General features: G+C 41.4%; 12 protein-coding genes and 1 long non-coding RNA gene across 20 annotated transcripts; 5 read left to right on the top strand and 8 right to left on the bottom strand.

Moving 5' to 3' along the window:
• Window positions 1-39,561: 39,561 nt before the first annotated feature.
• sucla2 (succinate-CoA ligase ADP-forming subunit beta) lies at window positions 39,562-55,316 on the bottom strand. The gene is made up of 11 exons (XM_056431997.1): window positions 55,212-55,316; window positions 52,814-52,991; window positions 51,736-51,835; window positions 50,849-51,011; window positions 48,336-48,464; window positions 46,663-46,801; window positions 45,237-45,398; window positions 44,094-44,236; window positions 43,863-43,983; window positions 42,160-42,248; window positions 39,562-41,434 (listed from the first exon to the last, which is right to left on the bottom strand). Exons 1-11 carry the CDS (start codon window positions 55,293-55,295, stop codon window positions 41,360-41,362), a joined length of 1,383 nt encoding a protein of 460 aa, XP_056287972.1. The 5' UTR covers window positions 55,296-55,316; the 3' UTR covers window positions 39,562-41,359.
• An 803-nt stretch (window positions 55,317-56,119) lies between these two features.
• LOC130201408 (membrane-associated phosphatidylinositol transfer protein 2-like) lies at window positions 56,120-60,893 on the top strand. The gene is made up of 8 exons (XM_056426411.1): window positions 56,120-56,755; window positions 56,845-57,072; window positions 57,568-57,716; window positions 58,256-58,372; window positions 58,870-58,986; window positions 59,075-59,223; window positions 59,607-59,756; window positions 60,802-60,893. Exons 1-8 carry the CDS (start codon window positions 56,560-56,562, stop codon window positions 60,809-60,811), a joined length of 1,116 nt encoding a protein of 371 aa, XP_056282386.1. The 5' UTR covers window positions 56,120-56,559; the 3' UTR covers window positions 60,812-60,893.
• A 6,196-nt stretch (window positions 60,894-67,089) lies between these two features.
• med4 (mediator complex subunit 4) lies at window positions 67,090-71,032 on the bottom strand. The gene is made up of 7 exons (XM_056426443.1): window positions 70,926-71,032; window positions 70,679-70,745; window positions 69,591-69,761; window positions 69,303-69,360; window positions 69,123-69,209; window positions 68,912-69,043; window positions 67,090-68,272 (listed from the first exon to the last, which is right to left on the bottom strand). Exons 1-7 carry the CDS (start codon window positions 70,997-70,999, stop codon window positions 68,100-68,102), a joined length of 762 nt encoding a protein of 253 aa, XP_056282418.1. The 5' UTR covers window positions 71,000-71,032; the 3' UTR covers window positions 67,090-68,099.
• Window positions 71,033-72,598: 1,566 nt separating this feature from the next.
• LOC130201419 (integral membrane protein 2B-like) lies at window positions 72,599-89,077 on the top strand. Of its 2 annotated transcripts, none has more exons than XM_056426430.1 (7): window positions 72,599-72,806; window positions 83,799-83,966; window positions 85,603-85,671; window positions 86,406-86,549; window positions 86,784-86,894; window positions 87,240-87,390; window positions 88,173-89,077. In XM_056426430.1, the coding sequence occupies exons 1-7, from the start codon at window positions 72,723-72,725 to the stop codon at window positions 88,259-88,261; spliced, it is 816 nt and encodes a 271-aa protein (XP_056282405.1). In that variant the 5' UTR covers window positions 72,599-72,722; the 3' UTR covers window positions 88,262-89,077. The 2 variants fall into 2 exon arrangements, with proteins under 2 accessions (XP_056282405.1, XP_056282397.1); XM_056426422.1 differs by having other exon boundaries at window positions 72,634-72,806; window positions 83,799-83,930.
• Window positions 89,078-91,807: 2,730 nt separating this feature from the next.
• LOC130201329 (serine/threonine-protein kinase Nek5) lies at window positions 91,808-111,719 on the top strand. Of its 3 annotated transcripts, none has more exons than XM_056426289.1 (24): window positions 91,808-91,887; window positions 92,977-93,104; window positions 93,438-93,534; window positions 93,624-93,721; window positions 93,824-93,907; window positions 94,971-95,041; window positions 98,219-98,305; window positions 99,631-99,685; window positions 99,878-99,991; window positions 100,941-101,027; window positions 101,273-101,345; window positions 103,175-103,257; window positions 103,758-103,810; window positions 103,946-104,104; window positions 104,290-104,368; window positions 104,524-104,634; window positions 105,116-105,196; window positions 105,598-105,681; window positions 107,684-107,752; window positions 108,221-108,310; window positions 108,420-108,594; window positions 109,437-109,547; window positions 109,734-109,845; window positions 110,294-111,719. In XM_056426289.1, the coding sequence occupies exons 2-24, from the start codon at window positions 92,982-92,984 to the stop codon at window positions 110,598-110,600; spliced, it is 2,403 nt and encodes an 800-aa protein (XP_056282264.1). In that variant the 5' UTR covers window positions 91,808-91,887; window positions 92,977-92,981; the 3' UTR covers window positions 110,601-111,719. The 3 variants fall into 3 exon arrangements, with proteins under 3 accessions (XP_056282264.1, XP_056282256.1, XP_056282273.1); XM_056426281.1 differs by having other exon boundaries at window positions 104,524-104,679; XM_056426298.1 differs by lacking the exon at window positions 108,221-108,310 and having other exon boundaries at window positions 104,524-104,679.
• On the bottom strand, window positions 111,600-115,298 carry LOC130201356 (GDP-Man:Man(3)GlcNAc(2)-PP-Dol alpha-1,2-mannosyltransferase-like). The gene is made up of 5 exons (XM_056426328.1): window positions 115,220-115,298; window positions 114,861-115,085; window positions 114,003-114,205; window positions 113,090-113,908; window positions 111,600-112,731 (listed from the first exon to the last, which is right to left on the bottom strand). The coding sequence occupies exons 1-5, from the start codon at window positions 115,273-115,275 to the stop codon at window positions 112,448-112,450; spliced, it is 1,587 nt and encodes a 528-aa protein (XP_056282303.1). The 5' UTR covers window positions 115,276-115,298; the 3' UTR covers window positions 111,600-112,447.
• Window positions 115,299-118,074: 2,776 nt separating this feature from the next.
• On the top strand, window positions 118,075-128,397 carry lcp1 (lymphocyte cytosolic protein 1 (L-plastin)). 2 transcript variants are annotated; one of them, XM_056426310.1, is made up of 16 exons: window positions 118,075-118,180; window positions 119,660-119,735; window positions 119,951-120,099; window positions 120,466-120,589; window positions 121,369-121,501; window positions 121,763-121,844; window positions 121,923-122,088; window positions 122,360-122,502; window positions 122,942-123,037; window positions 123,664-123,859; window positions 124,580-124,658; window positions 124,805-124,919; window positions 125,444-125,577; window positions 125,900-126,020; window positions 127,698-127,822; window positions 127,939-128,397. In XM_056426310.1, exons 2-16 carry the CDS (start codon window positions 119,669-119,671, stop codon window positions 128,069-128,071), a joined length of 1,863 nt encoding a protein of 620 aa, XP_056282285.1. In that variant the 5' UTR covers window positions 118,075-118,180; window positions 119,660-119,668; the 3' UTR covers window positions 128,072-128,397. The 2 variants fall into 2 exon arrangements, with proteins under 2 accessions (XP_056282285.1, XP_056282294.1); XM_056426319.1 differs by having other exon boundaries at window positions 118,076-118,180; window positions 119,654-119,735.
• A 1,075-nt stretch (window positions 128,398-129,472) lies between these two features.
• Window positions 129,473-134,384, bottom strand: cnot11 (CCR4-NOT transcription complex, subunit 11). The gene is made up of 7 exons (XM_056426385.1): window positions 133,435-134,384; window positions 132,266-132,430; window positions 132,020-132,172; window positions 131,358-131,560; window positions 130,809-131,011; window positions 130,465-130,561; window positions 129,473-130,023 (listed from the first exon to the last, which is right to left on the bottom strand). Exons 1-7 carry the CDS (start codon window positions 133,751-133,753, stop codon window positions 129,826-129,828), a joined length of 1,338 nt encoding a protein of 445 aa, XP_056282360.1. The 5' UTR covers window positions 133,754-134,384; the 3' UTR covers window positions 129,473-129,825.
• An 863-nt stretch (window positions 134,385-135,247) lies between these two features.
• LOC130201365 (abl interactor 2-like) lies at window positions 135,248-159,546 on the bottom strand. 3 transcript variants are annotated; one of them, XM_056426341.1, is made up of 11 exons: window positions 159,430-159,546; window positions 153,129-153,296; window positions 149,409-149,585; window positions 148,509-148,526; window positions 147,730-147,833; window positions 144,841-144,993; window positions 142,986-143,110; window positions 140,748-140,912; window positions 140,484-140,564; window positions 140,181-140,363; window positions 135,248-139,940 (listed from the first exon to the last, which is right to left on the bottom strand). In XM_056426341.1, exons 1-11 carry the CDS (start codon window positions 159,544-159,546, stop codon window positions 139,765-139,767), a joined length of 1,467 nt encoding a protein of 488 aa, XP_056282316.1. In that variant the 3' UTR covers window positions 135,248-139,764. The 3 variants fall into 3 exon arrangements, with proteins under 3 accessions (XP_056282316.1, XP_056282332.1, XP_056282323.1); XM_056426357.1 differs by having other exon boundaries at window positions 140,181-140,333; XM_056426348.1 differs by lacking the exon at window positions 148,509-148,526.
• Window positions 159,547-160,467: 921 nt separating this feature from the next.
• LOC130201394 (transmembrane protein 237A-like) lies at window positions 160,468-166,548 on the bottom strand. 2 transcript variants are annotated; one of them, XM_056426394.1, is made up of 12 exons: window positions 166,237-166,548; window positions 164,606-164,728; window positions 164,411-164,490; window positions 164,207-164,335; window positions 163,416-163,521; window positions 163,064-163,218; window positions 162,311-162,431; window positions 162,015-162,206; window positions 161,526-161,599; window positions 161,355-161,442; window positions 161,119-161,240; window positions 160,468-160,685 (listed from the first exon to the last, which is right to left on the bottom strand). In XM_056426394.1, exons 3-12 carry the CDS (start codon window positions 164,481-164,483, stop codon window positions 160,618-160,620), a joined length of 1,128 nt encoding a protein of 375 aa, XP_056282369.1. In that variant the 5' UTR covers window positions 164,484-164,490; window positions 164,606-164,728; window positions 166,237-166,548; the 3' UTR covers window positions 160,468-160,617. The 2 variants fall into 2 exon arrangements, with proteins under 2 accessions (XP_056282369.1, XP_056282378.1); XM_056426403.1 differs by lacking the exon at window positions 164,606-164,728 and having other exon boundaries at window positions 166,354-166,548.
• Window positions 166,549-177,950: 11,402 nt separating this feature from the next.
• Window positions 177,951-186,409, bottom strand: LOC130202231 (MAGUK p55 subfamily member 4-like). The gene is made up of 7 exons (XM_056427594.1): window positions 186,299-186,409; window positions 186,141-186,218; window positions 185,412-185,495; window positions 185,207-185,338; window positions 178,667-178,748; window positions 178,482-178,567; window positions 177,951-178,205 (listed from the first exon to the last, which is right to left on the bottom strand). The coding sequence occupies exons 1-7, from the start codon at window positions 186,407-186,409 to the stop codon at window positions 177,951-177,953; spliced, it is 828 nt and encodes a 275-aa protein (XP_056283569.1).
• A 10,985-nt stretch (window positions 186,410-197,394) lies between these two features.
• pth2ra (parathyroid hormone 2 receptor a) lies at window positions 197,395-240,329 on the bottom strand. The gene is made up of 13 exons (XM_056426372.1): window positions 240,232-240,329; window positions 236,170-236,176; window positions 234,753-234,858; window positions 233,922-234,043; window positions 231,127-231,224; window positions 227,658-227,841; window positions 223,342-223,495; window positions 212,849-212,909; window positions 210,431-210,497; window positions 207,861-207,955; window positions 201,289-201,427; window positions 198,811-198,852; window positions 197,395-197,795 (listed from the first exon to the last, which is right to left on the bottom strand). Exons 1-13 carry the CDS (start codon window positions 240,327-240,329, stop codon window positions 197,412-197,414), a joined length of 1,557 nt encoding a protein of 518 aa, XP_056282347.1. The 3' UTR covers window positions 197,395-197,411.
• Window positions 235,497-236,739, top strand: LOC130201449 (uncharacterized). Its single transcript, XR_008833184.1, has 3 exons — window positions 235,497-235,734; window positions 236,407-236,433; window positions 236,556-236,739. It is a non-coding gene; the product is annotated as an uncharacterized LOC130201449 (long non-coding RNA).
• Window positions 240,330-240,685: the final 356 nt, after the last annotated feature.

Here is a 240,685-nt window from a genome sequence, read left to right as displayed (position 1 = left end):
AGCCATGTTAATATATCCATGGATCACACAGCGACTAACAGGGGACGACCAAAGGGAAGACACGGGATGAAGTAAATATGGAGTCTAAGTGGAATGTAAAGGGTGTAAAGAAGATGCACTACAAATGAGTTTGTCTTTGATAAGTGGGATGTTATGAACATGTTAATTATCCATTTACAGGACCCTGCTTCGAAAAGGTTTATGATGTTACTATGGTAATATCTTCTTTAAAAAATGAATGATAGGACCTGATAACTTTTTATACAATAAATCATATCAGCTTCACTTCATGTATATGTAATGAGAGGGCCGGAGCGTGCTCAGGGTTTATTAAGAGATATAGAGACAGTAGGATGACAGGGGGGTCTAGAAGAGCCAGAGGAAGCAGCAGGGAGGTTCTTCATCATCGTCACAGCTGTTATTTACAGCAGCAGGTAACATTAACAATCCAGAAACATTGAGCAGGGATGCATGAGCATTAGACACTTCAGCTTCTGTCTGTTCAAATGGATGGGGCGGGGTTATTCTATCTGGGACCATTACAGAGTTTAAAGAGATTTGGAAAATGGGCGACCAGTAACTGAAAGCTATAATTAAGGTAATTGTCCTCCTTTTCTTAAAAATGTGGGTGTAGGTGTGTGTGTGTGGGGGGGGGGGGGGGGGAACAGGTGTACGGCATGAGACAGTCAGGAGACAGTGGCTGAGGGCAGGTGAAGGAAATGAAACAATCAAGGACACAGAGGACACAGAGAAGAAACAGAGGAGACACAGAACAGGGCGTTACAGAAAGTGTTTTCTTCAGTGGATATTTAACATTTTGGACCAGTTTTTAAACTTTTCTACCTTTTAGACTTTACCATGAGTTCATTGTCTTTCCCCTTTGGACTAAACCGTCATGATACTACCTGGTCCTGAGCCCCGGGAATTCTGATTCTCATTTTCAACAAAACCACAGAAATGAAAACCCAGGACGTTAAAATAAAAACAAGCTGAATTTTCCTTGAACGCTAAAGGATTTAGAATCGGCCATCTTTGTATGACTGAGTTCACCAGAGAAGCGTCCAGTTGGCTTTGTTGTGTTGCTCATCCTGGTCCGGTCCCAGTCTGGTTTTTTAAATGGATCTGGACCCCCTCAGAAGACGTAGCGACTCCCTGTGTGTAGTTCTGTGGCAGCGATGTTAAGACCATCCACACCTTTCTGCTGACGTAACATTGGATCTACAAACTTGACTCTGGTTTGGAGGTGTATTTTATTTTTTTTACTATAGTGTCTATTTTGGAATTTGATGTTTTCTGGTTACAGTTCTGTTTCTTTTGTATGTCAAGTGTGTGGAAAGGATTTTAATGTTCTCATTGTTTACAAAAATCAAAGTAAAGAGATAAACTGGGGAGGAAGTGTTTTCCAGTGGATGAATAAATGTGTGTGTAGATCAGAGAACAAGAGCACAAAGCTTAATTTCCGTGTTGTTATATTTTTTTCATATTTTGAGGTTTGGGGTTCAAATATATCGTTGGTCCCTGTTTTACAGTTTTTGAAATAAAATATACATAGCCTATAACCTTAATCTATGCTTAATGGTAGTTAAGGTTTCGGCATACAATGACTTGACATTGTGGTTTTGGTTAAATATACCAGGTTGAAAGGTTCGGGGGCCGACTGTATGTCGTCAAGGTTAAACATAAACCAAAGTTAAGAACATTTTACATTAAATTTAGAACAAACAATTAACCTAAACCGAAGTAACCAAGTTGAAGGTAATAACTGCATGTGTATAGCATGTTATATATTTACATCATTATGATTCAGCCTTTTTCTTTTTTGTGCATCAGAGGCCCTGAGGCCAGGTTCTGGCCCGAGTGCCGGTGATTTGGGAACCTCCGCTGTACGCGACACAGTTCTCCGGTTCAGCCCCGAGGTTTTCGAAGTCCCTGAACCCAAATAACTTCAGATTCCCTCGAGACAACAGCAGGTTGTGTTTAGATTCACAGAATAAAGTGGATCACTGGAAGATAACCAGGCTGAAGCAGGAAATCAGAGACCGTGTTTTCTGCAGAGAAAATGGTTATTATAAAACCTGTGTTGACACTCTCCCGGTTTTTTAAACAATAACAGTCATAGAGTATTAATAATGCCTCAGTTTTAGGGCTGGAGTTTTTCTTGGTCAGAGAAAGGTTTTCAGGATTCACTGCTGTGCAATGATTCATCTACAGACTGAAATAAATTCACAGCACAAGCTGGAGAGAGAGGGTCCGATATCTTTTCCCTTCTGTCTTCTTCTGTTTAAAATATCACGGGGCACGAACTGTACAGACACACACACACACACACACAAACACACAGTAATTACAAAGTCAGCTTTCATCTGTCAATAATATAATATGATTATTTGTTGATCTCTTCATGTCAGCAGGATGTGTATCTGCCTTTGTTCCTCAGGGTTATCCTATCTAACTGGGTTGAACGCCTTAAAAATCTTCTGAGGACATTTTGGAGAGTAAAGACATTTCGTTCGGTAATTTTTGGAAATGTGACAATTTCTGAAATGGGAGGATATTATAAAAGAGGTCAAATTATTTTCAGAAAGTGGTGACATTTTAAAAGATGGGTACATTTGTGGAGTCAGGACATTTTTAGAAGTTGAGGACTTTCGAAAATTGAACATGCTTATTTTAGTGTTAGCATGTATTAGCTAATTATCAGTCAACACAAAGTACAGCTGATGCTGATGGGAATATCTGGTTAGTTTTGAAGGTATTGTGGTCGTAAATCAAAGAATTGTACAAACGCCGTGGTGTCTGAACTATTCAATTCAATTCACTTTATTTGTATAGCCCATTTTCACAAATTACAAATTTGTCTCTGAGTGCTTTACAATCTGTACACATAGACATCCCTGCCCCAAAACCTCACATCGGATCAGGAAAAACTCCCAAACAACCCTTCACGGGAAAAAAAGGGAAGAAACCTTCAGGAGAGCAACAGAGGAGGATCCCTCTCCAGGATGGACAGGTGCAATAGATGTCATGTGACCAGAAGGACAGATTAGAGTTAAAATACATTCAATGAATATGACAGAGTGTATGAATAGTTGGTAGTATAGGCATATTCCACGATGGAGACCTCCACGATCCATCAGGCAGATGGAGGTAGAGAGGAGGAGTGGGCGGAGTCTCAACAGGCATTTTCCTCGATCCAGACCTCGATGATCCATCAGGCAGATAGGATCTATGCCATCGGACCCTATGAGACGTGAAGTCAAAAGGACTCCGGGAAGAAAGCAGAGTTAGTAATGTGCAATAGAGAGATAAAAATGCATCCATAAGGAGAGAGAAAAGAGGAGAGAGGTGCTCAGTGCATCCTAAAACGTCCCTCGGCAGCTATAAGCCTATAGCAGCACATCAAGGGGCTGGACCAGGTGAACCTGATTCAGCCCTAACTATAAGCTCTGTCAAAGAGGAAAGTCTTAAGTCGACTCTTAAATGAAGTGACTGTGTCTGCCTCCCGGACTGAAGGTGGAAGCTGGTTCCATAAAAGAGGAGCTTGATAACTGAAGGCTGAACGAATGGATGTGTTGCTTGTGTTGAGGAGATCATGAAGGCTGTGAATGTCATAATCCATCAGCGCGCTTTCTGTGTGTGCAAATCATGGTCGTGAAATGTCAGTCAGGATGATTGGTGCACCTGCTGCTCCACACACACACATCATTACCCTTTAAATACACACTTATTTCCCCTTTTTTAAAGCATTTTTCTATAAATTATTCAAATAGTCAAAATCAGCAACAGAGAAGAAACTTTGCAGGATTTAAATACTTAACTTGCTGGGAAAGTTTGATCCTCCAAAGTGGGCTTACTCGCGCTAACGGAGTACACAATATGTTGTCTGTGTACTCAGTGCATGAATTATAATGTCCTTCCTTTCCTCTGAGGTACGGTCATCTTAGCCGAGGTTATCAGGGGTCAAAAGTTTTTATTCATTTTATTCATTTTAGAAAGCACAACGTAATTAAAGGATTCCTCACAAATCCCAACGGAGATAGGCAGAGGCAGAAGAGGGGATTAATTACAAATCAGAGGAAGGGAAGCAAGGAGAGGAGAAGATCGAGAGATGAGAGGGCTTTGAAGAAAAAAAGGCTCCTGACAAGACTTTAAAGAGGGGAAACACATTTAAATATGTAAAGTTCAAGGTGGAGGGGATGAGGATATGGTGGCATACAAGAGAGGTGACAAATATTACAAACTGTCAACTGTTCAATATTTCTGTTATTTCTAATGACTATTGCTACCAGAAAGTACTCATCTTACGAGTAACTGCTTTTATTACCTTTGATATGGGACATTTACTCCCACAGTGGCGTTTTATTGTCTGGATTGTTCATCAATTTGTTCAATAAGGAGGTAAATAATGAGCAAACCAGGTTATGGCGACGGCAAGCTCAGTCACTCACATGTCAACAGTTAACTCAAACACACCAACTCACCTCATAATGCATAAAAAGCCTGCGTCTTCTTTGCAGCAGTTTATATTCTGACGGGAGGATCAATGAAAGTTAATGATTACACAATATGTCACGCTATAGCTTCCGTCATTTTGGACTCATATTGTCACAGTTCAACTTCCCTTCTCTCCTGCCACTCTTCTTCTTCTTCTTCTTTATTCTGAATTGATTGTCGGTGTCTCCCCCTCGTCTCCTGGTCCCATTGTTGTTGCCATACTCTGATGATATTTTTCTGATGATGCTCTTTCCCTATGTTTTTGCTAGTTTGTCCACTTTTTCATTTCCTCTGATACCTACATGGGCTGGTACCCATATAAATATAATTGCAGTGCCTCGGTCTACTGCTCTCGAGTGCATTGACATCATTTTACCTATCAGATCCTGTGGAGTATTGGACCTACCTGCCTTCAGATTAGTGAGTGCTGACATGGTGTCACTGCAAATAAGGACTTTGCCGGGTTTCAATTCAGTTTCAATTCAGTTTATTTGTATAGCCCAATTTCACAAATTACAAATTTGTCTCGGAGTGCTTTACAATCTGTACACATAGACATCCCTGCCCCAAAACCTCACATCGGACCAGGAAAAACTCCCAAATAACCCTTCAGGGGGAAAAAAGGAAGAAACCTGCAGGAGAGCAACAGAGGAGGATCCCTCTCCTAGGATGGACAGATGCAATAGATGTAATGTGTACAGAAGGACAGATTTAGAGTTAAAATACATTCAATGAATATGACAGAGTGTATGAATAGTTCATAGTAGGCATATTCCACGATGGAGACCTCCACGATCCATCAGGCAGATGGCGGTGGGGAGGAGGGGCGGAGTCTCAACAGGACAGTGGCGTCATGAGGCAGAAATTTTGACCCAGTTTTTCACACCCAGACGATCCATCAGGCAGATATATGCCTGGTCCTCAGGGGGTCCGGACCCCCCATGAGACGTAAAGTCAAAAGGACTTCCGGGGAGAAAGCAGAGTTAGTAACGTGTGATTGAGAGATGAAAATTCATCCTTAAGGAGAGAAAAAGGAGGTACTCAGTGCATCCTAAACGTCCCGGCAGCTATAAGCCTATAGCTGCATACCAAGGTGCTGGACCAGGGCAAACCTGATTCAGCCCTAACTATAAGCTCTGTCAAAGAGGAAGGTCTTAAGTCTACTCTTAAACGAGGTGACTGTGTCTGCCTCCCGGACTGAAATTGGAAGCTGGTTCCATAAAAGAGGAGCTTGATAACTAAAGGCTCTGGCTCCCATTCTACTTTTTAAGACTCTAGGAACTACAAGTAGTCCATTTAGTGAGCGTAGCTCTCTAGTGGGGCGTAGTGTGAGAGTTTCTAGTGGGCAATATGGTACGACAAGCTCCTTAAGATATGATGGAGCATCACCAATCAAGGCTTTGTAGGTTAAGAGAAGAATTTTAAAAGTGATTCTTGATTTTACTGGGAGCCAGTGCAGAGCAGCTAGTGCAGGAGTGATGTGATCTCTTTTCTTAGTTTTAGTGAGAACACGAGCTGTATTGTTCAACCCACTCGAAGGCCAAAACAATGGCATACAATTCAACTATGTACACAGCCAGACAATTCGACATGCATTGAAATATATTTTAAAAACTAAGAAATATTCAAAGAACTCATATTCAAAAAACTACTGTTTGCCTTTCTCAACATGCTTGTAGTAGTTTAGTTGGATGATTATCTTCTTGAACTCTCAGGTTTATTACCAATTATTAACCAACAGTTGTTTTCTGCGAAGATTCAATGTAATTTCTCCGGTTTCTACTTGGATGGAGCACAACGGTGATGTACTTACTGCGCCTCTACAAATTCTGAGGGCCCTGGTCTGGATACCATCCAGCTGTTTAAGTGTAGTTTGTGATCCTGAACCATATGTTATACTACCATAATCTAATCTGGTTTTAATTAGAGCTTTGTATATATGAATTGGTGATGAAACCTCTGCTCCCCAGTCCAACCCTCCCAGACATCTCAATACATGTAGAACTGTTTTACACGTATCACTAACATGTTTAACATGGGCTTTCCATGTTAATCTTCTGTCAAAGTGTACTCCTAAAAAACAAAATGATTACTCTTTCTAATTTGTTTTCATAAAGATTCAGCTGATAGTTTTCCTTAGTTCTCCGTCTCGTAAAGAACATTACTTTTGTTTTTTTCAAATGAGAATTTAAATCCCTATTTCTCTCTCCATAATTCAATTTGTTTTATCCCTTCTTGTAGTTTAAGTTTCTACCTTTTTTTCCATAAGGCCCCATCATCCGAAAAAAGCGACCTTCCCATATTTGGTGCGACCGTTTCAAAGATGTCATTTATTGCAATGGAAAATAATAAAGGTCTTACCACACTCCCTTGTGGTGTCCCATTTTCTACCTCATATCTTCTTGACCTTTCACTTGCTACTCTTAGCATGACAATCCCTTTATTTAAAAAGTCCCTTACTTAATGAAACACTTTCCCCTTAATTCCCATTAAATGCATTTTCATCAAAAGACCATCCCTCCATTGCATGTTATAAACATTTTCTACATAAAAAAAACACCGCTGCCACAGTTTCTTTATTAACCTGTGCCTTTCTTACCTCAGCTTTTATACATAAAATTGAATATATGGTTCCCCTAGCTTTCCTAAATTCACCATACACGTAACTGTTGTTTCTCTGCATAATACATTATTCTTTTGTTTACTATCCGTTCCATGAGTTTACATGTATGTGGTGTTACAGCTGTTGGTCTATAATTTGATGGGTAACTCACATCTTTCCCTGGCTTCTTTATAGGGCCAATAGCAGCCTCCTTCCACCTTGCTGGTATGCTCCACTCTAACCTTATTATACAAGGTTAGCAACTTATTCAGCCCATCTCCAATTAATAGCTTTACCATAATCTCAAACAAATTTGATTGTTTCCTGTGGCAGTCATTTCAGCTTTATCCACTGCTCCTTTTAACGCCCCCATTGTAAATGGCACACTTACTTCATCTTCAGTATTCTCATTCCTCAAGGCCTCCCTATTTTCACAGCTTGTTTCCTCTCTAGTTTGCTATCAAACATATTGTTATTACAAAACGTCCTCTCTTACGTCCTTTTTGTTTGCCTTGTTGTCTTTCTCACTAATACTTGAGCTTTTTCTAACTGTATCATATGCTGAATGTTGTGGGTTCTTCTCAGTAACGTGGATGCCCTGTTTCTATTTCTAATTGCCTTCCACCATAGCAGTGTTTTTCTGCTGGTTTTTCCTTTACTTGTTGTATAGACTCTCGAGCAGCTGCCACAATTCCTTCTGTTATTCATTTAGAATTTCTAGAGGATATCATCACCAATCTTACTCAGATGACCATCACTCTCTTCGTTAAATCTCAGTTGGCTTTCTCAAAAAAACATGTTCTACCCCTGTCTTCTTCCATTCGTGGTGTATGAATATTTATTTGACAGAATATTGGGTTGTGATGGCTGCCTATGTTTCCTTCAGGCTCACCTTCATCACTTTGTGCCAGGTTTATTACATTCTGAAGTCTACTGACGATGATTACTCTTTGAATCTGGATTTTCTTCTTCTAGCCATTATTCTCTTTTCATTTATTTCCATAAGTGTCCTACAGGCTCTTGTCTCAACTCTTTGTAAACAAAACAAACAGCTGACATGATATTAGTTTGTACATCATATAAAGCTTGTGTTTCCACTTCAATGAATTTCCCTTCAATGAACACAGCTGGAAGATAAATGGTGACTGTCTAGAATCTGGAGTTTATCAAAAGCTTTTTAATGTTTCAGGATCGCAGCGTGCCTTCGATGAATCCACCAAGGAAAGCTTTCTGAGTAAACAAATATAACAAAAGCGGATATCAGACTAAACCCGAGGGCACGTTGGCTGGAGAAGATACTGCGAAATTGATCCCAAACATTTTCCTCATTTACTGTCTCCTGATCCTTTCCTCTCGGGGTTTCCCCCATGGAGAATTATATTTGAGATTTGCTTCAGCAGGTTTATTGATCAGCATCTGCTGCTGTTTTTGCTCCATTTTTCACCTTGTTTACAGCAAGGCGACGATTTACCGAGTCTCATCATCGGCCACAGCGGATTGATCCGTAAATTAATGAAAACACTGCTCACTGCAAAGTTATTTTAAATGAACAATCGACTCATCTCCACGGTATTTGGATTAACGACATCAATCCGGCGTTGAAATATGTCGTGTTTGTAAAGTTTAGTAACTGTAAATTTCATCTTGCATGCGTATGTGTCAAAAAAACAGCGCAGGCCGGGTACAGCCAGACAGTTTGCCAGGCTGACACATGGAGACAGACGACTACTCACGCTCACCCACGGGCAATTTAGAGTTTAGAGGCATCATTAAACTCAACCTCTGTTTTTAGAAAGTGGGAGAAAGCCGGAGAACCCAGAGAAAAAAACCCACCCTGACAGGGAGAACATGCAAGCTCCTCTCAAAAGAGCCGCTCAGCCCTCTAATTCAATGTTGTAATGAAATGTTAAAATCAAAAACTGGGAAACGGTCCTCAGAGCAATGAGATTTCGGGAAGAGGCTCGAGGACATTTTTTAAGTGGTGATTATCACCTTCTTTTTTTAAAATGTAGAACATCTCTCCATGTGAACATGTTTCCTTAGAGAGAACTCCTCCACAGACAGACTGACATGCTTTAATAAAACAACGCATCTAAACAAAGAGAGAAAAGAAAGCGCTCGCATCGCTACACCGAATCCCCGGTGGGCGTGCGGCTGTGGGTGTTGCGTGAGGACATGTTGGTGACTTTCTTTGAGTTTATTTTCATTTCAGCTCCACGCAAGAGCAAAGCTGGTTCTCTGTATCCATCATCAATATTCTTTCTGATTGATTAATTGCATCTTCAGTCTTTATGCATCAACAACTAACCAGAGGAACCCAGTTCTCACTGCCGTGCTTCAATCCAATAACATGTGTAACATTTCTCGTTTCAGACTTCTTTGGTGACTTTGAGGATTAAAACATCAACGTCCATGTTGAAATTAGAGTTTTTAGTTGCCTGGTTTAAAGAGAACTGTTTAGCCCCACATGACTCTACAGATGGTCCAAACCAAAATACCTCAACAAATATGTAATGACTCCTCATGAATTTTGTCATGTACAATTGTGTTACTCATCATTGAACGCACTTATTGTAAATCGCTATGGTTAAAAGCGTCAGCTAAATGACATGTAATGTGTTCCCCTCCGGCTGAACTGTATTCTCCTCGGTGATCCTCTTTTCTTTCCCTCCGATTTCATCTCACGTCCAACCATCCCTGTTTACCCACAATTCATAGCGTTACCACACACCTGTGTCTCTCAAGCACCTCCTGGATGAATAAGGCCCTGTGAAATATAATGTTCGTTTGAGGAAGAAAAACATGAACGTTACAAAAAGACATTATTTTATTTTATATTACATGCTTTAATGGGCATTGTTGGAGGGCACCTGAGATCTAAGATGTGTATTGCCAATAGCTGCTTCTCTGTAATTGTTGTGCATATTAAAATGAAAATAAAAACATCTTAAAAGACAGAATGAGACAAGGAAACGAAACAATTAGGAAAGAGGGAAGACGGAACGGAAAAACGAAAGAAAGAAAGCAACAAGGACAAAAACTTAAAACGATAGAAAAACAGAAGTTTGTGCACGCAGGTGCTGATGTGACCAGACCCCTGCATAAAGAGAAGAGAGAGAGGTTGTCATGGTGACTCGCTATTCAGTGGTGTTGCACTGGATGCTGGGAAACGATGCATATTTGGCCCTGTAAATAAAGAGAATTAAAACAAAACATCACCTTAGAATTTAGAGCGCAAACACAGGTGCAGTTATTTTAAGTGTCTTATTCTAATAATATACATATAATAGTACGGTAAACGGCAGAACACAAGACCGAGAGTCAACATGCTCATAGCTCTGGATGCACTTTAGCTGCTTCATATGCAATGCCCAAAGGCCTCCTATTAAAGCATTTGCTAACTAGAACGGGCACTCGGTAGAGCGCATTCCTTCGCATATCACAAGATTGGGCATTGAATTATGAACATTTTGGCATTAGTTGCATTCCAATTGGACACAAATGTATCGTGCTATGGTAAAAAAAAAGATGTTGACCTTTCCATGACCTTGACCTTGACCTTTGACCCGATTGATCCCAAAATCTAATCAAATGGTCCCCGGATAATAACCAATCATCCTACCAAATTGCATGCCATTCAAGAAGATTTGACCTGTTCATGACCTTTGACCTTGACCTTTGACCCGATTGATCCCAAAATCTAATCAACTGGTCCCCGGATAATAACCAATCATCCCACAAAATTCCATGCGATTCGGTTCAATACTTTTTTAGTTCTGCGAATAACACGCATACAAATAAATAAATACACGGCGATCAAAACATAACCTTCCGCATTTTCAATGCGAAGGTAATTATAATAATTTATTTAAATGTAATTCTTTCCAAACAGCTTCACCCTGTGCCACACGCAGGAGTGAACATTCAGTGAGAGAGAGAGAGGCTTCTGTACGGGACAGAAAGCTGCCGTCTCAAAAGTTTGTGACAGCGTGAGAGACGATGCTGAATTCTTCCCGTCCGTCATCACAAGTTAACCCCGGGAGCGTTCGCTAAATCAACCTGTTAGTTGGTCTTCATCTTTGAAATCGTATCTCAACACATACTGTGGATAAACACTTCCAATAATGCCGGAATCTAGTCCGAGTGTAATGTTTTCAGCTGATTCTGCTGCCCCAAGTTGTAATGGGCTCATCGCTGCCCCCTGTGGGCAGGGAGCAGAACACACTCTCTGCACGTTGCAGGGTTTCAGCGCTTTTGTTTCTCAGCGTTTGTATTCTTTATATTTTGGCCAGTTCATTGTAATTTGGACATCTTTTGCACAATTTCTGCATTTCCCCCCCTTGAAAAATTATAGATGCAGTTCAATGAATCTGCATCGTCTCTTCATTTGTTTTTAGAGGCTGAAACTGAGTTCAATAGAGTCAACACACAGGGACTGACAACGAATAACTGATATTTCAATTCAAGTGTAAAAACTGTTTTTTGTTTTGTTTACGAGTGTAACTGGTTTTGCCTGCTCTTATTTAACCCTCCTGTTACCTTAGGGTCAATTTGACCCCATTCAATGTTTAATGTCGGTGTCCTTTCGGGTCAATTTGATCCCAGGCTGTTTTTCACTGTGTCAAACATATAAGAAATATCAACTTTTTTATATATTTAAAGGGCTATTTAGGTAGTCAACAAACAAACATAAAGTACCTCACACTTAAACTTGGAAAACAATATTAATTCTAATAATTTTCTGTAGGTTTTAATTGCTGGGGTCAAATTGACCCCAAGAGTAAAATATGTCAGTAAATATAAAGGTAACAGGAGGGTTAAACATTGAATGGGGTCAAATTGACCCTAAGGCAACAGGAGGGTTAAAGCAATAAAGCAGGAGAGTTGTGTACGTGTTTGATCCCTTGCCGTATATTCTGTGTCTTCAACCTCTCGGCTGTTTGTGTTTCTTGACACAAACAGAGCTGAGTATATGTTGTGCAAAATGAGATGGTGACACGAGAGCCTTCAACTGTTTCATATTTTATTGGATACACACACACACACATACAGAGACAGAGAGAGAGGGAGACAGAGAGAGAGAGAGAGAGAGAGGATTCATTACAATCCCTAGCGAGCTTAAGTGAAATTGTTAAGACTCTGATGTTCCTCCCCTGAGTCTTCCTCCTCTGAGTCTTCCTCCCCTGAGTCTTCCTCCTCTGAGTCTCCCTGCTGACCCATTCACCTGCGTATCAGCGATCCGTCTCACAGCGACTACTTTGCCCGACTCTCTCCGTTGGCGTGGCGGTTGTAGCTTTGTAGCCATTACTGTCTGTTAACTTGTTTAGCTGGAGCGACCCGTCTCTCTGTCGGAGCCTCGTTCTGGTGTTGTTCCTCAGTCTGTGGTGTTCTGCTGCAAAATATGTAAACAAACATGTTTTATTCTTTCGTTAACCAAATGTAACTCAAGTAGTTTTTATTTTCTAACTAACAAACAACAAGGGCGACCATATAGAGTAATGGAGGTAAATAAGAGTCTCCGGCTATGTGAGCCTGTGCTCGGGCACAACAGGGCTGAGTTAAGACATTAAAGACACACCAACAGTATGTCTCACTTCTCATTTTGAAAAGAAGACCAAAAAATAAATCAGTTTTCTTGGCTGCTGGTGCTTCGAGTGAAACTTCTCCAATAAGAAAATCTTGCAGCAGTCACATCGTCCTAACGTGGACAGTTTTTGCATAACGACCCGCATAATGTAAGTCAGGCTCGGCTTTCTTTTCGGCGACATGTGTATAAAGTTGGAGTAAAATTAACAATCTAAAGGGGCGACGGATACGATATGATGCCTGTGGGGAGAATGTTGCGTTTCTGCAGCAAAAGATTTAGGATACTGATAAAACTGCAGCAGAAGAGGAAAAAGTACAACATTTGTGATGTTTCAAAGTAGAGATTAAATCAAAGCCTGGAGAGCATGTGAAGGACATCAGGAGATAAAACCGGAGGACGATACTGTGTCTTTATCACAGTCTTCTGTTCGCTTAGAAGTTACTGCTGCGTCTGGTTTTCATCTTCAAGAAATGCATCATTGTTGATGTACAATATGAAATATGCAGATTCTTGTATATAAATAGGTGACATCTTGTCAGTGGTGGTAGAGGTATTGAGTGTCTTTACTTTTGTAAAAAAGCACTAATACTTCATGCCCTCAGTGGAGACAACTACGGTGGGTTGGCGAAGACCCGCCCCTAATCCGTAGCTGATTGGCGAACGACAAATAAAGATAACATTAAGACTAGAAGTAGAAAGGCCCGAGAGGAGCGAATCAGCTGTCGATGTTTAAGGTTGAGCGAACTTCAACTCCTTTTATACTTTTGAGTGTAGTTTAATTTACCGCAATGCATCATATTCTACAAGATATGCATCGATCGACCTGCGCAGATTTCTATAAAAGTCTGTCTCATGAGCTCATGAACATGTTCTGCTTCGTCATCACTCATTTCCAGCTGATCTAAGAGGCTTTTTAAAGAGTTTATTTTTGCCAGAAAAGTAAGAGAATTCTCTCGACACATAAGAAACACTTCATCCCTTAGTTTACAACAAACATTCAATCAACAAATCGAGAAATATGTCATTTGAAAAGTAATTAAAGCTGATAGACAAATATAGTGGAGTAAAAAGTGTGTTTGCCAGAGTAGAATCGTAAAGTATAACTGAAATACGAGTACCGTGATTTTATTCTTAATTTTACCTATTTTTAAACAGGCTTCGTATGGGGCAATGTTTGGATGCCATGCCGGGAGCTCCAGACGCTGCGTAACACCGAGGGAAGCCGAACATTGCTCATTTTCACATAACACCCACAGCAGGCTACAACGAAATAAAGCTGGTGGAAAATTCCCCTCGGTACACATGAGCAAATATTCTTGGTTCCATTCCTCCGCCGCATATCTGCTAACAATGACATGAAAGGGTTCTCAACACTGTAGGAGTAAAACATATCACATCATATTGTGGGCTGTGCACATTGTGATTCAAGCCAATCCGTCATTTTTTTCTGTCATGAACTGAACGTCGGCCAACATGCGTCGACACATCACCGCTTCAAACGGGACTCTGATCTCAGGGCAAAACCATCCACACCTGCAAATTAAACAAAGGAACATATTGTTATATTGTTCTTTAATCTGTGAACTTCAGTGGTCATTATATCAGGAACGTGGCTGAGATACTGGCTCAGGTGAAAGAGAAACAGGATCAACAGGTCATGGAGGCATTTAGGGTTTTTTAAAACCTTTAAACGTCATCACTCTGAACACATGACAAAGAAAATGATCTTAAAATCCTTAACAGATAAAACTCTTTGTAACTTGCCCTGGATGGACTGGCGACCTGTCCAGGGTGTTCCCTGCCTTCGCCCAATGTAATGAGGATAAGCGGTATGGATAATGGAAGGAATGGATGGATGGATGTAACTAAAACTAGCCGGAGAATCATAACACTTTATTTTCCTCAGTTTCTAAGTAATCCGGTGATGGCTGTCTGTACATCCACAGCTACACTGCAAACAGAAACAATTTGACTCATTAATATAAACGCATCCATATTCTCCTGGTTACTCTTATATTTCCTTCTTACAATCCCATAATTATGGGAACTCCAGTTAAAAAAGATAGAGCAGGATTATCCCCAAGATAAAGGGAAGAAAAAGGGGGGCAGTGAGAGTTTAAAGACTCTCTGAGCGTCGACACATGTATAAACACTTTGACAAATTATTACATGTGCAAGATCCACAATTACAAACAGGATTATTGATGTTGTCCAAAAACTGACATGTTTGTCAAGATCTCCGCTTTGTAAACTTGGAATTATAATATTATGAAAGGTCAACGGCTGCATTCATCTCAAAGCTCGTCTGTGCAGCTTCACAGAGCTCCTCGCATCACTGCACACTGCTGGCCTTGTTTCTTCAAAAAAAAATACTTGAAAGCTACCAAAATGTGAATTTTCTTTTTTTCTTTGTTTCTTTTGCTCATTTTTCTCATCTTCAAGTCAGTGTCTAAAGTCAAGCTACAAGACACGCTTCCCTCTGGGGGACAAAGTTGTTGCTTTTACAGGTTTGCTCATTACTTCCTTTTAATAACGCCAGTGAACACAACTCTGTGTGGCAGCTGGTAGTCAAGTTTCATCCTCTCTCCAGGTGCCTCCCAGGAAAGCTTTGCACACCTCCAAAATCTAAAAAGAAAAGGGTGCCACCTCCCTGGTTGATACGCTCCATTTCCCTCCGGTGTTATTTTCCACAGTGCTCCACCTCAGCTCTGCAGTGTCTGTACGTTATTAAAGTCGGACCCCCTGGCATCCAGACTTCTCTTTCGAAGCGGCGCAACACTTTGAAAGATAAATTAACGGCAAGGAAAGAAAAAAAAACTTCCACGAGCAGCGAGAGGAAGGAAACGGAGAAGCTCCCACAGAGTTTAACGGCCCGCGCCGTTATTGTGAGAGAGCCGCATGGCTTTTCACAAGCAGTGTAATTGATGAATGGGAAATTACTTTGGCGCAATGATGTCTTCACTTTGTTAAGAACACAAGAGGTGGTAAAATCGACGTGTGAAGGAACACAATTACACCGTCAATTCACCTTTATTAACAACGTCTCATCTCCAGTGACGGAGGTCACGACGGATTCAGAACACTTTGTGATTTGATCTCAGACACGAGTAATTGGAAGAGGATAACATTATTATTAAACCGACCCGGGTGGGTGGATACAGTGAGAAAGAGAGAGAAAGTTGTGCAGAGATGGTATCTCTTTAAGAATTAAAATGATCTTGGAGATGGAAAAGATACTTGAAAAATCGTCAAAGAACAAGTGAAAGTAAGATGTCAAACTAAGTAATACTACCCTACTATTACTTCAACTTTGTTTACATTAGTGTAATATAATGTATCCCATTATATGTCTGTACCTTTTGTTTTGTATCTTTTTGCATTTGCTGTGTGTTTAAGGCTTGCTGCACACATAGGCAGCACGGCTAACACAGAACAGGAAATTCCCATCATCTCAAACGCCACTTCAATCTTTACCAGGAAATCCATCCATCGTGTCTCTGTGCATCACAGCTGGTGGAGTGGCCAAGACCTCCTTCTTCATGTGTCACTCTGCTCCCCATATCCATGCACCACTATGCCCAACAACAACAACTCCACAATGAAGAGATTCCTGCTGTGGCACATCGAGTGCTCGTGTCACAGCCCTAACCCCTGAGTATCAGTCAGAGCTGAGGGGATGTTCTGCTCTGATGCTGGGGTCAGGACGGCACAGTTTGATGGATGTGTTTACCAACTCAGCAGCTCAGCGACCTCATCAGACGTCTGGGTTCCCTGCAGCCAATAAGAAACCATCTTATCAAGCTCTACAAACAATCAGCTCCAAGATTGTTGTGTAAAATGGGAGGAAATCATCTCTCCGAAGCCGGAGTTCAGACAAATAGAGGTTTCCTGCAAAGTCAATCTCCAAATGTGGGTACCTGGGTGACGTTCGTTTGATATTATAATTGTTTCGTTGGTTGATATTTAAAAAACTGTCCATTTGTTACTGTTGTATCATGAGACAGTTTAATTATCTTGCACACCTGGAAGCTATGAGATACAAACAACCGGAGCAGTGCGAAGAGAAATGTTTCTCACTGGGGATTTGTGGAGTTTAAAAATAAAAGCTGGAGAAAAGAAAAACATTAAAACAATAATGAATATATTGCAACGGTCTTATGGTTGTCCTTGTCCTATTGATGATGTCAGAAGGCAGATCTGCATAATAGTGAGTAACGACCTTGAGTTATTATTTTCAACATACCTTTAGAGAGCTCTGAGGTCATTTTTGCTGTTGCAGTTATTTATATCCAAACGTGCTCTTAATTATTTCCCCCACCCAAATTTACAAACAAAACATCTTTAAAACATAGGATAAGGGACCAAACCGTCTTTATGTCTGTTTGTTAGCAGCCCCTCCACAGTCAGTCAGACAGAGACAGTGACATACAACAAAGGTCAAGACACAGACTCGGGATGAGGACTCGCCAACGCTGTCGTGCTCTCACTCGGTCAGCTTGATGTTGGAGCCGCTTCATATCCTCCACTAAGAGGTCACGTTCACATGTTTTACTTTTACTCTGCGTTTGGCTGCTTTGAGTGGATAAGTTTCCTGCTCCGTGATCTCGTCCAAGCCATACTGGATTTTTAAGGGTGATGAATATATAATTCATAATAGAGCAACAAAAATCAAATAACTCTAAATTTGTCAATACTAGTTATACAAAAAATGTTTTTTACTCATAGCATGAATAAACGATTTTCATACGGATACATTAAATTCAAAGGCATACATTTGGCTTCAGAACTGAGGGGATACAACAAAGAAGCATTATCTATGATTTGTTGTTGCAATTTTCATAACAATGGTCATTGTATAAAAATCTGTAAATATATTCTCAACAGCCATGAAAATGTATTTTCGGCGATGAATAATAATATAGAAAAACCCACTATGTACACATCTTCAGAATATAGATATGAATGAAAATGGAAAGTTTCGTGTATGTAAGTGTTACTTAAGTGAGGATCAGAAAAAACTCTTTAACCTTTTAAAGAAAATTGCATAATTCCATAAATTTCGCGAGATGCTACAGGTGAACAGGGTGAAATATACAGTATCTACTAGATCTCACCATGAAGTTCATAAATGACATTAACACAAATAGGGTTTTTTGTGATTGGCTTATTATTTTATATTATAAGTTTTTTGAAATGATATGTATAAATATGCAAATTAAATATTATTATTTGGGGGGAATTTAGTGGAAATCTACGCAAATCAATTATAGTAAAGTAAACGTCTTATTAGTATTTTGAATGTTTACTTTCCACTCCTCTGAAATAGGATATGTTACGCCCAAACTCCTGACCTAATCTGATAATGAAATAAAGTTGTTGCCTCAAACTACAAAGAGCAGCGTCCATCGTTCTGTTGGTAGAAAGTCGTGTCTGAAGCTCCTCCCCTCAGGGCACGTCTGGCCCAACACACCTCCACTCATAAAGGAGGGGCTCAGAGATGATGTAAACATTAACATCCCCAGCGGAAATCATACTCTTGCTTAGAGTTTAGAACGAAAAGTGAACAATATTCAGGCTTGATGAATAAATAGTCCAATATTCACTCTATTTTAGCTTTGTTTTTGGTCTCCACCAACTACTGAGGGAAAATGTCCCTAAATGCTGCACAGTGTTCACTATCTGCTGTTAGCTGCTGAGCAGGTCCACAGAGTGGTTAGAGGGAATAAAGTACTGCACAATATTCATTAAAGGAAAATAATACTTACTAGTTACTTTGGTTGCACATTCAGGCAGAGAAACTCACACCTGTTGAACAGGGCTGACTCCTTCTGGATGTAGAGAAACAACAAACAATCTGAATAAAATGTCAGACAACTGTCCCATTGATTAGATGACTCATGGACAATTTAGACAAAGCGGACCAGCTTTTACTGCTTTTCTTCTTCCAGGTTAAAAGAGCAGGAGGCGTATGCATCCCTGCTGTGTGCAGATATGTCATTCACCTCAGGGGAGGGTCTCAGAAAAGTTTTATTTTCAACAAGTTTGAGCCAGAAACAACACCACTGTTCTTTAGCAACTTCCACAATTACTACTTTGTTGGGTTGAATATGTAATAAGTAACTCCAAAACATAATAACATTTGAGTTAGTTTCCTTCCATCGCTTCCACTACTTGTTTTTGCATCTATGCGTATGTATGTATATATATATATATTAGGGCTGTCAGCGTTAACGCGTTAACCTATGCGATTAATTTGGCCGCGTTAACGCACTAAAATATTGTAACGCAATTAACGCAAGTTTTTTTTTGTTTTTTTTTTGTTTTTTTTCGCGGCAGTACGGTTTGACACTGTTTCCGTTTTTAAAACAATCATTTCTCCGCGAAAATAAGGAGCAGAAATCAGTTTAAACTCGTGGATGAATCAGTCGGGTTTCCTCCTGCTCCTCCCGTCTCCCCCTCTGATACACAGAGGAACAGAGGGGTGACGCAGCGCGGAAAGAACGCGACACACGAAACCTTCAACGTGATTGGTCAATCCGTTTGTCTGTCAACATTTCGGGGGGAAAAAAAACCAATGAACACTCAGTAAATCACAAAGGACCTCCCACCTCACAGGTCAGGCTCATTTAGCAGCCTGTCAGTCAGAGAACCAGAGGACACGGCGCGAGGACAATGAGGCTCATTTCAGAGCTGAGATTGTTCTGGAATGTTTGATGTATAACACGTGGGGGTGTGTTACATGCAAAAGACTTTAAACGGTGAATTTAATTTACTTTGTAAAATGTATAAAATGCCCCCAGCCTCCAGAGGGTTAACGTGACATATTTGAATGTCAGTCAGTTACCAAGGCCACTGGTTCTGCTGCTGTTCAGTGTTAAAGATGACAGGACCAATGGGGTCTCAATATACTTCTTTTTTTTTACTAATCTGATGTTTCACTGAAGAAACAATTTATCATCCACGATATTAAATACCTCGCTGGCACTGTATATGTAGGAGCCTCTTTGAAAACACAGCTCTGTGTGAAGTTTTGTCTTTAAAAAGAATGAACTTTTAACTTTTAACTTTTAATCGCGATTAATTAATCGCAATTTCAAAATGTGCGATTAATTAGTTAATTTTTTTTAATCGATTGACAGCCCTAATATATATATATATATACACTACCGTTCAAAGTTTGGGGTCACTTAGAAATGTCTTTATTTTTCAAAGAAAAGCACTGTTTTTTCAACAAAGATAACATTAAATTAATCAAAAATACACTCTATACATTGTTAATGTGGTAAATTAATATTCAAGGTGGAAGTGTCTGGTTTCTAATGAAATATCTCCAGAGGTGTATAGAGGCCCATTTCCATCAACTATCACTCCAGTGTTCTAATGGTACATTGTGTTTGCTAATCGCCTTAGAAGACTAATGTCTGATTAGAAAACCCTTGTGCAATTATGCTAGCACAGCTGAAAACAGTTATGCTGGTGATATAAGATATCCAACTGGCCTTCCTTTGAGCTTGAAGTTTGAAGAACAACATTAATACTTCAAATATTAATCATTATTTCTAACCTTTTCAATGTCTTGACTATATGTTCTATGAAATGTTCAATTCATTTGATAAATAAAAGTGTGAGTTTTCATGGAAGACACGAAATTGTCTGGGTGACCCCAAACTTTTGAACGGTAGTGTATCTATATCCACACACACATATAGATGCGAAAAAGTTTAAATATGCTACTTGAAAAAGATCATATGATGAAGTGCACTACTAACAAAGTATCTTAAACTGGCTCCACATTGACAAACTACACCCTGATAAATACTCTTAGTTATAAAATGATTTCTTGATTTTTAAACCAATCGTGATGTCACAGCTGCTGAGGTCTCCATGGTAACGAGCTGAAGGAGCTGTTGTGTCCTGGGGGCGCCGATTAATTCCTCGGAAACAATTACAGCTGTAACGGATCCTAATGCCATTACAGGGACGGAAGCTGCGCTCCCCACAAACAAATTAATACAACAAAACAGTTGGAGTCCACACAGAAGAGCGGGTTCAGGCTCGTTCACGGGGGACTCCAACGTCTGGGCTTCACTGCAGAGTCAGAATGACAACAGAGCAGATGGAGGAAGTTCAGCTCAGAGGAGATATATATATATATATATATATGACATACCAAAAGTGGCAATATACACGTTTTGCTTTAACTTATTAGGACGGAGATGTTGATCGTTAATTGTTGCCACTTCAACTGTTTATAATGATCATGATTTCAATTTATTTTTTATTTATTTTACAAAATTCACAAATCATAAATATAAATTAGGAATAATAACGGACCAATTTAATAGTTCACTCCTCCAAGTTCGACTCCCACACTTCCTCTGTGACTCCGGGTGGCCCGTTAACCTCCGTGAGCCGCGTCACATCCTGGTGTGAGCGGAACCAAGAGGGTTCAATTCCTGGAGCTCTTGGATGGGAAGAGGAACGTCAATAAAATCCGGAATATTTGCTTCTTCGCTTTCCTGACACGAGTTTAATGAGCGGATCGATACCTCACGCGCGTGTGTGTGTTAGGTCAGAAGCAAGGCAGGTAGCCTAGCTTAGCATAGATACTGGAAGTAGTAGGAAACGGCTAGCCTGGCTGTCCAAAGTTTAAAAATGTTCCTCTGAAGTTCACTTAAGTATATTTTTATGCTACTACTTCTGGAAAGTAAACATTCACTTGTAACAGAGTATTTCTACACTGTGATGTTATTATTTTACTAAAGTAAGATCTTCCACTCCTGATATCAAATAACATCATTTTATGTATTTTGAGTTTATTTGAAGCTTGATTCTTCTCACAGTGAAGAGTATACATATTTGATGAAGACAAGTCATAGAATGAACATTAATAGGCCGAGACAAACCCCAGGGCTCGTCCCTTTGTGCCGCGGGGACCTGCAGAGTGTGAATGCAGCACTTCCATGCAGTTCTGACGGTTACATGCTGCACCTGAACGCCACAGCACACGATAGCGCGCTCACAGGAAAAAACCCTGAGGCCAAACGTCAGAATAATGACTCTTGTTACAATAAACTGAATGTGGACGTTCACACGTCTCATTCTAATGTTCCTCAGGTACACACACAGTGAACATGCACATTGTCACACACACACACACAGGTGATGCGTTGTGCAAAGTGTCACTCTATCTGACGTCACGCTGACAGCTTTGTATTAAAGGGAGAGGATATAAATAAACAGGTGACCTGCCCACTTTTCAACCCCCGGGCAGGAAACATCCATCACCGACACTGATTGAATCTTTCATCGGTTGGGTTATATAATTCATGATTAACAGATATTGGATTGAGCCGCATGAGTTTTGGATTGACATGCTGTGCAGAGTAACTGAATGTAGTAAAAAGTACAACATTTCCCTCTGAGTTGTAGTGGAGTAGAAGTCTGAAAGTAACATCAAATGGAGATATTCAAATGAAGCACATTGAATGTTTGTAAATGTACTTAGTTACATTCCTCTACTTGTGTCGCATATGGTGATCCCTCAGAGGGCTCGGGGACTGAGGCGGAGCTCAGCTGTCTATCTCTGTAGTTATTATGGAGCTTTCCAGATCCCTCTGCTCATCACCTGCTTGCACACCTGTGCACATTTAAATCAGTTGTTCTCCATTGAGTTACTACATTGTCTGTCTTTATTACGGTGAAACATTCGTCACTTTTAACCAAGCAGACTCTGTGCTCGGGGAAGTTCTGAAACCTGAACAAAATGGTCCCAAGGTGCCTTTTAGGTGTATATAGGGCGGCAATTAACTGAGAATAACGTTTTCAAGAACTTTTGAAGGGAATCCCACTGGTATGAAGTTGTAATTGTTCTTTTTAGGTGAAGCTTTAAACGAGAGAAATGTAGAACAAATATTCATTGAAGTTGAGATCATGAGTTACGATGTCTACGAATCAGCTGAACGCCTCACCGTTTGAATGGTGTGATTATATGAAAGAACTTAAAAGGATAATACAATATAAATACAAGCATGTGTGTTTATAATCCTGTCCAACATTCAGTCCATATCCTGTCTCAGTACCTATTGCCTGAAAAGGTTTTTGATGTATCAGGGAGGAATTCAATCACCACAAGCACATCTAATATTGTGATTTACATCCACTCCGTCCCTCTAGATTATTTATACCAGGACACAGTGTGAAACAAACGTTTCATATTCAACCAGTTTCTCCCACTTGCTCTTTTGATACGAGACACTGAGGCTACAGATCTCTGAAGGTAAACACTGCAAAGAATACTTTAGTTCTTTATTTATCTTCCTTACATCCTACTTGTTTTATTTTTTTCTGTTTAAAGAATGCCCTCAAAACATTAATTACAAATATTAATGTATTATAAAAGCACTTACACTAAATAACTCATTTTAGGGACTTTGACTTTTTTCTTCCTGAAGTTTATATGTCAGCTTCACTACATTAATCTGACAGTTTTAGGTACTTTACAAATTAAGATTTTTGCAAACAAAATATATTTAGAGTTTATAAATATGTTGTGTCTTTATAAATTAAACTACCCAACAATTTATACAAGTACAAGATTGTTCTGCAAAAACCCTTAACAAATGTAAAGATTTGCTGATTTTCCATTTTAATAATGTTTATTATTGTAATGTCTTATTACTGTAGCACAAACAAGAGTCTTTTGTTTTTAGCTTGCTGTCAAAATGTGTTCAATAAAAGTGTTGGGGTATCATAACATTATGAATAATCTCAACTTTAGATCATGAGACACATGAAGTGATGCATGCTGGGAGGTTTCTTTCGGCGATATCACCGCAACTCTATGCTGAAAATGATAAGAACAAACCAGGTGGATGAAGAGGATGAGTACGGTGAGGAAATAAGGATACGACTGATAAAAGAAGTACATCTGACACTTCAATAAATTAGTTCCATCCATGAGTGGGAATTCAAATGAAAGAACATCCAAATAATCCAAAATAGTTCAGGCTTGTCTGAGGTGAAAAGATTGGCATCTGGATCAGAAGAAGTTACATTCTTTACTCTATTTTATACGTTCTGTCCTCTTAACACCGTACGGTACTGTACAATAAATTGTGTCCACCGTACATTTTATTTAAAAATTGACATTTAGTGTCCGAGCAGAGATGTCGGACCGAGAGGACCCTTTTAAAATTAGAATTATTTTTTTGTTTGTTAGATCTTCGGGTTCATATTTGGGATATTTGCCATGCTCCAAAACTCACAAAATTGTAATATTTTCTTAGATATCTCAGTTTTGCAATTGTAAGACTATAAATGTAACTTGTCTATTATTGTTTATTGAAGTTTGAAAATATTCTACATGTATGTATGTAAATGTAAAACATATAAGCAGATTTCTGATATAACATAAATCCTATTTATTTTAGGGTTAAAAAACCCACATTACTCTAGATAACACTTTGAAAGAAAATAACCAAGACCATTATCCAACATGCTATAATATTAACTTTGTTCAAAGATTTTGTCACAGTTGAGACAAAACTCAGGTGGTACACATGATTGTGAGCTGCTAAGAACATGTGTGACATGCGGTCTCCATGGAGCACCTGCTCACACACCTTCAGCGTGCACCGCTTCAGACATGTCAAACACTTGGGAAGCTCAGATGATGTCTGCCACCACATTGAAGCTGGCTTTCACAGCAGCAGCATTTTTGTCTGTAGCTTTTATAAATATATTATTCTGCCTTTTAATTCTTGGACAGTTTAATGTTTTTCTTGGAGGCTAAATTCAGCATTTGGTTCTGTGTTTGGTAAATAGTATTTAGTGGCTTTTGCCAAAGCTTTTCGTTCCAAACGACTGATTCAAATCAAGAGAGCTAAGACATGGTAAGATCTGCCTGTGTCAGTGATGTTCAATTCAGTGGACTTTTAAGTTAAATAATGCCGTAGTTTATTGTTGTTAACCGTTTGTAGGGCACTCATTGAAATGAATTCAAAATGTCAACCCTCCAGTGCTATTGGAGGACATAACAATACTGGTTTACTGTTGTGACATGAAAACAATTTATTCGTATTTTCATTTAGAAAATCGACATCAAAAAAGTTACCATATTTGGTTCCTTAACTGTTTGTGGTAAAGAAAATCCAAGATATGTATTAAAAAATGCAGGAATTATACATACAAAGTGAAACAAACATTTATTTCATAACATTATAACATCACTTTTAGAAGATTAAAAGATTATAACACGTGCTAGAACAGTCAACCGTGTCTGGTAACTGATGAAGCCGTTACGCTCACTGCTTATGCAGAGGCGGACCTTTCAGACCCTGCAAACTACATTAGATCGTATTATGTTACATTTGATCTCATTATGTTGGCTTTCTTGCTGCAGTACTTGCAGGTCTGGTGTGTGGCACAGACAGGGTCATGGCAGAGGGACAGATTGAAGCGCTCAGCATCATTTGGGGTGTGGCTGCGGTTTCCCCCGGACAGGCTTAGGGATATCAGCAATGCTGGTCAGGTTGTCAACAGAGGCCAATGAGCTCCTTCTGGAGAGAGATGTGGCTGGCCTCCGGCTGCTGGCAGCCCGAAAGACCTTGGTTCTGAAATCCTTCAGAACGGGCCTTTGACACCAAGGGCCTTGCAGTCCCGTCTGTACATAAGCCAGGCATTTGTGAGGCTGACATCAGTGGAGGAGACACACAGTCTCATGTACCACCTCTTGGACTTCCATTTGTTACCATCCTGGAGCACCTCCACGGCTGGCTGCCTGCGCTTCCTCTTGGCAGAGGGGCCCATGTCGCTGTAAACTTTAAACACACTTAGAAAAAAATCACAAAAGTTAAAGTGACTTACTTGAACAATGAGCAGTTGTTCTGGTTGTAACACCCTGTTCTGTTTCTCCTGTGTTCCGTGTCTCTGTCTCCTCTGTGTCTTCTCTGTCTTGATTGTTTAATTCCCTGCACCTGCCCTCAGCCACTCTTGTCTCGTTACTGTCTGATGTCGTACACCTGTGTTTCCCCCCTATATATTGTGTCAGTCTTTCCATTGTTTCCTGACGGATTGTCGTCTCTAGTTCCGTGTCCCCGTCGTCCTGTCCGTGTTCCTGGTTCTGCCTGTTGACCCTGCCTGCCCCTTTTGGGCCTTGTTGGGGTTTTTTTGTAAACTGTTTTGCCTCATTAAAGAGTGCTTTTTTTGTTATTCATATTGCGCCCCAGCCTGTCCCTCTGCGCCTGAGCCTCACCCCGTGACAAGAACCTGACACTGGTCGTAGGCGGTCAGGACAAAGTCAGGGTCGGCTACATCGTCACTTTCTTTTTCAACATCACTGATGGCAAGGTGGGCTGGCACGACAGTCAAAGACAACATTACAGTCTGCCTCCTCTTGCCATAAAAAGCAGGAGCAGACGTTTACTAAAAAATGTATCACATGCAATAAAACAACTGTTATGTCATACTCTGATAAAAATCACTCATATTCACAATATATAGCGTGAATATTTCTAGAAATAGGTTAAGATTCTCTCTGAATCACTGTATAGTGTTATGCAACACTTTGTCAACAAGAAAATACACTTGGTATGTCTTGTTACTGCAGAGGGCATATGTCCAAAAACGGTAATTCCATATCAATTTTAGTTTCTACGTGAACCGGGTGTATGATCAAATATGGTGACCACATTTTTCATCCCGTAATTTCACTCATTTCACTAAATCCTCCACAAACGACACGCATGTAATCACCTCGCACAACTATCCAAGCATAACGTGTGAGCTTCATCAACTTACCATGGGTCGTTTAGTTTGGACCGTAAAGCTAAATAAACAGCTGCTGTGACATGGGGTGATCGGTGCTGATTGGCTGTGTGAAGACCATATGATTCTTGAATTCACTGAGGCACGGCAAGGACGGAAATATTTGTCATTATCTTGAAGGTTTGTGGTTCTTGTACCCGACCTGTTAGACTGTTGTCAAGCACAGTGACCCCCAGACCCAAAGCTACCGTTGTCACTTGATGACTCATTGGATCTGATAATTTAGAGTGTCCAATTAGCCTAATTATTTATTTATTTTAGGACGTAGGGTGATCTGTACTGATTGGCTGGGTGAATTCCATAAGATTATTGAGCTCACTGAAGCCCAGCAAGGACACCGTTAGTACAGCATGCGGATATTACCATGGTTACTAGCACGATAAATGGTGTCTATTTGTCATTATCTTGAAGGTTTTCTGTTCGCAACATGGTGCCTTGCCTCAAGTGGTAGTTAACAGCAACAAGAGTGTTATTATGAGTGTATGCCGCAGCGGAGACTTTGCTTGACAAAACACACAGGTCCACTTTTCTCACTTCATGAATCTGGGTTTTTTGGCGCTTTTCTTCTAAATATGACAAGTTCTCAGTGCCACCATCACTCCCCTGCGTGTCGTGGCTGTATGGAGATGACTTCCTGCCGACTCTGTGAACTAAGCTGCTTCGGGGTGTAATAACTTGAATGAAGAGCCACTGGGTGCCGGAGAGCTAATGTTACCTCTCCCCCAAAATAGCAAGAATTTAAAATGGGCTAAATTAAACTTCTGGTAGGTGTGACAGAGACACAGCTTGGAGGAGGGAAGTAACCGTGACTCACAAAGTCCACAGTGAGTGATGGATACTGATTTAACGAGACTTTCTGGAAACCATCCGCTGAGTGATGCTTTGAAGAGATGATTTTGTTGTTGTTGTCTTTTTCCCTTTTAAAGGTAACCCGTGGATCAAAAGAGGAGCTATATGAACAGGCCTGGACTACGCAGCCACAGTGGAAGCTGTGTGAGGCTCAAAGAAGAATTTAATTGGAAATGTGTGCTCACGGATTAATTAGTTGACTCATAAACTGAACTGCCATCACCTGCTGAATGTACACAAGATCCAACTGTGCTCCGGCTCAGCCACGACTCCGTCATTTAAACCAAAGCTAGACACATAAATAATAAAGACAATAAGCAATTTAAAAGACACAAAACAATCAGCATTGACAAATAAACAGGAACAAACACGAGGGCCCTCCCACTGTTCCAAATGAAAGTGTCAAAAGCACAAAAATAAATCAACACTGCCAGTGCATTATTCATGCAACATTTGTTCACATGTGGTCTTGATGACATTTTAAACACGTTTGCAGCTTATTTAAATTAAAAGAATCTTATTTAACTCACCAAACTGTCAGAAAGTAAACAGCATTGTGTGTCCCAATAGTTTCGTGAGCAAACATACCATCATAAACATTAACAGTGAGCCACAAATCAGCCGGCGAGAGTACACAGCAGTGTGTAGTTCTGTTAGCCGTTGGCCAAACACACAAACAGCAGAACAAATGAAATACATCAATAAAATATGAATAAATACAGGCATACATATACATCCCACAACGTTGCTGTACATGGTGAATATTCATTACCCGACCTGTCGTTTCCATCCATCCGGTTTATTACTCCTAATGCTGATGTGTGCTGCCATGCGACCCCTGGGGGGCTAGCTGTGTGTCTATATGCTCTAGTTAAAATGTTCTGAGTGATATCACTCATATCTGTATTCAGTAGCTTCAGCCTTCATAACAGACTCAACAGTGCTTCCATGCACAAACATAAAATTAAAAAGTCCAATTGCTGAGAAGCAGTTTTAAAAAGACTCAAATGATTTAACTTTAGCAGAGAATACTCACTCGCTGAACCGATACTGTTCAGGAGCATGAATAGAGGACACTGCATAAAAATCTCCTTCAAAATAAAGGCATAGGATTTTTTTCCTTAACATTTCATTTTGCCCAGGCAAACCCACCAGTTGAGAATTACTTCTCTATTGATCTTACAAAGCAGAACAAGGGGCCCATTTAATGTCCCTCTGTTCCCGTTATGCTTATCTGAACGCTTAATGGAAACGTTACAGTTCCAACCTTGTAAGCAAGTCTAAGTGTGATTCAGTCTGCCATGTAACATTGAAATCACAAAAGCAGCTTAAATAAGAAATTTAACAAAAACATATCGAAACAAAACATATGAAAGACCACTGTGGCGTTAATTGTGGTTTGAAAGTCAACATGGTGCCCGTACAAGGTTGAGTGTGAGTGACAGCTCCATCAGCAGGCAGCCTCATTTATTCTATATTTAAAAAGACATTTGCCCCTTTCCTCTCCTTTACACTGGATAACAGAGAAAAACATCAGCATGAGTCACCACACACCGATGGAGAGGACCAGCAAGCCTCGATGATGAGCCGAGAGAGGGAGAGGGGTGATGATTTAGTTCACTCAGGGACAGGGCAGACGATCACAAGGGCAGGAAGTAAAAAAACTAAAACCCAAGACGTGACAATACTAGTGTGTCGTGGCTCTGGTCAATCTTCAAAATGTTGCCCTCACGTTGGTGATCTCTTTTTATAATGCTGTCATCAGGTCAATACAACATTTTGGACAGAGGTTCATGGTTGTCAGATGATGAATCCTAATAACTTTCGCGATGCTGAGATTGTCTCCAACAAAACAAAAAAGCAACCAAAAATACCATCTTAAACATTGAGCCACAACTCAGCAACGAGAGTACGCAGCAGTGTGTGTAACATCAGCGAATTATAGTTATATAGTTATAATTTATATACCACTATGTACCAGTGGTTCTCAAATGGGAGTCGGTGAAGGCACTCCAGGGGTACATGAGTTCTTTTTTAATGTATTTTAAATGACCATCCATTTAAAAATATATGTTTTTCATAAATATTCAAACAAATATAGGTTCATGTTCATAAACTGATTTTATATACAACATATTAAATCTGCATGTTTAGATTTTCTCCTTGGTGGCTCTCTCGGTGCGCAACAAACCGAGTCGGACAACCGCGGAGCCGGAGAGGACCTGCGAACAGGTCGCGTCTTAAGAGGACAGACAATCAAGAGATGAAGACCGAGGAGAGAGGAGAGTGGCTGAGGCAGTTAGGATGAGTGAGAAGGAGTCACTTGAAGCGAGGGCACCATTTGTCCAGTGCAGTGGTTCTCAAACTGTGAGGCGCGTCCCTCTAGTGGGGCGCAGTGGTACTACAGGTGGGGGGCAGGAGGAAATGCAGCAAGACCTTTATATTAAGTTCACATATTACACAACTTCAAAGTAAACAGACATACAATTAATTCATTAATAAATACATGTTGAAATGCCTGTAACTTCGTGTACATGTGTACGTTACGCCGTTAACAGGTTACGCGCGTGCAGGCGTGACGGACAAGATCATTGGCATTTTGCCAAAAGCCATTTTCCGTGAGATCGGCTTTTCTACTGTTTCCCTTCAAAACAAGAGCTCAACATTGAGCATGAATTGAGTTCGGCTTTTCTCCTGTTTCCCTTCAAAACAAAAGCTCAACAGTGAGCATTATTTGAGAGTGGCCCGTTTTACAAAGATGTGTAGAAAGCAGGCTCATTGCAGCCACTAATACTAATACAACTTGACACACATATCTGCACTAATTTTGATTTGCACAGGTTACGTTATTGTTTTGAAAATGTATGCAGTGTAAAACTCTTTCTTGCCAAATATCTGAACTTTTTTTTACAGGTTACACTTATTGTTATCTTGAAAAGATATCCACTGCAAAACAGGTTATTGCAGTCCCAATAAGCTATTCATTTGCCAGTGAGTTTTTTTGCACAGATTTAACTTTATTTGCATTGTTCTAACAATATCTCAGAATTTCGACTTAATATCTCATAATAATAATTAGCATGGAAAAGGCTAAGCACTGTGAGTCATGTTCTTCGACTTCTCCAGAGCCTTCAACACCATCCAGCCTTTGCTTCTGGGGGACAAGCTGGAGCAGACCGGGGTGGACCACCACCTCGCTGCATGGATCCTGGACCACCTCACCAACCGTCCACAGTATGTGAGGATACGGGGTGTGAGTCAGACCGGGTCTCCTGCAGCACGGGGAACCGTTCTGGCTCCATTCCTCTTCACCATCTACACCTCGGACTTCAAATACAACTCTGATAACTGCTACCTGCAAAGGTTCTTCAATCGTCAGCCTCATTTCTGCCGATGATGACAGGGAGTACAGAGAACTCAACCAGAACCTTTTGGGATATCCATATCAACTCCGGTAAAACAAAAGAGCTGGTGGTGGACTTCCGCCGAGGTAAACGCTCTCCTCTGGTACAAGTGAGCATCCAGGGACTGGACATTGAGATTGTAAACTTTTACAAGTACCTAACCTGGGTGTTCACCTGGACAACAAACTGGACTGGGCTGACCATGCACACGCACCGTATAAAAAGGGACAGAGCAGAGGAGACGGAGGTCTTTTGGAGTGCGGGGAGCACTCCTGAAGATTCCTCCCCGGTGCCAGAGGGAGAGGTACCGGAAGTCCTTCCTTCCCGCTGCTGTCAGGCTGCACAACAAACTGCAATAAATCACTAAAACACTTAACCCTCCTGTTACCTTAGGGTCAATTTGACCCCATTCAATGTTTAACCCTCCTGTTACCTTTATATTTACTGACATATTTTACCCTTGGGGTCAATTTGACCCCAGCTATTAAAACCTCCAGAAAATTATTAGAATTAATATTGTTTTCCAAGTTTAAGTGTGAGGTACTTTATGTTTGTTTGTTGACTACCTAAATAGCCCTTTAAATATATAAAAGTTGATATTTCTTATATGTTTGACAGTGAAAAACAGCCTGGGATCAAATTGACCCGAAAGAACACCGACATTAAACATTGAATTGGGTCAAATTGACCCGAAGGTAACCGGAGGGTTAAACACTGGATCACTTTATCACTTGGACTCTTTAATCTCTTGAGTGTTCAATACACTTTAATTACTACCGTGTATATATTTTGTATTCCTCTGTTAGTTAATATTGCTATTGTATTTTGTATTTTATTTGTATTACTGCTCTACTGTGCACCTGCTGCTGTAATCCTGCAATTTCCCCACTGCGGGACTAATAAAGGAATATCTTATCTTGTATGGTCACAGTAAATAAATAAATCAAAACATGGTCAATAAAAGAACATGACACAGTACTTGCGGCATAAAGGTGGCACCATATACACAGTAACAGTAAAGTAACAGGACAACTGCTTCCTGAATAAAATCTCTTTTCTGAGCATTGTAATGTTAAAATATAGTAATGTCATATTATGTGAAAGTATAGCTACGGTGATCAGAAGTTTATTGGGAGAGTGATTTACATAACGGGTGGACCAGCCTGCCGTCATTATGGCTTTTCACAAGGGGGGTTACTAAGGAGATGTCAGGGGAAACAGATACAAGTTCTCGGGGTCTTAATCGAGATAAGGAGCTGACCTTTCAGGATGTAGGAGAGAGGACTTCTTCTTTGAAGTTGTTGTATATTCAGAATCAACACTTTTGTTTGTTTGTGGCGAAGTGTGTAACCTCATGTTGTACAAGTAATGCTGTGACTGCGGCTTTGTTGACTCTTGTGACACAGAGTTCCCTGGGAAGCTGTGTCAGACTTTTCCTCCTTGCAAGGAATAAAACAGATGAAGGCCATTTTGATTCAGAGACTTCATTCCTTCTTTCCAGATTGACAGAGAAAACCTTCCACGACAGCATCCTTTGATATATTGACTTTTCTTGTCCACCTCCTCGTCTGGCTCTCACTGGTTTGAAAGCCTCTTTTTCATAATCATAATGCATCCATCCTATTTCTTTTCTCTCATTGCTTTCAGAGCATTTCTATTCTGAGATGGTTGAAAGTGCTCCGATTGGTTCTTGCTGGTTCCTCCTTCATCACAAGATTTTCTTTTGGCCAATTTTTGTTCAGACGCTCAAAAAGATTTTAATTTCCAAGGATTGTTGTGGATGTTTTCCTTCCGATTACAAAATCCTAAAACTGCCAGGCGACCACCATATGATGGCAAATACAGCGTTACTTCTTTATCTGTCATCAGCTGTATGGTGCTGGCATCAATCTAAACATGGAAACATTGTTTAAAAAAGAGCAATCCTGAGAAGATAATCTAATCATCGTTGGTAATATTTTGTTCAATTATTTTACAAAGAGTAAAAAATGTCTCTGACAAGTACAGTTGTTTGACTCAAATACTCACCTTTGGCAGTTAAATAACTTCTCATGCTGCAGGGCCTCTATTGTTTCCTTCGGAACATTTCTCTCTCTCAAGAAGTCATTACATTATCCATCCTGTGAGCATGTGCAGTGTTACAAGGAAAGTCTTCCTCGACCCTCCGCCCCATGTTACCGCTCGTCTCCGTCGGGGTATTAACGGGGTCGAGGGAAGACAGGACCGCAGAGTATTTCCACTTCTTAAGTGACCTGAGCCACTTCTTTTATCCATATCCGTTCTCTTCTCTTTGAGATATGCGTCCCTCAGTCCCTTCCATTCATTTTGGCATAACTACCCTGACATGATAAACATATGCCTGCGATTGGTTCATCGTGAAGTGCAACAAAGAGCGAGAATCAAACCCATATACATACAATCAAAACCTACCAGGTAGTCCTACGTCCTCCCTTACTGCTCTCCAAGCATCTTTCTTCGTACGATTTCTGTACCCGTACGAAGAAGTGTTCTCTAGCTCGAAATGTTCTCTAGCTGTCACACCGCGGTGAAGCTTGTCTTGTCTTGGGTTTTTGTCTCGTAACTTCCTGTTTTATTTTTCCCATTACCCTCATGTGCTTATAGTCTCGTCTTCCCTCTGTCCTGTGCCAAAGTGTTTTCATGTCCGTCCGATAACCACCACCACACATAGCCGCGAGCCGTTTTTGTAAGTGAGTACCAACAACGAAAGAGATTTTTTTTGTTGTAGTTTTCATAGTCCCCTTTTTTTTCTAGCATTTGAGTCCTGATTGGAATCCCGGCCTGACACTAGCTCGAAGTGTCCAGAAACGGCAACTATGAGTGTGTCCTTTTTTTAATTGAAATGTCGTTTAACATGAAGCGTGAGCAGCTCTGACACTTGTTGCTGGAATGTGCTCCTCTTCCCTTTAATCAGTCTGTTTCTCTGCCTTTAATAAACTAAAATCAATGTGACACAGTTAATTTAATAGGATACAATCTGATGATGCAATGTCAGACAGATGGTTTCGCGATCCTACCAGCAGGAAACATCTGCTGCTGCGTCTGGTTTCTCTTCCCACCGTCTGAACTCTCGCAGAGAGATGGTGAGAAAATGAAACGGGACCAGGCAGAAATCTCTGCTATCGTGAGTCATCCTGGCAACAGGTCTCATTCGGAGAGAAATGTAATAAAAGCTAAACAGCTGACCAAAGTAGGTTATTTTTAATGTGCATGATGATCTACTCAGAGTATTACTATGGCGCAGTTGGGAAGAAAGTATTTAAATCCTTTTCTTAATAAAGGTACTCAAACCACCCTGGAAAAATACTCCATTACAAGTCCTGCATGGAACATGTTACCCGGGGCAATATATGCAGTTAATCTGCTTATTTCGTACAATCATCACATCTGAAAATCCCACAGGCACCAAGAGCACCCCGCGGGGTCTCGATGGAGCGTCACTTTGCACCATCTTTATCACATATTTATGCTAAATTCTTAAACTCCTGCAGAATCCTCCATTAATAAAAATCCAAACTTCAACGTTCAGACTGCGGGGCTCAATAACGGATGCAGATTCTGATATTAGCAGCGAGCATTAGAGATATTAAATGTTCTGAAATTGAGCGTAACTCAATTTGGCATCTTCGAGCCATGAATGAAGACGAAAGTCCACCAAACTTTCAGTAGACTTTCTACTCGGACCATCACAATATTATTGTTATTTCCAGCACAGAAAATAAATTCACTTTTTCTGAATGGGCTAAACTGACCAACACCCCCCTTCACACACACACCACACACCACCACCACCACCACACACACACACACACTCCCCACCGAGCTCACTGAGGCCTTATCACCACATGAGTACATTAACTGGCAGCTGCCGCAGCACGACTCCCTGAGACCCTGAACCGTATCAGGCCGAGCCAGCTGAGAGCAAACAGCTGCCCGGCCTGTGCATGTATTTACACGACAGGACCTCCATCACTGCCTGCACAGAGGTGGAGATACTGAGGAAGGGGAGAGTTTGCATGAGAGAGATGAAGAAGAGACGGAAATCAAGTTATCTGGGTTAGTGTGACCTAATAAAACTATCAAGTGCACATGAAGCCCATCGCTTTCATGCTGAATCATCGAAGCGTCGTGGTTACAAATTCAAGCCGTTCCCATTTACATCAGCAAGTTGCTGCTTGTTGCCAGAGCTAACTACTCAATCAGCCCCATAATCATGTCCCCATAAGTCACTTAAGTGACACAGCGACACAGAGGACAGAGCAACGACCTTGGATATTATGAATTCATATCATGAAAATGGAATCAGTTAATCAGATTCATTTAGTTTTCATTGTTTTGTTCTTTGATGATAAAACTACTATTTGATTTGGATTGCACTCCTTTTTTCCTTTTTTTTCATAATTACTATCATATACTTTATATTTTCTGGATCTGACTGATTAAAGCATTGCTTTTACATTGGCTGATTTGCATTATATGTAAAACATTTAGTTGTGCATACTTTGAACAGTTTAGGTTATATTTATGTTATTAATCTGAATGCACCATGACTGGGATGCCGACATATTTGATGACATACTTTGTAACTAATTGAGTTTTTCATACACACATGCAAATGTGAATTTCATTATTTGTCCTGTTGCAAAATACAGTGAAGTGACTAAAGTGAGGAGGTATTTTCATGGGGCCAAGATTTCTCCATAAAGATCTTTGTGTGCAGTAAAAATGTTGTTAGTTTTCTGTTCCCGTCTACTTCCTGTCGACTCTTCTCTCTGATGGTCTTGTTCACTGATGAATACGCTGATAATATTATCATCATTACTATTCTCTGACAGGATATGATAAGGAGAGAAATAAAATAAAAAATGTGATACTTAGAAATGTTTATTTATTCATTATTTTGTTTTAACTTTTTGTTTGAGGAGTAAACCTGAACAACCATAGAAATAAAATAAAGAACATTAATTTGTAAGGAAGAAACCAAAGTAAACTCGGTCAAGTCTCTTTCCTCCTAAGACCCTTAAGGAGTCGCTTGTTCTTGGAAGCCGCCTCGGTTGTTTCTCTCTTCGCCCTCACAGTCGTATTCAGCTTCTGGAGTTCTTTAGGAAGATCGTCGTTGTCGTTTGACGGCGTTTTCCTCCGCTCTCAGGGAGTTTTAGATGCCGCTAACCCTGCAGTGTGTTCCTGAGCGCTGAAAAGTGCCTTTGTCTTCGCTCAGGGCTTCAAACTATCGCAGTGTTTTTGTCCTCGTAGGTTTGTTCTTGTGAGACCTCGTTCTCCAGGTCCCGATGATGTTTTTGCAAGGTGTTATTGTGTCTGGTTCGAACTTTTCTCTCTGGCTTCAAGGATTTAGAATTTGCTTTGAATGCATCCAGAACTGTGAGGTTGTCGTTCAAAACCTGGATATTTGTTCCTGCCCATTCATCGTTCTGTCTCATCGAGGCGGCGTTCCGTCCCTTCGGCACATCCTATTTCACATCTTCTTCGTTTAAAAGCTTGTCGGAGGCTTCAGAGTGGGATTTAATCAGGACTTCCTTTTGTGCCACCAGGTTTCTCTCTTCAGCTTCCAGTTTAACGTGATTGGTCTTGAAATATTCATCGATGTGGAGCTGTTCATTGAGAGGGATCTTCGGTTTCAAAGCGTCAATGCGGCCCATTGTTTAGCAGCACACGCCACTCTAGACCTTCGCCTTGTCGTCGTCTTTGTTGAAGAGCTGGACGTCCTGCTTCAGGCCGCCATTTTGATGGCTTCTGTCTTCAACTGAAGCTTGCATTTCCTCATTTGTTTCCTGCATAGCTTTTCCATAATTGACCCGTTTGTGCAACTCCAGAATTTCATGTCGCAGAGGGTCTTTTCTTCTAGCTCATTGCGTCTTTGTCAGCTTTCTCGACCTTGATGGACTCAACCAAGCCTTCTCCTCTGTGTCCTTTGAGCTCCTTTTGCAGCTTTCTGCAAAGCTTCTTCTCCGTTTGCAACTCCTGAATCTCGTGTTGCAGAGCAATATATTAAATTAGTCTCTACTTATATTATACCCTATAGAACTTCTAATGAAACTAAAAACACGTATCATGGGGGAACCCTAAAAAAAGGGCTCAACATGAAGAATGAGCAAAATACAAAACTAAATAATGGAGCTATAAACTTGTTCTTCCATCCGTCCCTGAGACATGTGAGCCTTGTCCGTTGAAGGCCGTCTCCCTGTAATGATAATATCCACCCGGAATTATTTTTACTCTATCTTCTAGGGTTAAAGTTCCTCTTTTCCTGCAGTTTAAGTCACAGATCTTGCCGCTGATGGGCCATTCATTATTTTTTATGCTTTAGCCTCTTCGTACAAGGCATCAACCATGCAGTGATTTTGGACCTTGTCAATGAACACCATCCCATTTATTCCTTGTAGAATTTGTCTGTGCAATTAATTTAATTGTATTAAAATAAATGTTGTCTCCAAACTCTCCCAGCCTTCAATCTCTAACCTTGTGTGCGTCTGGAGGCGCACAGACTTAAGCAGTCTGGAGATGTTCTCATGGCTGAAATGGGCCTCGTATAGTTTTCAGGTGTTTCTCCTGGTTCCTGGATGAAATCATCCTGATGATCTGTTTCTTCTGCCCGGAGCGTCTTATCTGGACTGATGTTTGGGTGATGTAAGGATTGAGGGGAGGAGGGGCAGATGGAGGTTGCTTCTGGAGAATGGGTATAGATGCTGGGTGCAGGGGGATGGGAGGGAAGGGCAACATCTGGCGCAGGTCAGAAAGATGCCGATGGGGTTGGCAGAGGAGGTGAGGAGGACAGCACAATGTGTGGAAATTAAATTGTACATCTTTTTTTCTAATTACTTTTAACTGAATGGAATTAACTCGTTTTAAACGAGCGCAGTACATTGTAAGATTAAAGAAACAAAAATGATGTAGGCCTCATGAAACACGTTAAAATTTATGAAATCAAATAGATCAAGACATGCAACGTCTACACAGGGGCCGAGTCATCTTGTTCACTGTTCTTCCCACATTGCTGTAAACGAAGCCGGCGGCAGCAAATTAGGATTCACACGAGAGCGAGTCGCCATCAGCTGCTGCCGAGGGAGGACGTGGGAGTCTAGATGTGATGCATGTTGACGCTTCAAAAGACGGATAAAAACACCACTGGAAGAAGGTTTTCACTGTTACAGCCCAATCGTTACTGGATCTTGTCAGGCTAATATTGGGTTTATGAAATTCTAATATATCTGCATTTTAATTTTTTTTCATTTTACATAAACCAATAAATGTTTTCGATATGTGTTTTCTGACCCGATGTCTGTATCAGCAGGACGATGTCCTTCGTCTGTTTCAAATCAGAGAAATAAAGTGTTATGATGAGGGGAGCTACTAAAACAACTTGGAGAGAGAAAGACATTTAAATGGTTAAAAGGTTAATCGATTAGTTGATTGAAAATTAATTTCCACCATTTTTTCATGTACACATTTTTTCCCTTTTCCTTTTAATAATAGAAACAGTTCTGTGTCTTGGTAATAATGTTGAGGTTTGAACAAAATCAACATTGTTACGGTGTCACTTTGGGCTCTCGTGATTGTGAGCAGTTTTCTCACTTATGAGGGCATCCTTCTACATTCTACAAAGTAATACAAAAAAGATTTGTTCAGGACAAGGTTTTCTGTCTCTGTGGCCTTTTCAGCTACCGAATAACATGGCAGCAAGTAAAAAATGTCTCTTCTTCTCTAGCTGAAGAAAGAAGTCGAGCCTTTGTGTCACAGAAGAAGAAATCGTGGCCATAAAAAAAGGCTCGAGCAAGGTCTTCAAAGCCTAGTGTGTGTGAGTGTGTGTGTGTGTGTTGTGGCAAGTGACTAAAACCAGCTGTTCTTCTTCTCTTCTGTGGCCCGACCATCCAGCAGTCCGAGGCTCTCTGCAGTCAAACATCTCCAGATTATCCATGAAGTAACTGGTTGTGTTGTGATGGGAATTTTATATATTCTTAGTTATATTATCTTTGTCGCTATGTAAATCATCTTGTCCTGTAAAGGTTACTAAGCATGTTGCATACCATCCCCCGTACCCTTTGTCAAAGGAACAATCACTTGTGGAGACGAGTCGTCACAAAGGATGAAGGCTGTTATACGTCCCAGGATCTTTCAACGTCTACTCCGTGTAACGGTGACTCTTCTTGCAAGAATAAATGATTTCATAGACAAGTTCTGGTTCTTCGATATTCGTCATTTCAGTTTAAAAAGGACTCAACATTGGGTCAGTGTCGAAGAAAAAGCCTGAAGCTGAACTCCGTGAAAAGACAAATATGTGGTAAAGTTATGCAAATAATTGAGAATTGGAAGGTTTTTGCCCCTAAATGTCTTCAGTCGTATTTGGGCAGCCAATGTGTTGCTGGTCCAGACGTCTCTGGTGGTTTTTTGGTTTTTAATTTCACTCCTTTTGAAAGCTACATTTTTGTCTCAGCTTCAGTTTAACGTCGCTGCCTCTGTGGACTTTATACGTGCAAATATCAACACATTTCAAGAGAAATCGGTTTAGTTATATTATAAATAAATTAGTTAGGGCTGCATCTCATCATCGGTTCTATTTGGCAGAAAACACAGTTTTCCCCGCTCAAAACGCGTCTGTTAGTAAATGTTTGAGTGGCGATGATGTCACAAATTGATTGTTTAGAATCCTGATCTTCCAGAGTATTTGTGGCATGACGGTATTTACGAAATGTTCCGTAACACGGACGAGTGGACGTCTTCGTTGATGTAAAACCAAGACGCGGGTAGAAGAACCGACAAAAACATTGGTGTTCTCTGTATTTATTTGTTTTCTTCCTTTGTATTTACCCCTTGGAAGGAGCATAAATATGGTACAGTGAGAGAACATCAGTTTGGTTATTTACAAGATATAACAATTGATGTACAGCTCACAATGTTGCTTGGAGGAGGAGGAGGAGGAAGAGGAGGAGGGGAAAGAAATCACTAGTCATTCTCTCGTTCGTGTGAGAGGTCACAGGCGGCCAAAGGTTCAATATTACATCCAGAAACAAAGAAAGAGGAAATGTCTCCCGGTGTGTGGCATGATGGCAGACTGAAGGTACCGTGGAAGCCATTGTGGACGTCCCTGTTCAACCAACGGGACTCAGGACACAATAAATAAGCATGAACACAGATCTCCAGCATTTCTTGTAACTTTAGTCACGCAAAAGGGAAAAAAAACCTGGCAGTAGTTCTTTAAAAAGAGGGCCAACCTAACCACTCGCCAAGCGCATCGTGTTAACCGGTGGGTGGAGAAACAGATGCGACTCACGAGCGTCCGCCTGCACCTCAGCCTAGTGCGCCCTCATTGGCTAACAGGATAACGCACGCTCCACTTAAGCAGGCCAGCGGTCAACACATCTCCAATCCTGCGATGGCGCCGAGACGAGTGAGTTTCCTTATTTAACGGAGCGGGAGACAAAGTGGACTCGGGACATCACACCGCGCGGCTTCGACTTTTGAGTTCCTCCCTCGGGGCTTTTCTCTGGGGAGCGGGAACACTGAATAATTCATTTGACTGGTTTTAAATCATCATAAATCAGACACGCGTCACCTCTGTTCCTACACGACCGCACGAAAAACTCCCCTCCATCAATACTGGCCACAGATCCGTGCACGGACCAATAGGCCGCGGGCCACCGGCGCCACATCTCGGACTACAGATGGACAAATGTGGCGAGATCAAAGCGGAGGGCAAACAGCGTCTTCATCCATCACGACTTCATGCCGGAGGTTTGCTGTCGTCCGGCTGAACCACCAACACTGAAAATCTAATATTTGTAATAATAATAATTTAATTTATAATAATTCTTAATATTCAGATGCTTTTCTTTGACCAGTAGGAACCGGCTGCTGAACACTTCCGTCTACAGGAGGAAGAACAATAACATGGCGGCGTCTTCAGGGGGGAAAACTGCTCATTCTCTGACGCAACTTTTGTGTTCGATGAAATTAGATTTTTATTCTTTGAGACAACACACTGAAAAGGCACTCGTACAAAACTGTGTGCGTTAAAGAAAGTAGTGTGATTACAGTCATCCTGATGCCTTTTCAGTCAAACTTGATGTAACGACAATCAGCAGTCAATTCATTTGACCCCAACTGAAAACACTAAATACTGCCGGTGAACGCGGCTTGAAAAGGTTTCAGCTGCTCTGCTTTTATTCTTCTAAAAAGTTAATAAAGGGGCGAAGTAACATTACCCAGCAAGAACTAAACAGAACGGTTCACTGTGTGTGAAGGAGTTGAGAGTGGAGGTTTGTGCGTATCGACTCAAGTGCAACTTAAGTTTGTAGGTTGGAGGAAACGAGGAGGGCTTGAGGGCGGGACTAAGAAGGAGGCTGCTCTCGCTCTCTGAGTGAAAGCTGTTGCGCTCTACGGTTGGACACCAGGACAGAGTCATGCCATCATGCCGCAGCAAAAGAAAGAGAAAACTACGCGTCTTTGATCTCCTCTCAGGTGCGAGAGGCTCGTCTTGCTGTCGGTTTATTGGGGTGGAGTGGCGAGCGGGTGCGATGGAGGAGGTGTTTGGGTGAGGAAGTCATGTCGGTCAAGGTTTCGTTCTTAGATGGGCAGCTGGAAGGTGATGTCCACTTGAGCTTCCTTGGCCAGCGAGACGATTTCAGAAAGCTTTACAACCTGCGAGCAGAGAGACAGTCAAGTGAAGTCAAACTACCGCTCTTCTTCTTCTACGTGAACGCAGGTATTCACGTTCATAAAAGGACCATACTTGTTATTCTGCCCTTTACTACAAATCATAAACGGTTGGAGCGGAAGAGTTTGAAGACGGTGCTGCTGTGTAATATATCAGATAAACTGAGGAATCCATTAGTTTCCATTCATTTCAGTATAATTTGAAAACGTATTACGGGGGGGTTCATAAACTGTAATTGGACACGTCAATATCTGTTCATTAACCGACTCGGATGCAAAAAAACGTAATTGGCATTTTATCAACCGTTAAGGACGTATGTGCCGGTAGAAAACAAACTAAATTAGACAAATTAAATAAGACACCTAACAGATGAAAAGAACCAGAAGCTATTATGGAAACCAATGGCTAAGCAGCACTTTAGAAAATAAATATATATAAAAATGTAAAAATAATTGGGAATATTTAAAAGGAGCTATCGTGCTTTTTAACCATCCAACTTTTAAGAAGATATGACCATCGCAGAAAAAGAAAAAACATAATTCTGTGTCATTCAATAGCTTTTTAGTATCAGTACTCGTGATTGAAGTCGTTGATACGAAACAAAAAGACAAAAAAGAAAAATGAGGGCAGAGAATAAAGGACACTAGAGAGAAAGATGTGTGTGTGTGTGTGTGTGTGTGTGTGTGTGTGTGTGTGTGTGTGTGTGTACCATTTTGGCAGCCTCGTCCAGGTCGTCACAGGCCAGGATTTTCAGCGGACTAGCAGCGATCAGAGCTTTGGCATCGTCCACCCTCGTCCCTTTAAAAAGACAAAAATAATTCAAGATTCTGTCGAATGCAAGTTTTTGACGACAGTGAAACATTCTCACGGAGGAGAGACGTTTATATTTGCGTCCAAACAAACAAACTTGTTAGTCACCGTGTGGCAGGCCATTGTGTCTCATGCTTGCTAAATCACGACAGTCTCAAAATCCATCCATGAAATACTGAACTCATAGTCTGCCATTCTGGGGACTAATGAAGTCTGAGGAGGTATCGTCTGCTCGGAGGGAGCCGATTGGTCAACGTAGCGTATTGCCAGTTGACATGAGGTCGCACTCCTCATGTCAGAGTTCTGCTTATTACCTTCGCATTGAAAATGCGGAAAGTTATGTTTTGATCACCGTGTATTTATTTATTTATTTGTATGCGTGTTCCTCGCATAACAAAAAAAGTTTTAAACCGAATCGCATGAAATTTGGTGGGATGATTGGTTATTATCCGGGGACCATTTGATTAGATTTTGGGATCAATCGGGTCAAATGTCATGGAAAGGTCAACATTTTCTTTTTGCCATAGCACGGTCAATTTTTATCCAATTGGCATGCAACTAATGCCAAAATGTTCAAAATGCAATGCCCACTCTTGTGATATGCGAAGGTATGCGCTCTACCGAGTGCCCATTCTAGTTATATTTCAGTTTTTGTTTGTTTGTTTTTTAAACCTGTCTAATTTCATTCCCTGTTATTTTACACATGCACGACAACTGCCAGGAAAGGTAGTGTCACTCAGTCCATCTGTTTATGCACACGGTGTGAGGGTTTCATCGGGCAGGACCACATGATGACACGTTTTAAAATGCGTGAAGAATCAGCAATATGTACTGTAGTATATAGATATTATAGTATACATCTGAACACTTAGGACGTTAGCAACGGCAGTTTTTAGGCGACAGTGTTTTGGATTTTAAAATATAAAAACAAGAGCAGAAAAACAAATGTCAGCGGTTTGGGCTCCAAAAACAAGCCTGCACCAAATCTTTGTGTTTGCACATTTTTATAATCAAAGGTCATCTAAAGATGATGACATATAACTTTTTTGAGCACCAGTTGCCCCCGACGCAACAGAGTGCACATTTACACATGCTTATATGAAGACATAATAATAATCCACAGTTCAGCCGGGTTCATTGTTCTGTGCATGTTTCCAGCAGCCAGACTTTGAAGTCGGAGCATCAAACAGACACAAGTTCCTCTGAGCTGCCAGCTGCTGCCGGTTAACCCGTCTGACTGGAGGCGGTGAGGTCTGTCAGTGTGTGTTTAGTTTACTGGAGTGTAAGGAGGCTGATGGCTGAGGTCGGGTGAGTTAAAAAAAAAAAAAAGGGTTCAGTCAAAGTGCATTTAAATTTATATGCAGGACTTTTCTAATGACGTCTGTGGATGTGGACACTTGTGAATCTTACATTTTCGCTATTTGGGTTAAAGATGCTGAATTATAAATTCTGAGCATTTCTCTCGTCTCCACACGGCTCTAAACATGACATTGTTTTAGATTTCCAGGTTTTCCCAGACATGTGAGAATCTTACCGTTCATTGTATGTGACAGACTTCCCATAATGTGTGTGTGTGTGTGTGTGCGTGTGTGTGTGATTTACCTTGTAATCGCACTACGATGGGGATCTTGATTTCCAGTTCGCTTACAGCTATGATGATGCCCTGGGCGATGACGTCACACCTCATGATGCCTCCGAAGATGTTGACCAGGATGGCCTGAACCTGAGCCACAACATTAGCATTAACGAACATGCAGCAGCGCTATAATAAATAATGCCACGTTAGGGAGAGCATTAAACAGCCTGTGGGATCAGCAGGTTGTGTGTTCTTACCTTCCTGTCAGAGGTGATGAGTTTGAAGGCCTCGGTCACCTGATGAGCTGTGGCTCCTCCTCCTACATCCAGGAAGTTGGCCGGTGTGCCGCCGTGCAGCTTGATGATGTCCATGGTGGCCATGGCCAGACCCGCTCCGTTAACTAGAAGGAAAAAACGCTCATTGGTCATTTTCAAAGTAAAATATATAAACTTGAAAACCACTGAATGCAGTACAAACTATCAGGATCAGTGGAGGAGAGAAATTAGAAGCTTAGTTTTTGTTAATATGATAAGTTATTTGCATATGGACTGAAGTAAAGGAGAGCAGCGCCGCAACACCAGCCGGCTGAGGTGACCAAACACAGGCGAATACAGGAGAGAACGGATTGGATTTTGATTGTCAAATACATTGAAATGTGCCCAGATCAGCTGGTTACTATCATGGTGTTTTTAAAATGTGTCTTATTTTACAATTTTTTTAACAAACAGTCTCACTTTTAAATAGAAGAAAATAACTTTGTGCCTCATGCAAGAATAACTTGTACGCACGCCATTTCCCCACGAGGCACGTTCGAGGAACCAATCAGTCAATCAACCCATACAAAGATGAACACCTGAACTCAACGTCATGTGAATACTCCCCATATCATCGGGGCTCACTGAGGTTTGACAACCTTCCTTGCAGCTCTGTGTCTGGGATCCTCTCCGTTACAACACGTGTAATATGCCACCTCCAGCTTCATGTCAACGCCTTCTCTCCTCACGCCTTCTCTCCTCACGCCTTCACAGCACGGAGCTGCTCCGATGGCACAACGCCAGCAGCTAGCTTCATTGTTTCCTAATTGCTTTGAGTCTGTTTTATCACCACTGACTGACAATTTTTCTCTTTTTTTAGTCTGACAGCAGACTTGAAATTCTTCTTTACTCATTGGTAACATTTTTATGAGTCATAAAATATATATATATATATATGTATATGCACACAGTATATGAGCGGTCCTGTTAAGGCAGTTTAGTGAATCAAACAAATAGTTGGACTAAAAAAAGGCAAGAGATCTGGGTTATGAGGCAACATTTTTTTATATTATATATATATATTGTCCCAAATGGACATTATTTTCTTTGTTAGTGTGGTCTTTGGGACCTTATCGGCGCACTGACCCAGACAGCCGATGCTTCCATCCAGGCCGATGTAGTTCAGGTCGGCCTTGGCGGCCTGCTGGTCCCGGGGGTCCTCCTGGGTCCAGTCCTGCATGGCGAACACCATCTTCTGCCGGTACTCTGCGTTGGAGTCGAAGTTGATCTTGGCGTCCATGCACATCACTGGTGACAGTGAAACAAACATTCTGGCATTAGATGATGTCACAGACAGCAGTGGTGATTTGTACAGAGATTTCCATTTCAGTCTTAAAGTCAGAAAGGGAACACACTTCAGTCAAATGGCATTTGAATAATAAACCAATCAGTCATAATAATAACCAGCAGATTAACTCAATTTCATGTATTAAGCATCAGTTCACTACATTAACACATATTTCAGACTATTCTCGTTCGCCTCGTGGTTACGGTTCAGTTGCGGCGTGGGGAACCTTTACAACTCATGATTAATTCATATCCGATGGATCTCTTCTTCAATTCCTTGATTAATAAATAAAAACATTTGAACAAGATATTCAGTTTATCATAAGACAACAAAGAAAACTTGAAACCTTTGCTTAAGAAAAACAACAAATGATTAATTGGTTATGAAAATTGTTGTTTATTAGTTCTCCATCTATTGACTATTACTACGATCAATTAATCAACGACTTGATAATTATTGATAAATATAAAAATGACATGATGTTAAGGTAACAGATGTCTGTCTAATGTGTCCAGCGCTCGATGCTGATGAGCTGTCATCATTTATCATAGAGGTCAGCGGCCTCCTCTTCATACAAGTGCGTTTAAAAATCTCAGATTCTTGAGTGAGGAGCTCATCAATGTTTATTTACTGAGAGTCACTGACTGAAGAATCACTCACAAAACACTTCAAACCTCTCTCTGTCTCTCTCTCTGTCTCTCTCTCTCTCTCTCTGTCTCTCTCTCTCTCTCTCTCTCTGTGTGTGTCTCTGTCTCTGTGTGTGTCATTTCCAACAATATGTTAGTTTGTGCAAAAATATGAGATCGACCCTTCGATGTTTTGTGGCTCAATTCCTCCCAAACGTATTGATCCAAGTCGAGCCTCGGCTCAGCTGAAAGGTTAAGTTTGGAGCTTTTGTTTTATCCGTCGTTCTTCTCCGAAAATATCACAACAAGACTTTTGTCTTCAAGCCCATTGGTTCTTAGTGAAGACATTCAACTTTTTTCAGAAGCAGATTAATTATTACTCGTCAGTATTTGTGGCAGCAGGACATAGCATGGGGGATTGAGTCAGAATAAACTCCAGTGTACGTGTTCAAGGTGATGAAAGAACATGTCACTCAGTGCAACAGGGTTCAAACTATAGAGATCATAGCACAGAGGAACAAGATACACCAGGCGTTGATGCACACACACAATAATGGTTACATTCTGCGTGTGCGTGTGTGTGTGTGTGTGTTTCTACCCAGTCCAGAGGCGTCCTCCACCATGGGGTTGATCTCGAGCATGGAAGCGTCGTACTTGATGAACACATTGTACAGTTTGATCATGTTCTCCGCCGCCTCGTTCACCACCGCAGACGGGAAGCCCATCTTCTGAGCTACCTGCAGCAACACAAGACATTTCATATTATTAACGTTACATAGAATCAGATGCAGCTGGTAAGCTTAGCATGAAGACTGGACGTGGGACAGAGTCGGGGTTTCCAGTCTTCATCCGGTGGCTTGAACATGCTCCATCTTGTTTGTTTAATCCGTAAACAAACTGAAGAGTAGATACTATTCATTTAAAGTACCATCACATCAAACCCCATAATCAAACAGTCAAGCAGATGGTTTGTGTGAGTCATTTCTCTGAACACTTACATGTAATTCAGCATTACACACAGTATCAGCATTATATCTCAGTTTTTAAAATGGAACAAAATGATACACTCAATTTTCCTGTCAGTTAACTTTCTCTCTTTTCTCAATCAGTGCTGGCAAAAGAATTTTGAGAAACTCCCGCACCTTTTGGTATTTTGAGGACGAGACGCTGAAATGACATCCTGATTAATAGTATTATTCTTGTTAATATAACTTGTTCTCTAATAAGTATGAAATGTTCCAAATAAAGATGCCTTGAATTAAGTCATTCCCAATTAGCTGTTCTAAACTTAGAACATCTGACCTGCTTTTAATTGTTTTTGTGTATTTTATATCAATGCTTTTGCTGAATCCAACAAAGTTACATCATATAAGTACGAGTTACAATGGTTACTAATCAGACACATACATGATAGGTTTTTTTCTCTTTTCAATTCAATCATATTTCCTTTAGTACCTATGAATTGTGAGCATTTGGAATAGCTTGACAGTATATTATTTAATGGAAGTACATTAAGATTCACTTTTATATCATTGTAATAAGGGTTGACTAATATTGCATCGATTTGGAGTCGAGTATATTACAATCTCTAGTTGTTAAGTAATTTTAGCACCTTTTACTCCAATAGGATTTTTTTTTTAAATTGGAGGTGGATATATTCCACAAACTTTTTTCAAGACATCAGTTTCTTCTTGCGTCACTGTAAAACACAGAAAACCTTCAGATTTCTTCTATGAATGTGGTCTCAGTGGACAGAAATAAATGGAAGGAGTGAAAGAACGTCAATGAACCTCCGTCTACTTGGAGAGCTTTGCAATCAGCACCTCTCCCCTTTGTCAAATATATTGAGTCTCTGCTCTCACAATGACAACCAATATTCAATATCCAAAGTGAAAATCACAAAATGATACGGAAGCTGAGACGAGACAGTGAGACGAGAAGGAAACTGGACTGAGACAAAGACAATTAAGGGAGTGAAGGAATTTGTATATCCACAATCAAAATAAACCCGTAAACCAGCTGAAGGTCACTTAAACGTGTCTGTTCACATTAAAAACAGAAAACACCAAATGCCCTGAAAGCTTTCCTTTTCTATTTTTCTAATTGTTGCCTGAGAAATAACATATAGCCTCATGGGATTTAAACATCGTCTCCCACAATGCAGCATCACTCCCTTCTCTTTTTCGATTTCTCCTGCAGCCCGAGCCACACGGTTGTACCGTCTTCAGTGTGTTTAGTGACGTGCTCCATTCCGTCTACTATTGATTGTACCTTGACAGCCTGCTCCATCTTGATGCCCTCCACAATGTCGATTGGCTCCTTCACAATGGCGTCTGGATTTTCGGCCGCGACATCTTCGATGTTCACGCCCCCCTGCGAGCTGCCAATCAACACGGGGCCCTGTGGGAAACAAGAGGGGGTGATGAGGAGTTCATCACTGTTGAGTGTCTGCACCATTTTAATTACAAAATCTGTGACATTTAATTAAGGATGGAATCCTTAATACTTACAAAGAATTAAAAACTATCCGAACAAACTAGAAGTAGCCTACAGATCGGATCTAACAGGAAGTCATTATTGCTGTGACTTCCTGAAAATTCATTGAAGGCTTCTGGAAACGACTTGATCGCAGCTTTACGTCGACGCCCTCTGCTGCCGCCGCCGCCTGATCTCGTCTACTTTCAGGGCGAAGCGCAGTTCATCTGGAACTGTTTCCATCCACATACTAAGAAAAGTGGAGTCTTACATTAACTTGAACTTATCTTGAGGGTTGAAAATGATTGAATGGAAATCAATGATTCGTGTTGTCTAAAAAACATCATAAAATCATTATCAAATAAAATCCTCACATTCAAGTAGACTCAAACAAATAGTTGATTTTCTAAATAGTTGCCAATGTATTTATTAATCCACTCAGCGTTTCAGCTCTATTTTTTATTATAATAGGACAAGCTCCACTAGCTCAAAAAAGGAACTATACATACGGTATATATTATTTTTCAATCCAGTTGCTCAAAGTCGTTTTCTGACAATTCCCTGAAGGTTGAAATACCCCCAATCAACAATATTAATGACAATTAATTAATATTAATGTCTGTCAATTATTTTCACAGATCTCACGTAGTTGCGAGACGAGTGATGAAATCTGCATCCTATTCCGGCCCTTTACACGCGCATTGGGGCGCACTTGTAAAGCAGCGTGTCTCTCTGAAATGTAGATAAGCGAACTTAAAGTTGTGGAGATGCTGGATATAGATGTGAACCTAGTTACTAGAAGTCTCCTTGCCTACAGTTACTTCCAACACTCCCCTATTGAAACAAAAGGTTTTGTTCCACAGACGCCCACTTGTGAAATAGCTTCTTTTGTCTTTTCCCTGCTGTAGGAGTGAAGATTAAGAGCTTGGAGACATCTCTGATGAGTAATATCATCATTATTATCTATGGCATGTATAATAGATAATGTATGATAATGACCTCATTGTGTATGGATGCAATACCTCTGTATTACATTCTCCAAAATGAAGAACAAGGAAACTATCCCAGTTCCTACAGACATCTGGGGCCACATGTAGTTTCTTATCGTACCACTCAGACTCTTCCTTAACTGTGCTTTTGATCTTTTTTTGAGCATGTAATCGATCAATGGCATTAGAATCTTATTTGTTCATGTCTTTGGGCTTGACCTCCAACTTCTCAAAAGGTATATGAGTTACTTTTAGCACTAAGATATCATGTCCAATTTTCTTCCAGCAATAGGGGCGGTTTTCACTAAGCTTTTGGGAGATGGACTGGGAGCAGGGCAGCAGGCAGATCCAGAGGCATTAGGCCGAGTGGGAAGAATTTGAAGTACAAGTTTTTCTTTTATTCCTCGACCATCATTTCAATATGAAATGCAGATTGCTAGTGATGCATGTTTCTTATTCAATAAATCCCATTTAAAGCCTTTCCCATCAACAAGCCCATTATGTGTTCAGCTGAACGATGACAGCTCAGATTCACTGGATCAAACCCTTCATTAGACAGTCTGTATCTAAAGAAAATAGCTCAATTAATGCATTAAACCATGACCTGAGACCATTGTAGTCTGTGCTGGAAAAGCCTTCACCTTTATCTTCAGTACTGTGCTGCCATCTAGTGGTTTAATACAGCACAACCAGCAAAAAGGGATGAACTTTTTTCTTTTCTTAAATCACTCAAAAATCACTCTCCTTTTCGTCTTTATTGATTATCTGCCTTGTGTATATGGATGGCCACTAATACAGCCATTTGAGCAAAAGACGGATCTAAATTAACAGCAACAATTACCACCTTCATCAAGCTACTGAACTACGCAGGAAATATTCAAGATGGATTTATATATATTCTTTTAAGGCAAGTCTCTGCTTTTAATTTATAGCTGAGAATCAGATGTCTTGTACATAATAAGGCCTTATTGTGCTTTGATATAATTCCCCACATTATCCGAGTTTACAATATTTAATTGACTTTGCGCAACGCACACATACTTATTAAGGTCGAGTTACATCCATGGAACATAACTATTTGGACATCTCTCGTTACTGAATATGATACCATCACGTATGCAATTGCAGTGTTTCCGTACCCTAATTAATAAAGAACAGACATCGACATCTTCCTGAACCGTCGTCTTCACTCTGAACAATCTCCACCATTACCAGAAACTTGAAGCAGACGGTACAGACGGCATCACCTCTTAACGCAGAGGTTTAAATACACCTTGAAGGCCTCACGGTATATAAATGTTTGTGTGTGTGTTCCCTCACCTGGAAGGACCTCTCCATGGCGATGGCAAAGTAGTACTCTCTGCGTGGATACCTGCGCTCGCATACGAACACCTGGTTGCAGATACGACCCGCTTCCCCGGTCTGCTTGGTGTACAGCTTTCGACCAATCATCTGGGATGAAATGTCTCGGGCCTCTTCTGGCCTGGAAAGGAGGAAGAAGATGACGAGTGTCAGAAGAGTGAACACGGGCTTCTTCTCGCATCTAATTCGTCAAATCTAAGAATATCACATAAAGCCGACGGTGACTTTCAGAGAGCTTCTGGTAACTCGATAATAAAACAAAGACAGCGAGGCCTTCTGTCTTCTGTTCCTCGCATGCAGCCGAAAATTAAATTGTCATCTTCTCCTCCACGTTCTCACGGCTTCTCTGCCGGTTGTTGCTACCACACTGGTGACATTTGGCAAGTGGGTGGCATTTTACAATTTCAGATAGACGTAAAGCTAGTGCAACCCTCGAAAGACGCCTGCAGCCCATCAGCTATAACTTAATGTATGTGGTGTGTGTCTTGAAAAGCAGAGGTTTAACATTCCTCGACAGGAAGACAAGAAGTCGACTTTTTTGGGACAATTGTTGCATAAAAAGCAAAAGCCTAAAGTTCCCAATGTTTTCATCTCGTTATTGGACCCTGTGATGGTGAAATGTGGACGTGTTAAAAAGACCGTAGCAGGCCTTGACGGGCCGTGCTCTAAGACTGCAGTTCCCTTTCCCTTTATATGTCAAAGTTACAACCAGACTCTGCTTCACGTTTCTGAAGCGAATGAGCAACGAGCAAGCAGCAACACCGGGAGCCAAGCAGCTGGCCCGTGTCGAAAGGGCACGCACTCCGAATGGATTTGTGTTTGACGACAGAAGCTGGATTACTTACGAGTAGACGATCCTCACTCCTCCCTTCAGTCCGCCCTCAAACGTCCCTTTTCCTCTGCCACCAGCCAGCACCTGAGCTTTCACCACCAGGTCCTTTGAAGCTGACACACACACACAAAGAACACAATCCTATTAGCTGTCGTCGTGACACGTGGCTCATCCGTCTCAAATGTTGTATAACTTTCTACGGAATGTCTTTGGGTCTGGGACTGTTAGTCGGGGAGATAAAGAAACCTGAAGATGCGACATTGGAAAGAAATTGTGATTAATTTTTCACTTAACCATCTTTTTTGTTTCACCAGCCAAATTAAGAAATCATGATAATTGATTCGAAGGAAGAAAACATTCATTGTTAAAGACACTGGTTATCCGTTAGGAAGTGAAACCTGAATTAATTGCTTGTTTCCACATCGAGCAGGCACAGAACAACATGATCATTCAGAAGGAACAGTATGTGTCCAGCTGATGAATGGAAGTCAAACATTATCTCTCTTATAGCTCTGTTTCTGGTCTCCACCAGACAGATAAACAATGAGCTGGAGCTCACGATGAAGCGCCGTAAAGCCGAGCAGAGATATTGGTGCTGCCTCCTACTAACCTGCGATTATGTTAGCCGGATGTCAACTGATACCACTGAAGCAGGAGGTTGCTATGTTTAGACCAAGTGTGTCTGTCCCGATTGCTATTTAAAACCTCCTCACAAAAAGGTCATGATATGTCAGAAAAGTCAAACTCTGGGTTTGTCTCCAAGAACGAGAGCCGAGTGTCGAACCTCGACACTCTTGTGCTCGCTACCAAAACGGGTTTGTACTGGAAGTTAGCATCACATGTCTGGTCAGATTTGTTATCTTGTTTTATAATCTTTGATCAGATAGTTATTGATGTTAAACAAAAGTTCAACATGTTCAACAACTGCTCATTTTAAAGTTATTGTGCGGCTGCTTGTGAAACTCCTAGAATTCATGCTTTGCTTTCAGCAAAGACAGATTATAAATCAATCTTTTCTTTGATCATCTGCACAGACAAATATGTGGAATATTATGAGATGAGCCTCGTTTGTCATGCTCCGTGCAGCTTACTGATCTGCTTGGCCACAGCGTAGGCCTCCTCGGGGGAGCTGGCCACCATGCCCTCTGGCACAGCAATGCCGGCCTCCTTCAGCAACCCGAGGCTCATGTACTCGTGTAGGGAGAGGTTCCTCTGCTGCTGCAGCTGGGACACATGGCTCCCGAACAGACCCGAAGTACCTCCGAGAACCTGTTCGGGGAAAGTGGAATCCGTAACTATTAATGAAAGCTTCAAGTACTATATAGTTGTCGTATAACATTGGATTACTGTTGCTGGCTGAGAAAATGCCGACCATATTGTAATCAAAACTAGGAAATCACCAATCCAACTTTTTTTATTCCTGATACTGAAATAGAGAATAAAATGAACACTATGAAAGCTGGGCTTTAGGTATTGGCCAATTGTTTGGCTCATTTACAATTGTAAACCTTTTTTGTAAGTATATATAGTGTATAAACATAGAATTAAATATGAATGCCATATTGTCCAAGACACCCAATTATATTATTTGAATTAATATCGGCGCAATATCAGTATTGAAGACATTTCAACCGACCATAAGAAAAACTATTGTTGAGTCTATGTCTGGATTATGTTTGTCAACATTTTAATATCTGTGCGTCACAGACAGAAAGATGCAGAAGAGCATCTGTAGGTTAGGATTCTCCACACTAAATACACACACACACACACACACACACAAAAGCAAAATCCCAAGTTACTTCCTCATAACAGAGGAGAAGTTTTTGCGGTGGAAACTCGATTCAGGATCTGAAACCAAGTGCTTCTCAACTCAAACTGAGGAAATAACCAAAACCTGGGAAACATCAGAAGGAAGTAACGCTGGTCTGTAAAGTGACGGTGGTGTTTACTCTAAAGACTGCTGCTCTGCTACAACGACTTACACAATGATCGAAACAGGGCAGAAAGAAAGAGAGAGCAGGTATTCATGGCGTCGGTTGACATTTGGTTCTCGTTCTCAGCTCTAACACGCAGCTCGTGGTCAGGACTAAACTGGGCAGAGGGCAGACGAGGGATATCCATTTACTGTTTTGTTTTTCAGTTTCCGGTTGCAAACGCCAGCTGATGTCATTCATATACATCGCAACAAGGTATACATTTGTGTTTATACATTACCGAGAGCTGGCTAACTTTAGCCCTGAAAATCCATATAAACACTAGTTGCAGCTCACGAAGGCTGCTGTAAACTGCATAGGAACACAATACAAAATAGACTACTTCAAAAGTAGAATATCAGATAGCTTTTTAACTATTTAAAAGCCAATATATACTAAACCAGACTGCAGAACTTTGCACGTCTTTTGTTCTTACTCTTTAACTCAACCGCAGAATACCAATAATGACATTTCGAGTATAAAAGGGCTGCAGTGTCCTTGCCACCGTGTGAATATAGCCTCATTCTGGCCTTTCACCAAAATAAAACAATCACTACTGTATAATATATAGGAATTATTAGTGTGACTGAACTCATCATATCTGTCGATGCAAAATAGGAATTATTGTATTTGAAGTTTTTTTTGTACACCATGTATTATTATGTTACTACTAATGTTTTAGTTTTAAAATGGTATTAACCCAAAAAGAGAGTATGAAAAAGATTAAATAAAAAAATAATATTACAGACAAATATAGTTGAAATGTGTCGTGTCGTGGCGGTGTCTCCCATTGATGTTGCTCATCGTTGAGATGCCTCTACGCCCCTTCCTGAGTCCACCTGTGGTCAATTAAATTGATTGTACGTGATTGGTAACGTAGCACACTTGTCTCACGATTGACAAAGAAGCTATGAGGGTTGAAGGCGCTCCACACGGGACCGTGTTCAGCACAGAGCTGGAAAACGAGTGCGAATACTTTCTGGATGACTTTGTCAACCACACCTCCTCTGAAAAGCACCCAGCAGGACGCCATGTTTGTTGATCATTGCTTGCGACAGCCTTTATTCTCCGTTGTTGTCGGTGCTCACCGAGGTTGAGCGGATTTATCCGGCTCACTCTCCTCCAAAAGACGCAAACTGGACAAACGCGATGACGCAAAAGCTCTGCAGCCTCTCCTTTTGGTTGGAGGTCACCGGGCTGCGACTGCCCGTGTTCACTGCGCACATCCATTGCGCACATTCACCTCCAGAGACTTCAGTCAAAAACAAAGCGTGTGACGAAATAAGAGGATTAAACATACGCGTGTGTTTGTGTGTTAACTGATGTTTTCTACTGGGTCACGAGAGCTCGCTAGCTAAAACAACGGCAGCCCAGTGGTGATGCGCTGATGCCAGATTTGACCCCGTCAGTTATTTTGGGGGAAAGTGTTGTCTTTAATGACGGTGTTTCGTTTTCACGGATACCTGCTCGGGAAGCCAGAGACCGTCGCTTCAACACAGACTCAAGCACTCACCTTGGAAGCGGAGCTGATGGTGTTTCTGACCCCTGAATTTCTCAGGCCAGCCGTCAAACGGCCGCAGATCAGGGACGCCGCCATGTCTCCCTCTCGAGTGGAGTAACTGACGCGCATGCGTCGTGAACTGCAAATACGCGTTGGTCGGTGTCGACTTCGAATGCAGTCGGAAATTACAAGATCGTCTAGAAAGGGATCTCAGTAAACGACACTGGAAACACATTTAGGTTACTGTAGAAAAAAAACGAAGACAGAGAATTACGATTCATATCAGATAGTGTTTGCTAAAATAAAATGCAACATTTCTTGGCAATTTAATGAGTTAAAGTATCTGCTCATATGGTACATAATGAGCATGTCCCCTCGGTTCTCGTCTTCACGACATCCTGACAAATTAGCTACGATTTAAAAAACACAGTATTTAATAATCCAGACTACAAAGGTTAGCGAGTCGTTTCTCTTACTCTTCAACCAAAACACAGAGTACCGATGCCTGACTTTTAAAGTTAACAGAGCGTGCGGGAACGCATCAGTGTCACGGCCTTGACACCGTGTAAATATAGCCTCATTCTGGCCTTTCACCTAAATTAATCACTATTGTATAATAAATAGTCATTATTGTTCATATTTAACAAACTGAACTTATATTTGTAGATGCAGAATAGGCATTTCTTCTTCTTCAGGGCTGTTTATTAACATGTCCACCTTGTGTCTTACTCCTTAACATTACCACAAACATTCACATCATTTTGTGTGTATAAAAAAATGAAATCTTAACAAAAAACAACAACAAAAGCTTCGACAATTGTAGCCCCGTAACCAGAATAACTCGAACTTCGAGATACAGTGATCCTGTTGGCCAGGGTAAACATTGGGAGGGCCTGGCCTGCAGTTTCTGGCCATTAACGTGTATTTGATATCAAGTCTAAGAAAGAGAAAACGAAGACCAGAAGTAAAGATATTCTCATTAGTTTTAACATTGGACCCAATGGACTTTAGTGCAAACACTATTTTCCTGTGCTATGAATCATAATTGTTGACAATTCAGATGCTCTCAGACGTTGGGTTTCACTTAAAAATAAACTGTTGACTTGTTTACAACCTGACTTTGATGTAGCTTCTGTCAAATACTTTGCTGTTAACCGCTCTCATACGAAAGATTGACCTTATTACATTAGCAAAGTGGCTGCTCGTCAGATTTAGACTCAGGAGTCTTTGGTTCTGGATCTTGCTTTTAAACTTTATTTATTATTAAACTGTATTTTTAAAAAACTGTTGAAAGAAAACAAATAAGGACCACATTTTCTATTTCTTCCCGGACTATTTCTCGTTCATCTCGTCTCAATAAATGACTTTTCACTCCTCTCTTCTTGTCTCTGCAGCGGATTCTCTTCACTCAAACATGTCCGTGGACGGCCAGGTCCCATCGCCCACCTCCCCGGGGCTCCCTCACCTTCGCTGCAACCGCCGGGCCAGCGAAGCCAGCCTGGCCAGCCAGGTGTCGGGCTTAGCCGACTCTTACACCGCCTCCAACATCGCCACGAGTGAGTTGACCTCTGACCTCCCCGTGTGTGACCCACCAGCTGACGGTTTGCATGCTGACGTTGTCGTTTCCTCCCTCCAAAACGTGAAGCCGGCCTCACTAAGAGGCCCGGCCCGCTGTCCCAGCTGGCTCTGCCCTACAATAGGCTGGCCTCTCGGAGCTCGTCGCTGCGCTCACCAAAGACAATCCGTCGGGTGTTCCCCAAACGCAACGGCGGGGAGTCCGAGCAGGGCCGGGACGTTAGCTTGACCTTCGATCTCGGGTCTGACATCACAGACTTCAGCTCGGCCCCCAGGCTGGTGAAGAACATGGAGCAAGGTACCCTGGGAGCTGTAGTAAGAGGACGCGAGGGAAGGACGCTGAACTCCATCCTCGTTCCGTGTGCTCTTCCCTTCCTCCTCTGGCGTCTTCCTCTCTCAGATAGTCCTCCTCAGTAGTCCCGCTTCCAAAAATGCCAAACGAGACCCACGCTCAGCTTCTTGAGAACCACTTGGATTTTCTCTTTTGCAAAAACCACCAGATGTAGAAATGCTGACACGGTTCTCACAGAGTCTGAGCTGTTCTTGCTAGTTTGGGGTTTCAGAACCTCTTCACGCCTCTTCACTGTGCGCTTGTATTCATAGTTTGCAGTCTAGTGTCTCCTACTGAAACCCTTGAAATCCTCCAACTTCCTCCAGTTTCTGATAACAACCTCTCCATGAGCAGCATGTAGGCGTGGAGCGGTGCACACCGCAAACAAAGATCGACGTACCGGATGCACCGATTCCTAAACTCTGTCTGTCTTTGTTCCTTCTCTCCTTCTCCCGACTGCAGTTGCTTCTCGGTGGTGGGGCAGTAAGAGGATGGACTACGCCCTGTACTGCCCCGACGCCCTGACGGCGTTTCCCACGGTGGCTCTGCCTCATCTCTTCCACGCCTCCTACTGGGAGTCGACAGACGTCGTCTCCTTCTTACTCAGACAGGTTATTTCTGCTATTACTACATCTTCTTAATAGAAAGTATGGGACGAAATTTATGAAATTTAATTTAGCCATTAATGAATCAGATTCACTTTCTCTCTGGCGCCACCAGCAGGTTGACACATCTGATTTTTAATAAAATAGTTTGGCTGATAACTATTGGATGAGTTTTGGTTCATTGAATTATTTTAACCTTTGATTTTTCATGTCGCACCATTACATATATTTGCCTCAACTAAACTATGTACAGCCAAGAAAACCTGTAATTTAAATGCTTTTTAAAATGTTGTATATATATATTCTTTTCATTGCTTTCATGAACCAGAATATTCAGATGAAGATGCCAAGAAAGCAAGTTGGGAAAGTGCCTACTTTAGCTCAATCTAATCCTTGTACTACTTTGCAAAATGCTGCAGCATCATATTCTTTTTGGCTGAGCTCTCCAGTGCTGAATAGAGCAGAATCTGTATGAAGATCATCAAGCTGAATCATTCAAAACCAGACTTATTTTTTCATAAAAATTAATGATCTTCCCTCCCCAGGTGATGAGACATGAGAACTCCAGTATTTTGGAGCTGGATGGCAAAGAAGTGTCTGAATTCACTCCGTCCAAACCTCGAGAGAAGTGGCTCCGCAAGAGAACTCATGTTAAAATCAGGGTAAGACCGCCACATCATCAGCTGTTACATCTTCATAGTTTTAAAGAGTCTTTAAACTAAAAAAAATATGTTTTATTTCCATCTCTAGTTTAAGGACAAAGCTTTTACTGCACGATCTAAAGAAGTAGTGTCTCCAGTCTTCATTTGCAGTTGGTGGATACTTAATAATAATATTTACATACTTTATACTAAATATTTAAAACATTGTACTCTTTACTTCACTAGCTTCACTAAGTCCCGCCCCTTAAACGCAGACTGGCCAATCCGAGCGTAGCATCGGCTTTTTGTGTCAGTTTTGATCAATTTAGAGCTTTTCTCATCCAGATTTTGGCGGCAATATAGGAGGTGAGAAGAAAAGGCACTGAATCAAACCCGAAACTGTACAAGTGAGAGTAGACGGCACCTTTAAACTAATCGGAGCGAATGTTACCATAACAACGCAAAGGAGGAGGAGCTTCGTATTCTGACGGCCCGTTTCGCCTTCGTCTGTGTGTCAGAACGTGACGGCGAACCACCGAGTGAACGACGCCGTGTTCACGGAGGACGGAGCCCAGATGGTGACGGGACGCTTCATGTACGGACCCCTGGACATGGTCACCCTCACTGGGGAGAAGGTGCGTCGGACGGAAACGGACGGACGGAAAAGAAAAAGGTTTGTGTCATCTAAGGTCAAGCGGTGGTGAAACGGCGTATTTCCTGCAGATCGACATCCACATCATGACGCAGCCTCCCTCTGGAGAGTGGGTGTTCTTCCACACGGAGCTCACCAACAGCAGCGGACGGGTGTCTTATCTCATCCCCGAGGGCAAGAAGCTGGGGATCGGGGTCTATCCGGTCAAAATGGTGGTCATGTATGCAAAGTCATTTTTATTTAACCCTCCTGTTACCTTTCGGGTCAATTTGACCCCATTCAATGTTTAATGTCGGTGTTCTTTGGGGTCAATTTGACCCCAGGCTGTTTTCCACTGTGTCAAACATAGAAGAAATATCAACTTTTTTATATATTTAAAGGGCTATTTAGGTAGTCAACAAACAAACATAAAAGTACCTCACACTTAAACTTGGGAAACAATATTAATTCTAATAATTTTCTGGAGGTTTTAATTGCTGGGGTCAAATTGACCCCGAGGGTAAAATATGTTAGTAAATGTGAAGGTAACAGGAGGGTTAAAGTAAAAACATTGTCTCCTCCTCATCATCTCGTCATATTAACCTCCATCTTCCATCCCCTCAGGGGCGACCACACGGTGGCAGACAGCTACCTCTCCATCGTACCACGGGGAACAGAGTTCGTCGTCTTCAGTATCGACGGGTCGTTTGCCGCCAGCGTGTCGATAATGGGAAGCGATCCAAAGGTTCGGGCTGGAGCTGTGGATGTGGTGAGGTAGGCGTCGAACACATTCACTCTGCTGTAATATACAGACACGTTTCCGAGGGGCATTTATTATACTGTCAACTGTAAAATGTCCTCATAAATTGCTTATACATGTCGGTTGTACGTACCGAAGCACGTTTTGCATATTAAACAGATATTGTTCTTATTATTCTGGCCCGAGTCACAAGGGATACAAAAAATAAACAAACAAAAGAGCATAAAAATAAAGTATTTACAACCCTTAACTAACATATAATAACACACTTATACAGTGTGTTTCTTCATTGAAAATATAATATTTTTTTACCTTCTAGTGCTACTTTTATGCTTGATATGCCCATTTAATGCTAATTTAAAATGTTTAAATATTTGTTTGTACATATTTCATTGTGTAATCCTGTTGTGTATAATGACGATACAGCTCAACCTTGAGAAAAGGATACGACACCATATGCACACGTTCATGTCCCAGTTAACTCCCGGTGAGTTCACAGAACGATGGATTACATCAGGATGTCTTCAGTGAGAGGTGCAGCTCGTCATGACGATGGATCCCCAACTCTACGCAGCTTTAGAGCAGCTTCCAGCTCATTTGACTGTTTTGGTTCGGTCTCAACTCTCAAGGTTTCGCAACTGTTTTTTAGTGAAAAAGCTCTAAAAACACAAAGATCACAAACTAAAACACAGTTAGAGGCCAGCTGGTGAACGCTGTGCAGCATTTAGCACAGTGTTTCCTTCAGTATTGGACATCACTCTGCGCTCCGTTGATGTTGTTGTTGTTGTTGTTTTCTGCAGATACTGGCAGGACTTGGGCTACTTGATAGTCTACGTGACGGGCCGCCCTGACATGCAGAAGCAGCGCGTGGTGGCCTGGCTCTCGCAGCACAACTTCCCTCACGGCATCGTGTCCTTCTGCGACGGGCTGGTTCACGACCCGCTGCGCCACAAGGCCAACTTCCTCAAGAGCCTCATTAACGAGGTGCGTGACTTTGAGGCGAGCGGTTTACGATTAAAATCCCCGAAGTCTCTAACGCCCGACCTCCTCTTTGATTAGGCCCACATGAGGATCTTTGCCGCCTACGGCTCCACCAAGGACATCTCTGTGTACTCGACCATCGGCCTGCCTCCCTCACATATCTACATCGTGGGAAGGCCCACGAAGAAGATGCAGCACAGGATGCGACAAAGGACCTGGAGAATGAGAGGATCACCCTCCGAAGAGATCTCCACACAGCCCAGGTTAACATCAAAGACCTGCTGGCGACCAACGCTTCTCTCGATGTGGCAGTTAACCGGGTGCCTCTCGATCAAAAGGCACCGGACAACACCCAGGTGGTGTTGGAGGAGAAGAACACCTTCCTCAAAACTGAGCTCCACACAGCCCAGCTCAAGATCAGAGACCTGCTGGAGACCAACGCTTCTCTCAATGTGGCAGTGAACTGGATGGCTCTCGATGTAAAGGCACCGGACAACACCCAGGTGGTGTTGGAGGAGAAGAACACCTTCCTCAAAACTGAGCTCCACACAGTCCAACAGAAAGAAAGACTAGCTGGCTGGAGGAGAGAAGACTTTCCTCCAAAGTGAGCTCCACACGCCCCAGCTCAGAGATCAAGCAGAGCAGGATGAAGCCAACGACTGGCTGAACCTTTGAGGTGGAAGCAGAGAGTTACTGGTGTGACTCAAGATTGGAGGAGCAGAAGACTTCCCTCCAAAGTGAGCTCCACACGGCCCAACACCAGATCAAAGCCCAGCTGGCGTTGGAGGAGCAGAACACTTCCCTCCAAAGTGAGCTCCACACGGCCCAGCTCAAGATCAAAGAGCAGCTGGAGTCCATAGCTGCTCTGAATGAGAAGGTACAACAACATCCGCTCAATCAAGAGGCAGCCAAGGACCAGGAGACTCACAAAATGTACCAGCCGAAAACAGATAAGCTGAAAAAAGACCTATGGAAGTGGAAGCAGAGAGTTGCTTCCCTTCAAGGTGAGCTCCACACTGCCCAGGTTACCATCAAAGACCTGATGGAGACCAACGCTTCTCTCAATGTGGCAGTGAACCGAGTGCCTCTCGATCAAAAGGCACCGGACAACACCCAGCTGGTTTTGGAGCAGGAGAACATCGCCCTCAAAACAGAGCTGAAAGAAGCCAAGGTCAAATATGCAAGGACCATCGCATATATGACCGAGGATTCTTCTGTTCAGCTCCGTGAGGGACAGGCTGCGGCCCAGGACCTGGAGAAGGAGAGGAACAACCTCCGCCAAGATCTCCACGGGGCCCAGGTCAACAACAAAGAGCTGCTGGAGACCATAGCAGCTCTGAGTGAGATGGTGAAACAACATCCGCTCAATTTAGAGGCCGCAGAAAGCACCGATCTGGTGTTGGAGGAGGAGAAGGACTCCCTCCAAGAAGAGCTGAAAAGAGCCGAGGTCCAAAACCAGATCTATGAAAGGACCATCTCTGATATGACTGAAGAACACCATGTGTTGATCCTTGAGACACAGGTAGCAGCCCAGGACCTGGAGAGCGGCAGGAACTCCCTCCAAAAAGATCTCCAGACAGCCGAGGCCAACAACAACGACCAGCTGGAGGCCATAGCAGCTTTGACTCAGACGATGAATCAGAAGCTACTGGAGCTAGAGGGAGCACGCCTGGACCTGGACCAGAAGACCGCTACCATCGAGGAACAGAACATCATGTTTGAAGATATCAGACGAGAGAAGGAGGCTGAGGAAAACAACAAGCTCCCGTTGGAGCAGGAGGATACCTCCCTTCTTCAGGCCACAGAGATCCTCCAGCAGCCCGAGATCTCCAACCGCCCGCGGGGGAAAAAATGGTACCAAAAGATGAACCCATTCCACAAACATCAACGAAAGACAAAAGGCTAGAGACAACAGGAGCCACAAGAGACACAAGAGACACAAGAGACACAAGAGACAACAAGAGACACAAGAGACAACAAGAGACAACAAGAGACAGTAAGAGACAACAAGAGACACAAGAGACAATAAGAGACAGTAAGAGACAACAAGAGACAACAAGAGACACAAGAGACAGTAAGAGACAACAAGAGACAACAAGAGACACAAGAGACAATAAGAGACACAAGAGACAACAAGAGACAATAAGAGACACAGGCCACAATAATGGACAAAAGAGACAAGACACAAGCGACAATAGAACTATGTTGCTGCATGTCTTGGCTAGGTTGCCCTTAAAAACAAAGGGGCTCACTTGGTTAATAAGGTGTCTGAAGGCGTCTCCGGCAGACGAATGCTGGCCTATCAACGTCTTCTCTCCTTCTCTGGCTCTATCTCTGCAGCCAGAAGATCATTTAACAGAACCAAAATTCAATCTTTCTCACCACAAACAACTCTTTATCCTTTCCAGCCTCCTAGACCACCACTGCAGGGTGGGGAAGGAGGAGGACAGCGGCAGAGACGATGGAGAATCAGCTGCAGGTGAAGAAGCAGAGTTGGGAAAGCCGATCAGCGTTATGAAAAAGTGGCGCTGGAAACGGTGGTCCAAATCGGATCTTTAAAAGTTTTATATGATTTAGGATCTCTTGAAACCAACTGTTATGTGTCGGCGGGAGAACGTGTTTCCACTTCAAAAGTACAAGGTGTCTAGCTAACGGTGTCGTGAAGGCCAGGAGGCGTCGCCCTGCCGATGGCAGGTTGTGTGGGTGTGTAAGCGAGTCAAGTGAAACCGCGAAAAGCCATAAAAGCTCAAGCGGGTAAACTCAGGCAAGTAAACGCAGCATAAGGCGCTGAGAGGATTCAGAGTTAATGTGAGATGGGATCGTTGAGAATTTAGTACCGATGTCAAAGAAAAGACTTTACGGTGTTTAAAGTCATACGCGGGTAAAGCCATGGAGATAAGCCGCTAAAACTCTCAGGAGTAAACGCAGCTTAAGGCGCTGAGAGGATTCAAACTTGTATTTCTTTATTTTTTATTTTTTTAAAATTTACTTTATGATTTTGTATTGATTTTTGCAAACACAGGAATGAAGAATACCACTTCCAAGAAGTCGTGGTGTACAGAACAGTGTATACAGAACATTCAGGCGTTTGGAAAAATACAGATACAAAGTCATGAAGGAGGGATGGGATGGGGGGGCTTTAATCAGTGTTGTCACGGATGCCAATATATAGGAGACGACTATTTCAGTTTCTTAGAGCATTATTGAGTATTTCGGCACAACACACACAGAGAACCAAAGCGCACAGAGAAACAAAGCGCACTCAGACAAGATCAACTTGTTAGCTACAGAAGACATGTATCAACAAACAACAGTCATTGGAGAAATGCAGCCTTTCGCGTAGAAACCCTGCATCATCCATCAAGAGAGCGTTTCCACCAGTGACGACGCTCAGAAGACCCACGCACGGAGAACTGAGCCACTGGAGAAAGCCCTTTGCGGGGCTAAAGGTCTCGGTCAGAGCTACGACCGAGACGATGGATGAGATCAAGATTTATAAAGCCCTGAAGATCGAGGGAGAAACATCAAGATCGAATTGATAAATACGGAGGCTTCCGTTGATCAAGAAAAGAAATACTGGAGGTATGCAGCTGCCCAAAACATTTGCGCAGAACCCCTGCATAATCAACCAGAAGGTTGTTACCATCAAAGAGTGGGCTGAATTGATCCATGCGTGGACGTGGACAACTCAGCCACTCAACAAGCCCTTTGCGGGGCAACAGGCTCGGTCAGGGATCTGACCGAGATTATGGATAACAACGAGATCAAGTTTGATGAAACCCTGAAGATCGATCCGCAGGAAAAGGTGGAAAACACCAAGATTCGTTTTATAAATACGGAGGATTCCGTTGATCAAGAAAAACATTTAATCCGAGAAATGCAGCTTTTCGCGTAGAAACCCTGCATCATCCATCATAGGAATGTTACAACCAGTGAAGACCCACGCATGGAGAACTGAGCCACTGGAGAAAGCCCTTTGCGGGGCTAACGGTCTCGGTCAGAGCTACGACCGAGATGGTGGCTAACAACAAGATCAAGTTTGAGAACACTTTGAATCTCGAGCGATTGGAAAATAATCGTCTGTGACTAAAGAAAAGACTTCCCTCCAAACGGAGCTCCACACGGACAGGTCAACAACAAAGACCAGCTGGAGACATAACAGCTCTGAACGAGACGGTGAAACAAAGGCCGCTCGACCTCAAGGCCGCTCGACATCAAGGCCACTCGACCCCAAGGCCGCTCGACCCCAAGGCCGCTCGACCTCAAGGCCGCTCGACCCCAAGGCCGCTCGACCCCAAGGCCGAGGATTCTGAGAGGATTCAAACTTTTATTTCTTTTTTTGTTGTTTTTTTTATTTTTATTTTGTTTTATTTACTTTATGATTTTGTATTGATTTTGCAAACACAGGAATGAAGAATAATACCACTTCCAAGAAGTTAGGGTGTACAGAACGGTGTATACAGAACATTCAGTCGTTTGGAAAAATACAGATACAAAGTCATGAAGGAGGGATGGGGGGGGCCTCCAAAAGAAAAATGGCACTGGTAATGGTACTCCTGGTTTACTGGGATGGGGTTCGATACCCTGAAGTGTCGGTAATCGGCTCACTGTTGAGAATGAGAAACTGAGATCTGCCTTGAAGAACACCAACGACCAGGAGACTCTCAACTTTTATCAACAGAAAACCGAGAAGATCTATTTATTTAATTAATTCATTTAATTTATTATATTTATATCTCCTCCGTGAATCGCCACCTTAACGTGGTGGAGGAGTTTGAGAGGCTCAGTGATCCCGGGAGCTATGTTGTCCGGGGGTCTCCCAAGGCAAACAGGTCTCAGGTGAGAGTCCAGACGAAGAGCGGTTCAAAAACCCTGATGAAGAGCAGCACACGAGCTTCAGCTACCTCGCCCGGACAAGGGAAACCGGGGCACCCTCCCGGAGCCAGACCCAGGAGGGGAGCTCGTCGGCGAGCATCTGGTGGCCGGGCATTCGCCTATTTATTTAATTTAATTCATTTATTTAATTTATTATATTTATTTTACTTATTTAATTAATTTATTATATTCATTTATTTACTTTACTTTTTTAAAATTTTTATTTATTTATTTCATTTAATATATTCATTTATTTATTTTACTTATTTATTTTAATTGTATCCTAGTTAACTAGAAATTAAAATAACCCACAAGCCTCCAAAAGAACAAAGGCAATGGTAATGATACTCCTGGTTTACTGGGATGGGGTTCGATTCCCTGCACTGTCCGGCTACTTTTTTGGCATAAACGTGGTTTAATATTTTCATTGTCACGGTTTCTGAAATTAGTGTTTAACGCTTTCTACATTCACTAATAAGTGAAATCCTCCAAAGTTTGACTGAATAAAACAATCACACGTTATCGAGCATCACGACTCTTTAATATACATATATATAGATAGATATCTATCTATCATATATATATACACACACACATATATATATATATATATATATACATACATATATACAGGACTGTCTCAGAAAATTAGAATATTGTGATAAAGTTCTTTATTTTCTGTAATGCAATTAAAAAAACAAAAATGTCATGCATTCTGGATTCATTACAAATCAACTGAAATATTGCAAGCCTTTTTTTTTATTTTATATTGCTGATTATGGCTTACAGCTTAAGAAAACTCTAAAATCCTATCTCATAAAATTTTAATATTTCCTCAGACCAAGTAAAAAAAAAGATTTATAACAGCTGAGTGTTTGTCAAGGCTCAGGAAACCCTTGCAGGTGTTTCGAGTTAGACAATTCAAGTGATTTGTTTAATACCCTACTAGTATACTTTTTCATGATATTCTAATATTTAGAGATAGGATATTTGAGTTTTCTTAAGCTGTAAGCCATAATCAGCAATAAATCAGAATAAAAGGCTTGCAATATTTCAGTTGATTTGTAATGAATCCAGAATGCATGACATTTGTTTTTTTAATTGCATTACAGAAAATAAAGAACTTCATCACAATATTCTAATTTTCTGAGACAGTCCTGTATATAAGCTCTATCTGGTGAAATAACCCATGACATTTTTCTTTTTTTTAAACTGATCCCTTTGTCTTTTCTCCATCTAATTTAAACAAAACCCCCTCCAAAATTTTTTTTTAAAATACTAATTTACCCATGTGAAACTAACATTATTTAAAGAACAGATCTCCAGAGGAAACAAATGGCTTTTCACAGAAATTTTGTTGATGGATGTTAATTTGTTAAGTGATCTGTATCTGCATTTATTGTATATTAATTTACCTATTTTAATGTATGCAAGGCCTCTGGGACTTTCTAAACAATCGAGAAACACAACGTGATAATTACAGACATATAGTTACTATTCAAAAAGTATTTATTTACAAGGCTTAAGTATGTACAATATTATTTACAGAGAGGTAAATCAGCAGCATATTTCCATGATGTTGTTCAACAACCAACACTACACGTGGAACATTCATGCTAAAACTGACAAAAATTAGTTCCACATGTCAAACATAGGTAACCGGTCACCAAAGAGCAAGAGGGGTCACATTTGTGTTTCTCTTTGAGTCTGTGTTTTTTTACAAGGATATTAGAATTACATCTTTGTGTACAAGTCTGGAATAGGACTTAATCTTCCTTATTTGTTTTTAAACTGTATTCAATTATCGACCACCCTTAAAAAGAAACCTGATCCAAACCGTCACTTGATGTCAGTCGAAACTCTAAAAGCTCTCCAACTGTTTAAAGCCACACAGACGGCAGATCAGTTCTTAGGATACGGCCCAGAATAGTTCTGTGGAAACAGGCTCATTATGACCCATTTATTTCTGACAATGATTTCTTCAAACCTTTAACTGTTGGGCCACAATGGACCAGTCATGAACAGTCCAGTGAAGAGGAGTTACACAAATATAACCGTGGAATGCAAGAATAACAGAATAAAATGTGAACGCTACTCTTTGAAAAATTCTACAAAATGTACATAAATGATGGACCTTATTTACCAACATAGCTGGAAAGTTACTAAACTAAAAGATCTTAGCTGAGAAAAAGGTATAGTAAATCGTCCAATGAGAGTGGAGCCTCTACATACAGTTTTAATTGCTTTCCAATTGAGGAATTAGCTCCTACATGACTCCGGAGATGCGCTATATATGCAAAGTTTTACCATAAGACACTCATGAAGACTCGGAGTACATGAAACACGTTAAGAAGAAACAGAAATGAACAAGCTTATTTGTTGTCCTTTGTCTTTCCCACTAACCAAAGATGTAAATATTTGATCAGATGTTGCTCAGTGGTGACCTTTCACTCACACTCAGACACTCACAGACACTCACAGACACTCACACATTCTTTCTTTCAGTCAGAATCACTGCTGCTGCTGGAGGAATCGGTCGACATGGCTTCCACGTCGTCCTCATTCTCCTTGTTGTGACCCGGTGGCTCCAGGCCGAAGTCGTTGCCGTGGTGAGGAGGAAGCAACCCCACTGAGACATCGGAGGACTGCCAGGGGTAGTGAGGAGTCAAGACGTCTGAGAGAACAAGGAGGAGAGACGGAGGTGAATCTGTGGATTCACAAATCAACTACCAACAGGTTGTCCGGTGTTTATGTCGGACATTGACAACCCAACAGATTCATTCATCATTCAAAGCATCAATACAACTTAATGATCACTAAACATTAAGCGAATACAAATCCAACTGCTTTAATTGTGTTGCGTTTCTTTTGTGAGTACCCATGTTTGAGGTCTGAGGTGTCCTGATGATTCAAAAAGATACACACAGTCAAGGACTCTTACTTTGAGAAATTACGCTCGACTGGTTTGGGGTAAATTAAATCCTTCACCAAAGAAAATAAAAATAAAGTTAATGTCCAAATCAAACCTGGGCTGAAAACAAAACGGCCTTTGAGAAAATCATGCCAACAAAACACACAACTTAAACCGATTCATGAGCAATTGTGTTATTAACTGGTGTAAAAGGGGGAGTGCTCAGAGAGTGGAGTAACATCGGCATCATTTCCTTCTGCATTATGTTGTCACGAAAGTCCCTCCAGCTATTTTCGAGATATGGCATTCACAAAAGGTACGTACTCCGTAAGTACGGACAACCTGAAGACGTGCTCCGGCCACAGCAGAGGCAGAAAACTCAAATCCTTCGGAAGGACTTACCTGGCAACCTCCCAGCAGCCAGAGCGTCACCTGGCAGATGTCCGTTCACGCCATTGGTCGGCAGGTTGGCCATGTGACCCAGCATTCCGCTGCGCATTTCCAGGTCAGTAGGATAGGGTCTGCGTGGATCGCCTGGAACCAACACGCGTGTCAGCAGTGAAGTGAAAACACGAGAACCGGCGCAGGGGGAGCAGGATTCTGTGGTTCTTACCTGGGACCCAGTTGAGTGGCGCACACACAGCATTACTGGCACTGATTCTGTGAGCGTACTTGATGATTTCCTCTGATGAAATGCTTCCTGCAAAACAACAAGTCAACAAACCATCAGACACATAACCAGTCAACAATCGCAGGACTCATCAGAAATTGTTGGACGGGTGTTTTCGCTCACCTTTCTTGGCTTTGTCGATGGATTTGAGTTTCTCTTTTGCCTGATAAACAGCAGTGGCCTTTAAAAAAAAAAAGAAGTCAGAGGACTTATTTTATTTCTTCTGAATTGTTTTTTTGGCAGAAATGTTATACTGTATATTCTGGAACATACCAATATTAATGTAGAGGTCTTAAAAAAAGAATGTTGTATCATGTTTGAATTTGTCAGCATTTCTCACATCTATCTAAAAAGGTGTTCTTATACAACAGTCTGAATGAAAACAAGGGGGGGAGGGAAAGCACCACCCACCAGGATGTGTTCAGCCTCCTTCAGCTGCTTCTGGAGCTGCTGGATGTCACTGTCTCTCTTCTCCACATCCTTCTCCAGCAGCTGCATCTCCTGGTGAACTTTTCCCTGCTGCTGAGCGACCTCCATCAGCTCCTGAAACTCCCCGTCCCTTTGCACCAGCAGCTCCAGGATCTAAAGGACCACACACACACACACACAAACATGTTATACATACACACAGGTTGTATTTGAATGGATTAACACTTTTAATGTGGTCTCGTTTAAAAATACTCCCTTTGATCCGATCCACTCATTTTTAAGTGAATGGGATCCACTTAAACATTTCTACCTGAGCCTGAAAACAACACTTTAAAATTAAACTTGTGTGTGTGTGTTTAATTAAGTGTGAAGTATCCCTATTACAAATCAAACTAGAATGGGCACTCGGTAGAGCGCATACCTTCGCATATCACAAGATTGGGCATTGAATTATGAACATTTTGGCATTAGTTGCATGCCAATTGGACAAAAATGTATCGTGCTATGGTAAAAAAAAAGATTTTTACCTTTCCATGACCTTGACCTTTGACCCGATTGATCCCAAAATCTAATCAAATGGTCCCCGGATAATAACCAATCATCCCACCAAATTTCTTGCGATTCGGTTCAATACTTTTTGAGTTTTGCTTATAACACGCATACAAATAAATAAATAAATACACGGCGATCAAAACATAACCTTCCGCATTTTCAATGCGAAGGTAACAATAATTTAATGGATAAAATAATCAGTGGGTTATTCCATAATTTAAAAGGATAATTAGTTAATGGTTAAAAATGAGCTCCACTTCCACCAACATTAAAACGTTGAATTAATGCTCGAGTAATATGAATCAGATGACACCATTTATAAAGTAATAAGTGAGGTTCTCGTTTATTATGTTTACATACTTGTATTGAACCGACGTGATTTATTGAGCTTAATTAAGTCTTTTCCTTGTAGTATCTTCACAGTGTGGTATTTGACTGAATACTGCCTCAACCACTTCGTTGTGATGAATGAGACCAATATAGAGTCGGTTTAACCCTTGGCCTGTGCATTGTGTTACCTGGGTGTCCTCTCCTGTCTGGGGCAGCTTCTGACTCCTGGACAGAGCCAGCATCTCGATCAACTCCCTGAAATAAAAACACACGAGATAAGTCCGACTCAAGCAGCGGCTAACGTTTTTGTGAGCTGACCAAAACGTACCACTGCTCATTCATGGGCTCTGACTGGCCGAATTAAATCTACACACGTGAAACAACAACACAGTAATACACATTATTAAGTCACAACTGCTAAAGGTTTAACTTTACCGGGATAAAACCTCCAAATCATCCAAAACAGACAACAGCCGTTCTTTGGTTGACTTCTCTACCACCGTTGCCATGTTTGGCTCACGTCGCTTGTGCGCAAGACAGGAAGTGACGTCAGCCGTATCTTCTTTGTATTTTTTTTTTATAATGGCAGCTGCCATGTTGTACTGCCATCTGCTGCAGAAATTACATCCCCAAACATATGCCTATTCAAGTTCTTTACTTTAGTTTTAGATGTACTTTACTTGAGTGTTTCTATTTTATGTGTTATACTTATACTACTCCACTAAATCTTAGGGGCGAATATTGTAGATTTTACTAAAATTGTTCTACAATTATCTGATAGCTATGGGTTAGGGATTGAGACAGCATCTCAATCGCGCCATCTTGGGGTCCACTGATTAAATGTCGGAAGAAGTTGACCGCTGTTTGATTGTGCGAGAGTCCAGCAACCTCATGTTCAGGATATGATGGTCATTTCTAAAGAAGAGCGGCATAAAAAAAAGCAAAACAATGCCGTGCATGGACCCCAACATGGCCGCCAAAGGTTGTTGTGGTCACGCTCTATACTATAAAAGTAGAATTCTTAATGTATGACTCCGGGGAAATCCGCCGAGACCTGGCAACCTTCCCTGGTAGTTGAGTGGTGTTAATGTTCTGTCGTAGAGCAGCTGTGGGAACCATGGGTGTGAACCGATCAAGTTAACGGTAGGTAGCCAGGCCGTTTCCGGAACATGAGTGTGTTCAACTTCTAAATAAAAGCACCAGAAATACACGTTTGGGAAAGGGACTATGCTTAAAATACACGTTGTCTTGTATACTTGTTTTGGGTATTTGTGGCCTTAAAACTTGATGAAATAAAATGACATTTTATGGAAATATATTGATTTGGTTTCTATTTAGGAGTTAGATTGTTGGTTATTGACCCGTGTCAGACTCAGACTATCGTTTCTGTACAATAAATATGAAGTAAGGAGAAAGTTAGCTTAGCACAACAAGTGGAAACTTGCTGGCTTGGGGATCTGTCTGAAGTGGAAAAGCTTATTATTACCAAAATGACAAATTATTTCTTTGTCTAATACAATAAAAACATGACATGTCTATAAAAAAATCATGACCCCCCCCCCCCCCCCCCCCAGCCCTTCCCCTCTACCAGACTGCAGGTCAAATGTACAACCTCCTAATGTATATATCATATGATAAAGAAGAAATAAAATAAGACAAATGTCCTAGTATTAGTTTAAAAGTATTATCAACTAAATGTATTAGAAGTACCAGCAGGTGGCTGCAAGTACCGCATTATTAGTATTATTAGTACATTGTACTTAAAATATTGATAAAAGGGTTGTGCATTAAAACATCTCCTGTGACTGATATAATGGCAATCAAACAAACATCCTCAAGTAGATGATAGATAGATAGATAGATGTATAGATAGATAGATACTTTATTAATCCTGTAAGGGGATAATATGTTGTTAAAATACAAATTAGTACCTCACAAGTGTACTATAATACTCTACTTAAGTAGATGTACTAATTTATTAGCATTGCAACTTTTACTTAAGCTCAGAGTTGCCAGGTTTTGGTATTATGCTATTATTCTGAAATCTAACCGGAAGTTGTGTCGTAGGTTTCTTTCTAGCTTCATGCCTCTGTTATCACAACAGATCAGACTTGGCTGGAGAGAGAAGTGCGACTTCTTTACTTCGGAGCAAATTCTCTCCGTTTAGTTTCGTTCTCACGGCTTCTTCGAAATACTTTCTTCTTACCGGAGTTCGTCAACTTTGCCTTCAGGATGGTTAAAGTGTCTTTTAGCTCCGCTTTTGCTCAGAAAGCTGTGAAGAAGGACGCAGAAACTCTTATTCCCGAGGAGGACAAAGTGAGTAGAAAATGGCTGAGCTCGCGTTATGTTCGTCTCCAACTCGGGGGAAGAAGGCGCAGCTCATATTAACACAATGGTGTAGACAACTTCTCTTTAGATATAGTTTCACTGTTATTGTAAGTTAGACATTTAAAACAAAAGCAACTGCAATAATGTCCTTATTGTGTTATGGGGACGTTATTTAAGTTAGTGTTTGAGTAACTTCCTCATGGAGCATGTTATGCTTTTATTCTTTAAAAAAATATTATACTGTGTGTGTTTGACTCGTCGACTGACATTTTACATGATCACATTTATTTCTGTATATCCGCAAAAAACAATCTTCTGTTTTTGGCAAAATATTTTATTTTTTTGTATGATGATTCGAGAAAATGTCCGTAGTTTTTTTTATTCAAACTGTTTAAAATGCATCGTGGGTACATCCGTCTTTTTAGTTTTCACTGGGTTCAGTGGGAAATTTAAATAAACTAAACATGTTAAGAAGTGAGTTTTTTTTCTGAATCTGAAATCAGAAAGTGTTTTGTTTTATTAATAAATGGAAGAATCTTAATTGTTTTTGTTAGGTGTTAATTGCCTTTTTTTAAGTGGGTCAAACACCTACAGTCAGTTTCCATTATAAAGAAAGACTTTTTATCTTGTTGCTCCAAATTGCGTCACAAATGACATCGAACTAAACCCATGAATAATTTACTTGCAACAGGTACGTTTATCTGATCTTCTGCACATGCTCGTGCATTGGAAATGAAGAGTTTACACTGGACAGCAACGCTTCTGAGTTTTTCCAGAATCTGCTTGTTACCACAGACAAAGAGAAAGCTTCCTGTCACAAGTTGCCTTTGTCACATGAGTCCTATAGGGAAGTTGTGAGAGTTGTTGTCCGGGGTTAAATTGCTTGGGGTGAACTTGGGAAAACGTCAGTAAACATTTGCTGCAAAATGTGACAACTTTAGACTCTTTGAAAATGAGCTGTTGGTGTGACGGTTGTGTGAAAGTAGAGAGTCTGTGAGCACACTGTAACTCTGCAGACTAATTGGAAGATTAATCCATTTAACTCCAGATTAAAAACAGCTGACTGCCGAGGCTTGTTGTCTCTCTCTCTCTCTGGGTATAAAGTCCAGTTCAAACCTCTCCTGCGACTTCTTGTCTCCACCCAAGCTGTTTCTGTTTCAGCCTCTCAGAGGAAGTCTCAGCTCCGTTTTGCAGGTTTGAAAGACCAATAAATATAAGTGTAGAGAATGCAGTGGCTGTGCTTCTTCTATATAAAAGAGCTGATGTCTTCCTGTGTGGTTCTCGGGGCTGCAGACGGTGGTCGTCTGGGCTGGTTTCAGTATGACCGACTCTCATCTGGGCCACGGGGGTGTAATGTTTTCCTTCTGGGGGATTAGAGTGGGTGCAAACGCAGCAGTTTCTCTAAGATCTTCGTGCTGTTTTGGAGCGATTCTCCTGCTTTTGGATGGCGTGGCTCGGTTCAGAAACACGGAGACTTTGTTTCTATCTCTTTACTCCTGATGCATCTTTTATGTTACTTTTCTCATTAAAACATATTGATGACTGTGCCTAAAAGCATCAGATTTAAATCTATGCCAGGCGCCACTTCTCTTCATTGTGACGCAACGAATAATCTTAAATTACAGGGCGACGTTATCCGGTTATGTTTCATATTGCTTACAAGAATCTAGAAATGATTACAATGTCTTTTAGTTCCAGCTTCTCAATCGATCCGACGACCCAAAACATTTTAAAAGTTACAATTGGATGTTTACGGCATTTTTGGCTTGGAAAATTACAATTTGGTTTTTATTGTGATTTGATCCCTCAGCTCTTTTTGATTAATCAAATGTTGAGTCCAGAAAATGCAGAATCTTCGATTCAGAACTATTTTTGTTTTATTTCCGACATTGTGCTGATTCTGCTTGTTTACAGATCCAGTTATTACTGAGTTGAGCTCGATTAGAAACCGGATGGACTGGCCAGCTCTGGTTTCGTTTTGCCTTTTGAACTCTACGACCAAAGGCAAAAAAACAACTTATCTTTTGCTCAAAGGGTCTTTAAATTGTATTAACTGATTGAGAATGCAGGAGGAGAATAAGAAAATACTCACACTGGAGAAGCTGTTTTTAATTGCTAGATCAATATTGATTATTACGTGTTCCATTGATGACTCGTGTCAAGGCCTGATTGTACATTAAAATCGACTCTTTTCTCTTTCTCTCATGACGCCAGCTGAGTAAACGGGCGTTTTGTTGGAGCAGTGAAATGGTTGCTGATGGCGAGAGTCTGAGACGCCTGAACTATCAATGTGGGTTTTAAAGGAGCTGAAATTGTGGAGCCGGATATAGTCGGAGGCAGTGAATGCAGGAAGGAAGCTTTATTAAGATGTGTCGGCTGCTACAATGAATTGTGTTGCCTTCGTGGGTTTGTTGTTGTGTTTTTTACATATTAAATAACATTAGTGTGACTGTCTTGCTGCAGAACTGCCGCACTTCCTTCTAGTTTCAGCCGCTCAGGTTTAGCTGCTTTTTCTTTGTCTGAAAACAAATAATTGAAAATATATTTTATCGCTGTTTTCTGATGGTTCTTTGACATTATTGATTGTTCAGTTAATCATTGTTTGCAGCCCTAGTTAGCAGGATTGTTGCCTGTAAATATCTATTTCCTCGTGAATAATCCATATTATTGTTGATTTCCTTGCCAATATCTCCTCCATAGCGACGTATGAATCCTTGTCGCGTGTGTCACTTCTTGAGTCGGTCCCTTCGTATTGTCTTCAGTTCATGTTGGCAGATCTGTCCGGGCCTTTTTTATTGGAAGGTAGCACACACACACACGCGCACACACACCTCCCGTTGGTCCTGTTTTGTGTTGACAGTTGACGGTGGCTTCCTTTGGGTGACTGTGCAGATCTCAAACAGGACATATGGTGGTTGTGAATCTTCTTCAGGTCCTACAGCAACAATGAGTTTAATTTTTTGGACATGTCTTCAGTGCCCGAGCGTCCACGATGAGCCGCCATGTTGCCTTACACACTGAAATGTAATTTCTGTGTCGGGTTTGGTAATAATTGACCATTTAACCAGTAATCTTGACCAATTTAACCCTCAGGTAACCAGTTTTTTTTTTTTTTTTTTTTTTTTTTAACTGTCAGCAGAGCAACTTCTCTTTAAAATGAATAGCTGGTCCCCCTTAAAGGTGACCTTTTTAAAGGTCGCCTTCAGTGAGCCTGCGTCGCGCCGGTTGCTAACGCTTCACTCTAATCAGGAAGCGAGGACCATGCACGCAACACGGTGGCTGCTAACTCACGGACGGGTGAACTGGGGACTCGGTTGCCCGCTTTGCACAAATGGTTTTTAGAGAGATGTATTGAAGAGAAACGCGTGTAACCATGTTGGTAACATTTGGTACAAACTAAAAAAAACTACAACCAAAGTGATCAGTTGCATTCTTTTGCATTCATCTATTTGAGAAGGAACAGCCAATCGAGGAATAAGAGTTTTGTCGTTGCTACTTTCTGATATATTGGGATCACACTTCCTTTAAAAGTTTTGAATTGGCTGTTGAATTGACGTTTTCTTCTCTTTCCTCCTGTAATGGCTTTTTAAAGATTATTTTTATTTTTATTGTACAATTCTGACTAAATATTTGGAGGGGAAAAACTAAACTATTTAAACTTAGTTGATGTCCCCACAGTGTTGCATGACAGGAGGATACTGTTGAATTATGAAATGTGTAACTCCTCTTCGTTCTCTATTGACCAGCAACAGAGCAAATAAATATAGAGTCGGTGTGTTTTTCTTTTTTGGCCCTCTGCAGTTTACTAAGTGGTCAGATTTAACAGGATTTACTCTGATCCAATCCCAATGGTGCTGACCCGACACTAACCTTCTTTCTTTCTTGTGAATTTAAAAAAAAAAATTTGCTTGATTATACTCTGCATTTTTGTGCTCTCCAAACTAAAACGGGAACCTGTTCCACAATACATGTACACACATTTAACCCTCCGGTTACCTTTAGGGTCAATTTGACCCCATTCAATGTTTAATGTCGGTGTTCTTTCGGGTCAATTTGACCCCAGGCTGTTTTTCACTGTGTCAAACATATAAGAAATATCAACTTTTTTATATATTTAAAGGGCTGTTTAGATAGTCAACAAACAAACAAAGTACCTCACACTTAAACTTGGAAAACAATATTAATTCTAATAATTTTCCGGAGGTTTTAATTGCTGGGGTCAAATTGACTCCACGGGTAAAATATATCAGTAAATATAAAGGTAACAGGAGGGTTAAACATTGAATGGGGTCAAATTGACCCAAAGGTAACAGGAGGGTTAAATGCTTCCAGTTTCGTTCACAAATGACTGATTTCTTGTAATCCTCCTGATCTTTGTCTCTTTCTGTCCATTTTAAACGGTCACTCCTGGTTAATTCGTTGCCCGGCCTTTTGTTCTCCACGTTCCAAACAAACTCTTCATGCAAGATAACGTGTCTTTGTAAAGGGGGCCTCCTCCGCCCCCGATGCATGGAAGACCACGGTCCTCTCGGCCACCTGACTGGACCCGATCAGGCTCGTGTGGCAGGAGGTTCTAAACTTTCTAACGGTAATGTCGATACATGGCGACATGACGGGATTACAGCCCACATTTCTTCCCGAGCGACTCGTTGGTGTGTGTCCTTCGATTGTCGTCTGCGGCATGCAGACGGCTCGACGAAGATTATGGTTTAATCGGTCCGAGAGACTTAGCGGCCTCCTACAGGGGCGGCGACTGCTAAAACTCAAGAAGAGAGAAGATTAACCAACCAGGCAGATATACCCCCCCCCCCCCCCCCACACACACACACACACACACACACTCACTCGTTCCCAGACCCTTCACCCAGTGTAGACCTGCTACGATGCAGAGAATCAGATTGACAGAAACCACATATGTGGCTGCAACTATTTTGATGATTGAATAATTGTTTCAGTCCACTTTACGTTATATATTTGGGTTTTAGATCGTTGTCGGAACACAGAAGACGCGTACATAACGTGGGATATTTTATAATCGTTAGTTGCAGCTTATTTCCTCAGTTAGCTCGGTGCCGCTTTACTTGAAACGACTCTTGTCGTTTAGTTTCAGTGATTTGCTTCCTGCTCTGGTCATTTTACATATTTGGTTTATTACCTTCGCATTGAAAATGCGGAAGGTTATTTATTGATCGCCATTTATTTATTTATTTGTATGCGTGTTATTCGCATAACACAAAAAGTATTAAACCGAATTGCATGAAATTTGGTGAGATGATTGGTTATTATCCGGGGACCATTTGATTAGATTTTGGGATCAATTGGGTCAAAGGTTATTTTGTGTGTGATGTTGCTCAGATCTGCACAAGATAATCACAGGAACTCCTGCGGTTGATCTCCACGATCGTTGGTGGAAACATTTTGACGGCAGCCACGTAGTGAGCGAGCGTGGCTCCGTCTGCCTGACCTGCTCGGGGTCTTTTCTGGTTCGGTTTAGAACGCGGTCTTCGGTGTGTATCGGATGGAGTTTCGGGGAAACCGAACCCGCGTCCTGGACACCGATGCTCACCTGTCGCCGCAGAGACGGAAACACGAGCTGCTCAGGTGAGACCACGCTCGGAACACTGCAGGCTTATCCGCTTCAGATATCTACCGGAGGCCCGGGCGACGTAGAGGCCCAGGGGCAGCGGTCGTGTATTTACACAAAGCACAACTCAAAACAGTGAAAACGTGCCTGAATAACATTTGTCACTGTTTTGAGTTGTGCTTTTTAGCCACAATGTTATTGACATCCATATATTTACTATGATTGTCTTTGATTTCACCCAAATAAAAAAACGTTTATTCTACCGGGTCTGGATTTTTGTCAACGACAATAAAAAAAGAATAACCACATTGTGTAAATACGCGACTACATTCCCTGATTTTCTTCAATACATCGCTCAGTCGTCCTGTGAATATCTTTAGCGGCAAAGTCTGCAGCGTTCTGAGCGTCGTCTCACCTGAGAGCAGCGTGCGTTTCTATATATAGAAGAATATTGAGAAGAAGTTATATAAAATGTAATTAACTGGAAAATGTTTGTCTGCTGTGGCTGACTTAATGTGGTGTCTGGTTGGTTCATCACACACACACACACACACAAAGGCAGTCATTGATCGCTGTCGTAGCTCGACTGTGATTTGAATGCAGCCCAGATAAACCAGCGGCCTCCATCCTCACCACAGCGCACACAAACTGGGGATTTCTGCTCCGAAGTGAGAGTCCGCCAACAGTCGACATCAGAGTAGAGACAAATATTCATAACCGAGCTGGACGGACGGTTTTGAGAACAGAAAAAGGACGGGATCCGTTCCAGGCAGTTTGTTTGTGTTTATTTAGACACGGAAGGCTGAATGACGGGGAATCGTTTCCCGTCATACCTGCTCTTACGACAGGCCTCAAAGTCGGTTGTAAAATCTAAGCTGCTGCCAGTTTCTCCCATCTGATGATTTGATGAACTTCTTTTTCACCTGATCGTAAAATAATTACCTTTGGCTTTTGGACTGTCGCTGGATAATTGACGTTGGGCTCTTTAATCACTAAGTGAAGCACTTCGTGGCTCATCTGCAGAATTAAAATGTGCTGCCTAATCTACATCGTTATGAACCGTCAAAATGTTTACGCGGGAACATTATTTTACTTTTACAAATCGTCAAGTTGGCTTGAAAAGATGTTGACGAGAATATAGAAAGAAGAAGAAAAAAACTAATTTAAGCGATTAATAAAAATAAACATCTCTGGTTTTAAGCTTCTCCAAGTCTAGACTTTTCTGCTTTATATTTATTAAATATATTGATGTTTTGGACACAACAAGACCTATTGAAAAAAATTCATTTCTTTTTTAAGCAATTAAATTTTTTAAAATCAGAAATGGAAGTAATCTTTAGCTGAAGCCTTATCATCCACCCTTGTGCGTACACGTGTGTGTAAGTTATGAAATGGCGGTCTCAAGGCCTATCGGGTCTTGTCGGTGAAGCTTTAGGAGACTGTTGTGAAACGGGAAGTTCACGGCATCAGAACCAGGACTCTCTTGTTCTTTGAAGTACGAACGTGAGGAAACATCCTGTGTTGCAACAGTTTGAAGTCGTTTGCCTTGCGGTCCAACAAGACGCTCTTAAAATTCAAAGGCTTGACCCGTTGACCGCTCAGTAAACTGAGCAGATCAGACTATCACGACGTGGTGAGGAAATACAATAATGAAGAAGAGAAGTCCAGTTTGAGCAACAGATGAATGAGTTATTTTGCCTTCATTTCCTCTCTTTTCTTTCTTGTGACTGATTCCCACAAACATCCTCTCGGCAGCGATGGCCGGAGCTTTACAGCCTCAGGAAATGTTTTCCTGTTGGTGCCCGTCGGACACACTCCATCTGACACCACCGCGCTGGCTGCTCTGCACATCCCTCTTCAAAGGGTTCACCCTCACTTCCTCTCCCCAAACGCACTTCCTTTGATTCCTCTTTTCTAAGCGTTCCTTCTCATTTTATCACCTGCCAGAAGAAGAAAAAAACCGTTAGACAACATTTGGAGTCTTTTGCACTCCATAAATTGCGGTGACGTCCGTTTCTTTTTTTTCCGTTCTTTTTTCTTTTTTCTTAACCCTCCTGTTACCTTAGGGTCAATTTGACCCCATTCAATGTTTAACCCTCCTGTTACCTTTATATTTACTGACATGTTACCCTCGGGGTCAATTTGACCCCAGCAATTAAAACCTCCAGAAAATTATTAGAATTAATATTGTTTTCCAAGTTTAAGTGTGAGGTACTTTATGTTTGTTTGTTGACTACCTAAATAGCCCTTTAAATATATAAAAAAGTTGATATTTCTTATATGTTTGACACAGTGAAAAACAGCCTGTGGTCAAATTGACCCGAAAGAACACCGACATTAAACATTGAATGGGGTCAAATTGACCCGAAGGTAACAGGAGGGTTAAGCTGCCCGCCTGCTGATTTTTGTTTCCGGTGTTTTGGAGATGCTGACTCATTTCCAAAATGTATCGAAGTTCTTATTTGATTGTTAAATCGAAGGTGGACTTTCTGCTCTTGTCAGAAAATATGTTTTATGAAGACTGCAACAGAATATCCACCGAGGACAGACCGGCTTCTGAAAATGGTAGAATAATGATGTATTGCTTATTATTTAGGTTGTTTTAAATTCATTACAGTATGAAACACTCACTTTTTACAGTGACTGATTTTTAAATGAGAAACCTCAGTTTGTATATCTGACTGCAAATATTTCACTCTAAAAGTAAATAACATTGTAATTGTACAATGTTTGTAAAGCTGTTCCTTCAAGGTGTTTATAAAGTGTGGCATTCACTTCTGGGAAGTGGCATTCTGGGAAACGTATAGAGTTGATCCTTTAGTTTAAGTAGCTCATCGTACAAATATCTCTGGTTTCTCTCTTTCAGAGGTAAAGTTCGCTGCTTTTCTGTTTATCAGAATACATTCTTAATTAGGGTTGGGTACCGAAACCCGGTGCCAATGTGGTACCGGTTCCAATACAACCGGTATTACCCGGACCGAAACGCAACGCACATTTCGGTGCTTCTTTCCGGTGCCTGAGCCGATTGAAATTGAAAAAAACTATTGTTGTGAACTTCTCAGGTGACTCCGCCCTGTCAGCAGGTTACGAGCCTGTCATTTAAGTTTGACAGCGGAGGCGTGGCCGTGTGTGACGGCGTGAACCCGTGTCGAGCACACCGGCGTCAGGCTGGACGCGATGGGGAGACCGTCACCGGTCCCCCTGAACACGTGGAGACTGATTATGACGAGCAGCCTCAACTCAGATTAGAACCGTATCGTTTATCGCAAGTCTTGCATTCATAAAAGTAGGCCAAGAAATAATAAATTAGCCATTATAACCATGCTTAAGCTAGCTCGTAGCTAGCGCGAGCTACGAGCGTGACAGTCTGTCAGCAGATGTGTTGATGTACAGCGGTCCCGGCTGTATACCCGGTGTTACCGGGAATATAATGATGGAGGAATAAAGACCGTGGGGCGTCACTTTGTTTCAGTGTAACTCTCGCTGTCAGAAGCAAAACTTTATTTGTCACATGTCATCTTCAGTAGCTCTGATTGGTTGTTCTCTTTGCCCATCAACACAGTGACAGGATTAACCCTATAAGGTCTGCACATGACAATACATATCACCTCATATAATGGAGAACATATATTGTGTTTGTTAACAGTCTGATATCCGTTGTGTGTCAGTGCTCCATGATAACGGCTTCTACAGGGAATATGGCCAAAGAGGTTTTTAATGTCCTCATTGTGCGTTTAAAAAAAAAAGTATCGGTTCAGGCACCGTTTAGGCACCGGTATCGTTTTAAAAGTACAGGTTTAGCACCGGTATCGGAAAAAACCCAAACGATACCCATCCCTATTCTTAATACGTGACGGTTTTGGAGTGTCTGAAAAAACAGACATTAAAAAATGCTCTGAGTTTGTGTTTAAAAAATAAAAAAAATGTATACTCATTCATTGGTTAATTTAAATATTTTTTCTTTTGATGTTGTGAAGGGGGCTTTCACAGGCCAACGTTTTACATTAAAAAGAACTAAATCCCCAAAAAAGTGAAACAAATGTATCAATTTCGAATTCCGACTAACCTATGACTTGTAAATCCGTGATTCGTATTTAACAAAGTTTTCCAGAGACCCACTTGAGTACATTCAGGAGAATTGTGTGTGTGTTGAAAATAAACGGCACCTTTTAGTCGGTGTTCCTGTAGGGAAACCACGGGTTGTGTTTCAGGCATTACTTCAGCTGGAAAGAGGAGATGGTCGTCACAGGAAGTCGCTCCACACGCGCGAACGATTCCTGGCTGTTTCTCCTCAGACGAGGCTTCTCCCAGAGGTTTTTCATTTGTTAGCGGCAGGAGACGAGTCGGGTCTTGTTGTTGTTCTTTATCCGCCCGAAGTCCACCGGCTGAGGTTGGGCTGATGATGATGGGCCCGGTTCCTTCAGCACCGTTGAATATTTGGCCGACGATCCTTCTTTCCATTCGGCTCGGCTCAAATTCTCACGTTTCTCAGACGAGATCAAACGCACAACACAGCGATTTTAGTTTTCAGGGTTTCCCACGACCCCATTTCCATGGAAATAAAACGGGAAAAGATTCTCAGATGCATCAATTTTGTTTTTTATTGCAGCTATTAAATATGTTGCCGTACTTATTAACGTTTAGTCACACTTTAGTATACACACACACACGTGTCGTGTTGCAATTCTTTTTGTTAACGCACTCTTGTGTACACTTTACTTACTTGCACAGTCACAAAGATTTCCAAAACATGTATATTAAAATAATTGAAGGCAGAATAGGGAGAGGCAAAGGAGTAGAAAAATAGGCACGTGTTATGGGCTTTCTTCCATGTGTACTTGTAATAAGGGAGTAGTGAAGTAACCAAGGGTGCTTAACCCTCCTGTTACCTTTAGGGTCATTTTGACCCCATTCAATGTTTAACGTCGGTGTTCTTTCGGGTCAATTTGACCCCAGGCTGTTTTTCACTGTCAAACATATAAGAAATATCAACTTTTTTATATATTTAAAGGGCTATTTAGGTATTCAACAAACAAACATAAAGTACCTCAGACTTAAACTTGGAAGACAATATTAATTCTAATAATTTTCTGGAGGTTTTAATTGCTGGGGTCAAATTGACCCCGAGGGTAAAATATGTCAGTAAATATAAAGGCAACAGGAGGGTTGAACATTGAATGGGGTCAAATTGACCCTAAGGTAACAGGAGGGTTAACTAGCACTATTGGTTTTATTGGTCTAATTTATTTTACCTACGGCCACTTAAAAAGCACGATGTCACCAGATTGATGGAGGTGGCGTGTTCTTAAGGTTGTTTTTGTTCCCATTTAATGTTGCAACATTATTTCATAATCAAACCGCGTGATGATCCCCAGCCTTCTTCTTCTCTCCCGTAGGATGCGGAGGCCGCTCTGCTGGTGCGTCACCAGTCTCGGGCCTGGTGCTGGTGCATGTGCCTGGGCCTCGCCCTCATGCTGTCGGGGGTGGTGGTCGGAGGTGCCTACCTGTACCGCTACTACATCGTGGAGGTGAGCTACAAGCCCCAACAAGGGTGGGAAGAAGAGGTAAATTAAATGATAATCGATTATCACATAATCAGTGAAGGATTTAAAGGCAGAGCTTTAAAATGTGCTCATCGCCCCTCAGGGCCGAGGAGGAGTTAACCACTTAAAAGTTTGGTAACAAGGCTTAGGGTAAATGGCCACAAAAGCAAATCATGTGTGCAATAAATCACAATCAAATGAAACCTGAAAGTAAAAGAAGAATCATCTGATAAAGTATTTATTCGGGGTTGTAGTCCACGATCCAACACATCAAGATCACGAGCGTGGCGTGTTGATCCCACATTGCTGGAGAAAATGTGAATCGACAGTTTCGACACAATCGACAGGTTGAAGCAAGTGCAACTGCAGTGAGCTGTTTTTATGTCGAGCGTTAACTCCACCTCCTCGGGCCGGTTTCATAACGGTGTGAATGATAAACAGATTCCTGGAGATTAATAACTGCAGCAAAGTGGAAGCAGCCAAACTAGGAACTGAACAGGAAATGCAGCTGTGAGTCTTCATGATGCGACTCTGCATGCGTTCCCTGTCAACGCTTCAGCTAAAGGAGGAAGTACTGTGGAGTTCTAGTATTATGTCCAGGTTATTTTGGTCTCTTCTACAGCACACCTATAATTCCACAGCCACACAAGCAGACGCCCCAGGCTGTAATCTTCATCGTACGTCGACCAATGAAAAGTGTGTCTTGCGGTGCAGAAGCCGTTTCAGGTGTGAGCTTGTCAGACTTAAAAAACGATTCAGAGTTGAGAGACAGCAGCTGAAAGATCGTCTTGTTATTATCGTTTTATCATGACTCAAAATAAATTGCCCCGTAGCAATTTACAATTTAGAGCTTACGAAACCCTGGGTTCGGAGAAGGATCCACAATAACAAATCTAATGGGTAAAAAGGAAGAAACGGAAGGATGATAGAAGGGAGACAAAGATGGTGTAAAGGGACGAGGTCGGGAAACGTCCCGGTGCGACGACCCGCTTCGCTGCCATGACGACTCGTAGGAGACGGACTCAAGGACCGTGTTCACTCAGAGGGAGGAGAGACGAGGACGAAGGCCCAGATACCACATGGAGACCACATGAACTGTGATTGGTCAGCTTGTGTGTGTCCCCCGCCTCCCAGTTTCTACTCCCAGAATTGGTTGAGAGTAAAGACAACATTAAAGAATAAAAAGACTGTTGTCTTCCTCGCACTGAAACACGTCTAGTGAAGACATTTCCACTGCAAACGGAATATAACGGGAGATATTTGAGATTCAGCCACCTTTGCATGATTGTCAATTTGTTGAACAGAAACTCAGAAACAGACTCTCCGCTTATTTATAATCTTTCCTTTTTTTAAATTCTATCTGTACTGATTTTATTCAATTGAAATCCTAAAATGTTTGATCACGCTCAAGTATTTAGAGACTTCTGTTCTGTATAAATAAAGTGTTATTGCCCCAACACTCAAAAATGCTGCCATGAATCAGACAGTCGGGGGTGAAGGTGTCACCCGTTTTTAACCGCCATAAGAAATGTCTTTTACAGTTTAAAGCCTTAATTCAACACGTTTACATGCATTCATATCTACTGCAGGAATACACTCGCATAAGAGGCGTTTTACTAATATTCTCTCTCTTTTCGTGCTCCTCTTGTCCCTGCAGGATGGTCGGGTGTTTGTGTGCGGCATGAACTACCGCGAGGAAGACTTCATGATCCAGGTGGAAGAGGAGGTACGGAGCTGCTCTTCATCACGATCTCTTCCTGCTGCTCATCAGATGTTTGTGTTCAGTTCGTCTGTAATAATAATCACAGACTGAGCAACTGGTTGATGACCTAAGTGGCTTCAGCCTGCAGTGGACTCACAGTAGTCGTATAAACTGTGTATAACCAGAGTTGTGGTTGAGCTCTACGCACAAAGACCACGCAGTTTAGTTTCAACTTCAATTCCTTGTTTTCCTTCTCATTCCATTTTCAAACTGTTTGCTTTACAGTTGTAGATTTTGCTTGTGTTTTTCATTGTTTCTCCTTCATTTCCACACCATATTAAATTATGTTGGCAATCTTGCAATGTAAAACTTAAAATATAAAATAAAAAATTGGCAGGGATTAATCGTTTAGAAACAGGGGGATCAGCAGCGACTTGGGACATGTATTTATAGTCGGTGACTATATTCACATACAAAAACAGTTTTGCGCCCTGATTCCAAAAATGCTGGTTACATGTCGCGCATACGGCGATCTACTGTAACCGGTGGCCGGTTAGTTTGTCCGTTGGAACACAGCCTCCCACTTTTATTCCTTCAACCACCGTTGTCGGCGTTGCGATACGCCGGAAAAAATGCTGGCCATAAATCGAGTTCAGGCACGTCTTTTTTTAAAGTTGAAATCCTTCAGAAAGAGAACAATGGCGACAGTCGCCAAATAACCGCCTGTGAGTTAATGAACTGGCTGAATTGATTCGTAGGCTGAGGTAGAGCTGCCAAACCAGTCCCTGCGGCAGATGGAGAGGGTCCGGGTGCTGCAGAGGGAGCAGGTGGAGCTCATCAGCGTCCCCGTGCCCGAGTTCGGCGACGGAGACCCAGCTGACATCGTCCACGACTTCCAGCGGGTGAGACTCTCGCAGCCGCTCATCGGCGATCCACTGCTGCTTCCTGGGAGCGATAACGACTTAAGATTAGGATATCTGGTGATAAACTGATTGATCGTCAACAGACCAGATGTTGAGTCAATTATATTGTAATCTTATGAAAAGTGGATCCGAGCCTCTGAGATGACAGTTAGATCCTTAAGGCGTATACTGCAGTGCAACTGTAGTAGTCGGTATGTTTGTCTTCTGTTTCAGAGGTTGACCGCCTACCTTGATCTGAGTCTGAACAAGTGCTACGTCATCGCGCTCAACACCTCCATCGTCATGCCCCCCAAAGACTTCTTGGAGCTGCTCAGCAACGTCGAGGTGACTTGAACCCGCCAAAATAAAGTTTCACCTTAAATCCAGACATCACGGCGTTGTCCTGACCGCAAGTCATGAAGACGTCCGTTTCCATAATATTCGTCTCTTTGACGGATTTAAAGTTGAAGCTTCGAAATGTATTTGCATTAATCGGGTTTAACGGAATAATTCAACACTCATTCGCCTTCTTGCAGAGCGTGAAATGAGAAGATCATCACCCGGCTCGCTGTTTCCCAGAGTTGCTGCCTGTCGGGCCATATTTAACCGGCCTGTCGGGCATAGAATGTGCATTTTAGGGTTGTTGGTGGTTATGTTCTCATTATCATCATTTGTCCTCCCCTTGCCCAGGCCGGCACCTACCTGCCTCAGTCTTACCTGCTCCGCGAGGAGATGATTGTGACGGAGCGCCTGCAGCACGTCGACCAGCTCGGCTACTTCATCTACAACCTCTGCCGCGGAAAAGACACCTTCAAGCTGCAGCGCAGAGACAGGATTCTGGGTAGGAACAAGAAGCCGTTCGGGCCTTCTCCTCATTTACGACGACTCGTCGTTACTCTCAAAGTCAATCGGCTGCTGAAGATGGTTTACACACAGTTAGGAAACGGGAGTCAATGGTATCAATACATCCTTTAGCTGCGTGAACTTTTAAGTCCTGTTAACAACTGAGCTAAAACCAGCTCAAGCTGGAATTCTGCTTCTCCGGGCTGCACCTGAGCGATCGTACTCTGCTGTCGTTGAGACACGAGGTCATACGTGTTTCTGTTATACGTGTCCAGATGCGGGGGTTGAATGTACGTATTCACCAGGAATCAGTTCCACAGTTCCCAAAGACGAAAGCCGGAAACAAAAATGCCGTTGACCCTGTCGAAAGAGTAAACAAATCCCCAAATAATGTTGACTTGTCAACGGAAATGGACGAGACAATGACCAGACGGCGACGATACGTAGAGACTTGGAGAGGAATTTGGTTCATTTTGTGTTGCAGCCCTCGTGGAGGAGTGTGCGGCTGAGTGCACGGTTACAATTCAGTTTAATGGGAATACTTTTCATCATAACACGAGATGTGTATTTTCCCATATTTAAGTTCAGTATTAAAAGGTAAGATATGTACATATATTCCAATATCCAGAGCTGAACTTCTCTCTGATTTGCCTGTGCAATCCGAATCCGTAGCACGCACAACAGCCTGAACACATCTGGATACTTTAAGCTGAGGTTTATCTTCGCTGTCCGTGGAGCTTCATGGGGAATCTAACCGGTGACCTTCTGTTTGTCTTGCAGGTATGCAGAAGCGTGAAGCTTTGAACTGCCACAAGATTCGTCACTTCGAGAACAAGTTTGTGGTGGAGACTCTTATCTGTGAGGCTTAAAGAGTCCGTGTCGCCTCACAGCTGCTCTTAAAGTCACTGGTGTGCAGAGAGATCTGTTTTTTTGTTTTGTTTTTAAACCCACCTGTTTTTTATTTTTATTTTTTTTCTCTTTTTTTTCTGTCCTTTTACTTCAGGTAGTTTGACTGGTTGAGAGGAGTGAAATGTGAAGCTCTTTGGTAAAAAATATTCATTGATTGTGAGTTAAAAACAAGAAAAAGGAAGAAAAAAAAGTCAGTCACTCTTCTGTACTGGGATCTTCTTGGAATGTTTTTCATAAATAACTAGTTAAAAGACAGCTGATTATGAAATAGTAAATTATTGTAATCAAAAATAAATGCAATTATTAGCATAACCACGTATTTCAGTAGACGAGGGTGAGCATCGTTTGCCTTTCTTCAGTACAAACATATTAAGTTTCGAGAGAGAAGGCGACTTTCTGAACTCATCCTAGTTGTCGAAGCTGATCAGTCCAGGGAGACTTTTCTAGCTTTTAGTATTTTGTCTGCTGTAGCTATTAATTCACTGCATCTGTTCTTTCTTAACTGGAAAACGATCATAAAATAAGAGTGTGAATACATGCTTCTCTTTTTAAGCTTTAATTATGAGTTTGCATTGAGTAGAAATGAGAGAATAAGATTCACAGCAGGGAGTTCAAACACACTCTTATGTTAAAATCTTTTTTCTAAAGGGTTGTCTGTCTTTTTTTTTTGAATGTAATTTGTTGTTGTTGGGATAACTCTTCTTGTACTAATTTGTGTATATAATCTCTTTAAAGATGCAAACAGACCAACACAATAAACAAAATAGAAAAAACAAGCAGCGCTCTCGTTTCGTTCATTAAGTCCTCGTGAAGCTGCCGCTGTCCTCTGCATGAATCACACTTTAACGTTTTGACTTATCAAACAGTTTGGAGTCTGCCACGGAGATCTTTTAGTCTGGATGTAACACTGATTTAGATTTAAGAAACATGACTTGAATTTCAAATCACTTTTTCGACGAGCATCGAGAAAGTTGAGTGCTCAGAAAACAAAATGTATCAAACTCAACTATTTTTGTAGGTATTTTACTCGTATTTGATAATGGTAACTTGTACTTTAATATTGTCCCCTTTCTTCACTATATTTTCCTGAATTTGACATAGAAATATGATGAGTATAGAATATAATACATTTTAAAGAATAAACATGGGGTTCTTTATCTTATGTGTTTATGTCTCGTCATGTTTCAGATGTCGTGAGTCCTCATCAGTTCCACCAAAGCGTGTCTCAAATGGTTTCATTTATTTTCGTTGCTGGATGAATATTTTATATTTTCATTGAACTCACTTACGCTTCATTTTGTAGGCAGGCCTTTTTGCTTTTACTACGGTATTTGTACCATGTTGTATTAGGACACACTGTTTACAGTGTTGTCATACAGGATGAATATTACTGTGTCTTGTTTATTTGTACGCAGTGACTCTACTATGTGACCGTGTGTCTGCCGCCGTCACCTCGGAGGACTGACCCCAGATCAGCTGCCACAGCCAGGCTCTTGTCATTTGATCGCAGTGAAAATGTGTTCTTGATTGAAGCACTAATCGGAGGGACCTCGCCCAGGGGGATCATGGGAAATGAGCCAGGTGGTGAGAGGTGGCGTGTCACCTTGAAGGATCAGAGAGACGTGGTCATGTAACTACAGACGTTAATAACCGCTGCAGCCCGTCTCTTCATCGGCTCTTCGCTAAAAACATGTTAATAGCATTTTGTTATACTGAACTAAGATGCAAGTACATTTACATAAGTTCTGTTTTTAGTTAAGTATTGAAATGTTATGCTACTTCTATATTGATCTGATAGCTGTATAGTTTCTGGTACCTTTGCTGATTAAGAGTTTCATCCAAACATGATAATTTTGCAGAATATGAAGAATTAAAAACAAAACTTTAAAAAAATGTTTTACTTGTAATTAAGTTTTTTTTTTAAATGATTTTTCTTCCGCAGTTGCACTAATCAACATTATCAGACTGAAATATCTCGAAGACCATTCAATGGGTCTTCTTTAAATTGTGTTTGGATATTCATGGTCTCCAGAGGACGAATCCTACTGAATGTGGTGATGCTCTGACTTGTCATGTAGAACCAGCAGCATCATTTATCATTTTAATGTTCTTAATTGTTGTATATAGCTCAGGAACATGATCACAAACATACCAAACAATGGCACAAAACAGAAAGTAAAACAAATAATACTTAAACAAATGAAGAGAATTCTTCATTAAGGCACCTATTTACAAATTACTTTTGGCTTATCCGATTGCAATAACATGTATTTAAACATAGATGGGTATTTTAAATAATACAATAAATTTGATAATCCTGGTATCCTCTGACTTTTAATCGATAACACCATGCTAACAACTTCAACTTTGGGGAAGGGAAAACTAGTTGGATAAACTTAAGACCTCAAGTTAAATTGTTTTGATGTCTTTGAATGATGTACTTTTGAGGGCAACCTTTAATTTAGAAATGGTCTATCAAATTCACATATGTATGTTCAGATGTAGTTAGCCTAGCTTAGCACAACTAATAATGTATTAAGGGAAATATTCACTAAATGCTTACACTACATTTCCAACACTCTTTCAGATAGAGTAACATACTGGACACCATGAATAACTTCTCACACACACACACCATGGATTCCTGGCATGTCTTTCTGGGGTGTGATTGCTAAAATGTGACAACGGCAACATGATCTGTAAACCTCTGCTGCCAAACTTGGTATTTAAATCAGGATCTTGTCTTTACAGCACATGTGAAGCCTCTGGTTCTGATTACAGAGAGGCACGTGAGCGACGACTGCAGATAGTGACAGATCTCGGTTCTCTGAGGGGAAAGGGTGGAACAAAATTTAAAGGGTATTAGCGTGCAGAAGAATTTCTCCCACCAAGGCCAGCCTTTATGTCACTGAATCCCATCTTCTCAAATGTAAGGGCCCCTTACGGGGCACTTCATCGCCTGTTCTCCATTTAAGGCCGACACAGTTCACTCCAACTTTGTACTGATTAATATCTGTGTCATCTCTGCACGCATGTGTGTGTTTGAGTAGTTGGCTTGTTTTCATCAAAGCAACTCAGAAAACATGTTATATTGACTTGATAATGTCACACTGCAGGAACTGAGTGAGAGTGAATGTTACAATTTAAATAGAAGTGCCATAACACTCTTGTTCACTGAGGAAGTTTTAGGCAAGTTTTTATTTTCTATCTAGTCATCAATTCACTGGTGTATTCAGATTAATGGGACTACTATTATATATATATAACAATTAAATAGTTTTGAAAGTGAACGATTGTAAATTGGCTGTTAAGTTCTTTAGGGTGTCTTATTATCATAAACGGACTTTAACTTTATGTTTATTTCATCAATATATATTATTGTACGTATTTATGAACTGACCATGACTACAACTCCCAGCATACCCTGCACGCCCCCCTCTCCTTTGCGCTTGCCGTATTTGACAAACGCCGTATCTTTTTGACAGCATTTAGACCGGAGACACTTCGCCGTCTCATTAGTTTAAACTCGTTGTCACCGCTTTTTTAGTTCACTGTGACTTCTCAGAACAAGAAATCTCTGTAGAGGGTAAGAAGATCTGTTATCTGCGACTAGACGGAAAACCAGTTTGTATTGCCGAAGACTGAACTTGTGTTAGTTTGGAAGCTAGTTAGTAGCTCGTGTATTCGTCTCCACGGCAACGGGCTACTTCCGCCGGAAGTTTTCACAATTTCCCAGATAATAGTAATGATCTATGTTTCTTTTTTCTTCTACTCTTCTCAGAGGGACCTATTGAAAACTACATTTTACTTAACCGCATTTGTTTTTACAGCTTTAGATACTTTATAGATTAAGAACATTGCACATAAAACAAATGAAGACTTTATAAAAATGAACTACACAACCCAATTAATCGATAAATCAAAATGTTGACAGAAAATGTAATTATTTTTATAATTTAATGTTTTATGTAAACATTTCAATGTTCAAGCTTTACAATGTCAGGATCTGCATATCTTTTGAATGATTATAATTTTTAATATTTTTTGATGCTTTAATAATGTGAAAGTTTGGACTGTTGGTTGGACAATACAAACACTTGTATGGCGTCTATTTTAACCCTTGGTAATTGTGAGATGGCTTTTCTCACCATTTCATTTTTTTACAAATCAAACAATCAAACATAAGTACAATATTTGAGTGCAATGTTGAGGTACTTTGTGTATTTCTGATTATGCGACTTTATACTTCAACTCTACTATATTTTGAAGCAAACATTGTATCTTTTACTTCACTACATTACGTTGTTGCTGCTATATTTTACATTTATATATAAAATAAATGATTAGCTTATTAAATAATGATACTTTACTGCTGCATATTGAACTAATCAACATTATACATAGAAGTTAGTTTCACTTCGAGCTACAACATTTAAAGCTTCACACAAAGCGCCGATGACTTGTTTTTTATTGACACTAATAGTAATAATATTTTCTCACCTCCCTCAAACATCCCACCGTAGAGCTGAAACAATAGGTTAATTAACTGATTGTCAATCAACAGGAAATTCTGCAACTATTTTGCAGCTTTTACAATTTTTGATAAACAACACATTTTCTCTTCTCACATTTCGGTGTCACAACTTGATGGTGTTTCTTGCTTCGGGTCTTCCAGGTGTTATGAACAACTATGAGGTCATCCGTCAGATTGGAGAGGGTGCGTTTGGTAAAGCCTTCCTGGTTCGAGACAAAGAGGGAGATGGAAACGGAGAGTGTGTGGTCAAACAGATCAACCTCAGAAAGGTAACAGCACAGTATATATTCCACTGGCCTTCCTGAATAAAACTACTTTTAGAATGTATGGTTAAACAAATACACCGTAGAGAAGGTTTTATGTCCATAAGACTGCAACTTCACAAGTTCACAGTCAATGAGCCGTGATCGCTTCAAAACCAACTAATTATGTTGTTTAAACGAAAGTTCCAGACAGCAAATTATGCAGCATCCTAAAACATCAAAAAAATACAAAGCTCTAAAAAAAAGTTCATTATTTAAATGATTTGTCAGTAGTTTTGGGATAGTGTTCATTCACACGTGTAGCGAGTTAAAGTTTATTAAAATGTGTTCGCTGCTAAGATGTCAGCGAGGGAAAAGGAATCGTCCCAGAAAGAAGTGACGTTGCTGTCAAAGATGAAACACCCGAACATTGTGGCCTTCATCAGTTCATTTCAAGGTGAGTGCAGCGCTACCCAGAACATGTACTCATGTCTAAATATACTTAATATCATAATATACTGTACTGTTTGCTCCATGTGTGCATAGAGAGAGGCCGCCTGTATATAGTGATGGAGTACTGTGGTGGAGGAGATCTGATGAAGAAGATAAAAATGCAGAGAGGAGTCTTCTTCACTGGGGAGCAGGTGAGGGGGTCTCTGGAGGTCTCATGATGCTCTCCATGTTTCTGTCATTACATTTATAACAACTGAATTTAAACACACACTCAGAGTGAAACCAATCCTCAGGTCGTGGACTGGTTTGTTCAGATCTGCCTCGGCCTCAAACACATCCACGACAGGAAGATCCTTCACAGAGACATCAAAGCTCAGGTATCTGAAGAGATATTTATCTAATTAACCCTCTTGTTACCTTAGGGTCAATTTGACCCCATTCAATGTTTAACCCTCCTGTTACCTTAGGGTCAATTTGACCCCATTCAATGTTTAACCCTCCTGTTACCTTAGGGTCAATTTGACCCCATTCAATGTTTAACCCTCCTGTTACCTTTATATTTCTGACATATTCTACCCGTGGGGTCAATTTGACCCCAGCAATTAAAACCTCCAGAAAATTATTAGAATTAATATTGTTTTACAAGTTTAAGTGTGAGGTACTTTATGTTTGTTTGTTGACTACCTAAATAGCCCTTTAAATATATAAAAAAGTTGATATTTCTTATATGTTTGACACAGTGAAAAACAGTCTGGGGTCAAATTGACCCGAAAGAACACCGACATTAAACATTGAATGGGGTCAAATTGACCCGAAGGCAACAGGAGGGTGAAAACAAGCAAGTGCACGTGCTGTTAGGAATGTGTGGTTAATCTGACTTGAAACTCTCACATGAATACACCTCACAGAATAAAGTTTGGGATAAGAATACTAAACTTGTGTTGCTTGAGCTTCATTGTTTACCTTTCCGCATGGTTTTGTCTGCAATGTGCCGTGTAAATATAGCGGCGCATTTCTAATAAGACACATCACTGATCACAGCTGCTGTTGGAAACATTTTACAGCCACCTTTCAGGCAACTGAGCCTCGTATCACACAGACTACACTGTGCATTCCTAGAACGACTTGTACATGGTGAACAACATCATCCACAAACCCTGAGGTGAAACTTTTTAATTAACGAGTATTATTATGAGTTCAGAGGATTGTGAGGCTAAACTGTCCGCAGCTTCAGCTTTGCTCGGAAACAAAGGCCTCGCTGTGTGCCAACTCCCAGAATAACTGACCACAGACTACGTCTCTGTTCACGACCGTCACTATCTTTCATCAATCATATCTGTTTCCACACACGCACGCACACACACACAGGATACATGCAAAGTCACTGTTCCTCAGCTGGAACACAGAAATGCTTTCTTTCCTGCTCTCCCTCTGCCCCAGAATATCTTCCTAACCAACGGAGGGATGAAAGCAAAGCTTGGGGACTTTGGAATCGCAAGAATGTTGAATAAGTAAGTCAGTGTCATCTTCACACACACACGCACGCACGCACACACACACAGTGCAGCTGTTTATCCCTGAGGGCTCGATAACACATGGAAGGCCTCCAAACAAGTAATTATCATTCCACAAACTGTCGACCGGGACATGTAAACACACATGTTGTGGAAATAGTGGTCAGCCTGTGGGACTGAAAACAGGGGAACATATTTATATGTATTATTTCAATACTATAAAATACAATCCTTTTTTCTATAGCGATTATATCGACGATTAGCAACCGTCTTTGCTTGTAACTCGTCACAAGCAGCCGTGTCTCATTTGGCCCCCTTGCTGTTTTTCAGATGTGTCCGAGTTGACGTCAGTTACACAAAAGAGAGATTTTCTCCAAATAACAAATTATCAATATTTCACAACAAAAAAAATGAGAGAAAAGTCAAGATGCTGGAAACAAGACCGCTCAGATTTATCTGGTGACCAGTTGGAGGGGCCCTAGATTGACCTAAACTACATAACTTTATATAGTTGAAATTAGCTCCAGTTCGGCCAGCCAGTTAAATGTTGCTCTAATATTGGATCCATCAGTATTAACAATCTCACCGTTCATGGCCAAACCTAACCAACCCAAACAAAGTAAAACCGACTACTAGCCAATGAAAGGGGAAAAATTGGCCTACTGGGAACCCAGATTGCTTGGATGAGCTGCACCATTGAACCACAAGCCTTATTCTTTAATGCTCCAGCAAATAAATATATATATATATATACATAAATATATATATTAGTGCTGTGAAAAATAACGCGTTAACTAAGTTAATTCAATTACAGGTTTAACTAGTTTGTTTTAACGCATTTAACGCATGCGCAGAATGAGCTTCCAATCCGTCTGTTGTTGGTCGTCGGGACGAAAAAAAAGTCACTTGCAAAATGAGCTTCCAATACACCACTTCAATCTGAACTCTGTCCGCTCTCATGCAGACGGTCTGTTCATCGGTAATGATCCTTCCGCAGGTTCACCTACGGAAACCTTGTTACGACTTTTACTTCCTGTAGATCAGGGTCTCAACACGTCGATCGCGACCTGCCAGTCGATCGCGGCGTAGTGTCGGTAGATCGCATGACATTAAAGAGATTGGCCCGCCCCCTGACATGTTCTCTAGAGCACGTCTTTGTTCTTTTATTAAACTAAACGTCTGTTGTTGATCGTATCTCCACAGCAGCATGTCATTTCTGTCTCTTCGCGTTGCGTTAACACTTATCGATCTCCGTCTCGCGCCACAGAGCTCCGTGCGCGCGCATCGGGACCGAGCAAAAAAAAGTCACTTGTCAATCTGTCCACCTTTAGATTGTATCATGGTGGAGTTAATGGTTGACAAACAAGAGAAAAATGCTCTGTTTAACCCTCCTGTTACCTTTACATTTACGAACATATTTTACCCTCTGGGTCAATTTGACCCCAGCAATTAAAACCTCCAGAAAATTATTAGAATTAATATTGCTTCCCAAGTTTAAGTGTGAGGTACTTTATGTTTGTTTGTTGACTACCTAAATAGCCCTTTAAATCAATAAAAAAGTTGATATTTCTGATATGTTTGACACAGTGAAAAACAGCCTGGGGTCAAATTGACCCCAAAGAACACCGACATTAAACATTGAATGGGGTCAAATTGACCCGAAAGGTAACAGGAGGGTTAAACATTCTGTTTAGGATGAAGATGTATTAATGTTCCATATGGAAGAAAACTGCTAAATAACTGCTGAGTTGCAGCACCATTGTATAGAAGAATGTATAAATGTGTATATCCGTCTTTTGTCATAAATCTCTATGTTCTCACAAAATATACCGAGAATATCGGTAATATGTGATTAATCATGATTAATCCACAAAAACCTGTGATTAATCCGATTAAAAAATGTAATCGTTTCACAGCCCTAATATATATACATATATATATATATTAATATATATATATTAGGGCTGTCAATCGATTTTACAAAATTTAACTAATTAATCGCACATTTTGAAATTCATTCATCGCAATTAAAAGTTAAAAGTTCATTCTTTTTAAAGACCAAACTTCACACAGAGCTGTGTTTTCAAAGAGGCTCCTACCTATAAAGTGCCAGCGAGGTATTTAATATTGTGGATGATAAATTGTTTCTTCAGTGAAACATCAGATTAGTAAAAAAAAAGAAGTATATTGAGACCCCATTGGTCCTGTCATCTTTAACATTGAACAGCAGAACCAGTGGCCTTGGTAACTGACTGACATTCAAATATGTCACGTTAACCCTCTGGAGGCTGGGGGCATTTTATACATTTTACAAAACAAAAAACCTTTTAAAGGCGTTTGCATATGACACATACCCACGTGTTATACATCAAACATTCCAGAACAATCTCAGCTCTATTCAATGAGCCTCATTGTCCTCGCGCCGTGTTCTCTGCTCTCTGACTGACAGGCTGCTATAGAGCCTACCCTGTGAGGTGGGAGGTCCTTTGTGATTTACTGAGTGTTCATTGGTTGTTTTTTCCCCAAAATGTTGACAGACAAACGGATTGACCAATCACGGTGAAGGTTTCGTGTGACGAGTTCTTTCCGCGCCGCGTCACCCGACACGTCGCCCCTTCGTTCCTCTGTGTATCAGAGGGGGAGACGGGAGGAAGGAGGAGCAGGAGGAAACCCGACTGATTCATCCACGAGTTTAAACTGATTTCTGCTCCTTATTTTCGCGGAGAAATAATTGTTTTAAAAACGGAAACAGTGTTAAACCGTACTGCCGCGGCTTGACACTCGGTTTGAGTGTAAAAACTTCAACGAACACCGGAAGTAAACAAAGTTGCGTTAATTGCGTTACAATATTTTAGTGCGTTAACGCGGCCAAATTAATCGCAGAGATTAACGCGTTAACGCTGACAGCCCTAATATATATATATACATATATTTTTTTAAAGCCCTTCTGAGTTATGTTCTAAGGCTGAGCAATGGGCATCTTCCTATTGGCTTGTCTCTTTCTTACTTATTAGCCGTTTCAGTGGGCTGACGTTGGATGTTTTGAGCCATGTTTCTAGCATGTTAGGAAGGGGTCAGTTCATATTTGGAATGAACAGGAGTAGTGAGTTACATTTTTGTTTGACTTAATGCCACGAACGCTGACTGCTGTGTTTTTGACCTGTGGCCGTGCAGCACCATGGAGCTGGCCAGGACTTGTGTGGGGACCCCGTACTACCTCTCCCCAGAGATCTGCGAGAGTCGACCCTACAACAACAAGACGTACGTACACGGATGGAACCAGTAGACAGAAGGACATTTGAACAACTACTACCTCTTCTCAACGATTTTTTTCCCGCAGCTTCCCGAAGTTGCAGTTTTATCTGCTTCATGTTGTGAAAAAACTTAATGTTCTTGTCACTTTGTGTGTGATGTTCCTGCAAATTGTCATTTAGAGAACCAAAGAGGAGATTCATTTTGACTGATTAACATTCTGATGCTCGTGACGCTGTTGGCTGAAACCAACCACGAATAGTTTAACCCTCCTGATGCCTTCGGGTCAATTTGACCCGATTCAATGTTTAATGTCGGTGTTCTTTCGGTAGTCAACAAACAAACATAAAGTACCTCACACTTAAACTTGGAAAACAATATTAATTCTAATAATTTTCAGGAGGTTTTAATTGCTGGGGTCAAATTGACCCCAAGGGTAAAATATGTCAGTAAATATAAAGGTAACAGGAGGATTAAACATTGAATCGGGTCAAATTGACCCGAAGGCATCAGGAGGGTTAAAATGCACTGTGACAGTTGTTTTCGTGTTTCAGCGGGTTGATGACCTCAACCTCGTTGTTGAGGCGGAAACGACACACACGCGCACACACACACACACAGAAGTGGAGCAAACACACAATGATTATCATTCTTTACCATCTCTTTCTGTGTATTTAGACACATCATGTTCTTCTCTGCACTCTGGTTTTAAACTGAGGTCAAAGTTACTTCCTCTTTCCCACACTCACACAGACATGTTTGGATCGCTTAACTTGAGATCCACATTTACATAATACACACCTGAGCCCCTCACCTTCACCCAAACAAAGTTCTAAACTCACTGGACAAAGAGATCCTAATTCCTGGCAATGGCCTCATTCTCCCAAGACGTCACACAAACACACACACACACACGTACACGCACACGCACACTTATTTCCTTGCCAAAAAGCTGTCATGTGACTCCAGAACTGAAAACATTTCCATTAAATATGTTCTGACGGCTTCTCTGTTCTGGAATTTTACATTATGATTTTGTTTCTGGTGTTTATGACTTTAGCTCAGGGGGACGGGGCATAATGTCGAGCCCGGCCGGCCCCAACATCCTGTTGCAACACGAAATATGTAAAGTTACACAAGATGCACGAATGCTGCATCAAGATCACTTCGTAAATACAATCCCTGATTCTGTCAAGTTCCTCGTGCTGGGAACACATGTGGGAGTGATGGAACAAAGCAGGAAGTTGTGAAATGATTAAAGTTAAATTAATGTCAGATTGTGTGTGTGTGTGTGTGTGTGTGTTTGTGTTTGTGTGTGTGTGTCCTCTCTACAGGGATATCTGGTCTCTGGGCTGCGTCCTGTATGAACTCTGCACCTTGAGGCATCCAGTAAGTTGCACCACTTCCATACAAACAGCTGGTCACTTACATGATAAAGCAAAATTAGCATGGATACATATTGTTGCAGCTAATTATTATTTATATTGTATTTTAGTCAGCGAATAACTTTCTTGATTATTTGATTGATTGTTTCACCCATTGTGTGTGTGTGTGTTGTTTTCTAACTGTCTTCTCCTGCAGTTTGAGGGCAGCAGTCTGCGGCAGCTGGTCGGTACAATTTGCAAGGGGAGCTACAACCCGTTACCCAGCCACTACTCCTATGACCTTCGCCTGCTGATCACCCAACTCTTCAAGGTCAGATACTCTTCAGCGATCATTTCCCTTTACAGTGTGTGGATATGAGGTACACCAACCTGTAGCTGTGTGTAAACAACAGGTCAGTACTTGTAGCTAAACCTGGACTTGAACAATGACGACACACATTTGAACAATTCAACTCCAATTAACTGTGACGTAAACAATCAGTGATTCCAAATTGCATCACTGATGACTCAGACGTGCACCCTGTGGTCACCATGATGACTCCAACTGGAACTCTGAGGACTGAGTTGAACCCTGAGGAGGAACCTTGAACTGAAACTGCATTCCTGTCAGCAAGTGTAGGAGAATGTGTTTGTCTATTTGTGTATTATTGTCTATAAACTTCAGAAACCATGAAGATTGTGAATTTACATGAATGTAATACAGAATACCAACATTTCTGGGTCATCTGACAGTTTCACAATTTGTCAGACACATTCTTCCTTTAATCAGCGGCTGAGTTCAAAGTGCGAAACAAGTACATTTGAAGAGGAAAGTGTGAATGTCAGAATGTCTGTTAGCTGATTGAACAGCTGTTCAGAACATCAGCCTGAGCGGCCCATGAGGAAGCTTCCATTGTCTACTGTAGACATTCAGGAAGATGAAACTTGTGCAGCTTCCAGGGGAAATATCTCCTTCAGATGTTTACGGGAACAGATTTCACATCTATGGAATAACCTTTAGATGGAGGTCACTGCACCTATTCAATGTGTAGAAAGCAAATGTCTCATAAGTAAGTCATTTATAGAGTTTCATACTGTACAGAAAGGAAGTTACACTGTTGGAAATCTATGTTTTGTCAGTTGTGATGATTTTTTGTTATTGGACTGCACAAATAATTATAAGAATTTAAAAAGCATCTTCTGCGAATGATGTTGCTCTTCAGTCTTCATCTTCACTTTCATTTTACTCACACACATAACACACGCACATTGTTCATCAGGTCAACCCCCTGGACCGACCCTCGGTCAGCTCCGTCCTCAGGCGTCCCTTCCTGGAGAAGCACATCAGCAAACACCTGGATCCACAGGTAAGGAATCCTTACGACTCACTACTTGGTCCATTAACGATCAAACCAGTGAACATGAAAATATTTGAGTGGATTTAGTGGTATTTAAATGGTAAATGTATATGTATTCGGTTGGTTACAATATTTGAATCAACATGGCCATTATTTGTATTATTGAATGAGGGTCCTCAGAAATATAGACGTACAAACATGTGTGTGTGTGTGTGTATGTGTATGCGTGTTTGTGTGTGTTCTTGTGCGTGCAGGTGATGCAGGAGGAGTTCAGCCACACGGTGCTGCATCGAAACCAAGCCGTTAAAACCCGGGCAGGAGCAGCAGGTACATGTATGACACGCATGCAGCGCCGCCGCTCCCATAACGCGCACTACGCGCTGCGCGTAGGGCACCAAGTCCTGAGGGGCTCCACAAAATAGGCAACTAAAGAAATCCTCATAGTTATAATAATTATAATGCCGATATTATTTCAGTCTAGAAATATTAGGCGCCTTTTAGGCATGTATGTCACAAAACAGGCAGAACAAGAGATATATGTAATCGCTCAGCACCCCCCCCCCCCCCCCCCCCCCCCCGTTAACACTTCTCATGTCACATCGCTCTGCCGTGATGCGCGCCGACACATCCGCGCACACAGGTGAGCACACCTTCACGAGCACCCCCCTGGGCTCGTTGAGCGCTCTGTGCTGTCAGTCTCCCCGCTGATACGTACAAAATATACAACCAGCGCGCTCTTGTTGTATATTTTGCTGATTGAAATAAACTAAACTAAACTAAGGGGTTAAATAGGGCCCCATTTGTGAATCCCACAGAACCAAACCCACCCCGGGATGGGGTGTAGGAGTAATCACACAAGGTGATTCTCGCCAAACCGTCCCACCCCGTTGGGGAGGTAGGCGATTCATAATCAGACTCGCCTATGAATCGCTCCTCCCGTGTAGGCGGTTCTGAACCGCCTATCGCCCACCTCTCCTGTGAGATTCACAAATCCCTACTGCTTTGCTGGAAATCACTGGTTCGGTGCTCCGTGATGTCACTAGCGACGTCACAGCACCAAAGCGCTTTCATGTCATGTGACAATGTTTCCATGGTGACGGACAAGGCCGGAGATCGAAGGCACTGACACGTGACTTCCACCAGGAAACCTGTTTATATGTACGTATGTACATGTTGTGTATGTATATAAGTACTTATGCGATTACATACTACTGTTTATATCTGTCACGGGACACAACATGTAACTATCTAATCATTCATGGAACAATGTAATTCTCAGGCAGGTTACTGATGCCACAATGGTGCTAAAACGCTCGCTCGCGATGAGCATTCGCATGCTAAACGGCGCTATCCTTAATTAACTTGTTTCAGTTTTCATAAGATATGTTGACTCTGATTTGTGGCGCCCCCAGTGGTCGTTCACCGACACCAGCGTGGTCACGTGTTGTTGCTGCTGGCTCGACTCCAGTCTGACGAACTGAAGGGAAACACGATTCTCTCCTCGGTCGAGTCCCTGCTGGACTCCGCGGTCCTGATTGGACTGATTGTGATCACGCGTGTGCTTGCTTTCTGTGTTGGTGACATCAGATATTTGGGCCTGTGTATACTTGTTCGTCTGCTTCTCAATGGTTACCTAACTCACGCGTCTTCATCTTTCATCCCCGACCAAGCAGCTCATAATGTGTCATTACAATGTAATTACCAATAACATGCTTGGCATATCTTTTTTTGTTACCCAAAAATGTATAGCAGATTATTTTTGGGGGGCTTTTTAAAACACTTTCAGACAAAGGAACTAGAGCAGGAAGAGCAGTATTAAACAGGCAACTCATGCCACCTATGGGTGCACATGTGCAATATGTATGCAGCAGCCAAACGTGTTGGGTAGTTTAATCTCCATCAATGCATCATATTCTAGAAGATCATTTCACAAACGATCCAAGACTTTTAAATTGTTCATGTAGCTTAAGACAGGGGACAATTTGCTCAATTCTTAAAGTAACAATGTTTGGTTCATCAGAACCATTCTAAATCACAGACATTACTAGTAACTAAAGCTATTTAAAAGGTGTAGATTTAAAGTTACACCATTATCTTGTGATAAACAGCTTGTTGGCATGCTTTGCTTTCTAACTTGAGAATTTCCTGTTATCCAGAGAACAAACAGAAGCCCGCAGCCGCCGTGAAGAGACAGCCGGCTAAACCAGACTGGAAAGTCCCACTAAGAGTCCACTACAAAGTAATATTAATAATAATAATAATAATAATGATCATAGGCAAAGAAAACTTGTTTGTATAAAAATACCTTGGAACCCAGTGAATGGTGTTTTAGCCACATGTTTAAGTGTGTTATGGTGCTGGGGTCGTCGTATTGAAATGAGTACAAGTGATTGACCAAGTGTGGGTCGAACCTAACTCTTTGATCTAATGATTACTTGTTAAGTTTGTATATTATATGCAAATATCAATAATACATCTTGAATTGAGAAATTAGGGATGTGTACAATGTGCTGCAGAGACTGTTGAGCAACAACTGAAATAAGAAATATATAACGTTGTTCAAAATGATGCTGTCAAATGTGGGAGACTATCGATATATATGTTATATATATACAATATATATATATATAAACAATGTAATAAAATATACACCATGGCCATTCAACTGTCTCATATTTGGACCCTTCTGTTTTCTTCTTCTTTCTATTCTCGTAATACTTAATTTGATTATGATGGCAGCCTCTTCGTCAAAGAGCTGCAGACCGAGATGCTGCAGGCCCGCAGAACCAAAGGTGAAGTAGGTCGACTGTATCTCACAATGAACCTCTTCCCTCCATGAACGGGACTCTTCCTCAGCTTTCAGTGATGCTGTGACTTCTCAATGAGCGTCAGAGGTGGACTTTGACCTAAAACTATTACTGATGCAGGTTTAATGGACAGAAGCCAGTCGGCCATTACCAGCACCACTACGCCCAGCTGGACGCCTTTCAGAGGAGGAACGAGGAAGACGTCCTCCCCCCTCCATCTCCTCTTCTTCCTCCTCAGAAGGAGCGATGTGAGGACCACACTGTGGAACCATACCAGCTGTGAGTGTTCATACAACCAGGGCTGCAACTAAAAGGTCTCCTCATTATTTATTAATCTGTGGATATATTTTTCCAGTCAACGTCCCAGAACGAGAAGATGTATTCTGACTTATTTTTCAAAACCAGACACTCTGTATTCTTAACAATATGACCCATGTCTCTGTTTCCAACCCCTCACCTGTCAGTGTGGCTGCAGCTCATCATGAATACCTGCAGAGGAGACAAGAGGCCAACCAGTACAAGCTGAGAGCAGAGAAACAGCTGGTAGGATGAAGCTCACGCCTCATATCTGTCACTCTGAAAACTCTAGCATTGAAAAAAACAATGTAAAGTCACTTTTTGGAGTATATATATATATATAATAAACTGATGCAAAGTTCCACTGCAGCTCTAAATGACCGTAACTTTCTGATCATCAGGGTCTGCGTCCGTGTACAGCTGAGTGCAACAGGAAGCCCGGTGGTCAGGAGCAGGAAGTGCGACATGAACAACAATATGAACTCCAGGACAAAAGGCAGGAGGGACATCAGGTCGGACCCACAGGAGACACCCGTCATTCAGTAATGGGACATCAGGTAGGACCCACAGGAGACACACCCGTCATTAAAGTGAAGGATCAGCTCTATAGATCTTGAGTTGGGACTTTCTTTTAGTTTAGATGATTTAGTGAAGAGTGAATTAGTTGGGTTCGAGGAAAGTTGTGTTTTGCAAAACAATTTAGAAAAATGAGCAGGTATACATGTGTGTTCCTCCGAAATCTGGGAAATAAATGATATTATATGATTAAGTAATATATGAACATAAAATACACATATACCACTACTTATGTGGAGTTTGAACCACATGTTGGCTTTTTAGAGATGGAAAGCAGCTACATTTACCCACGTATTGTGTTAAGTAGCTCTGTGAAAAGACCTCTGTGTGTCTCTGTGTGTGTGTGTGTGTCTGTGTGTCTGTCTGTGTGTGTGTGTCTGTGTGTGTCTGTCTGTGTGTGTGCACGTGTGTACGCAGGAGTACCTGCGTCAGCTGGATCTCATCAGACAGGACTATCACCAGGAGATGAGACAGATGAGACTGAGAGCTGAAGTAGAGGTACACACACACACTTCATTTCCACTTCAGGTTACAGAACAGCCAACCAACCGATGATGAAGGTGCATGGTTTGTTTACCATTAGCTTTACCCTTTGTTGACAGTCCGATTAAACATGAAGGAAAACATAGCTATGAAAATTACATTTCATTACTACCTATAGATCCACCTAAATCCTACACACTGGACCTTTAAAGACATTACAGTATTGTACACTTATTAGATTACAGGGGTACCATTTAAATAGTCAGGATATAGTCCTCCTGCAGAGTCTTTGCCTCCTCATCTAGTCTGAAGTGGACAACATCAGCTCCTGCAGTCAGTAACTCCAGTTATTGTGATTGTATACTTGTGTCTGCATGATTAATGAGAGTAAAACATTTATATATTTTCATTTTCAGCCTCAGCCACCAAATAAACATGTAACCTTTGTAGTGAAGCCCAGAGATCCTGAGCCTGAGCAGCAGGGAGCTCCACCTGCACAGGTGAATACGAGCAATCACTTGTGTCACCCTCCTTGTGGCCATCATGGTTTTTAAACTCCGGTCAAACACGTTGGTAAGCAGCATCTAAATGCCAGAAACAACATCAAAGGCATTGGTGACGTGCTCCTTCATTTCTTTAAACACTGTCTGTTTATTTTTCCCAATGACATCATCACCCGTCAATTCAGGGTGTCCGCGGGGCATTAAAAAGTCTTAAAAAGTCTTAAATTGCTTTTCCTAAAAATAAGGCCTTAAAAAGTCTTAAATTGTCTTAAATTCAGATTGGATTGGTCTTAAATTTTTTGGGTGTCATGTCATTACGAATATGAGGCAATCTGTTCCGCCAGGTCCGTATTTTGCTCGGGTCGCTCTGCGGTGTCTCTGGTGTCACCGGGGCCACGCCCCTTCTCTTAAAGGGGCCCCGCGTATTCGGTCCCATCCCCTACAACGTGAAGCATCGACTAGTTTAGAAAACATGGCAGGATGCAAGTTCAACAACGGCTTGAAGAGAACGAGTGTTTCTGGTCACGGTCGGTGAAATGCTTCTGAAGCTGCGTTATGTGTCGGGAGACTTTCCAGCGGTGGAATCTCACGAGCAGAGCAAGAAGCACAGAGACTAGCGAAGGCCGCCAGCAGCCCGCGGGGCTAGCTGCTGCTCCGCCGCTAGCTCCTGCTCCGCCGCTAGCAACGACGTCAACTACAACGCTGGAGGTCACCGGAGGAAATCCAGCGCCTTGCAACAAAGAGCTCATCACCGAAGTCCAATGCTGCGGTGCGTTCTTCATTCTGTTCCACGAGACTCTGGACCAGACCACCGCGAGCAGACAGCTGGACTTCATGTGCTCTTGGTGAAATGACCCGGTCCAGTCAGGATCCTGTGGAGCTCATGGGCCATGACACGCCCAGGACCTACTTCAGCACCTCAAAGTAAGTCTAACATAAATATATGTATTAACTAACCTCTTGTATATGAGTATGTGTTTCATATAGTTAAGCTTTACTCATGTGTCAAGTTAATAACAGCGATGGATAGGCGCACTACACATTAATTAGACTAATTAAAAATAGTTTTAGAATGGTAGTAGAGTGGTGTTTACCTGTCAATATGTCTACATAGTGTTCACTAGGCTCAAGGGATGGCTCACGTTGCTTAATTTGTAAAAATAGTTTTCATTCATATTTATCCAGTCTGACATTAATCTGAAGTGGTGTCATAAGAGATGTGGTGACTGTTGTTTGGCTAATGTCTGCCTTTTTTTTCTTTTTTCCAGGAGAATGGACCAAATGTCAACTGGAAGTTTTTGTATTCATACAGTTTGAAAAGGATTGTTTTCCTTGTATATTCACAAAAGCTCAGGAGGAGACGTATGAACCTGTGACACACACATCCATCACATAGAGACATGAGAACTCTCGCTCACTCACTCACTCTCACACACACACACACACACACACACACACACACACACACACACATACATTCTATTATGTAAATGTATTTGCATTTTAAAAGCAGCTGGAAATGTTATTTATGTTATTTTATAGATTTTTTTGTTCAAAAGGAACTATGTTGCACGTATTGTAAAAATATATTTACTTGATTTTATAGACATTTGTTCATGGGACCTAAATGTTCTGAAAATGTTGTATTAATAAATATAATTTACAACAGCAATGACATTTGTGTTATCCTTTTGCATTACACCATACTGTTAATTTTGAACAGACATCAGTGTGTTTACTTTGAATTAATTAATTTAGATTAATGTATATTTCCTTCGTACGTTAGGTCTTAAATTTTATTTAGACGTGGTCTTAAAAAGTCTTAAAAAGTCTTAAATTTCACTGGTTTATTCCTGTAGACACCCTGGTCATGCAGTTACTCACAAGAGATATAACATGTTAAACTACACAGGTCATGTTCATCCCATGAGCTCTCAACGGAACACAGACGTAATGTCCTCTCACAGCATGTCCTCCCTGCGTCTCTCTCCTCCTGCAGGACATGGGTGCAGCTCTGAGGCAGATCAGAGATCAGCAGAGAGCGCTGGAGGGAAAACACAAAGACAAGGTGACGAAACTAAAGATCAGAGCTGATGCCTTAACAAGAGAGTTTGACCTGTCGTAGAGTTATTACAGCTTCTAATCACGATCGACTACCCAAATAAAAAAAAATTTGAATATTTTACGTAGAATAGCATAAGGTACACAAGGTACCTCGATAGCTCCCTACCAGATTTACATGTCATGCTGCTGTGGATTAATCAGCACCATAACGATGAAGGTGTCATCTCTGTTGGAATCAGCTGTTCTCCTTTTCTCCCATGCACTTTTACTAATAGCCTGTGATGTGTATATTCAGTAAGTAAAATGTACAAACGGACAAAAAGATCATGAACCTCTTCGAACAACAACCGTAAAGTGTAAATCCGGTCTTTCATAGATGAAAAATGTCACTCTTGGGAAAGAGAACGTACACGTTTAACAAAAAGATGAGTTTCATTGTTTTTTGCTTGTTTTGTTTTTAACTTACTTGCAGAAAGGAATCATGTTTGAGATCCGGTTAGATGAGGAAGTGATCATTAAAGAGGACGCAGAGAAGGAGGGAAGTGAGGAAGAAGAGGAGAAAGTGGGTGATGGAAGACGAGGGAAGGAGGAGGTGAACAACTCTGTGTCTCTTCTTCACAACTCCTCTTCTTCCCTTTGACTCTCTCAATCTGTTCTGATTCTCCGATCAGGAAGTGGACCCTCTGAACCAAACTCCGAGCTTCCAGGAGGGGGCGGAGTTGAAGCTCAGAGATTGGTCGCAGGTGAGGAGGGGGTGGAGCCAGAGGACTCCAAAGACTTTGCTGGACGCACTCGCCAACATGGACGTGAACTCTGCCTCCAGCACCGCTGCCGAGGCTGAACAAGGTGCAGTACACCTGTTAGACATCAGAGTGAAGAGGCCCGACCAAGTATTCAAATCATACATGGTGACTTTTAGGTATCCATTATAAGTTAGGGATAAAAAGCAGATCAATAATAACTATATTTCACTGTTTACGAAAGGTTTCACATATTTATAGTTTATTCTTTAACTTTATTACCTTCGCATTGAAAATGCGGAAGGTTATGTTTTGATCGCTGTGTATTTATTTGTATGTGTGTTTGTGTGTGTGTTTGTGTGTTATTTGCATAACTCAAAAAGTATTAAACCGAATCGCATGACATTTGGTGGGATGATTGGTTATTATCCGGGGACCATATTCTTAGATTTTGGGATTGATCGGGTCAAAGGTCAAGGTCAAAGTCATGAAAAGGTCAACATCATCTTTTTACCATAGCACGGTCAATTTGTATCCAATTGGCTGCGGCGAAATGTGGCTGCGGCGAAGGTATGCGCTCTACCGAGTGCCCGTTCTAGTTTTTATTTGTTGTGCTTTCCTTGTCTTCTTCTCTTAGTTTTAAGGAATAGTTGAACTTTTTCAAAAACAGTTTTATTCTTTCTCTCCGAGCGTTAGATGTTCAGATTGATAGCACTCTCGTGGCTGTACATTAAATTTGAACCCACAGCCGGGATATCATTAGCTGTGGCTTAGCATAAAAACAGGAAACCCAAATTCACCTTCGCGGAAGTGCAACCAACGTTATGAATACTGACATTCTGTACGGGTGATTGCGTCTTAGTTATCACGTAGAGCTTTAAAATGGCTGTGGAGATATTGAAGGAACTTGGGACCAAGTATGTTTCCTGATCCCGCCCCCTCCTTCAGGCGAGGAGGCGGCCGGCTGCAGACAGTGGGCCGAGGACCCCCCCAACACCCTGCTGAACGCTCTCGCTCAGGCTGAACTCACATCATCAACTGTGGACTCGGTGACTGCAGGTCAGACGTTATGCTCTCACACTGACACCCGACTGATTAACGGTGGACACGGCCACAGAGTCACTGACATTAATATGATTGAATAACTATTAGAATGAAGAGCTGTTCAGTTAGAGGTTTTATCTGACAGCATGGACAGAAAACATGAGGTTCTATCACAAATCCGACATATTGAACTGTGTTCAGATTCAGAGCCGGAGAAAGACGGAGCAGAAGAGGAGAGGAAGAAGGAGAAAGAGGAGTCCGATATGGAGATGGATGAAGATCGTCTGGAGCCGAGGTCAGACGATGACGACACGTAAGTAACTTCTGTTCGCTGCTTAATTATGAATATAATTGTAGTATACCACCCTAATTAGTGTGCGTGAGCAAACATAGCCACGCAACACATTTTTACACACATGTTGTGTCAGCGTGGGCTTCCTCCCACAAACCAAAGAGCTTAATTGATGATTCTAATTTCCACGTAGGTGTGAATTTAAACATAAATGGTTGTCTCTCTGGGTCAGCCATGTGATAGACTAGCATTGCCCAGAGCCCCGCGCAGCCCTGAATTGGATAAGCAGTGACAGACACATGGACTGTGGAACTCGAGTTTTCTTGCTGTTTTTTTGCCGCAGTATCTGTATCTCTTGCACACGCTGAGGAGCATCCTGACCGATACCTCGTCCTTACTCACCAACATGTTTTGGTTGCCGTCAGAGTGCTCTGCATGAGGTCATTTTCTATTTCCTTTTTCTCATCAGCAACTTTGAGGAGTCGGAGGACGAGCTGAGAGAAGCTGTGGCAGACTCCATGAGGAACCTGTTTGTGATGGAGGACGGGAGCTCGGAGGAGGCGGAGCGCACACAGGAGACGGCGGACGATGATGATGATGATGGTGATGATGGGATGAACGAGACCGAGGTTGGAAGAGAAGTGAACGCTAAAGACTCTCGACAGACCCAGAGGGAAGTTGAAGATTCCCGTGCGGACGTTGCTCCGATTGAGCCCGAAGAATGCGACGGTCAGTCCGATCACGCAACTTTGAATAAGCTGCAGCATCCGACCTGAGTGCTCACAAACCGTCAACTATTCTTTTGAGTCAAAATAAGACGGCAGTAACTACGGTAAAAACACTGAATTCAGCTTTGCAAATGTTTTATGCCTTTGTTTTAGACAAATGAAATGCTTTGGTCATCTTTTCTCTGCAGCGCACCTTTAACCAGCCACTGCCGCTAATTCAGTTTTTAAGGCTCAGTTTGCGTGAAACAAAACAGTTTGTATGTTGAACGAGGTCTCAAAGTGTTTCTGGCAGTTCTGACCGGCCACACTTGAAGGATGGTGAAGGGTCAGAAATCAAGGCATCCAAATTTAGTGCAAATTATAACTATATTTCTAGGAAATTGCTAAAGTTATAGGAAAATGAATTAGCAATTCCATCCACTATAATTGTGTGAATATGAGTTCATTGGTTGATGGAGATAAACAGCAAGTGGAGATAATTATCAATTTAATGACATTAAACCGTTGAGGACGCCATGAGGTGAGGTCATTAAAAGAGCTTTCGTCAAAGCTGAAATGATGGAAATATGACATTTCTTTTCATGTATTAATGTGAGGAAGGATACAGTCTCATCGCTCCACAGAGCAGATGTTGCTCAAGAATATAAAAAGAGACCGTCTAAGTCTGGTTTTATTCTGTATCTTTCCTACTTTAAACAAATCCCACGAAAAGACCAAAAATAACTTAATTTTTCTCTCAATTCTTTTAGTTCCTACTAAAGACGTAAATCTTTAAAGACACAAATACACGAGCACAATAAGGGCTTAGTAATTTCCCAAAACAGTTTGTCACTATAGTTTTTAATTTTAAAAAACAGGAGGAAATCATGTTTGAATAATTGTTGCTCTTGGTCTTTTCATAGGATTTATCGTGATTCTTTGTTTTGGTGCAGAATGAAATAATTAAGTTTAAGTTTTTCTCTTTTAAGCAGCATTAATGTTTTGTACTTTTTGTGCTATAACCGTTTGTTTCCACACGCAGGCAGCACACAAAAAACAGTTTCCATGAAGTGTTTGGTGATTGTCTTTATTTCAGTATTGTTTAAAAGGAACTTCAGTTTCTCATCTTCTCTACATGAACATTCTTAATAACAATGCCTCTTTGAAATAAACATCTTTTATATTTCACACAGGATAATATCTTTGTGAACTCATTACAAACAGGTATGCAGAAAGTGAAACAACGTTTAAATGAGTGATATTTTGCCCAGCATCTTCACCCAAACACCTTTAAGTGCTCCGTTGATGTGCAGAGAAACACCAAGAATTCATTTGGGGAACTTCATCAGGAAAAATAACTTTGCAAACCCCATCACATCCATTTCAGCATCATTCAGTAACTGGAAAAGAGATGGAAACTTCACCATGAATACGTTATTGATTGATTGATTGATATAAATCAAACTTTTATGTTTGGTCCGTCGTCTGCTTCTCCGAAGCCGGGTCCCTTTTGATGAATCGACATTTTCGCGATCATCCCTGTAGCGGGGGAGGTTCTCATGACGGCTCGCAGTCGAATCGTGACGTATGACACTAACCCCGACGGGTCTGCTGATACTGAACAGCGCTTCTCGTCTGTTGCTCCTCCACCTTTCTGTCCGTTTGGTGAACATTCGTCGAGTTTGACACGTGCAAAGTCACTGGGAATGTGTTTTTTTTTGCCGTTTCTTTTTCCTAAATTGCAGCGGATAAGAAAGACAAGTTTATCTGTGGGTGTCCACCAGGAACTGAACAACGGCTCCATTTTAAATGAGGAACGAGACGCAGCGTTGGAAGCTTGTTTTAAACATGGATGTGACCGTTTCGCCCCACAAGTCCCGGTCCCCGGTGGACCTCCGGGCCTCGGCTGATCCTCCTCATAGCTCCAGCTTACTCATCAGAGACGCCATGGCAGCGAGGAAACAAGCCTCAAACTCTTGGTCAGAGAATCGCTCCACAGAGCGCCGGGCGTTATGTCGGATCTCCAGTCTGGCCGACGGAGACAGCGCCAAGATGGTTTCCATGGCAGCGGCGTAGCTCCCCTCGCTGTCGGCCAGGAAGCCCGTCTGTCCGCCTTCATACGGTACCACGATGTCCAGCTTTGGACCTCCAGACTTATGAGCGAGGATGATGGTGCCTGCAGCCATACACTCCACCACGCCTAGAGAGAGAGAATGAACTTTATTATATTTAAACGGTCACGCTGGTAAACATCTATAACCTTTCAAAGATGAACACTTAAGAATTATTCCTATGTTGTAAACATTTTGAAATGGCCAACAGTGATACGTAACATTTTTAAATGTACGATGTTCACATGCTATGATTTTTAGGGTGTAATGTTTAGTGTGCTGAACAACAATAACGTGGATACATCTCGTCATAAAGAGACACAATAATGACACATTTTGTATCATAAAGAAATGTCTGGGGAGACCTTCAAAGCAACTGAGTAATAAAGCCCAGTAAAGTGTAGTTTTCATAAATACGAAGGTGTAATTGTGGCGCGTTGTCCTCACCGATACCAAAGTGTTCGTTCCACATGGTGTGCAGACCGATGCTGGCGTTCACCAGCTCCCTCTTCAGCTCCTCGAAGGGCACGTTGAGTTTGAAGTCGACGCGGTCGGCCACATCCAGCTCCAGACAGAGGCCTCGCAGCATCAGCACCCGCTCCTCGTCCTCCTGGTTCCTGCATCCGCCAATCAGCACGAGCCGCAGAGACTCCCGGCCCCCAGGCCCCTCCCTCTTCCTGTCCAGCAGTTTGCGAAACGCCCGAATCTGCAGCCGGTGGTCCTTCTCTGGTCGGAACTGACCCACCGACACAATGGAGTGGCACTTCCTGTCCGGCTCTCCTTCCTCTTCACGCTCCAGCTCCGGGCCAAGCTCCTCCCAGCCCTCCTCCCCTTTATCCTCCTCCTCCCCCTTCTCCTTCTCCTCCTCCAGTGGGACGTCCAGGAAGGCCCTGACGTCGCAGGGAGGGTAGACGATGCTGGTGCGGCTCGGGGAGCGCCACAGAGACAGGATGTGTCCCAGCGTCCAGGTGGAGTTCACCATGATGACGTCGCTGCAGGAGCCGGCCAGGCCGTACAGCAGGGCGAAGCAGCAGTAGTAAACCACCTTGACCGCGCTCAGCACGGGGTCTCTGGAGATGAAGTCAGCGTTGTTGAACCCGGGGTTCCTCTCTGTGATCGCAGACAGCATGTCGGTGCTGACGGTGGGATAGTGGACGTAGCTCGCCACCGCGCAGCCTCCCAGGTAACGAAAGATGGGCAGGGTGAAGGCGTAGCCCATCGAGTCCACGTACAGGTCGGGGACGAAGGCGGTCAGCGCCTCCCAGCCTGCAACGACCACACAGTGTCGGCGTGTTCCAACTCACAATCCCCGTCTACGTCCATCGAAAACTAATTCACGATAAGTGACGCGTTTCCTTACCGAGGAACACGGAGCCGCCGCTCTGACCCAGCAGGGTGAAGTATGGGTAAGAACTGGCCTCCACCAGTGAGCGGTGTCGCAGGAAGACGAAGGCGACCGGTCGAGGCAGCGCGATGTTGAAACGCTGTCGGGCTCCGTCCAGAATCTGCTCGCCGGTCACTCCCTGGTCTCCAGTGTAGACCACGAAGGAGATGCTGGGGTACCTGGGATAGATGAGGGAAAGCATCAAATCAGTTCCCGGTTTGATTCATTCCACCACATGTTGAACCATCTGCAGCGGTTTGACCCCCCGAGTTGGATGGGGTTGAGGTCTGTGCAGAACCGACAACTTCTTGACACCAAGATGGGAAAACACTTTCTTTATGGTGAATTAATGTATCGATAAGTGTAAGCGACCCCAAATTGAAAAACTGGTTTCAGCTTTTCAAATATGAGGATTTTGCTGTAATTGCATGTATTTGTCATTTGACAGTAAACTGAATATATACAAAAGTAAAAAGAAATGTAATACCTAAGAAGTTTCTGGGAAATTGTGACAAGCATTTTTTCACACCAAAAAAAGTTGTGAAGCAATAACACTTGATTTGGAAGAAACACAATTGTATGCTGCAGCATTAAGATCTAATTTTATTCACCAAATACACCGAGACTTAGTGCAATGAAGTATGTGAACAACGCACTATTATTATAAATGTATATAATATGACGTCATAATTTGTGTGTGGATTATTTGTGATATTAGTAATCTGAATCGGCTCAGTAACTAAAGCCGTAACTTTAGTCTGTGATGTCTCGGAGTGTAAAGTAGCAGAAGCCACGTGCTGTTGTCCACAGTGTAAACAGGTGGGGGGCCCCTACCGGTTCATGAGGGTCCTCAGGGAGCACCAGAGGACCCGCTCCCCGCCTCCTCCGGCGTTGCAGTACGGGTGGAAGAAAGCCACCACGGGGCCGCCGCCGTCCTGCTCCCGGCGGGCCTTGCGGCGGCCCCGCAGCCACATCCGGACCCCCAGCACGAGCAGCAGCAGGACGAGGGTCAGGACCAGGCTGAGGTAGACGCAGGGCGCGACCAGGGACCACAACAACCTGAAGGAGGAGGAGAGGGGGGAGTAGACGTGACACCACCGGGGCCGTAAACAACCGAACTTTAACGTAAAGACGTATTACTTTGAGACGAGCGACTTGTGAATGAAGCGAGGCGCTCGTGAGAAGAAGCTTACCTCATGAAATCGCAGAAACACGGAGAAACGTGATGGTGATGATCGTGTTCTGCCATTTTGACAACACAACTCCTGACGCTACAATACCGGAAGCTTGTGTCAGCTGACCGACCTGCCGCTCTGCGATTGGCTTAGCGTTTATTGTTTACTTACGTGTCATCGACACGTGACATGTATCTATTTGTTTATTAATTTACAACACGCGTTGAAAATAAAAGTAACGCCAAGCAAATACATACACTTACAAAATAATTAACAAAAACATATAAAATAAAAATAAATGGTGTTTTAATATTGTCAGCCAGGACTTCCGGGTGGAGATGTTTACCTCTGTTTGAGGTGCAATGCTGCTCAGTGTAGTTTTCAGTGGAGCAACACGTGTCACAAAACACAGTTACTCCACTCCTGGACTAATAGATATGCGCAAGGTTTAGTTTTAGGGTTTTTAGACAAAGTTAGCTAACTTAAACAGCTGAAAACCGTAATTTACAGAAATCTTCATCCAACTCTCTTAAATCATCTGAATTTGTAGTTTCCAAACACAAATCACACAACCAAATCTCCTGACAACGTTTTTAATAAGCCATGCTGAGGTAAAGAGTGGAGGTACGTTTCACATTAAAACTTCTGTCAACCACAATCTGAGGAGGCAGGTCAGTGATAAAACAATCTTTTGCTGAAAAGTAACTCAAAACTACATTTGTCAGATATAAGTAATGGGATAAGAAGTAGGCTACAACAGCTCCTTCTGAATTTAGAGGAAAGATATATAGCATGAAATGAGTATACTTAAAGTTGTAGTGAAGTACAAAGTAGCCACTTGTAAATATACTTTGATTACAATCCACCACAGGCCTGTTTCTGTTGCATTTCTATTGTTTGTTTTTTGTGTCTCTCTTGAAACAGAGATTTACCGGACCTCTATATCTTTGAGAAAAAGAAATTGTGTTTTTATTTACATTAATTTTGACAGCTTTAGTTAGTTATTTGTTGCGATCTTTTTTAGCCATTGTGTATAATGTGTAGGCCTACTTTTACTTTTAAAACATTTCTCAATTTTAATGTTGATACTTTTGTATTTTTACTGATGTAAAGTTTGGATTGTTTTACTTGTCACAGTATATATAGTTAGAGGCTCTGCCTCTAGTCTGACGTAACGGAATACTTCCTCCACTTAATGTGGATTTAAATCTCATAATATCAGTACAGAGTTTACTCACAGTAAATTTCATTTCGGAAGCCTAGTTGTCGTTAATCTGTAGTTTATTACTAATGTTAGTTAAATAGGTTTCCTGCTAACCCAACTAAGTAACTTAACAGTACCCAGAGTTAGTCAACGTTAACCTGTAACTAGGTGACTTGCTCTATGACTCATCACTGCTTAGCTAATGAGGATTTATATTTTATTAGTTCATGCCAACCAACTAGAATTAATTAAAAAGGCAAATATAAAAAAGGCAAATATTATAAAAACAATATTGTATCACGTGCGTGTGTGTGTGTCTGTGTGTGTGTGTGTGTGTATCTGTCTGTGTGTGTGTATGTGTGTCTGTGTGTGTGTCTGTGTGTGTGTGTGTCTGTGTGTGTGTGTATCTGTGTGTGTGTGTATGTGTGTGTCTGTGTGTCTGTGTGTGTGTCTGTGTGTGGGTATGTGTGTGTGTGTGTGTGTGTGTCTGTTTGTCTGTGTGTCTGTATGTGTGTGTGTGTGTCTGTGTGTCTGTATGTGTGTGTGTGTCTGTGTGTGTGTGTGTGTCTGTGTGTGTGTCTGTGTGTCTGTATGTGTGTGTGTGTGTCTGTGTGTGTGTCTGTGTGTGTCTCTGTGTGTATGTGTGTGTGTCTGTTTGTCTGTGTGTCTGTATGTGTGTGTGTGTCTGTGTGTGTGTATCTGTCTGTTTGTGTGTGTGTCTGTGTGTGTGTGTCTGTGTGTGTGTGTATCTGTCTGTGTGTGTGTGTGTGTGTGTGTGTGTGTGTGTGTTTGAGCTCATTTCCCCCCGCAAAAATAACTCTGCTACTCCAGTGCGCCAGAATCCCCAAAACAAACAAACAAGAAGCCGTTTGACCCGATAGTTCACCTCATGATTGCCAACACGACTGCGGAACCGGTCACAGATTTTATCAGCACATAAAACAAAGACCGGAAGTTTAACGAGGTTCGGTATAGTTTACAGTCCAGCGGGATCCTACACAGATATATTGCTAACAGTTTGTTGCCACCACCTGTTTGTCCATCTTCCTCCTCTTGCCTCTCGTTATACCTGTCGAGCTTGTCCTTTTACCAGTAGTTCCTCATTAACACCTGTGTGGCTCTCTTATCGACCTCCTGGTCTCTAATTACCAGCCGTTCCTTTGTTTGGTCATTTAAACTACGTGCGGTCTTCTCTGTCCACCTCGCTCTACCTGTCCATTGACATTTAAAACTACCCGTCTGTCGTTAATCACCTGTCTGTAGCCTCTTCGTCTAACTGTCTGTCTCTCTAAACACCTGTCTCTCTGGCTGCTTGACTTTAAAAGGCCACAGGAGGACCGGCTCCCTCACTGACAACTTTTATTCCGATATAAAAAGACACTGCGTCCATTAAAATAATTGTACACATCATGTTGATCAGAATTACGAATATGGCCTCGATTGCCACCTCATTCTGCATTTTAAATAAAGCCCTCAGTCCTGTCACACCTAAATTTACCCCGGTGGCTAAACTGAAAGAGTAAAACAAACACACCGTGGTCACCTTCACGAGCAGCCGGCGTGCATTGCCATATAAAGACAAAACCTTTTTCATTCCTGTTTCTGAAGCGTGTCACTTCCTTCCTCGTAGGTTTGAACAGATGCGTCGGTGGCGACTCAGTGCGCTGCCTGTCAAGCAGTGAGCCGCGCAGCAGCCAGACCAAGCAACTGAGGAAGAGAGAGATTGACCACCCTCGACGCCCAGAGATCACCAGCCTCCTCGCCTCACCTCTCAGGTAACTAAACACAAGGTCAACGGGCCTCTGGGCCACACAGGTGTTTCCTGAAGGCATCACTGTGAGATGAAAGACAAGAAAGAACCAAAAGTTTTGAAATCTTATTTGGTTTGGATTTTATCTACGATTTCATAATCCAAACGTCCGACTGTTTTTCCACTGCAGGCCTGGTTTGCGCTCACATGTTGTCCCACTTCATAAACGAACACGAAGCAGCAACTAAAACCAAAACACCTGGACAGTTTTACAACTTAAAATCATGTCAAACTTGCGCAGCCGAAAGGATCAGATCAGTTAGAGGCCGAGGCCTCCGGGGGGAGGAAGAAGAAGTAAAACCACTGCAGCGAGCTGAAAGGAAGTTTGCGGTTAGCTTCACTTCAACTGCTACAAAATCTATACTTAATTTCTTCTCAGTCTTCACACAGGTTGGATTCATACTGATGAGTTTCCTCTTGTCATATGTCACCATCAGGAAGTTGAATCATTCGTCTCTAAGGTTGAAGTCAGTCTTCTTTGTGGTTTGAAGTATGACTCTTTTTTTAACGTCCTCCTCGATCACATTTATCTTCGCCAAAAAAGGATCTAAAGACACACACACACACACACACACTGTCCAAGTGAATAACCACAGGCTAAAATAAAATGCCCTGTGTGTCATGTGATTCCCTACTTCTCCGAATTGCTTCACTCTCACGCATATGCAGTTTTTTTCCTTTCTTGAGACACACAAAGTCGATGTCAACAGTTACAGAACTATTGCTGCAGTTCATTTAAAGCACACAACCGTGTTCTCCGTTGGTTTCCCCTTCAGTAGCTTTAAAGGAAGTGGAGATACAATGATTGATACCACATATAACCCTCCTTAGCGTAAATACTATACACTGAGAGAAACAGCTAGCATGTCTCTAAAGGTAACTCCATCCTACCAGCACCGCCAAAGATTACCAGGAGGTCCGACCGCACTTGGTCGCCTTATCCAACAAACTTTTCTGGATATTTTGACCCACAATCTAGCGGATATGTGACACGGTGCAATGTTATGAGGGAATAGCAGTACGTCCCAATTAAATTCATACAGTACGTACTAAAAGTAAAAAGAAAAAGTACGTAATTTGGAAAGCAGCGGATTCCCCTGGTTATGATGGCATCAATTTTTTATTTCCATCGTGAGTCTGACGGTGTTACACAAAGGGAGTGTAACACTCAGAGTACAGGCTACCTGTGGCACCAGCAGCTCTCGTTACAAACGGCAGAAGCAAACAAAGAAGTCCTTCTCTGTCGGGCAGGAAGTGCAGCCGAAGCAGGAAGTTGGAGGCCGGCAGAAGTGAGAACTATGAGCAGTTTTCATCACAACATTAGGAGACATCAAGTTCCTCCTTTTTCTGCACAGCTGCACACGGATGCCGAGCTGCCCGACCCTGTCAGGCTCTGATTAAATTTGAGGATGTTGGGTCTTTTTTTGATCTGTGTCAGTTTCAGGTTCCCAACATGACCGCCCCAGTGCCGATCTCTCCGGAGGAACAGGAGGAACTTAGAGAAGCTTTTGCCAAGATTGGTAAGTTCTAGCTCTCATCTCCTCTTTTGATTCAACTGGTGCATAAACTTTAGGTACTTTGGGTTTTATTTAATTCTATCTTCAACCCTTCAGTTGTAGTTTACCAAACCAAGTTTAAAAGCGTGCTCAATACGCATTTAGCAAGTGTCATGAAAACTGTATTAAAGTGTTTCTGTTTCAGGAGTTTGACCTCTGACCTTTCCATTCTTCTCCAGATGTGGACAACAATGGATTCATCAGCAAGGCCGAGCTCACCGAGCTGTTCAGGGCCGCTAACCTGCCGCTGCCGGGCTACAGGGTCAGAGAGATCGTCCAGGAACTGACCAAGACGTCCGACCAGCTCACCTTTGATGAATTCACTCAGGTGAGTCCAAACGTAGTGTTCTTGTTTACTGGCGGGTTGAAGGTGGTTTCCTCCAAATTACTTTTGTTATTACAAACGTTCAGAAAGAAATGCTTCAAAGATCGGTCAATAAAAGTCTGCTCAAGAGATGACACCAGATGTAGTATACTATATATATATTTATATAAATATTAATATTAATATAAGGCTGCTTATCTAAAGCGAGAACAGAATGCTGCTTTTCCTCTTTGCAGCACATCTTCAGTTTATTGTCTATTTTGCATCTTTTGTACCCTCTGCTGTCAAAGCGTTGAACCTCTTCCCTTTCCTAAACTGCCTCTGGTGTGAATTCATTATGAATCTTTATACGTGTGTGTCGACCGTCAGATTGTTCATGGGCTGAAGAGCACGGCGGTGGCAAAGACCTTCAGGAAGGCCATCAATAAAAAGGAGGGAATCTGTAACGTGGCCGGAACCTCAGAGCAGTCCGGCACTCAGCACTCATACTCAGGTCTGTGACCAGTGACACACACACACACACACACACACCTACACACACACACACACAGACAGATACACACACACACACACACACACACACACACACACACACACACACACAGACACACACACACACACAGACACACAGACACACACAGATACACACACACACACACACACACACACACACACACAGACACAGACACACACACACACACAGACAGATACACACACAGATACACACACAGACATACACACACACACAGACACACACACACACACACACACACATACACAGACACACAGACACAGACACACACACACACACACACATACAGACACAGAGACACACAGACACACACACACATACACACACCGACACACAGACACAGACACACACACAGATACACACACACAGACAGATACACACACACACAGACACACACACACATACACACACACACATACACCCACACACAGACAGATACACACACACACACACACAGACAGATACACACACACACACACAGACAGATACACACACACACACACAGACAGATACACACACACACACAGACATATACACACACACATACACACACAGACACACACACACAGACAGATACACACACACAGAAATAAGTGTATTTGTATTTGCATTTTCTTCATTTCCACCTGTATCAGGGCGTTGAAAGAGCACCTTCATTTTTGGGAGGTTAAAATCAAGAATGGTGTCTTTTGGGCTGCTCCCTGTGAACCGCTGTGGGATTCCTCTCTCTCTCTCTTCAGAGGAGGAGAAAGTGGCGTTTGTAAACTGGATCAATAAAGCGCTGGCGAAGGATGCCGACTGTAAACATGTTCTGCCGATGGATCCCGACGGCGACAACCTGTTCACCGCGATGGGAGACGGGATCGTTCTCTGGTACGTTCTGTTTTATATGATTATCAGATTTATTTTTAGGAATTTCTCAACATATTGTAAGTTAGATTTTTCCCCTTCAGATTGATCCGGCTGTAATGTCGACACGTTGCATAATGACACTGAAGCCAGCAGCTACTTAGCTTAGCTTAGCATAGAGACTGGCAAAGTATGTTAGTCTGTTCATTTGTTTAAAGTATATTTTGGGATGTGCTTCATTCTATAAATGCGTCTTTAAGATGTTTCAATGTTCTCGCTTGTTAGTAAGATGATCAACCTGTCGGTCCCCGACACCATCGATGAGAGAACCATCAACAAGAAGAAGCTCACGCCTTTCACCATCCAGGTAAACACCCGATGCAGTCACTCTGTGCATGTTTCCCGCTCTGCGAGTGTGTTCTCATCGTGTCGCTCGGCCCGACAGGAGAACCTGAACTTGGCTCTGAACTCATCGTCCGCCATCGGCTGCCACGTGGTCAACATCGGAGCTGAGGACCTGAAGGAGGGCAGGCAGCACCTGGTCCTGGGTCTGCTGTGGCAGGTCATCAAGATCGGGCTGTTCGCCGACATCGAGCTCAGCAGGAATGAAGGTGTGTGTGTGTGTGTGTGTGTGTGTGTGTGTGTGTTTAAAAAGCAACCCTAAATACAACCTCAGAAATGACCACAGAGATTAAAGGAATAGTTTGACATGTGGTCTCATGTCGGTGGAGTTAGCTTAGCTTAGCACAAAGACTGGAAACTGGGGGAAACTGCTAGCCTGGCTCTGTCTTAAGGTATCTGAATCAACCCCAGCGGCTGCTCTGAAGCGACCTGATGAACCCAGTGTGTGTGTGTGTGTGTGTGTGTGTGTTTTGTGCACAGCTCTGATCGCTCTGCTGCGTGATGGAGAGAGTCTGGAAGATCTGATGAAACTTTCCCCTGAGGAGCTGCTGCTGCGTTGGGCCAACTATCACCTGGAGGAGGCTGGCTGCGGCAAGATCAATAACTTCAGCTCCGACATCAAGGTTATACACACACACACACACACACACACACACACACACACACACACACAAACAAACACACAGAAGTCTTAGTCTGATCAATCAGTTGATGTTTTTCTTAACGAATTGAATAAATCTGTATAAAATATACATACAATCTCAAATGCCTGATGAGAACCTGTAGATATTAAAATCTCTGAGATGGTGGAGGTCTGTCTCTGAAAAACAGCTGCTTCAAAATATTTTTTTATGATCAATCTACTAAACTTTATGTAAACATGTTGACGACGAAACAGACAGGGATGTCAGCCAGATTCAAATAGAAAACAAGATTCACATCATCTATTTATCTGATCTCAAAGACAAACAAGAATGAATATGGGAATTTAAATTCTGTTATAAGTAAAATCCCTTCAGTCTGCAGTAGTTTTCACTCCCAAACTGTTTGTGCATGTTTCAGGACTCCAAGGCGTACTACAACCTCCTGAACCAAGTGGCACCCAAAGGAGACGAGGAGGGAATCCCCCCCATCGCCATCGACATGTCAGGACTCAGGGTGAGAGACTCCGGCCTTTTGGGTTATCTCAAACTGACGTGACTCGTCACTTTGCTCTTATAGATACAGAATAACTCTTAGTGCATTAATATCAATTAGTGCTGAAACTGTCAACTATTTATAGTAATGAATATTCTGCAATAAAAATCTTTACAATAAAATGACTCAATGCTCAAGTTGACGCCTTAAAATCGCTTGTTTTAATAGCCAGCAGACTAAAAATAATAACATAATATAGTAATAATAGATTTTATTTACATAGCTCTTTCACATAAAACAAAGAAAAGCAACAACATGCTCACACTTGAGAAGAAGGGAAACTGACTCAAACAATTTATTTGCAGATTAGTTAATTAAGTATCGACTAATCAACTCGTCTAATCGTATAATATTAACATAATTTATTAGATAACAAACCCCCAAATCATATTGTATAATATTTTCTGTTTTTGAACCAGGATTAAAATATTAAAGACGGGATGTGGCAAATAAAAAAATAAATAATGGAATAAAATACCCAACTAAAACATACATAATAATAATAATGAAACAAATAGGAAATAAATTGGTGCTAGCATTTATAAAAAGCTTAGAGAATATATTTAAAAGATAATCCGTGTCTGCAGGAGACAGAGGACATGCAGCGGGCCGAGTGCATGCTGGACCAGGCCGACCGGCTCGGATGCAGACAGTTCGTCATGCCAACGGACGTCGTCCGCGGCAACCCCAAATTGAACTTGGCCTTTGTTGCCAATCTGTTCAACAAGTACCCGGCGCTGAAGAAACCAGAGAACCAGGACATCGACTGGAGCTCCATCGAAGGTGAGTTCATGCTCAGGGACGGAGTGGGAGACGCCACTCTTCTCTCTCGTCCTGCAAACCTCTTTATTCATGGCAGTTCAGACATTTGTCATTTCCAGTCATTTCTTTTATACAATTGTTAAGCAATCTGCGAGAAGGAAGGCACTGTAGTCTTGTCTTGTCACAGCATTCTCGGTCACAAAGTCAAGTCGGAGAAATCGACCGAGAAGTCGTAAAAAGTATGGAATTAAAAAACTAAAAACATGTAGGACGCCTTTACTTTCAGTATTTGTAAATTATCGTCAAATGAAGATGCAGTTCACATTTTGCTGATTTGAATTGATATTAAATTACACGGAATTATCTATGATTACTCATTTTGTGATATCATTAACTATTTACATCCACTATATAAAGTCATGTGACCTAGTATTTTACTCTTGTTCTGTTTCCAGTTGCAGCTTTCATGTCGACACACTTTAGACTGTATCTGTTCTTAATCACGAGATTAAAAAAAACACTTAGTATTTTATTAGTTTATTAATTTAGGTTCACAGTTGAAAATCATGTAATGTTATTTTGCATATTTTGATGGCAGCCAAACTTGTTAAGAGTCTGAAGGGCAGTGAAACACGACCGTTGCTGGACTACATTGACATATGTTTGTGACACAGACAACGTGACGCTGTACTTTAGTCATTCCTGTTTTTTAAAATCGGAGCTCTGATGTCGTTCTTTCAGGTGAAACCAGGGAGGAGCGAACCTTCAGGAACTGGATGAACTCACTGGGGGTCAACCCTCGTGTCAACCACCTCTACATGTAAGAAACACTCTTCTTCTCTGGCCACTGAAACGGTTTCACACTTCCTGCCTTTAAAAACGTGCAGCAGAGTGAGCCACAAGCAGAGTGGGTGATGATGATATGGTGCTGGCCCTCCAGTGAAATGAACGTCCTGTTTGTTCCAGAGACATCGATGACGCCCTGGTGATCTTCCAGTTGTACGAGAAGATCAAGGTGCCGGTGGACTGGGACAAAGTCAACAAGCCTCCCTACTCTAAGCTGGGCAGCAACATGAAGAAGGCACGGCAGCCGAGTTCAAGTGTTTAAAGAGTTTAAAGACTGAGAAAAAGCTCAGCAAATATCTGCTGGCATGCATAACGTTTCTTCATATTGTGTTTGCATACTAACTTTAGTACAAATAAGATGGATGGGAACGTCGTTAGTTTTCAGGTATTCGGCAAGAAACCAAATTCATGGAGAAATTAAAATGTTGACGTGATGGCGGTAAATGAAAAGTTAGTACAATTCATCCTGATGGAAACGTGCACGTCTGAACCAATTATCAGCACAAGCCTTACAACAGTTTTTCATTTATTTCAGTCAAAACTCAAATTTACAAAAAGATTAGAATTATTAAAAATGACGCCATTCTGAATAAACAAATGGTCTCAACATGCTGCTTAAGTTAGCAGCACATTGATTGATGGTGCCTCCCATATCAATACTCATCTTAAAATGCTGTTTTAGCTTTAATTGTTGATAAAAAAACTTCCAGAAAATAGAACTCGACTGTCAGTAAAATAAAATGTATCCGTCTGTTCCAGCTGGAGAACTGTAACTACGCAGTGGAGTTGGGGAAGAAGGAGGCCAAATTCTCTCTGGTGGGAATCGCAGGTCAGGACTTGAACGCAGGGAATCGAACTCTCACCCTCGCTCTGCTCTGGCAGCTCATGAGGAGGTAACAACACGTTTGTCTTTCAGTTCTTAACTTTTTTTTAAAGTAAAAAAAAAAATACACAAAACAACAACAAAATGTTCTCTTAATTTAAAGGAATGACTTTTCAAAATGGCTCTGAAAGTTTGTTTCTTGTTGTCTTGATCGTTGTCGTGAGATTCACAACAGTTTAATATATCTTCACGTCTTACAAAGTCGACACATCTAATTCAGTTTCCTTATCTATCAAAGAAGACTTTAGTTTTAAAAGATGTTTCTATTGACCCTGGGCAGGTGAGGCTTTTATTTATTAAAGCCAGTGACTGTTGCGGTCTGTTCCCTCAAGATACACCCTGAACATCCTGGAGGACCTGGGCGCCGGTCAGAAAGTGACGGATGACACCATCGTGACCTGGGTCAACGACATGCTCACGCAGGCTGGGAAACACAAAATCTCCAGCTTTAAGGTAACCGGAACACAAAGCTCACCATCAATACTTTTTTTTTATTTGTATGAGAACCAATACGATGACGCATGACATATATCTGACATTTACTTTGACCTTTTTTAACCTCCACATATTCCTTTGACATATTTGACCATACTAAGACATATTTAATGATGTTTTTAATGACACATGCATTGTATAGGTTATATGACTTTATGGCATTCTTTCCTATGACAATTCTATTTGAAGTTTTGGTTTGATTGTTCGAGATTAATTATATATACACTACCGTTCAAAAGTTTGGGGTCATCCAGACAATTTCGTGTCTTCCATGAAAACTCACTTTTATTCATCAAATGAATTGAAAATTGAATAGAAAATATAGTCAAGATATTGACAAGGTTAGAAATAATGATTAATATTTGAAGTATTAATTTTGTTCTTCAAACTTCAAGCTCAAAGGAAGGTCAGTTGTATAGCTTATATCAGTGGTCCCCAACCTTTTTTGAGCCACGGACCGGTTCCGTGTCAGAAATTATTTTCACGGACCGGCAATATAAATGACGTAATACATATGACGTCATACAATTATACGAAGGGCATAAAGTGTCAAAACTACAACTCATCATTACGCCGAATGAGTGTGAGCCGTGCTTGTTTACCTGCAACGAGCCGCTGATGGAGACGGCGACACAGACGTGTGTTTGGTCCGCTGCTCCTAACCGAGTTCTGGTCGCTGTCATTAGAACACCAGCAGAGTTGTTGTGTGAAATGTCCCTTAAGGCCACCGTCATTTGCATCTCGAACTAATTTTTTTTCTATCTCGGACGGGCTCGATTCACCGGGTGGGTTTGTTTACAAATGGGTTGCAGGTCTATTCTTTTGCAGTCGGGTCTTTTGTGGTTGGAGTACCGCTCAAACTCTTGTAAAAGCCTCTTCCACCCGGTCAACGTCTGAAACATGTAGAATGTTCCGCTGTTCGCTCGCCCACACAGCAGCGACTTTATCGGCCAACTTGAAAACAGTTGTCATTTCCCTGAAGTGACATAATTCATTGAGCAGGTTGAATATGTTTTAAGATTCTTTGTCACTGAAATGTGCCGCCAGCAGAGGGTTCGGCGCGTGAGACTCGCCTGCAGCGATAAACCCGAACTTTAAGACTCCTGAACGCGGCTCAGACCGACACACGGGTGGATCCGGTCCTTTTTCAAAATAAAATATTTTTCCGACTGATTAAAAAAAACAATTTTTAAACTTTATTTATTCACTTTTTTTCCGCGGCCCGGTTCCAACCAAGCCGCAGCCCGGGGGTTGGAGACCCCTGGCTTATATCACCAGCATAACTGTTTTCAGCTGTGCTAACATAATTGCACAAGGGTTTTCTAATCAGACATTAGTCTTCTAAGGCGATTAGCAAACACAATGTACCATTAGAACACTGGAGTGATAGTTGATGGAAATGGGCCTCTATACACCTATGGAGATATTTCATTAGAAACCAGACGTTTCCACCTAGAATAGTCATTTACCACATTAACAATGTATAGTGTGTATTTTTGATTAATGTTATCTTTATTGAAAAAACAGTGCTTTTCTTTGAAAAATAAAGACATTTCTAAGTGACCCCAAACTTTTGAACGGTAGTGTATATATATATATATATATATATATGTGTGTGTGTGTGTGCGTATATAGGATGGTTCTATCGGCAGCAGTATGCCGGTTCTGGACTTGATCGATGCCATCCAGCCCGGATCGATCAGATATGACCTGCTGAAGACAGAAGACCTAACTGAAGAGGAGAAACTCAACAATGCAAAGTACTGACACGTATTTCTTTTAAACAAATTCACTTACATCATTTCCCTCTTCTGTGTCATTTCTAAGACGGAAACCGATCTTCTCACCTCTTCGCGCTCTGTCATTGTGTTCACAGGTACGCCATCTCCATGGCCAGGAAAATCGGCGCCCGGGTGTACGCGCTGCCCGAGGACCTGGTGGAGGTCAATCCTAAGATGGTGATGACGGTGTTTGCCTGTCTCATGGCCCGCGGCATGAAGAGAGCCTAACGACCACCACCACTCAACGAGAACCCATACACATGGATTCTGGATAGGTCAGATAATAAAGAAAGAGGTGATGTCTGAAGGCAAAGGGACCTTGGAGAGTTTATGTTTGGTCCAACCACTGGGGTCTATGCGTTTTACACACTGATGACAAAAGTAATCTGATTGTTAGTCTTTTTGTTGCAATATTGTCTTTTGTCTTCAAAACACCAGTGATCTGCAGCAGTGAAGCAGGTTAATCACGGGACGAGTCTTACCTGCTCAGGTTTTAAAAATCACAAACTTTACGCCCAATGTACACAAGAAATAAACAGGTTTTTGTATCAAGACCTGTGTTGTTATTGTATAAGAGATTGTGCCAGAATAACTAATGACATCACTTAACATTTAAAGAGTCACTCGACAATCACTGCTGGGTGGTTACAGGTGCACGGGAACACTTCTGACCACGACCGTCTGACGCTGGTCAGTGGTGGAACGGCATGAAGACGTTAACCAGAGAAACGAGTTACGCTTTAAAAAAGGAACAGCGTGATATTTTGGGAAATATCCTGATACACAGAAGTCAATACAAATGTTGTATAGGATGGCAGAAAAAGAACTAAACTTTCACAAAAAGGTAATGTCACAGAAAGGCCATTGAAAATGTCAGTATTGTATGTAAAAAAAGAAAGAAGTCATATTATGGTATGTCATGAAAAGAAACACTGCACGGTGGTGTAGTGGCGAGCACTGTCGCCTCACAGCAAGAGGGCCGTGGGTTCAATTCCCGGTCGGGCGGTCCTTCTGTGTGGAGTTTGCATGTCCTCCCCGTGGCAGCGTGGGTTCCCTCCGGGTTCTCCGGCTTCCTCCCAAAGACATGCTGCTTAGGTTACTTGAACTCTAAATTGCCCGAAGGTGTGAGCGTGAATGGTTGTCTGTCTCTGTGCCCTGGAGGGACTGGCCAGGGTGTACCCTGCCTTCACCCTGTCAGCTGGGATCGGCTCCATTTTAAAAACTCAGTAAGTCAAGTTCATTTAAACAGTCCTGTATGTCATTAAAAATGTCTTCAGCTTTAATTGATTTTTTTACCTCATAGTATAGTTTGTTATTTTTTATGATCAAGCTCTTATGGACAGGGATTGCGCAACTGAGATATAAAATGATCTATTTTACACTAAAAGATCACGTCGACTTTAACAACCGGACCAAGTTCACATTTTGTCAACTGTATAGAAAACAAAGCTGCGCGATGTCATCCAGTCTGCATGTGATGTCATCGGCCTGCATGTGATGTCATGTAGTCTGCCACGGTGCCGTCTGAATGTGGTTTAGCTGCGTTCACAATGAGGGGATCATTGATTTATTTCATAATATTTAGCCAATAAATAAAATCACCAAGGAGAGAGCAAAAAAACCACAAGATTTAATTAAACATTCCGTTTAATTTGAGGGAGAAAAAAAAGAAGAAAAAAAATGTGCAAGATTTCCAATGGAAAGAGCACTGGTAAAAAAAAAAATGAAATGGTGAATCGAATTAGTCCTCGTTTTGTTTTTTTTAGCTTCTGGAAAAGAGAAAGGGGAAATGGTGACAGAGTTCAGAGGCAGAACTGGATTTTAAAGTCTGAAGAAAACGTCACTACATATTTACAATATTAAGCCGGTTAGTTTCTGCTCCTGTGACGTACAAAGACATGGAGGATGTCCCTTTGATATACGTGGCACTAATTTAATAATTCGGGCCACTTCTACTGTCCGTGCAGTGTCTGTGAGGGTGGTTATTTGGCAGGTTTGGCCTCGGCGGGGCTATCTCCGGTGTCGAGGGTCTTGAGGAGGCGGAACAGGCCGGCGGCCTCTCGGATTCGGCTGAACTCGATGCAAAAGGCCTGAACCTCGATGAAGAGGTCCTGGACGTTGATGATCTTGTTTCGGATCAGCGACTGGAGGAAGACGCAGACCAGGCGGACCAGGCGGTTCTGGAGGATGACGTCATTAAAGTCAGTGGAAACAACTAGAATGACAAACATTTTAAAACAGCAGCACAGACTACCCCCAAAAATAAAACTGACCATTATAACCTTCAGGAAGGAGGATTCAATGGGTTATTCATTTATCTGAGCGAGAGGACCAAATACTGGGCCTGAACAGTTTGGTTGTTATTCTGTATTAATCATTTGGCGTGGTGAATACATCTTGTATGACATAATTGTTATGAATTAATTCTAATAATGTACAGGAGTAACATTACTCGTAAATTTAATGCAGTGACACAATGACTGATTTAATTTTGCTGACATTTTGGCGCCTCGAGAGAAACGCTCAGTGAGTTTCTTTCAACTCATTTTCTGTTTTCGTGAGAATGAAGATCTAATAAAACACAGCATCTTAAATATGATATATAAAGTGCTGCGCTTTACCTGCATGTACTTGTCTTTGATTTGCTCACAGGTGGAGATGCAGTTGGAGATGTAGAGGTGGATGAACTCTGGAGGCAAGTCCACAGCTGTGGTCAACCTGAGGAAGCACGAGCAACGATTTAGGGAAAAAAGAAAATCCATCAATGTTTAAGGAAGAAATGTCGCCTTTATAACGAGACACTTCAGTTTGTGTTATGCGAGATATTATTACTTTTTTACTCCACAATATTTGACTGACAGCTTTGGCTACCTTTCAGATGGCAGTTTTTCATCCCTTTCCTGTTAAAGTGATACACACGTGTCTCTGTAGATTACCGACACAGTACAGACGGCAGCGGCCTCACCTGTTGACGACCTCCATGGAGTGCAGCGACATGTCCATGTTAACCAGCACGGAGAAATACTCCGTGATCTGGCTGCTCTGCATCAGCTTCAGCAGCATCTCGATGGCCACCAGCGGGTTGTTCTCCACCAGGTCGGGGAGCTTTGCCGGGGACAGGCCGATGTGATAAACCAACTTCAGGTCCTTCTCCAGCTCGGCCAGCAGCTGAAGAGAGCGACAGTGGTGAAGAAAGCCAAAATTGAATGCATCGACCAACAGACATCGTGTGTGTATTAAAGCCAGAGCCATCTTCTTCGTCTGGGTCGTAGCGCTCCACCAGTGCAATTTATTTCGACACAAGCCCCTGCTGCCACAAATACTCACTAGGGCGCAAAGTGTGAATAAATACATCGCTGAAAATAGTTCCCAACAAAAGCCCTTTCCGCCCGCTTGTTTGATGAAACCAAAACGACGAGTGGAACTATAGATTTGTGGTTTTAAAGATGTTCCTCTTCAGTGGCCGATGTGCTTTAAACGATCGTGTGACCGTCCCAGAGCGACACAAGCTCACCTGCGACTGCTGCTGGGCCGACAGCGGGCTCTTGAAGGCCTTGGACATGATGCGTTTGATCTCCACGCCGGTGCCGTTCTTCACACACATGGAGCGATCCCATTGGACGCTGTGGTCCGGCTCGGTGGGGTTCAGCCACGCCAGCTCGTCCTCGCACGCGTGCAGAGGAGGCGGCGGCCGGATGAACTCGGGGCGAAAGTGACCTGAGGACAGAGACCAGATGATGTGTTCAATGGCCACAGGTTACCAGCAACCAGATCCTGCTGAATCTTAAAAATGTATTTCGGTTGCAGATGGAAAGTGTTTTTTTGCCTAGTCTGCTTGCCAGTTTTGTAACCATGGCAACAGTTGCACCAGATATGAAGGCGTCCTCATATTCGTAGAGTCAGCACCATGAATCAGGATGTGAACAGCAAAGAATTATAATCATCGGACGCCAAGACAGAAAAGAGAAGATCTTTTAAGAAAAATTCCAACATTTAAAACCTTCACCTTAGTTTGTTTATTCGTTTCCCTGCTGAGAAAGATTTCCTTTTTTAGCCGACACATGAAACCAAGTTTAGTCCCCGTTAAATCTGTCGAAAACACAGTTGTGTTCCGTTTTCTCCACAACATAAAATTCTCAAACTTTGAAAACAACACGAGCGCCAAAACCCACTTACTCTCCAGTGGAGGACGGGGCCCTGTGACCAGGGACTCGATGATCTGATTGGCCACGGAGCTGTCGAATCCCGAGTTGGATGAATCTGGGTCGGGGTCGTTCAGGATGCTGGGGAAGCTGGCTTTACTCTGAGTGGGCAGCTCTGACTGACGCTCTGCACGACAGAAACACAAAACACTTCAAGTTCCAGCCTTGAAACACGAGCGCCGTTGGTTTCTTCAGTAGACAAACATTCGGGTGCACCGACCTGCCAACGCGAGCTGCAGCCCACTGATGTCGATGGACTGGGGCATGTTGCCGACGTCCATGCAGGAAACCTGCCTGGGCGTCTTTTTGAAGAGATCTCTGGGCGGCGCCAACATCAGCTGAGACAGGAAGAACTTCTCTGGCTGGGTGATAGGAGGCAGGAAGCCTGGAGAGATCATGTGACACAGAACAGACGTGTGAACGATGACTTTTGAATTATTCATATTGATTGAACGATGAAATGTTATATCACAGTGAAAAGATTCCTAAAAGAATCATCTACAGCTCAAGACGGCTACTTCAAATGTCTTTAAAACTGCCCAAAACCAAAAGAAACTGAGACAGACAGCAATGCCTCACATTCTTTAGTATTATTAAGATTACAAAAAAAATTCTTCTGAGATGTATGCACATTCAAAGTAGTTTGTTGGTTACTGTGTGTCAGTTGACTAATCAATAACTAATTATGTGCGTTTCAAAAAGTGGACTTCATTTGAGAATATATATTCTACAAATAATTATTAATACATTAACGAGGTCATCACTTTAATGTTGCAACGTTTGAGCTTATTTGAATTATTAATAGTCATGTATCTGGTAGATTGTGAATTTCTACACTGCAATAAATAAAGTTATTATCTTCATGAAAGTAAATCTGTATCTACGAGGAATTAAATTATCAAGAAACCTCGTGGAGTAAATCGTATAATAAATGTAACGGTTAGATGCATAAAGTAGCAGCACAAGGAAGTCATAAAATGATTTACAAGTACTTCAAAATTGTCCATAGGGAAATTAACCTATTTATGTCCCACTGCAAGACATCCTACTATTACATCTTCTTTGTACCCACTGACTCCTTTATATTATACTTTCCTTGAACCCTCTTGCACGTGTTTTTTTTAGAAAAATACGCGTTGCTATTTTTACTTTATAATACACTTATTTTAACATGTATGCTATGTCTCGATTATTGCATTATTATCGTTTCATTCTCGGTCTGTTCATTGCACGCGTCACCAAATTACAAACGAGGACACGTGACGCGTCCTCGATCCTGCCATGAATCTCCCGTCCTCTGGAATGCTCCATCCTGGACACGCAGGACAACAACACCGTTTTGAGTAACACAAGGCGTTGTGCGTCACACACACCGACGCGCGAACCCACCGGAGAGCACCTTCTCCTGCTCCTCCCCGACAGGTGACGGGTTCAGCAGGTGCGCGAACACGGCGGCGAAGGGGTTGGCGGCCAGCGGCTCCGTGCGGTACATCTCCCACAGCAGGTAGAGGGCGGTGAGCCGCTGCGGGGAGCTGGGCAGCAGGTCCGGCTGCTGGAGGAGCATGACCAGCACCGAGCCCACCCTGAAGTGCTCCGCCTTCCCGAAGTAGTGATGGAAGTGGGTGGAGAGGCTCTCGAAGGTGTTGGTGCATGCCTCCTCCGATATGATGCTCAGCAGGTTGGACAGCTCCTTCGGGGCGAGGGTCATGGTATCCTCGCCTCGGTGACGCAGGCAAAGCTGGTCTGGAGATCGGCGTCGTCTAAACTTCTGTGTGTCGCTGTTCAATACGGTCGATCCGTCATCACCCGTCACTCCATGTTTGGAGCCGGAAAAACAAAAAGGCACCGAAAGTCATCGCACGCTGAGCAACGAGTTAGCTTCGCTATGCTAAGCTAACTGGCGAAAACCGGTAGAGTCATGGTCCAATTTTAAAAGTCCGTCCGGCAAAACAAAACCCAGCATCGATCGGTTCGTTAGCTACATACCAGTCCACACAGCACCGGAAACACCGACCTATTGGAGAGTATTCCGGTGTGCTGAGGTATGAGGAGAACTGTTACACACGGCTCTGCTGCTTAGCCGTTTAAATTCTGATTTGACCCTACGGGAGCGTTGCATTGTGGGTAGCCTAGTTATGCGTTCCAGGGTTTAACTTCCCGCACAAATCGGACCGCTGTGTTTAAAAGGAAACCTCACGCGGACGCTTTAGGGTAGCACGTGGCTTTAACGCTCGTTTTATTGTGATATATATGAACCAGTAACTTCTAAACTAACGTTTTTTTAAAGTCAAAACGTACCAAAAATGAACACTAAACATGACTAGCTCGCAACCCTCTTTACCCATAAACCCTTGCGATGTACTTCCGGGGTTTGTGCTGGAGTAACAGTGAAAGTCGTAACTCCTTAAAATAGTTCTTGTCAATTTTTTGCTTGAGCCATTATAATAATATGTGGAAGGAAGTGACGAAGTTAAAATACGTACTACTGTACGTACACTAAGTTAAAATGTTTAAATACTTCTACTTTACTCGAGTATATCCGTTTTTTACTTTCTAATTTTACTCCACTACCTCAGAGGACATTATTGTATGGGCTCAATTTTACATCACATTTATCTGATAACTTTTCGAATAAAATGATTGTTTAGTATTATTGATGATGAGGATAATAAAGGGTTTGAGTTTCTTCATTTAGAGACATTAATGAGCTGTTTAGTCTGTTTCTAAAATGAAAGTAGTTAAGTTCATTTGTTTTTGCTGATAAAACAAATAAATACATTGTCTAAACATGTCTTACAGTCTGTTATCAATCATGACTCTTGCATTATGTTTCTATAAATTATAAAATGTAAGAGGTCGCCGATTATTCTCACGAATCTTCAATTGTAATATTACTTTTAAATAGTTGTACAACTGTGAGGCAGGTTGCAGTCTGTCTTCTGTCTGAACTAATCTGGAGTTGTATTCCATTTCTTGTGCTTAAAAAAAAGGTTAACTAGAAAACTTAAATAAAACGCTATATTATTAGTTCTATAATAAGTATAGCACTGTTGTTTTTTATTAAGAAAAATAAAAACAAGTTTTTATTAGGACAAAAAACAACACCAACATTTTATTATTTTCTGGACTAAATGCTTGGAAGGATTTATTTTTTAATTTAATATTTTTCAGTCTAGCATGTCAATAATGAGCAATAACAGGGTTACAGTTTGCATGATTTAATACGGTGACATTAATTAATTTTAAATACTGCTCACAATACTGCAATTATTCCACCAGCCAAGAACACAGAGATGTCAAACAGTTGAGTTCACTTGAGTGTAATTAGGGAACTTAAATCATGTGACGTATTTAGATTCTGTGAACGCTCTGTCTCGACTCTCCCCCGAGAACGGTTGCCATGGGTGATCCTACCAGGGGCGGATGCCCCGAAAAACATAGCCCTCAGGATGACATCACTCAAATCCTCCACCACGATAAGGTGGCGGTTCGCGGAGGATATTCAACTCACCATTATGCTGAATTATAACCACATTATGCAGAGAGGGCGTGTGAGCATCACCTGTAGCGGTGCACCTGGATTTTAAGAGGACTCCTGATATTGTTTTTTAAGCTTTTGTCGTAAGTTTTCTGTTTGTTAGGCTTTAATAAATGTGTACACAAACCTCTTAACTGGAATCAGACTCAGAACGGAGCTGGCAAACTCAAATCATGGAGTTAAAGGTTAAACTGCAGGGCAACAAATGAAGCGGATTCCTGTTTTTCTAATATATTTTTTACGAACTCGATGGTGAGACTGAACAGTACATGAACACATGACAGTTCAGTCTGATTAGCAGTTTTTGGGACGACCCCCTTTTGTTGAATTTGAATCATGAACTCTGCCTTTTACCGTCTGCATCTCATTCAGCTTAAAAACATGAACTAGAGAAGCATTTCTTGAATAAAACGTGCTCACTGACGATGAACGGCACTATTTTTGACTTTATAATCACAAGCATACTGACTGAATGTATCGGCTGTGTTAAATCCATATACTTTAATGCACTATAAATATTAACATATACCTAAATAAACATGTCATCGTTATGCGCTGAACTTGATCAGTGTGCAATAAAGAGCATTTTGTGTATTGCCTTATACTGAATATTCTTTGCTGTGATATAAATACAATATCTGTCAAGGGTTGATCAAAGATAACAGAAGCTAGAAAAGTCACTGCAGCCATCTACAAAGAAATGTGCATCATGAAGACATGATGTGTCTTTGTCGCATTACAACTATAAGAGAGCAACACATTTGTTTTTCAAGAATAGAAAAGGAAACTATGCATCTTATTTTTTTCCTGTAATTCTCAGAACACTAAAAGGTCAAATTATTGAACGCACTCATGGCTGCTGAGTGTTTCTGCTTTATGTCACACGGTCGGTTGTATCTGTGACTCAAGATCAACAGCGCGTCACCAGCATCAGGAGGTGACATGCACAACACATTTTCAGGCTGAAGGCACACCTGAAAATGTGTGCGCTCTTCATCTTCAGGAAAATAAGACGCAGCCGGGAATCATCGTCTTCCTCTTAGAGTTAAATAACACTGTACAACAAGGAGACATGGTTTCAGGTCCATCGTCACTTTAGTCAACAAGGGAAGGTTTGGTTCATTCTGCACACACACTCACACACACCTGCATATATATTTATATATATATCTGGCACAAAAAATATCCACCTTTAATCTGAGAGTCAGTCTGGAGTCCAAACACACGGACGTCTTTTTAAAGGGCGATTACAGCCAAACATTACTGAACAAAAACAAAAAACATTACAACCTCCAGCTGATCAAACTAGAGACCATAAAGCAATTATAGGTGAAAAAAACACAGAAAAAAAATTAATATCAATATGAAAACCTTTTTGAATAAAAATTTCAGTTTTATATACTGTATATATATATATATATATATGTATATATATATATATATATATATTTAGATATCAGGCATGCAGACAGACACACTGTAAACTTCAACACCGGCAACAGGTCCAAAGGCTGAGGCAGCAAAACCACAAGGAATGAAAAGGCTCAGAAGTCAGACTTCAAATACGTGTGAATCCATATTAAATATGTTCGGTGTCGTTCGGTATGAACCGATCAACGCTTCAGCGGAAGCCGAGAGGGAAACGGCAACCTCGTCTGATCCTAGTAATTCACATAGAAATAAATGAAAGTAATAATAGGTTATCTTTTGTTTAGCTACTAATTAGTAAATAATTTCTATATTTTATGCAAGTTTTCCTACTTTTTTAATCTATCTTATCTAAATAGCATTATTTTAGGGATATTAATGTAGAGTTTAAATTATCAACAACTCCACTGGCTCCTTTTAAATATAATGTTTTTATGCTTATGTTTAATTTATCTTCCAAAGTAAAGGTTTAGTTGGTCAAGTTTGAGTTACGTTCTTAGAAATCATAGTGAGAACTATAACAACAAGAATCAGATTGGGCAAAAAACATAATTCAAAATTAAATCTCTTCCTCTACTGACCACCAGATGAATTTAAAGTAATTTCTTTATTGGCGGTGAAATGCTTCATCACCTCAATGAACACAGAGGCTCAAGTTACAGACTTCACATCAGAGACGGATGTGTGACGTTAAGGAAGCTGACGATGAAGATTCATGGCACAAATCTTAGTGGAAAAGTGTCGGATGGAAGACTTCCACTTTATTCACACAGCTTCACTGAGTTTGACTGTTACTGTTCTTACTTTGACTGAAGTTTCAATAGTGTTACGCTTTTGTGATGCTACGTGCTTTCTTTAATTTCTAATTCCCATTTTTCTTCTTCTCATTGATAATGTGGAGGTAAGGCTCTTGAGGAAGTAAAATGTTGAGATATCTGTTAAGGCAAAAGTCAAAAGGAAAGTAAAATATAAATAAATCCTCCTTATGCACTGTAGGTGTAGCGGTTACCACCAGCCACACACCAGCATCGCAATGAGCTTTTACAATAGTAATACAAAAGCAGGTGAGGTTGACGTGCATGAGGAAGATGACGAGATAAAGAGAGAAGATGATCTCCATAAGGAGTTCACTTTAAAAAGTGGAAGGAGGAGTGGAAGTTCTTGGGGGAAACTTAGACAAATATAAGTTGTTTACTTATAGAGTTAAAAGTAGAAGAAAACACGTCACTGAGATAATTTTCCGGCCAGTTCGGAATGATTTCCTGCTCCGAGATGATTGAGACATCCAGACCCTGAAATAACTTCTGTCCATAAATAACTGAAACAGTCTGGCAGGTTCTAGACTTTTTCTAAATGTGATCTGATTGTTATTAGCTTCACTCTTCACACTCCTGCAATCATATGACATTTGGATTAAGTTACAGTGCTAACGTGACATTTATTGTGAAGCAGTCGCAGGAAACACAATGTATTTGCCCCTAAACCAGACGGAGATAATGAGCCGGTGTGTAAGACGGCTTCAGAGGAAGGAAGACGGGGAAGAAAATACAAAGAAAGGAGAAAGACAATCTCAGATTTTAGTTTTCAGCACTAAAGTGTTTAGTTTTTTTGCATAGCTTCCTTTCACTCTCAGAATCAGACCCACCATATGTAATAATCCCTAAATGTTTCACCTCAGAGGAAAGACTGTGAATGTCAGAATGTAGTTCACACCACATTATTATTGTTTTAATCTTGGCCTGTCAAATATAAGATTTGTTTTCAAGTAAACAAAAATTATCAATTCGTGATTGAAAAAAAGTGCTGAAGTTGAGGTGAAAAAAAAATATGATTTCCATGTTATGAGAAGGAGTGTTTTCACTTCTTCCATCAAGATACCAGAAGAACGTGTTTAAATGTCTGACTTTAAAAGTCTCTTAGGCCTTTGAACACAATTTATAGAGTTACATATTGTAGTTACTACACGTTGTAGCCAGACACGCTGTATTTTGGTATTTTTAGAATTGGGCCGTACAGGTACAGGTACAGGTACCTGTCGCACCTCCACATTTAGTCCCTAAGGATTAAGATAATAATAATGCCCTGAGATGGACTGGCGGCCTGTCCAGGGTGTCCCCTGCCTTCGCCCTATGTCAGCTGGGATCGGCTCCAGCGCCCCCGCGACCCTGATGAGGATGAAGCGGTATTGAAAATGGATGGATGGATGGAAGGATTAAGATAATTATTTTTTGATTTCAAGAAAACAAACTTCTTCTGTGGAGATTCATACACACATTTCTCGTGATCAAAAGAAACTTCTCTGACCTTCTGCAAAAAAAAAAGGAACATTGAATCCTTCACACCAAACACATCTGGAATGAAACTCACACCAAATAAGACCATTAAGATGCCTGAAAAGCCTCTCAGTTCGCCAACAAGAGACCTTATTAATACTTAGTAATAACACGTCAACTGCACCAGCATTAAGAAACCCATAAATGCAAGGCGTATTGGTTCGAGAGGGTAGCTCATAAAACAGAACAAACTGATGCTCATACTCACTTACAGCTTCTGATTACGTCCAATAAACTAAAGTGAAACTACGATTTTTCTTCACATGCTGTGATTTGCTTGCGATTGATTGATTGATTGATTGGTGCGAGTGGGAGCCGAGTCAACTTTTCCCTTCTAGTTCAGATCCAAGAAGCTGAACTGGAGTGAGACAACACATGTCCGGAGACTGAACCAGGAGACCAAAACACTCCTCCTTGTTCTCAGTCGGCGTAGTGCATGATGGACTCGACATAGTTTCCAGGGAAGAGGCCGGTGGTCGTGTTCATCACGCCTTCGTACCAGCCGTCCTCGTTCTTCTTGATGACGTAGATGATCGCTCCTTCCTGGAACGACAACTCGTCCTCCTTGTCGGCTGCGTAGTCGTAGATGGCCACCACTAGAGGGCGACAAACACACCACAATGTTGTTGATAATAATCAATATGCCTGTGGATTTTTTTGATTTTCATCGATAGACATAGACAGCAAATGCAGCAATTGAGAGGAGGCCAGAGATGGTTTCAGAAAAGGTTTTCTATTGAAGGGTGTTAATGAGATCGGACAGCCTGAGTGAGGTTGTTGATCCCACAATGCAACACACAACTAATTGTAAGCTGGTAGTGTACAGCAATACGTACCTTTCTCGTGGTAGCTTCTGGGGGCCCATGGTGGGTCTTCCTCAGCGTACGGGTCGCAGTACTCCACTACCGCTGAGTCATCCTCTTCGTGTCCGTCCTCCAATGGCTGAGGAGAAAGAAGGGGCTCTTCGGGCTCCGATTGGCTCTCGGCGGCTGGATGAGGGGGAGGAGGGACGTCTGAGACTGAGAGGTCAGAAAGTACATTATACATTTTAGAAACACACACACACACACACACACATTTCATCAAATAAAGCACAACGGAAACCTGTGATGAAAACATAGTGGAAGGTGACTACTTACTGGACTCCTGAACTCGAGCAACGAAACCCATCAGAGGAAGCTGAGGGCTGAACTGGAGGAGGGAGGGGGGCGGGGGGGAGGCTGCCAACACAAACATATCCAAGATAATTTACTGATTGAGCTTTTTAATACAGAAATAAATGGCCTTATTTTGAAATATATTTTCTGTCTGATTCCCAAAATATTGAAGGCCCAGTTCACCTGTAACAGTCTGATCACACCCAGTAGGAGCTTCCCCAGACTGATGTGTTTCACAGGACATACCTGGGCTTTGGTTGTCGTAGGGACCACCGTTGACCTGGTTCTCTGTTACGATTGGCTGACCAGTCACAGAGGGGGGGCGGCGGTATGGCAGTGACCCCCCCATCTGTTGAGCCTGCTGACGGGGCTGAGGCCGGTTCATACTGAAGAACTGAGGGACGATGGGACCTGAGACAGAACAGGGACGCGTTTAGATAGATAGATAGATATATACTTTATTAATCCCCAAGGGGAAATTTGTCGTCACAGTAGCAGCACCAATAAACTAAACACACAAGAATAAAATATAAATATAAAATATACAAAACAGGGATGAAAGATATCGATGTATACAAGTAAAATATAAAATACAAAATGAAGTATATATATGAAAATAAATAAAATGAAACATATATGTATATATATATATACACACACACAAACAAATATAATACAATGACTGTGCAAAGTATACAAAGTATAATATAAAATACAAAATAAAATATATATGTATATATATATATACAATATATGTTTTGACAGATTACAGAGGTTTGGTGTAAATCTAGTACTAATATATCTATACATTTTATATTGACATATGTAATGTTTGAACACTCAACAATTTGAAAACACCTGTACAACTTTCATCTTTTTACTGTAAACCTGAAAACAGAAATACATTTTTTTTTCTCTGGACCGCTCTCAGGCCTCAAGGAGAAACAAACAACCAGATATGAACGGAGATGCTCCACACAAAATGTGTTATTTCAGCTGTGTTACTGCAACGATGCGGTGTTAAAGCACCCACACATGAACAAGCAGCCGAATGAACAAAATGAGTTTTAAGAAACGACTGCGTGTTGTGTATCCAGTTAACAACCTGACGATGAGATGAAATGTAGATTAAAAATGTCTTTGACGCAGTGAAGTAACCGCTGCAGCCTCGGCACACTGTGTTCTTAGTTGCTCTCAATACTGGATGTCAGAAAGTTTACCTTCTTTAACTTTTGATCTTATATGAACTAACGTTTTTCTGGGAGGATGTGACTCCTGAAATGGACATGATGACGTGATCTAAGAAAGGTCAAAGAGAGACCTCTTAGCTTCAGAGATTTGCCGACCTAGAACTATCCAAAAAAGAAAATTATAGGCTGATTAATCAATTGCTAAAAAAATTATTCTGCAACCATTTGAAAATCAATTCGAATTATGTTTTAAAGTCAATACGACAAATATTCTCTCAGGGGAAGATTTGTATTTCCTTAAAATTGAATATCTCCTGGTTTTGGACATTTGAAGAAGTCACCTTGGACTCAGCTTTCTCTCTCTTTTTTAAAATTTGCATAATTAAAAAAACAAATTGATCAATCGAGAACATAATCAGTTATAAAACACATGTTTCTACCCTCCTAGGAATTCAATCCTAAAAAGAACATTACATCAGCCCCATTCATGTAAACGCACACTCATTACAACGTTCACTCTACAATGTAATGAAAACTCAACAGAGAAAACACGTGATGTGTTTCTTTGATAAGGAAATGGAGAATGGAGGAAGGGAGAAGGCAGGCGAGCAGGCGATGGAGGCGGTGGTGTCGTTGGAGAAACTCACCTTCGGTAGGTGAGGAGGAGGAAGACGAGGAGAGTGGAGGAGGAGGAGGAGGAGCAGGAGGAAGGAGAGGAGACAGCTCTCCGGGAAAGACAACGACATCGGACGTGCTGGGAGCGGGGTTAGAGGCCGGAGAAGTGTTGGCGGGCGCGTTTGATTGTGGGTTTGGTTGAGGAGGTGAGTCGGTGTGTTGCGAAGACGAGTTCAGTAATAAGGGTGCGTTGGGTTGTGTTAGGGTTGTGGTGGAGGAAGAAGACGAGAAGGAGGAAGGAGTTGGGGAGGGGGAGGAGTTAGGAGCAGTGGAGGAAGAGCTAGCAGGTCCAGTAGTGGGAGAAACTTCAAAGAAGGGAGGAAGGAAGGAAGGAAAAGAAGGAGGCGATAAGCTGGAAGGAAGTGAGAACGACAGCGTAGCTGGAAATATCTCAATTAGCGGTTTCTACAAGAAGTTATTCAGACATCAGCTCACAAACATGAGCTGATGTCAAGTTTAAATGAATATTGATTTCAATATCAAACAGACAATCCAACTAAAAGACCGAACAAATAAAAACAAAGCAGGAAAAGAGGTCTACAAAATGAAAAGCAAGAAAGCAAAGATGTTAGGTGTAGACGTGTGTGTGTGTGTGTGTATCTTTGAGTGTGCGTGTTACCTGGGAAGGTGGAGGGCGGGGAGGGCGTCGGCACGGCGATGGGAATGCCAACGCTGCCGCTGCCACTGTTCTCCCTGCTGCTGCTCCGACTGCTGCTGCTGGGATGGCTGCCCCCACTGCTACCACTGTGCACACGCACACACACACACACACACACACACACACACACACACACGTTTGAAAAAATAATCTCTTAAATTGACAAATGTCACACTGCATGTGTAATTGATGGCACAAACAGGATTACCAAAAATGTGTGTCTCTTGCTTATGCTTATAATACATATTTTCCCTGAAATAAGGTCCCAATGCAGGACTTTGCTTCTCTATTGAGAGTTCATAAAACAATGTGAATGTCGCTGAACAAGAAACCAATTTGACTTTCATGACAAGTCGACTCAATAAGACGCACAAGCAGATAAAAAAAGATCAAGAAAAGAAGCAAAGAGGATTTAAGAGGCAGGAAGACAAACTGATATTGATAATAACAAAAGACAATACAGAAAAACAGACAGACAGGAAGTCACCAGCCTGTAGAGAAACGTCAGGATAAAAGCAGCCGCAGTGAGGGATGTCAACATCAGCACAGAAGCAATGAAACAACAAGAAGCTGCAGACACAGACTCTGATTGGCTGGAGGCTCCAGATCAGGACAGACACAGGTGGAGATTTGACAGAAAAGATCATATAACTGTTTGTCTTTTTACCAACAAGCCCACAGTTACATAAATTGAAGAAAAGCTGAGAAAATAAAACTGAATATGAATATGAATGAGGAGAAAATCAGTTAGTTGATGGTGTGAGGATGAAAGCAGAGAGTTACTCCTCTGTGTTCACTCAGCAGTGATGCTGCAACACAGTGACCGTCACTGCTGGAGGTATTAAAACAAGTTGTTTAAGTACTAAACAGTTCATAATTCTGCTCTGGATTTTGAAAGTAAATTGCTTTTTAACTATTCTGAGAAGCAGCTCAGACGAACTAATGTCTATTCGAATGTGTTTTTACCGAATTTCTATTGAAAGATAAGTGTCATACTGTAGCATCAATTTCCTGAGTATCTTTCTTCCTCAGCAACGTAAGAAGAAAAGTTAAAGATGTTTTTCATCATTAATGATCAACTAGCAGGGTTCCCTGCAGTAACCGTGTCCCGTCTCCCTGAGCATCACCGCTGAATAAAACCGGAGGAAACACTGGACAGCAGCAGAGTTTGTGATGAAGTTCAGCAACAAAGTCAAAAGAAAGGAGAGAACTCGTCAACAAAAGTTATGAAAAACAGCAAGTCGCTCCAGTTATTATGTCTTTGTCTTGTCCAAACTCATCAACAAGCCACGTAGATGCTTGAGAGCACTGGTCAAAATCATATTTTATCACTCTTACATCTGAATATGAGGTGACCGATGGCATCTGGTTAGCTTAGCTTAGCATAAACACTACCAGTTTCTTTACTGTCTTTATGCCTCATCGCTAAATGCACAGACAAGAGAGTCGATTAACAATCCTTTAATAATAAAGTATTCCAATGTATCAACCCGTTTCTCCTGGTGTCAACCAAGTCCTGGGCTTTAGTCTGTGATTGTGCACGCTGAGAAAGGAGGATGCGCTGAGAGGATGCTTCTCATGATCTTCAACACATCTGTTTGTCTCGATTAGAACGAATCATGTTTGAACAACTTCAACAGGAACTCATATTGCATTGAAGAGTCTGGAATCCCAAACCAGACATACAGTTGTGTTGAACATCTGCCTTTTTGTAAATGAACTGCAGACCAAGCGGAGCACAGAAAAAGCATTAGAGTAGATGGGAAAGCTCTGAAAACCCGTTCTGGCAGCCGCGTTTACACGGCGACCCGGCTACCTGTATGTGCGGGGGCGGTGGTTGAGGGCGGCGGTGCGGGTCGGACTGGGAAGCTGTCCGATGGCCACGTTGTTTCTGGTGGGACTGGAGACATAATCGTTGGGCACCACTGGGGGGCGGACTGGCTCCAGTGTCCTGTAGGGGGAGTTCTTCCTGTACATGCCAGGGGTGAGGGGGGAGACAGGGTTAATGGGGGAGATATTTCCATGACCAGGTCCACTTGGGAGACTGGAACAAAACAATGCAATTTCATGTTAAACCAAGTTGTGAGCTGAGGTTTGTTTTAATCTTGACCAAATGATTATTGTCACATTAACAGGACTTTAAAATCAGAAACTTAACCATTCCAAAGTCTCCACCTTTACCAGATGCAACATTAAAACATCCTTTTTTAGATTCTTACTTTAATAATGTGGGTGAAGAGCCACAGGAGGGCGCTGTAGCTCTAACACGCTGTAGCACCAGCGCCAAAGAGTAGAGAGTGTATTCTAGAATTAACTTTCAGTCATAGTTAAATAAAACATGTCAAAGTCAAGGATTTCAAGGTAACAGGGAACATTAACACAACATCATGATTCATATGTAATTACAAATGATTTCTACATTAAGTATGGGCTGGGATTTTGCCTCCTTGCTGTCAGAGAAGTGGAGAAATTGGTTTAAGGTCATGTTTAAAGGTCAGGATGTATTTTTAGAGAACTATGACTCCTCCAGCATCACAAACTGTAGAGAAAAAGGACAACTGAGAATGATTAGAGAATAAAAAACTAGACCGAAAACAAACAGGAGTAAGTTGGATTTGAATTTCTCCCAAAATAAAACATACATAACGTCAGTTATTGCAGTAGAAAGAAGAACAAGCGAGGTTATAACTCTGCAATATGACCAGTCACACCTTTACTAGAGGACATCAAACATTTGTGGGGCATAATGTGCATACAGCTGATAATAAATAATACAATTTTCTGTCGGGGTAAATCCTAAAACAAGCGCGCAATACAAACACAAGAATTACATAAGAACGGTTATATAAAGTCAAAATGACGGGCTGGCGTGTTTCTGGGCTGGAGTGTGCATGTGTGTGAAGACAGAAGGACTTGAGCTGTTGATGCCAACTCACTGCTGTGTGTTCGAGGGACTTGGCTCCTTCCCGAAGAAGTGCTGAGCTGCTTCTGTTTACTCTCTCCAGCATCCTCAAACACTTTCTCTTCTTATTCTGTAACACTTTTGTATTTCACATTTTTTTCTTCTCTCTAATGTACCGACTTGTGATTTGACAGTTTCAGCTGCATAACACTAACACCGAAATAATGTTTATTGTGGAGAAACAGCCGGCTGATCAGCAGGTTACGTCCAGGAAACAGGAAGGAACACGACGACAGGAGGACTTAGGAGGCGCTCGACCAGCTGGCTACCTGGCTTCACACTCATAGGCATGCGCACGCATACACCACATGCACACACACACACACACACACACACACAGTTATATAACATACATAGTAAGTGCTGTATTAAGTATTGTATTGGTTTAATGCTCCGACAAAAGAACGGTGAACACAGGACTTCAGGAAGTCACTGCGCACGGCAAAATAGTACGGTAATTATATATAATAGAGGTGCTGGCAGGTGGTGATTTTGTTACCTTTGGACATTTTGCCAGACTAATTCCCCGGTTTCCAGCCTTCAAGCTAAGCTAAGGCCTCGAGACTCCTAAACTTATCTTCCATCGTGCATTTTATTGAATCGTTTGCTTATTTCTTGCATTTGGGCTCACAACCCTGTGTTGTACAATGTCAACTAGAATGGGCACTCGGTAGAGCGCATACCTTCGCATTTCACAAGATTGGGCATTGAATTATGAAAATGTTTGCATTAGTTGCATGCCAATTGGATATAAATTGACCGTGCTATGGTAAAAAGAAGATTTTGACCTTTTCATGACCTTGACCTTTGACCTGATCGATCCCAAAATGTAATCAAATGGTCCCCGGATAATAACCAATCATCTCACCAAATTGCATGCGATTCGGTTTAATACTTTTTGTGTTATGTGAATAACACGCATACAAATAAATAAATAAATAATAAATAATAAATAAATAATAAATACATAATAAATAAATAATAAATAAATAATAAATAAATTAATTAATAAATACACGCCGATCAAAACATAACCTTCCGCATTTTCATCTTGTAACCTTGGCTAAAGGACCACTGGGTCAGAGGAGACAGGTTAGAAAGAAGGAGAAAAGGGAGGTGAAAGAGAAGAATGAAGGATGAGACTGAAGATCAGACTGACTCAAACAGAAAATGAAAAGATTTTGAGAGAGGAAGCAAAATTGAGATAAAGATAAGAGAGAAGAAGGAAGAGATACAGCTGGGTGACCTAGATGTTTGAGAACACAGCAAGCTTTCACAACGCATGACGTTACTCGTCCTCTGAGCACCACGTTTCAGTGTGTGTGTGTGTGTGTGTCTGAGTGTGATGTCACCCCCCTCTGCCGGGTCTAATCTGTAATAAACTCGCCGCAGGAACCCCTGTCCTCCCGCAGGAGACGAACACACACAAACTGCGGCCCACCACTTGTTTCGAACATCAGCTCAAAGAACATCTGTAGTTCTGTGAAGGAGGATTTGTGTCTGCATAATCGTCTATTGGCTTTTGAAATCAAAACATTTCATACAAAATGCCACATTGTTCAGACGTCTTTCACACATTCAGGACACATTAATACACCAGAGGATCGCGTTCACTTAGAAATAAAACCGTGAACACAGAAGAACACATGATGAGAAAAGATGAGTAAATGTCATAGAGAAAGTGTGTGGTAATGTGTGTGAATGTCTACGTGTGTGTGTGAGTGTGTACGTTAGGGTACATACCCTAAGATGCTCATGCCTGCCCTCGGAGGGCTGGGTGGTTTCTGGGTGGGGGGGTTGGACCGGGACAGGCCTCCTCCTAGTTTCATGTTCTGCTGGCCATTCACCTGGAGAATATACATTTTTTAACATGATCATAATGTCTTGAAATGATTAACATGACCAATTATTTAGCATTGTCATTATCGAACACAAACTAAAAGAATCATGAAGAGCGTGCACATTGACCCTTCGCTTCTGCGCTCGCTGGGGAAGCATCGAAGTTCTAACGCCAGTTAATGATGTGCTTAGAAACACCTTCCAACCTCTCGGGGTTAAAAATATCACTAATACATCAAGTTTTTCCATGATATGCTCGAAATCCACAAAACCAGCCTGAAGAAAAACTGAAATGATTGCACGAGAGTCTGTTGGGCAGTTAGTTGTTGGATTAAACTGAAGGCTGAAGCTGTGCTATGATTGGCCAGTCTGTGTTCCTGGGCGTCAATTAGACCAATTACAGATATTATAATAAACAACGGGGATAATTTAATTTTGTATGACTCTTTTTGAGTTGGTCTGTTATGAAATAATGAAAAGACTGTTTGAATGTTAATTTCTGTTCTCGCACAAAAACACTACAAGGCAGCACTAGTAACAATTCACTTTTACCTAGCAACCAACTGGATCAATCATTCCCTTTGTTTATTACTGGAATTTCTTTATGCATCTTTAGTTTGGCTTCTTTTCCTCCCTCAGTATCACATCCTGGTATTTTGTACAGATGTGTGGTGCATCCTTACCTTGAACCTCAACAACCACTAACGCACCGATGAAAGCAATGAGAAAAGGAGGAAGAAGAGGGGGGGAAAGTTGTCTCTAGGTTAGTGTCGGTGCGTCATGCAAACATTACACCACGAGGCATAAATAACATCCCAGAAAAACAGATTAAGATGAAGCACAGGCAGACAGAAAGAGATAACGACGACATTTACACGTCTCTTTGCTCGATGTGCCGGAACTACAGATAATATCTGTTGTTGTGATGTTTAAAAGATCAACAACCACCTCTCATGTGTAGACTTGACTACCTGTATCTAAACTCTATATGTAACCAATTACATAACACTAAAACATCTATATTATTATTTATATACACTACCGTTCAAAAGTTTGGGGTCACTTAGAAATGTCTTTATTTTTCAAAGAAAAGCACTGTTTTTTCAATAAAGATAACATTAATCAAAAATACACACTATACATTGTTAATGTGGTAAATGACTATTCTAGGTGGAAACGTCTGGTTTCTAATGAAATATCTCCATAGGTGTATAGAGGCCCATTTCCATCAACTATCACTCCAGTGTTCTAATGGTACATTGTGTTTGCTAATCGCCTTAGAAGACTAATATCTGATTAGAAAACCCTTGTGCAATTATGTTAGCACAGCTGAAAACAGTTATGCTGGTGATATAAGCTATACAACTGGCCTTCCTTTGAGCTTGAAGTTTGAAGAACAAAATTAATACTTCAAATATTAATCATTATTTCTAACCTTGTCAATGTCTTGACTATATTTTCTATTAAATTTTCAATTCATTTGATAAATAAAAGTGAGTTTTCATGGAAGACACGAAATTGTCTGGATGACCCCAAACTTTTGAACGGTCGTGTATCTTCCTTATTTTCGTTATTATTCCCACCTTGACTCCATGTCCAATGTCATCGAGCATGTTGTAGTCGATGGGCTTCCTGATGTAGCGCACTGGTCTCTCTGCGTTGGCCGGAGCAACTATTTTATGCGAGCGGGACGTGTTCTTATTGGTGGTCAAGATGCCGATCTCCCGCCTCGCCACCTTCTCCTTGTGGATGTCAACGGTCTGAAAAAGAAAGGATGACTAAGTTAGTTTCATTGCTTCAATACAATACAGGGAGGAAATGATGAGATGTGATTTATCCAACTTGAAATCAAATTATTGTTTCAATCCTGTTGGAGTAACAACAATAATCTACAGGCAAGCGAGCAGCTCTGGAGGCTGTACTTTGAGCCAAACACGAACTGACTGCTAACATGCACGTGTGTAACAGCTCTGTTTACCAAGTTGGTTTAGCACGCTTACATTCGCAAAATGATAGTAAACAGTAGTACAGGTCAGGCTGATGGGAAATGTCATAGATCAAAGTACTGGACCATTTTAAATGTCGACCTGATGACGGCGCTATAAAAAAGTCAGAAGAACCCCCGAAGTTATCACAATTCATCCTGGGGGGAACAAAAATGTCTCCCACATGGAGGAAAAGTCAGCGGACCATCAAACTCAGCGGGTTTATCTTCTGCACAGCATGTCATGGCAATCCATCCAATAGTTGGACAGACTCACTGCCACTCTACTGTTCCTCCAGTCAGAAATGAGGTTTGATATAACAATGATAATCTTTCGTATTATAGCTTTAAAATAAACATTGTTATATTTTTATAAGACGACATTTAAGACGCTCAAAGTACATCGTAAGTTGAATTGAGCTTTAAGGCATTTAAAAAGGAACATTTGCAGGCAAGCATTTCCGTACACATAAATGATGACATTTTGGTACGAATGGTTACTAAATTCTTTCTGTGTGTGGATGTGTTTTTATAACTGCTGTTATCGTCTATAAAAAATGTCTGTAAAGTTTCAGACATTCGTTGTAATGACGTCTTTCTTTGTCAGTCAAACACCTACATGTTAGAGAGTGAATCCTCACATGTCAAATGGTTCTGTCCTCTCACACTGCACATGTGCTTGAACACCTGTTTTTCTAGTCTTGAGTCAGATTAAGTGTTGATTGAATTTTCATTGTTGCATTATAAGAAAATTTACGGAAATATATGAAAATATATTCATGTAAGAATCCACATCCTTCTTTTCCAAGATGTTGTATCTATACACAACTTGGACAGTAATCTACACATTCTGTCAATAAATATTCTAAATTAAAATCTATATTTAATCTGATAAAAACAGCCAATCAAAATGGAAAATTACTATTTTGATTTGAAAGAAAGAAAAAAATACTAGGAGTAACTATTAGTAACATTTTATTCTTATTGTTTGTATAACTTGAACTTGTTACTCTTGAGTCCCTAATAATTGTGAATTACAAAAAGCTTTTTATTTAAAAAAAAGAGTGAATTTGTGCAGGTTAAGTCTGAAGAAATGCTCATTTTGTCTTTGTGTGTTTACACAATATAACTTTTCTTTGTTATCTTCAAATATAAAACCTCCATAATCATACCATAATTTGCCACGCCACATGAGTTAGCACACAGCGGACCTCAAATGACCTGTTTCTACTGAATTGAGAATGGAATTCAAATCTGGAATTGAGAATATCAAAACCAACCAACCAACAATCAAAATGGAATCGATTTGTGAGATACTGACGGATTCACACCTCTATTTCAGATCCATGCACGCATCGGGGATGAGAAAAGTGACACTTCTAAAACAGTCGACACCACGAGGGTTCATCACGAGGGTTACTATGATTACGACACCGTACGCACAGGAACTCTAACACCGATCGGGGGCAAGGGGACCACGAGGTTTCGTTCATAAGTAAGAAATGAAACATTTAAAGACATCCTACTGACACATATGTTTGTCTGTATACCCTAAAAAGAAAAATGGATTATATAAGCTTATCTCACTTTTATTCTTCATGAGAGGGAGCCTCATGTGCGCCTACGAAACAGATGTGACTGTGTCTCACTGAACTGAAAGCAGTAATTATGACGTGTAATCACAGCCTTGGCTTAACATAACAGAGAGAAGCATCTCATTATTTCTGCATGCAGAGTTTATTCTCATTATACCGAGGTCTGAGGAGGAGAATGGATCCTCTGTACCACTGAATACTAGTGTTATTCCTTTAAGTGCTGTTTAGGGACAGTTGTATTCTTTTAAGTACTGTATATAAGGTATAGGGAATGTTTAATTAATGAACGTTCCTACATTTGGTGTTAAATAATGAATCTCAACACAGAGTGCACTGAGCAACGTGTACTCGTATGGATGATGCGTGAGTTTGTCTCGGAATATGAATGCAGTGTTATTGAAGTATACTAACGGCACAATATTTGAGAGAGAGAGCGAGCGCAAAGCTAAATGGTTTGTCGTCTATATCCAGCGTGGTGCGCTGCGTGGGTGCAGAGTGTTGCATAACCTGATCAGACAACCGGTGATGCTTCACACCGACATATGGATTTATTTGTCTGACCAGCTGACGAACATGAAGAAGAGTCTTGATTTTCCTTTGTCTTCCTAGATGGTCTCCTTCAATGAGCTGAAGTAAACTGGATACTTTTTTTGCAGCAACCAACTTTAAACGTCCATTTAAATGTACTCAATTAGCTGTGTGTTAACATGCAAATGAGTGTCCTGGTTTGAAGTCTTATCCTCGTTTTAATTATATTCCCTTTCATAGAACATTGAGAAACCTGCTTATTCATCCATCCGTCTGTCGACATGATTCTAACAGTCTCGAGGTTTTAAGACTGTGTCAGAGTAACGGTGTTTATGACATTCATATGAACATCTGCAGATTGAAAATGCTGTGATTTTTTATTTTAACTTACATCATTAACTGCTCCTGAAATGTTAAGTCAGTTGATCTCACAATATATATGAAGTCACCAGAAAATGTATTCAGCTATAGTTCATTGACACTAATACTGGCCATTAAATCATTTAGTTCACAACCCCATTGAAAAACATACAAACATCAAACTCTCATGTGGGCAGAAGGCAGAGTGGAAAACTATAAATATATAATTTTTTCTGCACTCTTTCCACTTTTCGCTGTTAATTCACTGCAGTTTACTACTGCTGCATGCTTTGGGATTTTGTAAGAGCAATGTCCTCTTGAGAATGAATTATGGGCTACATTTGGCAAGACGCAGTGAAGAGAGCAGCATCCACAGAGCGGAGAACACAAGTGAGACTGCATTCACACGATTACATATTGTGTGTGCTTTCACCCATGAATACTCTCACTGTGTCCACGCTAATGATTCATGCATGCCCACAGATTTCAGGTTTAAAAAGCAATTTGTTTATCAATAACACAATATTCTTCAGCAGCCGTGTGGCTGTAGACACCTGGGTTAGGTTATCGAGGAAATGGGGGTTGGAGAAATTAAAATGTGATTTATTATTCGTCTAATCTATGTCGTGTTGCTAATGGGGGAGAATCCGGATTTTTAATTTACCACGAAGAAAAAAAATATATTATTAGATGAATGACAATGAGTTTTTTGTTTTTTTTACTTTATAAAAAAAAAAATTAATTTGGAGAAGCCCCTATGCAGTCTGCTCCAGTGATTATATAACTACGTATGAACCAAACTGAGGGCACAGGGTCCTCGTGTGTTCCCACCAGACCTGTGAAATGTGGTTGATGGAGCTTTCCATGCGGCGGAGCTGCGAGGCCTGGATGTCCAGCATCTGCAGCACATTGTTGGCCAGCGTGTTGATGAGGTAGGCGACGCTGGCCAGAGACTGGGTGGTGTAGCTCTTCGTCTCCTCCAGCGCTCGCTCCTTGTCTGCGGACTGCAGGAAGAAGACAGATTCAGGACGGGAGTCGCACCGGTGCCACCATTTCATTCTCACAGAAGAAAACAGCAGTGGCAGATCATCAACACAAGGGATGAAGGACACACGTGAGCAAAATAAAGACCCAACGTGCGACTTTTTTTGAAGCATATTGTTGTCTTTTAGTTTTTCATCAAAACATTGGGTATCGGGGTTACTACCCATGACACCCCGGGGACAGCTCAACATGAAGGCTGAGATGTTGGTTTACTCCAGCATATGACAGGTGTCATGTCATGGATGAATACACATCAGGCGTCTCTACCGATAACCATGGACTAAATCATCGTTTAATACAACAACTGCGATACATTAAAAGATAAGAAATGCAGGGATAAATAGAATAATTTGGCTTCACAAGACATATATTATTTGTGTACAGCACTTCTTTGATGCCTAATTTCTTTATTTCCCTTTTTAAAATCTCTTTCTGTCTTTCTTAATAACTTCTTTTCTATTTTTAAAGAAAGTAATTGGAAATATATGGAATTATGGCAGCATCTAACAATTAATTTCAACCTCCATTAATCTATCAATCGATAACTGCTTGGTCTATATATAAAAAAGAGTTAGTGCGGCCTTATATTTTGCCGTATAAAAAGGACATCAACTATAGAGACAAATGCACATTACTTCACAAACCCTAAAGAATCCACCTGAAGGTCTTAATCAAGATAACAGCATGATGTCCATGGACGGCAAAAGGAAACACGGCCAAGAGGTCTGAAAATGAGCATCAGTATATGTCACCAAATGTAAGAGTAGTTCATTTGTGTGTGTGTGCAACATGCATACTGTACGAGTACACAATACAGCACAGACAGTACACAAATACACACTGATGTGTGTGTGTGTGCTGAAGCATGATGTAGGTCAGGTCTAACTCAGTAATGCCCGAGGTTGACAAGAAACACAACGACACCAATGTGTGTATGTCTCTAATCCACACAAACACACACTCACATTCACACGCACAGTTATTTATTTAATGACAGAATGACGAAAGGAAATACTTCATTCTGATGGGCTTCTTGGCGGAACTGAATAATTAGAGTACAGTCACGAGATGCATTTGATTGGATCGCTCAAGAATATATTCAATTACATTTTAAATGCAATTTCATGTGTAAATCACAACACATTTCCGTCTTTACCATCTGTACAACATAAGACACCTTATGTCCTTGGACATAAACTAGTACGAGTATACAGTACGTATATCTCTAAAGTGGTGTTGTCCAGGATTGTCGGCATCCACCCACGACTCCCTTCCCCACGTTGTTGGATAAGGACCAGGACGAGGGAGAAAGGACTAAATTAGGCGAGAGTTCAAACACTCTCTTATAAACAATGTAAACAAAGGTCCAAACAGTCTGAGGGTGTAACGGTTCACGACCGAAACCGCGACACAAACGCCCACGCGTCCCAATTCTCGCTGTTTTTACAACTAAAGATCTGAATCTTTCACCACTGCCCATCTCTAAAGTGTAGATTTATTTATAAAGAGGTACCCGTCAGATAATAATGGGACTCTTTATTTAGAGACTGGGTACCTGAACTAACTATAACTCTATTCAGTCCAGTCTTCTTTCCCTGTTTAATCTCTCTTCCCCTTCCACTACTCTCTCTCTTTATCACATCATCCTCATTACATCTCTTATTTTCTCTTTCCCATCAGCCATCTGATGTCTTATTAGCGGTGACCTAGTTGGAGGGCTGCCTCTCTGGCCTGAGGACCGCGCAGAGCATCGGAGACATGAATGTAATATTTTCTTTCTCCATTACAGCTAATTGTATGAGGTCCTATGACATGACTAAAATCAGATTTACATAGATTAATACGCACAATCTGACTCCACTGACCTACTTTTTTTTTTAATGAAGATACACTCAAATCTAACCGTCACATTCCTGCTGTTCAGTTGTTCCAAATGAGGCGGTAAAACAGTATTACGCTACAAACTGAGTGTTTTGGGTTTGTCTTCTTCATGCTACAAAAGATGATAGTTTATAGTCACCTGATTATTTAACTGATAATCTACCATCGCCGTCTGCTTTCTTCAGCCCACTGATGTGTGGGTACCACTGGTGCCCGCTCTGTGTTTAACATTAGCATGTGAATGGTCGAGAGACAGAAAGAGAGAGAGAGCGAATATGAAGTATCAACAACTTTTTAGCTGCGAGTGGAGTAGTGCCTTTAGGCTATTTGATTGGTAAATAAATGCAAAAACTCCAGATTAAAGTGAGGGAGGGTAGTCCCAGAGTTAGCCGCTCCTTCTTTACAAGATCTTAAATTGCGCTGTTTTTTTAATGTGGACTAGCTCTTTCCATGTTGATGTTGTGGTTTGATAATTTCACTTTAATTCAAAGTGCTCAGCAAAACTCAGAGAAGTGGCTCTTCACTAAAATTGAAAATAGACTGCCTCAAGGGGTGGAGGCAAAATATACTGGCATATATATGTGAGTGAATTTAGTAGATTAGTTTTATTTTAGAATGTTCCTTTAAATGCTGAAAAACAACACAAACATTTCTGGTAAAACAATTCTAAAACGTGTTTAGCGGAGGTCGACCAATGGGCAGGTGACACTGGCAGAAGCGCTCTTTAAAGTGCTCCTGCCTGTGTCGCGTTCAAGTACGGCTCCGACATCAGAGAGTCAGAGTTTCTTTCATGGAGCACAGTATGTCCTCGGATGGACATGGATGCACATTGAAGGTTCACCTACGATTCCCACAGCCGCGGCACACGGCTGAAAGCTTTGGGATTAGCCGTGTAGATGAACCTTTAGTTTGGATATGAGTTCCCGATGTCAAAATGAACCTCGATGCCCAAATAAACATGGGCTTTTTGATAAAAATATTTCCGACAACTATGTATTTGAATGTAAAACTTGCACCAAAAAAAAAACTGAGACTCGCAAATAAATATTGGTGGCTGAAGTACATCCAGACCGGTGTGTGTGTGTGTGTGTGTGTGTCTGTGTGTGTCCCGCCTAAATCTGCAAATGACAGCCATTACCGTCACACAGACTCTACTTACTAACCATGCATAGCAGTGTGTGACAGAGAGGAAGCTGTGTGGGTCAAGGCAGATACACCTCATTACTCCTTGAAGAGCTATTCTCTTTGGCTCTGAACGAGATCCACACACACACACACACACACACACACACACACACACACACACACACACACACACACACACACACACACACACACACACACACACACACACACAGCCACTCTTTTTACCTTACAAGGACAGGTCCCTTATGCGCTACAGAAGGTGTTTAAACTTCTAACGCAGATAAAGCGATCTACATTTTATCACATAATTACTACGTAATATCACAAGCTAACTCTCTAGTTTAAAGGAAATTGAAGCTGAAGTAGAGACTGCTGAGCTGTAAATATTTGCCGTAAAACACATTGCATTTGTCTGACACAAGAAGAGGAAACATGGAGACCAGTTTCAATACAAGGGCTGAGGAAGACGCCTTCAATTTGCTTTAAACAAACGTGACGGGTTTCTCATTAACTTGATGGAAATTAAGTTAGTGTGTGGTTAATTCATTCATAGCTGTCATCTGAAGCCTTTAAAGCACCCAAGAAAATCAAGACTCTAAACAAGTGAATTTAACTCATAATTAAAATTGCTTCAGACAGGCTGTCAACTACTCAAGTTAATATGTATTTATATAGCTCAGTATCACAAACTTGCATCAAGTGGCTTTGCAATGTGTACAGCGTACGACAGACACCCTCTGCTCTGAGACAATTATTAAAAACTACCTCCCAAACAAAACTTATAACAGGGAACGAGTGGAAGAAAACATCAAACTAATTAAGAACATTACAAAAATAGTTTATCTCTCGCTGGGATGAAATGTGAAACCGTCATGTGATCTGCTCAGGTTTAAAACTGCCAAGTTTCTGAAAACAAACCCTTTCTTTCCAAACGCCCCCGCAGGAGCTGCTTCTGGCACCAAGGTTTCCAAGCTTACACACACACGCACACGCACACCTCCTGCAGTGGTACCATGTGTTTTCAATGAGCAGCAGCAGGTCAAGTTACATTATGACTACCTCTGCTAACTGGTACCAGCTGTGGAAGACCCAGAAAAGGAGGTGGGTTGATGTTTTTTGAACAAAATGATAATTAGGCTGATGGATGCATGAGTTGTATCTTGTGTTTCTGCTTCAGTTTCCTCAGCTCATGGATATTGCATTTCTGTCAGTTTACAAACCTACAAGCTGTGGGAGGTGGTTTTTTTTGGTCAACCTTGGTTCTTGCAATAAGTCCTTCTGGACAATGTCCGGTAGGGCTGGAACCCTTTCTAAAAAACTCAAACTTTGGTTTTTCTGTGGGTAATTTTAAATAAACTTTAAGTGCATATTTCAACATAATTGTCAGGATGTAAACATCTGTGCCAAAGTACTGTGGTTGTTATTATCATTAATAGTATAACGAGAAGCAGCTGCGCAGCATTAAAACAAAATCTGGACATATCTAATCCAGAGTGTCCAAGAGGGGGGGGGGGGTCACACAGAGTTTAACAAGGGTTAACATTGAATCCAAATGTTTAGTCCATAAAACAAGATCAAAAGCTCAACTACTGGATTATGTAATCACATCATCTGCTGGCAGCGGGAATGTAGGCCATCCAGTGGGCAACGGGTTAGCCTGTTACACCCCATTTGGGTACGTATTATGAACAAGCTAATGAACTACAAAATAGCCTTTTTATTCAGAAATATGTGGTGTGATGCAGAGAGGACGATGCTATGATTCAGAGAGAGAAAGGAGTGTTTGGAGTTATTTGAGAGAAAGAAAGAGGAAGGAAACGTGAAAGAACAGACAGTCAGTCTGCCTTTTCAAAAGTCAGGCGGTTGGATAATTGGTGAATGCAGCTGGTCTTGTTGATTGACTGCTGCAGGAGAGCGATGAAGATGACATCTGAAGATGAACAGGTGTTAATTTAAAGCCAACTGAGGAGGAACAGTTGTCCATAACAGTCTTTGCTGCCCACACACACACACACACACACACACACACACACACACACACACACACACACACACACACACACACACACACACATATATATATATATATATATAATTCATAACAAATCTTTTTTCAAGCAAAAATGCTAAATATTACTTAGCGTGCTACTTTTTCTTTCTCCAACAAGTTAATAAACGGAATATATTTAGGTTTTGAACTGTTGGTTTGACAAAATAACTTGAGAAAGTCTTGTTGCTGTGGACCTTGCAGCTGTTATTTACAAATCTGGTGACCATTTGAAGGCAATGTCCAGGTGATACACATAGAAATTGCTGACTTTACATGTTTATTTATTTGAGAATTTATTTGGATCTCGATTTGCTTTTACCTGGTCAAAACACCTCCTCCTCCATTGACAGAGAGTTAATCTACAACAACGTTGTTGTTATTATTATTATAACGTAACTATAATGGAACAACAATGATCGCAGTAATTATGTCCAGCAAAATCCACAGAAGATATATGTTCTCACTGAAATCAAGTATTTAAGTAATTATTACAACAACATTGTGGCCGAGTTTGAACCGGGCCATCCTTTCCCTCCTTGAAACATCTCCGTGTGATGAACCCTTCTCTGCATTTCTCAATACAAGATGTATCAAGAGATGAAAATAAACATTAAGCGCTCTTTCAACCAAATAACATAACATAGCGGAAAACAGCTTAGCAGTTACTTTGAAAACGGAATAACCTAATTACGTATCACGTTCAAACAGTCCCGTTTCAGAGTGAAAACAATGGGGGGAAAGTTGAATTTCCATAAAAGCAAAAGTGTTTGTCGGAATATTTTGTAGCAGAATGTACTCTCAGGTTTAAACTGTGCAGTCGCTCGAGAGGTCATTATTTAAATTTAATCCGGCGTGACTTTTTCTTCTTTCCTAGAAACCCTCACGGTCGCATAACGGAGCTGGTGCTGTCATTCCATCACTCCACTCACCAATCCGCCCACTCCATGCGAACATTACCCCGATTTGTCCTGTTTTCACTTGCCGTAAACACCTTATGTTTAAACACTAGCATGTACCTGGACATAGTTGCTTTCGCAGTACTCCGCTACTCTTTCCAGATTGGTATAACTGTCCAGTAAAGCTCTCCGTCCCGCAGGAATCTCCTCCTCCAGCAGCATTTGTAGCTCCGCCATCTTTGCATGGTTTTACTACTAACGGCCGCAGCGCGCGCTGACTGGATGTGTCCCGCTGCCTTCACGGAGTGTGGGCGATATCACAACTATTATACGACATAACGAGAACGACGGGGTTTTTTGAATTTTCTCTGAGATTTCAATAGGCGAGGAGCTTGTCAATACAAACATGGTATCAATGTTGGCAGTAATCAAGAGTATTGTTGAATTCCTTATGAAAACAGCTAATTATGTCTCCAAGTCTCTTAAGTATTACGCGTCTATAACTCCATCAGTTTCATGTAGCGTTCATGTGAACTTCGTCAAAAGAAAACTGCACGATGTAAATGAGATAGGACTACTCCATTGAGAAGCTTGACAATTTCCAGTGGTGGAAGTAGTATTTAAATATTTTTTCATAAGTAAATGATCGTCTTCAACATGGTCTGCATTTAGGTAGAGGCTACCAACCCCTCACCAGGAGTGGTTAGGGGTTCAGTGTCTTGCTCAAGGATACTTCCACACTCTCACTGCAGGAGATCAACATGTTCTATGTGTAAATGTAAATGTGCACTAAACAGTACAATATAAAGCATACAGTAGCATTAGATGGAAATACTACTTTGAAGTAAGAACCTCAAATTAGGTTCAGGTATTTCTCCCCTTGCCTTATTGAAGACCTTTCTGGTTAAGAAGGGGTGATTACTGCCTACAACAAGCCACCTCTCTTAATTGTATATTTTACAAACTGTGGAGTATCATTAAATCGCCTTCATTCTACAATTGAACTTCTTTTAGGCTCGTGATGTTGACCGTCTGGTGCAGACATGTGATTAAATTAAATATGACATTCTTTTCACTTGTTTCTTACAGCAGCAGCACCATCCTGTGGTCAAACACTAAAAAGCTAAACAACCACAAAATAACTCACAGGTGAACATATTATACATATACTGTATTTCTTTATTTACAAAAAAACCCTCAGCAAAACAAAGTGCTAGATAACATTTTGTACAAAAACATACATTAAATGATTAAATGAACAAGACAACTGATTTTGAGTAAGACAGACAGACAGATGTTTGTAGACTTTCAGACAGGGATGTCAACATTTTCGTCTCCTCTCGGGAATCCCTCCACTTCCATTGTCATCAAAACCTCTGCAAAGAAAAACAAAACCATCACATCATTAATTCATTATATTACTATTTTTTTCTTCCTTTCTTCCATCCATCTCACAAACTGGCCTCCCTTCACCGATCTTCATCCTGACCCTGATGAGGCCTTGGTCCAACATTAAAGTTTTCTTTACACTATTAAGTGTTGCTTCCGCCTTAATGAACATGACTTAACGTATGCATCACAATAATGTGAGAGATGCTATAATCGCACAGCTATTCACCTATTAAATCTACAAAATAAACCACAGAGGGGTTTCCTCCTCTCATATTACTATCTATCTTTTAAACACCTCTAGTTTACACGCGTGTCAGACATCATCCATATTTTAAATTAGCTTGGAGTCGGTTCAATGCATGTCTGTCTCTAAACATTTAACCTAACAGTAATGTGCAGCAAAATATCTCCACCTACCTTCTGTGTAGTCGATGTCGGGCCGGGTGGAGACGACAGCCCAGGCCAGGCCCACCAACAGCGCCACCACCAGGTTCACCACAATCCAGGGCCGTAGGATCTGCTCCTCTGAGCCTGGAGGCCTGGATGAGGGGTAAATACAATACGTTACAATACAATCGACTATAGTACAATATGGTGCAGTACAAAGCAATACAGCTCAGTACAATACCGTCGAAGACAAGACAAGTTCTCACCACAGAGTCTCGTTGGCTGTGGGATAGAGGTTGATACGATCGCTGGTCATTTGCTGACTGAGGGACAGGATCAGGGCTATGAAATATACTGAACACAAAGACAGGAGACGTAACACATCCTCATCATCAACGTCTTCATCCACATCATTTTCTTTGTCTTGTCTTCCTTACAGAAAGAAGCCAGAGCAGCAGGGTCCAGAGTGAGGAAGCCTCTCAGTGCCATCGTGGCTTTGGCCAGGTTCACCCTGCAGGTGAGACCAACACAGCGTGTTAGTTGTTACTTAAATGAGTATTTTCATTGTATGCAACTTTATACTAGTATGCCACTTCTTCTCAAAAGGTAAATATTGTATTTTTTCCCTGCACCACCATTTTTCAAGCATCTCCAGGTGTGTAGTATAAAGTATAAAGTGTTCCTTCAGTGTTGTGAAAATGCTCCTACATCTACGGCTAAATAAACTATTTAAATGCTTCATCACAAAGATGAAAAAGGGCAGTTTTTCTGATGCGTGGTTCTTATACAAACATATGAAGATTTTATAGAATATGATGCATTTAGAAAAAAAGTATATATAAAAGAGTTTAAATCCGAAATCTTTTTTCTTTTAAAGGACAGCAATGAAATGAAACATCCACATTATTGCAGCGGTAACCACAGACCTGTCGAATGCCGACACGGTGCTGATGGCCAGCAGCATGTACAGCAGAGACTGAGCCGGGTAGGCCAGGGGGTGATACTGCTGCAGCAGGTTGGGCAGCATGGTCATCTGCTCACCCGCCAGCACATACACAACAATGACGTTCCACACCGCGTAACCGGCTAGGAAACCGTGAGAGAACAGACCAACCACCCTGCAGAGAGAGAACACACACACACAGAAAACATGTGAGAGAGGAACTATTTAATCGGATGTAGCGTACAGTATATGTGTGTGTGTGAGTGAGTAAGTGCAGACCTGAAGCCACTGTGGACCCTCATCGCGACATCTCTGGTGGTCCAGATCTGTCTGGGGTCCATGTAGTCATCCACCATCTCTGAGTGTGGGAACTGCTCAACTCGCTCTGCTTGGAAACGCCCTGCACACGCACGCACGCACACACACACACACACACACACACACACACACACACACACACACACACACACACACACACACACACACACACACACACACACACACACACACACACACACACACACACACACACACACACACACGTAAACTAAATCAAATTATTGTTGGTTAAAAATTAAGTAATGTATTATTTTATGAACCCTACAACAAGCTTGCTTTGCTCTTTACAAATAAATATTCATGCCTGAAGCCATTACAAAATACAAAATACATGAAGTGGGACAAAATATTACCAAAGGACAAAAGAGTATGGTACTCAAAATAATAAAATAAATCACTACTGAATGTTGATTTATTCTCTCCAGTTTATGTAAATTCACATTGTCTCTTTTATGAAAAGTGTATCATTTCATGATTGCACTGTCTTTGTGGTTAATGGCCAAAAACAAATAACTACATGTCCAAATGTGCGAACATGCTCTCATCTGTGAGTGAGTGTGCACCTCAAGGACCCCTTTCCCCTTCATCTGGACTTATCAAAGTGATGGTTGTATTCTTCCAGTTTGTTGCAGCCACAGCTGACGGCGCTCTGATGAGTTAGTTCTCACGGCCAGCCTCATCTTTCACACTCACTGTTTCTCTCCACAAAGACTTTGCCGACCGGCTGGCTGTGTCCGTGTGGGGCGGAGAACAGGGAATGCTGGGGGATCGGGGACTGGCCGCCCGTGATGATATCGTCGTCCTCGGCTCCCAGATCACTGCTGTGGTGCTCCGCCGCCTTCGCCTTCCTGCCACGGGATTTAAGAAAGATGTTTAGCCACACTGTGGCTGGAGATTGAAATACCTCCACAACCATTGGATTGATTGTGATGAAGTGTGGTTCAGGAGTTCCCCTCAGAATGACTTGGAATAACTTTGGTGATCCTTTGACTTTTCATCTCGTGACATCATCCGTTTAACATTCTCAGTAACGCATTAAACTCACTTCTTCCTTTTCCTCTTCCTGGTTACAGCAACACTCATTTCCTCTCCGTCCATGTCGGGCTCGGCCATGTTACCGTTTGGCACGTCGGCGTTCTCCGCTTCCAGATCTGAACAAAACAAAACGTGACAATGTAAAGAAATCCTTATTTAATACCTTTCTGAAGAAAATCCTCTTTTTTTTTTTACTGTGACATCTTCATAAGGAGGAACAGAAAAAACCCTTCTGTTCATGATACCTTCTGGATTCAGGGTCTTGATTACTTTTGAACCTTCTCGTTCATTAGTGTTGTCTCTATAATGTGTTTGAAGTAAACTTTAATTGTCAAAATCTGTTTTATCCACAAAATATAACTGAAATTGTGAAAACCACTGGATGGATGAAATGTGGGGATGACTTGATAACCTTGTTGATCCTCTGACTTTTGATCCAACGCCTTATTTAGGTACACATTTGACTGAAAACACTTCAATATTAACAAATGTATAATACCTGAAAAAACTAATGGTATTCCCATCAGATTTAGCGGTACTATTTACGATGCCAGCATTGTAGCGAGACAAACTTAGCGGGAAACATCATCTTATGAGAAACATTTGCTGCTAAATATGAGCATTTAAAAGTAAAAATCACCCCAGAAGCCAACTGTGTTTGATGGAATGGACAACAAAGATGGAGGTACTAGTGTGGGAATGAAACGTAGCCCCTCCCCCTGCTTTTTTTACTCACACAAACATGTTTATCGTAGGTTTTTTAAAAAGGTGTGTGGATTAACAGTTAAACATTGTTTCTACCAATAGTAGGCGTCCTCTTCTTTTTCTTCTTCTTCTGTGGTGCTGGGTCCTGCGGCTCTGGAGTCAACGGGTCTCTGCTGACAGAGTGGCTCCTGTTGGTCACTCCCTCCATCTCCCCCTCCAGACCAACTGCAGTGGAATAAAATATAGTAAAAAAACAAAAGAAGAGAATGGAGGTGTGGAGCTGCTGGTGTCACCTCTCACCTTCTCCCTGCTCCTCTCCATCGATGACTTCCTTCTTCTTCGGCTTCTTCTTCTTGCTCTTGCCGGTCGGCATGGTTTCTCTGTGATAGGATTAACAGTTCAAAATGTCATGAATAAAATCGATTACCCTTTGAGCATGTAACATCCCTCTTTATTTAGGTTTGTTTGAGTGTGTATTAAGGTCAGTTAATTAACGTTTAGCGAGGATCTAGAGGTGGCTGGATGGTGACGCCTGTTTGAGCTAATTGGATTAGCATGAGCTTTGAGGACAGCTGGTGGAACGAGGCCTCAGGACACAGGCTGGGGACAGACGGTACACTGCAGCGGAGAGAGAGAGAGACATAGGCATGTTGATACAATCACCGTGTGGACAATGAAACCAAAGTCATCTGCATTTTGGTTTTAAACTGAAGTTTTCTTATTTCTTGTTCACTTTCACCTGAAACGTTCCAATCCTAAAAGCTTACTCAACGCCACGTTTGGTTAACTGAGGAAACCAAACCTACGATGGACAAACCAAAGATACGGACTCACGTGTTCACATATCGTATGTGATTTATTTGTCCAGGTTTTTATTTTTTCTAATGTGATAAAATCTGAGTTATTTGCCTTGAGAAGGAGCTACATACACATTTCCAGTCTTGGTTAAACAATAAAGAGCTGAATTGTTTTCTATTGTATTTTATTATATTCCTCTTAGTGAACCCTTGGCTGGTAGGAAACATTAAAACAATAGTTCCACATTTTAAGAAATACACTTTGCTTTCCTGCTGAAGAGTTAACACCCTTGTCTGTCTTTTAAATATGAAGCTATATTCAGCAGCCAGTTAGCTTAGCACACAGCTAACTGGCTGCTGAATGTAGCATGAGTGGTGACTATCGTCTCATGTGACTCACAGAAAAAGAGCCAATCAGCTCATTTCTAAAAATGTCACAAATATTTTATAAAATAACAATTTAAATATTTCTTTAAGTGTCATTTTATCAGTCACCGCCTTGAAAAGTATGTCCATGGGGCAGAAAGACATGTCAGTCCGTGTGGTTCTTGTTAACATGCTGTAGCTAGTTCATCAGCTGTCCTTACAAAGTATTCTGTTGCAAACAGAGTGCATTTAAATCAGACATATTACCTCATCATAGCATGGCACCTTGAACTTTGACCCTCTTGCTCATATATCTGCTGCCTGAAGAAAAGCATGCTGGCTTGTAGCCTATACTGCAAAATGCAGTTGGACATCCTGGTATTTTGGGCAGAGCGCATACGTATTGGGACATCTAAATCTACTTCTGGCATACTAAATTGTATGTTAGTATGAGTATTGGAATGCACAAAGATGGTAAGTTGTAGTGGATGAATGGGCTAACTAACTATTGCTGTAGCCACAGTAGCCATACACCCAAACTTTTGTCCACCAGCTGCGTGGCGGCTCTTTACCGCGCTGCTCCATGAGCATACATTTTCATTTTGTGTTCATGTTTATTAAATGTTGTGCATCTCCGGCTCTGCATTAAATGTTCATATTTATTTAAATTGTAGCAGTACATGAAAACTCTTCCTCGTGCCAGAAGTATATAAACAGTTATTTTAGAAACTATTATTAAACATCTTCTCCCAGTTTTACACTATGATGAACTTTATAAAATATCAATCTAAATTAGGATTGTTTAAATTTGCTAGATTATAACTTCACTTTGGTCGGATGCTTCTGGATAATGAACTGAATCAAATCTTTAAAATTGTACACCTCGTTTCTATGAAAAAGTGTAACAATCTCCATACCAAGCACATTTCAACGGTGTATTTCAGTGAATCAGTGAGTGCTCACCTGTGCAGCTGACTTGATTGCGGCTCTGAAGAAACAATAACAACCTCCCCCTTCTGTCTCTGATCTCATCAAGCCGAGGAAAAGTGTCTTATGGTGAGCCTCGTTGCAAAATCTCACCCCCGTTCCCTTTATTTCTCCGTCTCCTGCTCTTGTTAAATCCCAGAAGGTAGATTATAGAGGACTGGTTCACTGTCAAAATTGTTTAAACTTGGATGGATAAAACCAAAGCGAGGAGATAAAGTGAAGCAGAAGGGCCGGCGAGCTGTAGGACTCGTCCCGGGGTCTCAGAGCGGCAGGTGCATCGTGTGCTGAGCCGTGGCAGCTTCTGGGAGCTTTGTGGTTGGTTGATCACCCGTGGTGATGTCACCTGCTGGTAGAGCTGCAAAGTAGCCATGGATGCTAATAATCCCTCACTGCTCTCCTGACAAACTTTTCTTCAACTGATCAAATCTTTTACACATAAATGAGTCGAATTATTAGACAGATATTTTTCACTGATTACCTTTTCGATTTGTTTCCCCCTGCAAATGAATGCCAGGATTGCAATGTGAGGAACAAACCATGAAGATTTTATCGACTCATATTTGTCAAATGCTTTTTGGCCGCGGCAAAGAAAAGGGAGAATTTGTTAGCATTATTTTGTCATTATTTCCTTTTTTCAGAAATAACACAAATACAGCCTCCAGCAAACACAAACAAACTTATAAATAATCACCAACATCTGCAAAAAAGAAAATAATGAAAAATCCTCCAATAGGATAGGACACTTGAGGGTTAATATCTGTTGAAGTTTGTTCGATTTAAAAGTGTATGATGCACAGTACCTGGAGGAAGTCTGTTCAAGTTCAGAGTTTACTGGCGTGGTCCCTGGATCTGCTCTCTACCTACCGAGTCGCCCGCTTGAGTCACGACTAGAGCGACACTAGACCAATGGGAATAAGTCAGTTGGTATGAAAAAGAATTTAAAAGAATGACTAAACCACTAAGACTAAAAGGGTCTTGTAAAAAGACACATAATAGGATATTAATAATGCGCTTTATACAATATGTACATATACTGTCGTGGTTTTGTCACTTCACGTGACATCCTGACCCGAAGAGTGTATCAAGTCAAAGACATGTTTAATAAAGTTAAATAATGTAGTTGTGACAGATCAGCTGGTTCCAGAATTAACATTTTCTCATAGAACCATTGGAATCTCCTGCATGAATAAAAAACGGCTTATTCTGTGACAGTTCATTTAAAATCGTTTTATACGGTGGAAGACTTTACAGACTTTAGCCACAGAGGAGTCTCAGTCGGTGCTGTTGGAAACAAGTTTGTCATGTCTGAGCAGGTGTGCTGGTTCATTCAGAGGTCAGCAGGACACCACACACACACACACACACACACACACACACACACACACAAGCACACAATGATCAAATCAGACAATAAAAGGTTAAGTTTGATGAAATTAAATAAGGTAGAGAAAATTACCATCTACATGTCTTTTGCAAAAGGATATGATGTGAACATACCATAACAGTCATTCTGCCCTCTGCTCACCCCTTATTCACGAGTAAGTAGAGAACTAAGGTGGCATACATTTAAAGTCTGTACATTAAACATTTGCTATGCAGGACTATAAATAAAGAACATGTCAAGCACAGGGATCAATATTTCTATTCAGTGAGAGTGTTGCTTACCTGTAATTCTTTTGGTCCTAAGCCTCGGAACACACTCTGGGTCCTGTTCGGAGAGGCGAGTTTACAGGTCAAGGACTTGGAGTCTCGGTCTAGTGTTCAAAAGAAATGAATATAATTATCATTTGCCCAGTGTACAAAAACAATGTAAGATTAAAAACAATACACGGCATTGCTCCATAAAGACCTTTAACTTCACAATACCCGACAGCAATTAAAGGATTTCTGCATTGACTCCAAGTCATCAGAATCCATGCCGTTCACAAAGGGGATTCAATCCGACTATTTATTGGCGGATGGGTTTTGGTCCAGTTACAGAATAAAAAAGTTTGAAGAATAGGTAAACAGGAAACTAAAATGCTTAGAGTATTTTCTCAAATAGTGTCCATGGCCTTTAGTTATCTCAGCTAAGAGGGTACCAGGCCTTTATTCTATTTAGTCCATTAGAAGAATATTCAGTCATATTTAAAATGAAACTTCTTTAATATCTAATATTATCCCCATCATATTCGTATTAGGCTGTTAGCCCTTAAATGTTCCATTGGACATAATCTCTTAATGTGGAACAAATTAAGTGACTTGCACGGTCCTCAGTAGTTACAAATGTAATTACAGAATTAAATATGTTTTAGTCAAACACAGAAAAGGATGCATATTCCCAAACTGTAAAGTGTTGCAAATAGCACAATCATGTTCTAGAATTTATCAAATTAAAGTGACAGAAATGTTCATTGGACACCAGGAGTTTATTCACATTTGTTCTTTCCTCTTGGCTAAATACAAGCCGTTAAGTGTTTGTAGGGACCATATGCACATCAACTAGGACCTACGACATCTTTGAGTTGAATTCAGTTGTCAGCAAGAGATCTGAAAACACCCCGATTGGTCCCCATTATATCACTAAACTGTCCTTTTGACTCGCTTCATATTAATGATTAATCGAACGCATCAACACATGAAAACTAATCCAGACGGGCATGAATACCATCAGCTAAGAGAAAGTCTATCTGAGGAGCCTCCTCTGTTGTTGTAGAGCTCTCGGCCTCAGAAGACTCGGTGATGGTCTGTCCAGCCTGTAGAAGGAGTTTCATTAGCAGTAAAATGATATTTAAACAACTATAAAACACTACTACAATAGTCAAGAAACAAATTGGCTACGGGCGAGTCAAATATTCTCTACATATAGTACCAGTAGATTTATCAGATGTAATACAGCTATGTGCACTACGTGTATCCTCTTTATTGGAAGCATTCATGGTCGGAGGAAAAAGATAACACGGACCCAAATGCAGATAAGACACGGAAGTATAAATTTAAAAAACAGTGATTTTAATAAAGGAATGTCGAAAAACAACAATGTGCATGGCAGGAGAGTACAAAATTAGAAACTGAAAATCCGAGAAACCAAAACAGGCAAAACACAAAACGGGATCAGTTAGATCAGACACGTGCACGAGGTACACGACCCAACACCTAGGCACAGTGTTGGAAAAACAACAAGGTTTAAATACACCGGAACGGTGTAAGTGACGATACAGGAGGATTCAATCAGGGCAGATAATTACAAAGGCGGGAAAATATACAAAGAAAGGAAGGGAAGTGACCACGGAACACAAGAGGGGCAAGAAACCCCAGACTCACGCAAACAGGACTTTGCTGCGGCCCGGCGGCTGCTGCCTGGAACCAGGACTTTGCTGCGGCATGGCTACTACTAATACTGTAATTGGGGCTTTACTGCGGCCCAGCTGCTACTACGACGACTGGAACCAGGACTTTCCTGCGGCCCGGCACGATGACTGCTGCTGCAGGAATCAGGCTGGTGGCCAGGCGACTGGGGAACAGTGGGCTGGAGGCGAGTTGCAGACTGTGAGCTAGGCAGATGGCTGGGGAACTGGAGGCTAGATGGCTGAGAGGCATGCTGGTAATCAGAGGAGTTTAGAAATTATTTAGCCGGATAAATAGCAGGTAAATAACTTACAAGCCATGAGAATAATGATGCCTCTCTACATGCAAACCTCAAAAGCCTCTTCAATCAACCTTCTTGGAGCTCTCCTCTACCCGTACCTACATAAGGAGGGAATAACAGTTTTTAAATCTCCTGAAATAAAGCATCCGTTGGGGCAAAAACATATCGATATGGACCCAAATGCAAATAGACACGGTGAAAAGAAGGATAATAAACAGTGATTTAATGAAGAAATGTCCCAAACTACTAACTGAAAAACCAGACTGGGCAAACCGACACACAGGAAGATCTATGAGCTCAGAGTTGTGCAGGAGGGATACGAACATAGCAGACGAACCAACAAAGGGTTTAAAAACACCAGAGGTGCCAGTGAATAGATGCAGGAGGATTCAATCAGGGACTGTTACAAAAAGGCGGGAAAACATAAAGGCAGGAAGTGAAGTAAACACAAGAAGCAGGGAACTTCAAAATAAAACAGGAAAAAAGACTAAGATCACAACATTCAGCAACGTCATTACTTAAATTTTGACGTTTACATTTAGGCAAATCATGCACAACTAATCTTTCACCAACTCAATTAACAAACCGGTTTCCTCCAAGGACAGTCAGTGGCTCCATAGTTATACGTTATCTCGTCTCCGGTATTGATGTCCTTCAGAGCAAAGAGAGTGAGGTGTGGCTTGGACTCCGTTATAACCTTCATCTTGCAGTTTGGATGGCAGTGGTCATCATTGACTAGTCTTCCAAGACTGGCATCTTCTTGAGCTGCATCAATACTTCAAAATTATAGTAAAAATCACAGATAAAGTTTAATACAATCAAAGTATTGCTTGCATCAGTCAACAGTTGGTTTTGAGTAACAAAACCCAGCTCTCTCGGGAAATTACTTGAGGATTTGGATACTTAATGTGCAACACAGGCTACCTTACTGATGTTATAGTGACCAACTCAGGGAATGTTTCAACTGACTGAATTATATGGAAAAAATGTACTTGTAAATCTCCTTACCACCATGCTCTTCCTCGCCAGTAGAAATCAAACATGAAGACAGTACATCTGCCGTGATATATCGACCTCCTCCTGTGAGATTCTTCAGAACTTATCAACTCCCCTCTACACTCCACCACAAAGTCTCCTTTTTGGAAGGGAGATTTGGCAAACACACCTCGACCTAGAACACAGATAAAATGACACTGCTGAAAGCTTTACGTGTATTTTGTAACCTTCCTAAAAGCCACACATGGGAACTATTATTTTCATAACACATCAACAATCACATGACAATAAAACGGGGAGAACCACTGTGCTTTGTGCATCCTCCTATACATACCAATACAAAGACAACGCTATGGTCTGGTGGCTGCAATAACTCAATGCAAGTTTACATTTAGTTTCTTTACAGAGCCCCCCCCCCCGGAGTATGAATACACAATCTTACATTACATTAAATAACACACACCTTTAAACGAGTTGATGTATTTTACTTCCAATTCTGCAGTCTTGTCGAGGGCCTTCATCGCATGTTCTATCGCATCCCACACTGGAGGCATCCCGTTTCTCCGTGCAGCCATTGATCACCCTATGATCAAACACATCGCAGATTGTAACCAGAGATCCTTTTATACCTGCATCAAAAGGAAAGACATGTTAAACATACACTTTGAGACCACTGTAGACCAACAAAACAATGCTGTTGGTTTAATGCAAGTTTAGTGCATCTGAGCATTAAAACGTGGACAATCTAGCAAACTGGTATAATCCACGTACTGAAACTAATCATTCACGAACAGTGGATAAGAAATGGGCTCGCTCTCACACGTGCTCCTTCTAATTTAAATGTTAACTTTCCGCCGTTAACTTTATGCACACAACTCAACAGATACATCCTCCCTTGATTCATATTCTTCACAGTTCTTTTGCGTTTCACAGAGTTCGCGTTAACAAACTAAATGCAAGAAAATGATAACATTGTGAATATTCCCGTTTATTGTACCTGGCTCGTGTTCAGGTAGCTGGCGTTAATTGCTGCATTTAAACGGCTCAGCTAATTAAACTTATCGTAATGTACTTACTTTGTTTATTAACCTCAGTCTTTTGCCGAGACCAAAACGCAGAGATCGAGTGCTTCTTTCCCCGTTATCTCCTCCGTGTTGAGTTAGGGAGCGCTTGTTTTGAAGAGTGGACGCGTCCTGGATGTGTTTTTATACGGTTACACCTGGATAACTTTTAACTCCGCCCACCAGGCACGTCACTGTGTTTGTTTCCTTTCGCAAAACCCTGCATATTTATTTACAAATGGAGACGCTAATCAATAAATTTTATTTGCCACGGTCTCATACAATAAACATGGCTACATTTTTATTTAACATTTAAATATATTTATTGTGGGATTATTATTATTATCAGTTTCACTGTTGCTTTAAAAGACAATGGCACAGTCCCGACCCCATCCCCCATGACCCCATCCACCAGATCCAGACCACCAGGTCCCCCTCCCCCAGCTCGGCAGGGGTCCATGCCTCCCAATCACCCATCCCAGAACAAACCCTGGTTCACTGCAAGACTCAGGCAGCTTTGTCTGGCCAAGGAGGAGGCCTTCAGAGGTGGAGACAGGATTATGTACAACCAGGCCAGGAACACTCTGACGAGGGAGATCAAGGTAGCTAAGAAGAGCTAAACTGAAAAACTGGAAACAATGTTTTCAGCCAACGCCCCCTCGTCAGTTTGGAGAGGCCTGGAAGTAATCACGAGTTACAGGAGAAACCCCCACCCCCGCACTGAGGACAATCACCGACTGGCTAATGACCTGAATGTTTTCTACTGCAGGTGTGATAAGCCCATTTCCACCCCTCCACCCCCAAACTGCCCCATCATCAAACATCCAACTACACTCTCTGCCTCTTCTCCCAAACAACCTCCCTCCGGCACTGACGATCTGTGAAGAGGATGTGAGTGGGGTCTTTCACAGACAGAAGATCCCTGGCGCTCCGCAGGGATGTGTGCTCTCCCCACTGCTCTTCTCCCTCTACACCAGTGGTTCTCAAACTTTTTCTGTCGCGACCCACTTCGGAGAAAGAAACATATTCGTGCCCCACCGCAACAAAATTGTAACTAAATGGTCCATGCTAAATTTGTATTGAAATAACAACGTTGTGTGACTCCTGTGACTTTTTTTTTTCCAAATAACAGAATAAAGAAAATTGCAATCACTTTTAATCAAACAAGTTTGCTCTATCAGACAAAAACAAATCACTCTGTGAGAACAATGCAAATAAAGTTGTGCAAAAATCAATACTATTTGGCAAATAGCTTATTGTGGCTGCAATTAACATGTTTGGCATTGAATATATTTTCAAGATAATGACAAAAAGTGCAACCTGTGAAAAACAAAACAAAACAAATAGTTGTCAGAGTTTTACACTAACTATCTTTTCAAAACAACAACGGGCCAAACTAAATTACTGCAGATATGTGTGAGCTATCACGTTGTATCAGTATTAGTTCAAATTCCCTCAGATTCTCAAAGGAGTCAATATTCTTGATCAAGTCTCCTGACCCACATCTCAGCTTCAGTGAAACCTTGAAGATGAACATTTAATTCATTCTGCTTTCCAAAATATGTGATTGAGAGAGGCCAATTTCATCAGAAATTATTCATCAGCAAACTTAATAATTATAATTGAATTAATAAAATGGACTCCAAAAAGTATATTAAAGATAAAATAAATGATAAACTGAGTTCACCTCCTCTTTGCAGAATAATATGTGTACCATTTAAATTGTATTGTCCTGCATGATATATGTCATACCGGATGTTTAATGTCACGTTTCCTCACGAGAGCCACCGAGCTTCATGTGAACACCTGAAGGCTCCGTCTCCTCACAGAGTGAAAACAGTGGTGCTTTCAGGGACCTTGTTTTTATGAAATAGACCACGCTGAGAGTGTAGTTCACGGCACATCTGTCTTGCTGCTAGCGCTTCTCTGTGTATGAGGCAGTGTGTCCATTGCATTCCGTTTCCATGCCATGGTCTCCTACCATCTGTGCTGAAAGCCACACAACTCTCCCGTTCTGTCAGGTGTCTTAGAAGCCCAAAGAGCTCACCAGCTGATGCCACTTTTACAAAGTGATTTGCCTGCATTCGGTAGTCACCAAGTTTCCTCTGAAAGAACTCTCGTTACATGGGTGAGTGGGGTCGCCAAGTGTCTTTTTTAATGTGTTTGGGCTTTATACTGTCCGCTGAGTGTTTCGATCGCGCATGCGCAAGCGTAACATGTTAACGTTGTAAACGTAACGTAAATATTTAAACGTACTTTTGGAATATGTGAAGTTCTCCGCATCCCCCCCCCCACCCCTCCGCGCCCCACCTGTAATACCACGGCGAATCACTTGAGGGTCGCGACCCACAGTTTGAGAACCACTGCTCTTCACCAACAACTGCACCTCAGGGGAGGTCTGTTAAACTCCTGAAGTTTGCAGATGACGCAACAGTAATCGGCCTCATCAAGAACGGCGATGTGTGTGCGTACAGACGGGAGGTTGAACAGCTGGGCCCGGTGTGGTCAGAACAACCTGCAGCTGAACAAGCCCACAACTGCGGAGATGACTGTGGACTTTAGGAGGAGCCCCTCACCATACTCAACAGCACTGTCTATGCTAGAGACCTTCAGGTTCCTGGGATCCACAATCTCCCAGGACCTGAAGTGGGCCTCCAACATTACCACCATCCGGAAAAAGGCCCAGTAGAGGTTTTACTTCCTGCGACAGCTCAGGAAGTACAACCTCTGCCTCAGGAGCTGCTGATCCTGTTCCTCCGCTATCATCCAGTCTGTCCTCGGTTGTTCCGTCACTGTGGGTTTGGATCAGCCACCAAACAGGACTGAGACAGACTACAACGGGTAGGTCTGCAGAGAGAACGTTATATTGGTTCCAGCCTGCCCTCCATCCTGGACATGTACACCTCCAGAGTCAGGAAAGGGGCTGGAAAGATCACTGCAGACCTTCACACCCCGGACACAAGCTGTTACATCTCCTCTCCTCTGGGAGGCGCTACAGAGCACTGTACGCCCAAACCAGCAGACACAGAGCCGTCACTCTGTTGAACACTTAATAAGACACATCCATCTGCACTACTTGCACTATCACCATTTTTTGCACTAACATCCCCAATTCATTGTCACTGTTGTTGTTGTTGTTTTCATATTGTAGATACATGTTGCTCCTCTGTTGTCTTCAATGTCTTTTTTATATTTCTTTTGATGATGGTTTGACTAACTGTCAATACACTGCTGTTAAATACTGATGCGAGTAAACCTTTTCTTTTAGTCCAGCTGCAATTCTGCAGAGGAGCAATGAAGCACTCGTCAATGAGAGGCGGCCTGCGCTTACCAGAAAATCACGAGGACCTCCTGTGATGGGAACCCAGAAGCGGAGGACTTTGTCTGAGGCACAAAAGTGTTTAATTTGAGGCTGTTGCTGTAGAATGGTCACCTGCTTGAGTTTAAGGTGTAGCTCTTGCATTTTCAATTCTAGTTCAGTGTCTCAGCAGCATCATCGGACGTACCTGGGCAAACAATACAACGACATCAGGAACATGATCTATCATGACATATCCATCAAATGCAGATTAAGATGTTCTCAATACATCAGAGATCAATGGTGGGCAGCAACTATCTACATTTACTCAAGCACTGCACTTAAGAACAACTTTGAGCAACTTGTACTTCATTGAATATAGAGTAATATACTCCATTAAGTGAACTTCTACTGCCTTTGTTTATGATGAGGGCCGATTCCTTTATATTGTTTATTGATTTATTACCATAACTAGAACGGGGACTCGGTAGAGCGCATACCTTCGCATATCACAAGATTGGGCATTGAATTATGAACATGTTGGCATTAGTTGCATGCCAATTGGATAACAATAAGATTTTGACCTTTTCATGACCTTGACCTTTGACCCGATCGATCCCAAAATCTAATCAAATGGTCCCCGGATAATAACCAATCATCCCACCAAATTTCATGCGATTCAGTTTAATACTTTTTGACTTATGCGAATAACACGCACACACGCACGCATACAAATACACGGCGATCAAAACATTACCTTCCGCATTTTCAATGCGAAGGTAATAATAGCTTTTAGCCTAAGCAGCTCATCAAGGCCTTATTAAGCGCAATCAAAATTGGCTGCTGCACGTGTGCATTGGTCAAGTGAGAGCACTTCAGGTAAAGTCTGTGTTGAGGCTGTACCATCCTCCGCCGCTAGAGGTCGGTACTGAGTTACTCCTAAGCACAAACTGTTGGTGTCTGCATATCGTGGGGAAACGTCTACAAACTTCACAGGGAAATTGTTGTTCTGGATTACGACAAGGACATTTGTTTGAAACTGTAATCAATTGAAGTCCAATTAAGTTCAATACAACTATATCAATCCCTCCGAGAACAACTGTGCAGCAGCATGTCACCCACATCAACAAATACAGACAAATATTAAAATTATTAAAGACACTTATTAATAATATTTTATTATTATTATTATTATTATTAATAAATACAGACACTATAAATACGAGTATAAAAACCCCAAAGGACAAATATCAGTGGTGGAAGTACATTTAGGAAACAAATTTATTTTTCCTTCTACTCCATTATATTTAAGGAAAATATAATTATAATAATTTGAGCGAAATATTGTACTTTTATCGATATTAATCCCAGTATTATATAAAGTAATACAAAAATGGCTCCATCCTTTACAGATGCACACATTAAAGGTTCTGTGACTTTCAGAGCCACAAGATATCACCTAAGCACCAGCATCTCGGACCCAAACACATGGGCGGTGATTGTGATTGAACACAGCGGGGACTGCTCAGGACGCCATAAAGCCACTAAACTTTTAAATAGCAAATATTTGTTTGCTGCTAATTTTCAAAATACACAGTTCCTTTAAAGTGAATAACATATGCATGCAATAAATAAATATACTCCTCAGTTTATTCTGATAAGGGCAACGAGTGCTGTCATTTTGATCTTATACAACTCATTCTAAACTGTAGGATCACTGCTTTTACTTTAGTACAATATCTGAATTCTTATATATTTACACTCTCCGTATATTTTTTTATTGTAGTTATTGTCACAATATCTTCTGTCCCATCCGCTCAACCGTGTCTTGTTATCTGTTATGTTGTGTTACGCTGCTCGCTGCAGGTTGTATAGATGGTGGAGACCAAAAACTGAGCTAAAAGAGTGTATATTTGACTGCCATTTATCAGGTGGACACACACGCCACTCCAAAAGCAGCTCGTTGAGTGTCATAAAAATATGTTTAAAAGACAATAAAGATTGAAGAAATGTCTAATTAAACCATATTAAAAACGTATTAATGCATCTATTAATTGTTTCACGAGCCCTCATGTAACATGTGCTCAACAGGACACCCTGGACAGACATCAGAGTTGGAGGAGGGTTTACCGGTGAGGTGCCACAGCAGTTATTCAGGCTTTTCTTCGTCCACCTAAAACACAAATCCCTCTACAGAAAGTAAATAATGAAAATACAGGTCTGATTTCATGTCAGTTAACTTTCACTTTAAAGTGCAGCGTTTAACAGAAGACGTGCGCTAACGTGATGCTGACATGCAGCCGCCCTTTATTCTATTATTAGTATTATTCACTCGCTATCCTGCCAATATTGAGAATGAATAAAAAGATAATGTAAGGTCGAAATTGGAAAAAACATGCTTCACATAGAAATTGATCTCTGAGAAATATTTGCACAACTACAATTATAAATACTATTTGAGAGTTTTGGTGCAAATTCCAAATACGAATAAGAATTCCCTTCACGCAGCCTCCTCTCCATCATGTTGCAACATCTTTCTTCACCTCCTTTACCTCCATATCCAGGTCTTTTCTCTCCTCCCCAGTTCTTCATATTTCGCTCACCATTGTCCCCTTTTATCCGACACGTCTCCACCTTATTTTCTTATCTTATCATCACTCATAGTATTTTTTGTCCCATACTCTTCCAACATCTCCCCTCTCCTCCTTTACTCCTCCAGCTGACAGGTATCCACTGTGGTTCGTCCTGCGCCTCCTGGATGACGGAGCAGAGCTGCATGCAGGCGTGCTGGAGGTCGTCGTTCACCAGCGTGTGGTCGAAAAACTGTTTGTACTTGACCTCCATCAGCCGGGACGCCTCCTCCAGCTCCACAAAGTCGTCCTCCTGCAGGCCGGGAAACACGAGGGCTGCTCTGAGCTCTATCAGGAATGACTTTGAACAGGATTGTTCCCTGGGAAATCATCTGCAAATCATCTGCAAATACAACAAATACTCGTAAATAACCGATCAATTGTTTTAATATTCAGATTACAAGATCACAAGTATTAGCAGTATGCGGTCACAAAACTAAACAGGAGCTATTCCTTATTCTATTTTCTAATTTATTGACTTGTTTGATATTGTGGAGAAATATTTTTGGTGTCACAAAAAAGGAAAATGAACAATATTGTTACATATGTCATCTCTGGCCTTTATTTTGATAGACTTATGTATTTAACTCCCCCTTCAGGAGTCCTACCAGTATCTGGACGACCAGTCCTGGCTCCATACCCACCACAGGGCTTCCGTTTACCTCCACTAACAGATCACCAGGATAGAGGAGTCCTGGGAAACATACACATGAAACCATGAAATTTCACATTCTGACTGTGTAATGGTATTGTATGTTATATTTAATTCCTATTTAATACAGTTTTATCTCACCGCTGCGGTCGGCCAGTTCTCCATGAATCACCCTGGCCATGTAGATCTCTCCCGTTTCCTCGTCCCTCCTAATCGTCGCCCCCTGACATACAGACAATTATTCCAAATTGAGTGACCGTTAGTGGCTACAGAAGCAATAAGTGACAGCTTTTACGCCAGCTCTGTGTAGAGAGAGAGGAGCACATTGGGGAAGAATACAAATGGAGGATGGGATAAAAGGAACTGATGACTGAACCTCTTGAAGCATGAGCTGATAGAAGGAAATTAGAATTCAGTTTACGCCAATTCAATTGTAACGACTGTCCCGTTGAGTTGTGCATTAAACCACCTGGACTTCCTTGAACTAATTACAGCTAAATTAAGATGAGAAAGGCGAAGACTAACATATGGTCTGACAAAAGCATCTGCAATGAATACAGGAGAGGTGAGAATGTCACAGTTTACAAATCCATCTTCTATCACCTCACCAACACTAACTTCTTCATCCCCCTCTCTTTCCTCTTTCACCCCCTTGTCTCCCAATCAAGTTCTTAGCTTGGTGACCTCCGCTCGACCGACCACCTGCGCCCTTGACCCCGTCCCGTCTCCCATTCTCCAGGCTATTGCTCCTGATCTTCTGTCCTTTCTCACCCATCTTATTAACAGCTCACTCTCAACTGGTTGTTTCCCCAACTCTCTGAAGGAGGCGAGAGTCAACCCTCTCCTGAAGAAACCCACGCTCGACCCGTCTGAAGTCAGCAACTACAGACCGGTCTCTTCTTCCTTTTCTCTCCAAAACTCTGGAGCGAGCTATCTTGAGCCAAGTGTCCTCCTATCTCCACAGTAACAACCTTCTTGACCCTCACCAGTCTGGATTCAAGGCCGGCCACTCAACAGAGACTGCCCTCCTTGCTGTCTCTGAGCAGCTTCACACTGCTAGAGCAGCCTCTCTCCTCTGTCCTTATCCTTCTCGACCTTTCTGCAGCATTTGACACCGTGAATCACCAGATCCTGATCTCTTCTCTTCAGGACCTGGGGATCTCAGGCACTGCACTCGCTCTTTTCTCTTCCTACCTTAAAGACCGCACCTACCGGGTAACTTGGAGAGGATCTGTGTCTGATCCTTGTCCTCTCACTACTGGGGTTCCTCAAGGCTCCGTCCTGGGTCCCCTGCTCTTCTCTCTGTACACAAATTCTCTCGGCTCTGTCATTCGTTCGCATGGCTTCTCCTACCATAGCTATGCCGATGACACCCAACTGATCTTCTCGTTTCCACCGTCCGAAACACAGGTGGCGGTGCGAATCTCTGCCTGTCTGACTGACATCTCTCAGTGGATGTCTGCTCACCACCTGAAGATCAACCCTGACAAGACTGAGCTACTATTCCTTCCAGGGAAAGGCTCTCCACCCATGACCTGACTATCACCTTCAACAGCTCTGTGTTGGCCCCTACCCTGACTGCCAGGAACCTCGGGTAACACTAGACAGTCAACTCTCCTGACAGCCAACATCGCTGCGACGACGCGTTCCTGTAGGTACATGCTGCACAACATCAGGAGAATACGCCTCTTCTTACTCAGAAGGCGGCGCAGGTTCTGATCCAGGCTCTGGTCATTTCACGCCTCGACTACTGCAACTCCCTCCTGGCTGGTCTACCTGCTAAGGCCATCCGACCTCTGCAGCTCATCCAGAATGCAGCAGCTCGACTGGTCTTCAGTCTCCCGAAATTCACCCACACCACTCCGCTCCTCCGCCTTCCACTGGTTACCGGTGGCTGCCGCATCCGCTTCAAAACACTGGTTCTGGCGTACCGTGCTCTGAACGGATCGGGCCCCGTCTACATCCGGGATATGGTCACACCGTACACCCCGGCACGTTCGCTCCGCTTGGCAACAGCCTATCGACTTGTGACTCCTGCACCTCGAGCTAATCACTCGAAATCCAGACTGTTTGCTGTCCTGGCTCCTCAGTGGTGGAACGAGCTCCCCACTGACATCAGGACAGCAGGAAGTCTCTACATCTTCCGTCGGAGACTGAAAACACACCTTTTCCGACTATATCTGGATTAAAACACAGATTTGCACTTCAGTGGCACTTAAATAGCACTTACTTATGGTACTTTTGTAGTTCGACTATGTTGAGGAAATGTTACTTCCTGTATTCTTGTTGTTCTTAGTTTGTACTCTAGGTTGAAATGCACTTATTGTAAGTCGCTTTGGATAAAAGCGTCTGCTAAATGACATGTAATGTAATGTAATAGCTGGTGGAATAAGAGATTAGTACTTATTGTGTTTGTATGTTTTATGTTCATTTTATGTTCACTGTATGCACCTATACACCAGAACAAATTGCAGGTAGGTGTAAACCTACTTGGCAATAAATTAGGGCTGTGAAACGATTAAAATTTTTAATCGGGTTAATCACAGGTTTTTGTGGCTTAATCATGATTAATCACATATTACCGATATTCTCAGTATAGTTTGTGAGAACATAGAGATTTATGACAAAAGACAGATATATACATTTATACATTCTTCTATACAATGGTGCTGCAACTCAGCAGTTATTTAGCAGTTTTCTTCCATATGGAACATTAATACATCTTCATCCTTAACAGAATGTTTAACCCTCCTGTTACCTTTCGGGTTAATTTGACCCCATTCAATGTTTAATGTCGGTGTTCTTTGGGGTCAATTTGACCCCAGGCTGTTTTTCACTGTGTCAAACATAAGAAATATCAACTTTTTTATTTATTTAAAGGGCTATTTAGGTAGTCAACAAACAAACATAAAGTACCTCACACTTAAACTTGGGAAGCAATATTAATTCTAATAAATTTCTGAGGTTTTAATTGCTGGGGTCAAATTGACCCCGAGGGTAAAATATGTTAGTAAATGTAAAGGTAACAGGAGGGTTAAACAGAACATTTTCTCTTGTTTGTCAACCATTAACTCCACCATGATACAATCTAAAGGCCTCTAGTCTTCCTCTAGCAGCTGCTGAGGCAAACTGACTGTGTGGGTTTTCTTCATGAACTGGGCCGTGATGAAAGGGACGGCGGGACACCGCTGCAAAGCTGAAACCTCACCGCCCGGACAGGTGGACAGATTGACAAGTGACTTTTTTTGCTCGGTCCGATGCGCGCGCACGGAGCTCTGTGGCGCGAGACGGAGATCGATAAGTGTTAACGCAACGCGAAGAGACAGAAATGACATGCTGCTGTGGAGATACGATCAACAACAGACGTTTAGCTTAATAAAAGAACAAAGACGTGCTATAGAGAACATGTCAGGGGGCGGGCCAATCTCTTTAATGTCATGCGATCGACACTACGCCGCGATCGACTGGCAGGTCGCGATCGACGTGTTGAGACCCTGATCGACAGGAAGTAAAAGTCGTCACAAGGTTTCCGTAGGTGAACCTGCGGAAGGATCATTACCGATGAACAGACCGTCTGCATGAGAGCGGACAGAGTTCAGATTGAAGTGGTGTATTGGAAGCTCATTTTGCAAGTGACTTTTTTTTCGTCCCGACGACCAACAACAGACGGATTGGAAGCTCATTCTGCGCATGCGTTAAATGCGTAAAAAAAAAAAAAAAACTAGTTAAACCTGTAATTGAATTAACGCGTTATTTTTCACAGCACTACAATAAATACAATTCTGATTCTGATTCTGAGATGTAATTCGTTTGTACCTTCAAATATTTTGCGTTTCACACCACGTTTCAGTGGTAAATCCAGAGATGAAAAAAAAAAAGTCTCTGAAAAGTGTTAGTTGGTCGACTTGTTCGTCTGCTTCTGGTATGTGGTCTCACTTTGTACCTTAAACTCATTTTTGGGATTCAAATTCTGATTTATATTGAAAAGAAGAAGTCGAGATATCTTATTCAGTTTCAGAGTCTATTTTCAACACCACAGCAGACAAGGAGAGGAGGAGGCTTGTTTTGGGCCCTACTTCTTCTTCTTCTTCTTCCTCTTCTTGGTTGTCAAGCCCCCTGTGCTGCGACAGTCTTGTTGCTCCTCCAGAGCCGCTCCATTGTGGAGCCTCGCCTGTCCGTTACCACCACCCCCACCTGCCCTGTGGGGGACACCCAAGGTCACCACCGTCCTCCTGGAGCCCCCGTTCGTTCGTTTTGGACACTTCGATGTCATAAAACCGTCTGCACAGGCACTGACAGACGTGGATGAAGACAAGGAAGTGCAAGAAGAAGAAGAGGAGGACGAGAGGTGTCGTGGGTAAGGTGTGGGAGGTTTGCGGACCTCTTTGGGAGCCATTAAGGAGACCCTTGGAGGAGGTGGGGGAGGAGTGTGCCGTTTGGGCCTGCACGGAGCCAACGCCTCTGTGTGTTCGCTGGCCACGATGATCCCTTGGAGCTTGTCGACCACCTCGGCCAGCAGGTTGAGCGCCTGGGCGTTCTCCTCCACACCGCCGGTGATCATCTCCGTGGCGGCCACCATCTTCTGGTCAAGATGGCGGACGTCTTGCGGGCCGCGCTCAATGCTCGTGGCCACCGTCTGGACGGTGGATCGGAGTTCCTCCACGCCGCACCGTTTGGGGAGCTCCCGTTGTTGACGCCGTTTTGGTTGCCCCTGCTCGTTTCTCGTCTGCTGTTGTGGCTTCTGGCGTCCATTATGATGGGAAGCGGTCGAGTCGTGGGTCACTGAGGGACGACGAAGAGGCTCTTCTTGGAGTTTGTTGTGAGATCCAGTTTGACAGACATGTTGCCTGGCAGGGGTCGGGAGGGTGCTCGCCCCCTGCCGCCGAGTAGAGCGATGAGCTGCAGGACGAGAAGGTGCTGTGTGGGCTCTAAGTGGGCTCATCCCAGTACAAGAGGGGCTCCAGCCGGGCGTAGGGATGTTCCTCGATTGTCCCCCTGTCGCCCCCTTTTTGTAAAAGACGGGGGAGTTAGGAAAGCTCCGACTGTAAACTGAGACCGGAGGAGGAGGGTAGGCGTAGTCATCACTGGTCCCACCGGTAGAGGCACCTTCTCCCTCCTTGTGATTGGGTTTCTCTAAAAATGGACCTCCATGTCAGGAGATGGATGAAGACAAGAAAGAAAGCGGCAAGAGAATTTTAAAATATACATGATTGAAAAAGAACAGCAGTGCGGGAACACGTAAAAAAAGAGCCAAAAGGATGGTAAGAAGAAAAAGACTGGTGATGACAGTCGACACATGGCGAGGATCATAATTATGACTGATTTGAAAGTAACATAATGGCTGAACTCAATGATGAACTGGTTGTCGCCTTGATGGATGCTTGATGAGGGCATTGATTGACAGTCCTCCACCTCTTACCAGTGCAGGAGGCCGGGCTGAAGACAGTAGGAGCTGATTGGTGGAGCCCTTTCTTCCAAAGCTCTGCGGGTTGTGGACGCAAACAGCAGCTTCCGGTTGACTCGTACCGGGGGAGAAAAGGACGCGACCGGCCTCCCCTCGGAAAAGGCCTGGCTTCACTTTCAGTTGCTCTAAGCTCCTCCCCCGACCACACCCTCCTTGCAGGGTCCCGACGGTCCAAAGTGAGGCGACGGAGGCTGCTCCAACTACTACGAATCCCTCGAACTCCGTCTCCTACACTTGCTTTGCGCTCTTCTCTGTTCTTGGTGAACAAAAGATGATGACATATCTTTTCTCATAGATGTAAACGTAACTGTGAGGCAGTTGCAGCTCAATAACTATCAAACCACAGACAAATAACTCTCAATTGACCCGGGAAATGAGTTATTACATTCAAATGAGTTATTTAAATCCGACCACATGGCCTCAGTGTGGTACATTACCCCAACATATGGCAGTTATATCTCACTTCATACCATGTAATTTATAACGAAGAATATGAAAATAAAATATGAATATGAAAATCTAAAAATCATCATTGAGCTGATTAAGAATTGTGATACAACAAATTAGATTCCAATAATATATACATTATTCTAAAATGAGCCATTCTGCACAATGTGTAATTTTACTGATGGCACTTTAAGTATATTCTTATGATAATACTTTTGTACTTTTAGTTTAAATGCAGGACTTCTACACTCGTGCTATTTTTAGCTCATTAGAAGATATGAATACTTCTGACATTTTAAAATACATGTAGTGGAGAAAAAATACATTATTCTCTGAGATTTAGTGTCGTAGAAGTATGAAGGAGCGGAACATCAAGCACAGTAAAAGTACCTCAAAGTTCTTGAGTAAACATACTTATTTTCCTTCCATAACTAATATCTAAATATCTACATTTAACTGGGAAACTGGGTTGAATAATTAATATTAGCTCACCATATTATTATGTTCGAAAGAATACGGATCTTCGCTGACAACCAGATGTATTTATTTAAGGAGGAATAAATAAGATGTGTTCTCAGGTTTGACCAGTTTCAGCATTTTATAACTTCTCTTGTAGAACTGGTGGAAATGGAAAATAACAGACACGTTGTCTAAGACTTTGTGTTAACTGCGCTAGTTACAAACAAGGGGTCTTTATTTGTATTACCAGCCGATCCTGAAACTATAATAAAAAACTACAATTGAAAATAGAAAGAAAGCTTATGTCTCACCAGCGGCTGGTTGTTCTTCACCAGACAGACGACCCTCATGGTCTCCTCGCCCTCGGGCATGTCATCAGGCAGAGGCGGTAAAACGGGTCCATAGTCTGACTGGGCTACACTGTCCTGAGATGATAGGAGGGCCTGAGGGACAGGTAGCACATGTTATAGCAGAGCACCCACAAGTTCTGCAAGAGCTTGTATGAGTGATACACACCTGCATGTGTGGTGAGCTGAGGAGGCTGTAGAGCTCTCTGGCTTCAGCGGAGGGACGGTGGACCATTTGTATTGTAGCCATGATCTGATGGACAGGAAGACAGACAGACAGATAGTTAGACAGGAATACAGATGCTAACACTCATATCAGATGTAATTAAATGCAGGGAAGAATTTCCCCACTGTGGGATCAATAAAAGCACATTAGTATAGTCGTAGTAATCTATGAGGCCTTTTTTTGTGTGACATTAATATGATTAAGAATGAGCTCAAACTTTGGACAGTTTTAGTTATGACCAAGGACATGTTCCTATTGATGTCAAGGCAATGCTTATTTTGGGGGATTTATTTTCTTTTTTCGGGAATTATTCAATTCAATGCAATTCAATTCAATTCAGTTCAGTTTATTTGTACAGCCCAATTTCACAAATTACAAATTTGTCTCGGAGTGCTTTACAATCTGTACACATAGACATCCCTGCCCCAAAACCTCTCATCGGACCAGGAAAAACTCCCAAATAACCCTTATAATAGTAATAATTAATATTGTTGGCATTATTATCATGATCATACGTACATTTATTATTCTGAAGACACATATTGCATTGTCCTTCTTTCTGTTCAAACATGAACATGCTTATCCCAGTGTGTACAAGATACATACTGATAGTTTCGTTTGTGTGTGTGTGTGTTTGTGTGTGTCTCTTTGTGTGTGTGTGTGTGCATAAACCTCGTGTGAGAGTCCTAAGGCACAAGGCAGAAGGGGTGAGGGTGTGGACCTCCCAAACTGCAACAGGCACTCATAAATCTATCGCAATGGAAACAGGAAATGAGGTCATTGTTTGACATGTGCATGGTGTGTCTGCTTTAGGGTTCTTCTTGTCGTACCTTCAGCAGAGCGTGCAGCCACGGTGCACTCAGCAGTTCATGCAGAACTTCAGCACCAACAATGTTTCTGCTGACCGCGAGACTGATGTCCTCCACCACACTGGTCAGCATTTCACCCACACCTGCACAAACACACACACACACACACACACAGAACATTTGTATAAATCAGACACCAAAATGTATTGTTTACATTTCACAGAAGTGGCCCCAACAGAAGAAAAACAAATATTCAAATTACATTTGGTCAATGTCCTTACAATGAATAGTATTGTTGAAACTTTTACATTTAGAATGAGTTTATTTGTTCTCCCGTCCAGAATATTGAGATCACTACCCGTACCCTATATGAAGACGATATATTTTGAGGAAGGCGACGTTACAGATTTCTGTAAATTAAACTACCCAACAGGATATAAACACATTACAATTAGCACAACTCCCACACCTTCTACCGCAGTTAAAACGCTATACATAGACATTAGTACAGCAGTAATATTAATCCAAAATAGTAAAATACTGACATGGAGCATTTACTGCACAATTAATACATTTACCTTTCTGACAGTATGTACTTACCTTAACTTTACTATGGTGTTGAATGTGTACTTCTATTTGATGTATAGAGCATTTTCAAAGTGATACTTAAGTAAAGGATCAGAATAATTCTTCCACCTCTGGTTATGTCATGCATCATTTCAGATGAACAGAGTGGCACGACTCAGTTAAGGGGAGAAATGCATTTATTCATCGCTGCTTCAAAAAAGTAAAAGAAAGTACCACCAGGATTGTCAGCAGCTGATGGAAGAACTTACAACAGATCCACCTCAACCCTCAGCAATCAAAGACAGGCCAATGATGATCTATCACTGTTGGCTAATGGAGGACCGCCTTCCAGTCTGGTGATGTCCTTGTTGGAAAAGCCCCAAAATGCAGCCCTATAGAGAAGATGACGACAAAAAACATTATCTAATCACCTCCGAAAGAATTCTTCATGCCTGACAGTGGCTTCACCTCGCTCCACTGTTAACCGGTAAAGCATTGGCAGCATAAGCAGCGATGGACATTGATGACACCGTGGACTTTGCAAAATGCATGTATGTATGACGAGAGTGCAAGTAAAACCGAGTCAAATTCCATGTATCTGCACATATACATGGCCAATAAAGCTGATTCTGATCAAGCTGAGTTCTGCAGACGACCACGTTATTCATCGGCTTATTTACCAAGAGGGGTGAGAAGTAGCTTTTTCAGCCCGACTAATGTGGGTTTAAAATAAAGTTTTTTTCTGAGAAACTTTGTGTAGTTTGAGAAAATAACCCACAATGTGAACGTTTGGCTTGACTCCAAATGTGTTACAAAATGTGGCGCTTGAAGGACTTTTAATAGGGAAGGATATTGTTGTTTCTCTGCGTTTCTCGTCAGAGTTCTGTCAGCAAGTCCAGATAAATATTTATATTAAATGATTTCAGTAAGCAAGAAACAGTGCGCTATCTTTAAATATTGTCAACCCAAACTGCTAGGACATTTGTCTTTAATTATTCATGTGAATCTACTCTACTGTTGATCTAAAGATTTTACTGTTTTTTCTGTGACCCGTTCAACCCAAACTTCTTCTTTTCTCAAAAAGAACATACAATGTGGTTACTACGATCTGTTTCTTCGTGTGCTTTTTCTCAGGTTTGAGAGCAGCAAGGTGTACAAATATACCCACTGAATGTACCAGGGACCCACACATTGCTGCTCACAACATAATTACCATTCAAGGAAGCAGTCTTTTCATGCAGCCAACCGTGAAGCCCTTTAAATAGAAAGCCATTTTAAATTTAGGAGGTAAAAGCAGGGAGGTGCCGACATAACCGTAATATACCATAATTCATCCAGTCCAATCTAATTGACATGTGTTGAGAGGAAATGTTCCCCAGAGCGTCACTATGACAAAAGGGATGAAGCGGCATGGGCTCGGCTGCCACCAGCTGACCCTTTGTGGATCTAACATGGTCCCGTGCCAAGAAGTGTTTCCAGTCCTGCGGGTAAACAAACACAAATCCATTAAACATGTCTCATTCTAGCAATAAAGCAGGAACATGATGCATCAACCCTTCATCTTTTTCTTCTGATTGTGATCGGGGCATAATGTTATATATGAAGTTGACATTTGGATAATTTTATGAAAGAGTTGATTGAGGAGTGAAGGCCTCTCTAAAATAAGAATTAAATCAAACCTTTAATTATCGCATCCCATACCCTAATTAGCGGCATACCTGTAAACATCAGAACATAGACTAACTAGAACGGGCACTCGGTAGAGCGCATACCTTCGCATATCACAAGATTGGGCATTGAATTATGAACATTTTGGCATTAGTTGCATGCCAATTGGACAAAAATGTATCGTGCTATGGTAAAAAAAAGATGTTGACCTTTCCATGACCTTGACCTTGACCTTTGACCCGATTGATCCCAAAATCTAATCAAATGGTCCCCGGATAATAACCAATCATCCCACCAAATTCCATGTGATTCAAGAAGATTTGACCTGTTCATGACCTTTGACCTTGACCTTTGACCCGATCGATCCCAAAATCTAATCAACTGGTCCCCGGATAATAAACAATCATCCCACCAAATTTCATGCGATTCGGTTCAATAGTTTTTGAGTTTTGCGAATAACACGCATACAAATAAATAAATAAATACACGGCGATCAAAACATAACCTTCCGGCATTTTCAATGCGAAGGTAATCAGTCTTGTGCTTTTAAACATTATAATGTGGCGTGAACATGTTTTATCAATCAAAAGGACTTGAGGCATCTGTTCTGTATGCCATCCTCAACAATCAATCAATGAAACTTTTTATATGCATAAAAGCACTATGAATGTCTTATAAAGAGACAAAATACATTTTATAATTAGACCACACGTGTGCAGTGTGGAGAGCTGTAACAGATTGAATGATGAGAAAACCTAATTTATGCTAACCGCAATGAAACCGCTTTGAACAAAACATTCTTCACATGAATATTGATAGAATATGAAATGCTTTATGGTTTATCTATGGGTTGATTAATCTCAGCTTCGTGGACTCGAGATCTGTGTGCAGTCAGCAGGACAAAGACAGGTTTGTTTTGTGCCTCTTACAGCGTCTTGTTATCTACTTATTCAGTGACTTGTCCATATGGTGGGTTTTATGTTGATGGGAAGAAACCAGGGACGCTAAGCTGAGCAATTCAATTACAAGAAATTGCTTCTTTGTCCAATAAGCTTCTGCAACACTGACTGTGAAGTTGAGGTTGAGGGTCGGACATGCCATCGATCACTGCAGCGGGAACCCCCGGAGAAATAACAGAAATATACCTTTCCTCATTTGGTAAATGAATATTGTTCTACTAAACACTAAACTAACTAATGAAATACACGTTTTAATGTTTAAAAGGCCCAATGTTACAGCAGTTAAATGAAAGTGTAAAAACAAGATGGAAAAATATAAGTTGCAATTAAAGCAACTGTTTCCACATTATTATTACATTAAATTATTTCTTAATCAACATAATGTCTGCTGTACTCATGCAATGCGATAACATTAGATGACATTTGGGCCCCAGATGGACTGGGCACAACCTCCGGGAATGCCTCGGATCCAAAGCCCTCACTGCTGTTGTCCAGAAAGTGTATGAGCTCCTCAAATGAATCCCACACTTGAGTTAAACAATTAAAATAATAATAATCTGGTGAGAGCTCTTTTCATACGGTTCACTGCTTCTCGGTAATGATATGTAATATAATGTAATTAAGAGCCATGGGAAGACAAGGTTTTCTTTGCAAATTGTATTTGTGGCAGAATATTAGAGGTGAGATTACAAAATAAATGGTACTACCTCCCAAAAATGTCAAATAAATCAAATCAATTCATAACCACAACCTAGGTTGCTCAGTTTATGTATTTTCCTTTTTCTGAGAACACCTTGAATGTCATGAATGAAATCTTAAGAGAAAGTTCTGGAACAACATTTGTTCATTTTGACATTTTAACAATGACATGAAGGGCAGATTTAATCATACTTTTTTTTGCACAGCACACGCCTTCTCCTGAACATTACTGATGCCATTTCCTGCGACTTACTGAAACATTTTATTTTATTTCTCGGTTCTGCCATTTTTATTATTATCAAATTGCACGAAAATGTTACATTTAGTCAGGGCTTCTTGTTGTTTTGTCAAAGTGGAGGTATTGCTGGTTTCCGCGTTATGTTAACCCTACATTACATCGAAGTGTTTTAATAACTTTTTAACTTTTTTGTAATAAAACATGAGCACTGAACAGTTTGGGGTGACACTCACTCAGCTGGGCACAGAGGATGTCACCTGAAGGATCCAAAGAGATGTCGCGTGGATGCCTTCCTGCTCACCTTTCCTCCTGGTGGATTGATCTGTGGCACAGAAACTCTCCACCTGGTCAGCTAATAAAAGAAATGTCAGAGCCAATCAAATGTCAAATACCATTCAGTTGTTTACTTCAGAGCTCCTGTAGAGTGTTTATATAAATCTGAATTATTGAAGGTCCTGATGTGTTCAAGTTCCTGCATGTTCAGAATAACATCACATAGCAGATGGAATATGTGTCTGATAAGAAATATGTCTGCTTTTTTAAATTTCAGACATAAAAACACTCTTTCTTTAACAGCTTTTGTTCCAAGTGTTCCTATAAGTTCAGCTACTCGCCCTCTGACCATTTGCCAACATTCACACTTGTTATCGTATTGTTACAATGAGAGACGGGGACGGAGGCCGTCGGGAAGATGGAACAGAGGAGCGCCAATACGAGGTCAGGATGACGTGACGAAATGTGGGTGCTTAGAGGGCAGTGCTTGGCTGAATTATTCTGAAAGCTCTACCGGGCATCCAGTTTTCAATAGTAACCGAATATGTGCCTTCTTTCAGGTCTGCTTTGAAAATATCTTTGGTTTACTTTCTCAAGGCTGACATTTTTGCCTTTCAACTGTGGCGTACTTATTCACTTTTGGATGTCATTTGTATTTTTAAAGTTGTAACAGTATTCACATTTCTACTGCTCTTTGCCCTTGTCAGGCTGCTGGCTGTTCGCCGTCCATGAAACCAACCACTACATTGTTATGAAAGCCTCACAACAGCATTTTAACCCTCCTGTTACCTTCGGGTTAATTTGACCCCATTCAATGTTTAATGTCGGTGTTCTTTGGGGTCAATTTGACCCCAGGCTGTTTTTCACTGTGTCAAACATATAAGAAATATCAACTTTTTTATATATTTAAAGGGCTATTTAGGTAGTCAACAAACAAACATAAAGTACCTCACACTTAAACTTGGAAAACAATATTAATTCTAATAATTTTCTGGAGGTTTTAATTGTTGGGGTCAAATTGACCCCAAGGGTAAAATATGTCAGTAAATATAAAGGTAACAGGAGGATTAAACATTGAATGGGGTCAAATTGACCCTAAGGTAACAGGAGGGTTAAGACATTAGACATATTTATGAATTGTGTAGAACAAAAACATTTTAAAATTGATGTGCAGATCCAATACAATGTATTCGATCCCTCTCTCGTCACAATGAGTTCAGCTAAAGACAGCCAATGAGATTGGAGGTCAGAGTTGTGCATGATGTATAAACTGTCCCAAGCAAAGTTTGTCTGCCAAAATATTGTCATTTCTTAATTTGGTACAACATGTTGTGCGTTTTGTTTTGTCCATGAAGGGTTTGTCCTTGAAGTAAAGAAGTTAAGCGAGACTTCTATGAGTCCTTGGACAGCCGTACTCTGTATTTATAATCTAAATGGATGTAGTTTACAGAGATGAGAAAGCAAATGATAAGTGCAGCAAAATGTTGTTCCTTTCTTACAATGTTCAAGTCTCAAAACACACACAAACACAGCCAAAATAAGGGTTACATCCATTTATTTTAGTAGATTGTATTTTATGGAGACAAAACACCTTTATATTAAAACATTTTCTCTCAGGATATCAAAAGAATTGCTCCATGAAAGTCAGTGGATATCAAAGATGTCTACGGTATCAAAGCTGTCCTTGTGCTGAAGGACTTCATCAAACAGAGTAACACCACCAGTGACACCGCCCAGCCCAAAGCTCAGAGCTTTGGCACCGACCTTTGGCCTCAGCTAGTCGTGTCCCTGCTGTGGTGGATACTCTGACATTTTATACAATTCTGTCTTTATTTGGTGCGGTGCTCTTATCGTATGGGGCGATGCGGATGTGAGCTGTGCCCTTTCCAAGATAATGTCTGTTCTACTCGACTCAGCCTGAGAGATTTCACAGATTACTTTCAATAGTCCTTTTCAGAAGTTTGATATCGAGGGTTTCCGTCCACATTTCAGGCTTTAAATGCACTTGAATTCAGTTCACTTCATCTTATCTCTAAAAGGTATCCTATTCTCAGTTGATAAATTTAACCCCATAGATGCACAAATATGTGCTTAACTGATCCCATACTTTACTATGAAATGCAATGCATGTGTGCAGGCTGTTGCACACATCATGAGACATGACTTTTCAATTGTTTTTAGAACAGAGCAAAAAAGGGATTATCAGTCTGGAAATGATGATGTGCACACATTGTACTTCCAAAAATTAACTGTTCCCACTCACAAGTCACAACTGTTTTAATAACGCAGCATGGTTGGTTGGTGAGAGGAATACACACACAGCTACACAAATGCTAAATTGTAGGAAATGGTTTTCGAAAAAAAAAGTTACTTCACTGAACACACCTGCTTTTTAAAAAATGAATTATTGTAATACATTAAAACATGTATCCACTTTTTTATATATAAACTGACACCAGTAACAAGACACACAGTTTACCAAATCTGAAATTAGCCCCCCCCCCCCCCCCCCCCACTCGGCTACATCCAGGCTCTGCAGCTGGTCCAGGGCATGAGGGGCTTTCTTGAAGAACAGCTCTTCACATTCAGCTTTATCAACCGAGATGAACTCAGAAGATGAACATAAATCCCTCGTTAAAAACACCAGACTGGTGGATGTGCATGTTGTCACACGTGTGCGTGTCGGAAGGGGCGCAAATCAGGGCAACACAAGTTTGGGCAGTTTGACACTTGTAGCCTATTGCTCTTTCAGGAACGCAGGCGGGCGTCGCTTGTTGTGCTACGTCACTTGTTGTGCTATGTTGTTTGTTGTGCTACGTCGCTTGTTGTGCGACGTTGTTTGTTGTGCTACGTGTTTGTTGTGCTACGTCACTTGTTGTGCTACGTCGCTTGTTGTGCGACGTTGTTTGTTGTGCTACGTTGTTTGTTGTGCTACGTTGCTTGTTGTGCTACGTCAATTGTTGTGCGACGTTGTTTATTGTGCTAAGTTGTTTGTTGTGCTACATCACTTGTTGTGCTACGTTGTTTATTGTGCTACGTCGCTTGTTGTGCGACGTTGCTTGATATGAAAATTCAGTCGGCTTAAATCCTTTGTCACCATTGCAATCGATTCAAAAGACGTTTCACTAGTAATCTAAAATGTCACCGTTTACCTCAGGAGACAGTATGAACCAACTATTTGTGTTTGGTTGATTTGGCTGCTTCTCCTGTCAGGGTGATGACTAATGTGCTGAAATATTGGAAGGGACTCATTGTTTATTTTGTTGTTAGGTCACATGTGTTGAAATGAAAGTCATGATCATCTTGTATAAGGATATACAGCTTGTCATTGTGACAAGTGTCTCGCCGTCACTAGTAGCAACCTAGGTTACCCCTTCAAGCACCATGGAATGATCAGTCGGATTGATATTCGTAATATATTTTATTGTTCCGGACCGCAGACCGTGTCTCTGCTCAGCACTCCACCCCCGTCTCCAGTCCATCCAGCTCCTTTTGAAGATAAAGCCTCGCAGATACACAAACACAGATTGTCATCAGCTGGTCTGATTGTCATCAATCAATTTATTTCTGCTCCACTTAATCTGTAACCCTTACTCTGGACCAAATCACGTACTTGTTAGTCTCTTCACTGTTCCAACAATCAATTATGATTGGTGGCGGAAATAAATGACTAACTCGAAGAGAAAATTGTGAAAATATGCCAGCTCTAAAAGCCGCCCTCACTATTTTCTAACTATTTTCTTTTTATACATGTCAGAATATTGCACATTGCAATGCTAGATATTATAATTGAATGTTTCATATCACCAAACTAGAAGATGTTCATGCTTGTGAGCATTGCTGGCGGTGTGATAGTAGAGTTTACATTCATGGAAACAACCTCCCCGAAATCTCAAGTACGGCATTAATTTGCTTCCAGCTATTTTCAGCACCAACCACATTTAGAATAAACACAAACAACGTCAAGCTGTTTTCAACTCTGAGTTGTTTCTTTTTTACAACCGACACAAGTTGATCAGTTACAAAAAAAGCTTTGTTCTCATGGAAAACAATGACCATATCCCGTCTTCGACTGCTAACATGCACCTAACAAAGCTCTTATTTACAAGATGCGTGTTTGTTTGCGAGCACTGCTTTTCTTCTCCACGGCTGAACTGCAGGACGACTACAGAAGGGAGGGAAGAGGAGCATGTCTTTGAAATGAAGAAGACCACAAAAAAGAGTGGAGGACAAGATGTAGTTATATTTTAACACAGCATAACCTGCAGCAGTCAACAAAGCATAGAGATCTGTCAGAAAACACAACTCTGCACACACCAAGTCAGATAGGAAACATGCAATAAACCTTTGGCCTCACCCGCCCATTATGTTGTAGCATCTCAATTACTGAGTAATGCCAATTAGATACAGCGAGAAGAGCAATGCGGACATAATTGTAGTCAAACGATGTACAGTGTACCCCCTATAGCTTTGTTTGGAAAAACTCAGACATGGCAGCCATTTGACTTTCAAGAGCAGCCAATACATTGCACGTGTATTGATCAGGCTGATAACTACATCCTCTCTCTATGTACACACATTTTTGACAGATATGGGAACAACAAAGTCAAAGGCAGTTCATTAACCAGGTCAATGGAAATGCATCCCACCTGGACTTTTTTTTCTTCTTCTTATTTGATGCTTTTTTGAATTCACTCGGCACCTTTGCATAAAATGTACTGTACATGTCGTTACACACACACACACACACACACAGGAAGATGTATTATTCTAAGGGCTCCATAGAAACCGTAAAAATGATTCGTACCGTTTGTGGTAATCTTTTTTTCCCAGGTGAATTGTCAAAAACTTAAAACTGTGTCCATTTTATTGACAGCTGGAATACCAACGAGTAGATTGACGGGTTGTTGAAAACATTCAACAGGGTAGTAAGAAAAAGAACAAAGGGAAAAAAAGGAGAGAAAGACAAACATTTTTTAAATAGCAGCAATAGCGTTTGGCACAAATACATGATTCAAAAGACTCCGTAATTTTTTAAAAAGCTTCTGCTGGAGTAGGAGAGGCACGTGTACAACAATATTCCTATCTATGCACTGTATCTGATGCATTGACAAACATGCATGGACAGGCACAAACACTTTAGGCAGCCTTGATGGAGCCCTTCTCCGTTAGCCGAGGAGTCAATCTGGATTTGAATGCTAAAGGCTAGTCTTAAGGACAGTTAAACATATATATATATTGTTCCATTGACGTGTAATCTAATCAACCTAGATTGCTTTAGTGTGAGGTGATTTGAGTTTAGATGAGGCTCGTGCTTGTGACACCCCACGATTAGACATGAATAGAAAGAAAATATTTCCGAAATGAAACTGCTCACAACAATGTCTTTGGATTTTTTTGCATATCGAGGTAATTTCTGGAAAGTGACATTGCCGTTGAGTTTATGTGTCGCTTCAAACACCACAATCCAAATGTCATCTCGCTCCATTACATTGGAGAGAAAGCAGAAGCCTCTCTGGCCGATATCGCTAACAGTCTGCAGCTCACACCAAAACAATCTATACAAGTAGCACGACAGGCAAGAACAACCTTTTTTCTTTTCTTTTGGAGGTGAGCCGTCTCTTTTAAATGATACATTTGCTCTGTCATAAGTAGGCCTACTGCATCTGCCGCTGACTGACAATGGTTGTGGCCTTGCTTACGAGCAGTAAACATTGCAGGTGAATCCACAGATGTCAGCGGTCCAAAGAAATGAAAAACAACAGATACAAGTACCCATACATTCCATTTAGTTCCACTGGCAGCTGTAGCTTTAAGTTAACCTTCACACAAGAAACTGATTCTACAAGCAAGCACATTAATTCACCGGGACACTGGATTTGTCCACAAATAGGATTCAACGGGACGCAACTGGCTCTTACATGACAGATAGCTGGACTTGTAATTAAGCCAACCGGAGGGTTATAAACCTCTGTAAATTACATTTACTACGTCGCTTTGGAACATGTGGAGTATGAAAACATTCAACAAAGAAATGGTCACCGCATCGACGCAATCCAGGAGATGAGTTTTCTTCCACAGCTACCATGCTGCTGTTAACTTTTAACTGGTTTAATCTTTTCTTACAACACGTTTTCCCAGTCCATATTATTATCTCAAGTGTTTGTGTACTTTTTACCAAGTTTGGCTTGTCACTTTCCTGACTTGTGGTTCTCAAGGTTACAGCAGGGGAAGTGCAGTTTACTGGAAACCCAGAAATACATTTCCATAAAGCCTTTTTTAATTGGTGTATAATCATCTGAAAACAGAATCGTCGTGTTTTACTTTGCTTAGAAAAAATAATGTAATTTTTTTATTTTTTATGTATCTACATAACACAGATAATGGGTCCTCATCCACGGAGTCCACCGTGTTGCGCAGCCCATAACGGACAAACACTAACGGACACTGGCAGGAGCAAGAGTTATTCACGATGTTATGTTATCTGAAGTTAGGGATGAGTTCAGAAACCGAACGATAGACAATATTTAACATTTAAATTCTAATCCTGTTCTGAATATATTTGCAGATGGGTATTTTGTTGGTTGCAATCTACAACACGCAACAAAAGTTTCCACTAAATCTGTCACTGTTCCTTTAAGAGTTTCAATGGCCGTGGCTTGAAGAGGATGGGGTCGGCACAGCTCCACCAACATCCTTTTTCATCGGTCTCCATCACATGTGACGACTGCTACAGCGTTTCCTCCTCATCCTCGGCTGTTGCACTTGGAATAAGAACATGCAGATTTTCCTTCAGCGAGATATCGTCGACCCGCTTGGTGCCGCTGTCCTCAGGTTCCTCAGGTATGGATGGGTCCGAGGTACTGATCACGTATCCTGGCAGGGTGCTGATCACGTGAGGACGCGCGTTTCGATGAACACGGCTTGAAACCAGCGTGGTGGAGCGTGTGGAGGAGCCGGCCCCTGCCAGGTGGGACTGGCTGCTGGTGCTGTTGTTGTTGTTGTTGATGCCAACAACGACAGAGCCGTAACGGTAGCGGCCACAGACCACCGGGCCCTCCCACTCAAAGGCCAGGTTCCAACGTGTCCATGTTTTCTTAATCTCTGTCTGGACCTTTGGGGATGGAAAGAACAAAAAAGGATTCACACATCCAGATTTATACTGCAAAATGGACTTTATTCGATCCATTTTATGTTTCTACAAACTTTTAAATGTGGTTTATTTATTTGTATTTCTTTTGTATCAGACCGTTGATATTTCAGGGTGGAATTTAATTTAGCAGATGCAAAGTATAAAAACTCCTGCACAAATAATATAAGCAAACAATGTCTTCTAGGAAACCCAGAGCAACAAAGCTCAAAGGAATCATGTTTTTGGTCGTGTGATTAATGAAAGTCAAGCAGTCACTTGCCTTTTAGCTCAGGTTTGGGCTCCACCCGGTCCTGAGAAACATTAGTTAGGTTTTTTTTAACTTGCTAATATTTCAATCTTGTTAATGTCCCAGCTGTGGGACTTATTAAGAATTATATTATCTTACCCAAGATCATATCTTGATCTCCACCACTTAAAGTTAATATACAGAAGTTTTTTTGGTTGCAGTATTATTTTAAGTTATGGCTGAAACCCTTTCACATTATGAGTCATTTGGTCCAGTGTTAATTACAAAAGTATGCTTTCTTGAGCTTTATCAAATTATACATTAAAAATAAATAAATAAATCACCAGTATAATTTTGAGCTGTTGGATAGAAGTAACTCTAAACATCATGGAGGATGAAAGCAGTGCTGCCCAGGATACAATGTGGCAAGAGGCAAGCGAGAATATAACAGAGGGTGTTTTGTGAAGATAAAACTGGCAGAAATGTCTCTTCTTGGTGCCAACTGAGAGTGCCAAGTACAACGTGTGAGAGGTAGAGCTAGAGAATAAATGGTATCATAAGTAACTGCTCTTTTAATCACATTTCATTTGAGAAGGAATAAAAACTATCAAAAGGAAAAAATGCAAATTTGCTAATTTAATTATTCTTCAGCCAGACCCTTGAATATGTGTGCCACTGGAGTAATTCAAATGTCAATGGCTTTGGTTAATTTAAAATAAAACTAGAGTATATTTTAAGTGATCCACTCACCTCTCCGTTGCAGAAGCAATAGATAATGGACACAAAGAAGCCCTGAAAGGAAGAGATTGACATACAAGTGGTGAGCTCAAGTGAGAACAAAACATCTATCGTTCGTTGATCACAATAATTGATCGAATGTCATTCTTATCAGAGTCCAATACAGACACAATCTAAAAAAAAGGACATACCAGATCTTCCATGTCTTTGCTCAATTAAAATAGTGCTTATCTTAACCCTCCTGTTACCTTAGGGTCAATTTGACCCCATTCAATGTTTAACCCTCCTGTTACCTTTATATTTACTGACATATTTTACCCTTGGGGTCAATTTGACCCCAGCTATTAAAACCTCCAGAAAATTATTAGAATTAATATTGTTTTCCAAGTTTAAGTGTGAGGTACTTTATGTTTGTTTGTTGACTACCTAAATAGCCCTTTAAATATATAAAAAAGTTGATATTTCTTATATGTTTGACACAGTGAAAAACAGCCTGGGGTCAAATTGACCCGAAAGAACACCGACATTAAACATTGAACCTAATGTTACTTGAGTTTTGATTGCATGTCAATTAAATAAGTCGATAGTGAACAATTTGCAGATATGTCAGAACTTCAAGTTTCTATTCATTATTTTAAAACACAGTAATTTAGCCAGCGTTAGATTAGCGCTATAATAATGTGCGTATGCAAGTTATTTTTATGTAAAAACAATTTGTATGCCCATTTTTAGGAGACCAACAGCAATTTGAAGTGGAAAAGTGTTACAATATAAATAGATCCCGTCTTGCTACAAAAACACCTTTCCTCAGCTTTTGTTTTAAGTTTCCAATAATTTTTTTTAATTAATGTTAAAAGTATTTAAGTTTGTTATAATTGTTTCACAGCACATTTCCAGTTGATTATGTGATTGTTAACAGTCAAACAATACATTCAGTAAGGTTCAAACACATCATGTGTCACTGTCATATATACTTTGCATGTGTTTTTACTCTGTTGAATATAACTTATTTTAAAATCAACTGATCATGAGAAAAAGGACCCCAAAAAATAAAGAGTGGACAACACCAGAAATCCTCAACACAATCCAACAGGAGAGGAAGTTCAAACGGGAAACGAGCTGAACATGTTTTGGCCTGAAAGGAAGACAAGAGGTGCTTCAAAGAAGAGTGAAAGTACATTCGGAGGGAACAAAGAGACACAGGATGGGCAGACATGTGTGACTCAAAAGAAGATGGAGGAGTTACCATTAGTCTGTGACATACATACATAGTATTTACCAATTACAGAGCCGCCATCGACCGAGTGATGTAAAGCACATGCGTCAATGGTTTAGAAGCAAAGTGACCAAGAGTACATGGCTCAAAAAAATAAAAAAAAGGGCCATTTTAACAACATATTTACCAACTACAGATACCATTCTAACTTGGTCATGTATGATCAGTTTCTATATGGTTTACGTCGACTGCCTTTCCCTACATGAGTCAAACATATTCAGTGCAATGTAGAAACACCTAATAATGGAAAAAATACCATTGACTATATAAAGTGAACCTTTCCTATGCATGAAAGATAGACATCATTCATTTTAATCATTTACAGAGCATGTGTGACTTTTAGCTCCTTTAGTGTTAATTGATTTGCTCCATCTATTTTAATTTCCCCATGGAAGCTCTTTCAGTATTACAATAGCTCATCACTCGAATGCAGACATACGCTCTCCACACAGTAGGCAAAATGCCAAGAAGAAACTTTAATAGGCATGAACTGCAATCTAATTGTAATTATATTTAAAGTATATTTAATATATTACACATCATTTGAAAAAACTAATCTAAATTTAGGCACAGCCGAATTATGACTGAATCAGACTCATTATCGAGCAGCTTAACAGAATCATGAAGTTCTGTCTTTACTCTGACATTAATCCACCGTTAACGATGAGCCCCCAAAGTGTGTTTTTTATTCTCAATCTTTAAATTGTATATACAAGAATATATTTGATATTATAATATAATTAGACTTGATGTGCATGCAGCCAAGTAACTGCTGATTTGGAGGTAAAACATGATTTGTTTTCATTTTAACTGGCCAATGATCAACACATTTTTGTTAACATTAAAGAAAAACAAATACATTTTTGAAAGCAATAAAGAAAGTCTTTTATGTTAAACAAAGATTGATTGGGTGAACGAATAGGATCAGACCGTTCCATTGCAGTATATGGAAGTCCACTATTTGATAAACATAACACTGCTAGTGTCAATTTCTATGAAACTATTCAAAAACGTCTATGCAGTGATATTTTGGGGAAATACTTTTAAAGTAAATTTTATAATTGTTTTTTTCTTCCCAAAGTGACCAAAACTGAAGTCCTCACATAGTGCTTTGTAATGAAGGTGTGTGTGTGTGTGTGTGTGTGTGTGTGTGTGTGTGTGTGTGTAAATCTCAGCCACTGCAGTGTGACTAATAACTGAAGAGAACTGCGTACCTGAAAGGAGTTGAAGAAAAGCTCACAGTACATGCGGACCTCCCAGCTTGATCCTTCAAACGCGTGAGGCATCCCAACAAAGATAATGTAGTGGATGCCAAACACCAGCACCAACACCAGGGTGGACTTTGCCAGTTTCCTGTGGAGACACATACACTCAAAGAAATGACTCATTGGATGAACTCAATTAAATTGTTGGCAGGTTTTCCATCCAATAATTATATGCAACTCCAACTCAAATTTAGCACATCAGTGCAATACAATGTAATTAAGTTAGTCCAACTCATTTGTATCAAATACATCTAAAATAAAATAACGATATTCATTAAATTAAATTAATTTATGTTTGTCCAACTCAAAGTATAAACTAACTAACTAACAAAATATGCAAACTCCACACAGAAGGAACGCCCCAACTGGGAATTGAACCCACGGCCCTCTGGTTTTGAGGCGACAGTGCTAGCCACTACACCACCGTACAGCCCTGAAAGTGTGTTCACCTCATGTAAACAACTGATTTTCAGCTGGCGCATGCGCAAAGGGTAGTCCTCAATGAAACACATTTATTTTGAGTTGATATGCACACCATCTAACCTAAATAAATCTAATAAATGAAAGTATTCATACATTTTGTGTTACACCCATTAAATATAAACATCTATTTTTGTAATTGATTTATTTAAATGTATCAAACAATATTTAAATGTGTCACCTCTAAGAAGGGCTTGAAACGTTTTTTGAGTGCACCCCTTACTGTTATGGTCGCCTTAAGATGAAGAGGCAGCAACTCTTCCATCCATGTCTTGTTTTTAATGGAAATGTAAACTTGCCACCATAAGAGTGAAACGAGCCACAAGTGAACCGTGTGCACACACATCATATGTCCGCTCCAGTACCCATACGCACAGAACTGCACCCCTACACTCAAAGAAATGACTCATTGGATGAACTCAATTAAATTGTTGGCAGATTTTCCATCCAATAATTACATGCAACTCCAACTCAAATTTAGCACATGAGTGCAATAAAATGTAATTAAGTTAGTCCAACTCATTTGTATCAAATCCATCTAAAATAAAATAACAATATTCATTAAATGTAATTAATTTGTGTTTGTCCAACTCAAAATATAAACTAACTAACGAACAAAATATGCAAACTCCACACAGAAGGAAAGCCCCGACTGGGAATTGAACCCACAGACCTCTGGCTTTGAGGCGACAGTGCTAGCCACTACACCACCGTGCAGCCCTGAAAATGTCTGCACCTCATGCAAACAACTGATTTTCAGCTGGCGCATGCGCAAAGGGTAGTCCTCAATGAAACACATTTATTTTTAGTTGATATGCGCACCATCGAACCTAAATAAATCTAATAAATGAAAGTATTCATACATTTTGTGTTACACCCATTAAATATAAATATCTATTTTTGTAATTAATTTATTTAAATGTATCAAACAATATTTAAATGTGTCATGCGCAAAGGGTAGTCCTCAATGAAACACATTTATTTTTAGTTGATATCACTTCATCGACTCCTAAATAAATCTAATTGTTGAAAGTATTAACATACATTTATATCTCTGTTATAAATATAAATATCTATTTGTAATTAATTGTATTTAAATGCAAACAATATTTAAATGTGTCCTCAAGAAACACATTTATTTTGAGTGTAACCATCTTACCTAAATAAATCTAATAAATTAAAGTATTCATACATTTTGTGTTACACCCATTCAATATAAATATCTTCGTTTTGTAATTGATTTATTTAAATGTATCAAACAATATTTAAATGTAACACCTCTAAGAAGGGCTTGAATCGTTTTTTTGAGTGTATGGTAAAAAGAAGATTTTGACCTTTTCATGACCTTGACCTTGACATTTGACCCGATCAATCCCAAAATCTAATCAAATGGTCCCCGGATAATAACCAATCATCCCACCAAATTTTATGCGATTCGGTTTAATAATGTTTTAGTTATGCGAGTAACACGCATACAAATAAATAAATACACGGCGATCAAAACATAACCTTCCGCATTTTCAATGCGAAGGTAATAATTGAACACAAGCCAATACTTTTACATTTTTATCCTGTGGACTATTATTCATTAGATCGTAACAGTACATGTAATAAAGAACATCCAAGGTCAAACATATATAATTGATAGCCAAATGAATAATAATTATCATCTCACTAATCACTAATGTAGGTTTAACGTGAATGTGGTTTGACGAATAAAGACCGATCTCTTAGCGAACTGCTATTTTTTAAAAGACTACGTGCAATGGCATAACTTACCAAAAGCATTAACGTGGCCATCTTCATACTGTGTGTGTGAATGCATCACACAAATGTGTGAATTGTGTTTCTTTTTTGTTTCACAAACAAAATGAAAGAAGCCATGTTTAATGCAAGTACATACATTAGTATCAATTTAGTTTTATTGCGGTTAATGGCTTCTGACATCCTAGATACTGAGATCAGTGATGATTGTTTTGTTGCAAAGCTCACATTCCAGGCACCGATTTTAATGAGCTTTTGCCAGCGTGTTGTGCGAGAAACATTATACATCCTGTAAACCAGGGGTCAGGAACCTTTTTGACTGGGAGAGCCATAAAAGCCAAATAATTCTAAATATATTTCATTGAGAGCCATATAGTATTTTTAACGTATAATAAATTAAATATGTCTTGCTTTTAAAGCGACTTCTGGTGCTGCATGATGCTAGGGGGGAGGGGGCATCGGAGCTCTGCGGCAAGCGAGACGGCGAGCGGAGAAGTGTTAACGCGACACGTAGAGACAGAGTGACATGCTGCTGTGGAGACGATCAATAACAGACGTTTAGTTTAATAAAAGAACAAAGACGTCTTTAAGAAAGGGACCTTAAATTACTTCTGCTGTAATCTGGCGCGATAGAGAAAATTACAGAGTGGCGGGCGGAGATTTTTTTTTTTTTTAACTCAAACTCAAAAGAGCCATATGCCGTCACCGGAAGAGTCATATATGGCTCGCGAGCCATAGGTTCCCGACCCCTGCTGTAAACGATCCTTCGGTCTCTATTTCCCAAAGCATATTACAGATTGTTGGCATTTCTGATATTGGAAGATAACCTTTTTTCGCCAGGGGGTATTTCCTGGTGGAGACGTATATATTTTCAGTTGAGGGGTTTTCAATTCTTTGACTCGTTTTAGAAATTAAACATAATGCCAGAGGATGCAACGGTTATGTGACTAATTTGAAGGAAAATGTGATGTGTGCATTTTCCCATGGTTTGCGTATGTATACGGCACATAGGCCTTCTACAACATGGGACCTTTAACACTAGAGGAGATCACGGGAGTGTTACATGTGAGCAGGGATCCTTTAAAGAAATATCTGCAATAAATGAGCATTACAAACACACAATAATACACTTTATCTTATCCTAGCATACAGTACATTTCTCTCATGTTGAAACCAATAGTGTCTGAGCCACACAGCCATTAAATACTGGCAGGTAAAGCTCAGACGTGCCTCCTGAGAAAATAAGGCAACGTTCTTCATTTGTTACTTTTAATTCATGGAGAACATCTGGATCGTATCCAGCAGCAGCCCAGGGCTGCAATCAACCTGACGGAAGTTAAGATTCAGATTTAATTTACAAGTCTAAAAAATAAACTGTTCGCCCTAACAACAACAAAAGTTTCAATACTTTTTAATTGCTTCTAAAGCATCCATGGTAACCAGGCTGCTGATTATTCACCCAAACGCATTTAGTTTGCATTTTTCTAAGTGACTGTGGCAGCTGTCTCCAATTTGGCCTCGGCTGCTGGTGATTGGCAATCAGTCAGCAGCCGAGGCCGCCCTCATAAAAGGGCTCAGTGGAGAGTGGAGAGGAGAGTGAGCAGAGGCGCAGTGTTGCGGTCTGCTCGGTGTGTGTGTTGCTGAAATAAAGCATGTTGACAAACGGAACCTCTTTGTGCCTGGCTGATCCGTGGAGCTTTTGGGGGAAATCCACGGGTAGCGGCGTGAGACTTGTCACACTGACTAAAATACGTAATCGCTTCAAAGTTGAAATAATTCAACTAGTGGGGGACAATAGCGCCGCTGTAAATGCGCCGCCTGGACAAATGTCGCGTCTATCTGTAAGCTACGTTGATTTTTCATGGGATTCGGTCGTGCGAAAAAATCGCGCCGCTTTTGGTGTGAACGTACCTTTAAGGGGGGGAACAATAACATAGAATATTTAAGCAAATAGGGAATATTTATTTAGCAGAGTGAAGGCTTAACAAAGGATAGACTAAAACAGAAGCAAAAAGGCGTCAGGGTCTCCAAGGCCAACACAACAAAACAAAAAACCCATGGTAACTTAGGATCCCACTGACCTACCATAGAAGAAAGGAAAAACAATACTGAGCTCCCCGTCTGATCACAAAACAGGAGAAACTGGACACAACAAAAATGGCAGAGAACCCCGACACAGCTTCACCCACAGAGACAAATGGCAGCCTACACTTTGGTACCATACGACAGAATGCTCGGAGGTCAAGAGAGCAAAGCACGAACGGCGTTTCCTCAATTCAAAGTACACGAGTACAGACTTGTGTTCTTTTGGAGTCTGGGAGTCCAAACTCCGGAGGACGGTCTTTCTGCGATTGGAACAGCAGCTGACTTGATGACGTCACCACATCAGCTGTTCTCGCTCCTGGGTTTACTCTAATTATTCACTGTAAATTATGTTTTACAGTCAAATAAACAAAACATCGTAAAATTACATTCCGTGACTCAACAACAGTAGTATTTATAAAAAGTCATCTGTCAGTAGTTTATTTTCTCCTCCGCTACTGTTTCCGGTTGCTGGTGAAATGCATTCTGGGATATATGCTGGCCAGAGTACGCACAAGTCTCCTCTGATGCATCCTCCGGAAAGTGGGAGGATCAAGTCACATCCGGGTGTTTTGACCGTGCTTTGCGAGAAGCGAACTTTGAATTGGAGCATGTACCCGGGCTGCGACTGATTACGTTTCACGAGGACACAAGTAGAGGAAAGTACGCACAAGTACGCTGATTGAGAAACGCCGTAAGTCTGGGGGTACACATGTCCCACCCACTGATTAGGTGATCCCTCTCAGATGGTGTTGCTCGAGGCGTACCAGACCTGAAAGAGATAACTGTCTAAGGCACGGGACATAACGGCACGTTTCATCAGCAGCGACATTAGAGTTCTATTCGCCTCTAAAGTTTTAGAAAGAATTTCAGCCGTTATCCTTCAGCTCTAACTTTATGAAAGGTTTTGGCTGACATTCATCTTCCAGCATGGCTTAAAGTTTACTGCAAATAATCTATCTAACAGTCCAACCTCGCTGGCAGCATTCTGTACAACGCTCTTCTCAGAAAACATACGTTCGTTACGATCTTTTCATCTGACACATTGACTCCTGCACCTGCGGGAGAAAAATCACAATTGTGTGTGTCAACTTTTTTGTTCACACTACACAACTTACTCTCTTGATCTTAGACTCTTGAAGTCATTGTGCTTTTGACACTACAAGATTGACACACTCTACAACGCCTCATGGATATTACAAGCACACGCTGGTTTTCAGACCCTTTCAGTGACTCTGCTGGAGTAAAGGCGGCGTCTCTCCTTCTGTTCTCAATACCGTGCGCACAGATGCAGGAGTGAGTTACTATGGTTACGGGCTTCGGTGTCGCCAGGTAACTTTGCCGAGGCTTCACCCTAAACATTTTTTCTGTTTGAGCCCGATAACAATCGTATACGTGACCCTCGAACGAGAGACGGGCCTGCTCCCCGCAACATCAACAGCCTAAATACATGCAGGTCCCTCCATGACCTCTGGTGTGTGGGAGGAGGAGAGGGGAAACGGTAGAGCACCGTTGACATGCAGACGGAATAATAACATGCATTGACACTCTTCCGGTTGAGCTCATACATTATGTCAGGGCTCTCAAGTTTTGAAGACAGGCAAGAGTGAAGATAAAACATTAAATAGCCGAGTTTTTTTTCAGCGTGAGAAATACGATGTGTGGCGGGAGTGTGTGACTTTAGACCGAAATGCGTGAGTCCCACGCTCAATGCGTGACACTTGAGAGCCCTGTTATGTTTACATTGAGCAAAAAACATTCTGGTTTATCCACTTGATCTCAAAACTGTAAACCTCAAAATCACTTAATGTTGTGTGAACTGAACGCACCAATTCTGCAGCACACAAATTAAGGCTGTGTGTGTGTGTGGGGGGTGTTAATCACAGCTGCAGAGAGGGTGAGGCGGGGGTGTGGCTCAAGGAGCGGTGGGGGATGGGTAAGTGGCCTCAGCTGCGTTCACTTTGGGTTCTCTTGGTCTCATGAGAGCAGCTGGTCGAGCTGGTGACCGGGAGAGAGAAGGGGCAGCTGACGGCCACGAATAAACGACTCGTTCCTTAGAGAGCAATACAAGTGTCAAACTGCCCAAACTCCCGTGTGTTGCCCTTCCGACACCCACACGTGTGACAAAGGCCAACGTCCGAGCCCGGACACAGAAGTGGAGCGCCGGTTTCGTGGACGCGTTCCGTTGAACGAACCTGTACTGTTTCCTGGTGTCGTACCGCCCGGCGTTGGTCTCTCGTATTTTAGTGGCCAACACTCGTACGATGTTCAGGAACGAGATGAAGTTGAGCTGAGATGAAAGAAGAGAGATGGCTGCCTCTTAATTTATGCAGTCAGTGTTCGTAGTTCCTGTTTCTATAATTGATGTAAATAAATGAATGATGACGAAATCATTTTAATTGTTAATGACTTTAACTGTGTATTAATCAAAGAGCATACTCTCTGTCATGTTCACAAAATACATTTTCATGCAATTCTATGAAAATCAAAGACAAACTTTTATTACATATAGTAGGATCAATACAATCATCACCTGGAGTGAAATGTCACTGATCTGGCCAACAAACCAAACCGATCACACATCTCTCGCTTGAAATATGGACTTTGTGTGTTTTACTATCCTTCACTAAATGGATTGTAAACCAGGCAGACACATTCATGAACACAAATTTTAATTGCAAACAAACTATACAAAAATATACTATTTATAACTCAGAAACTATTATCCACAAAATACCAAAAAGTAGCGTTTAGACTGCGAACCCACCCACACCTTTAGAAATAAAATCTAACAATTTCCTTTATGAGAGTCTAATCCGATCTATAAAGATAACACACCATGCGGCAGGTGTTTCATGTTAATCTATTTGAAATTGCCTGTGGAGGATTGTAAGTTTCTTTTGAGTGGTGGAAATCTGAACTGGAGATTTAAACACAGCGTCGTATCTTGAGGAGCTTGGGATGCAAACTAAATAATTTGACACACAAACCGCTACTCTTCAATTCTATTTACAGGCTATCCAGGGAAAAGTAACTCAAATAATGTCGCACAATCAAACTCTATATAACTATTCATATTTAAAGCATGTTTTATAAAGTTGTCAAGAAAGTTAGAAAATACAAACATGTTTAGGTTCACAATAACACTAAATTAATTAGAAATGTAGATTTAATGAAGCAAAATGTTATAATTAACAGAGAGCTATATCTGACCTGCGAATATACAAACGTAATTATACCCAGTTTCCGATTTGAATATGAATAAATACTTCTGTATTGCAGTTCCAACACAAATGTAAGGTTAATGTCATTCAGCGATCATGAAGCAAGCCTGACATCATCCTCTAGTGAGCAGCTTTACTCTAGAGTGTGAGAGAAATGTGTTGACTAGCCAATTATTATAAACTGGAGAGATTATTTCACCACACGCCATGATGCCTTGCAACCCCAATGAGAGAAAATGCTTTATTAAACTAAAATATGAGCTGCTAAAGGGGACTTTCAGCCAGAAGGCGCCACTTGGTCACTAATTTTGGCAAACCGCTCAGAATGTGAGACATAAGGAGAGTTCATAATTATGGAGATTAAGTAAAAATAATTGCATGTTGGAACAGCTGATAACGGCATATTCCAGAAAATATGTTAACGCCGTTTTGTAGATCATCTATTTTAATGGATTTTTGATAATTATACATTTTAAAATGTAACTAGTGCCAGAGGATCTGATAGAAGCTACTAAAAAAGGGCCAATTCTTTGCATATTCATTCTCGTAGACAAGTTGGCTGCTCCGATGCTAAAAGAAGCCCAGAGAGGAGTCGTGCACCGTAGAGAGGATAAACTGTTAATCCTTATTCATTTGCATGATATTCATTTTCAACAAATACTGTTGTTTCATGCCATAAAGCTCATTAAAAATGTAATTAGGAAAAGGAGCATTTTCTACATTTTAGTGAATTACTTACTACTCCTCCCTTTTTAGAATAACCCAGAGATCATTAAAAACGTGCACATTAGTTTCGGTCTCGTCGTGTTTGCTTTCGTTGGCGACACTCTGGTCTGCAGCCTGGAGGCGCTGATTATTTAGTTATTGGTTCTAACAAACACAAACAACACATTCAGGTTTTCTTTAATTTAAAGAGTCTTGTTTGTTGACCTTCATCCCCATTCTGTGTTGTGCATCAGTTGTAAAATCAGAATGTTTTTAAAGTATGTATATGGACATATTATGTGGTTATTAAAGTAGTTAGCTTTACCACCCTTGAAGGAAGCCTTAAATCTCGACTTTGAGTCCATGCAGAACATCAAGTGTCTCATCGCTCCTCCATTAGGCATCAGGATATACGTGGAGTGCAAACAGTGAGGTCAACAAGCTGAATCAGTTTGAAAACTTAACAATCGTGGAACAATCTGTTGGACACTCGTACAAATCAAAAGTATGAAAGCAGCCTGCTCAGAAACTGAAAGGAGTGTCACAAGATAAGCTACTTATAGTAATCATACACAACCAAGTCAGGTTCTGGATACTATTATCACAGCATGGCACCTTCATCCTTAACTATGCTTTCACCTGATGTGAACACATGCTTTTGTATGCTGGGATTTCATAATGATTCCATAGTGTGTGTGTGTGTGCGCATCTGCTGCAATGTCCCCGTTTAAAAGAGTTGAAGCTAACTTTAGCCTCCTTAGCATTTCTTTTAACTTGTGAAGCTACAATCACACACGGCGATAACAGAACTGTATTTCACTGTATTTCACTCTTACCCCGATGGCCGTCAGAATGGGAACCTGGTAGATCCACTTAATGTTACCGGCACTTAACTCCCAACACCTGCAATTAGCACAAATCCAGAGGGAGGACGACGTTAGAATAGCTAGAAAAAGAGGAATGCAGTTGGTTTTATTCAGAAGAGACATGCAGAGAGTACAGATGTAGCAGCACGTATATGATTAAGGTCAGTTGGAAGGAGACAAATGGAGGTTAGATATACAATGTTGAAGTAAGGAGTTGTTCATATTATTCTAGATTTGTTGGTTTGTCAAAAGAATCTGAGGAAGGGTGAGAACAGATGTGTGGAAAAACTGTGGCCGAAATAAAGATAAATTATAGAAGTCTGACAATAAACAGCAGGAGGAGTCATCTCCTCTATTAAGCAAGAAGTACAAAGGGAAAAGAGAAATATTATATATTTTGCAGCTCATTGTCCCAGTTTCTCCAGATGTTTTAATTTTCTCCAATATGTATGAAATAAAAATGTAGACTGCGTTCCCATGTACTTCATCTTGGAACCCGACGATGATAAAACATAGAAAATAGGGAGCGAGCGACGGAGAGCGAGATCGTTATACTGAAAAGAGTGAAGGCGTTGGGCCTGGCACTGTCTTCACACGTGTACTATCACAAGAAAATTGTGCATCATCAACACAAACATATAGCTTCCCACAAAACGCCGGCTTCCAGGGATTATCCAAACACGATGATGCAAATGTTAGCAAATGTTGAGCAGGCGTCGAGTCTAACAGAAAGTGTACTTTGCATGTTGCGCAAACATCTCTCGAAACACAACCTCAATATCATGCAGGGGCAATTGTATGAAAGTAGATGCATGCACAGAGGCTTCCTAAACTTGATGAGTGGTACTCTGAAATATTAGAGAATATAAAGTAGATGTCGTCTCTGAGGTCTCTTTCTTCAATTTATAAAGTTATGCTTCCCCAAAAGGCTGCAAATATCATTAGGGATGATTTCCATCAAGCATCTCCTCTCTTTGAAGATAATGCTACCTTGAAGGTTACATGGAAACATGCAAAGTTGTTTAAAATAAGTACAATATGTTCCCCGAGGCTGTGAAGAGTGATACGTGTCGTTTTGTTTGTCTTACTCACTTTGGGGAGTGAGAGAGATAAAGTTAACCCAACTCACCTACATGCAGTGTGCTAAAACAAGCTTAGTGTGTCACTTCAAAGATCCAACATCAGGGAACCACCAAATGGAAAAGAAAAGTCATATTTAATTGTAGATATTTTGCTGAAGGCCAACAACTTTTGTTGTGCATTGACGGATATGTTCGAGGTCCATAATAAAGTCTCCCAAAATTCAAGAATATGCATATCTTTTAACAGGAAGCAATAAATCTTACTCGGCTTTTCAACATATTGCGACGCATAAGCCGTCTGTCCAACTCAAAACAATTCTCAGCAACTCAGCTGCATGTTGCAACTCCATCATCAGCTTGAAGGCTTCTTCTCAATCTTTGAGCACGAGTGAACTTGATAGTGAATGCTATTGGCAGCTACTTGGAGGCAGAGAGAGGTCATGTTTAGCAGGTAATATAATCACAACACAATTTATTTAAATCCGCAGTGAACTCAGCGGTTTAAGCCTCTGATGATTTCATGGCAAATAAACGAATGCAGAACAAATTAAACCATATTAGATTGTCCTGTCAAACGACTGGACTACACATCATTGTGCGTTTCTGAATTGCATGTTATACAAAATGATGTCCGTGTACACACACACACACCACACACATTGTGTGTGTGTGCATTTGGTCTGCATTTGGTGAAGGCCCCCCAGCTCAAGGAACTCTTCATGCTCCAGCATGCAAGGGCTCGTTAGTGGTGACCGTTGTGGGGAAGTCCTTTTACAGCATGCAGGCATGTGAAACTGGCTATGGATGAAGAATTATTTTATTATTGATATTTCACATCCTTTGTCTGAACATTACATTTTCTGTCAATGTTCACCTGTAAAATCAAAAGAACCAATTCAGAAAATGTTTATTATCTTTCATTAAGTATATTAATGAAGCGAATCCCTGCTGCCAGGTTCCAAGGTCATGTGGAAAGCCTTCCCAGAGGAGTGAAGGTTATTATAGCAGCAAATTAATGTCCATGAAATATTTAACAATCACATACAGGTCTAACATTTGATCTTAATATTCTTCTTCAAATCCAGTTGTTTTAATATAAAACCATGCAATATTTAATTAGATTTCAGCGATGGTTAACATGTCACCATAATTATGCGATAATTATCCAGTCTTGAAAATCTCTTTGTGTCTCGTTTCAGGACATTATTAAGCTCATTCTTCAAAATTGTCAACCTTCAAATAGTTTTGTATTTATTTATTTTGTGTAAAACAAAGAGAGCTGCATCGTGTACGACCTGCTCCTCACCTTGCATCCGCTAGCGTTGCCCTGACAATCGCCCACACGGCCACAAAAACAGCTGGTACACCTGAAATTACAAAAGCAAAAAAAACCAAATGTTGTCATCATGATGCTATTAGTTTCCCGATTCATGTTTATTGTCACATTTCACATTTCCATTTAATTTAGAATATATGGCATCAAGAAAGGAGAGGTATGATGTAATAAGTCAAAGGATTTGACTCTGAAGGAGTATTAAGTGTGTGTGTGTGTGTGTGTGGGGGGGGGGGGGGTGGGTGGAGAGAGAAAGCAAACCTTATTTCACACGTTAAAACAAAATGTTATTAAATCGTATATCGATATCTTATTACACACAATTACATTGTAAACTAAATTTGATTATTTTGCATTAAAGTTCTTAATTAAATGAGAAAAAGACAATGTATGTATTGCATTACCACAAAACATGCTATATTGTGATGTGCATCGTTACTGAGAAATTAAATGACCTACATCTGGACAGAAGGTTTTGGCCCATGTTGCACAGCCCTGGTTCTCCTGGGATACAGACCCACATTACTCAACGCTGAGTTATTGGACCTATTAGCATATAGTTGACTGTTATAGAAACGAAAACCTCGACACACAGATCTGATGCCGTTTATTTTCATCACCCATTGTGCATGGTCCCAAATAATTTTTTTACATTCTTTTTAAGGGCATCACACAATTTTACGATTCACATTTTGGCATTTAAACCCATTTTTTTCCCTTGCACTTTAACGAGGGTATACAGCACAAACTCTTAACAACTCTGGCGCCATGTCTTAGTCCCACCACGTTTGTTTTGTTTGTATGTCGCCTTTTCTTCCTTAGAAATGACCATTACATCCTGAAGGAGACACGATTTCAGTTCAAAAGTGTGCCTTGTGATTATACTGTGCCTCATGTTGGATGTGACCAACGATTCAGATATGGCTGATCAGCCCAATAAGACAGACCTTCAACTTGTCAAATCAATGTTGCAAAAGGAACTGTGGATGGAAACTTGGGAGGAAGCCATGAACATGGCAACGGCGATGTCTGCCTTTACTCTGTGATTCATTTCAAGGTAAAATAAAACACTGGCTCCATGGGAACAGCATCAGCACGGCCAGCCAAACAGTCACTGCTGGTCCTGAATGAGCGCTGGAAGCGGCTTCATCCAGACACTCATATATGAACCCAGACACGGGGCGCTTGATGTTCCCACATTTGTGGTATTTCCACAACTATTATAACGCAGAAATAGTTAATGTCCCATGGTCGATAGCGGAAATGAAAACCGTTTTACAGGAATGTGACCTGGTAACTAGGGAATTAACCACAAAGCGTTGCAAATATTCAATTCCAACCGCTGAAATCTTTCTTTGGTAATGCAGAAGGACATGAGGTTGCTGGGCTCTCGCATAATCAAACAGCGGACACGATAGCCAGGTCAACTCCTTCTGACATTTAATAAGTGGGACCCCAAGATGGCGCGATTGAGATTCTGACGTCACGTGAATACGCTCTATACAAAGACAGACCGCGACCCCGACCGTACCCATTACTCCCTCCGCCAAAGCGGTTGTGTTTTCCGTTTGGTCTTTGTGCGTTTCTCAGGAGCGTTACAGAAAAACCTTTGCAGCGTTAAACATAAATATTGTGACAGGCCGTGGCCTCAAAAGGAAGCCTGCACCCTCTGCGGGTGCCATTCCACTTTTCCGTGTCATCTCACACACTAACAGCCTTTTGACAGGTGTCATCGAAGAAGCGGTGCATCAACGCTCGAGAAAAGCATCAGTTGCATATGTCAGCCAGCTGCCGTCTCTTGACACATCGGGTACGATCTTCTGCCGTTAAATGACACAAGTTTCACGACACGGCCTCAGAGAGACATATAAATACAACCCACTGCGCCTTAATAACTACAGATGGGTTAAATGCAGAGATTACATTTCATATATGTATACAACTATATGTAATATGACGATAAAAGTCTCTTTTCTTGAAAAAGCTCCACTAGATTCTATTGTTTTTCTTAAAGTTTTGTCGAGTTGCAATTCATTTTGCTTCCAGTTCACTTTCATTTCACTAATTTATTAATTTATAAAAAAACATTGTAATTTATAAAAAATTACCAGCATCGCTTTGGTCCGTCTAGAATCAATTAACCTCTCTGGATCCATACTGAACTTGTGAAGTATGGATGTGTAACTTATTTCCAAACTAGTCAATGGGTATTGATGAAAACAATCTTTGAGGGTAAAAGGCACCGTGAAGAAATGCCCCACTCCAACAACTATGAAGACACACTTCATATTTACATTTCAGAAATTAAAGGAACGAAGAGCATCAACACTAGAAATGCACATTGTTCCACCGCAAGACCGACCATCAGCTGCCTCAACCGAGAGTCCTGAAGGGTTTACGGTTTGGTCGTGGCTTTTTGAGTTGTTAATCTTACATTAGAATTCCAGTCAACGTGATATATAATGCATGTAATTACCTGTGTGGCTCCATGGATATGCATCTTAAAACAGGAGCGATTGCATGGGATTGTGTCTTTGCGAGACCGGCCTCTCAGAGGAAATGCCCCTCTATCATCCGAGTATGGCAGCTCCCCATGAATAATCAATGGAACTTAACCTGGATGACAAGCTTCCCCTCTTTCCCATCTCCCTTTCAAGCAATAGATTATTCCACCAGCGGACACATTTTATTGAATGCTGCATCTCGTCTATTGCTAAACAAAAAAAATAAAGAAGAGGGGAAGAAAGCAGAGACAAAGAGAGCCTTTTGTGTCGGAGGAAAGTGCAGTGATGTCACCATAATCTTACATTGATCTCTGGGCGTTAGGGCGTGTTTATTAATGAGTGTATGTGTCAATTTCACATGAAATATATAGCAGACGTTTCGCCTGTGCACAGTTTTTTTTCAACAGCTAGGAGATGATAATAATAATCATTTATTTTATATAGCGCTTCTCTAAACACTCGAAGTCGCTTTATAGTCCAGAGTCCAGTAGTCATGCACACACAGTCATCCCGGTGGTGGTAAGCTACATCAGTAGCCACAGCTGCCCTGGGGCAGACTGACGGAAGCGTGGCAGCCAATCAGCGCCTACGGCCCCTCCGACCACCACCAACTTTCATTCATCCATACGAACCGGGGTGAGGCTGCGGTGCATGTCTTTATGATGAGATGATTTACCTCCCATCCCCAGATTAATTCACACTATCGGACAAAAAAAAGTGAGTTCTTAGATCTCCAGGGAGAAGATTGAGGGGCGGATGTATAATAGGACAGAGCTGTTTTCAGACCCGTCGAGTAAAGTTCCATCCCAGTGTTTTATCCTTTTGAAAAGATGACACCAAGCAGGCTTAAGATACCTTGTGGATTCTGTCACCATTAGCGCTATGGAGCAATGTTTTAATTAGAGGGTCTCCATTCTGTTGGTTGTCATCATGCACTCGCACTAGTTCCAGAAAGAATATTTCTGTTTTATAATTAAAGCAATGAATTTGACATGCATGTTGACAGCAGCGATCTGTTGGTTTAGGCTTTAAAAGCCACAGAATCACTTCTCCATCTTTGTTCCCTCTGTAGGTAACAACTGCCTTTGTTATTCCTTCCACCATCTCCATCATTGCATGAGTAGTAGTTCTATTTTTCCTAAATCCATACTGATGTACACTCAATAATTTATTTTTACTTATAAAGATCTAATTTTTGTACGAATAATTTCTCTAATATTTTAGAAAATTGAGGAAGTAGGGATATTGGTCGGTAGTTATCCATGTAATGCTTATCTCCATTTTTAAATATTGGTATTACCTTTGCTGTTTTCATTTTATTAGGAAAAATACCTTTTTGAAAAGACTGATTACATATATAGGTCAGAGGTCCTACAATACAATCAATTACTTCTTTAATGATTACCATATCAATAGAAAATATATCAGAAGATCTTTTGTTTTTACATTTTTTTTTACAATTTCTATTATCAGTTTCATTTACCACACAAAGAAATATGGAATTTAAATTGTCCTTAATGAGGTTGTCAAACTGATCTTTGTTATCAGGCACAACTATTTTTTGGGCCAGAGTAGTTCCAACACCCACAAAATAATCATTAAAATCATCAACAATACTTTTTAAATCGTCCACTTTCGCATCATAGCTATTTAGAAAATAACATGGAAATTCAGATTTGTAGCCTTTATTTCAGATAATCTGATTGATGACTTTCCAAGTTCTTTGAATATTGTGTTTACTATCCTCAAGTATTTCTTCTTCTGTGATCTCATAATGGAAGTCAGTTTATTCTTATACAACTTATATTTTCCTTCACTTTCATTAGTTCTCTGTTGTATATATTTCTTATAAAGTAATTTTTTCTTTTTACTTTTAGTCATCCATGGCTTTCCTATATATTTATTATTTACCCTACATCTTCTAATAGGACAATGCTTATTATATAACTGCAAACATTTGGCGAAAAATGCATCATAGGCCTGATTTGGGTGATCAGTATATACCTCATTCCAGCTGTTGTTTTTAAGTTCCATCTTGAAGGCCTCAATTCTCTCAGGTGTTCTTATTCTTATCAATTTACAGGAAGGTTCACTTAGGCCAACTGAACAGTTAACCTTTAAATTATGGAGGATCACAAAAATGATCACTGATATCAGTTAAAAACAAACCACTTGTTACTTGGTAATGTATATTTGTAAAAATGTTATCAATAAGTGTGGCACTTTCCTTAGTTACCCTCGTAGGTTTATCAATAAGAGGCCAGAGACCAAAGCTAAACATTGCATGACAGAAATCTGTTGTTAATTTGTGTTCGTTCCATTTTAACAGATCAATATTAAAGTCACCACAAACAAAAAGGGATTTATTTTTAGAAACTTTACCAAAAATATCAACTCCGGTTTTCATAAATTGGTCAATGCAGGAACCAGGCGTTCTATAAATACAAGTCAAAATTATTCTCCTAAAATTAGTAGAATGAATTTCAATCGTCAAACTCTCCATAATATCATCAACAACTGTGCTATCGATTACTTTACATTGAAAGTCTTTCTGTACATAGAATGCTACACCACCACCTCTCTTATTGATCCGGTTTGCTGTGTACATATCGTACCCTTGTAGGAGAAAGTCAACTCCCTTTTCATTTGTTAACCAAGTCTCACTTAAAGCAATAACTTGAAATTTGTATTGTAATGATTCTAAATAGTCTTTAATTTCATAAAAAATTGAATAAAGACTTCTACTATTAAAATGAATGACAGAAAAACCATCCACATTTAGATTATTAAACTGATACTCAGTATAATATTCAGAATTTGATTTATAGTCGCAATACAAATTAGCCTCAGGATCAATGTTATTTTCAAAACTAAATGATTTATGTTCAGTCATTTAGAAAACTTTGATTTAACTTTTTTTTCTTTTTCTTCCTGTGACAGCTATATTCCAATCCAACCATTACCTGACATGATGGCAGATCTTTATATACATACCACTCTTTATTCAGGATGGGGTGGAGGACAAGTGCTGGGGCGACACAGCCCCTCGCTCCCTAGGTGGGTGGGTCACAAGGCGATCATATCTTAAGTAGGCAATGTCCCCTCTAGCCCATGCCTCTTTAAGTTTAGGCAGAAGATCTCTTCGTTTCTGCTGTACAGCCTCGGAAAAGTCCTCATTGATGTAAATCCCAGGGGCGGTCTTCTTCAGTTCCTTTCTGCTCCTCAAGATTAGCTCTCTGTCCTTGCAGTTTAAGAACTTGACTACAATGGGAGATTTCTTGTCAGCTCTATGATCTGGCTTTCTACTGCGGTAAGCCCTTTCAATATGCATGGCTCCAGCATCCAGCTTTAATTTTTCAGAGATCAAATTGCGGACTTTACCTTCAGTATCAGCCCAGCTCTCCCGTGCTGATTCCTCAATCCCTTCAAAAATCAAATTGTTTCTTCTCGACTGATTTTCGAGATAGTCAGCCTTGTTTTCCAACGTGACAAGACTGTCACAAATGGTGCGCATACCACTTTCAACGGTGTCGTGGTCACCAGAGGCTTTGGATACATTAGCTTTAATCTCATCTACTTCTTGCTGGGTGTAATGAATCCTGTCCTTCATCTCCTGTACATTCCTGTTCATAGAGTCAAGACGCTCGTTGGTGGAGTCCAGAATCACCCGGACAAACTTATTAAAGGTGTCAGTTTGTCTGTCAAAGTCAGTTTTATTTGTCAATTTTCCATATGTGCAAACATACAGAAGATCGAAATTGCGTTTCTCTTCTGTCCAACATAAAGTGAATTGTGCAACATAGAGTGCAAAAATAGTAAAAAACATGTAAACATATAGACAACATAAAGTGCATAGACAACATAAAGTGCAAAAATAGTAAAAACATGTAAACATATAGACAACATAAATTGTGCTAGCAGCATTCAGACATGTGAGTCTGAAAGAGGACGGAGTGGGAGGATGGGGAGAGAGTTCAGCTTCCTGACAGCCTGGTGGATGAAGCTGTTGGACAGCCTGGTGGTGTGAGCCCGGAGGCTCCGGTATCTCCTCCCAGAGGGCAGGAGGCTGAAGAGACCGTGTGAGGGGTGGCAGGGGTCACTCACAATCGAGGTCGCTTTGCGGGTGAGGCGGGTGTTGTATATGTCCTGCAGGGATGGGAGGGGGGGGAGTGAGGCACCCATGATCCTTCCAGCTGCCTTCACTATGCGCTGCAGGGCTTTCCTGCTGTGGTCTGTGCAGCTTCCGCCCCACACAGTGATGCAGTTGGTCAGGATGCTCTCGATGGTGCCGCGGTAGAAGGTGCACATGATGGATGGGGGGCTCCCTGCTTTCCTCAGTTTCCGGAGGAAGTAGAGGCGCCTCTGTGCTTTCTTTGCCAGCGATGTAGTGTTGGCTGTCCACGAGAGGTCCTCACTGATTTCCACCCCCAGGAATTTGGTGCTGCTGACCTGCTCAATGTCCGCACCGTTGATGGTCAGTGGTGGGTGATGGGTGTGGCCTTTCCGGAAGTCAACAACGATCTCTTTGGTCTTGCTGTTGTTGAGCAGGAGGTTGTTGGCTCCGCACCACGTGGTCAGAAGGTTGACCTCCCTCCTGTAGAGGGTCTCGTCATCCTTGGTGATGAGACCTATCAATGTTGTGTCGTCTGCAAACTTGACCATGTGATTGGTGCTGTAGCTGGTTTTGCAGTCGTGAGTCAGCAAGGTGAAGAGCAGGGGACTGAGCACACAGCCCTGAGGGGCCCCTGTGCTGAGTGTGATGCTGCTCGAGGTGTTGTTGCCAACACGTACTGCTTGTGGCCTCTCACTCAGGAAGTCCAGCAGCCAGTTACACAGCGAGGTGTTGAGCCCCAGCTGGTCAAGTTTGCAGATTAGTTGTTGTGGGATGATTGTGTTGAATGCTGAGCTAAAGTCTATGAACAGCATTCTTACATAGGAGTCTTTTTGTCCAGGTGGGTGAGGGCTGGGTGGAGAGCAGAGCAGATTGCATCCTCCGTGGACCGTTTGGCCCGGTATGCAAACTGGAAAGGGTCCAGAGTGGGGGGGAGAATGGATTTGATATGCGACATGACTAGTCGTTCAAAGCACTTCATGATTATGGGGGTCAGTGCCACTGGACGATAGTCGTTGAAGCAGGACAGAGTGGATTTCTTTGGCACAGGTATGATGGTGGTTATCTTGAAGCATGATGGAACAACAGCTTGTCTCAGAAGTATTAAAGACATCCGTGAAGACGTCCTTAAGCTCCTCTGCGCAGTCCTTCAGCACACGACCAGGGATGTTGTCTGGACCTGTTGCCTTGTGGGTGTTGATAGACGAGAGAGTCCTCTTCACGCTGGCAGCAAACAGGCACAGAACCTGATCGTGGGGAGGGGGCGGAGTCTTGTGTGGACGAGTGCTGTTCTGTGCTTCAAACCGGGCAAAGAAGCTGTTGAGGTTGTTTAGCAGAGAGATGTTGCTGTCGCAGTTCTGTGGCGTGGGTTTATAGTCTGTGATGGTCTGAATGCCCCGCCACAGGCTGCGTGTGTCTCTGCTGTCTTTAAAGTGCCGGGTTATCTTTTTTGTGTAGAATTTTTTGCTTTCCTGATGCCGTGGGACAGGTTGGCTCGCTGTTTTCAGGTCCGTTTCGTCCCCAGCTCTGAAGACCCTATTTCTAGTCCTCAGCAGCCGATGGACTTCCCCTGTTAGCCACGGCTTCTGGTTAGCCCGAGTGGTGATGGTCTTTACATGGGTCACATCATCAATGCACTTGCTAATGTAAGAAGTAACAGTGTCTGTGTACTCCCCATGTCTGTGTGGTCGTTGTATGTGGCTGCCTGTTTAAACATTCCCCAGTCTGTTGAGTCAAAGCAGTCTTGAGAGCGAGGAGGCCCCTCTGGCCACACCCGTACCTGCTTCAGAACCGGTCTGGAGGCTTTCACTCTGGGTCTGTATGCTGGCATTAGCATGACGGTGATGTGGTCAGAGAGACCTATGTGGGGAGGGGAGGCCTTGTACGCTCCTTTGTGGGTTGTGTAGACCAGATCCAAAATGTTGTCTCCTCTTGTAGGAAATCAACATGCTGGTGTAGTTTGGGAAGGACAGTCTTAAGGTTTGCATGGTTGAAATCTCCAGCAAAGATGTTGAAGCCGTCTGGGTGAGCCGCCTGTTGTTCGCTGATGGCCTGATACAGTTCACAAAGTGCCGCATATCTATCACTGTTGTTGGAGGTCGGGGATGTAAACAGCGACTAGCAGAATCGCCGTAAATTCCTCGGCAGATAAAAGGACGGCACCTTACGATCATAAACTCCGCCAGTGGTGAGCAGTGTTTACATACCACGGCAGCGCCCGGCACCATGCATCCCGGATGTAAACACATACCCGCCGCCGAGTTTTCCCTCCATCAGCGAGGGCTCTGTCCGCTCGGTAGCATGTTAGCTGCTCCAGTCTCACAGCAGAGTCGGGATGTTGTCGTTTAGCCATGTTTCCGTGAAGATAAGCACACAGCAGTTCCTCACGTCTCGCTGCTCGTCTGCAGCAGTCTAATGTGGTCCATGTTATAGTCCAAGGATCGCACATTAGCCATGATAATGGATGGTATGGCTGGACGAGTTGGCCTAGCCGCTAGCCTAGCTCGGGTTCCTCCGCTTGCCCTCTTCTGCTTCCTCTCACAACGCTTGGCGCCTCCTTTCTGGGGAGGAGTGGCAGTCGAGTCCGTGTGGTCGGTGTGGTCGAGGCCGGAGTAATCCGTGCTCCGCGAGTGTTTCCGCTTGTTCAGCGTCCAGAGTGCCGTGTAGTTTGGTCCTGCCGATGGTTAACAGAACCTGGCGACTATATTTGGGTTCCGACGTAGACAGACGAGGCGAAGACGAATAATTTTTGGACGAACTTTTGCACAAACATTTAGAAACAGAACAAAACACCAAATGGTCAGGACAGAGAGGGGCCGCTGCGTCCGTACGCGCCGCCATCTTGTCCAGCATCTCTACTACGTAATGGGCTTTCTGCTGTGTCAGCATTTGGTTGATCAGCTTTCTGACAGAGTCCATGGTGACCAGCTCAGCCTCTTCTTCAGCCGGAGAGGAGGCCTCACCCTCGTATTCACTGGCTTGTTCATCACTCTTGTTGTTCTTGCCCTGCTTCTTTCTTGCTCCTCCAGCCATCTTCCCGAGCCGCTTGCCGCTCCCTGGTGAAAGCTGGCTGCTCCGAGGCCCGGCCTGGTGGCTAGCTGCTTCCAGCTCGCTGGTGTTACCTGGCGGTGGGTAGCTGGCTGCCTGGTGGTATCTGGCCTAGTGGCTAGCTACTTCTGCTACCTGGTGAAGGCTGGCTGCTGCCCGTTGTTGGCTGGCTAAGTCGTGAGCCCGTCGTTATCAGTAACACTCCTGATCCCGAGCCAGACCTCGTCCCTCGTGTGCCGGTTGAATTTACGGTCCTACTGTACATCTCCGGCCCGGAGACATTAATGTTACTGCCGCTCCTCCAAAGCGCGTCTTTCCTTCAAAGCTGCCGCTCCACGTTCATCACTCACTAGCATCCCTAACCTGATGTGTGGAGCTCATGTTCTCCTAAACGAGAAACGATGTCCTCATACGCTGCTGTCAACGTGTCCAACAGCCCAAACGCCTCGTCCACGTGCTGCTTCACAAACAGCCTCAGCATTTCTCCTGCTCGTTGTAACTTCTGGGTTGAAAATGGCGTCCAGTCGTTTCCGTTGGCGCTCGCGCTCTATTAAACTACAACGTTCCTACTCGGACTTCGACGTTTCACATTTTCAAGAACTCACGGAAAACCGTTGTCTCCACTCGGGTCTGTCTACTTCCAGCTCGCGCTGCTGTCAGCGCCCCGTTGCATGCCTCTGTATTAACTAAAGCTTTTAGCATCGGCTACATTTTTGCTGAAGAATTGTTTAGAACGAATGATTTAGTCGCGCTGCAACGTTTTGTTATAGGAGAATTTTTATTCTTTATTTTTTTCAACTTACCCCATCCGATGAGGGTGAAGCCCAAGAGGTATTTGGAGTCTGATCGGAAGGCCATGAAGATGAGACTGTGGAGGTAGAGGCCTTCCACCAGGATCCAGTAGTAGTTGGTGGCCAGAAAATAGATGAAGAGCAGCACGGTCACCTTGCAGCCAATCTGAGGAAAAAATACAGGAGCACTTTTATCACCCAACACATTATTGTGACTACAGTACAAATTATTCGACTTTTGGCACTTACATTTCACTAGCGTACATTTGCGCACTATAATTAATATGACTATACCAGAGCTGCCAACTTTTCAAAAAACCTTGGAGTGAGATTTTGTCGGGTGACCAAAATGTTGCCGCGCACGCAGCCACACACGTTGGTGGCTCAAATATCAGGAAATTTGAATTAATGTGGCATTGTACCCATGTTGTCCCCTGCATTATGGCCTGGCAAAGGTCTTTTACGAGGCATCTTTGCTACCTTAAAGAATTAAAATGTTTTTTAATAACTACTCTCATTTACAAAAACATGCATAATTCTATTGCACAAATGTCCTGTCTTAATGTTAAATTCTTTATAATACATCTTACTTGTTCAAAGAGCTGTTTGGAAATTTTTTGAGGGTCCTTTTCCTAGGCCTGCAAATAAACTAATAAATGCTATGTGGGCAGCCTTAACAAACAATGCTCTGATGTGTTGAGCATGCAGTATACCAAGAGGTTAACCGATGCTCTCCTGCTGCTTGTTATGACAGCGGAGTTTACATCACCACACAAAATCACACGCACAAACACAACACATTATTTCAAGATTTAAAGTTTAAGAGAGTGAGAACTTAATTGAACCACATGTCATTAACAGGGCTCTTAAGTTTTGAAGACAGGCAAGAGTGACATATCTATCCAGGATGCTTTATTTTCATTGGTTGCTGGATTAAATCTTACCCAGATACAACAGATACGTTTTTTTCTGATTGGCTATTGTGTAGCCCATTTCTTTTTTTGATTTGCTGATAAGTGGCACCTCACAAGCGCTCCCCTGGAGTTCTGCTGTGAGTCACAGCAGATCTCCAGGGGAGCGCTTGATTCCTCCACGGTGAGGGCAGCGCGGCCAGCTCATGTTTGCGTGCTGCGGCACATTAAAATATTAAATAGCAGAGTTTTTTCAGCGTGAGAAATACGATGTGTGGCGGGAGTGCGTGACGTAAGACCGAAATGCGTGACTGTCACGCTCAATGCGTGACACTTGAGAGCCCTGCATTAACACACCGTAGTCTCTGCTCGTTGTGTCTGTTTGAAAATCTTCTTCTGTTGCTGACTTCGGGACTCTTTGGGGTAAATAGGATGTCTATGCAGCGAATAGGTTTATAGATGCGCTCCTTAGCGCCATCTATCGTCGGGGATCAGTTTGAAAAGAAACCAACGCGCCTCGGCCCAAAATCAGAATTTCTTTTGCCGTGAGATATTGGTTGTGTGGCGTGAGAGCGTGTGAAAACATGCAAAAGCGTGTATCACACGGCGAAACCGTGAGAGTTGGTAGCTCTGCTATACATTATTAATGATGCCTATATACATTTGGCTGCACAGTCATGGGAATAAATGAATACATTTGCATTTCCTCTTTAAATATCTCACAGCTGATTATTATAATGCATGCAATGCATTAACCCTCCTGTTATGTTCGTTTCTTACATACAGCCGTGATGTTCCCGGGTCAATTTGACCCGGTTAATGTTGAATCATCCAAAAGTGATCAGAAACCAAAACATTCTAAAAACTATAGTTTGTACCTCATCACCAACAACATTACTAACAATTAAATCAGTTTTTAGTGGAATTGAGTTATTTGCCCCTCCATAGATCAGAGTTCAATCAGGATCACTCACTCGTTTTTAATGAAAAATACATGTTCAAACTATTTTTTAGGTACATTGAAAAAATCTAAATCTAAATTGCATTAGTCTACCATAACATGTATTTTCTCCTACATTTTATTTGCATTTTGTACGTTTTTTTTTTTCATGGGGTGATGTAGATAAATAGAGATGAGACACCTGTGCTGTTCAGGGTCATAATGACCCGCCCCTAAAAATCAAGCCAAATGAGTCATAAAGGATTTGTATTGAAAGTAAACGTTAGTTATGTTTATTTTTAGTGTTAAGATGCATAAATTATATGATAAAAGATGACCAAAGGCCAGCACACAGTCATCCTCTTGGTGCAGTCGTATGTATCTGCAGAGTGTAATGTTGTAGGACTTCTCAGCAACCATTTTGTATGTTTGGCCCCTCCCCTGATACGTGTGAGTGGAGTTTTCACGCAGGGAAAATAAAGGTTCCGTCAAAATAGTATCTGTATTTCTGACAGGTGCGGTCGTTAGAAAGAGAATGTGTGTGGGTCTGAGATTGGGATGAGACAGGGTGTGTCTCTCCCAGTCAGACAGAAAGTATATTAGAAGTACTATACTACATATTTATTAGTTGAGACATGAAAGAAACCCTCACATTAGTGTCCCATGTCCAATAAAGGTGTATTTAGGGGGAAAGTTAGGAGATGATAAACATGGTCTGTAAAGTGTGTGTTTGTGTGTGTGCTGATGTGTGTGTGTGTGTGTGTGTTGGTGTGAGTGTGTGTGTTGAAACTTGGTGGGAGGGAGTAAGAAAGACTGCCCTACATTTACAAAGAAAGAAATAGTCTAAACGTGACTCTTTTGGTGACTTTTAGCCTTCACTTTCTGGGGTCAAATTGACCCGGGAACATCATCTCTGTTATATAAACCTGCAGGGGGGGGTTGCAAATACATATTTTTTTAGTATATTTTTTTACGTTGATTACACTAAATAAGGTAAGCAGAAGAAGTTTTATACAGAAAAAGTACTTAGAAGTATTTTTCCTAGATTTTCAAACGGGTCAATTTGACCCGCAACATAACAGGAGGGTTAATGAGCAAGGCTGTAATGTAGTCACATTTCATACCTCACTTTGTATTATTTCACCTAACTTTAAAGTAATTAAGGGATAATGTGGACATGGATTAAACATGCAAAATAATTGCTCTGAGATTTGCAAAGTTATTTATGACTCAAATCAGCTGAAAACCCCCCCAATCCTGACCTTTGATGCCAATTTGAGACTATTAGATTCATCTCTGAACTTGATTAAATAAATACTTATGATTAAAGCGCAACATTCAGATCCCCCTTGATTCTGAATGGGAGGGCTAGTCCCTTGTTCAGTCATACACTTGACTCGAGCTGAGTCACTCACTATATTAGTTTGAATAAATCCAACAAAGAACAACATTTTAAACACTGAATGTAAACATTTGTTATATTCAATCAGAAATGTCCCCAGAGAAGATTTGTTGTGGAGCAGAATTCATGAATTCAAGCCTTGAGTTCGACATTTTTCATCTTGGTTTAAGGCCGGTCGCCATCTTGGATTACTGCCGTTGCCATCTTGGCTCTTTTGCAACCAATGAACAGAAGTGACCACATATGGACGCTGTATACGGCTTCGATCGGGTCGCAACCCGTCAATCACAGTAACCCGATTAAGAACACTCAGCTTTATGCCATATTTAAAAAAACTTGAAACTAGAGATTGAAGCCATAAACGCATGTTTACTGACAGAATAAATCAAGTGTCGGGTGATTTTCTCATTGACTTCCATAAAATCGGACTTCAGCAAAGAAAAACAACAATAAAATAACAGGATTTGAGCCCATGGGGTCTTCTTAAAAAAAAACCTCAGTCTCTTGCATCGTTATCAATCATCGAGAGGACAAACAACCATAAACCATGTGCAATACAACACAGCTATTCTGTTTTTTCTCAAGCTTGGATCACTCATTTTAGGAGCTTCCAGCCACCGTCAATAACTCTAAAAGGTTCCCAAGCAAGATGCTATAGTCAGAGCAATAAAATAACTTAGCAATTTACCAGTATTGCTAACTCTGGTTACCTAGCTGGAGTGAGATTGTAATGTCTTGGTTATATTGCCCTGCAGTCTTCGAGCTGGTTTTAAACATGAGGTTCTCAGTAACCCTTCGTCTATTCTCTATAAACGGAACACTTCACCCGGGCCTGCCCTTTCTGCGGCCTCCTTCTCTCCTTGTGTATCCCTCTTTGTCCACGGCGTGCAGCACGGCGGCGCACAATCGACCTGCTCGGAGCGGCTCAGTGGCGGCATGCTTCGCCGTGACATTTGCCTTGGCGGAGTGACAGCGTGACACGGAGCCTGACCTTACCCAGGTCGAACAGCCAAATGAATAATTGTTGACACTGAAAGTGAGAAAACAGAGTCAAACCAGTAGAGCTGGTACTTACATACTGGGAATTGTCCAGTGGTGCCATGCCAACTGTGTTCAAGTTGTCCAACAGGGCGGAATCGAAGTCCTGCAGTCCAGCATGGGCATGGACCACTGTGTCCTTCACAAAGATGCTGAGTGCACGAAGCATGAAGGACACAAACAGGTGCATGTGGATGTAGTTCCTGGTGCAGTGAAGACGCCTGCCGTGAAAACAAACAGCAGTCACTGGTATGAATGCATGAATAGGATTATGCAATCCAAGCCACTCGGGCTTTAAATCACATTTCTATACGCTCAGGTGGACCCAAGTCCAAGGCTAGTCTACAAATATTGCGAAGTAGATATGGAAGAAAAATATGAAAGCCTTTCATTGAGGTTGTTTGAAGAAGCGAGCGCTGATTAAAACATCCCAGGTTATATCAAATCGCCCCTTTTTCTCCGATTCTCTCCAGTCAACCATTCGTGGCGGTTGAGAACAAGACCTATTGAGGTGGCATGAAAATACAGCTGCCCATTCTGGTAAATACCTCAATGTCTTTCCACTGAGCAACACACCTGAGCTGCAAGAGTCATCAGCTCATCAATCAAATAGAGGGAGTAGTTTATATCTCTCGGAGCCTCAGTAGTTTCTTCGGTTACATTTCTGCACTCTCATTACTTTCACTGACTCTCTTAATCTGTCGGGGACTTTGTAACCCTTTGTACTTCTAAAGGTCCGGGAGCCACATCTATCTCTCTCGCTCTCCCTGAGATGTGAGATGTCATTCCTTGTTTTTAGTGCATGCAGAAGTATCAGAAATGGAGGTTGTAGTGGAGGTTGTCCTTCAGCTGAGGTTACGCTGTACGAACCACACACACATTATGTGTATCTTCGAATCAGCACTAGCGTTCTTGTAAAAAAATATGTACACACAACCTGAGCCTGAACCTTTCTTAATGTGTATTTCGAGAAATATGCTTCTTTATAATTAAGTATAAATAATTCATGTCTATAGCGCGTCACACAATCTCACTATTCTGCATGAGGTATCCTGGACATCCCTGAGTTGCTCTGCATTGTCATACGCTCACGGTTTACTGCACTTTGCTATGGCTAGTATGTTGCAGCTAAATGAAGCGTCATATTTGGTAATGCACACTATTGTGACGGCACATTTAAAAGAGAATAGCAAAGAGAGAAATGATGTCAATCAGCAGATTTAGGAACCGTGTTTGTTAAACGCATCTCGTCAGCTGCAACCGATCCGAGTTGTTCCGTTTGAAGTTTACTTTATAATCATGCAGCTGTGAAGACCTTCGGGAAATGAGATGCTGTTGGAAAACTTACCTTTCTCCTTTCCTCTCTCCTAATGAAATCCTGCAGCCTACCCTTGCTGTTAAAATGAGATTCAAAATAGAAAGTTTCATTTTCCACCGAGTGCCAACAAGTCATTAACGGAGACGCAGTGTTCACTCTGATGGATTACCGTTATGCCTGGAAGGTGGGAGAGGTGCTTCTTTCTTTTTTAAAGTCGTGAGCAAATGAGTGTGGCCCCAAAGGTTGACATTGCCTCAAAATGAGTTTCTTGAGATCTTAAATGACATTAGTCTCTCTTCATCTGGACATCGGGTTGTTGTCCAGTCGACCGGCCTGCTCTGTAACCAACACTTGCTACTCAGGCTGGAGACACAGGAGTTGCTCGTAAGGACCCAGTAAGCTCGGTACACTTGTGGTAAATATTGATTAAATTTCATATTTTCTCATCAGCACCTGTGTTTAGTTTTTTGTTTTTCTGCCGTTCTGTGCCAGGCTCTGAATACGGGGACCCTTCAGCTGAGTCGGCTGTATCAAGAGGGAAGAGATCCGCAAAAGGTTTTTGAAGTGCTTTTGAAGTGAAATGGGATGATTACACAAAATGAAAAATGTCATAATAAACCCGGAGAGCCTTGCCAGTTAAATTACTAGATTAATGCCAATAAAAAATTATTTTTACCAACAAGGCTGTTTATGGTGCCACAGAGAAACGGTTCTGTTCACTCCTCTCTAAGGAGGAACTGTCTGGAAGTAACGCTTATCTCTATATCAATACTTTTGTTTTCCAGATCTGTAAAGTATTGAAATGTGAAAATATGCATTATCTTTACTCTGTAACAGAATGGATGCAAATGTATCTACCAGTATTGTTTTGTAATCCACTTGTGTACATATACAGTTGATGGATGTGTGAAGCTGTACACAGCCTGGCAGCAACTATACAATGTTAAATTAAACAAAATAAATGTAAACATGTAGGTTATTTTCATTTAAGTGCAGTCCATATGCATTGTGTGTCCATCCATGGCTGAATATTAAAGCGGTATTACATTGATGATCCTTTTGGGCAGTTATCCTGCTTGTTGCACCTGCTGCGTCTCGTCAATCACAAGTTCATAGATTAAGTGGCTTGTGTTGACAGAATGACGACAGGCCTGTGAAGTTTTAGTCTTAAATTAAGATTAAACATTTGTTCCATTTTATGCTAGATACGTAGAGCACACTCGGCAGCAACAATAATTAAAATGCAAAAGCCTTGGTAAAAAAGCTAATTTGATGCTTTGGCTCAAATTCACCATTAATTAATCATTGTGGCGTTGGATTAATCGTGTGCATGTAAAGAACTAATTTGTTTCCATCATATTTCAAACAGACAAATAATTCCACTGAAACGTAGCGTACCGAGTAGCTGAGTGGACATAATTGGTTCTCAAGTGATCACATATTTAATAAAGACTTTTAAAACTTTTTTTGAAATGCAATGCAAAATGTGTCCCTCGTGTCATTACTCTATAAAACCCCAGTAACCCCATTCATTACCTTCGCATTCTGCGGAAGGTTATCTTTTGATCGCTGTGTATATATTTATTTGTGTGCGTGTTTGCGTGTTATTCGCATAACTCAAAAAGTATTAAACTGAATCGCATGAAATTTGGTGGGATGATTCGTTTCCCCACGATATGCAGACACCAAGAGTTTGTGTTTAGGAGTAACTCAGTACTGACCTCTAGTGGCGGAGGATGGTACAGCCTCAACACAGACTTTACCTGAAGTGCTCTCACTTGACCAATGCACACGTGCAGCAGCCAATTTTGATTGCGCTTAATAAGGCCTTGATGAGCTGCTTACGCTAAAAGCTATTATTACCTTCGCATTGAAAATGCGGAAGGTAATGTTTTGATCGCCGTGTATTTGTATGCGTGCGTGTTATTCGCATAAGTCAAAAAGTATTAAACCGAATCGCATGAAATTTGGTGGGATGATTGGTTATTATCCGGGGACCATTTGATTAGATTTTGGGATCGATCGGGTCAAAGGTCAAGGTCATGAAAAGGTCAAAATCTTCTTTTTACCATAGCGCGGACAATTTTTATCCAATTGGCATGCGACTAATGCCAAAATGTGGCTGCGGTGAAGGTATGCGCTCTACCGAGTGCCCGTTCTAGTTTGAACATAGAAAACCTTTTGTTACCTGAAGTATCCAATGATGGCGATGGCCACCAGCAGAGAGCTGAAGGACACAGCGTAGCCAACGGTATACATGACATACAGCCGCTCGAAGAATTCTTGCTGTGAACAGAGAGGTTTGAGCTCTTCAGTCCACACAAGTGAAACAGAGTTGCAGAGGAAATAGTATATATATTAGGGCTGTGAAACGATTAAAATTTTTAATCGGGTTAATCACAGGTTTTTGTGGATTAATCATGATTAATCACATATTACCGATATTCTCGGTATATTTTGTGAGAACATAGAGATTTATGACAAAAGACGGATAAATACATTTATACATTCTTCTATACAATGGTGCTGCAACTCAGCAGTTATTTAGCAGTTTTCTTCCATATGGAACATTAATACATCTTCATCCTAAACAGAATGTTTAACCCTCCTGTTACCTTTCGGGTCAATTTGACCCCATTCAATGTTTAATGTCGGTGTTCTTTGGGGTCAATTTGACCCCAGGCTGTTTTTCACTGTGTCAAACATATCAGAAATATCAACTTTTTTATTTATTTAAAGGGCTATTTAGGTAGTCAACAAACAAACATAAAGTACCTCACACTTAAACTTGGGAAGCAATATTAATTCTAATAATTTTCTGGAGGTTTTAATTGCTGGGGTCAAATTGATCCCGAGGGTAAAATGTTAGTAAATGTAAAGGTAACAGGAGGGTTAAACAGAACATTTTTCTCTTGTTTGTCAACCATTAACTCCACCATGATACAATCTAAAGGCCTCTAGTCTTCCTCTAGCAGCTGCTGAGGCAAACTGACTGTGTGGGTTTTCTTCATGAACTGGGCCGTGATGAAAGGGACGGCGGGGACACCGCTGAAACCTCACCGGCCCGGACAGGTGGACAGATTGACAAGTGACTTTTTTTTTGCTCAGTCCCGATGCGCGCGCACGGAGCTCTGTGGCGCGCGAGACGGAGATCGATAAGTGTTAACGCAACGCGAAGAGACAGAAATGACATGCTGCTGTGGAGATACGATCAACAACAGACGTTTAGTTTAATAAAAGAACAAAGACGTGCTATAGAGAACATGTCAGGGGGCGGGCCAATCTCTTTAATGTCATGCGATCTACCAACACTACGCCGCGATCGACGTGTTGAGACCCTGATCTACAGGAAGTAAAAGTCGTCACAAGGTTTCCGTAGGTGAACCTGCGGAAGGATCATTACCGATGAACAGACCGTCTGCATGAGAGCGGACAGAGTTCAGATTGAAGTGGTGGATTGGAAGCTCATTTTGCAAGTGACTTTTTTTTCGTCCCGACGACCAACAACAGACGGATTGGAAGCTCATTCTGCGCATGCGTTAAATGAGTTTTTAAAAAAAACTAGTTAAACCTGTAAATGAATTAACTGAGTTAACGCGTTATTTTTCACAGCACTAATATATATATATACTTTTTTTTTCACAACTTAAACAGGATGTTGCAATGAAAAAACAGGAAGGCAAAGAAACTCATCTTTTGACGAGTATTAAAGCTCAAACTAATGGTGATGCTAATGCTGCTATTTAGCCTGCACATCTGTCATTAAGAAATGGATCAGTAACACATTCCCAAAGCTCCTATTATGCCAGTCTAAGATAAGGTGTTTTATAAAACAGAAAAGGGCAGATATATTAGGTCTAAAAGTCTGAAATCCTTAACCTCTTAATGCTTACATACCGGAGACAACAGGATTTTAAACAACTAAATCTTTTCAGATTGCTTCGATTCTATTGGGCCCCGAGTGATTCCGATAAAACCAGAAACATAAGATGGCTATAGCCCTTTTCCCGAGAAAATCTTTGCCAAATCAACTTACAAGTAATGAACATTTTAAGGAGATATCTTATAGACACACGATGGAGGCTTATAATTTAGAGATTGCTAATTAGCACGTTAATAGGAATCCTGCCACTCCTGTATACTCATTAAAGTCTCGAGTGAAGTTGAGCCCTCGGGCACATCAAGTCAAGTCCATCCAAGTGTTCGCGAATCGTGTCCAAGCCTCACATCAAGTTCTGATAAACACAATAATAAAATGACGATCCTCAGAAGGCAGCTGTGTGACAAAGGTGATAGTTGAAAGTTACATCTCAACAGTACACAGATGGCCATGACTACATGGCCAACTGAGGCTGCATGAGTGTTTACTCCGAGTGTCCTTACATTTGTTTTTTTAATCAACTGCCTGCATAGGACTACATTTGAAAAAGAGCACTTTTCCGAAGAGCACTGGTTAATTAAGGATAAAGATGCAAGATACATTTTAGGTAATGGGAGAGTATTATAGAGTAAACTAGACAGGTGCATTCAGTAGATTTTAGCCATGTGTGTCTGCAACCACTTCTTCTGTATTGTTTGATTGAATGCATACAACAAGTGCCGTTTTCACTTCATCCAACAAGACATGGGCTCAAAATATAATATTATACATATAATACACTATACTACAATAGTGCTAAAACACAAAAGGTAGAGACACACAAATAAAGAAAAAGCTAGTCGCTGGTTTCAACTTCAACGTTAATATAATGATGTGAGTTTGAACGTTTGAAGTATCAACTATCTGTCCGAACGTGAGCACGCGCGGTTCAATTCTTCCTTCATCAGGCCTCCAACGTTGAGTCCTGTGAGATTTAGAGCTTCAACGTCCACATTTGAGAACCCCCTTAATGTTGATATGCCTATCCATGCATGTTTGGGAACAAGATTGGTTTAGCTAGTTAATCAAAGCAGCTGCAGCCTAAATGTGTTAGTCATACTCACCCTCCCGTCCTCATTGGCGGGATTAAGGAAACGCACACACTCGGAGTAGTTGGTCCATGTTTTGTTCCAATGGTCCACAAACACCCAGGAACCGTTGACATCACACTTCCTGTAAGCATGTCCTGTAAACAAACGCTTTCACATGATTTTGGACATTTACAACACCAAACAAAAAAATGCTGATGACTAAGCAGTTCATGCAGGTGCAGTTTATGGATTTTTGGCATTTGCCTACCTAACCTACACAGGTGAACGACATCATTTTGATTAATCGGACCTTGTTACAGAACTGCGTGGCAGTGTAGAGATACGGCTTGATTGACATCTCTCTGATTCCAGTGATCGCTTTGTTGCCACTATTATCATTTCTATCGGCATTCATTTACAAAAGACAGATTAACATGTGAGTAAAGGCCTTTACACACAGGGGGCATGGTAAATAGAAGTCGTCATGATAAAAAACTGTTTAAAAAAATATATTGCTGTGTAAATGAATTGCATGAAAACATATCCCCTCTGTGTGCAAGGGCCTTAATAAAACACAGGTGTGAATAGTCCAATGAATGATGGAGCTGTCTATGATTGGGAACACCTGTGCTTTTCCTACAGCACATCATCGCAGAGCTTCACACATCTCAACTAAGCAGAGGTCTAATTAGCCTGAATCATTGAAAACACCTGTGAGTAAATATTTCAGGTAGTTCAGGAAGGTAAAGTAGAAGAATACTTATATTTAAATATATTGACAGCATAACCAGTCTGAATCTCTATAATTAAAGTTACTTGTAGTTCCCAGTGTTAGTGTTGGTACATTAAAAAAAAGATAATAACCTTTATGATTGAAGTCATAGATGTAAAACGGGCAGGGAACCATGGAAACCAGCCCAGAGGAGCCACGGGGCCAACAAATAAGACCGTCCCAATCTGGAGGGCACACCTCATCTACAGCAAGCAGGATATAATAAATAAGAAGTCAACGTACAATTTAATTATAATACAATTGTCATCTGGTATCTGGTCAATTTCTTTTATTTGTCTGAAAAGCTGTTTTTGTTATATTTTCATATCCATAGACTCTTCATAGCTTTATTCTGTCGTTCAATCGGCAAATCAAAATACTATATTCATATATTTGTGAAACACAGTACAAGTTATAATTTTGATGTGCATTCTTTTCAGAAAATGGTTAATTCGAAAGGATGGAAATAAATGAACACAAATACTACCGCTACGACTATTATGAAAATCAGGGGGAACAGATGAGAGGCTGAGGCCACTAGAAGAGCAGCAGAGTCGCAACACGAGCTGTGCCCAGAGAATCTGCCCAGTTACCGTCATCAGCAAATCACGGAGAAGCAAAAAGAACGTGATGAACTGTCAACCAAACATAGCAAAACCAAAAGGCAGGCAAGGCACACTGTGAGGTGCAAATCACATGTCTTTGCTTTTCCCATTCCAGCACGTCCTATTTTTTGAATAATGGTAATTTTTGATGTTTTTGTCCGTTTGTTTGCAACATCAAATTGCGTTGCGTTTTTATCAAGAGACAAAATAAATGCCACATTTTACGCTCGATGGTGTTTTGAGCCCTCACCGGCGCCTTCCAGGCAGCGGCTGCCTGGAAGGCGCCGGAAGGTGGTCCCGCCCCCCAAAACTCTGATCCAATCAATGCGCTACCCCCACTTGGAGCGGAGCGCATATTCAAATCCACTTTTTGGAGCGCATTGCATATTCAAACCCGCGCATTTGGAGCCAAACCCACTTGGAGCGCATTTGGAGCGCATTTAACCCACTTGGTTCAACAATTTCAAAGGTACGTAGCTATTTTTGGGCCGGCTAATGTTGTGGTAATGTTATTTCAACCTGCTAGCTAGCAGATAGATGATGCTAATCTTAGCTGTGGTAATGTCATTTCTACCTGCTAGCGAGCTAAATCTGGTTAAAACATTAGGTAACAAAGTAAGATTAATTACTGCAGATTAATCACTGTATTTGAGTGATTGTTAATGGTTAGTGGTTATCTTTCAAATGATGCCTGTGAGGCACTTGACGTTGAGACTGGTTGACTTCCAGGCTGCTTTGGAATAAGGATACCTCTGAGGCAGCCACCAGTTTTGGATAACTCTGAGGCATCATAGGTAGTGTTGACTGCCAGGCTGCCTAGTCGTTGGTATACAGGTTAACTCACAGGCATCCAGTTGGTTTTAGATACCTGTAAGGCATCTAGACGGACATTAAGAGGGCTGACTCCCAGGCTGCTTCCTAACACTGGTTAGCTCTCAGGCAGCCAATTAGCTTTGGATGCCTGTGAGGCACTTGATGTTGAGACTGGTTGACTGTAGACTGATATCCCTTAGTTAAATTGTCCTCATGCCTCCTCATACAGATAGGCCTATTGAATAAATCTGCCAGATTATTTTAACATTGCATATGCCTAACATTATGTGATAATACTAATCACACTCATATTGCCTTTCTCTTTCAGTTCATGAAGAAATGGCGCCCAGGAAGGGTAAGGTTCAACCTAGACCTACTTTAATGACTAAAAAGTCTCTTTCACACACTGACATTTAACAATGACTTCAATAATTCCCCAAAAAATACTTATTAGTTCCTTGCAATGTCTTTATACAGTAGGATGGAAGCGGAAGGCCCTGCAGGTGTCAAAAGGTGGTAAGTTATTCTTTATCTTGCCATCTGGACTCGAGTACTACAACACTAGTTCATCTCCTCATATAGCAAATTTGGTTACTTCTTGTTACTTTATAGGACCATCTGCAAAGATCGCAATTTTCCACCAGTCACCACTGGTTGGTGGAGCCTCGCCCAGCCCCAACCCCATCTAGCCCTGCTGCTCCATCCACCCTTCCTGCCCCATCCGGCCCTGCTGCTCCACCAAGCCCTACTGCCCCATCCCAGCCGGCATTTCAGAATGTCCACAGCCTTTTGAGGACATGCTCAGGGCATCGGAGCAAAAGGTGAAGTGCACAGCTAGGCATAGGTTTCTTCAAGACAGGTTTATATTTTTAGTGGTAGTGTGGTAGTAACAGTGCTGAGACCATTTGTGATGGGATCTGGGAAAACCAGTCACATGGTGAAATTTGACCTTTGGAAGCTGACTTCAAGCTTGTTTCAAATATGTTTTCATTATTTGTCTGTTTCAAATGTTATGATTGCCCAAAGTCAGCTGATCAGTTAGATTTCATGGAATAGAATTTTGACAAAACAACTTTAAAGAGAGGGGTTCTAAATAGACTGGCTGTTTGAATAAAGCACATTTTAACACATTCAATTAATGAAAACAAGTAGATATGTTTAGGGATGATAGACATGTTATAGAATAATAATTGAATCAAAACCCAATTTCACCAAAATACTGAGTTTCGACCTACTAGTATTTTCACTCTAATCTCAAAAATGTCCCTTTTCACCATGTGACTGGTTTCCCAGAGCCCATCACAGTTTTGGGTTATAGGAACATCTGTTGGGATGGCAGTAAAGACAGAAGGGCTATGTACAGACATTACATGTGTACAATACTGTACTGTATGTAAAGAAGATGAAATCCTAATATTGTTACGAATAATATTGTTGAAACATTGAAACCTTCTTTGAGTGTGACTCAGAAATTATTTTACAAAGATACCAGATAACGGTGGAGGAGATCAGGAGGAGGACTGCTCCACCTGATTGCAAACTATTCAAAGACAGACCACAACAAGCGGCAGATACAAACTGTCCATCACGACGGGCATTTAAGCGCAGGCGAAGACAGCGAACCCGTAACTAGTCTTTCCCAGTTTTCGCGACCTGTCCCACACTGCCCCAATAAAATATTTAGATAATATTTATAGTGTATTAAATTCTGCCATCCTTCGTGCTTAGTAAACTAAGCTGTTTGCGTGTGAAATTTTGTTTTACCATTTTACTGTGTGTATGAGGGTTGTATTTGGCCTTTATTTTCAATAAAGAATATGTCACACCCATCAGTCATGTCTCTCCTCCATCATGTGTGTGTCCTCTGACGATACATTTAAAAAAAATAATTAATGTAAGTTGGGGTTTCATTAACTTGTAACACTCTACTGGAATAAACCCTTATGTGAAGCTGTAGAAATTAGTGTTGACATAGTGTTACCATGACTATTTGCCTTAATCCACATGCCTAACATGTCGGATCTGTAATTTACACCATGCGATTTCAGGCCCAGCTAGCTAAATTATCAGACTAGTTAAATCAAGATGCCAAGTTCAATACACTTCCAATTCACGACACATACACAGTGATGTAGAACATGAAGATATTTAATTAATGAACACAACAAACAACAAATTGCTAATTGTTAATATTTTCAATGTGTGTCAACACACTTTTAAAATATCCACCACCACCTCTACCATTCCTGGCCCCAAGGTGTGCGTGAGGAGGTCAAATTGATCATTTGACCTCACCTGGTTGGCGAGGTGCTGGAGCTGTTGTCTGGAGGAAAAGATAAACATAAATTCAGGATAAATAATGTCTATTAAACCTGTCAGAGCCCAGATATAGGATGTGGAATATTGCAAATTACTTGAACTCCGTGGCTCTCCTGTGGCCACAGTGGGGTCTGATGCCGGCAGCATGGCCACTTCTTTAAATTCGATGCTCCTGGCAGCCAGAGCACCGACGGAGGAGCACAGGTCCTTGGCTTCGCCTTAACAAAAATGGGAAAGACATATCATGACACGAACACAGTATTAAATTCAGATTTGATGCACATACCAATGTGACAATGAAACACTTATTGACACTGGGGTGTAATAGTTTGGAGCTGGCTTTCTGAAGTTCTTTATTGATATAAAGTAGTCTTTAAAGTCTTTAAAGTAGTTATTTATTGATATAAAGTAGTCAACACTACCTATGATGCCTCAGAGTTATCCAAAAACTGGTGGCTGCCTCAGAGGTATCCTTATTCCAAAGCAGCCTGGAAGTCAACCAGTCTCAACATCAAGTGCCTCACAGGCATCCAAAGCTAATTGGCTGCCTGAGAGCTAACCAGTGTTAGGAAGCAGCCTGGGAGTCAGCCCTCTTAATGTCCGTCTAGATGCCTTACAGGTATCTAAAACCAACTGGATGCCTGTGAGTTAACCTGTATACCAACGACTAGGCAGCCTGGCAGTCAACACTACCTATGATGCCTCAGAGTTATCCAAAACTGGTGGCTGCCTCAGAGGTATCCTTATTCCAAAGCAGCCTGGAAGTCAACCAGTCTCAACGTCAAGTGCCTCACAGGCATCATTTGAAAGATAACCACTAACCATTAACAATCACTCAAATACAGTGATTAATCTGCAGTAATTAATCTTACTTTGTTACCTAATGTTTTAACCAGATTTAGCTCGCTAGCAGGTAGAAATGACATTACCACAGCTAAGATTAGCATAATCTATCTGCTAGCTAGCAGGTTGAAATAACATTACCACAACATTAGCCGGCCCAAAAATAGCTACGTACCTTTGAAATTGTTGAACCAAGTGGGTTAAATGCGCTCCAAATGCGCTCCAAGTGGGTTTGGCTCCAAATGCGCGGGTTTGAATATGCAATGCGCTCCAAAAAGTGGATTTGAATATGCGCTCCGCTCCAAGTGGGGGTAGCGCATTGATTGGATCAGAGTTTTGGGGGGCGGGACCACCTTCCGGCGCCTTCCAGGCAGCCGCTGCCTGGAAGGCGCCGGTGAGGGCTCAAAACACCATCGAGCACATTTTACATCTTGGGAGATAAAAAATATATCTTTGAAGATGCAGACTGCAGCCAGATTGCAAATATTTGCATGTACCCCCTGAGGTTTGTTCAAATGACAGCACTGTGGGATAAAAAAAAGGAGCGCAAAGGTTAAAAATGGGGTTGCTTGTTAACTCAGTGTTACATTATAATTGAAAAGTCACAGCTTCCACTTTAAAAAGCCGCCTTCTGGCACATCCACTGTGTGTAGAGTGACCCCGGTGTATGGAAGCTGATTCGGGAAGCTACCAAGTGTTTCGGCTAACGATGACAATTGTTTATTTTTCTTTACTGGTTTTGGATAAGCGTGACATTTGGTTAGTCCTCATTCGAAAAGCTCTTTCTCTCGTAACATTAAAAGTAAAAACATGCAGATTGATAAGATCAATAATGATGTAAACTAAGACACAAAATGTAGAGCAGTTATTGTTTCCTAAAGGTTTTCTGTCATTATACCACTTGAGACTGCATTGCTTCCACATAAACATGAAGAAAACTCCTCCTGGTTGTGTAGCAGAGGATGGACATGTGTACGTTGTACCTGTGGACCCTGGCTCAGTGGTGGAGAGGTTCTGGAAGCACTGCACTTTGATTTCATAAAGGATGTACATCTGCTCCTGTGCAGAGAGAGGGCCATCAAACTCCATCTGTGGAGCACAACAAGCAAGATCAGATCCGTCACCCTCGATCTATAAGTGTGTAAATTAGGTGCGGCCTCCAGTGTGGAAAAGTGGTGTAAAGTCATGACAACAAAAACAATGGTAGAAAACAGAGTGAAATACAAACTTCTTATTGTACCTTTAGAATTGTAACTTTTTTGAGTGTAACATTATATGTATTTTACCATTACAGAAGGTTATTTGAGGGTTAATTACATTTTCGTCATCTAATCTTAATTGACATTAAATAGTCCTCGTCACTACATTTGAAGCACAAAGTATCTGCAAAAATGCAGCTGCTGTAAATAGTATTAGAGTCCTTGTGCAGTTTAGGTTATTGCATT

This window comes from Pseudoliparis swirei, chromosome 2 (assembly GCF_029220125.1).
Source record: "Pseudoliparis swirei isolate HS2019 ecotype Mariana Trench chromosome 2, NWPU_hadal_v1, whole genome shotgun sequence".
Classification (NCBI taxonomy): domain Eukaryota; kingdom Metazoa; phylum Chordata; class Actinopteri; order Perciformes; family Liparidae; genus Pseudoliparis; species Pseudoliparis swirei.
The sequence above is the reverse complement of the archived record's forward strand: the minus strand, read 5'-3'. Positions and strand labels throughout refer to the sequence as shown.

Coding starts and splice junctions, on each gene's coding strand:
- sucla2 (XM_056431997.1), bottom strand. CDS start 55,295: ATGGCGGCGTCCCTGATCTGCGGCCGTTTGACGGCTGGCCTGAGAAAT. Junction 44,237..45,236: donor TGGAAGCATCGGCTGTCTGG/GTCAGTGCGCCG, acceptor TTTTCCTTCTAG/TTAACGGAGCGGGTCTGGCC. Junction 42,249..43,862: donor CATCGTAGTGCGATTACAAG/GTAAATCACACA, acceptor GTCTTTTTAAAG/GGACGAGGGTGGACGATGCC.
- med4 (XM_056426443.1), bottom strand. CDS start 70,999: ATGGCAACGGTGGTAGAGAAGTCAACCAAAGAACGGCTGTTGTCTGTT. Junction 69,762..70,678: donor AGACAGGAGAGGACACCCAG/GTAACACAATGC, acceptor GTGGTCCTTTAG/ATCCTGGAGCTGCTGGTGCA. Junction 69,361..69,590: donor AGGAGGCTGAACACATCCTG/GTGGGTGGTGCT, acceptor TTTTTTTTAAAG/GCCACTGCTGTTTATCAGGC.
- LOC130201329 (XM_056426281.1), top strand. CDS start 92,982: ATGAACAACTATGAGGTCATCCGTCAGATTGGAGAGGGTGCGTTTGGT. Junction 104,680..105,115: donor ATTCAGTAATGGGACATCAG/GTAGGACCCACA, acceptor GTGTGTACGCAG/GAGTACCTGCGTCAGCTGGA. Junction 107,753..108,220: donor AGGGAAAACACAAAGACAAG/GTGACGAAACTA, acceptor ACTTACTTGCAG/AAAGGAATCATGTTTGAGAT.
- LOC130201419 (XM_056426430.1), top strand. CDS start 72,723: ATGGTTAAAGTGTCTTTTAGCTCCGCTTTTGCTCAGAAAGCTGTGAAG. Junction 83,967..85,602: donor AACAAGGGTGGGAAGAAGAG/GTAAATTAAATG, acceptor TTGTCCCTGCAG/GATGGTCGGGTGTTTGTGTG. Junction 87,391..88,172: donor GCGCAGAGACAGGATTCTGG/GTAGGAACAAGA, acceptor TTTGTCTTGCAG/GTATGCAGAAGCGTGAAGCT.
- cnot11 (XM_056426385.1), bottom strand. CDS start 133,753: ATGACCCTCGCCCCGAAGGAGCTGTCCAACCTGCTGAGCATCATATCG. Junction 132,431..133,434: donor GCAGGAGAAGGTGCTCTCCG/GTGGGTTCGCGC, acceptor TGATCTCTCCAG/GCTTCCTGCCTCCTATCACC. Junction 130,024..130,464: donor TCAAAGACAAGTACATGCAG/GTAAAGCGCAGC, acceptor GTCATCCTCCAG/AACCGCCTGGTCCGCCTGGT.
- pth2ra (XM_056426372.1), bottom strand. CDS start 240,329: ATGGAGTTTGATGGCCCTCTCTCTGCACAGGAGCAGATGTACATCCTT. Junction 207,956..210,430: donor CCATTCTGACGGCCATCGGG/GTAAGAGTGAAA, acceptor CTTTCATCTCAG/CTCAACTTCATCTCGTTCCT. Junction 198,853..201,288: donor TTTTCTTCAACTCCTTTCAG/GTACGCAGTTCT, acceptor TCTTCCTTTCAG/GGCTTCTTTGTGTCCATTAT.
- LOC130202231 (XM_056427594.1), bottom strand. CDS start 186,409: ATGCTGACCAGTGTGGTGGAGGACATCAGTCTCGCGGTCAGCAGAAAC. Junction 178,568..178,666: donor AGAACTGGCCGACCGCAGCG/GTGAGATAAAAC, acceptor TATGTTTCCCAG/GACTCCTCTATCCTGGTGAT. Junction 178,206..178,481: donor GACTGGTCGTCCAGATACTG/GTAGGACTCCTG, acceptor GATGATTTGCAG/ATGATTTCCCAGGGAACAAT.
- LOC130201408 (XM_056426411.1), top strand. CDS start 56,560: ATGACTTTTCACTCCTCTCTTCTTGTCTCTGCAGCGGATTCTCTTCAC. Junction 57,717..58,255: donor TCTCCTTCTTACTCAGACAG/GTTATTTCTGCT, acceptor TTCCCTCCCCAG/GTGATGAGACATGAGAACTC. Junction 59,224..59,606: donor CCGGTCAAAATGGTGGTCAT/GTATGCAAAGTC, acceptor CCATCCCCTCAG/GGGCGACCACACGGTGGCAG.
- lcp1 (XM_056426310.1), top strand. CDS start 119,669: ATGACCGCCCCAGTGCCGATCTCTCCGGAGGAACAGGAGGAACTTAGA. Junction 120,590..121,368: donor CACTCAGCACTCATACTCAG/GTCTGTGACCAG, acceptor CTCTCTCTTCAG/AGGAGGAGAAAGTGGCGTTT. Junction 124,659..124,804: donor CGTGTCAACCACCTCTACAT/GTAAGAAACACT, acceptor TGTTTGTTCCAG/AGACATCGATGACGCCCTGG.
- LOC130201356 (XM_056426328.1), bottom strand. CDS start 115,275: ATGGCAGAACACGATCATCACCATCACGTTTCTCCGTGTTTCTGCGAT. Junction 115,086..115,219: donor TGTTTCTGCGATTTCATGAG/GTAAGCTTCTTC, acceptor CTCCTCCTTCAG/GTTGTTGTGGTCCCTGGTCG. Junction 112,732..113,089: donor GAACGAACACTTTGGTATCG/GTGAGGACAACG, acceptor CTCTCTCTCTAG/GCGTGGTGGAGTGTATGGCT.
- LOC130201365 (XM_056426341.1), bottom strand. CDS start 159,546: ATGGCGGAGCTACAAATGCTGCTGGAGGAGGAGATTCCTGCGGGACGG. Junction 144,994..147,729: donor GCAGGCATGAGCATCTTAGG/GTATGTACCCTA, acceptor TGGCATGTACAG/GAAGAACTCCCCCTACAGGA. Junction 139,941..140,180: donor CAGAAGCTACCACGAGAAAG/GTACGTATTGCT, acceptor GTCGCCCTCTAG/TGGTGGCCATCTACGACTAC.
- LOC130201394 (XM_056426394.1), bottom strand. CDS start 164,483: ATGCCGACCGGCAAGAGCAAGAAGAAGAAGCCGAAGAAGAAGGAAGTC. Junction 161,600..162,014: donor ACCGTGTCGGCATTCGACAG/GTCTGTGGTTAC, acceptor TCTCACCTGCAG/GGTGAACCTGGCCAAAGCCA. Junction 160,686..161,118: donor CGACATCGACTACACAGAAG/GTAGGTGGAGAT, acceptor TTTTCTTTGCAG/AGGTTTTGATGACAATGGAA.